The sequence below is a fragment of the Cupressus sempervirens genome, chromosome 8, assembly GCF_028749045.1.
Source record: "Cupressus sempervirens isolate cs-2001-9-10 chromosome 8, ASM2874904v1, whole genome shotgun sequence".
In the NCBI taxonomy this organism is placed as follows: domain Eukaryota; kingdom Viridiplantae; phylum Streptophyta; class Pinopsida; order Cupressales; family Cupressaceae; genus Cupressus; species Cupressus sempervirens.
In genome coordinates this window covers 443,182,017-443,470,374 of record NC_143125.1, presented here as the reverse complement: position 1 = coordinate 443,470,374, position 288,358 = coordinate 443,182,017, and the positions used below count along the sequence as shown (strand labels likewise).

The window sequence follows — 288,358 nt, the reverse complement described above, 5'->3', positions numbered from 1 at the left end:
AATGTTGTCAATGAAACATCATGTACCACCTCTTAGTTCTTGTTCACATACTTAGATTTTTCCTTATTAGAGGTTGATCCTTATTTTGGTGTCTTTTTGAAGGGTTATTTTACCCTTTTTGACCATGAATTCCTCTATGTAGATAGCTTGTGTGACCATGTCTTCAAAGGTGCATGGACCTTGAAGTTGAACTTTATACACAAAGTTAGGTAAAAGATTATTAGTGAAGATGTCAAATTTTTTTGTTTCAAGAATATTTCGTGAATATTTGGACTAAAGTTGTCTCCATCCTTGAAGGAATGTGAAGAAAGGCTCCCCAACTTTATATTTAAGCTTACAAAAGTCTTCTATGTGAATTGTATGTTGTATGTTGTGGGAGTACTATTGAACAAACAAGTTAGCAATCTCATCAAATGTTTTGATACTAGTAGGCAACCATGACCTAGACTTCATGGGAATAGATGCATTGGATATGTCTAATTATGCATAAATTCCATAGACAAGGCACCAAATTCCTACAAATGATCTTGGGGATTAGAAGTTTTGAAGTATTTATTGCACTTGGGTAATTCAACTCCTCTTGGAAAAGGAGGTATGTCTATACTCTTGTCAAAAGGAAATGGACAAAGAGTGTCTAGGGTGTATGTTTTGATTGGTTTGTCCTTATCATGCATCATTTGGGCTAATTTTTCTTGCGTGATCTTCAATTGTGTTTGTAACTTAGATGTTTTAGTTTCCTCTTTAGGTGTAATGATTATTTCAACATTAAAGTGATGAGGTAGCTTGGCACCCTCTAGAGTGAGTTTTAGAAAGTATTTCTCTTTCTCTTTGTTAAGAAAGACTTTCTTGACTTTTTGGTAGTGTTTACCCTTATGACATCTTTCAACATCTTCAAGATGTATTTCTCCATTTTCCTCATTCTCATCAGTAAAAGGTTCTTTACATCTTTCATTCCTTTGATGATCTTGTTCTCCATTTTCTGGGTCTTAATCAACCATTTTAGGAATGTTATATGTTTTAGTATATGTTGGTTGAAAAGGTCTCATGAATAAGAATTCAACTATGTTGTTTGGAGAAGTATGACCTTTGCTAGTTTGAGGATCCTCTTGATACAAGGGGTTCCTAGTTTGTTGTAAGTTTATAGAAAACATTCTTTGAACACAAGGGGATCTAACCGGTGAAGGGGATTATGAAGACTCCTCATTAGATGTAATAGATATAGATTGTATATAAGCTAAGAAGTAGCCTCTGCCAAAATTATGATCACTAGCTCTACCTCTTCTAAGTCTATGGGTGTGAAACACATTTCCATTCCTTGTTTTAATAGTCATAGACAATGACAAAAAGCACAAGCCTAGACAAAGACCACACTAGAATGTAGCCTCAAAAAGTGAGATAAGAGTGTTGAATACTTAGGTATGATTTGTCTAAGTAATGACTAGAATAGCCAAGAGTTATGACTATTGTGACACAAATTATGACAAACACAAAAGGATAGAATAAGATAACTAAGTGAGGAGACTAGTTCATGTGTAGATCACAAATTGTTAGCTAAACAAGAAGTCACTATTTGACACTATTTACAGACAGAGAAGTGATCAAGTGTTGTAGACAGAGATTAGACTTGGAGCATAGATAAATTTAACATAGTAGTTTGACAATTTTATAACAAGATCCTATGAGAGGATTCATAGGGAACCATGCTAGAAAGTACAATGAAGCAGGAAAAGATTTAGAACAATAGTTTTTGATCAATTTTCTCATGAGGACTTGCATAGATTCATGTGAGGAGTTGATAGTTTGACAAAAAAGATAGAATTTTGGCATCAGTATACAATGTTTTGCAAAATCTCACATAGAGATTAGTAGAGAGTAGCACGAGGAACTACAAAGAACCTCACAAGAAAGTGCAAATAGGGAGTTTTCATGCAAAAATTCATAGAAATGGGCATAAGAAAAGGGATAGAGCAATAGTTTTTGATTGAATTCAAAGAGATTTTCAATGGTTTTGATAGTTTTGAACAAAAGGCTGATTGTGTTTACAAGTTTTAGATAGATATCAAAATAGCTTTCAAGTTTTGGACAACATTTTGGTTTTCAAATAGACAAGTGTTTTCAGACGCGGGAAGCAAGTAGTAATCACAAACAATCCAATCAAGGGCAAAGCAACTTGGAGGGATGGTGGGTCTTGACCTTTTGTTTGTTTGACAGATCTAGACAAGTTTAAAGAATTGAAAAAGACACACTTTATCCCTATAACCAAAATGGTAGAGGAAGAAAAACCTGTTTCTCACAACTTATGTGCATGCGTTCACCTCACACAGCCATGTCACCCCACTAGAGGGTGCCCGTGTTTTTGGTGTATTCGAAGGACTCAATAACAATACATTTAATGAACACCCTTGTGGTAGGGATCAAGTGCATATACCACCTTCTAATATCTAGGTACATTCCTATGGTGAGTGTCTATAGGAGAGATTCTTTCTCCTCCTTGCACAAATATTATGCCCCCTTTTGGAGGTGAACCAGGTACCAACTAACTAAGAAGTTTTTACTTGGATTTTTTTCATATTAATCCCTAGTGGCTTTGCGAATGAAGTTGAGGCCAATAGTCTACACCAGCATCTAAAAGTGCACACACTTGACTAGCAAGACTAGGGCTGGCACTAGCTAGTGCAATAGACAAAGCCTCTTCTTATGAAGAAGAGGAAATTAATATGGCTTTGGAGTATTTCACTCAACAATGCTTCTTTATTATAGTGAGTTAGAATCTTCGGTGAAAGGAGTGTGCTCACTTGGGTCATTCTCGAAGGTTCTAGATCAGTTTGGTAGGCCCTCTAAAAGGTTGACTCAGACTAGTGGTTTGGATCTAAGGGTCCAAATTTCTAATTTCCCGCAAAGGGAAAGAGCATACTTCTCTACCTCGTTGCCTTATCCAAACATGCAGAACATGTTCATCACAAAGTTAACTTATCGATCCCAACTTTTCTTTTCTCAAGATTTTGATCTCTTAAAAAGAAATCATTATCTCTTCATAAAAAAGACTCATACAAGAGAACCACTAACTTTCTTTCCTCCCTTGGGTACCACCTTCTAAGGGTGTCTAGGTTTTTGATTTACTCTTGGGCATCACTTCCAAGTAGCAAAGAGCATACTCCCCTATTCCTTTATCTAGAGCCCTATGAAGTTCACAAGCCCTATTTAAACTATGTGTAAGACAGAAGTAAAAGAAAACACAATGCTTAAGTGGGTTTGAATTGATTCTTCAACATGTGTATCTTTGACAAACATCCTATAATCAAATGTGTTGGTGTAAACACGTATTTACTATTTACACTTTACTTAAGTTTACTTAGGTTAATGCATTATTTGAATATTTATTTATTAGTCACCTAATAGGATGTGCACTCTTGTGAGTTGTCATGTTGACAACATAAGAGTCCACACCTCATTTATGCACATGGTGTCTACAACACATGAGCAAGCACTTTATTTCAGTACATGGTGTCTATAACATCTCCACATGTGGGACACCTTATCATGCTTATCCTCTCATTGTTGCATGTACATTCATGCACAATGGAGGACATGTGCTTAGTTGTCAAGCTTATCTCTTGGCACCTTCTAGAGACATTCTAGATGCATCTTTGAGGCCTTTATATTCCTAGCATGTACATTCAATCAGAACATAGTGATGTATTAGGACATGCTATGATATATTGATCATACTCTTTTTGGTCTAGAGTTGTGCTTGTGTTTGAGGTCTTTGATATTGGGTGAATTTTACCCTAAAACAAAATTCTTACATGGTATTAGAGCTCTTGGAGAATCTCTCTTCACATAGCCCTTCAAGACCATCTTCTTGCTTCAACACACCTCGACTCGAATCTAGAGTATCATAGTCATTGGGAGCATTTAGTGCCAAATCTGACCTCACCATTGCATCTAAAATGTCAAATCAGTAAAAATTGGCTATAAAGTTGCCTACCCTAGGCCAAAGTTGATCGTGAGGCAATTTTTTTTGCAAATTGGCACCCAAAGGCCTAATTTTCAAGTTTGGGTATGATCTTTTAGATTTGCAATTTAATTTAATTGAGATCTAAGTATTTTTGGCAATTATTTTCCTGTAGATTTTTTGAATTTTTTTTGGCCAGGCAGCCTTGTAGAGAATTTTTTTTGTGCAGGAACTGGGCAGTGACACCCCAGCTCCTGTAGGGAATATTCACTATACATTTGGAATATTCCTACTTTAATTTGGTGGTTTCTACATTAATCAATAGACTACCCCATATCCTAGCTAATACCTCTAGTCACATTTTACCCAGTGATTAAGCATTTTTAGGTGAGCAATCAAATCTTTCAGCCACGACTCAGAGACAATGACTTACCACCAACTTTGTTTGCAATTCCATCACACACAAAGTTATTTATACATAAGTTTCTGTGTTTTTACAAACAATGTGGGATTAAACTTGTGTCCCCACGCTAGCTTTTTAAATTTTTGGCCCACTATCAAAAACCTGACACCGTGCACAGTGCTCTGATATGTTGTATCTTCAACACATGGCACTACTTTCAAATTCTCCTATCGGCCATTAAGGGTTCCCACCAAACGTAGTTCCAGCTCTCATGAATAATTCTAGTCACCAAACTATTTCTTGCCGGCTATAATCTTACCACTCATGTTGTGCCAGCTCTACACCATGTGGTGCTCTTTCATTCATCCCACCTGTAACACGCTAACAAATCTGTGTAAGACATGTTGACAGGTTGACAACTCATTGTATTGACACATCTGTCATCCCATGGCAGCACCATGTAGGAGCTAGATTGGACAGACACGTTAGCTAATTACGTTAACTTTGTATAATGACATGTCAGCACTTTCCATACTTGATCGTACCTTGCCATGTGGATCATACTTCTACCACATATACTGACCGTACTACCATGTCATTAGGAGGGCTACTTTTTTTTGCCACATTAGTATTTCACAGTGTTAAAATTGATAATTGTCTGATCGTCAAAATCGAGCATTTTAAACTATTGTGACAACCATTTGACTATCAAATTTAAGCTCACAATTTTTTCCTAGACCCCTCTCTAGATTTAGTTTTGATTTGGTAGCCTGACTTTGAGAAGCCATAACTCAGTCATCTGAACTCCAAATTAGGTGCAATTTTTATTGATTTTGGGTAAAAGTTTTTGAACTCTTCATTGGTGCTATTCTTTTTTTCTTTTGATGCATGGATTTTTCAAAAAATATGTATTTTGGTGAATATAACTATTTAATCCTACATTTTACAACTTGAAATGCTCTGTACGGGCTCATTTGGACACATTTTCAGGTTTCATTTTTTTGAAAGTGTGTTATTTTTTGTCTACATTCCAATTTTGCATTCAGATTATAGGGTTGTGTGGACAAAAATCTCACTTTCAACATTAGGTCTTTTTCTACATTGTATTGCTTTTAAGAATTGTTGTACATCTCAACTACAATGCTTAGTTCCAAATTTAGGCCTTAAAAGGTAGTTGTAATGGGAAAAATTAGAAGTCCATCTTGTACATTTTGACTAGTGGCCTATTGTATAGGCACCACTTCTAAAGCACCAAATCTTTCATTAGGGGGGGTTCCTTGATTTGTCTTGCATCTTTGGGGGTTACATTGATTAGTCCATCATGGAAGAGGAAGATTTGATTTACTTGACACTAGACAACTATCAAGAATGGAGTCAATTGGCTATCAAATATATCAGTCAGCACAATGCACTACCATATGCTAGAGGACTTACATATGATATTGAAACGTTTTCTTTCATTAGTAGTGTTCTCTTTCTATATATAGATATGGAGGTTTTGGATTCACTTATTGGCCTTAAGGAAACTGATCCATATGTTCATTGGATGTATCTTTGGGAGACGTATGGAGAGCCACACATTGCTCCATTCCCTAAAGATCTTCTACCTCCAGTTGCAGCTACATCCTCTCCAAATGAGATCACACCTCTAGATGCTCCTATTGCTCCTATTGATCCTATTTCAGCCATAGATGCTTTGACTTCAGTGCAGCAGGACACTTTATGTCTTTCTAATTTACCTTCATGCGATGACTTCCTACTAGACATTGCACAATTGTTCATGGAGTCTCACATTGAAGATGTGGGGAACATCCCCGATGATATTCATCTTCTTTTTTGAGGAAAATTATTCATCTATTGCCACAGTGACCAATTCATGTACTTCACCACAACAGGGTACACTTTGTCTTCCAATTTTAGCCTTAGGTGATGGCTTCTTGACTGACATTTCAGGTTTGTTCATAGAGTCACACATCGTAGACTTGGGAGATGTATTTGATAATATACCACTTCTATTTGATGAGGATGACCCTTCTACAGTTATTGCGAGGGCTCACTCTAACCCTCATGTCCATTTTCTACATGATCAATCTTTACAAGCTAATGTGATTGTGGATCCTTATGTACAGAAGGTGCAGGAGGTCTCTCTGTCATTTGAGGATACTATTGGTTCTTTGAAATAGGTTCTACAACAATCCTTGATATATCTACACCTCTTATCAATAGTTTTAAAGGAGCCACCATCAACATTGACACAAGGATAGTGGAGCAGGTTTCAAAGACACCTTTCATCATCAAGATTCTTTCCACAGCCAAGTGAAGCATCTCACCTATACCTCTTCCACTGTTTCTTCCAAAGGGGAGGAACATCATTCAATGGTCATGGATCAGCTTCTACATTGGAGCATTTCTCATTAGTTGGCACCTTACTTTTAGGGGGAGACTACCATTTCTCCTTCTTCTCCTTTTTGTGGGAGACTTTTTCCTATTAGGTGGTTTTTTCCTTCTCCCATTTCTTTATTGTATATACTTGATGTATGTCATAATGGGGGGGGGGTCTTGATTACTCCATCCATCCATGCATCTTGTCTTTTCATCTCTCTTTTTGGGGGAGTGTTTTTCCGATGAGGTTTTCCCTCTTTCTCTACTTTATGAGAGATTGCATTTTATTATGTACTATGGCCTAGTAGCTAAGACCCATCATGCATTTCATTCTAGTTTTTGTAAGCTTAAGGGCATTCCCCTAAGTTGCACTTGAGGGGAGGTGTTGGTGTAAATATGTATTTACTATTTACACTTTACTTAAGTTTACTTAGGTTAATGCATTATTTTAATATTTATTTGTTAGTCACTTAGGAGTATGTGCACTCTTGTGAGTTGTCATGTTGACAACATAGGATTTCACACCTCATTTATGCACATGGTGTCTACAACACAAGAGTAAGCACTTTATTTTAGCACATGATGTCTACAACATCTCCACACATGGGACACCTTGTCATGCTTATCCTCTCATTGTTGCATGTACATTCATGCACAATGGATGATGTGTGCTTAGTTGCCAAGCTTATCTCCTAGCACCTTCTAGAGACATTCTAGATGCATCTTAGAGGCCTTTATATATAGGCACTCCTATCATGTACACTCAATCAAAACATAGTGATGTATCAGGACATGCTATGATATATTGATCGTACTCTTTTTGGTCTATAGTTGTGCTTGTGTTCGAGGTCTTCGATCTTAGGTGAATTTTTCCCTAAGACAAAATTCTTACAAAATGGTTAGTACTGTTTCAAGGGTTTGTAATAAGGCATCTTCAACAAGCATCCTGCAAACCATTGTTAAGTTATTGAAAATTAGAAACCAAAAGTGAAAATGCTTCATAAACAACCACTAGTTAAATCATGTCAATAAAAACTAAACCTGAAAACTACACTTTGCAATTACTAATGTTGAATTTAGCACAAAATCTTGCACAAGCCCGTGCAAGAAAATGGTGTGTACCACATGAGAAATCATTAGAGAAGTGTAGTAAAGGGAGCAACATCTCAGTTTCTTCATGCAAGAATGAGATTTTTTGTGTGAGAAACTAGAGTACTGTATGGATGATAGTGACAGAATATAAAAAAATGTAGAAATAGGAACAAATGAGGCCAAAAATTTGATTTCTCAGTCCCATGGTAGGCACAAAAAATGTATGTAGGAAATGTGGGCCTCTATCTTCACACATGCTTCAACATGATCATTATCTAAGAGATCATCCTAGAATAAACATGGGATTGTTCATCCAAGATGTCCAATAGTCTGATCTAATGCCTTCTAACTAGATTGATTATGTTATTTCTCTCAGAATGAGAAGCTAGCAACTAGACATCTAGAATAAGGATTTAACCTATATGAGAATGCAAGATTAATCTAAATGAGATACATAAATTATTCTATATGTAATGCATATACTAAGCTAAGAATAAAAAGAGAATATTATTCTAAATGGATGCATCTTAAAACTGGAATAATATTGTAATGCAAGAAAAATGGCAAGCTATGAATGTATGAGAAAATGAGTATTTCAACATAAATTTGATACTATCAATTATCAACCTCTGTAATGAGGAATTAAAGGCTTCTTAAATAGAATCCCAGAAATTGATCAATGGTCAAGATCAAGTAGAATGGATGGTTGAGATTGTAAATAAGATTTAGTAAGAGTGGAAACTTCCTTGTGCAATGAAGTTAATTGATTCACTTCTGAGTGTCATGGAGAGTTAACTAGTTCTTGTTAGAAATGGAAAAAGAAATCTGTAAATAAGAAAAACCAGGAAAGAATCTAATTGATTAAATGCATGAAAAGATATTACCATAAAATAGGAGAGAGAAAGCTTCAAGCTCCAACACCATGAGAAAAGATATTTGGAAAGGGGAAAGCAAAGAAAACCCCTTGTGAAATTATGAATGAGGCATGAAAAGCCTAAGAAGAAAGAGAGAGAGAGAAAGAGAGCTATGGCTCATACAATACTTGAGAAGAGGAAGAACCCTCATTGTTAAATGAGAGAAGAGGGTCATCTCTTAAATAGAGATGAGAGAGAGGAGTTAGAATGTAACTCCCATGTCTATGAATGCCACCATTCATATGTGTGTGAGGCCAAGTGTGAGATTCCTCTTAAGGAGGAATAATCTAAAATTAGAAATTACAATATATATTTGTCCTCACATATTCCACTAGATGACAAAATAAGATGTAGTGGAAAAAGGACAAAAAAGAAATATATTAGGATACCTTGGCTTATATCCTAATATATTATAACAATAAAGAAAGGAGTTCTAAACTTGGTTTATAAATACACCAAGGAAAGATTACAACTTCTAACACCCCCCTTTAATCTTTACTTGGGGTAATTACATCAAAGGGTATTAAACCCATAATTTTACAAAAATCTGCAACTTAATCTTCAATATGAAGTAATTTGATTGTCTTCAAGCCATATGGAACATTTTTAGATCCAAGAGAAGTACACGAGTCCTTTGAATGTGGAAGCATAGACACATCTTCATATGTGGAAAACCAAGAAGGTTCCTTGATGGATCACCTAAAAAAAAAAAAACAACAAGACAAATATCCACAAGTAGAATGCCATCATATATGCAAATTGTTAGAAATGAAAATTCGAAATCCTTTTGAATAAGGATAATAAAACTTTCAGAGAGAAACAATGAGTAAAACATGTTACCATAAAACAATGGAGATAACCTGATATCAAAATAAATTATATGTTCAAAAAATTGTCAACAAGGACAAATTGAGTAAAAAGCTTGATTAATGCTCTCATGAAAAGAATATTATACTAATGCACAAATGACCACAGACAAGGCCAACTAATGATACGTGCATCAACATTGCATCAATCATGTGGATATAGATAGTCCACTTAATGAATCATCCCACTGCAAACTAATGGGCTACAACACCATAACTTGCATGACTCATGATCTAAGCAATAAAGTATGCAGATCATTATCACATTAATATATGAAAATAACATAAAGGAGAGACATGCCGATCAAAGTAGAATTATCATGATTTGTTAGGATAATCAAAAGAATGGATTATGAGGATATAACAACATATTGCCTTCAAATTGAATCAAATCATCTGAATTTGGAGGGAAAACTCCAATAATAACATCCTCTTCATGGAGGAACAAAAAAGGAACAACATGGAGGGAAACTCCATAGAAATAAGTGCATACCAATATAGGATGGAGGGATACTCCATGGGCCAAATAAGGAAACTATGTATCAGTTATACTGAGGGGACCTACATAGTTATCCTTGAAAAAATTGGCTCCCTATGCAACTCAAAACAAATATCATATAAATCATGTAGATCAATGGTATAAAACCATAAAGTGCCAACATGGGCATAGAACGATGCTATAAAAGCATGAAAGTGCAACTATGGGCACATCAAAATATCAAAATGAAGGCAAATGTGTAAGATTACTCATAATCCAATTAAGTAAATATTTAAGGAAGATCAACTAAATATAGATATCAAGTATAAAACTCCATTAAGGGCAAACATGGATATGAAAATTATAATAGCTGGTATATTTATCTTGGTATATATGTGTGCACCCATATATACTTGAATAAATATACTTAAAATATCATAGTATGAAATCATACAATTACAATTATTAAATGATAGCTTGATGCTAAAAAAAATGATTTCCCCTTCTTTTTTTATGTAAAATTTGTTACAACTAACCCTGCAAAAAGGTTAGTAAATAATGATAGAGTTCAAATCTGGCAGATAAGAATATACTAAAAAGAGTTTAAAAACTTTTCTAAAAAAAGCTTGAGAGATAGAATATTACACTTGTCTAACAATGAATGATATCATGCCAAAAATAGGTTGACAAAGGCAATAATAAAAGTAAATGATGCTTCTGTCAAGAGCTAAAAAAAGAAAAAGAATCTTGCATGAAAAGACAAGAAAATGTTACTAAAATAATAGCTTTCAGAATAGTAAAGATACATTATAGCTGCCAATCTCGTCATGATATACCAAAAATAGTAGAGACAGCCATGTCAATTTTTAGGAAGTTGCTCTTTGGAAACGGGAGAAGGGTGTACGATCTCCCCTACACGCAAGCGAGTCTGCCCTTCAACAAAAGCAGTCATGCTTTCAGCCGTGCCTCCTCTCGATATCTCCATCACGGGAGAATCCTCTAGATTAGCATTTCCCAGACCTACAAGCCGGATATGAGGCAACAAATTTATTTCTGTTAGAAGGCTCACCTCCAATTGTGTCTTATCGAGAGACAATAGAAGCAGAAGCCACGCATTCTATGGACAGCTCTAAGAGAGCATGTACATCTACTGATTTTGTTGAGAAGACCACTCCCAATGGCAGATGCATTGTGCTGGTGCAAGAGTTGAAAATGCCTTCTATGCTGACCAAGGTACTGGACGATAGTGCAGACATCTTCCAAACTTTCTTAGAAGGGAAGTTAGAACACAAAAAGACTGTTGCTCTCAGTTTGAAGAAAAAAAAAATACAGGCTGACCTAAGGATCACTGCTGAGACTGAGTTGGAGAAACTTTGTAACTAAGACAAGCAAGGGTTGAGTGCTTGAATCTGATGATATACATTATTAGAAACGTTAACTCCATGTCAGACGAAATACTAATTTCGTTCCAATTCATGACTTCAGTCCCACACTCCAAAACCAAAATCCATTGTCTATTAGGAATTAGGTGATGCCCAACTACCAAATGTCTCTGGAATCATACAAACATAACATTTTACTTTTAAAAAAAGGCTTAGTTTATCATCTCAATTCTCCCTCTTCACAAAATTTCTTTTGGTGGGTGACATCCAAAACTTCAAAAGAAAAAGGATCCAAAGGCTACCTACTGTGTTTCATTTAACAGTATAATCAGATGAATCGTGGTTCAAATCTATAAGGCATTTTCGGGGATATGTTTCATGTTTAAGAGAAGAACTGAATCTGTCTAGCATATCTACTTTTCTTGGTAAGTCTTGAGACGAGGTCGATGGTTGGGCCGATATCCATTTCTTTGCCTAATATTAAGTGCTGATGATTTGTGGGTATGGCCTAATATACCCTGATACGGAGAGTCATGCAGGGAAATAGTTTGGTTTGAAGATAAACACAGAAAGCAGTTTTGCCCAAATGCTGGTATATAGATATTGCCTATATTTTCTGCACAGTTGCTTCTGCAACTTTCCGCAGGCATTATGATGGTTTGGTGAAAAAGCAATAACCTAGAAGGACAGTATGCACAATTTACATCAATAAGAAGTGCAACTTTATTTTAAACAAGTCATGGCTTATTATATAAAGCCGTGACATATATAAAAGAGAAATCTGTAATTCAAATCCAACACTGAACACAGCACATCAAAAATCTACATCTAATCTTTCATAGTCAAATTTTGAGCAATTAAATTCATTAAAAATTGCCTCCACAAAGAAAGAGCAAAGACAGACTAAGGCGATCAAGAGAATAAGGAAATTTCTTTAAAAAAATGTTAAAAAACACAAGCAGAAAAATAAAACCTTCAAAAAATATCACACCCATTGTCAAACACATCAGAATCCAATATGCAATTGGGAAGTGATTAGATCATAATAAAAAGATATCTAGATAGGAAAACCTTTTGGCGGCAAGCCTGCCAAAGGGGGTTAGATGAAAACTAATAGAAAATAAGAAGTAACCTGCACAAATTAGAGCAAACAGAAGTTAATCGAGTTTGGCGGTAAACTAGCCAAACTCAAAAAAAAATTCAAATTCTTCCATCTTAAGAAGATTAAAGAAGAAATTAGTGAAATCTCTCTCAAGAGTCTCCTTCGAATCGTACCTTCATGCAAACACTCAAAAAAAAGATTAAACTACTCTGATACCATGTTAGAAATGGAAAAAGAAATCTATAAATAAGCAAAACCAGGAAAGAATCTAAGTGAGTAAATGCATGAAAAGATATTACCATAAAATAGGAGAGAGAAAGCTTCAAGCTCCAACACCATGAGACAAGATATTTGGAAAGGGGAAAGAAAAGAAAACCCCTTGTGACATTATGAATGAGGCATGAAAAGCCTAAGAAGAAAGAGAGAGAGAGAGCAAGAGAGCTATGGCTCATACAATACTTGAGAAGAGGAAGAACCCTCATTGTTAAATGAGAGAACAGGGTCATCTCTTAAATAGAGATGAGAGAGAGGAGTTAGAATGTAACTCCCATGTCTATGAATGCCGCCATTCATATGTGTGTGAGGCCAAGTGTGAGATTCCTCTTAAGGAGGAATAATCTAAAACTAGAAATTACAATATATATTTGTCCTCACATATTCCACTAGATGACAAAATAAGATGTAGTGGAAAAAGGACAAAAAAGAAATATATTAGGATACCTTGGCTTATATCCTAATATATTATAACAATAAAGAAAGGAGTTCTAAACTTGGTTTATAAATACACCAAGGAAAGATTACAACTTCTAACAGTTCTCTTCTAAGTGTGAGAAAGAGTTAACTGAATTAATTCCATTTCCAATTCCAGTTCACTTAGAGTTTCCATTTTTGAACTGAAGAGAGAATTTGGAGAGTATATTTAATTTAATAAAATTAAATATGACCTCATAAATGCATAATATTAATTAATTGAATAAATTAAAATGAGGATATATGTGATGTTCCCTTTTTAACCCCTTGACCTAAAAATCAAAAATGTATGCATAGGTTAGGGAACCATCCAATATTTAGCAACCTATGACCATCATTATTATTAAGGTGTTTGAGGAGATGAGTATTTAATCCAATGAACATAATCATCTAGAAGATTTCTTCATATAAGGCACAATAATCTTTCTCTCTTCTTATTATGATCATCATAAGGTGGAAGACTTATAGTGCCAAAGGGCACATGAAACAAACTACAAGCGGTTCCCTGGAGGATATCCATCACGTGCCCAAAATTACTTCACCTCTCCCTCCACAAACTTCCTACCTTAAGATATCATAATGTGTATGAGAAATAGACCTTATGAACTATAATGAGAATATGTTCCTAATGAATGTATCCTTATATATTATACATGTATCCCTTAATTCAATATATATCTAGTTTTTACATTTCATATATTTATATCTATATTTGTGTATATATACATACATACATACATATATATATATATATATATGTATATATATATATATATGTATATATATATATACATATATATATATGTATATATGTATATATATATGTATATATGTATATATACATATATAGATATGTATATATGTATATATAATATGTATATATGTATATATACATATATACATATATATATATGTATATATACATATATACATATATATATATGTATATATACATATATACATATATATATATATGTATATATACATATATGTATATATATATATATGTATATATGTATATATACATATATATATGTATATATGTATATATATATATATATACATATATATATATATATATATATTAGAAGACTTGTATCATGTATTTAGTCATAATGAAATTTCCAATATGATCCAATGTTTAGTCCTCTATGTAACAAACTCATATGAATCGCTTTTTATTTAGTTTCATTAATTGCTTTCCATTTAACTACATCTATATTCTTAAGTATAGAATTGAATAAATATATATATTCATACCTAAAGTATATAAGACAGTGGACTGTAGAAAAATTTAATTACATCTATCCCCTTAAGTATTGCAGTGGATGAATATATATTTTGAAAGGGAAATAAATATATTATTCATAACTAAGATATATTTTCCTGCGTCCTCAGATGTAATGTGGACAGGACCCGACGTCCAATTTTTTTACACGAAGATTGATGCAGAGACCATGGGTATCTAATGGTGCCTTGATGTAGTGACTGTACTTTGGCCTGAGGCTATCTGAACCTTTGCATAATCCTTCACACACACATGGAATATATATAATAATAATTTTGTTTCCTATTTTTCCACTTGCACTTTTTATTGTTCCTTTCATAGTTAAACCTAACCCTAATAAATACAGCTTGGAGCAGACGTGAGTGAGAAGTCATGCCTCAATATTAAAAAAATTATCATTGTTTATCGAATGTTATGCTTAATTAGATTTATGTTCTTGATAAGACATTTTAGTTATACACTATGTCGATAGGCTCTAAGAGAGAATAACTTTTTGGACACCAATATCATATTATGTTTTCAAAATATTGACTAGATCGAAATTTTAAAACCCATGAATGCACGTAAGACAATTTCTCTAGTTCAAACCCGTATTGCTATAGTTTTCTTTTGGGTGCACATAATAAATAAGATAGGACTCACCATATCTAAAGAAAAGTAACACTGCAAACAGGGAAGGTGAAACAAGACCATAATACTCATCAATGGATAAGGCTAATTTGTATCTTATTTTAAGATACTAAAATTCTCTTATTTTTGTGGAAAGGATTAAATATAATTTTTATGCTATTGATTGACATAATTAAACAATAGTGTTATTACAATGATATATTTAAGATATAACTCAAATAATAAAACAAATATAAGCATATGTTTTATAAAGAAAGAATACATTAATCATGGCTCATGACAGTCCACCCTTCCTGAATTTGCTTGTCCTCAAGCAATGTTGAGTGAGAAATGACTTCTTCTCCCACCCACATAGCATCTTCCATGGGTAGATTTTTCCATTTCACTAAGTATTCTAGAATAGTCTTGTTCCTAAGTTTCCTGTCAAGCCTTTCAAGAATAACCTCAGGTTCTAAATGATTTTTCCTTCATTATCTAGTGGCAGCAAATCAACACAAGGGCTTATATGTTTCTTGAGGACTTTCTTCAGTCTAGATACATGAAAGACATTATGAATCCTATTGTTCTCAAGTAATTCTATCTCATAGGCTACTTCACCTACCCTTCTTAAGATCCGATATGGTCCATAGAAGTGTGGCTTTAGTTTCTCTGCTCCACTGACCTTAAGTGAAGATTGCTTGTAGGGTTGTACTCTTAAGAATACCAAATCTACAACTTTAAATGTCCTTTCCACTTGCTTTCAATCAGCATATATCTTCTGTTGGTTTTGAGCATGGTGGAGATTATCCTTTAGCATTTTCATAATATCAATTTTTTTTTGGATGAAATCCTTGGCTCCTGGTACCTTGCTTTCTTGAATAATTAGATCTTTGAATGTAGTGACCTCATATCCATATAATGTTTTAAATAGACTCATCCCAATTGACATGTGATGAGTGTTATTATAGCAGTATTCTCCTAAGAATAACCATTTGATCCATGCATTTTGTTGTCCTGTCACATAGTTTTTGAGATAACCTTCTATTCATTTATTAACAATTTTAGTTTTTCTGTCCATCTGGGGATGATAACTGGTGCTAGGAGTAAACTCAATTTTTGCTAACCAGGAAAGTTCTTTCCAAAATAGGTTGAGAAACTTGCTATCCCTATCACTAATAATATCCTTTGGCAACCCATGTAGACTAAAAATTTCTTTGAAGAATAACTCTGCTATCTATGGTGTCTTATAATGTATGGATATTTGAAAGAAATGTGCATATTTGGTCAACCTATCTACCACTACAAAGATGGAATCTCTTTCTCACACTTTTGGTAACCCTGTAATGAAATTCATGGATAGGCTTTCCCACTTTTGATTTGGAATGGGTAATGGTTGTAATAAACCAACTAGGTGGTTCTATTCAGATTTATTCTTTTGGCATGTGATACATTCTTGGACATATTTCATAATGTCCTTCTTTTGGCCTTTCCAAGAGTACCTCTCTCTATCTTCTTGTAAGTCTTATAGAACCAAGTGTGTCCAGATAGAGGGTTGTCATGGTATTCCTTCATAATTTTTCCTTTAACCTTGGAATTTTCTGCAAGCAATATTCTTCCCTTGTATAGAATGAGTTCTTCAATTATTTTGAATTCATCATTGGGTATATTTCCCTCCATGATCTCATTAGTTCTTGGGTCCTTAGCATATTCTACAACAATATCATTTTTCCAATCTCCTGTGATACTAGTAAGGGTGTTTAATTGGCCTTGCTGAGATAAAGCATCTACTACCACATTATTGGTTCCTTTGATGTACTCAATATCAAAATTATAGGCTTGGATCTTGCTTACCCATTTCTATTGGCAATCATTAAGGTCTTTTTGATTCATGAAGAACCTTAAGTTGTTATGGTCTATCTTAATATAGAACCTTCCACATACTAGGTATTGCCTAAGTTTTTCCAATGTGTGCATGATAGCAAACATTTCTTTATCATAGATTGAGTAGTGCCTTTCTATCCTTGAAAGTTTCTAGCTCTCGAAAGCAATAGGGTGTTTGTTTTGCATTAGTACTACCCAAATTCCTTCACCAGAAGCATCACACTATAATTCAAAAGGCAATGTTAAATCTAGAATAGCTAAGACTAGGAAAGAGCTCATTTTTTCCTTTAACTCTTCAAAAGCTTCCTATGCTACCCCATTCCATCCAAAATTTCCCCTTTTTGTTAAGTCTATCAAAGGGGATGCTATCTTGGAAAAATTCTTCACAAATTGTCTATAGTAGCTACATAAGCCCAAAAATCCCCTAAGTTGAGTTAGGGTCTTGGGTTTTAGCCATTCCCTTATTGCTTTAACTTTTTCTTCATCCATGCTTACACCCTTAGCACTAATTTTATGACCCAGGTAGAGAATTTCTTCCAACCCAAATTCACAAGTTGATGCTTTTGCAAATAAGGATTCAAATTCTAATATGTTTAGGACTTCTTCAATGTGTTGGAGGTGCTTCGACCATGACCTACTATAGATAAGGAGGTCATCAAAGAAAATAAGTAGAAATTTCCTAAGTTGTTTCCAGAAGATATGATTCATGCATGATTGGAAAGTGGTCAGGGCATTAGTGAGGCCAAAGGGTAGAACTAGAAACTCGAAATGTCCATAATGACATCTAAATGTCATCTTGGGAATGTCCTCCTTCCTCATTTTGATTTGGTGGTACCTAGATCATAAATCAATCTTAGAAAAATACGTTTCTCCATGAAGTTCATCTACAAGTTCATCCATCCTAGGAATGGGATAGTGATTTTTAATAGTTTTCTTATTTAGTGCTCAATAAACTATACACATCCTCATTGTCTCATCCTTCTTTTTCACAAGTACCACCGATGATGCAAAAGGACTTGAACTAGGTTGAAATGTCCCATTGCTAGGATTTCTTGAATGGCTTTTTCAATTTCATCTTTATATTTTTGAGGATCTTGGTAAGGGGTGGTAATCACTGGTTTAGCATCTTTTTACAATTCTATAATGTGTTCAAATCCTCTTTTGGGTGGTAATCCTGGTGGAATTTCTTCAAAAACCTCTCAATGTTTCTTAATAATAGGCTCAATATCTATATGGATGGTTGATTCTTGTGGAGTAGATTTATTTAGTACCAAGCATTATGAAACCCACTCTCCTTGACCATGTTAGAAATGTTTTAGAATAACTGAGAGGGGGGTGTGAATCAATTATTCAAGGTCCAAATGTACTATTCAAACTTTTCACTAATTATAGCGAGTCCATTCAACCATTCATTCATCCAACCTTCAACTTATCTAATCAGCAAGTTACTATAAATCAACATGCCAGCATAACACATAAGAAATCAACACATAACACAGTGATTTATGTGGAAACCCAATTTGGAAAAAACCACTAGTACCATGCTACTCAATTCTCACTCTTCTAAAGTGATGCCCTGTGAAAGGCTTGCCTTGTTAAGGCTTACAACACACTATTAAATGTAACCTTGTTAGAGGATTTAACCACCTTGTTAGAAGTGGGTCTAGTTAGAGGACTTTAGAACATTCACTTGGAATGTCACCCTATTAAAGGATTTACAAATGGCTATTAAACCAACCTAAGTCCATAGGATTTTTAGATCTAATACAATTTCTAGAAATTATTAGAAAAATCTTGACCTAATTACAACATACAACTTATCTTGTAGATCTTAGATCACTTCTCAACTCATACCCTTCCCTGGCATTCAATCTTTGCAACTCTGACAGCTTGTCCTCCTTTCAAGCTTAGTCTCCTTGAGTCTCCTTGCTCAATGTACTAGTGCAATAATCTCTTCATGACCACTCATAGAAGTAGAGCCTCTATTGTCTTCCTTCTCCTAGATGTCTCTTCCTTGACACCCTTTCAACTACTTTGTAGATTTGGCTCTTCACTAGCAATAGTATCAGAAGCTCTTTGCTTCTTGGTCTATGACTCCTTAAATAGAAGCCTTGGAGTACCTTTTCCTGCTTGATTCTTCCATTCTTAAACTTTCAATTCACATGGATTAGGTAGGATTCATTACATCTAACCCATATTATGTTTCCTCTAGAAACTTCTTGAATAATCTTTTAGAATTTGCCCAAAAATGGTTTACATAGGATTCTGTGCCACTAGCTCATCATCCTTATCTTCCAACTTGTGCACAAAATTCAATGCAACCACTATGTTAGCTCAAATTTGACAAATCTTTGTCACTTGAAATAGTGCAGAAGCTCAGCACTATTGAAATATTGGTACTCAACACATACTGTGTTACTCAGCATCAACTATGTTTTTCTTGATGCTTGGCACCTGAAGATCACTTGGTACCAACTAAGAATTTTTCTGATGCTCAACACCTGATCTTCACTCATCACTTGAAGATCACTCAGCACACACTAGAATTTCCTATTACTCAACTCCAACTAGAAATTTTCTCAGCTTCAGCTACCTTGCTCGACATCCACTAATGATCTTAATTTAAGCTTTGCAATCAACCTTGTTAAAACTTCTTCCTCCAATGTTTCTAAGTGTGACCAACCTCTATATCCTTGAGTATTTCATCAATACATTATTTATCCATTGTCTTAACTAATCCTTGCACTTCATTACAACATCATAACTCAATCTTCCCTTAGGTTTTCTTATTACATCTTGTTGATCAAATCCTCTTCATCAATCAACTACGTGATAGTACTTGGATCATATAAGAAAATGTCATTCCTACAAGTAGCAAGTTTGACATCAATGACAAAACAATGATTGAAAACAACAGTCTTCCTTCTTTGCAACAATCTCCCTCTTTGATCTTCAATAGTGAGCTTTTCAATCAGATTTCCAACAATCTCCCTCTTGGGCATTGATGGCAAACAAAATTGATCAACCATCACACTACAATATTCAACCATAGGCTAACTAGGTTACAACAATAAGTCAAATGCCAAAAGTAAATTGTATCTTCGCATTGTCCTACTATTCTGATTACTTCATTTCTACTTCTCCCTCTTTGTTGTTGTATCCTTGTTCTTTGTCTTTCTCCCTCTGTATTTCTCATCTTCTGCTATTTTGATCAACCTCTGATTATTTCTATCAATTTCTCCCTCTATCTTTTGATTCCTTATCATGTTGATCAGTTTCAAAAAAATTCTCCCTCTTTGACAACAATGCCAAAGACATATAAACATCTTAATATGCAAGTGTAGCTTTTGCAGGTTCATTCAATTTCTCCCTCTGTCACCTTTCTTATGATTGGTTTGGAACTTTAAGACATTTACTACTTTAGGCATGAATCCTAAAGTAAACATCCTCTGCATCAATGTGTGAAATCTTCATTAGTCAGCTTGTTTGATGCAAGGCATACTTGCTTTTACTTCAAGTAGCCTTAGGTAGGGGTATCACCCCTAACTTACTTCTAAGATACTCAAAAGCATCTTTAGGTAGTGCTTTTGTGAAGATGTCAGCAATTTTTTCTTTTGAACTAACATATTCCATCTTCACTTGTTTGTCTTCCACCAACTCTCTGACACACTGATACTTGATTGCAATATGCTTGGTTTTGGCATGCATTACTAGATTTTTTGATATGTTAGTAGCACTTGTATTATCACAATAAAGTATCACAGGCGTAGTTACCTCTTCCTTCATACCTTGTAGCAAATGTTTGATCCATACAATATTTGTGCAATTTATAGCAACTACCACATATTCAGCTTCAGCAGTGGACTATGAGGTGCAGCTTTGCTTTTTACTGGTCCATGTAATCAACCTTTTTCCTAAGAAAAGTGCTCCAACACTGGTGCTTTTTCTATCATCAATCTTTCCTCCCTAATCTACATCAGTGTAAGCTTTCAGTTCAAATTTATCACTCCTTTTGTAGTACAAATCAAAGTTATTAGTTCCTTTTAGGTATCTTAGTATTCTCTTTACTACCATTAAGTAATTTTCTCTTGCATTTGTAAAAAAATTTGCCACTATTCCAATAGCTAATGCAATGTCTACTATGTACAATATATTTTAGCTTTCCAATCATTGACCTATATAATGTCTTATTTACTTTAGTAGATTCATCATTCTTGGATAGCTTATGGCTTGTTTCCATTGGCATGCTAGCTGGTTTTGATTCTTCTAACCCAAATATTTTGAGTATCTCCTTGATGTGTTTGGATTAGGTCACAAATATTCCATGCTTCAATTGATGTACTTGTAATCCAACAAAGAATTTGATTTCTCCAAACATTGACATCTCAAATTCATGCTTTATTTGATCAGAAAAATCTTTGCAAAGAACATCTTTTCCTTCAAATATTATGTCATCAACAAAGATTTCTAATACCAAAATGTCTTTACCTTCTTTAGCTTTGATGCACAAGTTGTTGTTGTCATCTATTCTCTCAAATCCAATCTTCACAAGATATTTGTGCAGTCTCTCATACCATGCTCTAGGTGCTTGCTTCAATCCATAAAGTGCTTTGTGTAGTTTGCATACCATGTCCTTGTTCTTCTAATCTACAAATCCCTATGGTTTTTCTATGTAGACTTCCTCTTCTAGTATACCATTCAAAAAAGTAGACTTTACATCCATTTGGTACACTTTGAAGCCTTTGTATGTAGCATATGTAAGTAATGTTTTTACTCCTTCCATTCTTGCAACAAGGGAAAATATTTCCCCGTAATCTAATCCTTCTTCTTGTGCATAACCTTTGCAAACTAGTCTAGCTTTGTTTCTTGTTATCTCTCTATTCTCATCAAGTTTGTTTCCGAACACCCATTTGGTACCAATCACATTCTTATCAGCTGGTATAGGAACTAGAGACCATGTTTTGTTCTTCTCAATCTAATCTATCTCTTCTTCCATGGCTTTATACTAGTCATCATCTTGTAGTGCATCTTTCAATATTTTAGGTTCAACCTTGCTCAACAGACATGATTCATTCCTGAGCCTATTCCTTGTCATTGGTCTGGCATCCTTATCACCAATAATTTGATCTGCAAGATGATGTTTTCTCACATACTTGGCTAATCTTGGTTTAGTCTTTCTTTCCATGTTTGATCCTTTAGCTTCAAAGTCATTTTGTTCTTCTTCATTAGGAACTTCATCATTCCTTTCATGTGTACTATTTCCAGAATCAAAATGTGTATTTTGTACATTCTACAGATCAACTTCTAAATGCAACTCTGCATTCACTGGTTGAGACTTGGCAAATACTAAAGTTTGTTGTTGATTCCCAACTTGATTTCCAGCATTGTCTTCAATAGTCATTCCTTCATAAAAGTATACAAATGATCTATAATCCTTTGATTTCTTGGACTCATCAATTTGGACTTCTACATACTCATCAAAATTTACATTTGTACTCTCCACAATCTTGTTAGTGTTAGTATTCAAACACTTATATGCTTTACTTATAGTGGAGTATCCAAGGAATATACCTTCATCACTCTTTGCATCAAACTTTCCATTTCTAGTATATTTTAGAATATAGCATTTACAACCAAAAGCTTTGAAATGTTTAACATTAGGTGAGTGACCATACCATAATTCAAAAGGTGTTGCATTTGTGCCTTTCTTGACTTGAACTCTATTCAGTGTGTAGACTGCACTACTTATAGCTTCTCTCCAGTATTTGAGTGCAACATTTTTCTCCATCATCAAGGTTCTAGCACAATCAATCACTGACCTATTCCTCCTTTCAACAATACCATTCTATTATGGAGTTCTTGGTGCTGATTTTCTCCTTTTGATACCTTTGTCATTGAAAAATATTTCAAATTCTTTTGATGTAAACTCACCTCCTCTGTCTGACCTTAGGCATTTCAAGTTCTTTCCTATTTCCTTCTCAACTCTGGCCAAATACCACTTAAACACTTGAAATTCATCATATTTTTCCTTTAAAAATATAGCAATCATTATCCTGGAATAATCATCTACAAATAACATTATGTATTTGTCTCCTAGATAGGTTTGCACTTCTATTGAACCACATAAGTCTGTATGGACTAGTTCTAGTACTTCATTGGAAGTGTACTTTTTGCTTTTGAAACTAGACATAGTCATCTTCCCTAGTTGACATTGTTTGCACATTGTGTTTTCAGGTTTCTTCAACTTGGGCAACCCTCTAACCTTCTTCTTCTTGCTGATGCTGATCAAATTATCAAAATTAACATGACACAACCTTTTATGCCACAACCACACATCATCAAGTCTAACAACAAGACATGTTTCATCTTCCATATTTAGGTAAAATAGTTTACTCCTAGTTTGTTCACCTTTTCCTATTAGATTTCCATTAGTGTCATAGATCTTAGCAGTTTTGTTTCCAAATTCAACTTTGCAACCTATATTGCCTAAGTATGATACACTCAAGAAGTTGTAGTTCAATCCTTCAACATAGTATGCATTATCATATGATATTTTCTCTGTGAGCTTAATAGAACCTTTTTCTTTGATTTGACATGGGGCATCATTACCAAATCTAACACTATTTCCATCATATTGAGTAAAGGTAATGAATTTACTTTTATCTCCTGTCATGTGATGTGAGCATCCACTATCTATGATCCACTTGTCATTCTTGTTTACACAGGTAATCAATTTTCTTGCTTCATATTCATCTAATTCATCCTTCATGGCTACATAGACTACTTCATCATCATTCTCATCAGAATCTTCTTCAACAATGTAGCATCTTTTTCCTTTCTCCTTGTAATCCTTGCTATTATCTTCTCTCTTGTTCCTGTACTTGTTTCCTTCTTTATAGTTCTTCTTCTATGTACATCTTGCAGGTCATCTTGTAGCAATATGATCTACTTCATTGCAATTGAAATATATGATAGGGAGCTTACCTTTGAATTTACCTTTGCCTCTATGGAATCTCCTAGCCAGTAGTGCTTCTAACTATCTCACATCTTACTCATCTGTGCTACCATCACTGGATGCATGTTTCCCTTTTCTTCTCTTTTTGCTTGATGTTTCCTCCTTAATGTCTTTTATTGTCATCTTGTCCTTGAAAGAAGATTCAAGGTTCTCAAGTTTGTAGTTGTCAAAATTGGATACCTCAAATGTAGTAAGTCTTCCCACTATTCCTTAAAAGGTTAGTGTGTTTCCTTGTACACACCTTAGCTCTCGGATGGCTGAAACTCTAATAGCATAGATAGGGAGTAGAGTTCTTAAGTATTTGTTGATGGTTTTTTCTTCTTCTAGTTAACCTTCTAGACTTCTTATTGCACTTACCACTTCTTTCATTCTTGTAGCATATTGGGCAGCATTTTCACCTTCCTCCATTTTCATGTCATCAAACTTTCTTCTTAGGATTTCTCTTTTTTCTCTCTAGACATTTTGATCTCCTCCATAGATTTTTGATAAGGTTTTCCACATCTTGAATGCAATGTCACAATATTTGATGTCATCATATTCTACATAGTTAAGTGCAGAGGCAATTTCCAGTATTGCTTGATTGTGCTTCTTCTTTTTGTTCAAATCATCTACAGTGAGAGGTCCTACTAGAATTACATGTTCTATTCCAATTAAGGTTTGTGCATAGTCACCTATTGATCCAAGATGCAATTTCATTAGACTCTGCCATGCAACAAAGTTGTCTTTGTTGAGCTTGGGAACTTCTCTTTTGGACATCTTGATCTTCCTACTTCTAGTACCTTGAAATTAAATTAGCAGATGGCTCTGATACCAATTGTTAGAAATGTTTTAGAATAATTGAGAAGGGGGGATGAATTAATTATTCAAGGTCCAAATTTCCTATTCAAACTTTTCACTAATTATAGTGAGTCCATTCAACCATTCATTCATCCAAGCTTCAACTTATCTAATCAACAAGTTACTGTAAATCAACATGCAAGCATAACACATAAGAAATCAACACATAACATAGTGATTTACGTGGAAACCCAATTTGTAAAAAAACACCAATAACATGCTACTCAGTTCTCACTCTTTTGAAGTGATGCCCTATGAAAGACCTACCTTGTTGAGGCTTACAACACACTATTAAATGTGGCCTTGTTAGAGGATTTAAACACCCTGATAAAAGTGAGCTTGATTAGAGGACTTTAGAACATTCACTTGAAATGTCACCTTATTAAATGATTTATAAATGGGTATTAAACCAACCTAGGTCCATAGGATTTTTAGATCTAATATAATTGCTAGAGAGTATTAGAAAAATCTTGACCTAATTACAACATACAACTTATCTTGTAGATCTCAGATCACTTTTCAGCTCATACCCTTGCCTGACCTTCAATCTCTGCAACTCTGACAGATTGTCCTCCTTTCAAGCTTAGTCTCCCTAAGTCTCCTTGCTCAATGTACTAGTGCAGTCATCTCTTCATGACCACTCATAGAAGTAGAGCCTCTATGCTCTTCCTTCTCCTAGATGTATCCCCCTTGACATCCTTCCAACTACTTTGCAGATTTGGCTCTTCAGCAGCAATGGTATCAATAGCTCTTTGCTTCTTGGTCTGTAACTCCTTAAATAGAAGTCTTGGAGTACCTTTTCCTGCTTGATTCTTCATTTCTTCAATTTTCAATTCACATGGATTAGGTAGGATTCATTACATCTAACCCATATTTTATTTCCTCTAGAAACTTCTTGAATAATCCTTTAGAATTTGCCCAAAAATGGTTTACACGGGATTCTATGCCACTAGCTCATTATCCTTATCTTCCAACTTGTTCACAAAATTCAATGTGACCACTATGTCAGCTTAGATTTGGGGAATCTTTTTCACTTGAAATAATGCAGTAGCTCAACACTATTGAAATACTGGTGCTAGACACACATTGTGTTACTCAGCATTGACTGTGTTTTTCCTGATGCTTGGCAACTTAAGATCACTTAGTACCAACTAAGAATTTTCTAATGCTCAACACCTGATCTTCACTTGACACCTACAGATCACTTGGCACACACTAGAATTTCTTATTACTTGGTTCCAATTGGGAATTTTCTCGACTTCAACTACCTTGCTCGGCATCCACTAATGATCTTAGTTTAAGCTTTGCAATCAACCTTGTTACAACTTCTTCCTCCAATGATCTTAGTTTAAGCTTTGCAATCAACCTTGTTACAACTTCTTCCTCCAATGTTTCTAAGTGTGACCAACCTCTATATCCTTGAGTATCTCATCAATACATTATTTAACCATTTTCTTAATTGATCCTTGCACTTCATTACAACATCATAACTCAACCTTTCCCTTAGGTTTTCTTGTTACATCTTGTTGATCAAATCCTCTTCATCAATCAACTAAGTGATAGTACTTGGATCATATAAGAAAATGTCATTCCTACAAGTAGCAGGTTTGACATCAATGAAAAAAAAATGATTGAAAACAATAGTCTTCCTTCTTTGCAACAATCTCCCTCTTTGATCTTCATCAGTGAGCTTTTCAATCAGATTTCCAATAGACCATGTCGTAATATTCTTTCTATTCTTTTGCATGAGACTAGTTTCACTAAATTATCAGGTATTCCTTCCAATGTTATTTCTTCCCCTTTGTGCTCAAATTGGATCTTCAAGTTTGGAAGGTCAAACTTAAAACATCCCAAAGAAAATAATCATGGAGCCCCCAAAATTATATCTGAATCTAGTGGAACCACATGCAAGTCCTCTCTGATGGTATGCTTTCTTCCCAATGTGATTTCTTGTTATGGAATCATCTTTGTACATCATACCAATGATCCTATGGCTTGAGTAGTAGTAAATCACTTGAATTTTTTAGTTTTTAACTTGAGTTTATTAACTAGTTTTTCATCAATGTAGTTATGAGATGCCCCACTATCAACTAGTGCAATGACCTTCTGTCCATTGAGAGTGCTCCTAATTCTTAAGAATTGATGCTTAGAAGATTGAGTAATAGTGGCTATCACTCCAAATTCTTTTCTATCTTCTTCTATTTCATCATTTTCTTCATATTTTTCCTTTTTTTGGTATTTTCTTCCTTAGGATCTTCTTCCATTCTTTGGAGGCAACCTCTCTTTTTACATTTATGTCCTGGTACCCAGTCTTCACTATAATTGTGACAAGGGTTTCTCTTTTGATTGCAACTATGGCTTGGCCCCCATGGTTATTAAAATTTGAAGCATAAATTCTTTTTCTTTACTCCTCTTATTCTTTTGTAGGTATGAACTTTTTGGATAACTTATCTTTTTTGTGAGATTTTGTGTTGGGCTTATTCCATGAGTTATTATTCGTAGTTGAGACCTCTAGTCTTAGTGTTATTTCAAAGGCATCATCTAAGGATGAAGGCTTTACGACACTTACTAGACCCTTTAATGAGTCTTTCAATCCTTCTATGAACAAGTAGGTGGAGAGATCATCATCTACTCCTATGGCTTGGACTAAAATCTTCTGGAACTCTTTTATATAATCCTCCATTGTTCCTTGCTGTCTTATTTGAGTCAATTTATTAAAATTATCTTGGGGATGCCTTTGATCAAATCTCTTAATGATTTTTTGAGAGAATTCTTTGTAAGAAGTGATATTTTTGTGCCCTTGAGTAATAAGGTCATGGTCCCACCAATCGTGTGTCATTCCCTCCAAGTGAAGAATCATGAATTGAAGTGCGTCTTCTTCCATCATAGGGCTAAAGGTGAGATAAGTGTTCAATTTTAGTAGCCAAGCATGTGAAGTGGACTTTTCTAATCCATCAAAATTTGGAAGTGTTACTTTATTTACTTTTCTTTTAAAATCTTGATTTTGATGTCTTCTTTCTCTCCTAGGAGTTTCTTGTCTATTGGCTTCACAAAATTCTCTAAATGTTACTAGCTCTCTATTTTTTGGTTCAAGGCTAGCATAAGCTCTTGCATTCTCAATAGCATTATTGGTTGTTTGTAGCTCCCCTTCCATCAAGGGGTCCTCCCAAGGTAAGAAAGGGGGTTTGGGCACCTGAGATGATGAAGCTCCATTATTTTCTAATTGATTTGAACTTATGTCTCTCCCTTTAGAATTATTATTTTTTAGATTGTTTATGGAATTTCCCATGTTTTGCAATGCTTGGAGAAGTGCCTAGTTTGATCTCTCTATTTTCTCTGCTAGAGTTTGGTTTGTCTATTCCATAATATTCCTAAGCTCATTAGATAATTGTTTGCTCATTTTTGCTCCCTTTATCATTTACACATTTTTTTTAAGGATGGAAAGATCATGCTCTGATACCACTTGTGATGTTCCCTTTTTAACCCCTTGACCTAAAAATCCAAAATTTAGGCATAGGTTAGGAAATCATCCAATATTTAGAAACCTATGACCATCATTATTATTAAGGTGTTTGAGGAGATGAGTGTTTAATCCAATGAACATAATCATCTAGAAGATTTCTTCATATAGGGCACAGGAATCTTTCTCTCTCCTTATTATGATCATCATAAGATGGAAGACTTATAGTGCCACAAGGCATGTGAGACAAACCATAAGCAGTTCCCTAGAGGATATTTTTCATGTGCTTGAAATTACTCTGCCTCTCCCTCCACAAACTCCCTACCTTAAGATATCGTAATGTGAACGAGAAATAGACCCTATGAACTATAATGAGAATATGTTCCTAATGAATGTATCCTTATATATTATACATGTATCCCTTAATTCTATATATATGTATATATATATATATATATGTATATATATATATATATATATATATATAGTTTTTACATTTCATATATTTATATATATATTTGTGTATATATACATACATACATACATACATACATATATATATATACATACATACATATATATATATATACATACATACATACATATATATATACATACATACATACATACATATATATATATACATACATACATACATACATATATATATACATATATATATACATATATATATATACATATATATATATATATACATATATATATACATATATATATATATACATATATATATATACATATATATATATATATACATATATATATACATATATATATATACATATATATATATATATATATATATATATATATATGTATATATATATATATATATATATATATACATATACATACATACATACATACACACACACACACACACACATACATATTAAAAGACTTGTATCATGTATTTACTCATAATGAAATTTCCAATATGATCCAATGTTTAATCCTTTATGTAAGAAACTCATATGAATCAATTTTTATTTTATTTCATTAATCATTTTCCATTTAACTACATCTATATTCTTAAATATAGAATTGAACGAATATATATATTCATACCTAAAGTATATAAGTTAGTAGACTGCAGATAGATTTAATTACATCTATCCCCTTAAGTATTGCATTGGATGAATATATATTTTGAAAAGGGAATAAATATATTATTCATACCTAAGATATATTTTCCTACATCCTCGGATGTAATGTGGGCAAGACCCAACATCCAATCTTTTTATGCAGAGATTGACGTAGAGACCATGGGTATCTGATGTTACCTTGATGCAATGACTGTACTTTGGCCCAAGGCTATTTGAACCTTTATATAGGTCTTCATACACACATGGAATATATATAATAATAATTTTGTTTCCTATTTTTCTGCCTACACATTTAATTTTGCCTTTCGCAGTTAAACCTAACCCTAATAAATATGGCTTGGAGTAGATGTGAGTGAGAAGTCGTGCCCCAATATAAATTTTTTTATCATTGTTTATCAAATGTTATGTTTAATTAGATTTATGTTCTTGATAAGAAATTTTAGTTATACATTGTGCTGATAGGCTCTAAGAGAGAATAACTTTTTGGACACCAATATCATATTATGTTTTCAAAACATTGACTAGACCACAATTTTAAAACCCATGAATGTACGTAAGACAACTTCTCTAGTTCAAACCCATATTGCTATAGTTTTTGTGAAGAACCTCCTTATAGCAATATCGTGAGAATGCTCGAAATAACAGAATACAAAGTGATAGCAGAACTCAGAATGAATCTACTGATCGCAGGCCACTTCGAGGGGGTAACCTCCTTTGAGCAAGCTCAATACAATAAATTTGTCCATGCTCATCAAGGGCCTCAACCTATTCTTATATACTGGGTACGATCTAGAAAAGTAATACTACCTATGCATGTGGGATAATAAAATATACTCACGGGACGACTTACAACGCATATGCGTCCAACAACACTACTCTAACAAAATAAACAGAAGGAACACACAGGTTCCTAACATCCCCTCTCCCTTAGAAAAAAGCTTTGTCCTCAAAGCTTAAGGTGTGGAAATTGTTGTTGAATCTGAAGAAGGGGTTCCCAGGTAGCATCCTCTGGTTGCATGCCATGCCACTGAATCAAGACCTCAGAGATGGAGCGAGAGCGAAGCTGGCGAGTGCGCTGGTCAATGATTGCCACTGGCTCCAGGATAATGGATCCTTCCGTATCCATTTCAGGGAGAGTAGTTTGTGCTCTGACAGTGGTACCCAGAACTTTCTTTAGACAAGAAACATGAAAGACTGGATGAATGCGGGAAGAAGGAGGAAGTTCCAGTTTATAAGCAACTGAACCAATCTTCTGCAGAACCTTATAAGGCCCATAAAATTTTGGGGCCAGCTTATGACGCCCTTTCAGCTTTAGGGAGGATTGTTTGTATGGCTGTAGACGAAGAAAAACCATATCCCCAACTTGAAATGAGCGCTCAGAACGGTGTTGATCTGCTTGTTGTTTCATCCGATTACGGGCCATGTGAAGATTATCCTGTAAGGTACGAAGAATCTGATCCCTGCTGCGGAGAACTATGTCAACTGCCTGGACTGGTGAGCTGTTGGGAGTGTAGGGAAGGAGCACTGGAGGTGCCTGACCATAGACTGCTTCATATGGAGTCATTTTAGAGGCAGTGTGGTAAGAGGTATTGTACCACCATTCAGCTAAAGGGAGCCACTTGGCCCACTGATGTTGCTGTTTGGAAGTGAAGCAACGAAGATAAGTTTCCAAGCATTTATTGACAATTTCAGTTTGACCATCAGTTTGTGGGTGATAGCCCGAACTCATCTTCAGTTTGGTGCCAGTTTTCTGAAACAGTTCAGTCCAAAAATGACTGGTAAAAGTTGCATCACGATCAGAGACAATGGAAGAAGGGAGTCCATGAAGATGAAATATCTGGTCCATGAAGATTTGTGCAACAGAGGAGGCAGTATAGGGGTGGCTGAGGGCACAAAAATGACTATATTTCAAGAGACGATCAACCACAACCAAGATCACTGTCTTGCCACCGGATTTAGGAAGCCCTTCAATGAAATCCATAGAAATATCAGTCCAAATCCATGTAGGGATGGGCAATGGTTCGAGCAAGCCAGGAAGGAGGGTCGTTTCACCCTTGTGGCGTTGGCAAGTATCACATTCAGCCACCATCTGTTGAATCGTCTGTTTCATCCCTTTCCAAAAGAAGTTTCTCCTTGCTCGCTCATAAGTTTTGAGGAAGCCTGAGTGCCCTGCTGAAGGAGAAGCATGGAGTTCATAAAAAATAGCCTGATGTAGAGCTGGGTTCTGAGGAAGCACTAGCCGACCCTTGTATCGAAGAGAAGCACCATCTCAAGAGTAATGTGGTATAGCAGAAGGATTATTGGCTAGCTGGTGAATGATTTGAGATAAAGAAGAGTCACTGTCATAGCCCTGCTGAACAGACGCTAACCAATTGGGAATGGGCATAGAAATAGCGAAAAGGGAAGCTTGATTATCAAATGTGCGAGAAAGAGCATCTGCCACAATATTCTCCTTACCCTTCTTGTAGGTGATCTCATAATCATACCCCATGAGTTTGCTGACCCATTTCTGTTGTGTAGGAGAGGATACCCGTTGTTCCAGGAAGTATTTCAGACTTTGGTGATCGGTTCTGATGCAAAAATGACTCCCTAAGAGGTATGGCCGCCACTTCTGTACAGCATGCAAAATAGCCATCATTTCTTTTTCATAAGTAGAGAGGGCTAGATTCTTACCAGAGAGGGCTTTGCTAGTGAACGCAATAGGATGGTCATCTTGCAGGAGAACAGCACCCAATCCATTGCTGCAAGCATCACTCTCAATAGTGAAGGGTTTGGAAAAATCTGGCATCGCGAGAACTGGTGTACTGCACATAGCCTGTTTCAGTTGTTCAAATGCAGTCTCAGCAACAGGGGTCCAGGAGAAGGCATCCTTTTTTAACAGAGCTGTCAATGGTGCTGAAATTTTCCCGTAATCTTTGACAAACTTGCGGTAGTAGCCAGTCAACCCCAAAAAACCCCGAAGGCTCTTGAGAGTTTTAGGATGCGGCCAAGTTTTCATGGCATCTATTTTTGTAGGATCCACCCGCACTCCATGGTGTGCAACAATATGCCCGAGATACTCCACTTCCTCCTGGCCAAACACACATTTAGATAGTTTTGCATAGAGTTGATGATCAGAGAGAAGTTGCAAGACAAGCTCCAGATGATGGAGATGCTCAGCCCAAGTTTTGCTATATATGAGGATATCATCAAAGAAGACCAGAATGAATTTTCGGAGGTATGGTCGAAATATGTTATTCATCACTGCCTGAAATGTTGAAGGAACATTCGTGAGGCCAAAGGGCATGACTAAAAATTCATAGTGACCATCATGTGTGCGGAAGGCAGTTTTAGGTATATCCTCCTCATTAACCCGAATTTGATGATACCCAGAACGAAGATCTAACTTGGAGAAAAAATGAGCCCCATGAAGTTCATCAAGAAGTTCATCAACAACTGGAATGGGAAACTTGTCCTTTATAGTGAGATGATTAAGTGCTCGGAAATCAATGCAGAGTCGCCATGACCCATCTTTTTTGCGAACAAGCAGAACTGGAGAAGAAAAGGAACTGGTACTAGGGCGAATAATACCTTGCTTCAGTAAGTCACGGACAAGTATCTCGATTTCGGTCTTCTGATGAAAAGGGTAGCGGTAGGGCCTGATGTTGGGCGGAACACTGCTAGGAAGGAGCTGAATACGGTGGTCCTCTGGGTGAGAAGGAGGTAATCCCACAGGTTCAGCAAATATACCAGAATACTTGTCCAAAATGTGTTGGAGATCGGCAGGAGTGCTAGAGACTGCTGATGGCTGCATCTGAATGGAATGGAGCTGAGCGATGACACCATGTGAATTCTTCTTAAGAAGTTTTTCCATACGGTGTGAACTGATGATGCTGAGAGACCCTGGGTGTAAGCCTTTCAAAGTGTGTTGGTGCCCCTCGGCTGAAAACTGCATCCAAAGTTCAGCAAAATCCCAGAGAATGGGGCCAAGAGTGCGTAACCATTGGGCACCCAAAACCACATCACAGCCACCTAAGGGTAAGGCAAACATGTCAGAGCGCATGTTATAATCTCCAATAGAGAGACGCACATTGCGACATTTCCCTTTACAAGGTAAAGTGCCCCCATTGGCAATCATAACTTCAAAGCTAGAGCAGGGATGGATAAAGCAATTAGCCTGTTTGGCTATTCGTGGATCAATGAAGTTATGAGTGCTACCAGAATCAATGAGTATAGTAAGAGGGATCTTCTTGAAGAAACCCTGGACCCGCATGGTTTGTGGAGTAGTGACTCCTGCCAAAGCATGGACAGATATCTCTGGTGGAGCTTCTGGTGAAGGAGGTTCAGGCTGGTGAGGCTCAACCTCATCATCCACTATTTCCTGAGCATCTACATATTCTTCCAGTTTCGGTGGAGAATCCACATCCAAGAGATAGAGCTTTTGCTGAACACATCTATGGCCCCGAGACCATTTCTCATCACAATTATAACAAAGCCCTTTGTCTCGCCTGACTCGCATCTCTGTTTCAGACAAGTGCTTGATCGGAGTAGTTCTGGGAGCTGGTATGACTAGAGGGTTGTGAGAACCTATATTTCTGAATGGAAAAAAATTAGATCTGGAGCGTTGTAGAGCACTAATCTTGTCTTCCGCTAACTTAGCCAACCCAAGGGCTTCCATCATTGTAGTAGGTCAAAACATTTTGACTTCTGAGCGAAGTGCATCCTTCAGACCACTGACAAAACAACTACGGAAGAATTCATCAGACAAGCCCTCTGTGTAATTAGCTAATTTTTCAAACTCTGTCTGGTATTCTCTTACAGTGCCTGTTTGACGCAGTTTAGTGAGTGCTCCTGTGAACTTAGGTTTGATCAAATAGACTAGAATTGGTTTAGCATGGCAATGTACTAATTTTAGGGTATTATAGGTCGCAACACGTCTATGAGTTAAATTGTTGAAAAGATCGGGTAGGAAACCAATGAAAATAGGAGCAATGTTTCCTCAATCCCACTGATGCAATCATCAATGGGAACTCAATAATAATCAAAAGAGGCTTCCTTTCTCATTGAACTGCAAGACCATGGAAAGTTTGCTCATGTGAGAGAAGAAGCTTTGTAGGAACAATAGGTGATCTTTTCTCCAACTTAGTAAATCAGAAAAATTTATTAACACGAGGAAAATACCAGAACTAAGGTTGCATAATCATAAAAATATAATAAAACTTTTTGTTCCATTACTATTCATGAACATGCATTCACAAAAATAACACACTCTGGCAAGAATAACTACACTCAGAATTAGAGCACCAATAGTATATATTATTGCATCAAAATAATAGCCTAGAGTACATATCACATCCATAAAAAAAATCTAATTATATACAAAGTGACTATCTAAATGGTGCTCAGTAGGTCTCCACCCTTGTTTATATCAATTAATGGGTGCATAAGAGCCTTTAAATGAATTAAAACAATGAAAGAAGAATTAGATATGAAGAAAGAAACTACAAGAGGATTTGAGAGTCACTAGAAGCTCTAAAAATGGAAGCTTGACCTTCTCGTAATGTTTCTGGGAGTTGTACTATCATCAAAATGCATTTTTGGTGCATGGAATACTCTTAAAATAGCAACTAGTAGTTAATTATTAGTGCACTACTGCTTCTTCAAAACTGTTGGTACACATGTGCACTTGCACACCTTGATGACAGTTTCAAAAAATGCAAAATTTTCCTACGTGTCATAATTGAATTTCTAGCATCTGGGTTTTCTTCCCCTTTACACCAAAATGATGTCTAGATGTTTCCAATTGAACTTCTTGATTATATCTATTACTTGGGTAGGTTATGGAAAATCCAAAGCTCCATATTTATCCTTAACAACCTACCAATAATTACTAATGTCTATCTAGGTTGCTACAAAATCCTCAATTTTGGTATCCAACTCCAACAATACCTCCTCAGTCTTGAATGCTTGCCTAATATCTTCATCTAATGAAGCATCTTTAAAGGTTCTTTAGAATTGTTAGACCAGTGATTACACCAACTTGAGTTTGGTTTTTGACTCATCTTCAAAAATCTTAAGGCAAGTAGCATTGTAGTACCTTTCTACTTCCAAAATTTTCTCTTGAGTTTGATCCCTTATTCACTAAATATCTTCATGCAACCCTTCTATGACTTTGTTACCAACATATATTTTCTCCATCCAATCATTGAGCTTTCATATCTTCCAATCTTTGTGTTCATAATAGGCCTATCATAAATCTTGTGCCTATTGTATAGAGGATCCAAGATGTCTTCTATGTCTTTCTCGACAACCTTTAACGAGATCTTCATCTTGAACACTTTTTTTGCCAAATATAGAGTCATCCTATAGTGATCCCTTATGTAGATATCATAGTCATCCACTGCATTCATCCAATGGTCTTCTACCACATCTTCATGTACAAATTTCTTCCCTAGTAGATGTTGCACCATTCCTATGTTGTCAAAGTAGGGGCAAGGGGAGTTGTACTCTTCTAGGGGATAGTGATCCCATTTTGAATCAAGTGTAGCAATATCTTGATTTTGCTTGACATCAAAAGAACCAAATTTTAGGGGATAGACCCACGTCTTTTTGTACTATTTTCTCACTTTGTTGTATGCAAATGTGAGTTTCCTAGCAATCTCCAACAAAATGAGCCTATTTGATGGATACCTCAAGAGCTTCTTTGAATTCTCCAATGTGACAGCTACCCTTAGGTAGGTCAATGTTTTGAACTAGATGTAGTACATGCTGATCTCTGTGATCCTAGCCACTACTTCAACTAACATCCTTTTGGAATAATCACTCTCTATGCATTAGATGCTTGCAAATATGAAATTTCCATTCACCACCCTATATTCCATACTTTACTTTGGGAGTTTCTTCTTTACTAGTTGTGGATACACCACATAGAGCCAAGAATTAGCATCTTGCCTACTCCCCTTTTTGTAAAGTCTTTGATAGTCTATGGTCCTTTTTGCTAGTAAGTACACCATATATGATGTCATATAGAATCTTGGATTAGTTTTCATAGCTATGAGCTACTCATGCAGATTATCACTGAGGATAGTGGCCCAGTTTATTGGCATTTTTGTCATCCTGATGGTATCATTAAAATGGACCATCCATATGTGAAGATGTACAACCATAGGGAATCTCATTACTCTACTCAAAAGCACAATTGTGTGGCCAATATCATCCTTCATGTACCCTCATGTCATATCCAATTTTTCAACCCAATGGCCTATTAGTGTTCTATCTATTAGGAAGGATGATTGGATCATTTCTTTGGCTTCCTTTTCATTCTCCTAGTACCATCTTGTTGGATACAATTAAGTAATTGTGTATTGTCTTTGATGTTACACAAATGCCATATCAGTTATCAGATAGAGTCTACCGAGTTCTATTAGTCAGGAAAATAATTTACAGAGTCTACCGAGCTCAGTCGGTCAGTAAAGCCTTTTGCAGTGTGTACCGAGCGTTCCTGTATGTCACACGGTGAGTTAGTGTTAACCAAGTTCGCACGGTAAGCTAAAGAAAGTTTAGTTCTTACCGAGATCACTCGGGTATCAAAGGATTTTGTAGCGGACGGTTAATGTTAACCGAGTTCGCACGGTAAGCTAAGGAAAGCTTAGTTTTCACCGAGCTCACTCGGTAATCGAAGACAGCTTTTACCGAGTCTAGTTGGTTTCCAAAGGAAGTGGAAGGTTTACCGAATTCCCCAATAACTGTAGTTTTTACCGAGTTCTACCAGTTAACACAGGAAGCAGTTTTTTTTTTTTTGAGCAGAGTCGGCCAGTGAAGAATTTTGTTTTGATTGTTAGTTCAAGCCGACTTTGGAATATGTTTTGTCAAGTTGGTTGGGCTGACCTGGTATTATGTATAGTATATAAAGAGGTACTCAAGATGCGGAAAAGTGGAATAGAGAGAATATATGGATAGTGCAAGGAAGTGCAAGGAAGAGACTTGCGTGTGCCTAAGCAGAGTTGAGCAGAGGGAAATCTTGGAAGCTGCAAAGATATATTTAATCAGTAAGGATCTTGTGGAGCTAAACTGAGATCTGTATTCAGCAAGATAAGTTGCATGTATTTTCAGATCATTCATTGTTGCTTTCTAACCATTGTAATAGTGATTCCAAAATCTCCTAACAGAGTTGGTTTAACAGCCATTCCATAAATCCTTTAACAGGGTGGCAATTCATTTGAATTGTTCTAAAGACCTCTTACAAGGCCACTCCTAACAGGGTGATTAAATCCTCTAACAGGGTCACACCTAACAGTGTGTTTTGTAACCTTTAACAGGGTTGGCTCCTACCAGGGCTCACTTCAGAAGAGTGAAAATTGGTGACTAGTTGCTGGTGGTTTTTCCCATATTGGGTTTCCACGTAAATCTGGTGTCTACTATGTTCATGATTACTTTCTTTTGCATGGTTGCTTATTTCATTAAATGCTTAATAAATTAACTAAACATCTATCAAATTTTAAGCAGTAATTTATGTGTTTACTGAGTAGCAGCAACAACTAAGTTTAAGGCATCTTTGGGACTGTTGAATTTGTTTTTGTGGTAACTGATTCACCCCTCCCCTCTCAGTTACCCCATCTTCATTTTCCAACAATTGGTATCAGAGCTTTTGGTGCTTGCAGGAGGAGATTTCAAAGATCTAAGCCAAAGATCAAGATGTCTTACAAGAGGGAAATCCCAAGGCTTAACCGAAACAACTTCTTAGCATGGCAGGGATTAATGAGACTTCATCTAGCTTCCATTGGTGACACTGGTCTGAAATATCTTGATGAGAAATATGTAGAACCATCAGGTACATTATCAGTCAATGACATTGCTATAAAGAAGACTCATAACATTATGATGATTGATATTGCATCTGCCTTGAGTTATGAAGAGTTTGATGATGTCAAGGACTGCACTACTGCCTATGAAATGTGGGAAAGAGTGAAAGAGATCTATGGTGGAGATGACAATGTCAGAAGAGCCAAAGCTGAAAGTCTGAGAGGACAGTTCGATCAGATGAAAATGAAAGAAGATGAAAACATTGCCAAATATGTTGAAAGAATTAAAGCATGTGTCAGTGCTATCAAAGCTTCTGGAGGAAGTATCAGTGAAGAGACAGTCATAAGTAAAGTTCTTAGAACTCTACTTCCTGTTTATGCCATCAGGGTATCAGCCATTCAAGAAAGAAGGTGTGAGGCCAATCACAAGATAAACCTAGAGGCCATAGTTGAAAGATTGACAGCATTTGAACTAGATAATTTTGATAATTATGTTCCAGTTGCAAAGAACATTGAGTCTGCATTTGAAGCCAAGCTTTCACTCAAGGAGAAAGGCAAGAAGAAGAAGGAATCTTAGTCAGAGAGTGAAGATCAATCAGATCAGAGTTCTAACAGCAACCTTGAAGTAATTGAAGCTCTACTTGCAAGGAAATATTCAAGAGGAAGAGGTAAATACAGAGGTAAAGTACCCCTAATCTGCTTTTCATGTGAAGAAGTCAGTCATATTGCTGCAAGGTGTCCAAACAAGAAAGATAAATATGAAAAGAAAGATAATAAATGGAACAGTAAGAAAGATCTCAAATCATTTAAGGATAAAAGTAAGAAATCATGTTTTATGGCTAAAGATTCTAATGATTCTAATGATGAAGAAGAGGATGAGATTGTTTACATTGCTGTAAAAGATGAATCTGACAATGAAGAAATGGCACTCATCTCTCACATAAGTAAGAATGATACATGGATCATTGATAGTGGCTGCTCACATCATATGACTGGAGATAAAACAAAGTTTGATCAATTTGAAGAGTATGATGGTGGCAGTGTAAGATTTAGAAACAATGAACCTTGTTGCATCAAAGGAAAAGGAAGAATCACTCTAACCCAGGAACTTGTATGTGATAATGCTTATTGGGTAGAAGGCCTAAAGCACAATTTGTTGAGTGTGGCATAGTTACTCAACAATGGACTCAAAGTAGAATTCATCCAAGGCAAAGCAAGACTGCTGAATGGTAAAGGAAAGCTGATTGGATCTGGTACTCAAACTAAAGGTAACTTGTTCTATCTTGAACTTGATGAACATTCATATTTTATTGCTCAAGTAGAAGAGAGTTGGTTATGGCATAAAAGGTTATGTCATGTGAATTTTGACAATTTGGTAAAGATAAAAAAATTTAAGAAAGTGAGAGGCATTCCTGATTTAAAGAAACCAGAGGTCGGTTTATGCAAGAATTGTCAAATTGGAAAGATGGGCAAGTCTAGTTTCAAAAGCAAAAATTATCAGTCTGAAGATTTATTAGAAATTGTGCATACTGACTTATGTGGACCTATTGAAATTGAAAGCTATATTGGTGAAAAATATTTTATTCTTTTTGTTGATGATTATTCAAGAATGATGACCGTCATGTACCTAAGGAACAAATCAGAAGCATTTAAAAAGTTCAAATGGTATTTGGCAAGAGTAGAAAAAGAAACAGGGAAAAGATTGAAATGCCTAAGGTTAGACAGAGGTGGTGAATTTATTTCACATGAATTCAATAAATTTTGTATTGAAAGAGGAATCAAAAGACAGGTTTCAGCACCAGGTACTCCTGAACAAAATGGCATAGCTGAAAGAAGGAACAGATCCATCATGGATTGTGCAAGAACTTTGATGATAGAAAAGAATGTTGCTATCAAATACTGGAAGGAGGCTATCAGTACAGCAGTTCATACCTTAAACCGAGTATAGTTAAAAAAGGACTCATTCAAAACTCCCTATGAATTATGGTATGGCTATAAACCCAATATAAGTTATCTGAAAGTATTTGGAAGCAAATGTTATATCTTGAAAGAATCAAGAAAAGGTAAATTTGATGTAAAAGGTGATGAAGGTATATTTCTTGGATACTCATGCAAGAGTAAAGCATATAGATGCTTGAACTTATCTACTCACAAAGTCATAGAAAGTATACATGTGAAAGTTGATGAGTTTGCAGAAAAGACTAAAGAAGAAAGTAGAAAAGAACCAGAAGATTACAAAAGATTCGTCTTCAGTGAACCGGATATAATATCAACTGCATCTGAGAATCAGAAACCTTCTTCTACCGAGTCATCACTAACCGAGTTGCAAGAAACATCTACCGAGCCAACATCTACCAAGCCAACATCTACCGAGTCAAAAAATACCGAGTTAGAGATTACCGAGCCAGAGGTAACCGAGCATGTGCATACCGAGCCAGTTGATACCGAGCCAGACCAAACCGAGCATGAAGGAGAAATGCAAGAAGATAACGACAAGATTCATCCAAAAAGAAAAGAACCTATTCTAGCCAAATATGTCAGGAGACATCATTCAGCAGATCAGATCATTGGAAATAAATTTGAAGGAACCATCACAAGAAGTAAGTTGAAAGGTACTTGTTTACTTGCTGATTTTGAACCTAGAACTGTCAAAGATGCATTAGAAAATGATAATTGGATTGAAGCAATGAATGAAGAAATAGAGCAGATAGAGAAAAACAAGACATGGACTCTTGTACCCAGGCCTAAAGACAAAAATGTAATCGGTACAAAGTGGGTTTTCAGAAATAAGTTGGATAAAAATGGTAAAGTATCAAGAAACAAAGCTAGATTAGTGTGCAAAGGATATTCTCAAGAGGAAGGCATAGATTATGGAGAAACTTTTACTCCCGTTGCTAGATTGGAAGGTGTTAGAACCTTATTAGCATATGCTGCTTACAAAGGATTTAAAGTTTATCAGATGGATGTCAAGTCAGCATTTCTAAATGGTATACTGGATGAAGAGGTCTACATTGAACAACCTGAAGGTTTTATAGATCCAGATAAAAAGAACATGGTTTGCAAATTGCACAAGGCATTGTATGGTCTAAAACAAGCCCCTAGAGCATGGTATGAAAGATTGCATAGCTATCTTATTCAAATTGGATTTCAAAGAAATAATGATAACAGTAGTTTGTATATCAAGGAAGGACTAGAAAATAAGATTGTCCTGGCAGAAATATTTGTAGATGATACTATTTTCACAGGGAATGATGATCTTTGCAAAGAATTTTCAGAACAAATGAGCAAGGAATTTGAAATGTCAATGTTCAGTGAAATCAAATTCTTTGTTGGACTTCAAATTCAGCAGAACAAGAATGGCATCTACATCACTCAAGCAAAATACATCAAAGAGATATTGAAAAAGTTTGGTATGGAAGACTGTAAACCAGTTGGAACTCCCATGTGTACTGGACTAAAAATTACCAAAGAAGATGATTCAAAGGAAATAGATCAAACATTGTACAGATCTATGATTGGAAAGTTGCAATATGTAGTTCATACTAGGCTAGATATTGCTCTTGCAGTTGGAATTGTGGCAAGATTTTCAGCCAAACCAAGAGAAAATCACATGATGGCAATCAAGAGGATAATGAGATATCTGAAAGGAATTGAAGATTATGGATTATGGTATAAATTTGGAGGAAACCTAGACTTAAAAGTGTTTACTGATGCTGATTGGGCAGGAAACCTTGACGACAGAAAAAGCACAAGTGGAGGTGCATTCTTTCTTGGAAAGAGGTTGGTTTCTTGGACAAGCAAAAAGCAAAATTGTACATCTCAATCAACAGCAGAGGCAGAGTATGTTGCTGCAGCAGTAAACTGTTCTAATATTGTTTGGTTCAAGCAATTACTACAAGGCATGAAGATGGAAATCAAGGAACCAGTTGTCATGTTTTGTGATAATACAAGTGCAATCAACATATCTAAGAATCTAGTAATACATTCTAAGACTAAGCACATTGCAATCAAGTATCACTTTGTCAAAGAATTGGTGCAGGACAAGAAAATCAGATTGGAATATGTTCATACAAAGGAACAGATTGCTGACATATTCACAAAGCCTTTACCTAAAGATGCATTTTTGTATCTCAGAGGTAAGTTAGGGGTTATTCCCCTATCTGAAGTTCACTAAAAATAAGTTTTAGTGATGCATCAGCTCTTACAAAATTGAACAATCATCAGTTGATGCAGCAAATCAAGGAAATATTGCATATGAATTAGTACTAAAGGTACAATGAAATTCATTGAAATTGGATTGTCTTTGGCATGTGTTGTCAAAGAGGGAGAGTTTTACTGTCATATCTTTCCAAAATTTGATTATGTAATTTCTTCACAGAGGGAGATTACTGTAAGAGGGAGAGTTCTCTATCTTAGAGGGAGAATTGTTAATTGTGTTGTGTTGCTGTAGACTTGCTTTCAAATTTCATTTCTTCTATGACATGTTGTGTTGCCATCAATTCCAAAGAGGGAGATTGTTGGATACAATTAAGTAATTGTGTATTATCTTTGATGTTACACAAATACCATATCAGTTATCAGACAGAGTCTACCGAGTTCTGTCGGTCAGGAAAACAGTTTACAGAGTCTACCGAGCTCAGTCGGTCAGTAAAGCCTTTTGCAGTGTGTACCGAGCGTTCCTATATGTCACATGGTGAGTTAGTGTTAACCAAGTTTGCACGGTAAGCTAAAGAAATTTTAGTTCTTACCGAGATCACTCAGGTATCAAAGGATTTTGTAGCAGACGGTTAAAGTTAACCGAGTTCGCACGGTAAGCTAAGGAAAGCTTAGTTTTCACCGAGCTCACTCGGTAATCAAAGACAGCTTTTACCGAGTCTAGTTGGTTTCCAAAGGAAGTGGCAGGTTTACCAAATTCTCCGGTAACTGTAGTTTTTACCGATTTCTACCGATTAATACAGGAAGCAGTTTTTTTTTTTTTTTAGCAGAGTCGACCAGTGAAGAATTTTATTTTGATTGTTAGTTCAAGCCGACTTTGGAATATGTTTTGTCAAGTTGGTTGGGCCGACTTGGTATTATGTATAGTATATAAAGAGGTACTCAAGATGCGGAAAAGTGGAATAGAGAGAATATACGGATAGTGCAAGGAAGTGCAAGGAAGAGACTTTCATGTGCCTAAGCAGAGTTGAGTAGAGGAAAATCTTGGAAGCTGCAAAGATATATTTAATCAGTAAGGATCTTGTGGAGCTAAACTGAGATCTATATTCAGCAAGATAAGTTGCATGTATTTTCAGATCATTCATTTTTTCTTTCTAACCATTGTAACAGTGATTCCAAAATCTCCTAACAGAGTTGGTTTAATAGCCATTCCATAAATCCTTTAACAGGGTGGCAATTCATTTGAATTGTTCTAAAGACCTCTTACAAGGCCACTCCTAACAGGGTGATTAAATCCTCTAACAGGGTCACACCTAACAGTGTGTTTTGTAACCTTTAACAGGGTTGGCTCCTAACAGGGCTCACTTCAGAAGAGTGAAAATTGGTGACTAGTTGCTGGTGGTTTTTCCCATATTGGGTTTTCACGTAAATCTGGTGTCTACTGTGTTCATGATTACTTTCTTTTGCATGGTCGCTTATTTCAGTAAATGCTTAATAAATTAACTAAACATCTATCAAGTTTTAAGCAGTAATTTATGTGTTTACTGAGTAGCAGCAGCAACTAAGTTTAAGGCATCTTTGGGACTGTTGAATTTTTTTTTGTGGTAACTGATTCACCCCTCCCCTCTCAGTTACCCCATCTTCATTTTCCAACACATCTTTCTACCCAATCATAGGTTATCTTCACATATTGATAAACTCTTAGGAGAAGGAACAATTTTGCAATATTCCTAGGTCAGAGGTCCAGGACTATCTCCCTTGTGGCACTCTTGACAACCTTTTCCTTAGACATGTAATGTTTGACCAAGGTCATAATCAGCTCTGATGATTATACTGAAGTCAAATGTGATGCTACATTGACTAAAACTGATTGCATAAGTGATGACACCATTGCAAATCATTCTTTTGGCTTATTACAAATGGTGAGGAAGGAATTCTAGTCAATGTGACCAAGCTCGGTATCTCTAATTTTAGAATGTCCATATTAAAAGTGATATTTTCTCAGTGCACCTTGGTACTTGAAAAAAACTAGTTTAGGAGCTATCTTTTCTACCATTGAGAATTAAAATGACACCATTTTATCTAAATAAGAAAGTAGACATTAGTTTTGAAAGTCAAAATTAGACCTAATACAAACCTTAATAGACCACAACCTAGCACAAATCTAGCCAAAATAGTAAAAAACTAGTTTATTCCTCCCAAAAGCCCTGTAATTGCAAGGGTGCACTAGGAGCACTAAATGATCTTTACATGACCTTTTTAGCATAGTTGCACACATGCACACCTTACTAATATGCACATGTGTGCAACTGCACACATACACATTTGCAAGTGCAATGGAGAATTTAACTTAGTTCCTTATGCTTAATTTTGTGCAAAAAGGGTACACATATGCATACCTTTATGGGTGTGCATGTGCACACCCTAATATTCCTTAAGTGCATTGAAAATGTGTGCATGTGCACACCATGAGGAGGTGCACACATGCACACCTTGATGATGTTTTCTTTGCTTTATATTTTATAAGATTTTTTCTTTTTTAGGTGAACAAAGGTGTACACCTACACACCTTGAGGAGGTGCACATGTGTGCACCTACTGGTGTCTATTCTAATCTTAGTGTTGAGTGTTGCAAGTTAAAGGGTGAGCACATGTGATAGGGTGCAAAGGTACGAAGACTAAGGAAGAACAAAGAACAATTGAATGGAGGAGACGGGGTATGGAGTTTATATAGACCCTGAGCCTTGGGTGCGCACCTTTGCAGGTGCACACATGTGCAAGTGTACATGTGTGCAACTACAGAGGGAGATGAGTGTGCACTTTTATACTAAACACACTTGCACACCTTGACAAGATGTGCATGTGAACTAGTGTACACTTTTGCACTAACAAACTTAAAATATCTAATTTTCCTCCAAATCTGACACCCCAAACTTCCTCAATCAAAGACTAAGACTTTACCTAGACTCTCGAGGAGTCCAAAAATGACCCAAGCCCTAGACTAGGGGTCTAGGAGATAAAAATTTACTAGGGGGTCCCCATTTCTAGGAGAAATGGGACATGCATTGTGAGACCACAACTCAAATCAGGAACATAAAGAACATCATGCAATTTACCATTAGAAAAACTTACACCATCTAAACCTTCAAATGTAAAAGTATGATTATTAGCTAATTGAATTGGAATGTTAGCCAAATTAGGTTGCAAAGAATTAAAAACTTCCTTATGAGAAGTAGCATTTTGAGAAACACCACTATCAAAAATCCATTCTAATGGTCTAGAAATATTAGAACTACAAGTAAAAGCATGATGACAATTAGAACCATTAGAATTACCTTTTTATGATTTGATTTTTGATGGTGATTATTGTTGTTCATGGGTTTTTTTATCATTTTTCTTTTTGAAATAATTATTAACAACATGGCCATCTTTGCCTCAATACGTAAAATATGGTTTAGAATTGGAGTTATTCCTTTGATTATTATTATGATAAGTGGAATTATTATGATTATGATTATTATTATTATGATAATTAGACTTGACATGGGATTTATTATTTGAATGATTAGAGTTATTATGGTTATGATGATTATGCTTATGATTTCATTTAAAGTTACTATTTGAATTCCTAGACAAAAAAGAATGTTTACTTGACTTAAGAGTACCAAATTGAATTATTTTAGCTTCTTCTTGACACAATAAGTTTTGAAAAATACCATAAGTTAATTGAGGAGATAAACTAGGAATAACAAGTTGAGCATGACTATTAGTAACAAATTGTTGAAATTTCCTAGGAAGACACTTTTTAAGAATAATAGGAATTAAACATTATCAACTAATTTAACACCTAAACCAATCAAATGACTTTTAAGAGTATCAAATTTTAAAATAAATTCATCTACTGTTTGAAGTTTGTATACCTGAGATCCTCGAGTTGATCCTATAATTGAATTTTGTGGGATTCATCTACACTGTCATAAGTGGTTTGCAAAATTGACCATGCTTCATGAGCTTTAAAAAAATTTACAATTAAAACATATAAATTAGAAATAATAGAAATGGAAATTAATCCTAAAGATTCTTCCTTTTTAGTTTTTCAAGCATCTTTTTCATCTTGGGTGGCAGTTGTAACGAGCCCAACAAAAGCATCACTTGCAACATATAATATCGGTTTAAAATGGAAAATAAAGCAAATATGTGTTTTCTATGAATGATAATTAGAAATATTAAGTTAAATTTTAGGTATTAAAGTTAACATAGTTAAAAAGATTCTACGTACTAAATATTCTTTAAAAGTTAATTTAATTTAAATGAATTAGATAGCTAACAATGAACAAACAAGGAATCCTCTAGAGAAACTTACTAAATGAAAAAAATGACACTAGTCTATTTAATGAAAATTAAGAAAGTGAAAAGAAAAAGAATATGTTGATTAGTAGAAGTATAAACTGGATAACAAGACACTGAGAGGAGAGGGGGGGGTTGAATCAAAATCTTAAGCACTTTTAGTTTTCAATAATTCATTCACATATTCACCACTTGTCTTATGCATGTAAAAATCGTAAGAGTAAACTTGCTATAACATGTAAATTTAATCTATCACATGCATGAAAATAAAAATAATAATACAATATTTGTTACCCAAAAACCCTCCAAGGTGAAGGTGAAATTGGGGTGGGGATGACACCCACAAATCTTCACTACTGTAGTAATAAAGTTAACCTATTAGGGTTACAATATTTGACCATAATATATGATCTACCCTTATTAAAAACTTTTGAGATTGTTAGGTCTCACCTTGCTAGAGGATTTAACACTTACAATAAAGTAAGGACTCTATTAGGAGATTTACAAAGATCTGTTAAGACCACTATGTTATGAGATTTACCTTGATTTAAGCTAATTAAAATTGATTTAGTACTTGACTCTCGGTGTGCTCTATAAGCTGATTTTGACTCTCCTCTTTGAAAAATAATCCTCTCTTCTGATATGATAAAACTTTTCTTTCCCTTCACTGCACTGATTAGGTCACTTCCTCTTCTATTCAATAAAAAACACTTCCACTAAACTTATGAAACAATCTTAATCCTTCACTTCACCATTCACATATTACTCCTTGTTTGCCACATTGTTTGCATCTCCTTTCTCATCACCTACTTTCATCTAGGTTAAGATCTTCTCTATTTAAAGAGTTTTGTAAAGAGTTTTCTATATGCTTCCATCTTTTGCCTCTTAATCTGAGTTGTTGATCACACAACATCGGGATTTTTTATCCACGTCATTAATGCATAAAACTCTCTATAAAAACTTCTACAAATATTAAATGTTCCTTCCATGTCATCTTGAAAATGTTTTGCCTCAAATTTTTTATCATTTCTAACTTGTATGTAAAGTCTTAATTGCTTGGCACTTACTATCTTTGATACTCAACATTGTTACTAATGCTTGGTATGTATTGTGCTTGGCACTGACTATTTAACTCAACACTTATATGCTTGAATTACTCAGTAAGTGTTGAACTCAACTTGTATAGAAGTACTCGGCATCCACATTATTATTTGGCTCCTATAGAGATTAGTATATACATACTTATGTACATGACTCATACTATATAGAGTAGCTCAATCGTAGTGATGAGCGTCTAACACTGCCTAGTAAATGACTAAGTGTTTAACACTAATAGACAATATAGTTAGAGATGCCAACAAACTATATCTTTTTTAAAAAACTGATAAAGAATGAGGAATCTAATTTTTTTAACTTTCTAAATTTGAATTTAAAGAAATTAATAATAAAACTATATGTTATTAGCAAAATAGTTAGAGATTTATAAAAATATAAAAGCTCAAAGTGAATAAAGTTTGGATAGAATTTAGATTTATAAAAAACTAAAAATATATCTCCACTAAACAACTCACTATAAGAAACTTGGAATATGAGAGAGGAGGAATATAAGCCCAATAAAGAAAAAATACCTCTAGAGGGATTCAAGTGAATAAAAATAGTTCTGAAAAAAATGCAAAGAGGAAGGAGCAAAAAGGGAGAGATAATGCCTTTGAAAATGATTAGAGAATGAAAAAAATGTCTATTATAAAGGGGACAAAAAATACAAATGGGAAGAGACAACCCTAGAAGAAAAAGAAAAAAAATGAAGGATTAATCAAAATAAGGTAGAGGCTGGAAATAAGTTAGAGACATTGTATGAAACACTAAACACTAATGAAACAAGACAAAAGCTCTAAAAAAAGAGAGAAATACATGGGTTGTGAGGGAGATTAAAGGGAAGAAAAAGGAGCAAGTTAAAAGATGGGATGAGAGAGAGAAAGAGTGCTAAGAAGAAAGGGTGTGAGTGAAGCCAAAGGAGAAATGCAGGGATGAAAAATGCTGAAATCACAAGGAGAAAAGATAAGAAGTCAACAAAAAGGGAGTAACTAGCAACAAATGAAAGATGAGTTGCTCACATATAGAAGAAAAAGATTGGGGGGTGTTATGCAAAACCAACCTCCAAAAATATTATTACCAAGAGTTAAAGTCATGAACCCTTACAATAAAATCTAATCCTAAGTAGAGTCTGAACAAATAAATTGTAGAGATCAAAGTTATAGCAACTAATCCCAAGAAAAGTTAAAGTAAATATTAAATGAATACCAAGAAAAAGGCTCATGACCTTAAGGGATTGATATAAAAGAATTAAAAAAATTATAGAACAAATAGAGATAGATATGAGAGAAGAAATAATAGATTATAGTTAATATTATAAAGTAAAACAGTGCACAGATATATGAAAAAATATTTTTTTATTTTGCTTGATTAAGATGTAAAGCTGAAAAGAAATGGACTCCAAATCAACTAGAGATATGAATATATTATTTCCTGCCAGCAATAAAAATAAATTTTGTGCAAGAACAATGATAGTAAAAAAAGAAGAGATTTTTTTTTTTTGCAAAAAAAATATAACACAAGGATTAAATTTTTTTTGTTTTAAAAAAAGAGATAATCAACCTGCAAAAAAAGTATTAGTATTGAGCTCCTCTAGTTTTGTGGCAAGCCTTCCAAAAAAAGAGGAAACAAAATTTGAAATGAAACAAAAATCCTTTGGAAACAAGCCTTCCAAAGGGGGTTAGAAGAAACTAATAGACAAAACAAAACAAAATTGCACACACAAAGAGTTAGAATGAGCTAGAGCCACGCAAAAATTTATTCTCTCACAAAACCTCTCCAAATAAGGTGAGCTCCTATGAATGGAAACCTTCAACACTAAAAACTCAAAACGTGTATTAGCAACCAAGCTCTGATACTATGTAAGAAAAGTAAATGAGAGAAAGGAAAAAAAAATCAATCCAAGTGAATTGAGTGAGAAGAAATGTTACCATGAAATAAACAAGTATACATCAAAGTAGAGAAACAAGGAGACAAAGTATTTAAAAGGGGAAATCAAAGAAAACCCCTTATGAATATTATAAATGAAAGAAAATTCCTAGAGGAGGGAGAGAGAGAGAGAGAGAGAGAGAGAGAGAGAGAGAGAGAGAGAGAGAGAGAGAGAGAGAGAGAGAGAGAGAATGGGGGAGAAAATTAGATCATTGCAATAATATCAATGTGATATGTAAAGAAGAATGAGAAGGAAGCAAATATTTTATAGAGATGAGAAAGGAGTCACATTTGTAACTTCAACTTCTATGAATGTCACATCCAAATTAAGTGTGTGCAAAGTTTCAAGATTATCTTAAGGAGGATAAACTAATTTCCTTTATAAAACAAATTACAAAATGAATTGTCCACACATGTGGACTAGAGGACAAGGAGATGACATGTCCTCCACATGTGTACAAGAGGAAAAACTACATGAAGGGATCTTTGGACTAACCAAAATTAAATACATCCAAGGAAATATTAATATTTCTAACAATTATCAATTACATTATTAGTTGGGGCTAACAAATGTGTGTCAAAATTTGATAATCCAAGACCAAATCAAGGATATGAGGACTAGAAGGAGGATCAAGATTCTTGAAAGTTAGATCCTACTTTAGCCAATGTGTGAGAGAAAGGAAAATATAGGAGGAATTATTAGGTCCTACCTTAATTTAACCCAGGACATATAAGAGAAAAAAGGAAAAGTGTGTGCTCAAAGTGTAATCAGAAAATGAAAATGCACTAAGGAGTAGCTAAAGGGTCATAAGTTGAAGTGCTTCCAATTTAAGATGGTATGCATTATATGAGTATGAATCGTAGGATCAAATTTTTAGAAATTTGGATGAATTAAGTTAGTAGATTTTGTCATTAATGACAACATTATGTTAATGTAAGGCCTCTTAAGACATATATTATGTTTGATATTTGATCATGGAGACAATTCTTTAAGTACAAGTCAGGAAAAATAATATACAAGCAGACAGTTTGTTTCAGAGAGTTTCACTAGAAGCATGTAAAAGGCTACAATTTTTAGGGATGATATTATGGAAAACATTATTTATCTTAGGCTACTTAACTCAGTTTTGTGATTGACATCAGTTTTGAAAGGAAACACTACTAACAATTTGACATCGCAAGACCAAAGCATATGACATAGAATGATCACTTTGGTCAATAAATTTATTTGATTTGTCAAATAAATAAACTTGAAAAGGTAGACATGCAATCCTATATGTTTTAGATTAAGGTAAAAATAGGTTTTGAAGGGACCTAAAACCCTTTAGTAAAAGCAAAAGATCAGCATTAAGAATCAACTAGGTTTTACAAGGACCTAAAACCTAGAGTAAAGCAAAAAAACACAAAATCAAGTTTTACAAGGACCTGAAACCACAAGTTTAAACCAAACACCCCCAGTTTTTACAAGGACCTAGAACCTAAAGTTTTAGAATAGAAAGCTGGAAAAATAAAAAAATAAAACCAACAAAACCACTCGAACCAGCAACCAACACACCAACAACCATAACCAACACCTACACCAGTTCCTTAATACTCTTCTCCACCTCCTTACCAACTTCAATAGTAGCCTAGATAATATTAATCATGGTAGAAATGGGAACCTCAAGAGAATTCGTAATCTTTTTCCTTATACTCTACCTCATTCTCTTGCTAGGTCCTCCAGGACTCCTCACCATAATAGTGTCTGGAGACATGATCTCCTCATCATTTTTCTTACCCATATTGGCCATTATAATGCACAAACTAGAAGTGATGTGCTTCATTCTCTACATGCTTTCCTTAATAAGTTGATGGAGTTCCATCTCCTAATCCTTTAGTTTGTCAGGGATATTGTTGACAAGTTTCTCTAGGTGGGCTCTCATAACATGTTCATGGTCCATCTCTTTCTGAATGACTCCAATCTTCTTCTTTAGCACCATGATTTCATTAAATAGCCATGAATCTTCTTGTAGAGAACCCTCCACTTTAAGTTTGGTAGTACGAAGAAAGAAGAGTTTCGCATGGTAGGTCTCATCCCTAGTATCTTCTTTAGTTCTAAACGCAGTGTCAATGGTAGTGTTATTAAGTTGGATGTGAATGTTAGCATCTTGATTCTCCTTAAAATCCTCTTCCTTCTCCTTACTCAGGCTTTTCTCTTTCATAACAAGGACATTGCCCTCATTTTCCATTTCTATGTCAATGTCTATTTTCTCCTCACTAGATTTTGTATTAGTAGGTGAAGAAAGACCTTTGTCTTTCCCCTCATCATCCTTTAAATCTTCAAACCCAACATTTGATTCAATTTTTCTATCTTTTCTTTCCTCCACTTAGTCCTTACTAGTTGACATGCCCTTATATCCAAAGTAGCTAACCCTTATCTTAACCTATATGTTAACCCTTAGCTAGAAGGAAGTAATATTTGAATTTGGTAATGTGTTGTAAAGTACAAGCTTGACTTGATAAAGAAAATAGTATAAAAAAAGAGGTTTTGGTTTAGTGAAGATGTCATTTTTTATGTTATGCCATGATTATGATATGAACACTTTATTGGTGTTGTTTAGATTCTATTTTAATATTCATAACAAAGTAGAGCTTTATATGCATGGTTGGACACAAAGAACAACAAAGGACTAATCATATATTTCAAATATCAACATAGTCAATTCTTGGTATTTTTGTATACTACTTGTAAAGTTGCATATTTTTGTCAGATTCTTAAGCTCAAATTTTGTAATATAGCTCCTAATAGGGTTGAAGTCTCTAACAAGGTCTAGTCCTCTAAAAAGGACAAATACACTATATGTATGTAACACACTCCTAACAAGGTCAAAACCTTTCATAAAGTACTTTGATTAGTGGATCATTTTGCGGGTACCATCCCCATCAAAGTTTTCCCTTGGCCAAGGTTTTCCTATTAAATTTAATATATGATATCCATAATTGGGAAAAAAGTTGTGGAATATTGATTCACCCCCTCTCAATATTCTCTATTTATAACAATTAGTATCATAGAACAATTACTTAGAAAGGTCCTAACAACTTGAGGGAGATGTATATGGATATAGATCACTTGCAAAGGAACCTTAATGAATATCTTGATGAATTAGATTAGGTAAATGATGAAAGAAACAAGTTGGGGATCAAACTTAGAGATGCACAAGATTACATTTAGAAGCTCAAAGATCAGATTCAGAATTCAAGATCCAAGTAGAAGGAACTAATTGAACAAATAAAAGATTGTAAATCAATTACAAAACTCAAGAAAGTAAATGATATTTTGAAGCATGAACTTGAAATTACTACACTAAAGAATGTTGTTATGTGGAGCCTAATTAGACTATGCGGTTAATTTTCCTCCTAATTCTTCTTATAGGATTTGGGGGTAGTGCCCTCATACTAAGGGTCAAGGTGTAGCACCCAAGGTAGGATCTTGGGTTTGTACCCCATGCAAACTCCCTATCATGATACAAGGTGAGGTTGAGGGGAGCACCCCTGAAGCCAAAAATGAAATTACTATTCAAAAAAGTTGGTGAGAGTTAATGTTTTCTATTAAAGGGAACATAAGTCTTGTATAAAATATCTTAAGGTTAGGGATTTTATGATATATGATGAGGTATTAGCTTATTTTGATGATATTGAGTTGTAAGGGATTACAAATTGTAATCAAGTTGAAATCATTAGATAATAATATTGGACATGCTATTTGGTGGATGTAGCATAGGGATTGGGTGATCCACATTAAATTTTGCATTTTATATTCTCTCATGTGTGCTTTATTCCTTTGTGATATTGGTTATATTTTTATGCAATTATTATTTTTGTCTCTCTTATCCTAACAAATGGTATCAGAATGGGACTATTTCAAGTATTCTCTATAGGAAGATATCATAGTTTAGTGGGAGTCTCACAGTTAAGTGGGAGAAATGGTAGATGAGGTTAACTTGAAGGTTGATAACTTTGGTGGGTAGAACTTTCAGTTATGGAAAATGCAAATGGAGGACTATCTTTATCAGAAGGATTTATGGCAACTATTGAGAGAAAATGCAAGAAGGACCATAATATGTTAGATGAGGACTAGGATATTTTGGATAGAAAGATACTTGGAAGTATTCATTTATACCTGACACAATTGGTGACATTTAATATTAAAAAGGAAAAGATGACTAAAGAATTGATGGAAACCCTCACAAATTCATATGACAATATTACCACCTCAAACAAGGTATTTCTCATGAAGCATTTTTTTAATACAAAGATGGTAGAAGGTGGATATATTTTTTATCATTTAATTGAATTTAATATACTTAGTGGTCAATTATCGTTTATAAATATGAATTTTGGTGAGGAAATTAAGACTTTACTGATGTTCTTTTCTTTTCCTAAAAGATGGAATGACTTGGTAATGGTTGTGAGTAATTTTTATTTTGGTTCTAATACCCTAAAATTTGATGATTTTATTGGTGTTATTCTGAGTGAGAAAACTCATAAAATAAATTAGGTGGATCTACATCAAGAAGTGTCTTGAATGCACAAAGCAAAATCAATAAAAATGAGAGATGAAATAATTCTAGAAATCATAGGAAATCAAGAGGAAAATCAAAGTGAAAGAGGTCTCAATCCAAAGGACCAAGAGATTGATGGTACTATGGGAAACTAGGTCATAAGAAGAAATATTGTTGGTTTTGAAAGAATAATAAAGAAGACAAATAAGAAGGAAACAATGAGGAAAATGTGATAAGTAAAAAATATGAAGATGGTGCTTTGATTCTTTCTTTATAAAATGTTGATGAATTATGGGTTTTAGATTTAGGGGCTTCATTTGAAATTACTCCCTACATAAGTTATTTCTTGACTATAACCAAGGGGATTTTGGGCTAGTTTATTTAGGAGATAATGAAACTTGCTAGATTGTTGGAAAGGAAAGAATTAGGATTAAGTTGTATATTGAGAATCATTTTCTACTACAAGAGGTAAGATATGTCTGAAGGCTAAGTAGGAATCTAATTTCAGCAGGACAACTAGGTGATGAGGGTTGCATAGGTGCTTTTAATGATAAAATTTGAAAGGTTTGAAAAGGTTCCTTAGTAGTAGAAAAAGGTGAGAGATAAGGTACCTTATATATTTTAATAGGTCATATTGTTCCTTCTACTTTGATTATTTCAAAGAAAAATCAATGTTTAGGAATAGTTGTTGTAGTTGAGTAGGAAGAACATCAAATAGTTATTGTAGATTCTAACACAACACTATGGGACAACAGACTTGGACACACAAGTTAGAAAGGCATGAAATTACTTCATTCAAGGAAAGTTTTACCAAGTTTAAAATATATCAATATTGATTTCTGTGAAATTTGTGTGTATGGAAAATAAAAGAGAGTTTTGTGAAGAGTGGGAAGGAAAAGAAAAATGAGAAATTAGAGCTAATGTATATAGATGTATGTAGACCAGATCATGTATCCTCCCTTGGTGGTTCTCTGTATTATTTTACATTCATTCATAATGTAACTATAGAAGTATGGGTTTATTTCCTTAGATAAAAATCTAATGTATTTAAAAATTTTAAGAAATAGAAAAGCTTCGTTGAGAATGAGACTAGAAAAAAAGAATAATATATCTCAAATCCAATAATGGTGGTGAGTATTTTAGAAAATATTTTAAAGATTATTGTTCCTCTAATGGTATTCATTGGAAGAAAATGGTTCCAAGAACTCCACAAGAAAATAGAGTTGTTGAACGAATGAATATGATAATAATGGAGCATGCAACAAGTATGAGGTTGCATGTTGGACTACCCTTAAACATGTAGCATATTTAATTAATAGAGGTCCCTCCACTCCTTTGGGTTGTGGTTTTCTAGAAGAAGCATGGAAAATCAAGAAGATGAGCTATTCTTTTCTCAACACCTTTGGTTGTGAAGCATTTGCACATATAGATTATGAATATAAAACTAAGTTGAAAGCTAAACATAAGAAATATGTATCTATTAGATATGGAATTGATGCATTTTTCTATGGATTGAGATTTTAAAACTCATAAATGAGTAAGAAGAAACAATTTCATATTCAATGATAAATTGTTGTACAAATATCTGTTGCAAAAATATTAGAAGAAAGAAAATGATTACGTAGTGTTGGGTGATACTCAAAAGGATGATGTTCCAATAGTTTCTCATCCTTTGCAATAATAGAAATAAAAAATACCATAAACCTTAGTGAATTTTAGACGATCAATAAGGCTAAGTAGACCTCTAGAAAGTTTTTCTCCCTCTTTAAACTCTATTTTATGAACAAATACTAGTGAAACAGAAGGATATGATGAAGTTGTGGGGTTGGTTATAAATATTTAGTAGGAGTATGAAATGACAAAAGAAACGGACTCCATGCTGAAAAATCAAACTTGAGATTTATGTGAGCTACTTGTAGGTAAAAAGGATTTGTAAAATAAGTGGGTTTACATGTTGAAAGAAGAAGATGGAGGTAAGAAAATATTTAAAGTTAGTTTAGTTGTAAAAGGATTTGTACAGAAAATGGACATTGATTTTTATGAGATATTTTCTCTATTTGTTTAAAATACTTCTATTCATACTATTTTAAGTCTTTTGGTTGTTGAAGATTTTCTTTTTGAACATGTTGATGTTAAAACATATTTTCTTCATGATGATTTGGATGAAGAAATATATATGGAACAACCACACAGATTTAAGGTCAAAGGCAAGGAGAATTTAGTGTACAGATTGAAGAAAAGTTTTTATGTCTTGAAACAAGCACATTGGCAATGGTGTAATAAACTTGATAGTTTTATGAATGAGCATGGACACACTCAGTGTCATTTAGACCATTATATTTATTTTAAGAGGTTGGATGATGATAGCTGCATTATTCAATGTTTATATGTTGATGATATGCTTATATCTAGGTCTAACATGAATCACATTAAGGGATTGAAAAAAAGATTAACACACTCATTTTCTATAAAGGATTTGAGGGTAGGAAAACAAATCCTTGGTATGAAAGTTTTTATAGATAGGAAGAATAGGAATTTGACATTATCTTAGGATGATTATATTGAGAAGGTGTTGCAATTTTTTCATATGGAGAATGCTAAGGTTGTTAGTACACCTTTTCCTAGTCATTTGAAATTAACTAAGGAGATGTGTCTAAATACATGGGAAGAGGAGGATAAAATGTCCAAATTACCTTATTATTTAGCTATAGGTAGTTTAATGTGCCATGGTGTGTACTAGACTAGATATTGCACATGTTGTGGGAGTTTTTAGAAGGTATACAAGTCATCCTAGGATTGAACATTAGAACACAGTCAAATGGATTCTTAGATATTTGAGAGGTACATCTAGTAAATATTTACAATTTGGGGGCTTTACTACTAATTTACAAGGCTATATTGACACAGCTTTGGCAAGCGATCTAGATATCAAGAGAAGTACTACATGATATGTGTTTACCATTGGTGAGATAATAATGAGTTGGATTTATCAATTATAGAAGGTGAATACTTTGTCCACTACTAAGGCAGAGTATGTTGCTGCTACATAGGCACTTAAGGAGATGATATGACTTCAATTTTTCATGGAAGAGTTGGGGAACTCATAGATGGATAATTAACTAGTTATAGATAGCCAAAGTGCCATTAATCTTTCAAAGAATTCTTCTCTACATTCAAGGACAAAACAATAGTAGCTACGGTACCATTTCATTCAACCATTTTTGGATGATGGATAGTTAAAGCTAGAAAAGATACATACATATGAAAATCTAGAAGATATGTTTACAAAGGAAGTGACAATGGAGAATTTGAACTCTTCATCTTTAGTTGATCTTCTAGACTAAACAAAATAAAAGAACATCATAGTCCAAGGTGATTTAACATTCTAGTGGGAGGTATAGGTTTATTAGTTTTATGACTAGTCTCCAAGGGGGCTTTTATTATTGTGGAGTCTAATCAGTCTCCAAGTGGTAGATTTTTGTTATGTAGAGCCTAATCATAATTGGAGGTCAATTTTTCCCATTTCATTCATCATGATTTCCCCCTAATATTTCCTATGGGGGTTTGGGGGAAGTGAACCCTTGCTAAGGTTCAACGAGAAGCACCTCTTGCAGGAGTTAGAGGAAGTTCCCAAGGTGGGGTCCTAGAGTCATACCTCAAGTGAGCTCCCTATCATGATATAAGGTAAGGTCGAAGGGCAATGCCCTTGAAGCCAAAAATAAATTTACTATTATTAAAGGTATCGAGAGTTAATATTTTCTATTGGAAGGAATATTCTAGCTCTAATTTTGTAAGTGGAGTAAGTCTTATATAAAATGGATTAGGATTAGGAATTTAATGATGGATGATGAGATAATAACTTCTTGTGATAGTATTGAGTTTCAAGGGATTGTAGATTGTAATAAGGTTGAAATCATTGGACAATAATATTGGACTTGTTGTTTGGTGGATGTAGCCCAAGGATTGTGTGAACCACTCTAAATCTTTGTGTCTTCTATTATCTTATGTGTGCTTTATTCCTTTGTGATATTAGTTATGTTCACATGTAATTATTATTTTTGTTTCTCTAATTCTAACAAAGATGAGTATGATGATATATGAGAAAAAGGTAGAGATAGATCCAAAAACTAAGAATACAAATTTGAAATCACAACTTACCAAGGTAACATTTGAACTTGAGAATAATAAATTAAAACTTGTTGAACTTGAGAAGTATAAGTGTATAGTAAAAGGAGAAATTGCACAAGCCAAGCAATATTTTGAGAATTTGTATTCAAGTACAATAAAACTTGATGAAAAAATCTTGGCACAAAAACCTTAAGGAGACATGACATGAATTAGTTACATTGAGGGAGAATTGTCAAAAGAATTAAAACTCACAAAAGAGAATGGACTTGACTATGAACCTAGTTATCCATTAGATCAAACTAGTTAGATTAAAAATATGTTTGAGAAATCTAGAGATCATGAAAGACCAATAAATTGAAGATTTCTTGCATGCAACAAGTTTGGACACATGAAGAGACATTTCAAAGGTAACTTAAATGCCAAACCCTTTATTCATTATTGTTACAATTGCTTTATTTGTGGACATAAATCAAATAAATGTAAGAATCCTAATTAGATATCAAGTATGGAGATGAACAAAATAACTAACATAGAAACTAGTATACCTTTGGGAATGAATAATGTTATTAAAAATTGAGTTATGTGATACAAATACAAAAACTTTGGACATATTTCTAGGGATTGAAGATTATAGATCAATCAATTTGCACCAAGGTATGAGAATCAAGTTAGTTCATGTCATATTTGTAACAATCTAGGTTATACATTAATATTTTGTAGATTCAATGGATTTAACAAAAACATGAGGATACCTAATGCAGGAAGGAATATGAATAATATGAGAAGAAATGAGAATATAAACTAAACATAGGTCAAAATAATTGATAAGACATTTGTGAGGGAAGGATATTCATCAAGAATAAATGTATGGAAAGAATATTCAAAGGAAAAATAAACAACAAGGTGGAAGTTATGTCCAACACTGAACCTTCTACATCATCATTAATTAACACTATTAGCCCAAATAGGGGGATTCTTACCAATAAATCAAAAGATTATCGAATGATCAAAATAAGTTCTATGAGGTTAGGTAAAAGATTATCAGGTATCATGGAATCTAAATCTAAGTTCATAGAATCTAATATGGAGATATGGAAGGCCACTAAATATTTGAAAGACTTTGTAAGTATAATCATATTTTTGACAATATTCACTAAAATATTTAATACATACTCAATTTGGAAAATATTTAAGGGTAAAATTAAAGGTGTTCATAACCATTCAAGAAAAGAGATTATGCAAGGAGCTTTTAGAGAGATTTAAAGGTGAATTGAAGCATTTTGAAGAAAATTGGTTAATGCCCTAGTTAGAATACTTAGAATAACTAGGGGGGTGAGTAAGTTATCCTTAGGTCTAGATATACCAATTCAACTTTAACTAACTTCAAACAACTTCAAAAATCTCATCAAACAAATTGGTCCATGTAGAAACTCATCAACAACTTAACATTCTATTCAATACTTAACTCTTTGTTTTTTATGTGTTGACCAACAATAAATAACATACATCACACATATATGACACATGGATTTAATGTGGAAACCCAATTTGTAAAAAAACACCGAGTAACATGCTACAACTTTTCATTTTTATGAAGTGAGTGTTGGAAATGATTAAAAAGTTCATGAGGGAGATTATTGGAAATGACTAAAGAGATCATAATGGAACTAGTAAAGAATGTTCTCAATCATTATTTTGTCATTGATGTCAAACTTGCTACTTGTAGGAATGACAATTTCTTTAGTGATCCAAACACTATCAAATGGTTGATTGACAAGGAGGAGGAAATCAATAAGATGTAACCAGAACACCTAGAGAAAGGTTGAAGTTATGATGTTGTAATGAAGTACAAGGATCAGCTAAGCCATTGATGAAAAAGTGTATTGATGACATACTCTAAGACACAAGAAAATGGGCACACTAAAACATATCAAAGATGCAAGGTTTTAGCTAAGTCATTTGTGAAGCTGAACTAAGTTCATTAGAGAGAGAGAGAGCTGAGCAAGCTAGTAAGTGTTGAATAGATTTCTAGTTGAAGCTGAGCAAGTTCAACTTCAGCAAGTGCTGAGTGAACTTCAGATGCCGAGTAGAAATAAGTGCCGAGCAGAAACAAGTGTCGAGCAAAAATAAGTGCCAAGCAAAAACAAGTGTCAAGTAGAAATAAGTGCCGAGTAGAAATAAGTGCCAAGTAGAAATAAGTGCCAAGTAACACAGAGATGTTGAGCATTAGTAAACCAATAGTGCCGAGTTCCTGCATTATTTCAAAAATTGAAGATTCGTCAGATCTGAGCCGACAAGGTTGTTATCTTGAATTCTGTGAATTAAATAGAAGATAAGAGTGATGAGTTGGTGGCACAGAACACCATGTAGAACATTTTTGGAGAATACAACTGGAATCTAGACAAAGTTTCTAGAAAAGAGAAAGATATGGGGTAGATACATTGTATCCTATCCAATCAATTTGAAACCCTAAAGTTGGAGAGGGAGAATCGAGTGGCAAAGGCAATCCAGATTTCTATTTAAGGAATAACAAGGTCACGAAGCTGAGAGAGAGGAGAGAAAAAGCATGAAAGTATAAAGTGTTGAAGGATGTGCTAAGGAGTAAAAAAGCACAGTTACTTTGCTTCAACAGATGACCACAAATATGATTGCATTGGTATGATGAGTAAGAAGAATCAAGGTGATGAAGCTTGATATGACAAGTTGTCAGAGCTGAAGTGATTAAAGCCAAGCAAAGGATTGAGCTGAAGTGTGATCTAAAATCTGCAAGATATGTTGTAAGTTGTATTAGATCAAAAAGCCATTATTGTTACTTTCTAAAAATTGTAACAATTAGTTTAAATCCTATGGACTTAGGTTGGTTTAATAGCCATGTTGTAAATCCTTTAACAGGGTGACATTCCAAGTGAATGTTCTAAAGTCCTTTGATTAGGCACATTCCTAATAGTATGGTAAAATCCTCTAACAAGGTCACATGTAACAGTGTGTTGTAAGCCTTTAATAGGGCAGGCCTTTAACAAGACATCACTTTAGAAGAGTGAAAATAAAGTAGCATGTTACTGGTGGTTTTTCCCAAATTGGGTTTCCACGTAAATCATTGTGTCATGTGTTGATCTTGCATGTTTTATCTCTGCATATTGATTTACTGTAATTTGCTAAGGATGATTGATTTAAGCTTGGATGGATGAAAAGTTTATGGATTCACTATAACTTGTGAAAAAGTATTATTAGGGCATTTGGACCTTGAATAACTAATTCACCCCCCCACCCTCTCAGTTATTCTAAAGAATTCTAACAGTGAGCTCAGTTAAGAGCCAACCCTATTGAAGGTTACAAAACACACTATTAGGTGTGACCCTATTAAATGATTTAATCATCCTGTTAGTAGTGGCCTAGTTAAAAAAATTTGGATCATTCCATTAGAATGTCACCTTGATTAAAGAACTTACAAAATGACTATTAGGTCAACCTTGATTAAAGGATTTTAACTACCATAATGGTTAGAAAGTAACAGTAGGGTTGATATGTAAAACACAACTCACTTTGCAGATTTAGATCTCCATTTGACTCATTTACTAGTTTGTTGGTTGGATTTCATTAACATCTTCATCACTGGTATTCTTGGCATCCCTTCAAGAAATCACACTTCACCAATCTCTTCACTTCTCCTCTGTTACTCTATTCTTCATGGGTTCTCTTTAAGATCGCTAATCAACAATGAACCAACCTTAGAAAACATCTCTTATGCCTCCTTAAATATGTAATTTTGATCTTTTACCACTTAAACATTGTCATAGATCTTAGAACTAGGTTAGATCCATTAAATCCATCCATATTTTTGTCCTTCTACTCCTTTCTTCATACTTCTAGGAACTTCTCTTTAAATCCTTTCCTTTTATCACATAAAAAACTCAATTTGTGCATTAAATATGCCAACTAATCAATCATTGTCATCCATGCATTTTGACTAATCCAATAATTCAACTATGTTAGCCTCAAACTTGATTCTTTTAAAAACTATAACTTTGCTGACACTCAGTCAACACTGAGTTCTTCTACTTGGTCATCACTATATAGCTTGATCACTACTATTATGTCTTTCTCGGCTTCCACTAACTCACTTGGTCTTCACTACACTTGGATAATACTACACTTTTCTTCTATAGTTTTCTTAGCCATGACTATCATTTGACTAATATTGTTTTCTTGACTATCACTTAAGTTCATTAATCTTCAATTCCAACTCCTTCATTGGCTGACCACATTTCATTAAGATCTTCTTGTGTTTAACTCAAAACTTCTATACTTCATATGATGATTTAATAATGCATCATCTTGTCAAAGATTAACAGATCAAGTTCCCATTGTAATTCCATCATACTTGCTCCTCTTCCCTCAACAACTTCACTAGTTCATCTAGTTATCTCTTTTTTCAAATACTCTTCATTAACCAACTGATGTGACACTCTATATTGTTATTAAATGTCTCTCTAGTAGGTTTTACATCAATGGAAACATAACAATTGTTCCAATTATAGTTTCCAACAATATCCCTCTTTGGCATTGGTGGAAACACCTCTACTTACCATTCAAATGCAAAAGGCATTCTCATGATTTATCAGTAACAACTCCTTAACACCTCCCTCTATGATTTGATACAGATCTTCATTAATATCCTTAGTTTCATTATGTTAGATTTTGGATCTTCTGCAAATGTACTAAGTATTGTCTTATTAGGTATGTATGTTCCAAAGCAAGCTCTCCATATATTAATAAGAATAAGTCATGAATAGACATGTCACTTAAAGGGACATGTCTATTTGTTAATTAATAATTTATGTTATAATAAATAAAACCATAGTTATATTATTATTATATTAATTTCTCTCACATAATAATAAATAAATATATAATTATATCTCATAGATAATTATATATAGGTTTATCCAACTAAAGCTACCACATCAACACTTCCTCTTAGCTAGGGAGGATAAACACATGATCATATATTACCTCCATATAAAAATATATTTGATCAAAAGATTTTCAACATTTTGATATCACATTTTATATCATGAGTATTAGTCTTCTAGAATATCAACATATGATATTCACCAATTACTCAAATAGGGTTTTGATATCACATCTGATATCAAGAGTATTGGTCTCCCAAAGTATCGACATCCAATGTTTGCCAAGTACTCAAATAGGGTTTTCATATCACATATGATATCAAGAGTATTGGTGTCCTAGAATGTTGACATCTGATATTCACCAAGTACTCAAATAAGGTGTCATATCACATCTGATATCATGAGTATTGGTCTCCCAGAATATCATATGATATTCACCAATTTCTCAAAATAACGTTTGATATCACATCTGATATCAAGACTATTGGCCTCCTCGAATATCAATGATATTCACCAAATACTTTGATTAATGGTCTTCAAGAATTTTGAGATAAGACACTCACCATTTACTCAATTTTTTTGATCTCATCATACAAATTATTGTAACATTGTCACATTACAATAACTTCTCCAAATACAAGTGACAATCATTTGGAAGTTGTCACTTCCTCATGATGTACATAGGCGATAGGCCCATTATAATCACATGGTCATGGCTACAATTTATTTATCACTAGAGAATCCTTCACAACATGCTTTTCTCCCTCTGAATCTATATGATTAATATCATCAAAGGTTGACTAAATCATATCATCTATTTGATCCCTCTCTTTCAAGGTTTCCTGAAATATCAACCTCCCTCTGAGTCTCAATCTCCTTTTTTTCTACAATAACATTCTGAGAGGAAAATATCAAGGAATATAGCTCTTATAAAAAAATAAAAAATAAGAGAGAGACTACAATATAATATATTTCCAAGAAAATGTAAATTATACTCTAGTGCCATTCCTTCTTATCATACTTTAAGAATGATCCCTATTATTCCTATATAATAAGTATCCAATTTAATATATACATTGAGCATATATGTATATATTCTATTAGATTTTCATATAAAATATCTATCATTAATATAAATATCAATTATACAAGAAACTTAAAATATATATGATGATAATACCAAAAGAATTTAAATAGCACATTTCATTAAACATCATACTTACCTTTCTAAAATCAGGCACCACTTCTTAAGGAATATCTCCCTCCTATATAATTTATGCACTAACAAGTGACTCCATATGTTTTCCTCTCTATGAGATGTCTAATTTCTTTTAAAACATGTGGTAATTTATCAAATATCATCATTCAATGACCCAACTCCACATGATGGGTCGCATTGTCTTGGAAGGCGAGTCTGACTTACAACTATTTTATTTGTAGTCACTTAAAATTTCATTATGGTCATAAATTCATAGAGAATAAAGTTTGATCCATGTGGGTCCTCAAACAATGGCTATCATTATTATAAGGGGTATGCCACCTTGGTATAGTATTATATCTTCAGGCTCTATTATTTATATTTTTCATTAGTGGTAGATGTATATACTCAAACCCCTTCCTATGTCTACACACAATCCACCCTTTTGTAGATGGAAATAATTTTTTGCCTCCCAAAGATACTTTTCTCAAAACTATTAGTACAAAAATATTTGAGACAAGTGACACATTATATCAAACACCCTTTATACACATTGAATGCCTAATCTTCTACCATTAAAACTCTCTCTATGCATTCTATGATTTTTTATTTAGATTGGCATACTAGTGACATAGGTTGGTGCCAAACACTCTCACTTTGGACTTTGTATGTATGTAAATATGTCCTTTTGATATCTCAATAGGATGTCCAATCATTTAGTCACATTAAAAATTATCAAGATTTATGCACCTCTTAAAAATATGATGATTCTGAACATATTTGTCCATGCATTGTATGTCATTATTAATTTTTATTTTGCTTTTATGTCCTCATTTATATTGTTTTACACTAATGTTTGATGTTTTTTTATCATCTTGAATGGATGGAACTAGCATTGAAATTGGGTAATATCATTGTGTATATATGTTACATGACATTCTATACATGGCATCACATGTATACATATAGCTTATACATTTGTTGTTAGGGTCCATTGCCTTATGAATTTGGCATTCCATTGTCATGTATCAATGTGTTTATGGGTCTTATTAGTAAATTTTTACCCCTAATTTATTTCCTTTATTCATTTGTTCATGTTGAATTGACATTCAATGTCATTTATGCCACTTTAGCTTGCTTTGCAAAAAAAATGCATCTCAGCACTCTTCTATGATACAAAAAAATTAAATATTGCCTCTATCACTTTAACACAATAATCAAAATCTTATCTACTCTAAATTATCTATTGGGAAGAAATGATCCACATCAAAACTCTAAGACTTATCTCAATCTCTACTCAAAACAAATTTAATTTAATGTGTTTTGCTAATGATGACATGCATTTCTTCGATATATCTTTTGCAACTTATTTCATAATTTATATTATGTAACTTATTTTAAAATATATCTTAAAGTTGCCAAGAAGAATTTAATATTTGTCATTTTCATTTTATTTTCTACATTTGAAAACTAGTTCTGATACCATGTTAGATTTCAGATCTGTTGCAAATGTACAAAGCACTACCTTATAAGGTATGAATGTTCCAAAGGAATCTCTCCTCATATTAATAAGCATAAGTCATGAATAGAGATGTTGCGTAAAGTGACACGTCTATTTTTTAATTAATAATTCATGTTATAATAAATAAAACCATAATTATATTATTATTATAGTAATTTATCTCATATAATAAACACACAAACACAAACACATAATTATATCTCATAGATAAATATATATAGGTTTATCCAACTGAAGCTACCACACATCAACACATTTTGATTCTCATCATCCACTCACTTATACTTCTCCCTCTATGACGACAATTGCATATTCTTCATTGCTAACACCAATTGTAATACCAACTATTTTGGCTCCCTCTTTCAGATCTTTCTCTTGTAATTTAGATTCACCCTCTTTTACTTCAACACCTCTAGTTATATGTTACCCTCTTTTAACAAAAATAACTTCATATATATTCTTCATCTTACATCTTAACACATACTCTTCATATGGATATGAATGGTAACTACACAACTTCTCCCTCTTTGATAATAATACAAAAGACATCAACCATTCACATGTATCATCCTCATGTCACTGTTTGGCTGATATAGAAATGTCCATTTCTCTTCCATATTTACCTGGAATCCTTGTAGTCTCATCTACTTCATGCTCCAGTCCCTCATTTCATAATCTTTAGGCAACTCCAAAAGTGTGACGTCTTTTGCATCAATGTGTAAGATATTTTGATCATAACATTTGATGCAATGCAACATCTCTTTTTAGTTTTCTTTTGATAGGGGAATCACCCTTAACTTACCTCTTAGATATTCAAAATCATCATTAGGTAATGCCTTTGTGAATATATAATCTATCTTCTCCTTTGTGTTCACATACTCTAGTCTCACTTCTTTTTCTTGTACCAACTTGCTCAAGTAATGATACTTGATAGCAATGTGTTTGGTCTTTGTGAGCATCACATGATTCTTTGATATGTTAATAGAACTTGTGTTATTATAATATATCACAATAGGTTCAATAAAATATTCCCTCATACCTTTCAATAATTTTTTGCTCCCCACAATATTTAAACAATTGACATCTACAACAACATATTCAACCTCTATTGTGGATTGAGAAATATAGCTTTGCTTCTTGCTTGTCCATGAAATAAATCTTCTTCTTAGAAAGAAAGAATCTCCATTTTTACTCTTTCTATCATCAATATTTCTTTCCCAATCAACATTCATGTACAATTTTAGCTCAAATTTGTCACTCTTTTTATACCATCATCCATAGTCTTCTATTGCTCTTAGATATCGTAGTATCCTTTTCACTACCATCATGTAATTCTCTCTAGGATTAACAAAAAATATAGAAACAATGCCAATTGCTAATGCAATGTTAGGTCTTCTATATACAACATATTACAATTTTACAATCATTGACCTATGTAGTGTTTGATTCACCTCAATAGAATCATCATTCTTTGATAGTTTATGACCAGTAACCATAGGTGTTCCAAATAGTCTTGAGTGCTCCATTCCAAAAGTCTTCAATATCTCATTTATATACTTTGATTGAGTAATTTAAATATCCTTATTCATCTAATAAACTTGTAAAATAACAAAGAACTTGATCTCTCCAAATATTGACATTTAAAATTATTTTTTCATTTCATTAGAAAATGACTTACACAATAAATCATGTCCTTCGAACCGAATATTATATCATCAAAAAAAATGGGTAGCCATTTCTTATTCTCAGATTCGCTTTTTAGGCACAAATTGTTATTATCATTAGTTCTTGCCAAGACATTTTTTACCAAATAAGTGTGTAACCTTTCATACCATGCTCTAGGGGCTTTCTTAAAACCATATAATTCCATATGTAATATACATACCACTTTTCTAGGATAAACAAATCCTTCATGTTGGTCAATGTAGACTTCTTCTAATATTCCATTCAAAAATGCATATATGACATTTATTCAATATACCTTGAATCCTTTGTAAGTAGAATATGCAAGAAAGTTCTTACTCCTTCCAACCTTGCAACTAGGGTGTTGGAAGCATGAATGCTAATGATATTCCTATGGAGGAGTATTGTAGAATCATGATTAGATCATTATCATGATGATATGTTAAATTCATGACTATGTCTATCATTGATGTCAACATAACAATTTTTTGTGGTATCTAACAGAAGAACAACGGAAAGATCAAATTGGTACAAATAGATAGTTGAGAATTTTCACTAAGAGAGGTTAAAGGGAGATCATACTATGTGTCTATTATATGTAGCTAATCTTAGAAGCATAAGATATTAAGTCTGAAAGAAGTTATGCAAGTTTTGGTGAAGATTGTTCTGAGATAGAGTTTATAGAGGCATGTTTTGGTAAACTTGTTATATCTCCTAGTAGATTTGTTATTTTGAGAATCCAAAGCTAATGATGTGAAAAAGACATGTTGATGATGACGTGGCTAATCTTTCTTGTCAATGTTACATGTACAAAAATATATTTAAGTTGCAAGGTGAAATATTAATGTTATTGCTAAGTGTAATGTGTTTCTAATGTAGTCTTATAATAATTAATTGAGAAGGTGTAACTGCAAACTCAGAGAATTATTTTATGGATTCGGTATAAAGGAAGAACATTTTCCTTTATCATATATGATGAATATGTGAGATATACAAATGATTGTAAGTAACACAAAGAGTAGAATGCAAAGTTGAGTAGAGTAGAGTGAAGGTGAAGGAAACTTCATTGTTGAGGTTTATTCTGTGATCCGAAGTTGGATACTTGGATGTGAGGTTTGTGACCTATTCTACAAGGTTTGACAGTGATTTTTGTAGTTGATAGGACAGAGGAAAGAAGTTAAAGTACAATACATACAGTTATTCTGCAAGGAATAGTTGAGAGATCAATTGGATAGTGAGTTCTATGATCTTTCCCCATAAGCTATTTAGACAATGGGTCCTTCTATCTTCTACAACTCCTAACAAGGTTGGCACAACTCCTAATAGGGTTAGAATCTTATAACAAGGATTCAAAGTCTCCTAACAGGGACTCATATGTACTAAATGTTGTAATCAACTCCTAATAGGGTTCATCCTCTAACAAGGAATATCTATATTAGTACATCATCTTGTCGGCATCATTCCCACCAAGAATTTCTCTCTGATCAAGGGTTTCTCTAGTTAACATATATAGTGTAATTGTCTATGTGCATCTTGTTATGGTTGCTATTTACTTTGGTTGAATGGTTAAGTTTATTTAAGGTGGATAAATATTTTAATCATTCGATAACGGATTCACACCCCCTCTCTTAGTTATCTTAGTGGACTATTATTTCTAAAAATTGGTATCAACATCAAGTCATTGAAGATAAAATTTACCAAATTTGGGAGATTGATGATGAACATGTTCAGGAAAGATAGTCCAAAGTTGGACAAAACAAATTATGATAGCTAGAAGGAAAAAATGAAGATACATCTAAAATGTATGGTTCCAAGATATTGGATCTTGAGAAAATAAAAAAAGATGATCATTTCTAAAAAAGATTTGGAAACTTGTACTAAGGAAGAAATAGATCTTTTCATGTGTGACATGAGAGCTAGAGAAGCACTATTGTTTGCACTTCCTGAAATTGAGTACAATTAGATAAAGTCACTTGTTACTTCTCATATGATTTGGAAAGCTTTGAAAAATAGTTTTGAAGGTGATGAACATTCTAAGAAATTGAGGTTACAAAGTTGGATTTGTGCATTTCAAGATACTAATATGATGGAAGAAGACTCTATAAGAACATGTATAGGTAGAATATTAGAAATTACTACAGGTATTAGATCTCAAGGAGGAACCAAACAAGATGATGAAGAGATATGGAAGATACTGAAGAGATTAACATCACCATTTAAGCTAGTAGTTCAAAAATGATATAGTTTTTGATATCTTGTACCAAATATTTCACAAAGGAAACATTGCTTGGAAGACTTCAAGCAGTTGAGAATGAGCTTAGATAGTCTAGAGAACTGACTAGAACAGAAACAGGTTTCAATGTCTTTAATATTCAACGTAGTTTATCAAGGAGCACAAGTGCTAGAGGATAATTTTCTAGCAGTAGATCTGATGAGGACAAAAGGATTGAAGGAGTAGCCCTTCTGGTAAGAAGAGAAAAAGATGGTAAGAAAATCTTTAAATGTTGGACTTGTAATGAATTTGGTCATTATGCATCTAAGTGTCCTAAAAGAGAGAAAAAGCATAGAGGAAATTTCAAACTTAAAAGAGATAGAGAATGTTTGTATGAAAATGAAGAAGATGATTTTGATGAACAAGTAATAAGTGCTAGTGATGATGAAATAGGATTTGTAGCAAGTAAAGAAGAAAGTTTTGAGAAAATAGCTATGGTATCATAGGTTGAAAAGAAATTTGATTGGATGAATGATAGTGGTTGTTCACATCATATTACTGGTGATATGAACAAGTTTTTTAACTTCAAAAGTCATGATGGAGGGATTGTCAGAGTTAGAAACAATGTAGCATGCCAAGTTAAAGGTATTGGATGTATAACTCTTGATGGTAAGACTAACACTAAGGATGTATATTTTTTTGATGGTTTGAAGCATAATCTTTTGAGTGTTGGACAACTAGTGGATAAAGGTTATCTATTGTAGTTCATAGAGAAGACATGCATGATTAGAGACAAAGATGGAAAGGTAATTGGAATAGGAAATAGATATAGAAGTAATGTATTTCAATTGAATCCTATTGAAATGACATGTTTGGTTGCAAAGGTAGATGATAGTTGGTTATGGCATAAGATATTTTGTCATATAAACTTTGAAAATATTGTCAAGACTAGTAGTATGTTTTTAGTTAGAGATTTTCCTAAGATTGTAAAGCCTATTAACATAATTTGCAAAGAGTGTGTTTTGACAAAGCATAACAGAACTTATTTTCCTAGTAAGAAGTTTATTACAACAAAATTAGAGATTGTACATATAGATCTCAGCAGTCCTATGAAGATTAAAAGATTGTATGGTGAAAGGTATTTCAAGATTTTAGTTGATGACTTTTCTAGAATGATGCGGGTTGCATTTCTTAAAGAAAAATCTGAGGCATTTGATAAGTTCAAGATATTCAAGAATAGAGTTGAGAATGAATCAGGCATGAAGATTAAATGTTTAACATCAGATAGAGGAGGAGAATTTACTTCAAATGAGTTTAACATATTCTGTGAAGCTAATGGAATCAAAAGACAGTTATCAGCTCTAAGAACCCTTGACCAAAATGGTATAGTAGAGAGAAGAAACAGGTCAATAACAAAAGCAACAATAGCTATGTTAGTTGAGAATGATGTATCCAAGATGTTTTGGAGAGAAGTTGTGAATACAATAGTCTACACTATAAATAAAGTGTAGGTCAAGAAAGACACAAACAAGACCCCTTATGAATTATGGTTTGGTCACTTACCTATAGTTAAGTATTTCATAATTTTTGGTAGTAAGTGTTATATCAAAAGAGATGATGATATTGGTAAGTTTGATGTTAGAAGTGATGAAGGTATGTTTCTTGGTTATTCATTGAAAAGAAAGGCTTATAGATGTTATAATCTAAAAACTAAGACCATTATAGAGAGTGCAAATGTAAGGGTTGATGAGAAATTCAGGATACAAGAAAGAATAGTTAATTACAATTCAGATGATGAGAATGTTGTTACTAAACAAAGGAATGGTGAAGTATTCTTTGAGACTAACAATTATTTGCAAAATGAAGGAGAGCTAAGGTAGGAACAAAGCTCAAAACCCTCAGCAAAGCCAAGAGTTGAGATAAAAATTCCTACTTCAGGTAAGAATATGACAAAGAATCATCCACCAAGTAGATCATCAGAAGTAGAGATAAAGGTATGATGACAAGAAGCATAATCAATAAAGAACTATGTTTGATATCTCAACTTGAACCTAAAAATGCAAATGAAGCATGTAAAGATGACTATTGGAAACAAGTTATGAAAGAGGAATTAGATCAGATAGTAAAGAATGAGACATGGAAATTCTTAGAAACAATATTCCACCAAGATAACTAAGAGTGGGGGGGTAAACTATTTATCCAATAATTAAAACATTTATCTTCCTTAAATAAACTTAAGCATTCAACCAAAGTAAATAGCAATCATAACACGATGTACATAGACAATTACACCAGATATGTTAACTAGGGAAACCCTTGATCAAAGGGAAAACTCTAGTGGAATGATGCCCACAAGATGATGTACTAGAATAAATATTCCTTGTTAGAGGATGGACCCTATTAGGAGTCTATTACAACATTTAGTACATATGAGTCCTTGTTAGGAGACTTTGAATCCCTATTAGGAGATTCCAACTCTTTTAGGAGTTGTAGTACAATGTATGCAAGAAGATCCCACTACCCAAACATGAAATTTCAATTACAAGAAGAGCTCAAAGCCCAAACAAGTAATTTACTATTAAGTTCCTCTTTCCTCCATTCTATCAACCAAACCAATCACTATCAGACCTTATAGACTAGGTCACAAACCTCAAATCCAAGTATCCAACTTTGGATCACTCAATAAAACCTTGACAATGAAGTTTCCTTCACTTATGCTCTGCTCTGCTCAACTTTGCATTCCACTCTTTGTGTTGCTTACAATTACTTCTCTTTGATACTCATGATAAAGAAAAATGTCCTTTCTTTATCAAATCCATAAATAATTTCCTGAGTCGACTATTAAACCTTCTTACTTAATTATTATAGGACCACATTAAGAACATGTTACACTTAGCTATAACATTAATCTTCCACCTTAAAACTTGAATAATTTTTCATGCATGTGTCATTATGATGAGAGAACTTAGCTATGTTATCTCCAACATGTCTTCTTCACATCTGTCACTTCAGCTTCTCAAAATAATAAATGTGATAAGAGATTTAACAAGTTTACCAAAACATGCCTCTGTAAAATCTATCTGAAAACAATCTTTACCACAACTTGCATAACTTCTTCCATACTTAATAACTCAAGATTTTGAGGTTAGCTACATATACTAGATACTTAGTGGTATCTCCCTTTAACCTCGCTACTAAATGTACACCATGATTTGTTTGTACCAACTTGATCTTTTTGTTGTTCTTCTGTCAAATATCATAGAAAATTGTTATGTTGACATCAATGACAAACGCAGTCATGAATGTAACATATCATCATGATAACATATCTACAATACTCCCCCATAGGAATATCATTAGAATTCATGCTTCCAATAATCTCCCCCTTTGGCATTGATGGAAACATAGATGAAAAACATCTAGTTCCAAGAATACCAACTATAAAATATTGTTAATCTCTTCATTTCAAATCCTATTTATCAATTATTCTCCCCCATTGATATACCTCAATGTTCTTTCTATTTTTCCATGTTTTACTTCTCCAAAAAAAAAATCATGCTAAACTTCTAAACATGTTGTACTTATTCTTGCTTGTTGTTCATGTTGAACTTCTCTCCCATTGGCATCAATGTCAAAGTTATTAGAAACCAATAATATTTGTAATAATTTATTATTACTAGCTCAAGTGTCCAAAGACACTACTCAAACAACATCCAACAAGAGACCTAGATGACTCTATCCATCACAGATACTCCCCCATACAGGAACCATCAGCATTTAGTCTAGACAACAATAGTGCTCAATTACATAGGACTGATGCACTTCTTGAATCATTCATTCTAATGTAGGAAGGGGCATAACCCCTAGAATACCTTGCAAATACTCAAAAGTATCTTTTGGAAGAGGCTTAGTGATGATATCTACAATTTTATCTTCAGTGCTCAGATATTCCAATCTAATTTCCTTTTCTACAACTTTCTCTCTCAATATGTGATACTTGTAGTGTTGGAATTCTTTTAGAATAACTAAGGGGGGGTGAATTAGTTATTCAAGGTCTAGATGTACAAAATAAAACTTTTCACAATTTAGTGAATCCATAAAACTTTCTCAGCCATGCATGCATTCATTGTGTGTTAACCAAAACTAATATGTTACTGTAACATTAACATACAAAAATGTAAAGCATAAAACCCAACATATCCATCAATACACTTGACACAATGATTTAACATGGAAACCCAATTTGGAAAAAACCAATAACATGCTACTCCTTTTTCACTCTTCTGAGGTGATGCCCTGTTAAAGGCCAACCATACTAAAGGTTACAACACACATTGTTAAATGTGACCTGATTTAGGTATTTCAATCACCCTGTTAAAAGTGAGCCTTGTTAGAGGACTTTAGGCCATTCACTTGGAATGCCACCCTATTTAATGATTTTCCAATGACTATCAAGTCAACCTTTTTCCAAAGGATTTACCCTAATCTGATACAATTATTAGAAAGTAACAGTAGAGCTTTGATCTAATATAACTTACAACCTTACTTGCAGATTATAGATCACTATTCATTCCTCAACTCTACTTGGCTTTCAATCTTTATAGCTCTGACAGCTTGTTTTCCCTTCAAGAATTCATCCTCTTTAAGCCTTTTTTCTTAGTTCGCCATTGCAGACTTCTTCTCTTGGGTCACTTGATGAAGCAAACCCTCTTCCTTATCCTTGTCTGATTTTCACTTTCAAAACTCTCTAACCTCCATCCAACAATGCTTCATGACCAAACATCCCTACATATAAGAAATTAGGACTCTTTTCTCATTCATTATCCATCTCAAAAATTAGGGTTTTTGATGGATTAGGTAAGAAACAATGTATCTACCCCATATCTTGTCTTTTCTAGAAACTTCTCCTAGAATCCACTTGAATTCACCTCCAAAATGATTTACATTAGATTTTGTGCCTCCAACTCATAAATCTTATCTTCCTCCTGATTTACAAGTTCCAAGAAAATAAACTTGATGGCTTTTATTTGGAAAATCTTTGATCTTTCTCATAATGTAGCAACTCAGAATTATCAATTTATTGATGCTTGGCACATATTGAGTTACTTGGCATCTACTATAAAATCACTCTACATCAACTGGATTTTACTAGTGCTCGGCATCAACTAAAAATCACTCGACTTCTACTATCTTGCTCGGCATCCACTAGAAATTACTTTCACTCAGCTCCAACTAACTTTTTTCTCGGCTTGCACTAACTTTTCTTGGCACCTTCTATCAACTTGGTCAGGCTTAGCAAATGAACTTTGTCAAACCTTTTTCTTTTAAACTTTCTAGGTGTAGCCAATCATTTTGTAACTTCAAGTACATCATCAATACATTATGTTATCACTATCTTAATTGATTCTTACACTTCAATACATAATCATAACTCAACCTCTCCCCTAGGTACTTTTGTTGCATCTTTTTTTATCAAATCCTCCACATCAATCAACTAAATGATAGTGCATGAAACATATAAGGAATTGTCTTGCCAGCATATAGTAGGTTTGACATCAGTGACAAAATAATGATTGAAAACACTTCTTCAATAGTTCTCTTACTCAAGTGATCCTTTCAATTGTATTCAATAGATAGAAATGTGCTTAGTCTTAGAATGCAACACTGGATTTTTAGATACATTTACTGTGCTTGTGTTGTCACAATGTATGACAATAGGTTCACTTAATTCTCTCTTTATATCTTTTAGCATTTGCTTCATCCAAAAAACTTGATTGCAATTGGTTTTTGTTGCAACATATTTTGCTTCTACTATACTTTGTAAGGTATAATCCTACTTCTTGCTTAGCCAATGATGCAGGAGCATCTAGAGGTATAAGGGCAATCCTGTGTCACCCAAAAAAATATACTTAGACTTAGTTTCTATTTCATGTGTTTTCATTTTTGGATACCCATTTGGGTCAAATAAAGGTTCCAACTCTCACAATTCCACTATCAGTGTTCGTGTAAATCTCGAAAAAATAGGAGTATGTAATTGAGCCATCATTTTGGTGAACTAGGAGGTGTAAATTGGCTAGATGAATGTAATTGTAATTTAGAGCATTCCAAAAAAAGAATCAGGTCAAAAGGCCCCACGGTTTGAAAGTTATTGCAATTTTTTGGGTTGTGGAGACCTCCTAAGAATGCTTCAAAGTCAGGTTAGGGGCATTAAATGACCTCTAAAAGGGCCAAAAAATGGGGGACAAGTGAAGCTTGTCTGTAGGGGTATAGATCACTTTGAGAGCTTTCTAAAAATGTAAATGGTTCATCAATCGAAGATTTTTGGCATTGTAAAAGGCAGTTTGGAGTGGAGTTTGAGAGGAGGTACTGAAAGGAGAAATTATCTCCACATTTATGCTATTGTAAGCCCTTAGGGCATGTTTTGAAGTTTATTTTCTCTGTACTGAATGTACTAGCTTATTTTTCAATTAATACAATTCCCCTTTTTTGTTGTGTCCATTCTATTCTTGGGTTGTGTCCCCATCAAGTGGTATCAGAGTTGGTTTTCCTTAGTGTGTAGATAGAGCGCCGACTGTGCGGCAGTTTGCACCAGGACTGTGTGGTTGTGGGTTTGAGTTAAGAAGATGCCTCCACAAAGAGAGCATGGCAAAAGGGCTAGATCTATTAATCCTAAGGAGGTTAGAGCCCTCCAAAGGCAGGTACAAGCATTGCAGGAGGAGCTCCATAGAGGAGCAACTGTGGTCGCAGGTGATGAAAGTGAAGATGACAATGAAGAAGATGAAATGGGACTAGAAGGGGAATTTGATGGGGAAGTTCTAAATCATGCAGAGGAAAGGCTTTTTAGGGCCATTACTAAGTTTGGGAAAAGACCCGCAATTGAAGTGGGTGTATTTTCAGGAAATTTGAAACCAAATGAGTTGATCGATTGGATCAATGAACTGGAAGAATACTTTGAGTATGAGGATATCAAGGACCCAGATAGGGTTAAGTTTGTAAAGGCCAAACTAAAAGGCCATGCCAAAATCTGGTGGCAAGAGGTCCAATTGGAAAGAAATAGAAGAGGAAAGGAGAAGATCACAAGATGGGATCGCATGGTGGACAAATTGAAGAAGCAGTTCATTCCTGTGGACTACGAGCTTGATTTGTTTAAGAAGATGCATGGGTTAAAGCAAGCAGGAAGATCAGTCCAAGAATATACAGAGGAATTTTACCAACTCTTGATTAGAGTAGGGCATGTAGAAGCAAATAAGGAGAAGGTTGCTCATTATATTAGTGGGTTGCGACCTAGCATCCAGGAGGAATTAAGTCTGGTAAGAATGACCAGCGTTGAAGAGGCATACTAGTTTGACCTACAATTTGAAGAGAAGCTGAATAAAAGGTTTGAAGGAAGACAAAGAGGGTACAATCAAGGAGGAAGGAGAAGTGGTAGATCATCTAGAGGCCACAATGAAACCCAAAAGAAAAATGAAGATGTGGGTACTAGCAGGAACCAGAGGAATGAGGGTTTCAACCGCTCCCATGATCAAGACTTTGGAAATCAAAGAGGAAGAGGTAGAGGACATGGACAAGGAAGAGGAGACTTCTGTGGTACCTATTTCCATTGCAATGAAGAAGGTCATCGTGCCTTTAAATGCCCTCAATGACAAGGAAGGAAAAATAGGAGAGCTGAGGGCCAAGCTAGGGTTTCCCATGTGGATGAAGATGCACAATCATCACATTCAGAGGATGCACAAAGAGGAGAGACCTTGGTAAATGAAAGAGTCCTACTAAGTGGTGAGATTGAACCAGGACAACAGAGGAGTTTGTTCCGTACCAGATGCAAGTATGAGGATAAATGCTGTGACATGATCATTGATGGTGGTAGCACTGATAACTTGGTATTAGAAGAGATGGTCTCTAAGCTTTAAAGAGGGAGAAACATACCAAGCCCTATCGGATTGCTTGGGTAAAAGATGATCATAAGGTCCTGGTAAGTGAACAATGTTTAGTGAAATTCAAAATTGGGAGTTACCATGATGAAGTTCTCTATGATGTTATTCTGATGGATGTTTGCCATCTATTGTTGGGTAGACCATGGCAGTTTGATAGACATGCAGTACATGTCTTGTTGATGGAGGGAAGTTTTTAGATGGCATGAAACATCAGCATATGTGCTATGCTTTGATTCCTAGGAAAGATAAAGAAGGTAGTAGTGAAATACCACTTGAAGTTTCAGATTTACTAGGGGAATTTGGAGATATTATCTCTGATAATGTTCCAGATGGATTGCCACCAGTAAGGCAAATCAGTCATCAGATAGATCTGATTCTAGGAGCTAGTTTGCCTAACAAGGCTGCTCACAGCATGACTCCTACTGAAATAGAGGAGCTAAATAGACAGGTTCAGGAGCTGTTGAGGAAGGGCTTGATTCAAGAGAGCCTGAGTCCATGTACAGTACCTGTAGTACTCGCACCAAAGAAGGATGGAGAGTGGAGGATGTGTATAGATTCTCGAGCTATAAATAGGATAACCATAAAGTATCAATTTCCTTTGCCAAGGATGGATGATCTTATGGACTGCTTGAGTCGAGCTCAGTACTTCACAAAGATATATCTCAAGAGTGGCTATCATCAGATACGGATTCGAGAAGGAGATGAGTGGAAAATAGCCTTCAAGACCAAGGAGGGTCTTTATGAGTGGTTAGTCATGCCCTTTGGATTGACGAACGCCACAAGCACCTTCATGCGGCTCATGAATGAGGTACTTAAGAAGTTCTTGGGAAAATTTGTTATTTTTTATTTGGATGATATTTTAATTTTCAGCAAGACTTTGGAAGAAAATTTACTGCATATTCATAGTGTCCTTGAAAGGCTAAGGGAAGAGAAACTGTTAATTAATCTGAAGAAGTGTATCTTTGCAAAAAGGGAGTTAGTCTATTTGGGGTTTGTTATATCACCCGAAGGTCTCAAAATGGATCCAGAGAAGGTAAAAGCCATCTTGGAATGGCCTACTCCAAGGTTTGCTACTGAGGTAAGATCATTTCATGGTCTGGTTAGTTTTTATAGGAAGTTTATTAAGAATTTCAGTGGAATATGTGCACCCCTAACTGATACAATAAGAGGGGATAGAAAAGAGTTCAAATGGACTGCAGCAGCTGTAAGAAGTTTTGAATTGCTTAAGAAGAAGGTGACAGAACAGCCTGTGTTGGCACTTCCAAATTTTAGAAAGGTTTTCCAGGTGGATTGTGATGCCAGTGGCAGCACTATTGGGGCTGTATTAAGCCAAGAAGGTAAGGCTATTGCATATTTTAGTGAAAAATTGAATGATGCAAAGAAGAAGTATTATGTTTATGATCAAGAGTTCTATGCAATAGTTCAGGCCTTAAAGAAATGGAGGCATTATTTATTGCCAAAGGAAATTGTTTTGTATACTGATCATTAGGCATTACAGTACCTAAATAGTCAAGGTAAATTGAATCAGAGGCATATGAAGTGGGTAGAGTTCTTGCAGAGGTATACATTTGTGTTGAAGCATAGAAGTGGAAAATCTAACAGGGTTGCAGATGCACTAAGTAGGAGACAGTTGTTGCTTATAGTAATGCAGATTGAAGTAGTTGGGTTTGATGAAGTCAAGAATTTGTACCCCGAGGATCCTGATTTTTTTGAAGCATGGAAAGCTTGTAAAGAACCTGTTGCTGTAGATAGAACCAAGTGGTTAGACTATTTGATTCAGGATGGCATGTTGTTCAAGGGTAGTCAATTGTGCATTCCAAGGAGTTCCATGAGGGAAAATCTGATTAAGGAGAAACATAGTGGAGGGATGGCAGGATATTTTGGTCGAGATAAGACCATTGCCATTCTTAGAGAACATTATTTTTGGCCTCAAATTTCACAGGATGTGAAGAAGTTTGTACAGAGTTGCCAGGTTTGTCAAGTTGCCAAGGGGTTTAGTCACAATACTCGCCTATATCAGCCATTGCCTATTCCATCAAGGCCATGGGAGGACATAAGTATGGATTTTGTTCTTGGATTTCCAAAGACACAAAGGGGTTATGACTCAGTATTCGTGGTGGTTGATAGGTTCTCCAAAATGGTACATTTCATTCCATGCCACAAAACTCATGATGTTGTCCATATTGCAGACTTGTTTTTCAAAGAGGTGGTAGGACTACATGGTCTTTCAAGGAGTATAGTTTCACAAAGAGATACTAAATTTGTGGGCTATTTTTGGAGGACATTGTGGAAGAAGTTGAGAACAGACTTAAAATTCAGTTCTACGCATCACCCGCAGACTGACGGCCAAACAGAAGTCTGGGCAATTTGTTGAGATGTTTAGTTGGGGATAAGCCCAAGGGATGGGATTTGATTCTACCACAAGAAGAGTTTTCTTACAATAACTCTATAAATAGGAGTATTGGAAAATCACCATTCCAAATTGTATATGGGAATAGCCCAAGGACAGCACCAGAATTGAGGAAGATAGAGTAAGGGGAGAGGACGAGTGCTGAAGCTAAGGAATTTGCGAAACATATCAAGCGTCTACATGAGGAGGTTCAAGCACACATTACCAAGATGAATCAAGAGTATAAAGCTAGGGCTGATCAAAGGAGAAGACATAAGGAATTCCAAGTAGGGGATCTAGTCATGGTGCACTTACGAAAAGAAAGACTTCCAGCTGGTACTTACAACAAGCTGAAAATGAAGAAATTTGGCCCCTGCAAAATTTTGAAGAAGCATGACTCATGAAATGCATATGAAGTGGAGCTGCCAGATGGTATTCACATTTCTCCCATTTTCAACATTGCAGATTTAATAGAGTATCATGATGATGGTGCAGATGAGGAGCTGGTGTTAGAGCCATGTCCAATTCCTGCTTCTAAGAAGGAGGAGATAGAAGACATTCTAGATCATCATGTGGGTAGGAGTACTAGAAATATTCAGTATGAAGAGTATTTGGTCAAATGGAAAGGATGACCGATCGAGGACTCAACTTGGATTTCAGCAGCTGAGGTTTCCCATTTGGGATTTCCTCTACCATTCATAAAGTGACAGGGTCACTTTTCAATCTACCCTGGGTGTCTCATGCAAGACCATCCAGAGGTATAAGGGAAATCCTGTGTCACCCAAAAAAATATACTTAGACTTAGTTTATGTTTCATGTGTTTTCATTTTTGGATACCCATTTGGGTCAAATAAAGGTTCCAACTCTCACAGTTCCACTATCAGTGTTCATGTAAATACCAAAAAAATAGGAGTATGTAATTGAGCCATCATTTTGGTGAACTAGGAGGTGTAAATTGGCTAGATGAATGTAATTGTAATTTAAAGCATTCCAAAAAAAGAATCAAGTCAAAAGGCCCCACGGTTTGAAAGTTATTGCAGTTTTTTGGGTTGTGGAGACCTCCTAAGAATGCTTCAAAGTTAGGTTAGGGGCATTAAATGACCTCAAAAAGGGCCAAAAAATGGGGGATGAGTGAGACTTGTCCATAGGGCTATAGAGCGCTTTGAGAGTTTTCTGAAAATGTAAACAGTTCGTCAATCAGAGCTATGGTTCAAAAGTTATGCCTCCCGAAAGTTCGGTTACCGTTTCTGGATTCTTCTAGATTTGTGTCAACTTCTAACGCAGCTTCTGGAACCTTCTATTTGGTCGGTGGATGCCTACTAGCACTTTCTAGAATGTACTCCTAGTCCTTAACCCTCCGAGGTCTATTTAAGGAGATTTTTGGCATTGTAAAAGGCAGTTCGGAGTGGAGTTTGAGAGGAGGTACTAAAAGGAGAAATTATCTCCACATTTATGCTATTGTAAGCCCTTAGGGCATGTTTTGAAGTTTATTTTCTCTGTACTAAATGTACTAGCTTATTTTTTAGTTAATACAATTCCCCTTTTCTATTGTGTCTATTCGGTTCTTGGGTTGTGTCCCCATCAGCCAAGAAACATATCTTCCTCCAAGAAAGAAGGCTCCACCATTGGTGCTCTTTCTATAATCCATATTGCCTACCCAATCAGCATCAATATAGCCACATAAAGTGAAATCATTAGATCTATCATACCATTATCCAAACTCAAATGTTCCTTTTAGATATCTAAATATCCTTTTTTCTATTGCATAATGTGCTTCTTTGGGATTAGCTTAAAATATTACAACAATTCCAACTGCATTTGCTATATCCAGCCTTGTGTGAGTCAGATATTGCAATCCTCTGATCATAGATTTGAACTTCTTCTACTCAACAGTAGTTGTCTCATCCTTTGTAGATAACTTGAGTGTTCTAACAAGTTTACATGTTTCCAAACCAAACCTTTTTAGTAAATCTTTCAAATACTTAGTCTGAGAAATAAACATTCCTTCTTTATTCTGCATAATTTGTAATCCTAGAAAATGTTTCATCTCTCCAATCATGCTCATTTCAAATTCATTCTTCATTTCATCTGAAAAATTCTCACTTTCATCACCATTTCCTCCAAATATGATATCATCAACAAATATTACCAAGATCATTAATCTATCATCAATTTCTTTCCAATAGAGATTACTATCTACCATATCTTTGTTATATCCAAGCTTTGTCAAATACTTGTCCAACCTTGCATACCAAGTTCGGGGTGCTTGGTTCAAGCCATACAATGCTTTCTTCAGTCTACATACTATGTCCTTGTCATTTTTCAAAGGACAACCTTTAGGTTGTTCTATGTACACCTCTTCTTCAAGTTGTCCATTCTGAAATGTTGACTTGACATCCATCTAATATACTTTGAATTTCTTAAATGTTGTATAGGCTAAGAATAACCTTACTACTTCTATTCTTTCCACAAGAGCATAGGTCTCATCATAGTCTATTCCTTCTTGTTGTGAGTAACCTTTACATACCAATCTTGTTTTGTTCCTTACAACTTCACTTTGCTCATTCATCTTGTTTCTGAATACCTATTTAGTTCTTATCACATTCTTTCTACTTGTCATGCCCAAAATTATTGGGCCAAAACACAACTTTAAAAAAAAAAAAATCTTCGGTGGGCTTTTAATTACGTATTCTAATACATACATACATATATATATATATATATATATATATATATATATATATATATATATATATATATATATCATCATCATCATCATCATCATAAAGATGTACGTATTAGTCTCTTGCATGCCCTAATTATCATGTTATTACTCAATGGCATACTTTACTTTCACCTATATATATACCATGTTACACATGTCTGCTAGTATGTTGCATTCATTTGGTCTAAGTTTGTGGAAAGGATTCAGTACAATACCTTGGCATAAATATACATATTATTTGATATACAAGTGCAATAATTTACATTGCTCCTTAACTTATGTATATGATTTATAGTAAAAAAAGATAATTATAATATGAAAATGATGAGTAAAATAGTATCTATTCCCAAAATGATTCATCATAGTCTTAAAGTAACTCATACCCATATGTGCTTCTAATGACATCTATACATTGCGACTTAATTACTTTCCTATAACATTATCATCCTATCTTTACTAATACACTTCCACCTACCAAGGTCCTAAAAAAAAAAAAATCAAAATTCATTTCCTACATAACTACTATTAAACCTTTATATCAAACATAGATTTTTTATTATTTTTAAACATCATAGCTACCTATGAATTTTTACCATTCTTCCTAATACATAATCCTAACTCATCACTAATTAATAACATTCCTCATTAACCTAAAAAATTTAAATAATGATCTAAATGTAAAATATTTCCAATTTCCTATGATAAAAAAGTCTTATCTAATTACTGCCCCACCCATCTTACTTAACTTTAAACTATAACCCAAACATTTATTCAAATTCCCTAAGACACATAACTCCCTTTCTTCCTACAATGTAGGTGCTAATCCCTATTAACTTGTCCCATCTAAGGCTGGCCCAATTTACTATGCATTGGTTTCCTAATACTTCCATTCCAAGTCACCTATACTTCCTAGAAAGACACACTGTCTCATCTCCAATGAAAAGTCACCTAGGTAGAGGGTCTCTAACTTGAGTTAGGTCAGGATCACCTTTTTTCTCACTTTCATTATGTGTTTCAAAAATATTTCCTAGGGTGGGTACGCATGGGATGTGTGGGGACCACTATCAATGCCACAACTTATTCCTATTTTCTTGCAAGTATGTCTAGCTAAGTAAGCATTCATATGTTTTAAGTTCCTAATTTTTTTTGTTTAATTATTTTAACCACCCAAATCTTGGCACCTAGATTGTGGCATTTAGGTTGGATGCCTTGTTTATTTACTATTTTCTTGTTTTGTTCCATGGTGACATATGGGAGTATTTTAGGACCACGTGCCTACACTTATGGCCTAATAGTATATGATATATCAAATGTGAGAAGACATATTCATAGGTAGCTATTTATATTAAGTTAGTTTTTTTTTTTTTCATAGGGATGAATATTTTTTAGTGCTTTATAGGGAAGATCTTGAGTATATTCTCTTTTCTGAATATTATATTCATAGGGATAAAAAAAATTCAGTGCTTTATAGGGAAGATCTTGAGTATATTCTCTTTTCTGAATATTATATTTTCTGTAATAGGAGGGTTCTTAATTCTCTTATCCTCATACAAATTTTAGAGGACCAAAAGTGTACCTGCAGCATGTTTTCCTTTATAGATTTCTAGAATGTGAGTTACAATGAAATTGATTTCTTCTCCACTACTATGATTTTTGGAGAAATCCATAAGTGAGGATTTAATGTTACTACAGTCCATGTATACTTTGATCTTATATGATTTAATTTTAACACTCAGATGTACAACCTAGATTTGAAAGTATTCTAAGAAATGAGTTAAAATCAAGTTCTAAGTTTCTCCTAAGAGATGAATATTTTCCAACATACAAATGGACAAAAGCATAGTGGAACCTATATTCTCATTAAGTTAAGCACAAAATCTAATCTTTACAATGATCCCATTCATCAAATTTAACAAGCATTGCCTTGATTCTTTTTCATATAAAAGTTCAACCAACCTTACTATGCATTAATTTTCTTTGAATCCACTTACATGCATAAGTCTTATGCAAAATGCCTTTCCAAAATAATGATATATACTCTTACATAAGCCATTTATTTCTTTTATACAAAATGAGGATTTCATATTCTTTCTTTCACAATGCCATATACATGCATAACATAGTCCAAATTTTTGCATCTCCTCATTTCTCTCTTACATTTCAGAGACCATAACATGGAGGATTTGACTATCTTAACCCATATCAAATGACACAAAAAGGGGGTGAATACATTACAATACTTGGTCCTGCACCCATACCAAGAAGGAGAACACCCTAACTTCTTCATGATGTCCATATCCACAACCTACACATAATGACACAAAACCAGGAACCATGGAGGCTCACCTCCCATCCTAGGGTTCTATGAAGCCACCCACTGAGAAGGGGAAACAAGATCCAAACTAGGGTTCATTCCAATCTTACAAATGCATAAACATAACAATACAACACTTAACAATCCCATCCCAAGGTATTTCACAATGGTTCACCAATGGAACCTTAACCACAGGGTGAAGGTGTACTTTTAAAAAGGAGATTTTCCATATCATATCATATCTGCAATAAACAAATTTCATGCCCTTTCAGGGCTTCACAAACCAACAAAATATCATGCCCTCTCAGGGCTTCACAAAACCAATAAAATAGCATGCCCTTTTAGGGCTTCCACAAACATCATTTAATACACACTACCAACAACTATAGCCTCCTTGAAATCCATACTTCAATAGATTCCTTTCTTCACTATTCATCCCTTATCACCCCCAAGGCAAGATATGAATGAAAATGGCATACAATGGAGCCCATGCTCCAAGGTCTTCAACTATGTTTCAAGCCCAACTATGCCCTTCACCCTAGAGTGAAGTCCTCACACCCATGATCAAATTCACATTTCAATCAAACAAGAAAACAAAATCAAGAAAGAAAACCAAGAAATCTTCAAGAACACAATACACATTCACATGGCCAAAACACAATACCAGATTCCACAATGCAAAGAGTCACAATACAATGCATACTCCATTGACAAGTTTTCCCTACTTGTAGATTTATTTTGCAATACTCAAGAAGAAATGAAACATAGTTTGGAAACACCAACCTTGGTCCAAGCTAGGGTAATGATAGTTGTAGGAGAGCTCCCTTAATCTCCCTCCAAAACCTAATTGTCTCTAAACATATAGAGTGGGTGAACACCCCACTAATTTTTCACCATTCCTCTAAAAAGACTCTCTACTAACCTTTTTTAGAAGGAACATCAAGCCCCCTATCTCTTACATTGTTGCCCCTTCAAAATAAGAAAGTTTGACCAAGTGGGATTATGAGGGTACACTCATGTGGAAACTCAACATTTCGAATTGGTTCAAGAGTACATTTTTTAAGGGGTCCCCTATGTTAGCTAAGCACTAAAATGATTGAATTTAGGCCCCTAACATGATATACTACCATATGGGTGGCTTATTTTCAATAAAATGACACTTTAGGATCCCATTTAGGCCCCCTAAAATCCATGGAAAGTTTGAATTCGAAAATCAACATGATGGTGACCTATCCTAACACTCTCTCCCAAGTGGTTGTACTTAAACATTAATTGAAATAAAATAAAAGGACTAAGATTAAGTGACCTTATGACCAACACTCTAGGTGACATGTCATCAACATATGGAGAATCACAAGTGTCAAGTGACACATTAAAATACATTACACTTCACCATGACATGTCCCTAATGCATCTAAGTTATGATTAAACATTTCCTCATACAAGAAAACTTACATTATGAAACAAAATGCTTTCACAATGAGGCTTTTGAATCTTCCAAATATTCGGCTTGGTTAAACTATGTTCACATAGGTTTGGAACTTGTTTCCCCCAAGAATTCTCATGGTTCCACTTCCTACACACTGAATTCAAGCATCAGTAGTCCAAGGAGCTCACATAAAATAAACATCATAAATGCATATAAATCTAAATATTATGTAATCCATATTAACATAATTCAATGGAATTCCCTTAATCATTTCAAATAAAACATTCAAAATGTTAAAACATCAAATTTTGCACATCAAATATAATCATAAATCAAATAATCAATTTTAACATACTTAATTGTCATAATCATCTTTTATTTCTCAATCATTTTCATATAAAGTTTTTGAAACATTAAAGTATCAGAATGTGCATGCTAACCTTAATTTTCTAATCAAATAATCCAACTAACATTATGAACTATATTCTAATCCATTTCCTATCAAGATGATGAAGTGTGGGATCTATATTTCTAAATTAGCCAATCATGTAAATTAGTTTTGATTGCATACCTTAGGTTAAAGCCACAAAAATGAAATCATCACAACTAGTATTCCTTTGATTCATTCACATATAGTTTGATTACTAACACTATCTCATTATCATTATTACATTATAAGACTAATGTCTCTAAAAATTACTAATATTAGGATTTTAGGATATTTTCACAATCATGTCTCCATAGGTTTGAAATTAGTCATTAGGTAAACCCATTATATTAGCTAGTCAATATATTATATCTCCATATTAAACATCATTCACTGTGACAAACTGACTTATTACATTTACATCATGCTGAGCTCTACTAAGTAGGCCTTATCTAAATTGATAACAATTTATGTCCATAATTATTATTAGTACCCACAAGGGCGGTGCTAATTCATCTTTCCACAATGGCCTCCTTAAACAACTATCCTAGTAGATCATAACATACTATGAACCCATCAGAACAATTTTCTAAGTTATAACATTTTGAGTCTTTATTCCATAGTCTTAGCTTACCAACTTGATAAGATTTTGAATATGATACTTATGACAATAATGACTACAATGTATATCAGTATTAATAAGATCTCAAGTCCAATATAAATAAGAAGGATGCCAATCATGACATGCCTAAATCTCAGAACCTGCTTATCATCATCCTATCATAAGGTATATGTAAGTAGTCTATAATTCACATATCCTGCATGAGAGACAAAGTCATGACATCTCACCTCCTTATGCTTCTTAGTTTTGACCATATATGTGCTATTTGGGTTTATAATATAGTACTGGGGAAGGAGCCTTACATTTCTAGTTTGGGGACCAATTCCCATGTCTAATTCTTTAGTATTTGATCCAATTCCTCTTTCATTGCTTGTTTCCAATAGTCATCTTTACATGCTTCGCCTGCATTCTTAGGTTCAACTTGAGATATCAAACATAGTTCTTTGTTGATTCTTCTTCTTGTCATCACACCTTTATCTCTACTTTTGATGATCTTCTCAGGTGGATGATTCTTTGTCATATTCTTACCCAAAGTAGGAGTTTCTATCTCAACTCTTGGCTCTACTAAAGGTTCCAAGATTTGTTCTTTCCTTGGCTCTCCTTCATTCTACAAATCATTGTTAGTCTCAAGGAATACTTCATCATTTCTTGGTTTAGTAACAACATCATCATCTGAATTGTAATCAACTAGTCTTTCTTGTATTCTAAATTTCTCATCAACTCTCACATTTTCACTTTCCATAATAGTTACCAAAGCTATCGCTTCTATTACTTCATCTTCATTAACCAATCTAGACTCATTATCATAGTCATTCAAGAATCTTTCCACACCTACTCTAAATTCTTCAAATTTATTAGAAAGTAGATTCTTTCTAGTTTTTCTTAAATAAACTTAACCATTCAATCAAAGTAAACAACAACCATAACATTATGCACATAGAAAATTACACCAAATATGTTAACTAGGGAAACTCTTGATTATAGGGAAAACCTCAGTAGGAATGATGCCCACAAGATGATGTACTAATATAAATATTCCTTGTTAGATGATGGACCCTATTAGGAGTCTATTACAACATTTAGTACATATGAGTCCTTGTTAGGAGACTTTGAACCCTTGTTAGGAGACTTTGAATCCTTGTTAGGAGATTCCAACCCTGTTAAGAGTTGTAGTACAATGTATGCAAGAAAAGCCCACTACTCAAACATGCAATTTCAATTACAAGAAGAGCTCACTGCCCAAACAAGTAATTTACTATTAAGTTCCTCTTTTCTCTATTCTATCAACCAAACCAATCACTGTCAGACCTTGTAGACTAGGTCACAAACCTCAAATCTAAGTATCCAACTTTGAATTGCTCAATAAAACCTCGGCAATAAAGTTTCCTTCACTTCTGCTCTGCTCTGCTCAACTTTGTACTTCGCTCTTTGTGATGCTTACAATTACTTCTCTTCGATACCCATGATAAAGTAAAATATCCTTCCTTTATATCAAATCCATAAAATAATTTCCTAATTCAATTGTTAAACCTTCTCACTTAATTATTAAAGGACCAATTAAGAACATGTTACACTTAGCAATAACATTAATCCTCTACCTTGCAACTTGAATAACCTTTCATACACATGTCATTATGACAAGTGAACTTAGTTATGCCATCATCAACTTGTCTTCTTCACATCTATAACTTTGGCTTATTAGAATAATAAATCTGCTAAGAGATATAACAAGTTTACTAGAACATGCCTCTATAAACTCTATTTGAGAATAGTCTTTACCAAAACTTGTATAATGTCTTCTAGACTTAATATCTTGTGCTTATAAGGTTAGCTACATATACTAGATACTTAGTAGTATCTCCCTTTAACCTCACTATCAAATGTATGTCATAATCTATTTATACCAACTTGATCTTGTCATTGTTCTTCTATAAGATATCATAGAAAACTATTATGTTGACACCAATGACAAACACAGTCATGAATGTAACATATCTGCAATACTCCCCCATAGGAATATCATCAATATTCATGCTTTCAACAATAATTAGTTCCCAAACCAACATACAAGAATGTGATAGGAACTAAATGGGTGTTCAGAAACAAGATGAATGAAAAGGTGAAGCAGTAAGAAAAAAAGCAAGACTGGTGTGTAAATGTTACTCACAACAAGAAGGAATAGACTATGATGAGATCTATGCTCCTATGGAAAGAATAGAAGTAGTAAGGTTATTCTTAGCATAAGAATCATCTAAGAAATTCAAAGTATATCAGATAGATGTTAAGTCATCATTTCTAAATGGAAAACTTGAAGAAGAGGTATACATAGAATAGCCTAAAGTTTATCCTTTGAAAAATGATAAGGAAATAGTATGCAAATTGGAGAAATCATTGTATGGCTTGAAGTAAGCACCCAAAACCTAGTATGCAAGGTTGGACAAGCATTTGACAAAGCTTGGATATAACAAAGGTATGACAGATAGTAATCTCTATTGGAAAGAAATTGATGATGGATTAATATTTATTGATGATATCATATTTGGAGGAAATGATGATGAAAGTGACAAGTTTACAGAAGAAATGAAGAACAAATTTGAAATGAGCATGATAGGAGAGATGAAATATTTTCTAGGACTACAAATTGTGTAGGATAAAGAAGGAATCTTTATTTCTCATTTTAAGTATTTGAAAGATTTACTGAAAATGTTTGGAAACATGTAAACTCATTGGAACACCTATGGTAATTGGACACAAGTTATCTAAAAAGGATGAGACACCTACTATTGAGCAGAACAAGTACAAATCGATGATCAATGGATTGCAATATCTGACTCACACAAGGCTGGATATAACTAATGCAGTTGGAATTGTTGCAAGATTTCAAGATGATCCTAGAGAAGCACATTATGCAGCAGTCAAAAGGATATTTAGATACCTAAAAGGAACACCAAAGTTTAGACTGGTGTATAATAGATCTAATGATTTCACTCTATATGCTTATATTGATGTTGATTGGGTAGGTAGTATGGATGACAGAAAGAGCACCAATGGTGGAGCCTTCTTTCTTGGAGGAAGATTGGTTTCTTGGCTAAGAAAGAAGCAATATTGTACCTCAAAAAGTATAGCAGAAGTAGAATATTTTGCAACATCAAACAATTGCAATCAAGTTAATTGGATGAAGCGGATGTTGAAGGATATAAGGATAGAATTTAGTGAACCTATTGTCATACATTGTGACAACACAAGCATAGTAAATATGTTTAAGAATCTAGTGTTGCATTCTAAGACTAAGCACATTTCTATCAAGTATCACATGCTGAGAGAAAAAGTTGTAGAAAAAGAAATTAGATTGGAGTATGTAACCACTAAAGAGAAGATTGTAGATGTCTTCACTAAACCTCTTCCAAAAGAGACTTTTGAGTATTTGCAAGATATGTTAGGGGTTATGCCCTTTCCTACATTAGAGTAGATGATGTAAGAGTGCATCAATCTAGTGTAACATAGCACTATTGTTTGTCTAGATTAAATGTTGATGCTTCCTGTATGGGGGAAGTATCTATGATGGACAGAGTCATCGAGGACTCTTGTTGGATGTTTTTTTAAATAGTGTCTTTGGACCCTTGAGCTAGTAAGAAATAGTTGTAGAGATTGTTGGTTGATGAAACTTTGACATTGATGTCAATGGGGAAGAATTTTAGCATACAAAATAGGTTGGAGAAGTACATCATGGAAAAACAATAAAACAATTTGATGTAAAGTACATTCAGGTATATCAATGGGGGAGAATGATTGATGAAGAGGATTTGAAAAGAAAGATTAACAGTCTTTTATAGTTGGTATTTTTGGAACTATGTGTTTTTCATCTATGTTTCCATCAATGCCAAAGGGAGAGATTATTGAAAGAATAAATGTTGATGATATTCCTATAGGGGATTATTGTATAAATATGATTAAATCATTATCATGATGATATGTTACATTCATGACTATGTTTGTCATTGGTGTCAACATAGCAATTTTATGTGGTATCTGATAGAAGAGCAATAGAAAGATCAAGTTGGTATGAATAGACAGTTGAGAATTTTCACTAAGCAAGGTTAAAGGGGGATCATACTATGTGTCTAGTATACATAGCTAATCTCGAAAGCATAAAATATTAAGTCTGAAAGAAGTTATGCAAGTTTTGGTGAAGACTATTTTGAGATAGAGTTTATAGAGACATGTTTTGGTAAATTTATTATATCTCTTAGCAAATTTTTTATTTTGAGAAGCTAAAGTTAAAGATGTTAAGAAGACATGTTGATGATGACATGGCCAAGCTCATAATGTTACGTGTATGGAAATATATTCAAGTTGCAAGTTAGAAAATTAATGTTATCACTAAGTGCAACATGTTCCTAATGTGGTCCTATAATAATTAATTGAGAAGGTGTAACAACCAACTCAGGGAATTATTTTATGGATTCGGTATAAAGGAAGGATATTTTCCTTTGTCGTATATAATGAATATATGAGATGTACAAATGATTGTAAGTAACACAAAGAGTGGAATGCAAAGTTGAGTAGAGCAGAGTGAAGGTGAAGGAAACTTCATTGCCAAGGTTTTATTGTGTGATCCAAAGTTGGATACTTGGATCCAAGGTTTGTGACCTAGTCTACAAGGTCTGACAGTGATTGGTCTGATTGACAGGATAGAGAAAAGAAGTTAAAATATAGTACATACAATTATTCTACAAGGAATAGTTGAGAGATTAGTTGAACAGTGAGTTCAATAATCTTGCCCTATAAATTGTTTGGAGAGTGGGTACTTGTGTTTTCTACAACTCCTAACAGGATTGGCACAACTCCTAACAGTGTTAGAATCTCCTAAAAAGGATTCAAAGTTTCTTAATAGGGACTCATATGTACTAAATATTGTAACAGACTCCTAGCAGGGTCCATCTTCTAATAAGAAATATTTATATTAGTACATCATCTTGTGGGAATCATTCCCGCCAGGGTTTCCCTAGTTAACATATCTGGTGTAATTGTCTATGTGCATCTTGTTATGGTTTCTATTTACTTTGATTGAATGGTTAAGTTTATTTAAGGTGGATAAATGTTTTAATCATTAGATAACTGATTCAACTCCCCCCCCCTCCTAGTTATCTTGGTGGACTATTGTTTCTAACATGGGGAAAATGTCTTACCATAATCAACTCCTTCCTCTTATGCATATCATGTACAAACTAGTTTTTCCTTTTGTCTTGTGACTTCACCTTTCTCATTCAACTTGTTTCTGAATAACCCCTTGGTACCAATCACATTCTTATCCTTTGGTCTAAGTACCAATGTCCATGTCTTGTTCTTCTCTATTTGATCAATTTCCTCATTCATTGCCTTAATCAAATCTTCATTTTTCCAAAGCATATTTAACTTATTTAGGTTCAACTTTACATAGTAAACATGTGTCATTTTTAAATTTACTTCTTGTAATGACTCCTGAATCTTTGCTTCCAATGATTTGATCTAGTGTATGATTCCTCCTTACATACTTTGCTAAGACATGTTCAAGTCTTCTTTCTTCTTCTTGTATCTCACTTGGTTATGCTTGCTCTTCTTCTACAAGTATCTCTGGCTACAACTCATCTTAATTTGGTTAGTGTTTGGTTTCCTCTCTCTAATGTTTGGCTTTTGCTACTTATGACTCAACTTCTATAGCCTGATGCTCAACATCCTATTAATTCTTGGCAGAGCTCTTATGTGGAACCTTGGCAATGCTTGGCTTTCGATGCTTGGAAACCTCTTGTTGTGGTTCAAATAAGGTGCTAGGTTCACCTTCATAAACATAGAAAAAAATTGTAGTCATCAGGTTCTTTCTTGCATTCTTCTTCATTCTTTTTTGCAAATTCATCAACTCTAACATTTGCACTTTCCACAATTTTATTAGTGTTATAATTCAAACACTTATATGCCTTGCTTTTAGTGGAATATCCTAGAAATATGCCTTAATCACTTTTTGCATCAAGTTTTCATTTTCTTGTATCCTTCAATATAAACATTTTCTTCTAGAAACTTTGAAATAATTGACATTAGGTGCATATCCATACCATAGTTCAAACAGTGTTTTTTTGTACATTTCTTCACTTGAACTTGGTTCAAAGTATAGACTATAGTACTTATAGCTTCTCTCTAGTACTTTTGTGAAATACCCTTCTCCATCATCAATGTCCTTGCATAGTCCATGATTGATCTATTCATTCTTTTAGCTATCCTATTTTGTGGTGGTTTCTTTGGTGCACTCATTTGTCTCTTGATTCTTTTGCCATTGCAGAATATGTTGGACTCATCTAATATGAATTCACCACCTCTATTTGATCTCAAGCACTTCAAACTCTTTCCCATTTCTTTCTCAAATCTATCCAAATACCACTTAAACATTTAAAATGCATCATATTTTTCTTTCAAAAAAATCACAGTTATCATTCTAGAAAATTCATCAACAAATAAAATGAAATATTTGTCACCGTAATAGCTTTGTACTCTAACAGGACCACATAAGTCACTATGAACAAATTCCAAAATATCATCAGAACAATAGGTCTTACTCTTGAAACTAGACTTTGTCATTTTTTCCATTTGACATTGTTTGCACGTCACTTTATCAGGTTTTCTCAATCTTGGTAACCCTCTTACTCTTTTTATCTTACTAATGCTTACCAAATTATCAAAGTTTTCATGACATAGTCTTTTATACCATAATCAAATATCTTCAACTTGTACAAATGGACAAGTATCTTCAAATGGGTCTAGATAGAACAAGTTACCTCTTGTTTGATCGCCACTTCTAATTAGTCCACCAGTAGCATCATAAATCTATTCCTTTTTATTTTGAAATTCAACTCGGTAGCCTAAAGTGATCAACTATGCAACATTCAATAAGTTATGTTTTAAACCATCAACCCATTATGAACTATCACATCTGATCTTATCGTTCAATATAATTGTTCATTTACCTTTCACATAACATGGTGCATCATTTCCAAACTTAACACTACTTCCATTATAATGTTCTAACTTTTAAAACTTACTTGTATCACCAATCATATGATGTGAACAACCACTATAAAATTATCCATCTGTCATTCTTGTTCACATGTGAAATTAATGTAGCTTAAACATCTTCATCTTTCATTGCAACATAAACAACTTCTTCATCATTTTCATCAGTATCACTATTAGAACCATCTTTTTCAGCAATGCAATAGGATTTCTTACCTTTTCCTTTGTAGTCTTTGTTACCTCGGTTGTTTCTACTTTCTCTTCTCCCTCTATATTTTCTATCCTTCATTTCTTCCTTCTCATATCTATCAAGACATCTTGCAACACTATGACCAAATTTTTTATATGTAGAACATATAATAGGGATTTTACCTTTGTATTTGTCTTGTCCTCTTGGTAGGCTTCTTGCCAATAATGCTTCAAGATCATCATTTGATTCACTATCATTGTCCACATCTCTAGTTTTCTTCTTTCTTTTAGATCCACCAAGGGTTAGTTGAGACTTAAAAGTACATTCAATACTAGCAAGGGAATTATTATCAAAATTTCACAACTCAAATGCAATGAGTCTACTAGTTTAACTATCCAAGTTCAAATCATTACTAGATGTAAATCTTAGTTATTGAATTGTAGATACTCTAATTACATAGATAGGAAGTAAAGTCCTCAATACCTTACTTATCACAATATCATTAGATATGATTCCTCTAGCTCCTCTAATGGCATTCACAACCTCCTTGATTTGACCACAATACTGAGCAACAATTTCACCTTCTTTCATTCCCATGTCATCAAATTTGCCTCTTAAACTTTATGCTTTAGCTCTCAACACATTTTTTTCATTTCATCAATTGCTACTATGCCAGGAATTTATCCTTGTTCAACTTAGGTACCTCTCTCTTGTACATCTTGATCTTTGGCTTAAGTCCTTCAAAATTTCTGTATAAGTCTCAAATGCTCTGATACCAATTGTTAGAATATTTAGAATAACTAGGAGGGGAGGTGAATCAATTATCCTTAGATCTAGATGTACCAATTCAACTTTCACTAACTTCAAACAACTTAAACAATCTCATTAAACAACTCAGTCCATATAGCAACTCATCACCAACTTAACATTATGTTCTTTACTTTACTCTTTGTTTGGTATATCTCAACCAACAATTTTAAAAAAATAATATATTTCATGCATCACACATAACATTCACACATATATGACACCAAGATAATGTGAAAACCTAATTTGGGAAAAACCACCAAGTAACATGCTACCACTTTTCACTCTTCTAAAGTGAGCTCAATTAAGAGCCAACCCTATTAAAGGTTACAAAAAACACTGTTAGGTGTGACCCTATTAAAGGATTTAATCACCTTGTTAAAGAATTTAAGCACCTTGTTAGTGTAGGACTAGAAAATAGGTTACCTAGAATACTATGAGAAACCACAAACTCAAGTACATATAATAATCTATTCTAATCTACCATGAAAATCATTGAAAATAAGGAGATTAAAACAAGTAAAATAGATTACCTAGAATACTATGAGAAACCACAAACTCAATTACATATACTAATCTATTCTAATCTACCATGAAAATCATTGAAAATAAGGAGATTAAAACAAGTAAAACCCCCCTTTCAATTGTAGTTCCCATGTCTTTTCTTCTCTATTGTTGATGAAGCTCCAATTGCCTATAGTACACACATAATTGAAAGAAAATGACAAAGTGGTATGATGGATGCTATTGAGAATACTAGAAGCATGGTTTGGGCATAATGAGTTCTTAAGGATGGGTTGTTAAGGGGTTGAAGACCAAAAATGAGTGCAAGATGGCTCAATTTATAGCCAAAATGCAAGAGGTGAGACGTGAATGAGGAGATGGACATTTGTCAATTAAAGTGTGAAACTTGGCACAATATTCCTTATGATATCTATGACAAATATGACACAATATGCCACATATAGGATTCTATGACACATACAAGTCAACGCAGCTAAAAGTGGAAGAGGATCTATGACAAGCTCATGATGGATCAAAGCTACTTGTATGCAAGAATCTATGAGGAAGGTGGCTTATTATAGTCATGCACAAGGAATAATACATGCCAAATATGACACATATTAGCGAAGTGTATAAAGAGGATCTATGACACATTATGGACGTGTCAAAACTAGGCAAAATATTTGCATTAAAAATTCATAATTCCACACACATGAAAATTAGTAAATTAAATTAGAAGTGGGGAAATAAGACTTAGGAAATTCAGAATTCCCATTATTTGCAAAGATGAACTAATTAGTTGATAAATGTTAATTAATTGAGGATGTTGCATAATAGGAATAATTAGTAAAGCAGGATGAAAATGATTGAAATGAAATAGGAATAGATTATGGGTTAACTAATCCTATAGGACAAATTAGTAAATGATTGGCCAATTTAATGAAATAAATGTAGGATTAACCTTTTGATGAAATGCAATGATTATGCAAGATCGACTAGGATGATGGTGGGTAGATCAAATCCATGATCAAATTGATCAAGTGATTATGATTGATAACATGTCAAGGACATATGACATGGATTAAGGACATGTGACATTTAAAAAACATTATAAATGTCATAGGGTTGAAGTTGATTGATAATATTGATCATAATAACATCAACAAACATTGCCAATGTTATTAAATTGATCAAATAATGCCACGATCTGACATTAAGGAACTTGAAAATGTCAATAATCAGATGATACAAATGGCAGGTTGACTTAGCGCTGAGGGATATGGTAGTGCTAAGGTCATATTTGACAAGTTTGATAGATTTACAAGGCATCGAGGGACATGATAATGATAGAGTTGGATAAATGATGATTGATTAGGGATGTTTAACATGCTTCAGATCATTTAGGGTTGATTTTGGAATATTTATGGGTTGATTTCAGATAGTTTTGGGTTGATAAGAGAGAATTCTAATGATATTGAAATAATTTAGGGTTGATCGGATGAGATTCTAATGATGTTGAAATTATTTAGTCAATTTTCAAAAGTTTAGATAAAAGAAGAACAAACTCTGAAATGATTTTTAGTTTATTTGAAAGTGGGGTGTGAAACATGAAGGATATTGTCAAAATATTCTTGAATGATAATCAAATTGGCCAAAAGATCAGAATTAGTGAAATGAGAAAATGAGATGTGTTAGTATGAAAATGTGATTAAATAGTAGACACGAACCATTTCGAGTGTCTACATTTTGCCCCTCTTTGATACAATGTAATTTAGAGCATTGTGACAAAGAATAACTGATGAAAAATTCATAAAATCATGCCCTAGTAGGGGTGGTATATATGGGTGCCCCCTCAAGAAATTGATTGAAAAATGCATATGATAGGTTAATTTTTTGACAACAACGAGATGAATCCATAGAAACTAATAGATAAAATGAAAAATTTATGAGGTTCAGAGTGCAAAAAGCATCACAACCAACACAAAAAATACCTCTTACAAATCCATCTAGGCAACAAAAGGGCTATAAAAGGGCTTGGAGGTCATTTTCACCCTCTCATTTGGAAGAAAAGAGATCTGGAGCAAGAAGGATGGATAGGCTACCTAAGGAGAAACATCAAAGAGAATGAGTGTGTACCTATAGATGATAGGTAGACATAGGACCATCGATGAATACACTAAGGCCCCTTTGTGTATTTTATTTATTTCATGCATTCCTAGGTTAGGTAGGGGTCAAACAAGGCCCTGGGGGTAGTTTCAGATGTCCAACTACCCCAAGTGCAACCAAAACACATCCAAGTGAACCATGGATGCACATGGCATGACCAAGTGCACCATGGGCATAGTTGGTATGCCCAACTATGCCCTAGGATGCTCTAGGGACTGAAATCAATCTGAATGGACTCATAATTGCCTAGAATTTGGTGTACATGCTCAAAACCCTAGAAATAGGTCAAAACATAGGTCAACCCAATAAAAAATTGTCAAATATAGTAAAAATTGGTCAAACCTAGGTCAAATTTGGTAGAAAACCATAAAAAGTTGACAAACAGTTATGCAGAGGGGCCAAAAATAATGCTAATAGACGTAGAATGACCCAAAATTTGGTGTGCATGCTAAAATCACTAGAAAGAGATCAAAACATAGGTCAACTTAGTGAAACATGGTCAAACATAGGTCAACTTGGTCAAACCTAGGTCAAACTTGCTAGAAAACCATAAAAAGTTGATAGATAGTGTATGATTATGTAGGAGGACCTTCCCTTATTGTGAACAAGGGGACATAGGCCTCACAACCTATCCTTTCATCATAGGATGACCTTCAAAAAGTGAGAAATATTAGTAGGGCTTGGGCTATACCAAATTACCTTCATTTCTAAGATTATGGGTAATAGGGGGTTGTTGACAACATTGACAAAGAGATGGCACTCATAGAAATTTCCTTCAATCTCCAGATTGGGGAGACCATCGTGTCCTTGGAGGATGTATGACACATCCTACAATTCTGATAGATGGAGAGTTGGCAGTATGACACCACGTGATGGGGTAGACCACATTATACCAAATTCTTGGTTGTAGGGATGAGGAGCTAAGCATCAAGGATTATGAGATAGGATGTGAGGTGTTAGTGGCTTGGTATGAGCACCTAATTGTAGTGATATGATGGGTGGCAGGTGGCTTACTTATTTTGGATAAGAGAGGGCATGAATTTATTGTGGGATGGGGCAGAGCCTTAGAGAGGAGGTGATGGATGGGATGATGTTTGCATGGGGGCCTTGTATGCTAGGGATGTTATACTACTACCTCCACCAGGTTTCTTACAAAGATGGGTTGTCCTTCAATATAGGAGACACATTTCTATAGATCTGGGCTTATGATTACATCATCATATTTAGGCCTCTTGTGGAAAGAGAGTTGGTAGAGGATATGCCATATGCATATAGCTACAGAGGGACATTAGCATGAGGACCACTAGGATACACCTTGTTCTTTAGACATTAGTTGGACACCATGAAGCAGTTCATATGGAGTCCCTATAGAGATTTCTTGGGGTGGGAGGATAATGAGATCCACCTTCCCTATTATAGATAGGAGAGATACTTGATCAAGTGTACCTTCATTAGACACCTAATCATTGAGATGTACTTTCTAGAGAGAGTATGTCGATATTTTGGAGAGAGGTGGGATGTGCCTATAGGGATTGCTTTGTTTTTTTGATCGAGAGCATAGGTTAGAGAGAGAGGGATGCCTATTAGGACACATGTAACCTATGCATACTTGGAGGAGCTACAACCTAGATTGTGAGGAGTGACAAAATATGTGATGGATGTAGGAATGAAAATGATATATGATAGTTGGTTTGGTCAACATCAACCAAGACCATTGACAAATCTAGGAGAGTATGTACCATGGGTGAGACCAAAAGTAGACCAAGGTGGGGAGGAGGAGGAGGAGGAGGGTGACGAGGGCAATGATAAAGAGGAGATAGATTAAGAGGGAGGGGATGATGAGGATGGGAGGGTCATGAGGAGGGGGGAGATGTTGAGGAGGGAGATGATGATGAGGAGGGTGGAGATAGTGGGGTTGGGGATGATGACAAGGGATGACAAGGTGGAGATAGTGGGGGTAGAGATGATGATGAGGAGGGTTGAGATTATGAGGATGGAGGAGGGGTAGATGGAGATGAGAATAGAGGTGTGGATGCCCTGACAATGGATATAGAGGAGGATCCATTAGATGGCATAGAGGGGATGTTAGTGTCAGTATAGATAGGGCCTAGCAAGTCATAGGTACAGATGATGAAGGTGATCAGAGGGCTCCAAGGTTAGTTAGAGGAGCACCAGGAAGAGATTAATTGAGTTACAACAAAGAGGGTTGCCACAATAGCCTCTCACGATGCAACAATACAAAGGGAAAAAAAGATAAGTCTAAGAGTCTCAAGACTTTATTCGTACCATTAGGGATGCATCTATTCTAGAGGTGGTCATAGTAGTGGGGGAGGTATGTACAAAGGAATGGTAGTGGAGGATACATTTTGAAATGGCAGTGCCAACAAAGAGGAGGGTAGAGAGCTACTGAGCATTAATATCATTGTATCGATGGATACAAGGAACTCAGAGAAGTGGAGGTGTGATGAGACTGATGGGGCCACTACATCCTAGGGAGGGGTCATCATTGAGGTCGAAGAGAGGTTGCAAGGCTAGAAACAACAAAAATTGACATAGACATGCTCGTGTATAGAGGGGCTTCACTTGATTTTTCTATGCTCTTTCATGGTTCACACCTATGGGAAATTAGTATTGATGTAAACCATGATCATGTACTCTGATCCTTTTTTGAGACACTTATGATATTTACCTAAGTTATGATAACTATATGAGATGGATTATGCTCATGTTTTACATGCTTTAGATGGATGCATTTATGTTTTTTCATGTGGGCTTCATATGATGACATCATGTGTTGGTTTATCACATATCATGCTTAGAAAATGATATCTTTATTTTTGCCACATTATATTCTCATAAAATGAATGCAAATGAAATGTAAAATGATGCAAATGCCATGTGTGTGTGTGTGTATACATGTATGTATGTATGTATATATATATATATATATATATATATATATATATATGTATGTATGTATGTATGTATGTATGTATGTATGTATGTATGTATGTATGTATGTATGTATGTATGTATGTACATACATATATATGTATATATGTATATATGTGTATATGTGTGTGTGTGTGTGTGTGTGTATGTATGTATATATATATGAGGCCACCACATCCTAAAGAGGGGTCATCATTGAGGCCGAGTAGAGGTTGTGAGGCTAGAGACAACACAAATTGACATAGACACGCTCATGTATAGAGGGGCTTCGCTTTATTTTTCTATGCTCTTTCATAGTTCATGCCTATGGGCAATTAGTATTGATGTAAACCATGATCATGTACTCTGATACTTTTTTGTGACACCTATTATATGTACCTATGTTATGATGACTATATGAGATGGATTATGCTCATGTTTTATGTTGCAAATACAAATGGGAAATGTATACTTCTGAGAAGGGGGGTGAATCAGAAGTACTAATCTCTAACCAATAAAACTTTTAAATTTACAACAATGCATGCATAAACATATTAAAATAACATGTAAAGTAAATGCATCCACATGAACACTTGACACTAGATATGATTAAACAAAAACCCTCCAATGAGAAGGTAAGACTGGGTTGGGGATGACACCCACAATTCTTCACTATTGCAGCAATAAAGTTCACCTATTAAGGTTACATAATTTGACCATTCTCATGATCTTCCCTGTGAAAGGCTTGCCCTATTAAAGGCTTACAAAGGATTGTTAGATCCCACCATGTTAAAGAATTTTAACGCCCTGTTAAAAGTGTGTCTGGCTAAAGGACTTTAGAACACCCACTTGGAATGTCACCATGTTAAAGGATTTCACAATGACTGTTAAGTCAACCTTGATATAAAGGATTTTATCCTATTGATACAGTTGTTAGAAAGTATAGTAGAATGTTTGATCTGATACACTTACAATCTAGTATTGTTGATTTCAGATCTTAATATAGTCCTTCTTGATCCTTTCTGATTTGATATGAAATTGTTGTATCCTCGATCCTCTATTCTACTAACTAATTTTACAATGTTGTCCTTCTTCTAAGTCACCTTGGATGTATACTGATCAATTCACCCTTTTCACTTCCTTCAAATCTTCACTAGTATCACCTCCTCATATGCATTCTCTAATGCTTTCTCACACATATTGAATTATGAGGCTTTGTTTCCCTTTAAAAAGACTTTGGTGGTTTAGGGTTAGGTATGAATCTATGATTGAGATTCATTCATTTTTCTCGCTCAATTCCTTCATTTTTTTTGATTGGTTGCATGTTGATCACATAGGGAATCCAAATATATTCGATCTTATCTTCAAAGCTTTGAGATCTATCTATAGGTTGGCTCAAAAATAGTTTACATAGTTGTGTGTGCCATCACAAACAACTAGGTCAATTATGTTTTACTTGACACTTGTTAATACTGATGCTCGACACATACTATAATTCTGTCTAGCTCAACACTTGAACTTGCTTGGCATCTATTGTTCACTCGGCACTTAAACTACTTGGCATCTACTATTCACTCAACACTCGAACTGCTTGGCACATGAGTAACTCGGTACTCATTACAACTCGAAACTTATAAACATTATACTTGGCATATGTTACTAGTTTGACATGAACTTAGTAAATTTCCTAAGTGTATTGACACTCAATTGTCAAAATCAATCTGAGATCAACAATTTCACATGCTTTAGATGGATGCATTTATGTTTTTCCATGTGGGCTATATATGATGACATCATGTGTTGGTTTATCACATATCATGCTTAGAAAATGATATATTTATTTTTGCCACATTATTTTCTCATAAAATGAATGCAAATGAAATGTAAAATGATGTGAATTCCATGTGTGTGTGTGTGTGTGTGTGTGTGTGTGTGTCTGTGTGTGCGCGCGTGCGTGCATTTATTTGGATTTTTTGGACTTTTGACATATGCAGAAATGCAGGATGAGGATTTTTTTGATATATTAGAGTAGTAGACCATGGTGGTGGTGGACAAGATGGACATTAGAAGACAAAGGATATGAGATGAGGATGAGTTAGTATGAAGTGAGGACTTTTTTCTTTCATAAAGTACACTATATGTCAAAGGAGATTTATTTTGATATGGAAAATGAAATGCAACTCATCATGGCATAAAGGACCAGAGTGCCAATGCAAGCCTTTTGTGTAAACACACACAATGCAAACAAAGAATGATCTTATCCCTCCTAGGACATATATACACGCCCCAGACTCTCAAAGGTACATTCAATAGACAAAAAAAAAAAAAATACAACCATGAACCATCTCGACCACTCTCATAGATCAGTTTATATCATTGAGTGGCATAGGAACATGATTGAAGAAAAACAAAGAATAAAAAAACTCACTAAACAATGTGAGCCACCAACTATTCTCATCAATTATTACTTTTTTTTAGTGTCTTTAGTTTTCAAAGAGTGTTTTTCAAAGCAATTATGTGGTAGGTTTGATTATTGGTTCGGTTGATAGGATCATAGTGACAAGTTGGATTGATTTTCGATTCACATTGCTCAGATGATAGGTCAAGGTGTGAATGTCATTAATGCGCAATGCTTTGAAATTCAATCTACAAATGTGCAAATGTTTAAGAAAAAAGGGTGATTATCCACAATGATTATTTACAAGGTTTATTAAAAAATTATGGTTTTTGAGGGTATTTGATGTTTTTGTGTTACTACTTTTTCCAGCATATTTTATGATTTTTAGGATTTATTATAGGACATTTTACAATTTTTATCATTTTTTTAGGACTTTTTATGATTTTTATTGATTTGTTCAGGACATTATGTGATTTTTATGGACTTGTTTAGGACATTATATGGCTTTTATTGATTTGTTCAAGACATTATGTGATTTTTATGGATTTGTTCAAAACATTATATGATTTTTAGGTCTTTTCTCAAAATCATATTTGAAGTTTTTAGGATTATATCTGAATTTTTAGGGTTTTTTCAAGATCATAAAGGATTCACAACTGTTAGAACTAATTTGATATGCAATAATTCCAATGGATAACATGTGCTTATGGAATGCCCCTGGTTCAATTTTGGACTAACACATTGTGTACGTAATATGCCCCCAAACAAGACATAAATTATGTACAAAGGCCAAGGACAAAGTATGTATAGACTAGTGACACTTGCGTAAGATAACAATAGATATTAACTTGTTTGCAGGCCATCATCAAGGGCTAGGGATGTCTTACAATAGGAAAAATGTGATTACGGAATGACAAGGGAAGGAAAAACTAGATGGGATCCAGATAGATGGAGGAGCAACAACTAATTACACATGGTGCCTTTTTGCTAGGTTTTCACCATGGTACTTGCCCAAAGTACCTGTTTGCTAGGTTTTCATTTTTGAACAATTTTTTTTCTCTTGACTCAACTTTTCATGCCTAGATGCCTATTTGCTAGGTTTTCATCAAGGCATCCATTTTTTCATGACTTTTTTTTCTTTATTATTTGATATTTTTTAAGGAATTTTAGATAGAATCATGAATGATGCTGACGAAATGGTAAAATGAATCTATTGTTGGTACTGCTAGTTGATAACCTCTAGATCCACAAGTGATTATAACTATGTAGGATGCGTTCCAAGTTTGTGGCCAAACTCAAATCATTGGAATGGTCTCAGGATATACATCATGTGTAGTATGCAAGACAATGTCTGCCTCTCATGAATCAAGGCATCTAAGAATAATTGGGTCAACGAATCCTTTGTATAAGATGTCATTGATGATAATGTACTTAAAGAATTTTTGGATAGAGGTGTGATCTTGGATGTTGGATAAGCTAGGTAGTAGGATTAGGGCATAAATAGCTAAATACAAGGAAGAACTGTGAGGATTAAGACCAACTTCCCACATGAAGGTTGATCGAGATAGCTCAAGTAAAAAGAGAAAAGGACTTTGTGGCATGTTGAAAATTGGAGCATTTATATTCATGGCATCAACTTGTGCATTTTTATCCTTGGGAGTTGGTTAGAATTTTCTTTTTCATGGTCTAATGGCACCTTTTGATTGGGTTCACCAATTGTAGGACTAGAAAATAGGTTACCTAGCATACTATGAGCAACCACAAACTCAAGTATATAGTAATATATTCTAATCTACCATGGAAATCATTGAAAATAAGGAGATTAAAACAAGTAAAAACCCCTTTTTAATCGTAGTTCCATTTCCTTCTTTCTTAGTCATTGTTGATGTAGCTCCAATTGCTTAAAGTGCACACACAATTGAAAGCAAATGATAAAGTTATATGATGGATGCTATTGAGAATACTAGAAGCATGCTTTGGGTATAATGAGTTCTTAAGGATGGGTTGTTAAGAACAGGTTATTAAGGGGTTGAAGACAACAACAAAAAAATGAGTGCAAGATGGCTCAATTTATAGCCAAAATGCAAGAGGTGAGACATGAATGAGGAGATGGTCATTTGTCAATTCAAGTGCAAAACTTGGCATGATATTCCTTAGGATATCTATGATGAATATGACATAATATGCCACATATAGGATTCTATGATACATACAAGTCAACATGGCTAAAAGTGGAAGATAATCTATGTCAAGCTTATGATGCATCAAAGCCACTTGTAGACAAGAATATATGATGAAGGTGGCTTATTATAGTCATGCACAAGGAATAATGTATGCCAAATATGACACATATTAGCCAAGTGTAGAAAGAAGATATATGATGCATTATGGACATGTGTCATGACTAGGTGGAATATTTGAATTAAAAATTCATAATTCTTCACAAATGGAAATTAGTAAGTTAGAGATTAGCAGTGGGAAAATAAAACTTAGGAAATTCAAAATTCCCATAGTTTGCAAAGATGAACCAATTAATTAATAAATGTTAATTAATTGAGGATGTTGGTTAATAGGAATAATTAGTAAAGCAGCATGAAAATGATTGAAATGACATAGGAATAGATTATGGGTTAACTAATCTTATAGGACAAATTAATAAATGATTGACCAATTTGATGAAATAAATGTAGGATCAACCTTTTCATGAAATACGATGATTATGTAGATCGACTAGGATGATGGTGGGTAGATCAAAGCCATGATCAAATTGAACAAATGATTAGGATTCATAACATGTCATGCATGTATGACGTGGATTAAGGACATGTGACATTTAACGGTCTTTGTAAATACCAAAAGATTGAAGTTGATTGATAAGATTGATCATAATAACATCAATGGACATAGTCAATGTTATTAAATTGATCGGATAATGCCATGGTATGACACTAAGGGACTCAAAAATGCCAATGATCAAATGATAGAAATGATAGGTTGACCTAGCACTGAGCGATATGATAGTGCTAAGATCATATTTGATAGTTTTGATATATTGACAAGGCACTGAGGGACATAACAATACCTAGGGTTTGATAAATGATGATTAATTAGGGATGTTTGACATGCTTTGTATCATTTAGGGTTGATTTGGGATGGTTTTGGGTTGATTTGGGACAGTTTTGTGTTGATAAGAGAAGATTTGAATGATATTGAAATGATTTAGTGTTGATTGGACAAGATTTTGATGGTGTTGAAATTATTTAGAGTCAATTTTGAAAAGTTTAGATAAAACAAGAATCAATTTTGAAAATGACCTACAATTAATTTGAAAGGGGGGTTTGAATGATGAAGGACATTGTCAAAATATGTTTGAATTATAATCAAATTGGCCAAAAGATCAGAATTAGTGAAATGAGAAAACAAGACGTGTTAGTATGAAAATATGATTAAATAGTGGACGCGAACCATTTTTGAGCATCTATAGTTAGGAGTGGCCTAGTTAGAGAACTTTATATCATTTCATTAGAATGCCACCTTGATTAAAGGATTTACAAAATGATTGTTAGGTCAATCTTTATTAAAGGATTCGACCTCGAACTTGATTTTTTCACAAATTTTAACTTTACTGACTCTTAGTCAACACAGTGTTACTCAGTCGTCACTGTATAGTTTGGTCACTATTATTCTATCTCAACTGACTTCTACTAGCTCGCTCGGTCTTCACTACGCTCGGCTAATAATGCACTTTTCTTTTTCAACTTGCTTGGCCATAACTATCACTCGGTTAATATTGTTTTCTTGACTATCACTTAAGTTCCTTAATCTTTTATTTCAACTACTTTATTGACCGATCACATTTCACTAAGCTTTGTCTGTGTTTAACTCAACACTTCTATACTTCATATGATTATTTAACTATACACCATCTTGCCAAAGATTAATTGATTAGGTGCCCATTGTAATTCCATCATACTTGCTCCTCTTCACAAAACAACTTCACTAGTTCATCTAGTTATCTCTTTTTTCAAATCCTCTTCATCAATCAACTGATTGGTACTCAACAGTATTAGTAAATGTATTTCTAGTAGGTTTGACATCAATGACAATATAACAATTGTTCCAATTTTAGTTTCCAACAACCCTAAATGCATATCGATTGAGGTATTTGTTATTCTTGTGAAGTGGTATTAAGCTTTGAATTTGAGTTGTTTAAATGATTATACATCATGGAAACACCACAAGTATACAATGTGACTAAAAGACCTAGGTACCAATTTAATAAACATCCTTTTATGTCTATGGGAGATTATCCTCCAGGTGCTTTCTCACAAACCCTTGAAGGTGTATTGCATGTAGAAGACATTAAAACCTAAATACATTGCAAGTTTGAATCAATTGGGCATAGTGATATATATGTAGACCTAGATAAATTCTATCATGATGACAAGACATTTAAACAAGAGTTTGAACATCTAGAAGACCTAAAAAAATTACAATTCATGATCTATGAGAAGTTTTACGAACAAGAGTGGATTAGAAAAGTTCTAAGAAGAGTGCATTATAACATGTTTTGAGTTGTAATGACCTAATTCATAAAGTGAATGGAATGAGAAACATAGGTGTAGACACCTAAATTTGATTACACTACTTTGGTAATCTAATTTAGCCATCTCTAAAGGCATCATTAATTAAATTCTTATTTAATTAATACTTTGCCATCCCTAGTTGATTAATTTAATTAATCATCTATAGTCCTAATTGATAAATCAAATAATCTATTATTCATCAATTAAATCCTTTTCTCCTATCTAATTCCAAAAATCCCCATTTATTAAATAAATCTATTTGATAAATGAAATCCTCAAATTCAAAAACCCCTAACCTATCTCTAATCCTCCATTTAGCCTAATCCACCCCATCCACCCATACTAACCAAGCTTAGCCACTAACTCACCCACCCTCATTAATGCCATCCACTTGCACATCTCTAACATCCCTAATCTAATCCTAAACCCAAGCCTAATCCACCCCCTAATGTTGTCACATTCCTTAAACAAGTTTAAGACTTTCCTAATCCAAACCAAAGTCTCCCCTCAAAAAGCCCAACCACTAAGTCATGAGTGCTCTTACAAAACATAAAAGACTCTTACAAGCCCACTCATGACTCTTACACCCATCTTCCACACTCTTCCCTCTTCCACACTCATTCCTCTTACATCCCTCTTACATACTCAACCCCACTCATCATGCCTTTAACCAACCCTTTACCCTACCCTCTCACACTCATCCTCCTTGTGACAAGTGTCACCTTCCCATTGGTGCTAAACAAGCACAATCCATGTGCTCCCCTTTGAGTGCATCTTAGCCCTCCTTAAGCCTTCATCCATCCTTGCATCTAAGCCCTCCATCCCTCTACCCCTTAGCCTATAAATTGAATCCCATCCCAAGCCATTTCATCAACAATCTTTGAGCTAAAGTTACCATGCTATTTTGAGAACCAAAGCCATCAATCTTACCCTTATAATGCCAAATTGAGAGCTCACAAAGCTACCAATTTGCCATTACCCATCTCCATTGAAGCAGCTTTTGAGCATCTTGAGCATACATCCACAGCAAAAGGACACATCTACAGAATCTAGAAAGCATGGAGTGTTTTCTCTTGTGAGGGTTGCACTTCTTGTTTGTTTTCTTTGTCTAAGCATATATGTGAATTTAGTTTTTGGTTTGTGAATGTTTACTTTATTTGTTAATGTTCTTTGCATACTAAATCTTGTTCTACATTTTGGCACGCCCGGTGGGACCCCACTATGGGTCATTTAATCATCTATTTTCATCTATATGTCATTTTTTCTAACCATCTAATGTTTGTTGTTGTTTGAGTGTGTTGTGAGGGTGTTTTGCTTATTTTTGCACATTAAAGAACGCACTTAGGAAGAAGAAATACCATCTGGAAAAAAATTAGCGTTTTTCAACTTTTTTCGCGTAGTTTTGGCGTCTGCAACCTGTTTTGTCTACGAAAATCCGCATCTGCGCAAATCGACGTCTCCGCCACCGCCAATCCAAATCGTCGTCTGCGAAAATCCAAAACTGTGCAAATCGGCGTCTCTGCTTGTCACCTGTTTTTTGTGCCGCAAATCTGTTCTGTCGTCTCTGTATTTCAGCGTCTTCGTATTTTGGCGTCTCCGCTTGATAGACTGTTGTCTCTGTCTGCTTATGTTGCATTTCTGTTTTAAAATCTTTATTTCTGCACTTTGTAGCTTTTAAAAAAAAAAAAAAGAGTATAAATCAAAATTTGACTTTTAGTGGTTCCGTAAGATTTAGACCATTTTAAGCATTTTTACGCGTAGAAAAAACAGCAAAAAAAGTTTTAAAAAAATTTCCCATAGTTAAGCTCTCATTTTTGAAGATTTTGGCTAACTAACTAAATTGCTTTTTTTTTTTTTTGTCTCATTGCAGGTTGGAGCACATATGGAACCACTAACCATGTTTCTTGCAGGTTTTCATGTTGCTAAAAAATGAACTTGAATGTTTAACCATTTGTCTTTGAATGCATGTTGCTAAAAAAATGAACTTGAATGGTTAAACACATTTTCCATTGAATGAATGTTGCTCAAAACACACTCTTGAATGTCATGGATTAAAATCAACTTTCCTTGGAATGCATGCTTAAAACAACAAATCCAATCTTGAATGCCAAGGATCAATTAACCATTGCAATATCAAACACTTCATTTGGAGCTTCTAAAATTGAACAAAACAAATCTCTTTTCCACATGCAATCTAGGTAAAGTTTGTTTTTTAGACATTTAAGAAACTTTGTTAAGTTAAAATACAAATTTTAAAAAATCAATTTGAGTAGTTCCTTGGACTCACCTCTTTTCTAATCAACCATCAAATATTAACCATTGGTTGCAATCTCAATGCCATTTATGGGGATGGGTCTACTTGAAAAAGGTGTTAAATGTTCCACAATCTAACTCACTCACTTGGTCTTTGAACGTTTGCTTTAACTTTATCAAAATTCTTAGATGGCCAAAACTCTAGATTAAATCGATCACACTTCAAGTTTGGGCACTAAAATTGAACAACAACTTACGTGGAGAGCCTCCGGGTGCACGCTTGAAATCGAATCTCACACACTTTTGTTTTGGGCTTAAAACAAACTCACACTCAATCTTGAATGCCTTAAAGAAAATTAATCGATACTTGACGTGGAGGGCCTCCGGGCGCGCGAGTTTTCTTTTGTTGACCCTAACTCTTCTTATTGTTTGCATTCTTCGATCGATTTACTTTTGTTGGTGCTTTAAGTTGGAATTGAACATTGTCTCTTAAACATGAGTGCTTGCAAAGTCTAGATTAGCACACATAAGAGTCAGTTGGTAAAAGAACAAGCGTGTTTTTTAGCCCAAGGTCATCCAAGTCTTCTCTCCCCTTGTCATCTTTCGAGGCCATCTTGGGTGCATAATATTAACAATTGGTTACATAAGGATGCACCTCCAAAAAATCAAGCACGCCTTGATCACTTCAGCCAAAAGTATCCCCAACAACATAAGCTCGTCACTAAAAAATGGAACTATCAAGGAGGTGGACTAGGACCAGAAGAAAGGGGCATGCAATGCCCCATTGAAGCACATAATTGGGAAACGAAGTCAGGACTTGGCTTTGGCATACCCACAACTGGGGGCACCAATGAGAATGGTCACGCTTTTTCGAACATTCACCGCGACCTTGTCGAAATCGAAGACATTCCTAAGGAAGTTGAAAAGAGAGCCTACGACGATATCCCAGACCAAATCTTCCTACGAGACTCTGTTCTCCGAGAACTATCCATCCATCTCATTGACCTACCACTTGCTCATCCACAACTCATAGATTGGGACCAACCAAGTGTCATACATATTGATGAGTTCACATCAGAGGAAGCGCTTCTAAGATTCATGGGAGCCGAAACTCCTCATAAGAAGACAAAGACAGATTTTGCCTACATCTACAAGCTAGATCCCAAGGGGTATTTTGGAGAAAATCCCCAACCTAGTTTCGATACACCCAAAACTGGAACTAAGGTAAATCTGGGACTAGATAAGGCAGCGAAGAGAACCCCTCAGCAAGAAAATCCAGAGCCACAAGCAGAACATGAGGATTTAGTATTGCCTCCTCAAGATAATCGACCAGAGGTGTCTTCTATTCTAATAGAGGATACTAGAGAAGTCAACATTGGTTCTTCAGAGATCCCTAGAATTGTTCACATTGTTGCATCCCTATCACAAGACCAAGCTGACCTCCTCTTTGAGGTTTTACAAGAGAACATTGGCCAATTTGCATGGTCATATCAGGACATGCCAAGACTTGATCCAAAGCTTGTAGTTCATCATCTTGCAGTCGATCCAAAGATCAAGCCCGTAAGACAAAAGCTTAGAAAAATGCACCCCAAGGTGGCCTTACTAGTCAAAGCTGAACTAGAAAGAATGTTAGCTGCTAAGGTTATCCGACCTATCGACTACTCAGAATGGATCTCCAACATGGTCCCTATCACTAAGCCTTCCGGTGACATCAGAATCTGCACTGATTTTAGAGATCTTGACAAAGCTTGTCCAAAGGATGATTTTCCCTTGCCCAACATAGATATGATTGTATATCTTACAGCTGGACATGAAATTCTGTCCCTTATGGATGGATTTTTTGAGTATAATTAGATCAAGATTGCAGAAGAGGACCAGCATAAGACAGCATTCACTACCCCTTAGGGAACCTTTTGCTACACCATGATGCCTTTTGGCCTAAAGAATGCTGGGGCTACCTATCAAAGAGCTATGATAGCCATTTTCCATGATCTTATCCATAGCATTTTGGAAGATTATGTGGATGATATCCTAGTCAAATCTCACACCTTCATGGATCATCTTGCTGACCTGGAAAAAGTCTTTGATAGGTTGGCCCAATATCATCTCATGCTAAATCCCAAGAAGTGTGTCTTTGGGGTCACATCTGGCAAGCTTCTAGGCTTCATAGTTTCTAAACGAGGTATAGAGATCGATCCCAAAAAGGTCAAGGCTATCTTAGACATGCCTCCTCCCCAGACACTGCGACAGCTTCGCTCTCTTCAGGGAAAACTTCAATCTGTCTGGCGCTTCATCTCCCAACTTGCAGATAAGTGTACACCATTTTCACACTTGCTAAAGAAGAATGAGAACTTCAAGTGGGATCTTTTATGTCAGCGCAGCTTCGATCAGCTCAAGCAGTATCTCACCAATCCCCCTATCTTGGTTCCACCAGTTCCTGGTCCTCCCTTGATCTTGTATATATCAGCAACACCTACTGCTCTAGGGGCACTTCTAGCACAACATGATGATTATAGCAGAGAGAGAGCCATCTACTATATCAGTAGAACCCTAGTTGGTTATGAACTCAATTACACTCCTATGGAAAAAGCTTGTTTGGCAGTTGTTTTCTCAACTCAAAAGCTTCGCCACTACATGCTAAGTCATACCATCCAACTAGTCTCTAAGATTGATCCTCTCAAGTATATGCTCTCTAGAACAGCACTCACAGGTCGGCTAGCAAAGTGGGTTATGCTACTAAGTGAGTTTGACATCCAGTATGTGGACAAAAAGGCAATCAAAGGGCAAGCTATAGCAGATCACCTAGCTAATGCACCTCTAGTAGATGCATATCCTTTGCTCACAGAATTTCCAAATGAGCATATCTGCCTAATTGAAGAACAGCCCCCATGGAAGCTTTATTTTGATGGCTCATACACCTCTCATGGATCAGGGGCAGGAATATTATTAGTTACACCTCAAGGAGATTACATTCCAAAAGCCTTCAAGCTACAATTCCCTAGCACCAACAATATAGCAGAATATGAAGCTCTTGTAGTAGGATTAAAGATAGCTACAAAATGGAATATCACTGAGTTACAAGTCTTTGGTGATTCCCAACTCATCATCAAACAAGTCTTAAATGAATATCAAACCAAAGATGAAAAGCTATTACCCTACAAAGAGCTAGTTGATCAGCTGACCCAGCATTTTACAAAGCTTCAGTTTACACAAGTGCCTCGAATGCAGAATAAGGCAGCAGATGCCATGGCCACTATCGGCTCACTCTTGGAAATTCCCCAAGAAGCTATGCAGTATGAATTTTTAGTTGAGCAGCTCCTCACACCCGCTTATGCGAATGAGGATTCAAACCGTGTTTGTATCTTGGTTGGTCCCCAATCCCCTTGGTACCATGAAATTCACGCTTACCTTAACGATGGTATCATATCCCCTCACCTCACACGCACCCAACGCCAGAACCTTATTCGAAAATCATCCCACTATGTTATCATAGCCAATACCCTATATCGTCAGGGTTATCATGATACCCTCTCTCGATGTTTAGATGAAAATGAGGCCGCAATGGCATTAAAAGAAGTGCATTCTGGACTTTGTGGTGCCCACATGAGTGGTATTGTCCTAGCACGACAAATCCTTAGAGCAGGCTACTATTGGCCTACCATTGAAGAAGACTCTTGTGACTTTGTCAGAAAGTGTCTCCCATGTCAGCAGCATGCAAATCTTGTGCACGCTCCAGCACAAGATCTACAGCCTATTGCACCACCTTGGCCTTTCGCTTGTTGGGGCCTTGATCTAGTTGGAACTATCAACCCTCTCTCATCTGATGGACATAAATGGATAATAACAACTACAGACTATTTCACTAAGTGGGTGGAAGCAGTCCCCCTAGTCTCAGCTACAGGAGTTCAAGTCTCCAAGTTCATCTTGTACCACATTGTTTGCCGCTTCGGCATCCCATCCACCATCTTCACTGACCATGGAGGTAACTTTGAAAATCTCAACATGGAAAAATTATGCACTTCCCTCCGCATCCATCACCGCTTTTCTAGCCCATATTTCCCACAAGGTAATGGCCAGGCAGAGGCAACTAATAAAACCCTCCTCAAAATCCTAAAGAAAGTTGTCAATGATTCCGACAGTGATTGGCACCTTCAAATAAATCCGGCTCTATGGGCGTATCGCACTTCCTTCCGTACATCCGCAGGCACAACTCCATACTCCCTAGTCTATGGTGTCGAAGCGATATTACCTATAGAAGTTGAACTTCCCTCACTACGCATATCTTTGTGAGGGCAAATCTCAGATGAAGAATACAGAGTAGCTCGACTCACCTAGCTAGATCTCTTAGACGAGAAGAGACAACAAGCCTATGACCATCTCACAGTCTATCAAACTCGTCTCAAAAGGAATTTCAACAAGAAGGTGCTCCCACGACACTTTCAGCCAAGTGACATGGTCCTCAAAGAAAATATGAAAGTCCAAGCAGATCGAGAAAAGAAAGGCAAGTTTGAACCTACATGGCTTGGTCCCTATGTGGTTACTGCCTCCTTTGGCTCCGGAGCCTATCAATTATCTACACCAAAAGGAGAACTCTTGAATGATCCCACTAACATCATTCATCTCAAGAAGTTCTATGCTTGGAGATCCTTGGTATACCCAGCTTTTGAAAAATACAAAAAAAAAAAAAAAAAAATAGTAAAGAGAAATAAGCGTCCAATGGTGAAAACTTGGCAATTCAAGCACCTTGGATAGGTACCTTGGTGAAAACCTGGTAATTCAGGCGCCTTGTGTGCTAAAGACTAATCCATTATCTATCACTATCCTATCCCTCATCCATCCACCCACCATCCCATAAAACACCTGCTTGTTCCCTTGGTGTTCCAATCAAATATCCAAAATCTAATGGAGCTTGTCAATACCTCCTGTACAGCTTGTAAATCTTGTACCAAAGCTTGTATTATACCTTGTAAATCTTGTACCATACCTTGTATATATCTGAATCTTGTCCAAAGCTTGTACCATATTCCAGCTTGTAAATAATCTTGTATACTAGCCTGTATCCTATCACATGCACACACAAAATCCCATTTTCCTTAAGCTTTTCACAAACCATCTACCTATCCACCTATCAACTATTATAGACATCCCATCCTTCACAAAAATTTCCATCTCACAAAAAACCAAAACATGAACAAACTTGTACATTTGTAACATATCTCGGTCTGTCAGCTTGTACATCCTCTTTAGCTTAGTATCATTGTATCTATCCGGCTTTCGTGTTAGTTCATCCTTGGTCAACATCTTGCACACATCGCACACCTTGGTTAGATATTCCAATGCATCCTTTAGCTAGATCTCCTGTCACCAAAGTGTTATCCTTCTTAGTTCAACTTGCTAGACGCATCACTCATCCAGATCCATTAGCTTAGGTGCTCTCTGATAGATCCTTGCAGGATATAGCTTTCCTCATGTCTGATCTTGGTCCGTTAGTACCTCGTCCTACCCATCTCGTTGGCAAACAGTTCTCTTTTGGATTTTCACTTTCTTTTGATTTGGGATCTTCCCTTTTGGGTCTTGAAATATCTTTTCCAAGCAATCTCCTTGTTCCCTCCTCAAGGTTGTCACGATCTTCCATATCATGGTATGCTGCGAATGGGGCAATTAGAGCGTAAGGTCTTGATCAGGTCTTTTTCTTGTTTTCTTTTTCTGCTTGTGGGTTACCTAGTGTCATTTCCACGCTGCTTCCTCTGGGATTCATGTGTGATACTGGGGCAATCCTTGTGTGTTTGTTTTGAGTCAGTTCGTCAGTCCTCTGGACGGTTGGTAAAAAGGCCTTGATGTTCTTGGTAAGCCTAAAAATTAACCAACAGTCCTATAGCAAATCTAGTGCTCAACTACATGGTGGTACTTCTCTTTGAAGTATCCCCCCGCTCAAAAAGCTTCAATGGATTCCCTTCATCTCCATTATCCCCCATCCATATCCTACATCTGTCGCTCCTACCCCAGCTTATGCATCAGTATCTCTTTGAATCACTCCTCACGCTTAGCTTTAGGGATCCACAATCCTAGTCTTAGGGATCCACCAATCTAATCAATCCACCAAGCCTCGAGATCCACAATCCTAGTCCTAGGGATCTCCAAAACCCATCTTCTTCCAGTCTGACTCTTTGAAATCCTGTTGCATCAGCTTTATCATTCTATCATCCATCTCCCTACCATGGATTCCTTTTATAGCGCTCCGCTCCTCCATCTCCCCCCCCCCCCCCAATCCTGGAAAGACTTAAGCTTGCTTTACTATTATGCCTCTGATTTCCCTTTATCATTCTCTCGTAGTGAGAGTTTGAGCTAATTCAGCCCCTTCTCTTCGCCAACCTATGTCTCAGCTCGTCTCAATTTCTTGTACTTTTCAAGAAGTCGTCGAGCCTCATTTCTCTCCCCGCTGCCTTCTTGAGGGGGCATCATCTAAGTCTAGTCTCTCCTCTTCTTATCTGAGACTGGGGCAACCTTGTTGCTAAAACATCTTCCTCGTGTCGTCTTCATTCAAACTTCTTTGAAATAGTGTTGTTTCAACACTATGTCAAAGAGGGGCAAAATGTAGACACCTAAATTTGATTACACTGCTTTGGTAATCTAATTTAGCCATCTCTAAAGGCATCATTAATTAAATTCTTATTTAATTAATCCTTTTCCATCCCTAGTTGATTAATTTAATTAATCATCTATAGTCCTAAATAATAAATCAAATAATCTATTATTTATCAATTAAATCCTTTTCTCCTATCTAATTCCAAAAATCCCCATTTATTAAATAAATCTATTTGATAAATGAAATCTTCAAATTCAAAAACCCCTAACCTATCTCTAATCCTCCATTTAGCCTAATCCACCCCATCCACCCATACTAACCAAGCTTAGCCACTAACTCACCCACCCTCATTAATGCCATCCACTTGCACATCTCTAACATCCCTAATCTAATCCTAAACCCAAGCCTAATCCACCCCCTAATGTTGTCACATTCCTTAAACAAGTTTAAGACTTTCCTAATCCAAACCAAAGTCTCCCCTCAAAAAGCCCAACCACTAAGTCATGAGTGCTCTTACAAAACATAAAAGACTCTTACAAGCCCACTCATGACTCTTACACCCATCTTCCACACTCTTCCCTCTTCCACACTCATTCCTCTTACATCCCTCTTACATACTCAACCCCACTCATCATGCCTTTAACCAACCCTTTACCCTACCCTCTCACACTCATCCTCCTTGTGACAAGTGTCGCCTTCCCATTGGTGCTAAACAAAATCCATGTGCTCCCCTTTGAGTGCATCTTAGCCCTCCTTAAGCCTTCATCCATCCTTGCATCTAAGCCCTCCATCCCTCTACCCCTTAGCCTATAAATTGAATCCCATCCCAAGCCATTTCATCAACAATCTTTGAGCTAAAGTTACCATGCTATTTTGAGAACCAAAGCCATCAATCTTACCCTTATAATGCCAAATTGAGAGCTCACAAAGCTACCAATTTGCCATTACCCATCTCCATTGAAGCAGCGTTTGAGCATCTTGAGCATACATCCACAGCAAAAAGACACATCTACAGAATCTAGAAAGCATGGAGTGTTTTCTCTTGTGAGGTTTGCACTTCTTGTTTGCTTTCTTTGTCTAAGTATATATGTGAATTTAGTTTTTGGTTTGTGAATGTTTACTTTAGTTGTTAATGTTCTTTGCATACTAAATCTTGTTCTACAATGGAATGAGAAACATAGGCACTATACTAACAACTAAACTTGTGAAGAAGGAAGTAGAGAAGTTAGCATGAACTAAATGGGATAGAAGGGGAATGAGCCTATTTTGCAATAGGAAAAATGATGTAAGGCTAATCAATAACATTCTTGGATATGAGATGAACTATAGTTCAAGACATACTTCAATTTCAACAAGATTCATATACACATCTTATAAGACAGTTATTGAGAGAGAATAATACAATGTCTACAAGATCCTAAGACAACAATTGCTTGAAAATATTAAAAGGATTGAGCATGACAAGAACTGGCCCTTTAGATTTGGATCACTCATTATGTACCTATTCTTCCACATTCTACAAAAGTTTCTAAATATGCCCACATTCAACATGGGTAACAAATAAATGTATTCTGGAATTTGATCACTGATTAGTATAATATGAAAACCAAGTCTATAATCATTGCAAATATCTTTGGCATGGTGAAAGGATTTAAAATTGAAACAAAATAGAGGTTTCAAATACCAATATTAGTTGTTGAGAAATACAAAGACTATTTTCTTCATGATTGAAATTGATTACACTTGCATGGAGGCAATAGAATAAAAAAATAAATTTATCCACCCATTGAGATATGAGGTAGTAGAGGGTATGCTTGAAGGTTATGAAATGGAAATATTGGATTTAGAAAGAGACCCTACTTGTCCAAGATGGGGTACTTATAAAGATAAGTCAAGTGAAGTAAGGGAACAACTATATAGTGGGACTACAAAATTAAAAGTTGATAAGATGATGGAAGAAATTATCTAGGAACAAGGTATGAGTAAGGAAGAGTGGGAAGAGGCAAGGAAGAAGGTCAGTGAAATATATGCAAAGGAAAAACTTGAAACCTCTAGTAGTGAACTAATAAAGGATCTTATCACAAAACAAATAAGCATACAAGCAATAGAAGAAAAAAATGAAATTAAGGATGAAGATGATATTGAGATTACCAAGGTGTAGTTTATTCAAGAAATCCATACACCAAGAAGATCTACAAGATATTATCTTGTAGTTAAAATAGAAAATGAACTTAAGAAAACAACAAGGTAATCATTAAGGACATATGATAAGACATACGAAGAGCCAAAATTATCTACCCAACAAAAAGATAAAGCACATGGACCAAGTTTGAAGAAACCTAAGCTTATAGTCAAAAGAAAAGGCACCAAGGATCAAAGAAAAGAAGAGGAAGAACAAGAAGAAGAGGCCACATAACAAGAAATTGATGAACAAGTTGTAGTATAACCTAGTATGGGGGAGATGGAATTAGTAGCAAAAGAAAGAAATGGAAGCTAAATTTTAAAAAGGTCACTTAGAGGATTGGACATGATGGGAACCTTGACCAAGTACAATTTTTTTATTTGAGATACAATGAAGACCAATAGAGGTTAATTATAAATTCCATCATTACTTATTTATTGAAGTTTAAGAGGAATACTTAGAGCTACAAGGTAGTATACCTAGCCATATATTTGGGAAATTCAAAGAAAGGAGATTGAGAGAAATTGAAGAAGAAAAAAAGATGAGAGAGGATATAGTGGGAAAAAATTGTACTTTAATTAGCTATGATGATATGAACATTGCACTTGAAAGTGTAAGTTTAATGTCAATGACAAAGATTAGGACAATAAAATTAATGGTAGGACACTATGAGATAGTAGAAGAAGTGACTAAGAAGGCATTACATGAAGTGTTAAAAGATGCTAATGCATTGAAGTCAAAGAAGAAATCAATTGGAATTACTATCACTAAACCTAAGATTTTGGGGAGAAATGATAAAGAAAAAAAAAAAATTTATGAGCACTATTAAACAACCAGAATTGCATATAAGTGGAGTGCCCATAAATTTGGATGTAACCCATGGAGAACAACAACTTAGCACAAGACAATGTGGATATTATTGGCAATATAGGAAAGATTGGAAACATTATGACAAAAGCAGTTAACATGGCAGAGGACATAGATGAAGATAACAATAACAATGATGAGAAATTAGAGGAAGAGGACAAGGATAAAGAAGATGAAGATGATAACCAAAAAATAGAGAAATAAGAAGACATGAGGAAAGAAGCTTAGAGTATGATATCATATCAAAATGTGCAAATAGATTAGAACATTTAGTTGGGTAAGTATGCAGTTAAGGATATAATGTCATCTATGAAAAATGAAGAGGGATATTTATTTCCCACAATAGTTGACTCTATTAGGAGAGTTATGCCAGAACCTATTGCAAATAAAAGGAAGGAGGATACATGTGTAGAGGTTCAAACCATAATAGTTGAACAGACTCCAACAGTGGAATAGGGGATAGCTAAAAGAGGTAAGAGTATTGCTATGACTTCCACACCATCACCTGCTATGCAAACATTGTTGGCAAGTAGAAACGTAGAAGAAAGTATCAAGAAGTTAGCTATTGACGATTTGGGTGAGAATTTCTTTATCCAAATTTTTACATTTGCATTTACTAAAACACAAGGACAATCGAAGAAAAACTTGATAAGGAATCAAAGGGTATTGGAAATGGCAATAGGTAGATTGCAAAAAACTTTACCGACACCATTGCAACTAGAAGGATCGGACTTAGAAGAAAACTTGGAGAAAGTAGTTGAGAAGTTTGTGTTATAAAGGCCAAGGTTTTCGTTGCACCAAAAGATTGACATGTTAATGCTCGTTATAACCAATAGTCTTATAGAACCACAGGAAGCAGTTAATCCATGTCACAAATCCCATGAGGGATGCTGGCCCACTACCAACAATCCCCCTCTCAGTGTCACTCGTCATGGCTTGCAGGATTCAAACCTGCAACCAAGCTCTGATAGCAATTGTTAGAAAGGCTACAGTTTCCATTGCACCAAAAGATCAACCTATTAATGCCCAATACAATCAATAGACTTATAGAACCACAGGAGGTGGTTAAGCCATGTCGCAAATTCCACGAGGGTTGCTGACCCATGGCCAACAGTTTGATGATCACTTTACCACATTTGAAGATTAAATTAAGTTAAAGGCTCAACATGAATTTGAAGAAAATCTATTTCATCAGGTATGTGACAACATAAGAGATTATTTGCAAGTTATTGACTTATACTTTAACGATATCAGGGGAAGTATAGTAGAAGCAAAGAACTATATATTGCATGTACAAAGGTACAACAATTTACTAGGGATGTCACAAAGTGTTTAAGGGATGATAAGGCCAATTTAAAGTAGATTGCAAGATAGCTTAAGTAGAATGATCTTAGTATCATTGAAGTGGACAAGAGAGTGAGAAAAAATTTGACACTCTAGACATATTGGAAACATATAGGATAAGAATTTTGGTAAGATTCAACCTATTAAGAAACCTGAGTCCTAAAATTGACACAATTGATTACTTTATTAGATGCAAATAAGTCTTATGAAAAATTCACTCCAATTCACTTGAATGGAGCATAAGTTGTTGCTTATGGAATATTGGTAGTAATACATGTAGCAAAGTTTGTAAACAAAACTTAAGATGTGAAGTTTGAGAATATAAAGATTTTTTTTTCAAATTGTATCAAACTTTTACCTTAGAAGAATAGTTTGGGAACAAAATTTTGACATGTATATACAATTTTGACTCATCATCATCATTGATGTCAAAGGGATAGTGAAGGTTGTGAAAAATGAAATGTTTTTGTAAGTGAAGTGGAAAATACAAGGTAAATGTATAGAGCAAGGACTATATACTAAGGGGGAGCACAAGTACAGTATGCAAGTATAACCTAATGAGGAGTACAAAGTATAGAATGAAGAAATATGTAAGTAACATATGTATAGATGATCCACAAATTTTAATTGGCCAAATTTTTCAAAGTTTTGCAAATTTAAAGAACTCTTAATACTTAGATAATTTTTAATAATGTTGCCATCAATACCAAAGGGAGATATTGTTGGAAAGTTGGCTGAGGTAAGTTAATATATGTTGTCATTAATGGAAACATTATATTAAGGTAAAGTCACTGAAGGCATATATTAAGTTTGATATTTGATCATGGAGAAAATTTTCTAAGTACCAGTCAAGAAAAATAGTGTACATGCAAACAATTTGTTTCAACAAGCTTCACTGGAAGAAGGTACAGGGCTACAATTTTGAGGGATGATATTATGGACATCCTAAATTCTATATCGAAGGCCATTTAACTTAGTTTTTTGATTGACATCAATTTTGGAAGGAAATGCTATTGACATTTTGACATTGCCAAAACATAGCATATGGCATAGAATGGTCAAAGTGGCCAAGGAATTGATTTGACTTGTCAAATCAAGAACTTGAAAAGGCAGGAAAACATCCTATATGTTAACCCACAATTACCATAATATAATATTTGATTTTGGTAACATGTTGTAAAGTGAAAGGTCGAGTAGACAAAGAAGGTAGTATAAAAGAAGACTTTTTGGTTTAGCAAAGATGTCAGTTGTTATGTTATACTATGATTATGACATGCACACTTTATTGATGTTGATTACATGTTATTTTGATAGTTAGCTTATAGAAGAGGTTTTTATGCATGGTTTGATACAAATAACTGATCTGATATTTGGGATATTAGCATAATAAGTTTTTCATATTTCACTATAATAGTAAAGTTTTATATTGTTGGAGCAACGAGTTCACATTTTGAAATACAACTCCTAACAAAGTTGAGATCTCTAACAAGATCTAGTCCTCTAATAAGCAAAAATGCACTATATGTATGTAATAGACTCCTAACAGGTTCAAAACCTTTCATAAGGTACTTTTGACTAGTGGATCATTTTGTGGGTAGCATCCCCACCGGGGTTTTCTCTCGGCATTTCTTGTTATTTCTTTTTGATGAATGGTTTTATGGGTTTCTTTGTGGTTTTCTTATTATTGCTTTTTAGTTTAATCATTTATGCAAGTTTAAGGTCAATAGCTAATATCCATAATTGGGCAAAGTATTATGGACTACTCATTCACACACACACACACACAGCCCCCCCAGTATTCCCTATTTCTCACACAAGTAATGAGGGTGAATTAGTATTGAAACTCTTTTACATCAACAAATTATTTCAACAATTAACCATATGCATCTGCAAATGAAAAAATTGAAAATTAAAGCACACAACTTTAAGAAACTCATAAGACCATTATTTTTATTTTAGATGAAACCTTGGCCAAGGGAAAACCTCAGTGGGGTGGTACCCACAACAATGCACTAATCTGAAAGTTCACCATTAGGAGTCTTTACATATATATATTACATGAGTACTTGTGAGAGGACTAGACCTTGTTAGGGGTCTCAACCTTGTTGGGAGTTGTATTATTATAGAGCTCACCGTTGTTACAAAGATATAGATATGTACAACAAGTAATAAATATAATACAAAAAATGATTATATTGATATCTATTATATCCAATTATTCCTTTATATATCTCACATTTAATTCTTCCCATGCAACAAATGATCACATTTGACCATCAAAATAGCATCATAACATGTAACATAAAGCTCTCATAACATGTGCATACACAAACGATAATTCACATCATCAAATTGTTCTTATTGTATACTCTTCTAATTGTACTTTCCTAGCTAGACTTGGTGATGAAATGTGTAACTCTCATCTAAAACTTATTACCAAAAAATTATAAGAGTTAACATCTAGGATGATGTCCCTACATTTCCAAGTAAATGAATTGACAAGGCAATTCAATTCCTTGGGCCAAAATGCTCGATCTTTGTCTCTTACCCTATATATTGCAATATAGACTTGTCTTCACATTATCCGTCCAAAGCATATGCCAACTAACATATTAAATCCAACGAAGATAATTACATCCTTTATGTACTCCATTATATCAATATCCAAAATTGCGGCCATTCCAATGACTTGTTGACAATATTCTTGAACTGTACTTCAACAATTTTCATATCCAACCAAAACCAAAACATGGTTTAATGCAGGCGACCTTACTATCTGATAGTGTTGCCATAAATGACAATATATATGCCTTCATAATTTCCTACTTTCCAACGTTGATATATTATAATCAATTCCACCAATACTATAGGCGAATCATTTTATTGTAGCTTAAGTAAGAGCCACTTAGCTCATAATGGCAACTACATATAATAATGTAAACTCTTAATTGCTCATACTACTACAATACTAATGTGTGACATGTCATAATTATACCTAGATCACCCTCTTCTACTTATCCCTTGGCATCTATTGTAAAGGTACTATGAGTGCATATGTTTTATCTCTCTCAATCTCCTTTGTGCCAAGCCTCTCCTCTACCTTGTTGAGAAAGGTGTCTTAGTTTTGATCATAATGGTAAGAATAATTTTTTTTAGAGCTATAAAAAATCAACATATATATTTTTAGGGTTTTCTAAGATGATTTTGACACAAAAATGTCAAAATAGGGCTTATTTGAAGCTAATGGATTATGGTGATATATAACTATTTAAGATCCATATCCTTATAAATGGTTCAAGCTAGGTTCATGGATAAAAAATTGTGACCTTTGATAGTTGTCTTTATCACATAAGCACTATAAAAGTACTTGCAGATCATAAGAGAGGAGTTACATTTGATAAACTTATGACATATCATAAGGCATCTTTGGTTAGAAAATCGAGCTAAAATGAAGTTCCTAGTTGATGTGTGAATGTTATAACATTATGGAAGCTATGTCAAGTGTATGGAATATTATTTGTATTTTATCGACTCGTCTTAGGATTTAGGGAGACTTTGATTAAGGATTCAAGCACCACATTTTGGAGTATTCTTAGCTCATGCTTTCTTGATTACCATTTGATGGTTTTATGTACGAGTTTTGTAAGTATTATTGTTATTAGAATTGTGCTAAGATCTCTTCCTCGTGTAAAAACTTAATTGTTTTGTAAACATTAATTATGGAGTATTACACTAACTTCCTTTTTGGAGTTCCTTTTGAAAGAGTTTTCTCCATGTAAATGTTACATTCTAGATTTTACCCATTTAGAATAATCACATAGCCATTATGTATTTCGCGTAAAAAACAATTGGATAGTTAAAACAAATGAATGTTATAATTATGTGAAATGGATATTACAATTGATCGTTCTGATTCACATGAAGACGACTTGTTTGTTGTTTGTTGTAATTTTACTAAAAATGAATATTTATTATTTTACATGAAGTTATAAAAATAGTTGTTTAGTGGAAATGGTGATTAGCCATTGTGATGATTATGAAATAACTTTTGATTATGGTTATCTTGACTTAATTCAGGAATATGTTATATATATATATATATATATATATATATATATATATATATATATATATATATATATATATATATATATATATATATATATATATATATATATATATATATATATATATAGAGAGAGAGAGAGAGAGAGAGAGAGAGAGTGTGTGTGTTATTTCTAACATTTAATACTTGCACCTATATGCATGTGTGTGTATAAACCATTATATTGATACAAAAATTTATATGATTAAATTTATGCGCGTGCGCGCACACACACACACACAGAGGTGGCACAAATAGCATGATGCCAATATATTATAAAAATCACAAGGAAGAATAACCTTTATGTATATCTTTAATATTTGCTCCATATTGTTTGAGCGATTGCCATTTTCATTTCTTCTCATAATTATTTTAAATTTTTAAATCAATGGAGTTACTTTTGACTGATAGTTGGCCATATACTGGCACCTTGAATTCTTTCTTGTAACTGAGAATAAGTTGGTGGATGGTCTTATTTATTTTGCTCTTTCCATAACCATGCAGGCACTTCTTCTCTTGTTGTTTCCTCATTTCTTATATTCTGAAAAATTCCTTATTACAGCCTCAAGCCGAATTCGCAATCATAGTTGGGGTAATTGGAAATCTCTACAACCACAAAGAAGCTAGCAAAGGCTTTAGCCTTGTCGTCCTCTATTGCAAATAATTCCAGTTAGCTTTTCATCGCATCATAACCAATATCCTCAAGCCACACAAGGCAATGTATCAATCTACTTTAGGTTATGCAAACATCATTATTGTTTAGTTGTCATATATACATTGTTAAATGTTGATATTCATTGATACAAACAATGCTTAAATTAATTTGCTATATAGATGTTGTTCAATGATGATATTGATCGACACAAACAATGGTCTTGTTAACTTGCCATAGAATGTTTTCCAAATGAGCTATTATGCAATTTCCGAACATCTTTGATACCATGTTTATAGAATGTTGTTGGAAACAGTCCTTTGAATATCCTAGATTGATTTGAAATCTCTGAGAACATGTGTGTGTCCACTTTCCTTGGCATATTTGGTGCATGAATATTTTATAGCAAGCACGATTTACCGTTATGCATAATATTCGATCTGACTTATACAGAGGTGTTAACTATATGTCTCTGAGATAAGATCAGCTTGAGATGTTAAACAATACTAAATACACAATCAACTACCTTTTTGTACATGATGTCAAGGTCTCCTAAGATGTACCCAAGACGAAAAGGGTCAAACAAATAATGGGTGGGAAGAGAGACATCCATATAAGAACAAAAGAAAGTCAGAAGAGAAAGTGATTAAATTGTAAAAATTGTATGAGTTACACTGAGTCAGCTCATGGTTGTCCAATATATATTTTTGTTGTCAAGTTGAGCGATGGGTGATAGAACATAATTAGTAGCCCATTGAAATCCTTGGCAAAGGTATGTTAGTAGCATGCTTGTTACAACGATCACTAGAGGTCAAAGTGCTCGTTGAAAAAGGGAAAGTTGTTGGAGGATATCCACTGCCTTGTTTGTTGCTTAGCCGACACTCTAACACAAGAATGCTCAAGTGGTAGGACCATGGAGCCCCAAGCCAAACTCTAGGGTAGGGAGAGCCTTTCTTGATTGAGGTTGTGTGGGGATAAGTTAAGGTCCATGGTTAGGAGGTTAAGCCCATGCCAATGCTTCTCCTCTTCATCAGATGCCAAGGCTTGCTCAACACAGTGATTTTCTTCTACTACATGTATGGTACTTGTTCCTTATTTATTTTTCATAATTTAGTATCATGTTGATTAAATTGATATATCATTACATTATTTCAGATGATTGTAATTGACTTGAAAATTATTTAGTAATAGAAGTTATAGTAGTTTTCTTTCATGTGATCTTGATTAGTTCATTACTAGTTTATGTTTCAATTTCATAAAATGTAATTAGATCATGGATTTCCCTTTCATGTTATGTAACTGATGTAATTAACTACCATCATGTCATTTTGTTATGAAACTAGGTTTACTTTAGAGTATTGTTCTTCATTTGGTTAAGGAAAATGGTATGTTACACTAAATCACCATATTATGTTTCTACTTATGATATGAACCCAAGTTAATAACTAGACTCAAAACTTCTTCATTAGATTGATCTAATTGAAATGCAATGTCATCTTTACCAACAAATATATTTTTGAAATTATTTTTGTTACATGCATAAATTCTTCTTGCGATGAGAGAGTTTCTTATTTAACTAAAATAGTCTCGAGCTTGAAATACAAGATTTTTCAAGAAGATGAAGTCACCGTGTATTAAATAATCAATAGAAGAAGGATCTCTAAACCACATATTTTCAAGTTTGAAGGAATTTGATTTGTTTGTACTAGAAAGTAGTATTGCAAAAGCGAATCAAAGAGGGAAGTGATATGACCCAGAGAAAGTACGATTTGGAGAGATGCAAAGGCTATATTTTGAAATCCATTCTCTGTTGATAAAAAACCTAGAAGTATTTTAGCAATTTGCATGGATTTTGCTCTTTTATTCGTGCAAGTAAAATGTCCATTGGCGGGAATAGAATCCACCAACCCATTGTTTGATACGAAAACTTGAAGATATGGGGCAATCCCTTAGCAACTCTTCTAATATTTTGAGTAAATGGGGCAATCATTGTAAAACTAAAACGCTTGTCATAATCTTAAGTAGGAACCTATTCATATATTATGTTTACTTAAACCATAGGAAAAAAAATTAGAAATCTTAGTTGTCATAAGATCTTATCTGTCCTAAATCCCCTCACTATAAAATTAAGACACTAGCCATATCTTGTTTATATTAGCAAAGACCCTCTTACATAATAGAAGCATGACAATAATATCTTATGAATATTGTATTCATATACTACAATTTCTGATAGGTGAAATATCATCTCTTTTTACTTATGTATACAAGGTTATTTACTATAGTCAATCATAAAACTTTCAAATATCTTGGGATTGAATTCCATTATAAATTCAGTTGGGAGACTTGTAGAGTGAACAAGATTCAAGAGGGTTGAAAAGCTTCATTTTTACTCCAGAATAGATGTAGGACAACAGAACTATGGGACTAGAAAACCAAGAAGACTCACTTTGGTTTGCTAGTCATACCAGTGGTTCTTTATGGCTACGAGTTGTGGGGGGCAACATGTCAAAATGGGGGTGGAGACGAATAGAAACAATTTAGAAACAATTAATCACAAGCAATCTAAAAGTCGAGAGTTTTGTGCCTTGTGAAATTCTTATGGCTGAGGCTAGGACTTTTCCGTTAGAGGGTTTAGCAAGAAGATTGAAAACATGTGGGATTATCATTGGCCGAAAACTATGAAAAGTGAGGCTCTTAACTAAAGGAAGAAAACATGGATGAAGCAAAACATTAAATGGATGGCTAAATGGAACATCAAGTTAGAAGATTGCCCAAACACAAATGCGGATATAAAACAATTTGTCAGAGGGAAGTTTGACAATGCCATGTGGAACAATAATATGAGTAGAAAAAAAGCCTACGATATTAAAGAATTTAATCCAACCGGGAACTTGGCAAAACAATACAAAATCAAATTGTTACAAGTGCAAAATATTATTATCTTTCATGAGATTTAATTAATAAGTAAATACTTTATTACTCTAACACCCTCTCTTGAAATAAACTTAGGGAGTGCATAAAAACCTAGAAACTGCCACTAAAAGTAAATTTGGCTCCCGGCAACGAAGCCTCATGAGGCACTCAAGCACAACCAAATCCTTGAAAAGAAGAGAAATAGAGAAAACCACATTGAAAAAACCCTACTCCAAAAAGCGATGGAAAAGAATGCTAAAAGAAATCAAGTAGGTAGTAAATATATTTATATTTTACAGTTCCCATGATTAAAATCAAATAGTGCAATAGTATATATTTAAATTTATAAATTGATGAGAAAAATTATTAGATTTAATCTTATGTTAAGTTTTTCATCAAGATCTCTGAACCACCATTAAAATATAATGATAGCAGAAAAAATAAGAAAATAACGTACTAAGCAAGAGTTATCAAATTATACTAAATGCGTTCACCAAAATTATTTAAATAAACATCAAATTTATGAATAGTTTTGACAACAAATTTCTTCCAGAAAGCGAATACTCGACAGGAAAACAAACAAATTCTAACTCTATATTTTACCGCTTGAACAGTAAACACCAAATGTAGAGTCGGGTATTTAGCGTGAACCAACGTTAGCCCGAAACTAGAAAAAACGAAAAACTACACAAGCTTCATAAAGCATTGTTCGCCTTTTGAGAAAGGTGCGTAAAGGCCAGAATGTGAAATTGCAATGGATTAAGTTAAAAATATTAAAAATTGACCAACCTGTAAGTTTCGGATGTTCTTTTGTTTCAACAAGAACCTGTAGAGAAAGATGTGTAAGAGGCCAGAATGCAGAGTTGCAAGGCATGAAGTTAAAGAAGTGCGAGCCGTTAGTGTCGGTTGTTTTTGTTTCACAGATGTATAATTTGGAAACTAGTGCTAAACTTGTAGAACATCACTTTAGAAGAGACTAACAAAACTATTCTACACGTTGTGAGCGTTACAATGGAAAACATTCTGCCGGGAATGGAATTCTGAGCTTTAATTAACCAAACTATATCACTTTAGAAGAGACTAACAAAACTATTCTACACGTTGTGAGCGTTACAATGGAAAACGTTCTGCCGGGAATGGAATTCTGAGCTTTAATTAACCAAACTATATCCAGTTCTTCAGTGTAGAAGCCTGCAAGAAATGTATGTATCCCATGGACTCCTGATAATGGTACACACTTAAACTTGTAATAGGCAGTTTCATTAATCTATTACACAACCAACCCAATCACATCGTTGGGGGATAAATGGCTAGAACTCAAATCAGAAATAATTACTCTACATAATCTTACACCAGTCGACCAGTGCAGACGTTTACAACCAATAGAGATCCGACATCACACCGATCTGAAACTGGTAACCCCGAGATTCCAGGCAGCAGAGCATGGCTCCAAAAAGAACTATTCTGAATGAATTACATTTTACAAATTTTCATCCTGTGATTTCTTTTCACAATAAAGAGCTCAGCAAGCTGACGAAAAGTCTTCAATTGGAGCAGACTCTTCAAGCATGCTTGCTGCTTTAAAACAATCGGCAGCATCTGCAGCTCTTCCATCAGCCTTGTGAACCATCCCTAAATAATACCAGGCAGTATGATTCGTTGGCTCCAGACGTAAAGCATCAGACAAAAAGCTTCGAGCAACAGGCAAGGACTTGCCACCAGTTCGTCCCATTAATGCTCCAATGGACACCTTTGAAGGCACGTGATCTGGATCCACAGAAAGTGCATTGCTGTAAGCAGCCAATGCTTCCTGCATTTGGCTACGAGCTTCAAAATGAACTCCTGACAATCACACAACACGAAGATCAGCTTGACCAAAACATGCATTGCATGATGCTAGGTAACTAAAATCACTCTGAACTAATGGCAAACAAGATTTCCGGCTAACGGGTACATCAGCTGCTGGGAGTAAAAATCCATTCTGTTCAAAAACAAAAGCAATAAATACTTAATGATCTTAATCACATAGTTACCAGTTTCAAAATTTTGATTCATTCATGAGGTTAAGAAGTCGGGGAAACCTATGACTTTTTTTTTTGGATCCGTAAAGTTTCTACAGGGATTGAGAAGCAGACTGAATTGGACAAATCCAGCTTGTCCAAAAAATTTAGATATGGCTGGATTTGATAACTATGCTTTTACAAACTATCTTGACAAAGCATCTGCTATTCACAACCAATTAGAATAGGATTTGTATCTGGCTGGATTCTGGAAAAAATTGGGGACAGCTTGGGGATGTACCTAGCCATCCTGATCTTGGAAACGCCACAAGGGATGGGGACACTGATTTCAAATCTGGGGATGCATCCCTATGGAACATAACCAACAAACTGTTCTATTTCAAGATACAATCTTCGACATAGACAAATGAGTGTAAAGACATTCAAAGTGTACACGGATGGAGATTTAGGGAAAGCTACCAGATTTAGAAGGTTGAAAATATTGATAGAGACCAGCCATCATTTCATTTGGAGGTGGCGACAACAACAAAAAAAAAAATCATATTCAATTTGAGTTTGTCTTCCAAGCTCACCAAGAGGAATTATATCTTGCAGGTAATACCCAATTATTTGCCTGCACTAGATTAATAATGTGGAGTGGCCTCCTAGGAAGTCTGGGTGTTTCATTCCTACAAGCATCACCTATATGCAATGATTGAAAAATGGAGTGTAATGTTAACCCATCAACTGCATGGGTCAATAACGATCAACTTGAAACTAAAAGCTGAATCACAGAAAAACCATCTCACAGAACTTGATGCAAAGAAGAAACACCACTTTGTATAGAAATGGAGATATGGAGCTCCATAATTAATTGCTTAGAACAGACAGAACTTGAGAAAATTTTGCAAGACAAGTAAATCTGGTTATGGGGGAGCTCAATGTGTAAGTCAGCCTAAACTGGAATAATGCTAGGATGGATGTCCTCCCAAGAAGTCCCAAAGCTTCACTTCTATGAACATCAGCTACACAAAATGAGTGCCAAGTGTACGCTTCATACTCATAAGAGAGGTGTTGTTGCATACATCTCATTTATATATCAGATTTTCCTACAGAGACTTTGTTTTCTCTTAAACATGCTACAAGAATTCTTGATAGTCAACTGAACCCAACCACCGTTGATATATAACTAACACTTTTGCCAAAAATAATGTCTCACGTACAATAAAGACAACTGCCTGAATAAATAATTTAACTACCCATCTGATTTATCCTATCCTGCAAAACAACAGGTACTATACATAATTGCCAAGCATATAGCAATTAATATAGATTTCTTTGCAAATCAATGAGGTCCCAAAATGGCTATCATGTTCAAGCCTACACCGTTTCAACTTCTCCCCCCCCCCCCCCCCCCTCCTTTCTGTGGTCTGTTTCTCATTTTTATTTCTGCTTCCAATTGGGCTTGAGATAAAGGGCTTTATAATGAACTAGCAATCAACATATCTTCCAATTAGTAATTTATATGGCAGTTAAATGTGTAATCATAAATTTCTAATTAGATAATCATCCAATCTCCAAGATGATAATAGGTCAAAAAATCCTCAAATCCTAAGTTACCAGTGACTACCTTGTTAACTGCCTTCTCTTTCAAAGGGCAAAGAGTGGTGTCTCTTTCAAAAGGTTGTGACTGTACAAGTGCAGAAATGAGTTATAACCATTTTGTAGGGTGGTAACTGTGAAAGAGTGTGACCATAATTGAAAAACTCGGTCTTGGCAATATCTTGGAAGCACCATAAACTCTGAAAAAATTGGCACATTTATTTTGAAAATATATAATATCTTAAAATAATCTTAAAAATACACACACACTAAATTTGTAGAACATATACTGAACAGTGTTTCGAGCTCAGTCATTTCAAGTTATAAATCATGCAGAACAAGAGGGGCTTCTTGGAAAAGAAGCAGGACATTCCTTCAAATAATGAGTGGAAGCTGCGAAGGAAATGGTTAGAGGATTTTAATCAACAATCGTGTAAAACAAAGAAATAAGCCAATAACTAGTTATAAAACAATAGCTAGCTAATTCCAACCAGCAGTGCCTCAGAATGAAACAGCGTCGCTCAGAACAAAATGGAACAAGTCTCAAAAGTTTCCAGAATTGAATGGCTGAAAAACACAATGTTAAAATGTAATGTTGAAACACGACTTTCTATCGCTTTACAAAGTAAAAAAATCCTGATTTTTTGTTTTAGTTTTTTAATTGTTTTAACACCGATTTTTTAGGAGAAATCTCACGATGTACCACGATTTTTTGCATTTGATCTCGCCGTGCGAAAAATGAAATAGCGCCGATGATATTTTGAGAGAATTTCTTTTTCATTTGTGAATCACAATATCCGCGATATATTCAAGATATTTTCAACTATGGGTGTGACCATTGCGAAGGGCAGATATGGCAAAGAGACGCAACTCTTCCTCACATTGGAAGATATAGAGCGGAAATGTTTCATTTGAGGAGGGCATCCAAGGGAGATAAAGTTGGTGAACAATATATCATTCTCAAAGGCCAAAATGGAAAGTGATGACTCAATTATTATAAAAGATGGTGACGTGTTCACCAATAACATATAAAGGAGAAATCATTCCAAGCATTCAAGGATCACTTATCCGTTATTACTCACCGATACATAAAATCAGAACTTGCTCAATAATCACTCAAGTCACTCTCCAAAGTACATACTCATTCAATCATCATTCACTAATATATCGAATCATTCAATCATCCATCAAACATCAATTAGGAATCAAGCAAAGAGGCCAGCAATTAACTCTAGAATCAATTCAATCAATCTATGTTAACCATGCAATCATCAAACCAATCAGATCTACCATGCCCCCACATTGAACAATGGACAATGAATATCAATAGAATACTAAATTAATTTCAATTTCACAAATGAAATTGTCGAATTGATGAATGGAAGATTTCTATTATATCCTAAAGATCATTACAATGAGTAGCGCAATATCAAGACAAGTACAAACTATCAAATTGTAGCGAAGGAAGGTCTCTAATCAACCCTCAAGGGAAACTCCTCATCACTGGAACCATTGAACTCCTAATGGTCAAGGTCTGCTTAACAAACACAAAAATTGCAAACTTCTAAGAAAATGCACTTTTGCACGTTCACTAATGACAAATGCGCAGACATCCCCATGACATCTTGGGGATGTTGTGCCATTCCCATCGTTCCCAGGTGGTGTGGCAGTGATTGAGCAGCGGTGGGGGAATGTGTCATACCTGTCCCCCAGCCCAGGGACATCCCCATCTCGAGAACACAGGGCTCTAGGGAGCAGGACACTTTCCGTGTTTCAATGGAAATGTGTGCTTTAAATATAAGATGTTATGCATATTTATGCTGACCGACTGCTGTAACCAGCCATGGTAAAGAATCCGAGGAATTATAAGTAGGGGAACGGTGATGGGTTTATCTTACAGGCATGACAATTCGTGGTAAAAGACTAGGGGGTCCCATGGGGCCAAAGGGGTAGAATGTTACTGCATTTGGGTTTAGAAAGGATGGACTTCCAAGGCACCCTATTGTGAATGTTATTCATGTTCTCTATCATGGTAAGCAAATGCATTAAAAATGGTCAATTATAGGAAGTAGGATAAAAGTGGCAAGTTTTAGGGGAATAGTTATAGAACACCTCATTAGGTACTCCACATCATATGGATGGCACTGGCCATATGAGGTCAAGAGGGTTGCTATATTCGCTCTTGGGCCTAGGGTAAAGGATCTCTAGGGTACCCTATCGAGCCACCCTAACTTAGCTCTTCTATGGTTAAGACTACTTAAACTTTAAGCAAACTTGTGATTAGATCTATACTCCTAATCCATGCATATTTCTAATTAAAGAGATCTATTTTATGAATTATGATTTAAATGATTCCTCACTTGTTTGCATGGTCTCAGTCAAAGTGAAAAGTATCTCTACCCCTATTTTATTTCAATTATAATTTGGGATCATTACACAATGTCCAACATGGTGATTGCATCTTGCATTGATTGTTGTTCTCAACAAAACCATGTATTCAAATCGATAAAAATTAATTAATTAGTAGTAAATGCATTAAATGACACTAATTCAGTTGCAGGCTGAACAAAGCTGGAGTATTTGGGGAATGAGAGTTAATTAAAACCATTAAATTTAAGGAGATCATATTTACAAATCAGATATGGCCAGGATATGGTTCTGCCTCCCCAGTAGGTACTGGGTACCTCTATCCATGCAATCCACATATGAGATGTATTTAGAGCATTTGTTATTAATCCAAGTACCTCTTCCACACCCAGACTTGAATCAATACTGTACAATGATGCGTTAGGGATATATTTGGGAGTTGGAGCATCCAGAAATTTATCTTAGATCTTTAATAGTTCTAATTTACAACAAATATAAAGGCAGGTCTAAATAATTCAATCTTAGGTCTAGTTGTTAATTGAAGCAAAAAGCTAATGAAATATGAAAAACCTCAAACGTGTAATATCTGTCTTTATTATGGCTCTTCTACAACACTGACAAAAAAATGTATAATAAAAAGATTTCAATATTACTTAAAACAAGATTGAAGAGTAAAAACAAACAAGCACTTTTCCAACTTTGATCATTTATGTCAATAACAATTTAGTTAAAAGCATGATTGACCTGTTAAGCCATTATATTTCACAGTAATCCAGAAACATAACGTCTGTCTAACCTGATTTTGGCTCAACTATCTAGGGTGACCTTCTGAAAAATCCTTGACTATATTTGCAAATCCATTTGTTGGAGATGATTGGCCAAATGCATCACAAACGGAAGAACCTATGGATCAGTTGAAAATTGGAAAAGGGAAGCTTTCATCCAGAAAATGCTAGGCAAAATGATTAGCGCTATTGTATCTACATCTGCTTATCCACTGCATATTGCATAGGGATGCCTCTAAGATACACATTGAATACACAAGTTTTTTTAGTTTTTTTAGTTTTGTTGTAAATACAGGTACAACTTACTTAGATATTACTGTTGTATATCAATTGAAAATCCAAAAACGTTAATGAGAAAACAAATGGACAGTGAATTGGCTATGTTAGAAATATGCTTACAATCTATGAGAGAAAACACTTGCCAAAAATATGGACAAAAGGCATACTGGAATGCCATCCATCTCCTTATGTCTTTAACCAATAGACAAAATGTATTGTGTTCAACACACAAACCAACCTACCTGCCAAAGGCTTAAGTATCTTATCCAAGATGCATAATATAGACTGCTACAAAGATAATGCAAAAATATTAAAGGAAAACACTTTTGTAATGATACAAACTGTCTATAAAAAAAGTGAAACTAGTAACTTCATGGCTGCTCTCTAAGCACCATACAAGATATTTGATGAACTAGTAGAGGCAAATAAGACATTACAGATTGCTTCATATTCCTCTACATCACCTCACGATGACATTGCTGCTATACATGGGTGATGCAATAAAAGCACATCTTTATGCAAGATAAAATTTCCGGTCACATAGTCACTTTTGCAAAACTAATACCTAAAGCAATTTAAAAACAGCTTCAAAGGTTATGAGACCAACATCGACAGAAATGGATCTAGTAATGTAACAACTCGTTTTCCCCAGCGTTTAATAACAACTATCATATCATAAAAACGCAGTTACTTTTCATAATCATGAGCATGAGAAAGTGGTTACAACAGCTACTTTACATATTCAGATGAAAGAGCATCAACGGCTATAACAGAATAGCTGAATCCTAAACAATTGAAAGGAAAAGTTCTGATTTAACGATATTAAACTTCTAAACATATCTTCGATTGAAATTGCAAATTCATAAAAGGAAAATACATGTTAATAGAAAATGATTGAATGCACATCATATCTCTGTTTTGTGCAAGTCTTGACATTTGGTGCAGAGGAGAAGCATTGTCAGGGGCTTAACCTCCCAACCACAGACCCTTAAGTACCCCACACAATCTCAACTAAGAAAGGCCCTCCCTACCCGGGAATAGGTATGGGACAACCTGTCTTGCCACTGAGCATCAACCCACCGCTCTACTAGACATCAAAAATTGTACCATTTGTTCACCATGAGCTGACTCAGTTATTAGATTGCTTATACTCATATCTTGTTTATTAGTTACTGACTTCTTCTTTTTTATCATGCAGGGATAGCCTGTTGTTTTTCTTGAAAATCAGTCCACACCCTTCATCTCGACCTTGCAGATTATCCTTCATGAATAACTGGGGTGGCCGCCAAACATTGTATAATCATTGTCATATACATTCTGCCCAGCCTGGGCTTATGGCTAGCAAAACTATAGAAGATTCAGGATGCTTTATAATTGTTTCTAATCTATTCATGAGTGTTGTCTCGTCTCAGAGGCATATGGAAGACACCCCTATATAAGCTTGCACCAAGTGGATCTCATTTTCAAATTAACAGAAAACTTCGGGAAGAAAGTTATTACAGGTTGCAACTGATTTTTCAACTCTTGTACATATTGCAAGATCACACAAAGTAAATAACAAATCATTCAGAGCTAGGCTCTAACTATACTTCCATTGTTTTCTTCTAACTTAAAGGCTAAAGCTTCCAGTCTCATATAATAACTAAAAAGAACAGAGACATAGGGAGAATGCATGACCTGGAAATGTAATTCCTTGTGCTGAAGGAAAGCAGTTATGCCTGGCACAATTGGTTGCAGAAAACAATATGCAAAAGAACCTCCGGTATGATTTTGCAGGGAGGTATGTAACTGTAGTATAGTATGGGACAAATCGCAGAATATTATGTGGCTGTGATGGAATGCAATTCAAAATGGTAACGGACTGTGATAGTATAAAAGCCAGTACAATTTTGAGCTGTAATGATATGGTATTCAACCAATAGATGGCTGTGATGATAGGAAAAACCACAGTATGAAAATGCAATATGATAATGTAAAATCAGAACAATGGTGACTGTGGTGATGTAAACTAGAACAATGGTGACTGCGGTGTCTCTCTGTTATGGAGTGCGTATGAATTCCTTAAGAGTCTTTGTACATCTAAAACTTGCTTCTCTTGTGCATGCTTGGTTACAAGCAAGAAGGAAGAAAAGGTGGCAAATGTGAGTTACAAAAACAAAGAGCCATCAGACACATGTGACAATATTATAATTTTAAAAATGGCCACCAAAGACATAATAACCCAATGAAGACATAAGAAATATAGCCGCTCGTGAAATAATATTAAGTCCATAGCCAAGGTTAGAAAAAAATAATAATAATTTCACCCTCTTAATGTTTTAATACAAGGACATCATGGTGCCTACCTATACTCATACATGCGTAAATCCTAAACATATGTATTTTATGTATACATTCAATTTAAGTAGGCGTATACATCTTAATTGATTTACGCGCATATATATATATATAGGCATCTTGGTGTTGTTATATTAAGACGTGCTTTACACAACATAAGGCTCTGAAAAATATCCCAAATTATTAAGGTAAAAAATTGTTCTTAGTTTGATTAATGCTTAGTGTTTTTCTTTTATTATTTTTAGATATACACATATTGGCCTAGTTAGCTCACGGTCGTCCAAAGTATACTCTTGCTTACCTAGCCATTTACCCTTAGCCATGGTGGTTTAGGACTCATACGTATTTGCTCAACGATAGGTGGTGCCCCCCTACCCAATTCCTTCTCTGACAATGCATCCCCCTCTTCACCACGTTCCTACAAGTGAAAATTTATCATGGTAACAACATATTGCTCATCATTTTATGAAGTCAAACTAATCATAGCATATGATCATATTAGCCATCCATTTCAAGATCATGTATCATCATAACGATTGACCAATATTCCATTTTCTTATGAAATCATAACGAATAACCAACACTTCATTTTCACCTGAAACCATAACGAATAACTTATTTAACCAATCACTCAACTTTGCATGAAGCATCAACGGCTATAAAGGAATATTTAAAATTGAGCCAAAAATTGGGATGTAACAAGTAACCAATTGTTCATGGTCCCTTCAACTTGTAGAGGCTATATATTTTGCATGCAGACTCAAAATTGCATACCATTTAAGTCAATCCCATTTAATAAAAACATGGTCATATAGAATGCCCAAAACGAGTCAAGGATTGTTGCTTGCCATGAAACCTCAAGCTCATAAGTTCATGAATTCTTTAGTGAGTGATTAACGAGAAACTAGTATTTAAAGACGCCACTTGAAATTTTTATGTTTCCTTAAAACACTAAGTCATCTCATTTTCATCCATCTAAAAATTTCCTCACACATTATCAAACATAATTACGGTTCAAGTTTCATACACTGGTGACTATAACACAAAGAATATAATTATATATCTAATGATAATAAAAATGCTAATAGTTCTTAAAAATAACAACTCTTATAATCATCTTGGTATGGTTTTGGAAACATTTCATACTACTTAAAACAATTTTGTCTGCAACCTGGTACACTCCTTGGGGGTAGATGGACACGTTGCCTACCTCAATGCACGTACCAAGTTGGCTGTCATCTTTTCTTGGCTTCCTCTGTTGGGTTACCTTTAATTTTCTTTTTGTGTGGTTTGTTTTCATTGTTTTATTTCGACCTTTCCTTACCTTAACTGTCTTTGGTATTGTATCCTTGCTTCCCCTGCCCTCGCATGTCTGGTTTGGTGCCTTTGGAGTTCAACTCTTCAAGCCTCGTTTTAAATTTATGTCGCTTAGGTGTTAATGGAAATTGATGACAATGCACTGCACCACGAGAATGGAATTCAGCAAAGTTGTGACAACACAAAACAATAATCTTCAACAGCCGAATGAAAAAGAAAGTCCCAAAGCCCCATACAATTTGTTCTTGCAGAGGATTCAGTGGTTGCCTACCCTCCAACCGCAAAGTTTAATGGAGTCTTTGTCAACACAGAAGTGGAATCAAGAAGACTACTGAGGCCCCATTGCGATGGAGATAAAGTAGAGGCGAGCTCAACTCTGCAGACCCCAAAGGGAGAACAGATGGTAAGTACCCTCTTATTATCTCCAAGACCTTTTCTCTTTCTCCAAGGACATGGTGTGTTAAATTGTAGTTCAGTCAGATTGATATTCATAAATGGTATGTTAAATTGTAGTTCAGTCAGATTGATATTCATAAGTTTCATCAAATGGGAGCATGTGAAGCCTCAATGAAAATTACATTTGCAGAATTTGATCCATGTTACTTAACATGGTATCAGAGCCAGGTTGCAAATGTAAAAATACAAGAGACACAACAACAATATATAGACTGGAAGAAAGTGACATTCAAAATAAACATACCCAGCACAGCTTGATGAATCACAGGAAGATAATAGAGTCACATCATCAGACCTTACAAAACTAATAATATTTTGCAGATATTAAAGGAGAAAGGAGAGAGCCACCAAGGATGACGTGGGGAATGACATCCACATGGATCATCCTATACACTATATAGTAAAAAACGTTGATTGTCACACTTACTCAGCTTATCATCTGTGTAGCAGACCTAACTTTTCCCCATCTTTAAACACACCAAGTATCGAATCCAAGATGCCAAGGGCTTGTCAAATACATGAAAGGCAGAGAACACACGAAAGGCAGAGAAGGCGTGAAAGAATGATACCGCAACTTCTAGGGCTTAGATGATTACATGAACGATACTGCAGATTAGACATGATTCATACTATACTTGACAACAGAGATGCAGAATCTTGTAGTTCTGCAGCGAGTCAACAATTGGCTCTCTTGGTTGAATAAGACGTAGAAGAGAGTGAGAAATGATATTATGAGAACGAAGAAGACAAGAATCCGTTCAAACATCAAGGGAGAGTTCTTTCACCAAGGATAGTTTAATTAGACCTTTTTGAAAACGTGTATCAAAGGAGACAATGCCAATCAAGACTTGCGACTAATGTCCGTGCATAGGTGAGTAGCGAACGATGACTGGTTCATGGATTTGTAATGGGTCACATCATCTAAGACAGCCAGGTACAGCTAGATTCTGACTCCATCGGTGTTAAAAGCACCAAGATGGGGCCGAGGGCCAATTTGAAACATTTTTTTTTTGGTGGAGTTGTCTTGAGATACTAGTGAATTGTTGGACTGTCATATTATGTTGCAGTCTTTGGTATGTAAGGCTACAACAGAATGCACTTCTACTTGAGCATGTGTTCATAAGCGACTCCTTTAGCAATCAAATCTGGTGTTTGATAGCTACAGGAAGCCGGACATCTAAAATCTGATATTAAATTTGGCAGTAATTGTATAATTACAGCAGGTTATGTCATATCATGAGGGCTGATGGAATTCTGAGAACTGCTAACCAACTGTTCCAGGCATGAAAGAAGGGTACAACTTAAGTCATTGTTGAAGTACACTGATAATCTGCATCGTAGTTTTCTCTAGATAGACAGAACAATTTCTTATTGAATGAAAATCCAAAGGCTCTGTAACAAAAAAGCATTTAACTCCATTCCAAAACAGTCACATATTTGTGTCAAAAGATGGCAGGAGTTTGGAGATATTTAAAGGGGGTGACATAATTGTTCATTTGACCTGCTCATCTGTTGAATAATTTAATGTTCTTGCAGGGGACATTACAAATGATAAAAGCCAAGGGAATACAACCGAGGAGAGGGGCAACACGAATTCACAGTGAAGACTGGGATAGACTTGACATGGTGAAAGAATAAACTCTCTGAGTCTCTCACAGGGCATTAATATTAGCTTTATATGAGAATCGTTCTTGACACAGATGTAGACATAAACTAGGAGACTCACTAGCTCTCCTCTAAATGACAACTCTAGCAAATATTAATGATATCCTTGAAATATCAGTGTATACATAGAGGAATTGCCTAAGGCTAGCCATAAGGTGACATGAGGATAAGGACTGCTAAAGAAGATGTCTATGAAGAATACTCTCAATGCTTCTATTTTATAACTGAGAAGAATGATAACTTTGGGATATTGATGAAGTCTCTTAGAGCTAACTCATCTTAACATAAGATACATTGCTCAGAATAAACAAGTGATTAAATAGCCAATATTATATTATGAAGATGGTCACAAATTTGAATCGATAACTGCATTAATCTAAAGGATTGATTAAAAATCATGTATTAAAAGATAGATGCATATTGGCAACAAAAAGGAATGAACTTCTATAAAGGGATGTGATTCTTTGAGAAGTAGTAATAGATATGCCCATCGGAAACATTTCATATCAAAAACAAAAAAAATATAAGTGCATTCTTTCTCTCTCCATTCTGGCATCATTGCGGATTATTTATTTTCTGTTTATCCATCTGTACAGAATCTGCTCTATTTAGAGAAAACTATTTTTTTCATTTGGTGCAAATGGATATTAGCAAATCAGAGATGATATCTCAGGATTGCAGGAACCAAGGATGAAATGAAAATAGACACAATTGCTTTTGGAACATTGGAGGATGTATTGCCTGTGAGATCAATTCACTTTGGTGGGAGCGACAACTTCTTATTTGTGGGCATACATTAAGGATTTACGGTGCATCTCTTGATGCTCATTAGACACATGCCTTATCATTATGTTATTTTTTCCTTGTTTCCCAAGGATGATTCTTTGCAAAGAAGAACAGAAAGAAGCTTGCCAAAACTGAATATGATGCAAAATTGCTTGAAAATATAAGAGTGGTAACTTCACATTGTGAGGGGAAATTAATAGTCAATGTTCCATTCCCACTTTTAGAGGGGAGATGTTCCATTCTCAAATAATCTAAGAAGAAAATTCTGAATCTTCATGTGCAAAGAAACTCAACCTAAATAATAGTAGCTCCAGAGACCCTGATGGTCAAGATGGATAAAGTCAGGCATTTAAAGAAAATATATTTGATGATCATGAACAGAAATTTCAAATTTTGGTAAAACTCATTCTTGACTAGCATATTAGAGAAGAAACGATATTAGAAGGAGAATCAGTTAGAGCATATCTATTTGAACAAGCCAGAGAGCAATACTAGAAACAAGAGCATGTGGGAATTCTACATTGAGGGGAGGTGAATGATTACCTTAACCAATGTTGCATTCCCCATTGAAGGCATTTTTCTTTATTAAAGAAATTGGTATCAAGGATAAGTATTTATTATCCTCAAGTATATGTTTCTCTATTTAAGTATCTCTCTTATTTGAACTATTTTCCTTTGATTTTTCATTTGTATCTAAAGATGATCTTGTAGGAAAACAAGAATGGTACATACTCAATCTTATGAAGGAGCCCCAAAAGAAGAGATGCTCTAGAATTAATGTCTTTTAATGATCAAGTAAAAAAAGTGAGAATCGTCAAGAAAATATCGATGATGATAAAGTATCCTTCTATAATAAAGAGGGAGTTTGCCACTTCATCTAAGGCAACATTGGAGCTCAGAAGATTAATAAACTCAAAAGATTAATAATTAGAGGGAGTCTAGAAATACATGTGGGTAACTACCTCATGGGCCTACCTCTATGTACATCATGACGAAGTGATGACTTATCACCAAGAAATTAGAAAATTGATATCAGATTCAGAGGGAGTTTGACAAGCATCCTTGGTGGAAGATATTCTTGTGGAAGTAACTAGAGGACCTAACCTCCCAAGATTGATATTCAAAGGGAGAAATTTTGAGATGCAATCCTTGATGGATGATATCCTCTCTATGAGAAGAAGTTCTAGGTAATGCACTCCTGCTTATTGTTGCTTTCTTCTCAAGGTAATGCACTCCTGTTTATTGTTGCTTCAATCTTGGGTCAAGATATGATATCTTGGTTTAGTAGAAAACCACCAGTTGTTGCCTTGATTTCTACTGAAGTTGAGTATGTAGTTGCCTCCATGGGAACATGTGAAGCATATCGAGACTCCTTATCACTATATAGGAGATATGGTTGGCAGAGATGTTATCAAATTAAGTTATATCAGTACAAATGAGCAAAATGCTGATATTTTTACCAAGCCTCTTGTGAAGTTGAAAATTGTGTACTTTAGAGGTAAACTTGGTATGACATTTTTGTAAATGCATTTGTTAACTAATATATTCATGAATATAAAATTGTGTTTGCAAGCTTGTGCTGTGAAAAGTGAAGACTTTTCTTGTGAAAGGTGACAACCTTTCTCGTGTTCTGATCCTATTTAAAGTGACGACTTTATTATAGTTGATCTGTCTTCGAACAGAAATATTTGAAGTTAGTGTTATCCTTGTTCTTCAGGCCAGATTTTGCTGGACACATTGATGACCTTCATGGTTCTTCAAGCCAGATTTTGTCGGATACCATGAAAATCAACTATGGTTCTTCGGGCCGGATCTTGTTAGACACCATAATTTAAACTATCATAAACCACACTTAAGGTAGTGGTTATTCTTGTATTATAGTTGCTTCAATTCCTTTTATAAAAGGGGGGAGTTGATAAATTTAACCTCATAGTGAGTTGAAAAAAATTCCATATGTTAAATATGTTAATTTACATATGTGTGTTGATGAATTCATATTGATATGCCATTTTAGGGATATCATAGTGAGATGATATCTCCTTGTACTCAAGAACATAGTATGTTTTATATCAATCCTTCCTAACTAAGAGGGAGTGTTAATTTGTAGTTCAGTCAGATTGATATTCATAAGTTTCATCAAATGGTAAATCATCATTAGATAAATATTCTTTATATACATTACATATTATCATATATAATATATATATATATATTACACATTATATTATATATATAATAATTTATATATATGTTATACATATGGTTAGTTATATTAAAATATACTAACCAATGATGATTAGCTATAGAGACATGCCTCTTCGTGAGACATGTCTCCTCATATTTATATGAGATCCAAATCTGCATTTGAAAATCATCAATTACAATGGCAATGAAAATTACATTTGCAGAATTCGACCCATGTTACTTAACATGGTAAGGCCATTAAAAAACGAGAAATCCATGCTTAAAAATGTTGCTATCTTCTTTGTCAATTTATATTCTAAATCTTTACCATCTAGAAAAAAATTGATGATTGGCTCTCAAGTGTTTGGAGGAAAAAGATGGATATCAATGTCAATTTCCGCCACATGATTCATAAGGGATTGTTTGTTGTGTTCTTAAAAAAATACAATATGCAAGAAAGGATTCTGAAAAGGGGCTTTTGGAATGTAGGGAAGACACTATATCGAGCCTTCTCGCGGTCTCCTAAAGGGAAATCTCAAACAAGTCTTCACTCTTTCTTCCCCAAATTGGATGGAACTTAAAGGTCTTCAACCATAATTTTGGCCTTCCATTTCATAGATTCTTAAACCCCTAGGGTTGTTTATGCAAGTTGAAGACTTTAGGGTTACAATGCCTCATCTGAATGCAAGAATTCTTATTGCCCTAGCTGAGGTCATTATACAAGAAAGAATTGCCCTAAAAATTGATGAAGACCTTTATTCGTGGGAACTTGCCCCTCTCAACAATCTCAATGCATGTTTTACTTGTAAATTAAACGGGCATACTAGGAGAGAATGTCCATCTCTTAAAAATTTACAAAAGGGTGTTTTTATTGTGACTTCCAATTACGGTCCTAACCCTAGTGTTAATATTCAGGATAATAACGACAAAAAAAAATTTAAAAATTGAGGCAAATAAAGAAGTTACTGTTAATAAGGAAGATAAAATTCTGAATTCTGAAAATCATGAATCCTTGAACAAAGAGGAAGGGCCTAAATTTATCCCCCTCACAAATCCTCTGTTTAAGGATGATTATGAAGTCTTTACTTATAAGGATAACCAAGCTAATCATCATCCTTCTTTAGCCCTTTGTCAATCAGATAAGCCTTCTGATAAACAAATACTCCTCGTAGAAAAAATGCGTAACAAATTGCTCTAGAGCCCATTAAGGAAAGGGCTAAGAAATATAAGAACTCAAAACAACAGCCTTTGGAACATAATAGTTCCCCAGAGTACATGGACTCCATGGAAGAGGAGGAGAACAATAAACAGATTGTAACTGTCACCAAAGATTCTGGCATAAACAATGAGGGAGGATTTACTGAGGTTGTAAGTAAAAGTTACCCAAAAAGAAAAAACAGAGGACCGTGGATAGGAACTCTACCCAATTCCAATAACAGTAATAAGATAAGGAATTTAGAATTGCTTGATGGTTTCAACAGGCTTTACAAGAACCAAAAACTCTTGATGCCATTAAGATGGCTACATATCTTACCAAGTTCTGCAATAAAGGCCTTGACCCAAGAAACCAATGGGATTCCCTCACTACTGTTTGACAAAAGATGTTTCAAGTTACAGGAGGAAAAAATGATAAAGACAGAAATAAAGTAGAGACCAACTGGCAGTCCAGATTGAATTCGATTGAGAGAATGTTGCAAACTTGGGGCAGTGATAAAACTCTAGAAGGTGAATTAAGCATCATCAAGATGGAACTAAGGAAAATGCAAAATTTTAGATTTCAAGGTACAAAGTACTTTAATCTGATCAGAGCTAAACAGAAGAGAGAGAGTTGACTGAGGAAATCGAAGGCATATGGTACTTACTAGAGATACAGATGAGGTGAAAAATGCACAAGAATCTTTTCTCTACTGAACATGGAACCAAAAATCAAGAAGCCTTGAACAATGTTTAGGAGTGATTCCAAGAAAGGTGTCTAAATCTGATGCTAAAACCTTTGAGAATGTTGATGTATAGGATCAGTAGAAGTAATGATAAATTTATGTTATGTGAATTTTGTTCATCAGACGTATGCTTACACACACACACACACACGTATATGTGTGTGTGTGTGTGTGTGTGTGTGTGTATACGTTTGGATGATTATAACACTCCATACTATTATCGGCAGACAATGAGATGTGTATATTATCGGGGGGGGCCTTGTGTTTTACCGCTGATCACATAAACTGTTATATTGTTATTGTTTACATTAGCGAACGGATGGTTAGTTATGCCTCTGTAGAGGCATGACCCTAGGTGGCCAAAGGCCACGTAGAGTCATGACCCTACAGGGCATGACCTTTCACATATCTATAAATATAAGTGCAGATCGATGGGAAAGATAATCAATCTATGACATTACAGTCCCAGCGATCTGCACATTCATTTTGCAGGGTAACTCTCAACATTATTCATTGGAAGGAAATTTGCATATTCTCTCTACATAATAAATCCTCAGCAATCTCCATTGTAAGACGTTATATCTTCAGCAATCCTCATCACTAAAGTTAAACACTCAACAATCACCATTGAGAGAACAAACTCTACATCTTTGGTTTAGCAATTATTCAAGTAAGGATATCCATTATTGTTTGCATCTGCAATAATAGTTTTATCTATCAAACATCACTAAAACTAACATGGTATCAAAGCCATTCTGATAAGAAACTCTATTATCCATAAAGATTTATAAAATTTAAAATTATATCCTTAAATCAAAATGGTGAATCATGTAAGGCTAGAGGATAGACTTGAGGGAGCATCAAATTTTTCATCATGGAAAATTTGAGTCATGATAATATTAAGGGAAATGGAATTAGAGGAGTATATAGAAACAAATAAATCCATGCTTGAAAAGTGATCCAGATAAAACGAGATGGAAAAGACACAATAACAAGGCAATGAAAATTATAATAGATTCTATAAAAGATCATATTCTTCCATCCATATCCAATCTCAAGATTACATTTGAAATGTTCTCTACCATCAAAGATACATTTGAAATCAACAATACTAGTAGATTGTTAACTCTAAAAAAAGATCTACTATATATAAAGATGAAAAATGGAGAATCTATTACGTCCTACTTTCTAAGGATTTCTGAATTAAAAGATCAACTTGCAACAATGGAAAATTGAATTGATAACAAAGAACTTAGCATGACAGCATTAAAAGGACTTCCTCTATCTTGGGAAACATTTATTCGAGGCCTAAGCTCTTGACCCGAGCTTCCTAAATTTGAATTACTAAAAAATGAATACACACAAGAAAAATCAAGATTAGTCTCAAGAGGACTAAGTATAAATCAAGAGGGAGACATTCAAGCCCTTCATGCAAATTCAAACAAGAAAAGAAAATTCAAACATATTAGGAGGGAAACTGACAAATTATATAAAAAACGTGATTGGTCCAAAGTTAGATGTTTCAAATGTGATAAAATTGGTTACTGTCATAACTTCTACCCTGAACGAAAGAGAATTCAAGCAGCTCTAGCAGAAATCAAAGAAGAGGAAGTAGAGAAAGAAGAAAAATAAAACTATGCATTTTATTTAGCTCTTTCAAGTGAATTAAGCTCAAACAACAACACTTGGATCATAGACAGTGGAGCATCTCGGCACATACCCAGTTTTAGAGACAAATTTGAAACCTTCTCGGAACACTCCTCAAAAGAAGTTACCATTGGAGATAACTCCACTCACCCTATCACAAGTATTGGTTCCTATTCAATTTATTTAAATTCAGGAATTACTCTTGAACTCAAAAATGTTTTATATGTACTTGGAATAAAAAAAAATCTAGTCTCTATTTCTGGTTTTGTTGATCAAGGATTCAAAATCACTTTTCAAGAAGACAGAGTTCTATCTTGGCCAAAGAACTCTAATATCAAGAAAGCCATTTCTATTGGATTTAGAGACTGAAGTCTGTATAAACTGTGTAACAATCAATACTTAGCTTTAAGTCTTGAAACATCAAACTCTACCGAAATTTGGCATAGGAGACTAGGTCACCTTCACTATCGTGCATTATCATTTATAGGAAAAATTGTAAAAGGTTTACCTAGTCTCAAAACTGATCACTTAAGCATTTGCAAAGCATGTGCCCTAGGCAAAAACACAAAGCAATCATTTCCTAAAAGTGTTCACAAATCAAAATCCATTCTTGAACTGATTGACATTGACCTTTGTGGTTCTATGTCTGTACCTTCTCTTAACAGGTGCCTATTTTATATAATTTTTATTGATGATTACTCTAGAGGAACTTGGATCTACTTTCTAAAACAGAAAGGATCAGCTAAAATATTATCAAAATTCAAAGAATTCAAAGCCCTAATTGAAAATCAATCAGGAGAGAAAATAAAAATACTAAGGTCAGACAATGGAGGTGAATATATCTCCGAAATTTTTAAAAACTTTTGCATTGTTGTTGGGATTAAGAGGGAGTTTTCTGTACCATATAATCCTCAACATAATGAAGTTGCAGAACGTAAAAATAGACCAATTGTTGAATCAGCTAGAGAAATGATGCACGATCAAAATCTCCATACTTCCTTTTGGGCTAAAGCATCTAATACTGCGGTCTACATTCAAAACAGATGTCCACACTCAGTATTAGAGAACACCACTCTTGAAGAAGTATTTATAGGTTTTAAACCAGATCTAAGTCATCTAAGAATATTCAGATGTCCTAGTTATATCCACATTCCTAAAGAGCAAAGAACAAAACTAGAACCATCCAGAAAGAAGGGGATACTCATTGGATACAATGAAACAACCAAAGGCTACAAAGGTTTTGATCCAGGTCAAAGAATAATTGAGATTAGTAGAGATGTCAAATTTGAAAAAGATATCACCTTTAATATTTCTAAAAACAGTGATGAATCTATTACTGAACCTATTCCTGAAATAGATGAAAATCATCAAGCAAAAATTGAGAGGGAGAATGATATTGAACCATCTTCTACCACTACATCTAATCATGAAGATTTTAAAAACATCAACAATAAAAAGAAGCCGCTTTCGGGTAGGAAAATGATAGAAGAAAATTAGGTTGAGCCTAATGAAGTGATTTGAGAAAGTAAAAGAACAAGAAATCAATCATTTTATGTTGCATTATTAATTGAACTTATTAAAAAAGAACCTTCAAATGTTAAAGAAGCACTATCAAGTCAATCTTGGAAAGCAGCAATGGTTGAAGAATATAATTCCATACTAAAAAATGATGTATGAGATGTTGTACCGAGGCCTAAAAACAAATCAGTTGTTTCTTCTAAACGGTTGTTTAAAATTAAGCATGAATATGATGGCAGCATTGAAAAGTACAAAGGCAGATTTGTAGCACGGGGTTTTTCACAGAAAGAAAGCATTTTTTTATGAAGAAACATTTGCACCAGTTAATAGATACACTTCAGTTAGAACCATCTTGGCCATCGCAACATTCAAAGGATGGAAAGTTCATCAAATGGATGTCAAAACAACATTTCTAATGGCAAAATTGAAGAAGAAGTTTATATTGAGCAACCAAAAGGATTCTGCACTCATGACAGCAAACTCAAGTTTTTAAATTAAAGAAAGCACTATATGTTCTCAAACAGGCTCTTAGAGCGTGGTATGAAAGGATAGACAACTATCTAATGAAGTTAGGATATTCTAAAAATGAAGTTGATCCTAACTTATACTTCAAAATAGATGGCAATGATATGATTATGCTTGTGTTATATGTTGATGATTTATTGATAATAGGTGAAAAACATCTCATAAAAAAATGCAAACAAGAACTCACAGCAGAGTTTGATACGTCCTCCTTAGATTGGAAGTCTGGGAAAAGGGTAACTACATTTTTTGAATCAAGGAAAATATACAATTGATATTTTAACAAAATTTGGAATGATAGAATGTAAACCAGCTTTTACTCCTATGGAAGTCAATTTACACAAGCTGAAGGATGATATGATCAAATCAAAAATCTACAAATTCTACTTAGTACAGGCAAATCATTGGATCTTTAATGTATTTGGTGAATACTCGTCCTAACATATATTTTGCAACTAACACCTTGAGTTAGTTTATGTGCGCACCAAAGAAGATACATCTACATGTAGCTAAATACATTTTGAAATATCTAGAAGGTAATATTGGCATGGGAATCAAATATGATCAAGTCAACATCAACCTTCATGGATATTCTGATTCCGATTGGGCAAGCAGCCCTACTGAACGTAAGAGTACTTCTAGATGTTGCTTCAGTCTAGGATCTAGAATGGTTTCTTGGTTCAGCAAAAAATAGTCTTCAGTTGCATTAAGTTCTACCAAAGCAGAATACATTGCCTCTTCCTTGGGTGCTAGAGAAGTGGTATGGCTACGAAAGTTGTTAGTAGATTTGTTCAAAAGACCTTTGAAACCCATTGTGATTCATTGTGATAATCAAAGTTGCATCAAGCTTTCAGCTAATCCAATTATCCACAATCGTTCCAAACATATTGAAATTCCTTACCACTACATTAGAGATATGGTGGATCGAGGAGCCATTCAACTGGAGTACATCAGTACTAATGAGTAAACATCAAATATCTTTACTAAGCCTCTTGCTAAAGTAAAGTTGGATTACTTCAGAGGAAAACTTGGTATAATTAAATTGTAATATTGAATATTGAATTTAAGTTTTTAATTCATGTGAGTTTATGCTTCTATTGTTGTTTAGTTGCATTGGATATGTAATGAAAGGTGACGATCTTTCATGGACATATATATTCAGAAGGTAATCGTTTGTAAAGTGACGATCTTGCAAATGATAGGCATGTTATCATGGAAAACTCTAGATATTGTTTCGGACAATTAGAGATCATAATATATGTTATGATAGTGTTCATAGCATGGTGATTTTAATTATTTGACTAGTCATTGTTTTAGAGGGTTAAGATCAAATAATGTATTCAAATATTCTATTCTGAAATCTATTAAAAGGTGTATTACTTCTCCCTTGCTAAGAGGGAGTGTTGATGTATAGCATCAATAGAGGTAATAATAAATTTATGTTATGTCACACACAAACACACACACACATACATACATACATAAATATATATACACACATTTGGATGATTACCATAACACTCCATACTATTATCGGCAAACAATGAGATGTGTATATTGTTATTGTTTACATTAACTAACAGATGGTTAGTTATGCCTCCATAGAGGCATGACCCTACGTGGCCAAAGGCCATGTAGAGTCATGACTCTACGGGGCATGACCTTTCACATATCTATAAATATAAGTGCAGATCGATGGGAAAGATAATCTACGGCATTACAGTCCCAGCAATCTGCACATTCACTTTGCAGGATAACTCTCAACATTATTCATTGGAAGGAAAGTTGCATACCCTCTCTGCAAAATAAATCCTCAGCAATCTCCATTGTAAGACATTATATCTTCAGCAATCCTCAGCCTAAAGTTAAAGACTCAGCGATCACCATTGAGAGAACAAACTCTGCATCTCTGATTCAGCAATTATTCAAGTAAAGATATCCATTATTGTTTGCATCTGCAGTAATAGTTTTATCTATCAGAGATCACTAAAATTAACAGAGAAGAGCATTACTCTGGAAGAAATTGAAGACTCCATTAGAGATAATGGCAAATGAGAATTTTTTTTGTCCTGATGGTTTGCCTGCTGAATTCTAAAAACAAAATATTGATTGGGTTAGTTTGGAACTCCTTGAGTTGTATAATGCAGCCTTTGAACAAGGGTCGCTTGGAGAGAATATCTCAAGAGTGACCAAGCTTATCCCAAAAAATTAAGAATTGGGGACCAATAACTCTCCTCAATCTATCCTATAGGAATATAGCCAAGCTCCTTGCTAGAAGAATTGCAGGACTTCTTAAACATGCCATTTCTGTTACCTGAACCGGATTCATCAAAGGAAGGTATATTCTTGAAAATCTGAGTTTCTTCATTGGGCAAAAGAAAATGGACAAAACTCTACTATGGTCCTATTTGATTTTGAAAATAGCATATGACAGGAATGAGTAGCTTTTTGTAATAGATATGCTTAAAGCATTTGGCTTCCCTTCTTATTTCTGCAAATGGATTGAGATCCTGTTTAAAGACTTTTCAACAATTATTGAAATCAATGGGGAGCTTTCTGAAACCACCTCACTACAAAGGTCAATTAAACAGGACTGTCCTATAGCGCCAACTCTTTCTGTGATAGCAGAAGATGCTTAGTATTACATTCTCAGAACTCCTACATTGGGCCCACCTGTATAAGGTAATAACCTCCCCAATCATGATGAATTAATCAACACCCAATTAGCAGATGATACTGCTCTCTTTGTGGAGCTTGATGAAGGTAATTTTGATGATGTACTTGACATAATGCAATTTTTCTGTCTTTCTACTGGAGCCAAGGTTGCTGCTCATAAATCAACAGTGCTTGGATGGCCTGATGTGTCTCCCCAGTAGATTGGTAATAAAAGTTGGATGTGGGCTGGCCCCTCTTCCATTGTCAGATATCTTGGTATGCCTTTTGCATTATCTCATTCTCCTAAAGACATGTGGGCTTGGTTATACTCCAAGGTTGAGGAAAAAAAACATCAGAAGTGGCAAACCCACATGCTTTCTCTTGCAGGTAGGGTTCAGATTGTTTAGAAGGTCTTGGCCTCTCAACTATATACTTCTCTTCTAGGTTATTTGCTAACTAGCAAATTGACAAATTGGACAGAATCATGAGGGACTTTCTTTGGTCTGATAGGTTGGGCTGAAAAAAAAGACATTCAATCAAGTGGGAATGGTGTTGTATGCCTAGGAAGTTGGGAGATGCAGATCTGAGAGACTTGAAAACTCATGGTATAGCTCTAGCCTTCAAATGGATTTTTGAAAATGAACCACTGAAAGTGCTCATTAGAAATAACATATTGAGATCCTCTATCAAGAAAGGTAAGAATCCTAAGAATCCGAAAGATCATTCTCCTTGTGACATCATCATGCATAATTTTGTGACATCATCCACAATGATGCTTTGTGAACTTCAATTTCAGGGTTTGGAATTTTTTCACAAAAATTTGTGGCTTCTTGCAGTTTGTTTAGGGTTGCACCTAGAGTTGCTAGGACGAACATCTAGAAAATAGAAACATTCTTTGCAGTTTTTGACAAAATAGGGTCTCTAGAGGTTTGCCAATTTTCACACAAAATCATGATTTCAAGTTTTTTGTCAATTTCAGTAGTTGATCTCAAAGGGATAGCTTTGTTACCCCATATCATGTTAGACCAGTGTTACCCACGAGCACGTCCCCAGCCTAAGAAATGCTGTCCCTGTACCAGAAACATTTTTTGCACTTCGGGAAGGCTAGGGATGTCCTCACCTCATCCCCTGTTTTTGAAAATTCAAGGAAACATCCTAAAAACTTGGGGACTTTAAAAAAAATTTGGGGACACCCATATGTCCCAGGGATGGTTGGGGATGCCTTGCAGATGCCTTGAAAATTCCAAGGACGTATGGACATCCCCAATTAGATAAGCAACATCAGCAATTCAATAAACATTTTTCTTTCATAAAACTCTTTATTTTTTAATTTTAGAGTGGGCCCCTCTTAATAAGTTCACCTTAACATGCTTATTATTGTTTGGTAGTTAATTCTTGCTATTTGGGGTCCATTAATTAGTATTTGACAACATTGCATTAAGAATCGTGAAATTAAGAATGTTGTTACAGTCATGCTGCATGCTAAAATCATATAGCAGACTGTTTGTGAGGTGTTGGGAAAGTCTGCAAAGTGCATTACAGACCTAGAACATGCACTTTTATGTCATTTTGTGGAAAAACATAATCATTGAGTTGAATTGGGTCCTTTTTGGAAGATATGATGAATATTGGAGGTTGCATCAAGGTACTATCTTACTGTAACAGACCTAAATCATGATTGTAACTGTATAGCAGACCTTTTTGTATTAATATCAGCCCACTTTCAATGAGTTGGAGGGGTAGTTTCAAAACTAAATGATACTACTGTGTTTCAATTTGGGACTTAGGTTATTATTCTAGTTGCTATTGTGAATGAATTCTAAATTATGTTCTTGAGTTTATTTCAAATTTTTATGTTATTATTTCAATATTACGTGCACATTGACAATATTTCCAAATTATGGCATTGAGTTTGACTATTGAAATGTTGTATGTTAAAGTTCTATGATGTTTAAATGGCATGGCTTATCCATGTTTTCATATGAATGTAAAATACATGCAAATTTTCTTATATATTTTATATTTTTCCTATATTTATATAGCCATCCCCTTGCAGTCCCCAAACTTGGCTATAAAAAATTCGTCCTGGAAACTCATCCCCCTGTCCCTGTCCCGAAACTTGGGGTAAAACTGAGTTAGAAGGATCCGGGTACCCTTGGTCATTAACATTCTACAAATCCAAGGAGGGTCTCAAGTTCTCAACAGTAACAAAGTGTTCTAAAGAGGAGCAGTCTTCTTTGCATTTGTCACCAAAAGACCTGCAGATGGTGTCTTTTCTATGGTAGTATGATGACCATTAAGGGAGGGTATTAAAATGATATAAGACATCTTTAATGGTCATCTTAAGTTTAAGTGGTTGCTATTTTTAGTGTCGCTATTTTTAGCACTTTAGTCTTGTATCGTTTATTTAAGAAGCCTTTGTCTCCGCGATTTAATAAATCGGATTTCATCGAAATATATGAACATCTTTTCGGTATGAGTAGATAATATATTAATAGTGGTATAATAGCAGCGTGGTAGAAGATAGTGGGTGTTAGATACAGAATGAAGATACTCTCAAGGCTAAGCCCATATTTGTATGCCAAACTATATTGAGAATTAATAAAATGTTAATCCTGATGATGGATCACTGAGTATGATCCGAAACGTTGATGATAAAAAAACAATCTCGTCCAGAAACATAACACATAAGATCATGGATTGTGGAAATCTGTTATCTTTAAAATGTTAATATTTTACCAATTGAGGAAATAAATTCCTCTGTTTTTTAATTGCCATCGCCTATCATCTCCCACAAAGAAAGCTTTTCCCAGAATCATGATCCCATTATCCACATACTGGAAAGACCATGAAACATAGATAAACAACATAATAAAAGCTATACAAAAGCACAAGGAAAATATGTAAAAGCTAATTCAGAGTTTGAATGACAAAACATGGAGAAGGCAGAGGATAAAATCAGCAAAACATTCAATGTCTTTTGGCCAAATAACTTCAACGACCTGCCCATTTACCTGATTTAGTAAAAAGGGATCGAAACCAATAATTTTTTATACCTTGACTCATAGATTGTTTATGTTATCAAGAATGACTTAGAATTGCAATATGCAATTTCAATGATGAATAATTAGATAAGATGTCAAGCCAGCAATAGAAAACTGTGGGACACAATGGAAAAGGAATTCACACATCGATAACATTTTTGGGCCTTGAGGCATGGTCATTACTTAGACAAACAAACAGTTTTAAGTCTTATATAATGAAACTGTGAAAAATTTAATAGTTATAGAAAACACTCTGACTTGAAATTTTCAAGTTTTTTCTATTTTGGAAAGGAAAATTCAACAAAAAAGCGTGGTGTAAATTAATTTAAAGTAATAGTATGAGGAGAAAAAGCTAAAAGGCTTAATATATGTGCTATTACTTCCAATTTTTCAATTTAATGAAAATATAGCCATCTCAGAGCACCATCATACCATGTTTTTGAAATAATGGTGTTTCATTCTCAAGTCTCCATCTGCCATCTGTAGGTGATTATATTTTAAAATTTAACTGTTTGTGTCTTGATGATGATTACCAGACATCAATATATTTTGATCTTTGCTTTAATTGACATCTATCTCAACACTTCAAAATGTTGAATGTTAACCATTTACCTAGAAATTTGATTAAGCTCAATTTAATGGAGCTTCAAAAGGAAATACAGTACCAATGGGAGGAAAACAGATTTTTAGAGATGATGATGAACAGCCCCCAGTAATATTTTCAGCCTATTTGAGACTCAATACAAATAATCAGTACAGGAAATACATTAGTAGATCTAGCAGCCAGTTGGGGGATGGATGTTGGGCAAGATGGTTTCAACTCATCTTTTCCCTCCATGCCATAAAGCTAATCTCAGAAGACTGTGCCAGAGTAGAGGAGCATTATAAAATCAGCAGAATTTTACAATTTAAAGCAGACTAATAAACTATCAAGAATTTTTGTATCAAAATCCAGCTGATAAAATAAATACAAAGGTCATTGCTGTTGAGCAAAAAATATGCCTATTAACAAAATAAAGCTGATAATTTTCTTACCTAGTGCATGGAAAGTTGCTGAAGAATAAATTTTCAAGCTTTTAGCCTTGTCCAAACATATCTCGGCATCACGCCAATGAGAAAGGCTTGAATATATACAAGCCAAATCTTGCCAAACTTCAACTTCCAGAACTCTTTCACCTTCGACCTAGTAACAACAGACAACTAATCATCAATCTATTAATTCAATACCACGATGTATTTTCCAAAGTATTGAGCAGTGGCCTATGTTCTGCAATCACTTGAAAATTCAATGTTTGCACAGACAATGACATTAGGCACAAGGGGATAAGTACTTCAAATCGCAATCTAGCTACTAAGGGTTCATTTAGTGGATACAGATATTTCAAGCTTTAGTAAGTGTGAATAATGCAAATCAAAAATTAGAAAAAGTTGCCAGTGCCCTTTTCATAACAAAAGAGTAATAAGCTACAGCCCTTGCTATAGTTCAAAATTCCACATAAAGCTAAAAAGGTGCACAATACAGCTTTTCTATATTTGCATATAGGCATACCCAACCACTCCGTATGATGTTTGCAAAACATTGACATGAAAATTTTACAAACCATCAGTTTGTAAATAAGAATATCTTATCCAACATGTAAGGACAAAATTCGGGTTATTAGGATATGGCACTCTAGCAGCTAATGAGAATTATAATTATAACCTCAGATTGAAAAGAAACAAAATCAGTTGGATTATCTACACTGATACATAGGATAAAGAAGCTTGAGTGTGGCCTACTGCTGGACTGCCATTCCTTGCAGAAATATAACAGATGCAAATAGTGAGGACTTAAAAAAAGAAATGTCACCAGAAACTGTTACGCACTCTTCATTACTGAGGTATAGATAGATTCACAAAGATAACATTAAGTGCCCTTGAGCTAAATATGAACAGACTTATGAGGAATTCAGAATAATATATTCAGATATTCTCCTCGTGTCCCTTCTGCTCGGTGGACATTATCCCAAATGTCTATATTTATATGGAAGTTCTCTGCAAAAATGAACTCATGGAACTGTTTACTCCTATATCTGACAAGACTAGTATTTGCATCAAAAATGAGAAATAACAATGAACACCAAATAGAGTAACACAAGTATATCTATATTCATGTCAAGTTCGTCCACAATAGCAGATAAGGATGATCAGCCATGGATTGTACTCCTTTTCTTGAGAGCAAGAAGCATATTTAAAGTACAAATAACAGATGGTTGCCAAGCAGAACTCAATCAAAGATAACTAAACAAAACTTTCTTCTAACAACTACCTACAGGCTGACAAGTACCTACTTCAGTGATTCAAAACCGTTTTAATGATGCACTATTTCAATACGTTACAATGGCAGTTTCCACAAGATACATCATCTCCCAAAAAAGAAAAGACGGATTCCTAGCCAATGAGTACAGAGCAAAACAATTCCCAAATTCATCATGATATTGGTAAGGAGCACATCAAACGGATACTTCCCTCGGGCAGGAAGAATACCCTAATCATAACCTGGACATTCAACTAGTAACAAACATCCCATTACAGTATGCAGTGCCCCCAATTTGGCTCGGTCAGCCAGCCCTAATTGCACAAATAAATACATAATTAATAAATAAATATTAATAAATGGAATTGTTAATTAAATTTAGCAATGGCCTTTAGGCTGACTTCCCGGTTTGTGGTGGTTTGTGTCTTGAGCTGACTTGCATTTTATAAACATTGTTAAACATTTTGTTTTATCTTGGAGGCTGATTTGGATAGAATGTTAATAGGTTGGTTTTTAATCTCCACCAACTTGAAGAGTAACTTGTATTTATTCAGGTGGCAGAGGTGCAGAAAGACATGGTGTTTTTTCCATATTCTTGCATTGAATGAATGCAGGAGAGATGCTCAGACAAAGTCCTGAGTGTATCCACCTAGCAGGACATATCCCGTGCCAGTATTGTTGAGTTTCATTTGATCAATTCAAAGTATACAAATATGGATACGGTATTGGTTATGGATATGGCCATTTTTTATGAGCCTAATATGGCAACAGCAGGATACATCCATAAGAAACACACACATATCTTTACAAGTTCAACCATTATACACATATTTACAACAATTTTATAAGTTATTGGAGGAGATTTCCATTACTTCAAAAGCGACATTGACATGCTAGATACATAGTTATAAGTTGATTTAATAATTTACAGCATACAAACCAAGACCTATTATTAAATTATACAGTAATGTCATTTAAAACTAAATTTAGTTAATAAGAAGTAAAATTTATAAATATATAAAATTCAAAAATAAAAACAAGATGAACAATAACAATCTAAAAATATAAAATTTCACAAAAAAAGCAGAAAACTAAAATAAAAATTGCATAAATGAAGCTTTTTTAATTAAGTATTAGGAAGGCTCCTGTCAAACTTTATAAAAAATAAATCACATTGTATCCAACATGACAGGAAAATTTATGTTTCTTGGGCATGTGTGGATATGGTATATGATGCATATCTGGGCCATATCCATAACAGATATGGTGGTACGTGCACCCAGGGAGGGACATGGGTGCATCCGCCTACTCTGGATTAATCTCATCTCCATCAATTCCTTTTCATTCCAAATTGATTTCTGCCTGACACGAACTTCTATACAAGCTAGTGCAACTAGGACTAATAAAGGGCGATACCAGATAAATATGAGCCTGTGACAGCCTGGGGGAATCGCCACGTATCACATAAAACTAGAGACTATGTCTAGTGGGAAGTAAGTTCAGATAAAGTAGTGGATTGGGTGGGCATTAATTGGGACAAGATCAGGCACATTCTAAGTTGCCGGTTCAAATTCTGGTTCAGATGCGGGTTCGACATTCGGGTTCGAAATTCGATCAAAAAAAAATTGGGCTGGGTTTGGGTTTGTCCGTACAAGAATTTTTAAAAAATAAAATAAAAAATATATATGTGAAAATATGCTGCAGCATACTAGTCCATACACCACTATGCTAATCTAAAGCAATTTAGCAAATTCAACCACCACATATATTAATGATTTGTTCGATTGGCATGACAAAATGTCAAAATATACCACCATAATACCATATGAATGTTTCAGTTCAAAACTTTAGTCTTTAAAACAGTAAATATCAACATTACTAATCACTGAATTAGTAATCAGTAATCAGTCATAGACTCATATGTGATCAAATGACAAATATCAATGTATCATCAAAGAATTCATCATCATTAGGCAATTGCTGATTAGAAGCACAATTAGTGCCACTAGCATCAGCAGTCTCAGCCGTAGCCTCGAGATCGGCTCCATCAGTACTATGTCTCTCAGGATCGCCATCTTCAATCGCAAGTGCATCAAAGTGGACTTCCAACTCCGCGGCCTCTGGTTCGACATCCCATTGTTTTGCCTCCCCCTTTTTGTACATATTCTCTTTGTGAGTTGTGAGCCTCAAGTTTGAATGCACAAACACCAAGTTATCTGCTTTCTTGGAGTTTAGTTGGTTGCGTTTTATCGAGTGGATGAAGGAGTATGTGCTCCAATTACTCTCAGATAATGATGAACTAGCAACCTATCAAGATTTGCAAATTTACTAACAATAAACTAGAAATTAGAGTTTTGAATATTTAGTATTTACCAACAAGACACTAGTAATTAGAATGTTAAGATTAAAAAACTAACCTGTGATAAAATTTTGATGGCAATGGGTCGCAAGCGTTGGTATTTTTGACCATGGTAGTACCACCATTTATGAGCATTAGCATTGTTCTTGTCTTCAAGAGCCTCAATACCACAATCATCGGTGCTCACAAAACTCATAAATTCAAACCTCACTGCAGGTCGTAGGTGCTCAGGAAAGAGTCTTCGAAGGGCTGCCTTGTACCCTTGAGCAACTTCAGGATCTCTGTATGGCGGAACTCTAGTGGTACTCCCCTTGAGGACCAATTGGCTATAGAACTTGGGGCTCAATGCAAAGGCAAGTAGATGCAACGGGGTAGTCATTTTGTTCCATCTCTCTATCATGATTAACTGTAGCCCCTTGAAGAACTTTTCATCAGGATCTTGCTATTTCTCATTTACGATATTTCTAGTGTCCTCAATCATGGAGTCAATGCCATCATATACCTCACCCAAGCAAGGCCTATCCATGTCAGTGTATCGGATCATGCTCAATATAGGCTCGGTCATCTTCAGAAGGTACTCAGCACAATCCCACCAAGATTCATTTAATATCAATCCCCTTGTGGCAGTTGCTTTATTACTATTAGATTGCCTCCATACGGTCCAATTAGCACTAGTTACCATTCTAGTCAATGCGTCTTTAACCTTGATAAGGTGCCTCAAAACAATGGTGTTGGAGGCAAAGCGGGTCTCAACAACCTATTTTAAAATCAAAACAGTAATAGATTAAAAATTTGAAAACATAGAAAGTTTACTAAAGTGGCTAGATTTCTAAAACATGTTTAAATTTTAAACAATTCAACTTACCTTCAAGAGCTCCAATTTTGATAATTGTCTGAATATGGCTTGCATCATATGGTCATTCGTGACAAACATTTGGATCTCGTGCCTCTTCATACATTTTTTTTATCCACTCAACCTTAGTGCCAATTTTTTTCAGCATTAGGTTGAGTGAGTGCACTGCACAAGGTGTCCAAAAAATGTGTTCATACCGTTCCTCGACCAATAAGCCGACAGCCCTACAATTCTTCGCATTGTCGGTTATTACTTGAACAACATTCTGAGGGCCAACTTGCTCGATAGCTTGGATGAGAATGTTTGCAATGAAAGGACCATCCTTTACCTCTCCTTCACAATCCACTGCTTTTAGAAGCATTGCACCTCTTGTAGACACTGCAAGAACATTCACCAAAGGATGGTTCCTTGCATCTTTCCATCCATCTGATACTATTGTCACACCTGTTTCGACCCATGCATCCTTGATGGGCAACATGGCATTCTCTACACGGGCCACCTCATCATCCAATAAAGTGGTGCATACCTTCTCATACCCAGGGCCCTTGGACCCGTTTGGAGCCACATTAATTGCCCTCACCATGTATTGCCAATACGGTGAGCGAACAACATTAGATGACAATCCATTTGCATAAACACATCTGGCTATGGCTTGATCAGCAATGTCTCTAGCTTCATTTTGGAATGATGATTCCAAGGGTCCAGCCACTGTTTTACTTACAATTTGTTGTTCAGGAGGACGCAAGAATGGATGGCCCTCTACAGGTGGCTCACTAGGAGTGGTAGTTGAAGACATAGATGATGTTTTTCCTTTCTTTAGAGGCCTACCACTTTCCAACAGATGTGAAGCATTTACCCTCCCAGCAGCTTCCTCTGCTTGCTTCTTCTCTTGAATATATTTGTTTACGATGTGATTTGGAAGAAAGGTTTTAGGTAGCAGTCCATTTACTCTTGGCTTCCCGGTGCAAAATTTGATGTCTTCTTGAGGAATAAAGCACAAATGTGCTTTTCCTCTACTGTAAGAGCTGCTAAATTCCTCATTGCAATGGCTACAAATCCACACATAACCTCCTCCACCAGGCATTGATCGAATCATTTGCACATGTTTCCAAAGTGGGGAACATCTGTCGATTTTGAAGTGGGGATTATTGCCAATTCAATCACTTGCAGCCATGATAGAATCTACAAAAAAATTTAAAAATTACACAATACATAAAAGTTTAAAACAAAAAATTAAATATGGAAAAAGCTTATTTATCTACTCAAACTAAACTGTAATGGATACTTAAACATATATCAGTAAGTTCATAATGAAAATTTAAAAACTACGAACAATTTGTAAGAAGTTAGAACAATTCAAATCTAAGTAGTTGCATGCAATTTTTCTTTTTTTATCTCTAGGGTTGGAGAAGAAAATCTGAAAATGTATCAAATACAAACTGTCAAACTGCTACCTCTGCAATCTGCAATCACTGCCTTTGGAGTCAATGTTTTGGAAATTTGGACCTTTGGTTCAAGAAGCAATGCACACAGTTGAAGCCTGAAGGTGAGTCAACCACACAAAAACAAATGAAAAAACATACTGCGAGCAAAAAGTTGAAACCCAAAAACAAGCCGCCGTAAAAATAAGTGTGAACGCCGAATATAGGTGAGGGCGTCATTTTAGGGTTTGGTGTGAATATGAGATAAAAAATCGACAATAATAAAGTAAAACACCTTTCCAAACGATTAAAAAGTCGAGCGTTTTTTCAAATTTTTTGTCGTATGCCTAGATTCGCTTGAAATTCGTTGTCATTCCATCCAGGTTCTTTTTTCGACTCCCAAATTCGCTCAAAATTCGCTAACATTCGTCAAGGGTGCGAAATGAAGAACCCACAGGGAATTTAGCAAACAGTCGATGAATTTGGATCGAACCAAGACCGACTTCGATTTGATGCGAATCGAATTTCGATTTTGCCCCTTCAGGAGCGAATACGATAACTTAGGGCACATTTAGAGATACAAATAGAATATATCATCCTGTGCTTGTGTTTCCAAATGCAAGCACTAAATAATGCCTTAAAGAGTCAAGTAGTCAAAACAGATGTAATTATGCTGACAATAAGTTTTGGGAGACCACTAATGGAATACAAGGAAATGGAGTCCTATGTTCGCACTTGGTAGCAGCAATGACTAATTCAATTCAGGATTCCAAGTGGATCACAGAAAATGCTAAAAGAGATCTTTAACTTGCTTCTACACAGGAGGCCACTTATGTTGGTGCTAAAAACTTTGCAATGTCTTCTCTTTCTATATGCCAAGATGTCCACGATGGGCCAAATCACTTTTCACTCAAAAAATAAATAAAAATCAGTGAGTTTGTGCATCAACCCCTATCAAATTGAGGTAAAGGAAGTGTTTTATTGATCATCATGGGTTGCAATAAAGCATTGACATTAGGCGAAAGTGTGGTTACTAGGTACTTAAGAAGGACAACTACAAAGATCTAGTGTTAGTGATGGTCACCTTGAACTACTCACCAAATTGAACTATTGAATATAGGATGCCCCATTCAAATGTTCATGTTCATCAATCTTGGATTGAAAGGTCGAGAACTAAAGGCACTGGTAATCTATGTGTGAGATGACTTCCTCTTTGGAAAAGATAGAGGTTGCATTGCTTGACTGATTCTATTACAAAGAATTCAATTGGGTCCCATCCATGCTATGAGTTAGGCCTATCGCAAAGCATCATAATACCTTGCCGGTTGCCACCAGATGTCCTCCATGCTAAAAAACTATGCCTACATACTAAGAAGTTAAGAACCACTAATCCCAAACACAAATCTTCGGTGCAATTCAAATTTTTTTAAAAAGATAAGACTGGCACAAATACAATCTTTCAACAAGCTAAATGCTTATCAACCTGTGAGTTTCGGGTAAAAGTGTTATAATGAGTGAGCTGATGAAGATGGCACGAAATATATAAGTTGTTACAAATGAAGTTCTTATAGAACTCCATTAGCTCCCAAAGAACATTCAAACATATGATGGAGTAGGCATCCATGCGGGACCTCTTATTCAGATCTACAGGTATGCAGCACTCATCAATGATCAATCCTAATCAATGCACTCAAATTTGCCCAAATAAAAATTTCTTCATTTTGGCTAAGATTTTCTCTTAAGAAAATAGTTCCAATACAATTAGACATGCAATAGGTAGCCATCCTAAGCCTTAATCATTTAAGACCAAGATGCCATCTACATAAATAATCACAAATGTGCCATGTGATGTGTCTGAATGTGTGAAGAGGATTCACAAGGCCAAACTTTGTCTCATGGGGCATTACACATGTCACTATAATATCCCTTATTCTGATTCCAAATTTATGACTTTTGACCTTATCAACACTTTACACAAAGGGATATCTTGCAGATTGCTTCTAATATGCGTACCTTCAATTGGTAACAGCAGAAATGCTTGCAAAAGTCTTCAAAAACATCTTATCATTGTATTAGAATGAAAATACAAATGACTGAATACAATCATTGAGTGATGGCCAAGACTATTGGCTTACAAAGGAATGTTCTTTAGAAGCTCTCTCATACCAAGTTGACCTTCATGAAATCTGAACATAATTATACCAATGTGAAAAATTGAATCTCTCTCACCCAAACAATTGCGCAACCCTTTGGAGGATCTTTCACCACCTTGCTTATCAATGGGAGTGGTCGTTCCCAATGACTAATGCTGTAACTTCGGAGAAACTCTTGGCCCCACAAATGAAAATATCAAAGCAATTGTCAAGAACTCGATGCTCAATTTCTTTATTGTCCCTCTAATTATACTTTTTCTCCAAAAGGAGGCGGATCCTTCAAGAGGCTTCTAGGAACATGAGGAGGTGGTTCTTTCAAGAAGCTTCTAGAGACATGAGGAGGTGGGTCCTTCAAGAAGCTTCTAGAAACATAAGGAGAAGCTTCTAGGAACATGAGGAGGTCGATCCTTCTAGAGACATTTTATTTTGTTGCTTTATAACATTAATTAAATATAAGGTTGTCTTTTAATATTCATATAATTGATAACCTTACAATAATTAAATGATTTCTCCTCTTAGCCTTTGGAGAATGAAAGGCTAAGAACTCCAATGAAAGGCTAAAAAGATGGGGACATTACACTCACATGGTTCATGAAAATTGTTAGACATCTAGTAGTCAATTAAAGATATAGTGTTTTAACTTTAAACTATGATACTGATTCTCTCCATAAACACCCAGATGCTGGTTCAGATGCATTCCGGTGGTCTGATGCTGCCTGGATGCACCTAGGAAACGCAACCCAGGCCTGTGGATGCTCATGGAGGTGCTTTGAGTGCATCCACAAAGCTCCATGGGCACAATTTGTTTTGCAAGTTGATATTTGAAATAAATCTGTTTTTTCAGCTCAAAGATTAATTAAATTCTTAGACTGTTGACAGAGACTTCTGTGATCTGGTCCCACCAAAAAATTAGAAGCTTTCTTTGGAATGGTTCTTCAACCTTTTGATCTTGGTTCCATTATCACTTTCTTCTGACTTGTCAATCACATATTACTCTTCATCTGGTTTTAATGTAGCTAAATCCAAATACCAGCACAAACATTGAAGCTTCTTCCCTTCCTAGAAGGCACTTCTTGGGCACATCCTTTTTCTTTGGACTTTGTATTTTTGGTTCAAATGATCTTGAACTTGCAGCGGTTGGAGATGATGAGAATGTGAATTTTTTTGAGAATCCTTATGGTTTTGAATGACTGAAGTCTAATTCTAATTGGTGAATCTTGAGTCTTGACTCTTGATTAATCAACATCGAATCATGAACTAAGTTATGATTTTGTGATTCAAATTGCATTGGAATCTTGAACTTGAGAAATTTACTAATTAGTAATTTCAATTTGTATATTTGTGTTTGTGAAGTTTGAAGTTGAACTATCCATGGTGAAGTATCATACTAAGGAATGATTTTTTTTTGTATATTACTTGTATCTCATTGCATATAATATATATAAATATATACACACACACATGCATCCAAACACATCCAAAATAAAATAAAAGTATTTCGCACATTTGATTCTTGCATCAGCATCAGCATCAGCATCAGCAACTTAGATATAGGAGTTTTTAACCTCAATGTTTTGTATCCCACTTCATGATCCATCATTAGGAGGAGAAGAGTAAAGTAAAAAAATATTGTATACCAAGCCAATAAGACATCTAAGTTCACTAAAGTATATAGGTGGTCAACCAATAAATTAAATTCTTAATTGTCGATTCTTTGGGCACGTGAATCGGATCCGTGGATTCGGGATTTGTTTTTTTCCCAATTATGATTTGTAGAGGATTCATGCATATATATATATATATACTAAAAAATAAGAGAAATATACATAATTCTAAAACTAAATCATTTCATAGTATGAATCTATGATTCTAGTATTCATCTATGAATCTAGCATACTTGATAGTTGATCTATTCTCATGATTATAAAGAAAATCAACACATTCACATTGAATCACTCAAAGTGAAAGTTTGTAACATTCAAAATATTGATCATTAAACTTAAAGTTTGTTATCGAGACCAAAGTTTTTGATTTAATCATCAAATGGATTTTCAAGAAAATCTGCATCAGAGGGGTATTTGGAGCTCCACAACCGATCTCCTTCGAATCCAAGCACTTTACTTTAAACTAGCAACTATGAGAGAGCAAATGTAAGAGCAAATGAACTTGTATAATGAATTAAAGGGTCGTTTTTTGGGTTAAGACAAAAAAAATATTAATAAATTGAGTTGGGCACACTTTTTTGTTTTTTCTTTTGCTGCTTCCTTGGCTGCAGATCTGCACTAGATCCTTGAGAATCCACGCGCAGATCTGGATACAGATCGGACCCAAATCCGGATCCGGACTCTGACACACAAATCCGGTAACTAAGATTAAATTTCTATAGAAACGTCTATTAATTTAAAATTGAAGTCCATGTCCCATGAAGTTTTAGGGATGGGGACAGCAGGGGGTAGCAGGACCTGTTTCCAATGCGGGGGCACTTTCAGGCCATTTTTTGCAGGACAGTTGTTAAATAAGGGGAAGTTTAAGATATATACAGAAATTTCAACTATACATATTGTAACATTCATGAAGCATTCACCATTGACGTAGTGGAAGCTTAATACTAGCATTAGATATGAGCTTAGAAATAACATTGGAATCAACAAACAAATTAACAAAATAATTTATTTCATTCAATGAGAATATATATCATGCTTTCATAGATGTTTGCGACTTAGATAGGTGTATTGTTTTTCAGATTTTCTAAATTTTGATATTTTGTAGTTGTAGCTTTCCAGCCTTTTGTTATATATGCACATTAACAATAAAAACAACGAAACATTATGTCAGCACTCACATGAATTCTCAATTCAGTTCAAATGTTGCATAATATGGTTCTACAATGCGTATGACAAAAGTCTTATAATTAGATGAATGATATTTCTTATAATTTTTCCTGTTCTTTTAATTCTTGTCCACAAAAGACAAGTTTCAAACTTGCAAACACATCATGCTATCCCCTGCCATCCCTGACCTGGGAACTCCATATAACATAGACAAAATATTAAAGACTAAATGAAACACTAAAATGTTAGCAACTTGTGAGCATCAGAAAACCGTGTGACAAATGTTCATAATGGACCGGAACTATTTTAGGAAATAAATAATGTTTTGGTACCCTTAAAGGCTGAATGCCAGTAGATACAAAGGAAAATCAATGGCACTGATTTCTTGAGATCATTTGATGAGCTTTTTTAACACATCCTGTCAAAGCTGAAAAAGGCATCTTAAGTGTTGGAGTGAAATTTATATGTTGTAGCTGAAGCACTGGATCAATTGCAGGGAATGCATGAGGACTTGATGCATTACAGAATTTGCAGAATGATTTGTATGCACAAATACCTACCTAAGTCACAAACAACAACAAAAGCATCAACATCTGGCCTTAAATTGAAATAAAAAGTAGGTCTTTATCTAATGAATTCTCTAGCTTCTTGGATACTTATGGCATAAAATGCTAGTTAACCACACCACAACAAAACAACGTAGTTGAACATCGGAACAGAACAATCACCGAGATGGCTCGATCCATGCTCGAACATAAACATGTTCCAAAGAAGTTCTAGGTAAAAGCAGTTAGCACTCTAGTTTATCTTTTGAACCAGTCACTCATAGTGGCAGTAAGGTAAGACTCCAGAAGAGGCTCGGTCAGGTTGCAAGCCTAGAATCAATCACTTGAAAGTTTTTTGCTCCTTTTCTTTTGTTTGGATTCTGATGTTTCACGCACAAAGTTGCATGCCAAGAGTTAAAAACTTATGCTTGTTGGATATAGTAGTCTTCACAAAGCCTACCACTTGATTGACACTAAGACATCTCGTCTCATGTACAGTCGTGATGTAGTCTTTGATGAGCAATGAGGACCATTCATGCTTGTTTCTCTTGTTCCTAATTCAGCAAACCAATCTATGAAGGCTCATTATTTGGGAGTTAGGCTTTCATTAGGTCCACCTGATGGGAGGGCTCCAGTAGGTCCAACAACTCCAATTTTAACAGTGATCCCTGTACAGACACCTATAGCTTCTCCTGTAGGATCACCTCGATTTGTAGATGCTTCACCTAAGTTTGATCTAGATTCTTCTAATGAGGAACCTGATTACCAAGCATCTCCTGATACTAATATTAGTCATTCTCCTCTCCGGCCTAAGTGGTGGAGTAAGACACTTGCTCATCTTCAAGATGATGAGCTCATTGATTAGGAACTACTCAGAAAAGGAGAAAACCTACAAAGTCTATTAAATTTGCTGTCACGGCCAGCATTCATAGTGTGTTTGAACCTCAAAAATATTCCAAGGCTCAAGGAATTCCAAAGTGGGAACAAGCCATGACATCTGAACACAAGAGCCTGTTGAAAAATAACAACTGGGTCGTTTCTGATCTACTAGGGAAGAAACCCATTGGCTGCAAATGGGTTTACAAAATCAAATACAAATCTGATGGTACTTTGGACAAGTACAAAGCTCATTTAGTTGCAAAGGGCTTTTCTCAGCGTCAAGGAATTGATTATGAGGAGACCCTCGCTCCTACTACAAAGATGAGCACCATCAAATTAGTCCTAGCCATGGCAACACAGTTTGGCTGGAAGGTCCATCAGATGGACGTCAAGAGTTCTTTCTTGAATGATGATCTCCACGAAGAGGTCTACATGACCCAACCTCCTGGTTTCAAGGTTGTTGGTGAAGACCATCAGGTTCTCAAATTGGTGAAAGCTCTCTATGGCTTGAAGCAGGCCCCTAGGGCATGGTACATAAAAATTGATAAGTACCTCACCGATCAAGGTTTCAAGAGGAGTTCTTCAAACTTAAATTTGTACATCAAGACTACTGACAGTGGCATCATCCTTCTGGTTATTAATGTGGATGATTTAATCATCACTAGCAATTCAACATCTTTGATTCAAGGAATCAAACAGAATCTATGCCAATCTTTTGATATGACTGACTTTAAGCTCATGTATTATTTCCTAGGTGTTGAGGTTTGGCAACAGTCTTCTGGAATATTCATCTCTCAGGCCAAAAATGTCAGGGCTCTATTAGACAAATTCTATATGCAAAATTGCAAGCCTACATCTACACCCATGGAAAAAAGTCTCCAATTATCAGCCGAGTCTGATTCTCCTCTTGTTGATGATATTACATATAGGCAACTAGTAGGCAGCCTCATCTACCTCTCTGCTACTGGGCCTAACATCAGCTTTGCAATCAACTACATTTCGCGCTTTATGACAGCTCCCAAGGTTGATCATTGGATGGCAGCAAAGTGTGTGCTTCGTTATGTGAAGGGCACTTCAGTTTATGGACTTCTTTACTCTCGAAGTTTTAATCCTAGACTCAGTGGGTTCACAGATTCAGATTGGGCAGGCTCTGTTGACAATTAAAAAAGTCAACTTCTGCATATGTGTTCAGTTTGGGATCCAGTGTCGTCACATGGACCAGTACGAAGTAAGCAGTTTCTTTCTCCTCTACAAAGGCTGAATACAGAGGGACCATTAAGGCAGGATGTGAAGCTGTTTGGCTTCATCGGATGCTTGGGAATATGCAAATGTCACCTATAGGATTGACTACTTTGTTTGTTGATAACAAAGGTGTTATCAAGTTAGTACGAAATCCAATCTTCCATGAACGAACTAAAAATGTGGATGTTCATTGTCACTACATACGATAGTTAGTTGAAGACGAGACAATAGACTTGCAGTATGTTCCTACCACAAATCAGACTGCAAACATTCTCACCAAGCCTCTTGGTCCTGATAAGTTTGTCAAATTCAAAGGACAGCTTGGTGTTGTGGATAGATTAACCATTAAGGGAGGGTAATACGATAATAAATAAACATCTATTATTAGTTAATGGTAATCTATTTGTAATCTATTGTAAATATTAAAATATTCTAATATTTAGTTAGCTGTAGATAATTGTTATTTTTCTCTTATAGCTAGAATAGAAAGTTTCTATTCTTTACGATCGTTTCCCAAGGAAACAACGAACCATTCTTTTGTATATATTAACCTCTCAGTCTCTGTTAATAACAAGCAAGAATTTTACCAATTACTTCGTAATATCCCCATGGAGCATAGTTCATAATCAATTTTGAAAACATTCCCTTAAAATTGTTTTTATCTAATTTTGAATTGGCCTAACTTTAAAGTTTTTTATTTATTCTTATTGGTAATTCATGTTGCTGTATCAATAATATAATAAAAGATACATCTTCCTATATCAGCTAAACACAGATAGAAACTAATAAACTTCAAAGCAGACCACTCCTAAGGGTAACCCCAAGCTACCCAAAATCGTAAAATTGCCCATTAGCAAGCAAAATTGCAACACCCACCAATTTGGGACTTAAGAGCTCATTCTCTTACATTCAATAGATCATTATTGTGGGATAAAAAATATATTACCAAATATTTGCTCTCACAAAAAGGAATAAAAAAGAATAAACGGGGACTTAAGAGCTCATTCTCTTACATTGAATTGATCATTTTTGTGCTTTGATACCTGGTGAATTTTATTAGTTTCTCCAGCAAAGGTTTCAAGGAGCCATTGCGAGTTTGGAAGCCATTGTTACTCAACTTTGAGGTGCTGAAAGATTGCACTAAGATTGACAGTTGTGCTTGTCATTGTTCTACATCAGCCTTCCAAAGGTTCGTGCATTTACAAGGATCTTATCTGATAATCCAGGGATCAATTTAAAGACATTTGGTTGTAGATTGAAAGAGTTTTTTGAGGCTGAGAGTGCATCCCCGAGAGTGTGTAAACTTAAGTATGCCTACATCCATCACTGAGTCAGACGCAATTGGTTCTTTGGAAATGAGTAATACAGCTGAGAGCAGTACAAAGCCGCATGTTGTATAAGGTTCTCTGGAGATCAATACAGGTCAGATAATGTTGATTTGATTATGGATAGTTCTCAAGTGGGTAGTGATGGACTTCCCCGAGAGTTGTGTGTTGGTACATGGCTCTTCTCTATGACCTTCACAGGAGGAGCTATCATCTGGTTGGGAGTATGGCTCTCAGGTAGATTTGTTTCCTTCTCCTAGAAACAAGTTCATTGCTCCATCTCAAGCAGATGACAGTGATTGAGAACTTGTCGCATTCCAAAGCAAGGATGGTCGGTTGCAGGTTTTAGAGGATAAGGTTGACTCCATCTTATTACATTTCTATTGCGCTCATACATATGCGAAGTATTTACTTTTGAGTCGGGAGTTACAGAAGGGACCATTCAGAGTCTCTAGAAATACTCTCATGTGGGATCAGGAGTTATCACACATTTCACAGGAGCTATTGTAGATACTCTGGCTACAATGCTTCCTCACAAGGATTTTGTGGTGGGATTGCAAAGCAAGTTGTTAGAGATCATTCTGCACCAGCAATTGTGGATCAGAGATTGGAGCCATCTCATGATTCCACTTTAGTTAGTGATGACCTATTGACAGAGATTCGAGTGTTTTATCACGAATTTACAATTGCGAATGCTCATCATTTCTCCCTTGATTCACACCCAAAGGACTTATTGATTAGTCAGTAAGGATCGGCTCCAAGTTTATACCCATTTGTTTTGGGATGAGTTAGCACCATCTTTTGTAGATTGGGTCAGCAGCTGCACGTTAGATTAATTGCAGTGTCAACACATCCAAGACACTTCAACAAAGGTTGGAGATGGTGGTTGGGCTACAAACACTTCTGGTTATTACCATCTCCGCAGTGCAGCTGGATGTAAGTATCGGTTAGATTGAGACTCAAGTGATGACAGAGTTGGTACTATAGTTTGGTTGAGTTCAGATGGGTTAGTCATTCCTTCACCATCTACAATCAGTGTTGAGATGGTACAATTACTTATGTCAGATATTTGGGTATTGATGTTACAGGAGTTAGTTGTGTATAGCTGCGACATTACATAGTTTTACCATTGGAATCCAGGTGGACTGTGATGTTCACTTTTTGCCTCGAGATTGCTTGGGGACTGATGGAACCCAGAAATTTTGGGCATTCTCTTGAGATTCATTCCGCAGGGTTGGCTGATGGAAAGAGTATCCTCAGTTCTGCAAGGGCAAAACATATATGTTGGCTTAATGCAGATTTTGATATGACTGAATGCATCGGATGCAGCACTGATTAATATATATGGAAGTGTTCTGTTCCTAAGTTCTGTCAATAATGCGGAATTTATTTCATTGCTACAGTCCAGTTGGGACCTAACAGATGGAAGTACAGGATCTTTTCCAACAGAATATATTCGCATTTCTGAATTGTCCAAAGTATTGCTGTTACTCAACCTTTGTTGGGTTAGGGATTTCAGAGAATTCTATGCTTTCAGTAGGGTGGAATGAATATATGCTTTAAGTAAAACCAATGGAACTTTTGCAAATAAGAATTTCTGTGTACAACGTTTTACCTAAATAACATGTCTTGGAGATGATTAAAAGTGCAGAAGAATTCAAAGTCATGATTAGTTTTTCATAAAGATAAGATTTCTGGAAAGGCTGGCTGTCTGCATTGATGGTTGCCATGTCATTCAGATCACAAGTAAATATTAGGCACTTTGAGAAAGCCATATTATCTACTGTCAAGTGTGCTTAAAAGAGTATGTCCCGAGAATGGTTAGATTTCTACCTTGGCTTGCTTGGAACTCAGCGACTGGTTTTATTTTTTTGAATCCGCATGGGCAATCTTTGTGATCAATATTCTTATCCTTTATTCTGACTGGACATGTGACTGGCTCATGTTGATACCTTTTGGGTCCAGTGGGTCAATTAATATTTGCGGGGTGTTTGCAAAACTGCAACAGATTCCAGTATAGATAATTGTTATTCTTACATTGACTGTGGCGATAAAAAAGATATAGGATTGTTCAATGAATATACTTCATGGATAGTATGGAGAACCAATTTGAATGCAACAGACTGTCTTCTGGAAGCTAGTAAATCAGAAACTTTACGGCAGGAATGGATATGAATAGTCCATAGAATCGAATTCATTATTCTCAGCTTTACGTCTGCAGCAGACCATAGGGACACACCTGAAATTTTCATATGCCCAATTGAAGGTTTTACACAAGAAATTCGAATCATTTGGTTTTGTTTATCAACATCTAACTTTTCTTTTCTTTTTGTGCAGGCACTGAAGCATGAATATCATCAACAGCGCTATGAACAGATACTCACGATGGAGGGTAATTTGGGAACGTTCCTAATGCATATAAAAAATTATCACATATTACGGTGTAAAAGCCAGGGTCTCCTGGCACCACCCGGCGTGAATATGAAGCACTCTAGATAACAAAGAATGAAGGGTTTTCACGCTAGAAATTTGATGATATTCATCGAATTCGCACACAGCACCGTTTACCTTCACTGGTCATGATTAATAGCTGAACAAGGAGTGATATTCCCATTTCAAACTTGGAGATTACGTGTGGGAGAAGAGCAGGAGTACCTACACTGAGCTTGATCAAGCATAGACAAGGTGGGCACAGGCTAACAAATTCAAGATCCGAATCAGGGCATCTCATATATTTGAGAATTTGCTCTCAATAAGAACGTGATTGAAAAGTCTATCGGATGGAGAAAGGCGTGTGCGAAACAACCTGGGAATAATCTTACCAAATTTTTATCATTTTCAAACGTTAATCAAATTCGGTATAGGTTAATGTTCGGAAGACATTAACTTTTCATTTGTTTTAGCAAAACATACGAATTAGTTCATAGTTTGGAAATGGTGTGACGTTTCGGAAAGATCTCATATCTTTTCACGTCTATAAATATGAGATGTAAAAGCCAAACCAAGGGGGAGGCGATATTCATATTCATTTTTATTTTTAAAATTTTTTATCTATCCTATGCATGATGATATGTTATATTATTTATTTGGTGGAGAAATGAGCAATTGAACAAAGCTTCTGGGTTTTGGATTATCGAGCAAATTTATATGCGAGTCCAGGATTGAAATTTGTAGTAGATTGATCATCCGTGAGGAGTGTCTTTACGTATAATTTTTATTTCTGGCATAGTCTGTAAGAAGTATTTATTTAATTTATTTGCATTAGAGTTTTAATTTTTTATTAAGTTGTGTCCTTTATAAACGTTTTTATTATTTTCTATAAATATTTTAATATTTGGATAAGTGGACTAGATGGTTATTGCATTTTAAACTAGATAAACTTAAATATTGTGAAATAATTTATTGTTTCCATATTTATGTCTAATTTGTCTCCACAAGAGTTAAAGTGCATTTTAGACTAATTTAAAATTGTGTTTATATAATTGATTTGTCGCATCTGAATTATTAAAATTATTTATAGTTAAAATATATTAAACTTTATAAAGTTGTACGTTTTCAACTAATAATATTGACTCTATTGCCCATTTAATTAAGCACTGGTTTTTTATTCTTAATTCATAATCCATATGCTGGCAAATGTTTCATTTCTTGCCTTTAAGGAAATAATATATTCACCTGTTGCATTAATCTATATTTATTCTTTATTCAAACATTATTTCAATCATTTACTTTTGTTCTTAGTTCATAATTTGCAATCTTGAAACTTTCCATAGTTCTTGCCGTTTTGAAAAGCTTTCATCGCATTCGCTTTTTAATTGATCTGTTTTAGGTGTCTTGGATCTAAGCATTTTGTCCAAAATCACGTACACCCGCCTCGGTTTTGCAGAGCCGAAAGTGCAGGGAACTCGAACCATGTTGTTCAATTCCGTCAAGTTGGCCTTAACCAATTGGATATCCCAGCATCGAGTGGGCAAGGCTCGTAGGATTCCAATCTGCGGTTTTGGAAAACAACAGGAACAAGCAATCTTTGGGCAGGGAGAACAATAATATCTCCTTTTCTAAGTGATTCTGAGATGACAAGATTGGTCCATCACTGCGAACCTCGTGAGCTAGGCATTTGGATATAGGGCACATTGGTTCATTGTTACCTGCTATTTTGGGACATCTCCAAAGTGCAGAGCGGTTATTGGCCAAGTCTAGGCACATCAACTTTTGGTTCAGTCTAAGGGACTTATTGTTTATAGTAAGTCATTTACCCTGGCAGTTACCATATTTGGCAATGGCTACTAGAGGCGGTCATGGTACAGTGCAAAGTGTCATTAGTTGCAATTTCCTGCTACCTTTATTTGGAGTGTTTCTTAGGTATTACTATTTATAGTAAGTCAGTTAAGAGGGTTGTCAGATTTAGCAGGGCACCTAATGACCAGACAAAGCCCCATTTGCAGTGGCAATTGTTGGTTGACTTAGGAATTATTAAAGAGTATAATTAATAATATTAAATAACTAATAATAAAGTCACTTTAATTGTAGTTTAAAAGGACAATGGGGCCATGACCCATCAATTTGTATATTTAAGTGACTTTATTTTATTTTAATGTTTAAATTATGCAAAAGCGCAGAAAAGCTATATAATTTTAAATGAAACAAAAGAAATATTTGGGAATATATCTTTTATCCCTCATTGGTATAGAATGTGAGGTCTTCCAAGAAAGAATAAAATGGTACTTAAGAGCTCATTCTCATAAATTGAAATGAACATTTTTTTGTTTTGATACTTGGTAAATTTTATGAGTTTCTCCAGCAAGGGTCTCAATGAGCCATTGCAAGTTTGGAAGCCATTGTTTCTCAGCTTTGAGCTGCTGAAAGATTGCACTGACATTGTTGGTTGTGCTTGCCATTGTTCTACATCAGCCTTTCAAAGGTTTGTGCATTTACAAGGGTCTTATCTGATCATTCAGGGATCACTTTGAAGACATTTAATTGCAGATCGAAAGAGTTTTGTGCGCAGTCATTTCCAGATTTTATATCTTTCTTCCTTTAGCTGGCACATGCCCAATATATGCAAGATTTATCATCATTTTGAAAGCATATATCAGTGGTGTTTGGGGATTTATTGTGCAAGTTATCCATTGAATACACAGGGTGATTAGATTATTGTTGTTAGCTGCAAGTTGAAAGATTATATCAGATATTCATAGCCACATCCCAGTTATCAATGAACCCACATATTCATTGTGGGAAGAATCAACTTCTTTGGAAGACTGTATGGTGCTTATTTCAGAGGTATTTGACATCTTTTATCATTGTTCACTAATTCTGGGCAGATATTATTCATTTTCTGATCTGAATGAACATTCGGTAATCTAGAAAAAGCTACAGCAGTCACCATTTGTGCCTAAATCTACAAATAAATGGTGTATTCTTCATTCTGGGTATTAATCTTTGAAAAGTATTGTTGTACTTGTCATACGGATGTGTATTTTGAACTGCTGGATACAAAATAAAAAATTACACTTCATTAAATCCGTAACAGCAGTGACATAATTGTCATTAATTAGTTATATTTTATTGTGCTTGCAATGACATAACTGTCATTAATTGATTATATTTTATTGTTACAATCTTCTTCATTTGTATAACTTTCACATTGCAGAAACTTCACATTTCAACCCAAAATCAATCAAAATCAAAGCACACATTCAAACTGAAATTCATATCAGCAACTCAAAACATTTCAAAGTCCATCTTTCACTGTTTAGGAGTGCCAATTTGAGTTATGAGTCATTTGGGTTTGCTACAGTGGCTTGGCTGATAAGTGTTTGACAAAATGTCAAACCACTAGAACTGAAGTTAGAACTCGTTGGGGCTTCTTGCATCTTTGGACCAAATTTGCTTAAAACTCAGCAAAATTCCGTCCATATTCCTCTACTGGAAACCAAATTCGCCCAAAATTATTCTAAATTCTGCCAGGGTTCCTCTGCAAGAATTTGCTGCAAATTTTGGTCTCCACAGCAGACTTTCGACCGAATCTGACAAGGAACGGACTTTCGACCGAATCTGACGAGGAACGGACTTTTGAGCGGATTGAAACAAGAATTCCCAAGTCCAGGAGGGAATCTGGTAACTTGGAAAAATTTCTTAATTTGACATCCTATCACTCTTAATGGATTTATTGAAATAAAATGGCAAATCAGGCAACATATCCTGACACAAGTTCAATTGAACATTGGATGGGCCTTAAATTAGGAAATTCTTTAGGCTCCTTGAAAAAATTTGAATAATCGTTCTCAAGAGAATTGGTTACTGACGGTGGAAATTGTGGGCAATGTCTATCTTAGCTTGCCAAATAATCCAAGGTAAATATTTATGCAAACTGGCATTTTTCTATAAATTGCAGACTAAAGATAACCTTGCAATCATACATATCACAGAACAACCATCCAATGGAGTGGCATTGTAGATAAATAAGTGCTAGAATGGCCCAGTGGCAAATGTTACGAAACACTTGTGGGCAACAGCTCTCAATTATCCCTTCTTAATATATCCTAACTGATATGAGCATGAACGCATTGTTGTTGACAAAATAGATTGACCACATTTTTTTGTCAATCAGTTGTTTTGCCTGCCATTATCAAGAATCAATTACATCAGTTTGTCGTTGATTTAGTATTTATGTGTGAGTAAAACATCTTTATCATAAGGAATAAGTTGCTAGCCTTAAGAAATAACAAATTAAAATCTTAGGATTGGATACATTAAATTCAAAATCCTTGAGTTATTATTTTGCTCAGCTGGAAGGGTCTTGGTTTTCTTTGATTGGAGCACACCATTCTTCTCTACAATAATATGTGTTTATGATGAGCGTGATATGTTTCCATTCCTGGCTAAGGTTTGAGTTGTTGTCTTAGATAGAAGTAATCTGTTTTCAGAAAATACTGCTTCGATTTCAACTTTTGAGCACATTGGTAAGCATGATTTTACATAGGGCTGCTAAAGAGCTTTATCTCATCTTTGAAACAATACATTTTACTTGCAGCAATGGCATTTTTGCCACTGCAATCCCTCACATAATAATGAGCTTTCTTGCATGATAGTATGTCCTCACTATCTCAACCAGCTATACTCAGAGGAAAGTTTCTGCTTTAGAAGAATCAAAATTGTTATATTGTAAACCAACCTACCAGTCTTCTCAAACTCATTATTAATCTGTTGGATGACTTCATTTGCCTTATTGCAAAGCTCCTCAAGAACCTACCACACATCTCCATGCATTTCCAAAAACTAAATGGTCACAAGTCATTAGAAACACTGTCAATAAGCACACGAGTTTCATTTCTATTTTGAGTCCAATGCATTCTCCTTATTATCTCAGCTACCGTATTCGCTCCTTAACAAGAAAATTTGAAATTCAATTTGCAGTAAAAACGAAGTCGGTCCCGATTCAACCCAAATTGACCAAAAGTCTGCTAAATTCCCTATGCATTCTTCAGTTCGTACCCTAGACAAATGTTAGCGAATTTCAAGCGAATTTGGGAGTCGACAAAAGAGCCCGGATGGAATGACATCGAATTTGTACCAAATCTGGGCATACGACAAAAAACATTTGACTTTTTAATGGTTTGGAAAGGTGTTTGTTACTTTATTATGATCGTTTTTATCTCATATTCGCACCCAACCCTAAAGCAACACCCTCACACTTCTCATTACACCCATATTTGCACTTCTTATTAAACCTGCAGTCTTACTTCCACATTCGACGGTGGTTTGTTTTTGCATTTCAGCTCGTGGTTGACGGTTGTTTTTTCGTTTGTTTTTGCAAGCCGCAAAAGTCTGAAATGTGGTTTGATGTAGAAGACTCACCTTCAACTATGTGCATTTGTTCTGGAACCAAAACTTTGACTCCAAAGGCAGCGATTGCAGAGGCAACCTTTACACCTAAGTCCTAAGGCAACAATTACACATGAGGTTGAGGTAGCAGTTTGTATTTGATAGCTTCATAGCAGATAACAGAGGCAGCAATTTCTTCTCCAACTCTAGAGATAAAAAAAGAGGTAGGGAAAAATTGCATGCAACTTGTTTTCTATGCATCAAAGTTTAATAGTAGATACCATTCTTAGATTCTAATTTCTTTAAGTTTTAATCAATTTGAGATCAAACCGGTAATCGAGTTAGATTTGAATTGTTCTAACTTCTTACAAATTGTTCTTAGTTTTTTAATTTTCATTTTAAACTTATTGATATATGCTAAGTATCCATTACAATTTGACAGTTGGAGTACATAAATGAACTTTTTTCATATTTAATTTTTTGTTTTGTTTATTGTGTAATTTTTTTGTAGATTCTATCATGGCTGCAAGTGCTTTTGTTGCCAATAATCCCCACTTCAAAATCGATAGATGTTCCCCACTTTGGAAACATGTGCAAATGATTCGACCAATGCCGAGTGGAGGAGGTTATGTATGGATTTGTAGCCATTGCAAGAAGGAATTTAGTAGCTCTTATTGTAGAGTATAAGCACATTTGTACTTTATTCCACAAAAAAGCATCATATTTTACATCGGGAAGCCAAGAGTGAACGGAGTGCTACCTAAAACCTTTCTTTGAAACCACATCATAAACAAATATATTCAAGAACAGAAGCAATCAGAGGAAGTTGTTGGGAGGGCAAATTCTTCACATCTATTGGAAAGTGGTAGGCCTCTAAAGAAAGGAAAAACATCATCTATGTCTTCAACTACCACTCCTAGTGAACCACTTGCAGAGGGCCATCCATTCTTGTGTCCTCCTCAACAACAAATTGTAAGTAAAAGAGTAGTTGGACCCTTAGAATCATCATTCAAAAATGAAGCTAGAGAAATTGCTGATCAAGCCATAGCCAGATGCATTTATGCAAATGGATTGTCATTTAATGTTGTTCGCTCACCGTATTGGCAATACATGGTGAGGGCAATTAATGCGGCTCCAAATAGGTTCAAGGGCCTTGGGTATGAGAAGGTACGCACCACTTTATTGGATGACGAGGTAGCCCTTGTAGAGAATGCCATGTTGCCCATCAAGGATGCATGGGTTGAAACAGGTGTGAGGATAGTATCAGATGGATGGAAAGATGCAAGGAACCGTCCTTCGGTGAATGTTCTTGCAATGTCTACAAGAGGTGCAATGTTTCTAAAAGTTGTTTCTAGAACAGAGTTTTGGATCAGCTGATTAAAGATTTCCGGAAAAGGTTGGATGGCTTGGATAACAGAATGGTTAATATGGAGAAGATGGTTAAGAAACTGGCTGATCAGAATTGTTCTATTCTAAAGACTGTGGCAGACAACATTAATACTCTTTCGAACAAATTCGAACAAGGGAAAGGTCAAGGCTCCAAGGAACTAAAAGATGACCAAGGACCTAGCAAGTGCACCAGGGCCAACTCAAAAAAGATAGAGGTTGTCGAAGCCAAAGAAATGGATGATATGAAGGCCTCCACAGAAAACATGAACATCCTTGCAAACCAGGCAACAAATTTACTGAAGACCCTATAGCCGGTTTTGTGTTGTCTTTTTGCTTTCTTTTTGCTATCTTTTCCTGCTGGTTGTTTTTTGGTTACTTGTTTTAGCTAGTTCTGCTCTTAGGTGTTGATGCATAGTTCTTCTGGGTTTTTCAGCTTTTGTTTTCTTGTTTCAATGTAAAAGCTTTTAGGTCCTTTTAAACCTATTTTTACTTAATCAAAACCCTAAAAGGCCTTCTATTTTTTGAGTATGACAAAAAGAGAGGAAAAGTGAAAGATAGACATGAGCTAAAGCTCGAGCAGGTAGACTTGTTTTTATCATTTTGTTTACAGATAGACATACATTTCAAGGATCTTCAGCTTACATACATTTACGATCTAACAACATTTACAATTCTATATATCTATGTCATATGATCCTGAGTTTTCTATTTACTTCAGCTACAAATTATAATTTACATTTTACGTATGTGATGGATTTATTATTTATGTCCTTTGTTTATGTAAGTTAGCTTCTATTTGATGATGTTATAGTTTTTTTCATGGTTACCAGGAGACCCGTCTCCCCCCTAAAAGTCGCGTCTTGGTCTTGGAGACTTTTCGCGACTCCGGAGACCTCAGAAAAGGTTGGAGACTTCATGACGAAGTCTCCTGAAGTCTCCCCGTCTCCTAATCCAAAAAGTGAAGTCTCCCCGAAGTCTCTTGGTAAAATATAAATGTAAAATATAATATTAAATAATTTTATATATTTTAGCCCTCATTTTAATGTTTTTAATACAAAAATTGAGACCACCGACAATTTAAATGATTAAATCATTTAAAATATTTTATTTAATAAATTAATAACTTTATAAACATTAGAAACACTTTTAAAAAATTATTTTTATTCAACAATTTAAATGATTAAATCATTTAAAATATTTTTGGAGAGTGATGATTTTTTGGAGAGCATGATAGCTGAAGACCTTGAGATGGATGATCACAACCTTGTGGAGTAGATGATAGTACCATCGACATACTAATACTAGATATATTTATGTTTTTTGTTTATTGTACAAAGTGTTCATTTTTGTTTGCATATCGGCAATTCAGCATCAAACTATACTTTTTTGAATTTAAAATTTGAATATGTGATGATAATCTCAGCGATTATCAATCTGATATGATGGTGATCATACGCAATATTCGAAAAACAAATGTGTCTATGAGATACAATATTGTGATCATGTGAGTTTTGAAATCTTTAACTCTATGAGTCTATTTTAATTTTTAATGTGACATTACTATTATTATTTACTTTAGTCTTACAGTATTACTATTTTCAAATTTTGTATTTAATTTTAGTGTTAGACTCTTTAAACTATTATAAAAAAAATGAAAATTGCCGTCTCCAAGTACCCCCGTCTCCTATTTGAAAAATTGTCGTACCGATACTAGTACCAGTGCCAGAGACCTCCCCGTCTCCCGGTGACCTTGGTTTTTTTAAGTTATATTCAATAAAAGGTGCATGAAATAAGTTTTTAATCGTTATAATCTCTAATTTTCAAGGGTTTTTTCACTTTGTCGATTTCTAGCCGATTCGTAGCTGATTCTGATCCAATTCACAAGTTGAGTCGGCCTTGCCAATTCCGAGTTTTGAATCTTTGCTCAATACTAACACTCCAGAAGCATTTTCATCATACAAGATAGGACTCAATCCACTATTACTCTACCTTCACTTTTACATCATGATAATGAAAATGCATAATACAAGAATAAGATGTCATATTCAGTACTCAAGTAGTCACTCTATATAAAAGGTGTCGTTTTACATCATGTATTCATGAAAATTACTCTTGTTGAATATGCTAATACTAGATAATCCTGAGAGTTTACACTCATAGTTAAAATCTAAGTTACCGATTCTGGTTCTGGTTCTGATGTTGGTGCAGGGATCTGATGCGCGGATGCGTGATTTTTTTTTTACAGATGTTGGATGCGTTTGGATGCATTTATATTTATTTATTTATTTATTTATTTATTTTTATTTTAAAAAATATATATATTTACTATAATTCTGTGTGATTAAAACATTATTTCTAGAAATCAGCCGCACTTGCAATGCTTATTCAGGTAACTATCTCAGTTATCATACTCTAGATTGTTTTTTAAACTTGCTCACTGGTATTCTGAAAAGTAAGGAACAATATTGTTCCTTCTCCAATAACTGTAGTTCCAATCTTAAACTTGCTCGCCGGTATAACTATCTCAGCAATCACACCCAGTAAATATTATGAAAGGAACGACTTGTATTCTGAAATGAGGGAAGCGCATTTGGATCAAGAGAGCATCGGTGCAAATCCCAGGCGCATCTGAGGGCACCAGCACCAGCATCCAGGGCAAACCTGAGCGCACCAGTAACTTAGGTTAAATGGGGAAAGTGTTAACACTGACTTGTGCTAACTCCGTAGTAACTTTTACTCATGCAGTTGAAATAGGAAGTCAACATTTGCTAATGGACCTCTCCAATATAAGCCATATAAACAACTTAAATATGAACTTGAATCACTAGAGCTGTTGACTTAGAAATTACAACTAGTTCATGGACTTAGGCAAGACATAACTGTAGCCATAGCTATTTACTCTCAAGACTTGATTAACTATGCCATTAATGAGGTTTTCCAAGATAATAGTTTCAAATAAATTCATTGATGAATAATTTATTACCATTCTAGTAGAAGAATGTCATTCATTTCTTGATTTTGTGTATTTCACAGCTGGAAGCTGATTTATGCTCACAATGTACTCATTTTCAGATAATAGGTCAGCTATGACAGCATCTCAAAAAATTTAATAACCTGTCCTTCTAGATGATACATCCATAAAAACATGATATATTGTATTCCAAACCCAGCATATTTTTAATCTTTACTTACAGGGCATGCTCCATGAATCTGGGAACACATCATTTTAATTTGTTTGGCCACTCTTAAAAGGAAAAGAGTGAACTCTCCAAGTAATGCACAGACCAAAAGCAATATGAAGTTAGCTTATTGCTAGTAAAACTTTTTCTAATAAAGCATACCTTCCGAGAAAATTTCCCAGTTCCAAAGCTCTTCCTTTGAGCTTGAACCAAGGCAAGAAGAAGCCTGTACGTTTCAATGGCATTCATAGGGGATGACTGAGCAATCTGCAACTTTGCCTTGGTTCTCAACAGCACTCCTTGCTCCCATTTTCCTGTTTCATCTAAAGCGGCATCAATAATAATTTCTGCTTCAGAATAACGTTTTTGAGCTGATAATATTAATGCCAGCAGCCTCCAGCCCTTCAAAAATGAGCCAGCAGTAATATCCAAGAACTCTTTTACATAGCTTAGAGCTAGATTAAGATTACGATTTTGAGCATGCTCAAGTGCCAATTCAAAAATCAAGTCTGAGCTTTGCCTTTCCCAAGAGTTAGCTTCCTCTAAAGATTTCAATGCCTCATGCCGGAGATGGGTTCTTTCCAAATCTGTAGAAGAAATTTTGGCTTGCTTTTCCAAGGCAAGGCCCAATAAGCGATAAGCTACACCCTTCAGATGTTCAAACTCTCCTTTGGCATTCTCTAAAGCTCTTCTTGCATATTCTATCCCTTCAGAAGCAAGATGAAAATCCTCAGAACAAATCCTGGCTGCCAGTAATAAAGCCGATAAATCATTTGGCCTTTCCAATTTGTTCAAAGACTTTCTCAAGAGATTGAGAGCAACCTTATTTTGTCTTGCACCACTGTAACAAAGAGCCAGATCATTCCAGCGAGTAGACCTCACATATGTTCCAGGCATAACCTCCTCAATTTGTTTTGCTAAGACAAAGGTTTGCCCACAAAGAGAGAGTGCAAAACAAAGGTGATCCATAACTGCAGGATCCCAAGGTATCTTGTGCAGGCAACATTTTCTTAGCAGAATCATAAGAATCAGAATAGCTTCCTCTGTATTGTTCCTTGGAACAAATGAGCCATCAATCTGAGCAGCTAAACTAGGGGCACATGCTTCAACCCCTCCATAAAGAAGTAGAACAGCAAATTCTTTTTGTATCCTTGCACAACAATCAGCATCAAGATTCCAATGGCTAAGAAGGGCCCTTCTATATGCAGTCATTGCTTCTTGTTGTAGACCTGCTTGCTTCCACAATTCTGGTAGCAGCTCAACAGCCTTTCCAACAGTCTCATGCAATTTGTGGTCCCAAGAGAAATCAGCCATGCCCTGGGGAAACACTGTTTCCACAGTATCCAAAACACTTTTGCATTCTTGGGCAGCATCTGCCGATCAAATAACAAAAAGATACTATTGGTAAACAAAAATATTCACATATAGTAAACCAATAACTAAGGAACAAACTGTATTTTACTACAAAATTGGAACTGAGAAAGAAGGTTAGGAATTTTCTTTGAAAAGCTCAGCAAATATTTTTGTAGTACCAAAAAATCAAAAAAGGATTTTGACAAATAGATACAGAATTTAGAAAACCAATATTCCTACTCAAATAGTTCCAGAAGTGATACATGCAATAGTATAATTAATCCATAGCATTCGTCAAGATAATAGAATGAAGCATCGACTTCCAACCTGAACTCTGTTATCTCAGTACACATTGCAGTAGATTGTTACATTTGCATAGTTAATGCCCAAGCAAAGAGGTGAGGAAACACAATGTGTCAATTTAGAAGCCTGATGTCAAAACTGAAATGTAATCAACTATTGTCTTCATCAAATATATACTTTGATTTGGTAAAACTTACAACCGATAGTTGAAATGTAATCAACTATCAGTGGAAAGTCCTGCTGAAACTGTCGATATGGTAACAGGAAGTCTCTTCATCCAGATGGTCGCCATCCAACCAAAAGCATTTTGGTATAGCAAGCACAAAACTAACAACATACATAGTGTGGAACCTAAACTCTTAAGTATATTTAGAAGTTGCGCACAATTTTGCACATTTAACATATTCAGATACTTCACAAATGTGTTTTGCAAGATAAATATATAGAATTGAACATATGCATCTTTGCAATGCCTGGTCTATCACTCTTGCAATTAAAAAACTACACAATCAACCATGTGGGCAATTGAGCAAAAAAAGAAGTGATCATGGATCTTCAATTTATACATGCACAAATATCATATTACAAAGAGAAAACAACTGGTACTGATGAGGAAGACTGACAAGTACAGGTACACCACTTCTCAAAAACATGGGAGACAGATACTTGAAAATGGCATAAAATGTCTAAACAATCAAATATAAAATATTTAATTCGCAAAAATACTTACAACATGACAGTGCACCATGCACCATGCAACTTGGCAAAATACAAATTGCATAAAATTCAAAATTTAACATTAACAGTACACATATAGATGCCAATGAAAGATAAGATTGATCGGATTGAAACTTAAAATAAAGTCATATAATCTTTCAAACCGAGCAACACTCAATAGTATTCTATTTGTTAAAACTTAAAAAAAACATAAGCCACATCTCAACCATTCACATGAAACAAGTCTCTGACAGATTTTGAGCTGGCAATGTGTGGTCTCTTACAAAAAGAATCAGCATCTCAAGTCACCTACATCACATTTATAGAGGACATCTTATTTCTCTTTTGGGTGACTCTAAGTTGATGATTTTGGAATTCAAATGAGGCAATTTCCTTTCAACATTTTATTGGTCCCTAAAAAATATGATGGATATAGATGACACCTACGTCACATTCATAGAGGATGCACAAATCTTTAACTCTTAATTTCTCTTCTGGGTTATTCTAAGTTAATATTTTTTGAACTCAAATGAGGCACTTTCCTTCAACACTTTATTGGCACCTAATAAATGTGACTGATATAGATGTGGATACAGTGTATTTGGTGGAAAAGGCTTTAGTGAGGATGGGAGAAGATGTGGAGGATGAACAGGCAGATACAATGGATGATTTGGAAGAGTTTGCAGGGAGTAGTTGTCACAACCCATCTTTTGGCTTGATTAGATTATCAAGATAAAGTTGATTTTGACATTAATTAGTCACCTTATTTAAATGATGATATTACTATGTTTCCTCATCATGAGCATGCTTCAGCTATGGTTTTGTGAGCTAACACATTGACATAGGAATAAATGTGATTGAGTGCAAGAACATGTTGAAGGAAGGAAAATGTACCAGAAGAGGAGTCCAGCCTTTTAATACATATGGGTGTGATGGTAGCAATTGCACACACCACATAGTTCATGTAGAACTTTAATTAGAATGACATAATGAGTGTTTTCACAATGATTGATGATACTTTTATACAATTGTCATCGCACCATTTTAATTAGTATAGAAATGAAAATAAAAACTTTGTACTTTACTATATTTATGTATTCACACCTATATAATTTTGCTTGATCACATGTACAGGTCAATTTCTATGAAAATATAATTTCTATCTTTGATTTCAGTAGAATATTTATGATTCATACATGGACTTGGTATCGATGAAAAATATTCCTTCATCCTCTGAAATATACTTGTACTGTATACATACCATAGTTCCTAGACTTGGACTTGACTCGTGACTTAGCAACGACTTGCCAATGACTCTGAAAAGTGAAAAAACCCATGAAATTTAGAGATTTTCAAGGATTTAAAACTTGTTTCATGCACCCATTATTAAATGAAGCTTAAAGACACAATAACATCATCAAATAGAAGCCAATTTTATTCAAATACATAAATATACATTGATCACATAAGTACAAATGCAAATTAATACATCGATGACAATTAATATACTAACAGAGAACCAATATTATCAAACACAACATAGGCATTTGAAGCAACTACATCACCCCCCCGAAAAAAAAAATTGTCTTCTAAACAACAATTATACATCAAGTAATATCCAAGAAGACTAATGATGAGTGTAGATAATGACTCATATTGCGCAAACTTTGTCATGTCCCCTTTTTAGCTCTGTCTAGCAGTGACATGAGAGTTAGCCTATTATGGAGTCTCGTAGGTTGGCAGTGGTGATCAGGGACTCAGTTAGGGTTTTCAGCATCCGGATTTGGTATTATAGGCAGTAGTGGATCAGTTGAGAGTAGTTCCTTGATTTAAGGAGGCAATTCCTTGATTGTAGGAGGAGATTCCTACCTTTTGTTGTGAAGTTTTCACACCATCGCCCCAAAATTTTTGGGGGCCCCCTTTTTTCTAATTGCCTTGGCAAATTTTTGGATTGTCCAACAATTTTGAGTTTTGAAAATTTTGAGCCTTGGACAACTTCAGGGCCAGTGGGGAGAAGGTTAGATTTATTTTCACCCAATTTCAACTTGATTTTCTAGAGCCACCAATTTTATTCTTGAGCCGAACAAATTTTAAAGAGCAACACTTGGTAGGATAAAATTGCAAATTTTGTACTTAGACATTTTTCTTTTGAAAATTTGGATATAATTGTGTAAATTTGGATAATTTTCAAAAATGAAAATTTTGTTAAATTTGGTCTTTTGGAAAATCTTGATTATTTTTGGTGAAAAAGATTAATTTTTGTGATGGTGAAATAAAATTGCAAAAATCGATTTTTGGCTTTAGAAGAAATTTTATTTTATTTTTGTCAAAAAATAAATAAATAAATTTATTGACATAGCAAAATCAATTTGGGTAAGAAATTGCAAAAAAATTGATTTTGATAGATTAAAATTGTCTTCAAAACTTTTTGCCTTTAATGAAATTGGTAATTTAATATTGAAAAATGGCTTTTGGTTAGCCAAAATCCTATTTTAATGACGTATTAATTACTAAATCCTCATTAAATGGAAATATTTAACATCTCCAAGGCACCATTTAATTTCTTTTTGCAATTTAGAACTAATTGGCAATTTTAAAAGTTAATTTTCATCATGGCAAAATAAATTTTGGTTAAGTATTTAATTGTGGGTCATAATTTTGCATTAATTATTTGTTTTTCTTTCTCCCAGGGTCCAAGAAGAAAGTTGGGTATAAGAGGACGCCTCTCTCCCATTTCTTCCTCACTTCTCACTTCTCCTTCTCAAGGCGTTGGTGATTTTGCAAGAGCAGATCTGCACTTTTCTTGCTTGGCGAATTTTGTGGAGGGCGAAATTTGTGGGAGCCAAAATTTGTGGAAAATAAAATTCTGATTTTTGCAAGAGGCTGCGATTTTTGCCCTAGGTTGGGTAATTTTATTTGGAGGTGAATTGCATGATAAATTTCTAATTTGCAAAGGGATTTGAACTTCTTAAAAGTCATATCCTAGGTTCCAAAAAGTAGCTACAAGTTTACTGGTTAAGGTGAATTTTCATCATCTAGAGTTGCAAGGAGTGCTTAAGCTAACATCCATCTTTCGTTCTAGTCCAAGGATTGCTCCGCTTGGTTCTTCTTGCCTTTTGGTCCACCATTCTACCATCCCGTAATAGGGCGACAAGCATGGAGGATGATAGTGCAAGTAAGAATCCCAAGCGGGTGAACACTAATAAAGACAAAGAGGATATGACGCCCAAAACTTCCTTCTTCTCGAAAATGAAGTGAATAACCGACACCAATATCTGTATAGTGGACATGATACGGATGAGGGACAGACTGAAGGAAGGACAATCCCCCTTGGCAAAGAAGATGTCAACGAGACAAATTTTGGATCGAAGTTGGATGAGTTGGGAAAGGTTGCTATCAAGAAAAAGCATTTGGGCACCCTTTCCTCTCTCAATGCTTTTATTGGATTTGAGAAAGAATATGAGAAGGATCACAAAAGGATACTACAAGCAGCAAGTGGCATGGCGAAGTCAGCGAAACTCAAGGCGAAGCACACACCTTGTCCTCCTATGGAAGAAGTTAACGAAAGGCTAGCTAAGTTCATTGCCTTAGCTAAGAAAATGAAAGAAAAGGGAAGATTTATATTAGAAGATCATTTGATGTAAGCCCAAGTGGCAATTTCTCTTTCTTCTAAAATAGGACAAGTGTCTATTTCTAATTGGCCACCATTTTGGTGCCTTCTCATTGGTTGCCACTTTTTGCACTTTTTTCATTGGTCCATTGATGAGGTGGCAACTTCTCATTGGCCGATGGGGTGGCAACCCTAATCAGGGTTTTGAGGATCCAATCTGGATCGTTGATCTTGTTTTGATCTCCACCGTCCGTTGTATTTTTGGCCCCTATAAAAGGCCATTTGCTCTCATTTGTAAAGGGTTGGAGAAATTGTTGCGAAGATAATACCAAAATGCTCTCTTTTTCATTGTTGCGATTGGCATGTTGATCAAGAACATTGGGTGTTATTGCATGTTTTCTACATCCACTTAGTTAGATTTCATTTCAAGTTGTTTAAGTTGTTCAAGTGAAAGTAAAGTAGGTGGATAGTTGTGTGGTAGCATTGGTAAATGTTTGATAGGAATCAATACTAGACCACTAGCATCCTAGCGGCTGGTTGGGAAGCTTTGTGTGGTAAGCTAGTTTATTATTCCTTTGAATCATTGCACCTGTGGAAGTGAGGCCGTTGGTCAGCTCTCATTAGGTTCGATCCCCATCCATTTGCTAACCTTCCATTCATAGGAGTAGGAGTAGAATAGTAAGTAGCTAGGTAGTCGAAGCTTAGAGAAGCAAGTTAGAGGAGTAAGTTAAGTATTAGAGCACATCCATTCACCTCCCATAACCATCGCTTTCCCATCAACATCATCCCTGGCAGACACATTCCCCATCACCACCACCATCAACATTATCTGCCTCCGCACATTTCACACACCGAGTCATCTCCATCATTCCACCAAAGTCCAAGTCATTCTTGAATGAATAGCATAAGGCCGCCTACGTGATTACCAGCAAATCACATCGATAAAACTGAGCAAGTATCCAACGGTGTAAGGAACATTGGAGTAATACTCATGTCTCATGAGCATTAACTTTTCAAGAGACGAGTTGTATGTTTGATATCCCGTATCGAATATTCAAATCCTAATATGTTATGTAAGTGATACAAAACTCGCATCAACACCTTTTAGGAGGTGGTGACATTTCCAGAGTTGAGATTCTATGAGATCACCTCCTGGTCTTAATTTCAGGAGATTTGGGTGTGTTCCCTATATTTTAGGAATATCCCTAGATATGAGGGTGTGACTGCCAATTGGCCCAGGTTGTCCGGCATCAATCATAGGCAGGTGACAAACTCAGTTTCATGTTTTAGTGGTGTTTGGGTTGTTCCTTGGCTACTTGGAAAATATTTTTAATATATTTAAGTATTCTCCTAAGTTAGCATTTTAATAATTTAAATAAGGCTAAGTGTTTAACCATTTTGGAGTAATAAGGAGTTTTTTGGTTCCATTTGGATCGATTTACCTATGTGATAGCTTGTTGGAAAGAGCTTAGTCTCTAGTATTTGATTATCACTTATCGGGACTTATTTGATGCTTGGAGCTATTTGTCATTAACAAAGTAATGGTTTCCTTCTATTTGGACGCCTTTATTGGGAAAATAATGTTATATTATAAAGTTCAAATGAAATCCACTTTAGGGTTCTTTTAGGGTTCGAATTGCCTTGGAGAGGGGATATAAGGAGAAGGCAACCTAAAGATGAGTATCTTTATCATTTTGTCAACCTACTTTGGATGCCATTGCTCTGGAAGAGCATTCCTCACCTAGGACACAAACCCTAGTGTTGAGAGTAGATTTGTTGGGACATAGCACTCAACAGGATCAGATTTGAAGGTTCTTATGCATATGGTTTGATCACGCCAGAGGATCAATTTCTAGTATTGCAGTCACACTTTGCAGGCAGTGGATTTATTGGGTAGGCACCCACTTTGGTTCAGCCTAGCTCTTCCTTATAGCAACTCGCAGGAGGAATTTTGGAGTGTTTATTTGCAGCAAAATGGAATTGTTTTATTGTAGCAGCTTGGGCTCTATCATGTGAACTTGTTTGGCTATAGTTGGTTCCCATCTTCAGCTGGCATCAACCTTGATTGAAGTACATCTGTATTGGTACTATTCTGAAATAAATCAGACATTGCTGGTATGGTTTTAGAATCATTTCCAGAATAGTGTTGTTGCATATGATTTCTATCACTTCTATTTTATCAATTACCGCTATTTATTCATTGTAATACCTATATTCTAAAAAATACAAAAAAAACAACCTTCTTCTGCAACTTCTGTCTATCTCTGTAAGATCAAAGAAAAATCTACAAGAAAATATAATTTATATAATTAAACAAATAGTAGCAACAGAGCAAATATCCATTTGGGATATTTCAGTGGTATCAGAGCCTAGTTCTTGCCAGCCTGTTGGGTTAGTTGCAGGTCAATACCATGGCTAGAATGAGAAATGGGTGCTCTAAGGTTTCATCTTCGTCAACAGGTACAAGTAAGAGGCCTCCTGCTAAGGCTTTCAATGCTGCAATAATGAGCAACTACCATCAATATCGGTCTCTTCCTAAGAAGATACAAGACATGCTTGCATTCACACAATTTATGGGTATACCAGATGCCGAGGATGATTTGGTATCCAAAGGTTCATATCAGCAGCAAGGAAGGAAAGAAGGAATCAAAGGATAGAAAAGAAAGTATTAAGAGAGAAGATAAGTTAACAAAGAAAATACAAACCAACAATAACCAGCAAGAGGAATTACCAGATGAAGATCTTGAGGGGGTGTCAAAAGAGAATATTGAAGAGAGCCCTGCTCTTCAACAGCAGTCCACATCCTTTGCTTATAGATTTACACATGTCCATAAGCTTATATTGGAGAGCCAACTGAAGGTTGGTGAAGAAAAGGTCATTGCAGCCTTGTCACAATTTGACAGTTCTCACAAGTTAGTAGAGAGCTACATTTGGAAGGTCCAACTTGAGGGAAGACATAAATGTAAAGAAGAGGCTTCATCAATCTTTGATTTGCATGTGCTTAAGACAGCCATGGAGGCAATGAAGAATAATTACTTAAACCTCCTTTCAGATAGAGATCATCTTCTTGATCTTGGTGTTATTTACTCTATTGCTTTGAGGGGGAAAGAAGAGGAGATTGATCAGCTTATTTCAGAACTTTTAAAGGTTAGAGAAACTTTGGCAAATTCTCAAGTAGCTCTCCTCATGGCAGAAAATCAGATTGAAGAACTAAGTAGGGAGTTGAGTTTAATCCATGCTTTAACTATAAAATCAGAAAATCAGTGGGAGAAACATTGTGTGGAGCTGAGTCTACTACATTCTACTTCAGCTCAATCAGAAAACCTGCCTCTTGCAACAGCTCATTCAGATACACAACATATTCATGAGATGAATGAGGAAGAGGAACCACTTGATGATACATTATCTAGTGACACTAGTAGTTCCATTAATACTGAGGATATACAAGATGATTCCAAAGAAGGTATAGAGAAGGATTCCAAAATTTTGAGTCTGGATAGCAGCAATTTTACTTCCCATTCTCATGATTTTGTTGCCTGTAGTCTTGAAAAAGTTGATGGCATACATTTAGTCATTGCTGATAACCTCTTTTCCAAGATGAGTGCTGATTTGATTTTAGGGAACCCACTCTTTGAATTGGATGATGAGGAGGCTCTTGATCTTGATGATACAAATGCTATGAGGAGCTCAATTTTGGAGTATGATTGTGAAGTTGAGCAAACACTTGGTGGGCTGGCCACTCAAGAGTTGTCCCTTATTGGCATGGATGACACATATACTTTTGTTAAGAGGTGGCCTCATGGTTTCCTTGACGGGGCAAAAATAACCTTGCTGATTAATGACTTTGTACTCTTCAATCCATTGAAGATTAGTGACTATCCTAATGGGGATCTTATGACTCATCTGAGTTTTTCACTATCTACATTAGGTTTTCAACAGTATGGGAGTGTTGGGAGGTGCCCCTATAGGTTAGCAATGGAGTGGAGAGTGTTTGTTGTTGATTGGAATTGGTTTGATAGTATGTTTGATACATAGTTCCAAGAATCACGGCGATTCACGCAATTCGGTGATTCGATTCAAGCCAGGCGATTTTTTGTGAATCAGTGAATCGAATCAGCGATAAAGGGTTTATGAAATAAGTTGCTCACTAAACTTCAAGGCTTTTTTTTAATTTTCCGATTTGTGGCTGATTCACGATTCCGATTCATGGCCGATTCACAATTCGATTCGGCTCCGATCCGATTCCGATTCTTGTTACTTTGGTTTGATATCACTTGTGTTGCTGGTCAAAGTTCTGACAATGAGATAGGGTGGCCATTGTTGATAGTTTTTGAGCATGCAAGATATCACTCACCCATAGTTATGATGTCCTGCATAAACAGAGGGTTACTTGATAGTGATGGTGATATTATGAAGTTCTTCTACATCACACACAGTACGACATGTGTTTTGTTATGGGACCCAGGTATTGATTCGCGAGATACATCACTTTACACAGACTTCCATATACTGCCTCATGGTTTGGAGTGTTTGGGCATTTTTGTTAGAATGGAACAGCTGGTTGTATGTTTGAGAGATATGGAGGGTTGCATGCTGTGGTTGAGCATGTTATTTTCTCAGTTTACCCGGATTGCATCAAGTTCAAGGATTGTTAGTCGGGACCTCACAGAGAGGCATGGGCAATATGTGTTTGCACATCTATTCAGACAAGTGCAATATGAATATGTTGCATTTTTTTTTGAAATTGGTTTGGAATCCAGGAATCGACATGCATAATACATTCCTCTAGTGGATTCATAGTGAGATGCTACACTTTGAAGATCTTGATGTTTATATTAGAGTAGCGACATGGGTGCATTGGTTGCACTTGGGCAAGTTTTGTTATAATACTATGTATCATATGTCGATTGCTATGACTCCATTTAGAGCCCTCTACAGTTATGATGCTCTATCTTTTGTTGATCTAGTGATTAGTGACAACAGGGTTCCTTTGGCACAAGATAGGGTACATGAGAACCAAGACATCGTGAGATTTCTTAGAGAGAATCTTCAGCAAGCACAGAATCAGCAGAAGGTCTACGCTGATCGACATAGGATTGAGAGGATATTTGAGGTGGGGAATATGGTGTACCTATGACTGCAGCCTTACCGACAGAGCACCCTTAAAAAGGGTGGAGGTGAGAAGCTTAAACCTTGTTTTTATGGACCATACAGGATTATCAGGCGTGTTGGAGAGGTTGCATATGAGATTGAGTTACCATCTGGTAGTAGGATTCATAATATGTTCCACGTGTCGTGTCTGAAAAAGGCATTGGGACAACATATTCTACCATCTCCAGATCTTGGAAGAGAGGGAACACCAGTTGAGAAGCAAGGTGATTCGAGAGTATCTGATTCGCTAGAGAGGTCTCCTTATAGAGGACGCCACTTGGGAGGGCGAGACTATTTTAAAGCATCCAGCTTTGCAGTTGCTTGTGGGCAAGCATATTCGAGAGGGGAGGATTTGTCATGTCCCCTTTTTAGCTCTATTTAGCAGTGACATGAGAGTTAGCCTATTATGGAGTCTCGTAGGTTGGCAGTGGTGATCAGGGACTCAGTTAGGGTTTTCAGCGTCTGGATTTGGTATGGCAGTATTAGGTCAATTGAGAGCAATTCCTTGATTTTAGGAGGCAATTCCTTGATTATAGGAGGAGATTCCTACCTTTTAGGAGGTGGTGACATTTCTAGAGTTGAAATTCTATGAGATCACCCCATGGTCTCAATTTCAAGAGATTTGGGTGTGTTCCCTATATTTTAGGAGTATCCCTAAATTTGAGGGTGTGACTGCCAATTGGCCCATGTTGTCCGACATCAGTCACAAGTAGGTGACAAACTCAATTTCATGTTTTAGAGGTGTTTGGGTTATTCCTTGGCTACTTGGGAAATATTTTAATATATTTGAATATTCTCCTAAGTTAGCATTTTAATAATTTAAATAAGGCTAAGTGTTTAGCCATTTTGGAGTAATAAGGAGTTTTCTGATTCCATTTGGATCGATCTCCCTATGTGTGATAACTCGTTGGAAAGAGCTCAATCTATAGTATTTGATTATCACTTGCTAGGACTTATTTGATGCTTGGAGCTATTTGTCATTAATAAAGTAATGATTTCCTTCTATTTGGACACCTTTATTGGGAAAATAATATTATATTATAAAGTTCGAATGAAATCCACTTTATGGTTCTTTTAGGGTTTGAATTGCCTTGGAGAGGGGATATTAGGAGAAGGCAACCTAAAGATGAGTATTTTTATCATTTTGTCACCCTATTTTGGACACCATTGCTCTAGAAGAGCATTCCTCACCTAGGACGCAAACCCTAGTGTTGAGAGCAGATTTGTTGGGACGTAGCCCTTGACAAGATCAGATTTGAAGGTTCTTATGCATACAATTTGATCACGGCAGACGATCAATTTCTAGTATTGCAGTCACACTTTGCAGGCAGTGGATTTATTGGGAAGGCGGCCACTTTGGTTCAGCCAGGCTTTTCCTTATAGCAGTTCACAGGAGGAATTCTGGAGTGTTTATTTGCAGCAGAATGGAGTTGTTTTATCGCAACAGCAACTTGGGCTCTATCATTTGAAATTGTTTGGCTATAGCTGGTTCCCATCTTCAGCTGGCATCAACCTTGTTTGAAGTACATCTGTATTGGTACTATTCTAAAATAAATCAGACTCTGCTGGTATGATTTTAGAATCATATCCAGAATAGTATGTATTGCTGCATATGATTTCTATCACTTCTATTTTATCAATTACCATTGTTTATTCATTGTAATACCTACATTCTAAAAAATACAAAAAGAAACAACCTTCTTCTACAACTTTTGTCTAGCTCTATAAGATCAAAGAAAAATCTACAGGAAAATATAATTTATATAATTAAACAAATAGTAGCAGCAAAGCAAATATCCATTTGGGATATTTCAAACTTTAATTGTAGTGTACAAGAAATAAACTCGGGGTTTGGGGGCAACACCCTTTGCAAGGGTCTAGGGGTAATATCCCCCAAAAGGATCAAGGGACAATACCCCTTGCAAGGGTTTAAGGGAAACACCCTTAACAAGGTCAAGGGGCGACAACTTCAGCAGGATCAAGGGGTAGTGCCCCTCACGCAACAATATAGGACGGGGTCAAGGGTCGGCCCCCCAGCCACCAAAAGTAAATTAGCACCTTCAGTTTTACATTAAACTTCATGGTGTACATAATTTTCATGGATTTTCAAGATGCCAAAAATAATACTAATAAAGCCCTAAAATGCAATTTCGAGATGTGACTTTTGCATTACATATTGAACGTTTTGAAGGGAAATAAGTCAAAACAATTAATGACTACGATTAGGGTCCCTTCGAGTAACGAGACAATGTCAGAATGACCTATCATAAAAGGCTAGACCCCCCGACCCGAGATAGCCACTCAACTCACGACAAGGCATGGAGCACTGATAATGCAAATGGCTATATCGACATACAAATATACATAAGTATACTTATATATTCATTTATTCTTATATGTCCCTTTTGTGAAATAGTATTTTATAATAAATAATAACAATATAAATTTAAGCATTAAAAATTAATAATAAATATAAAAACAACTAAATATAATTTTTAAAAATTAATATCAAATTATTTTTAGTATCCTAAATTCTTTTAGCAAGTTCTTCTAGAACCTTAGTCAATAATTATTTAGGCTTATTTTTTGTTTTCTTAATTTGGTCTATTTTTAGACGTCTTTATTTAGACAACTTGCTTTTCAATCAATGTTATTTTTAGCATTTTCAAAACTCTATTTAGTTGTGTAGTGCTAATACAATTCGTAATTCTATTTTGAATAGTTTCATCATGTCAAAGCGAGAGTTAGTTTGTGTATGACTCTCTTATGTTAGGTTTTTAATAGTTTTTTCCTCATAAATTATTTGTTGGGTTTTAATCATTTTCCTAAAAAATTATCTAGTGAGTTTTTGTATTTTTTTCCTTTAAAAATTTTTTGTTGTGCTTTAATAATTTTTTCCCCAAAAATCATGTGCTTTCTATTCTCGGATCTAGGTTTGTTTGGGTTTGATTGATTTCTCTCCTCATTAATTGTTTCTGGATTTTGTAATTCGCTAAGTTCACGTGTAAACTTTTTAGGAATTCTTGTTTTCAGTTATTTACCCTTTTTTCCCCAAAAAAAATTGTTTTGTAAACTTCAAATCATGGTATATCATAGTGAGTTTTAGGGCATCCTCCTCTGCAAAAGTTAGGAGGGTTTGTTTTTTTCTCAAAATTGTGGCAATTGTTCTCAATATTTGTCTATGTCAATAGAAAAGGATGGTTATGTTATCTAACATCAAGTTGGACATTTTCTAATGCTTTCTAGTCAAAGGTTTTGCAGATTCTTGGATGGTTCGTAGTAGACTCATCATAGTGGCAGAGTCAGTGGTCGGTTCTTCTCTCTTCTTGTAGAACATTCCAAATAAGCCAACCTTCTCTATTTTCTAGTAAGCTACTCTTGGTCACTGGCATTTTGCAAATCTAGGTCGACTCAACAGTGGTAGAATGTTTTGAAGAATTTGTGACTACAAGACATGTACTGTCTTCAGCGAGGTAGTTGATAGAATGACCATTAAGGGAGGGTATTAACTTATTTTTAATATCGTAGGTTCTTTCTATATTTATCTCGTCCTTAGTCAATGATCATTTAGACTTATTTTTAGTTTCCTTAATTTGGTTTATTTTTAGATGTCTTTATTTAGACAACTTGCTTTTCAATTAACACCATTTTTAACATTTGTAAAACACTTTTTAGCTGTGCATTGTTAATACAATTCCTAATTCCATTTTTAATAGTTTCAATTAAGTTTAATGAAAGGTCAAGAAAAATGCAATAAAGAGGTGCGACTCCCTCAAACATGGGCATAAAAAAGAGGGATGACTTCATTTCAAAGAATATATGCAATAACGAAGAACTAATGCAGCAAAAGAAATCAAGGGAGCTTCAATTGAAGAAGAAAGGAATGGGAAGAAGATAAGTGACTCTTTCAATGGGGCAATAATGATGAAAGGTTGTGACCCTTTCGAACAGTGGTAACTATGAATGGTTGTGACCATTGTGAAGAGATGCAACTCTCCCTCACATTAGAGGATATAGAGGGGAGAAGATTTTATTTAAGGACATCTAAGGGAGATTAATTTGGGGAATAATATGTTATTCTCAAAGGCAAAAATGAAAAGTGGTGACTCAATCATTATGAAACACGAAAAAAGTATAAAGGAGGATTCATTCAAGCATTAAGGAGATTTATCATGCATCACTCGCCCATACCTCAAGGCATCAATCAAGAAAGATTGATCCATTGAGCATTAATACTCATCCAAGAGAGTAGTGATCAGCATCCAAAGAGAGAAAGTTGGTAGACTTGATACTCACGAGATGCTTGGGTGAGATTTAGCGCAATCTCAAAAAGGGAACATTACAATATATATATATATATATATATATATATATATATATATATATATATATATATATATATATATATATTCTCTCACACACACACGCATGCTCTTGTGAATGTGCATACCTGTAGGGCTATAGATAAATGTACCATTAAAAGAGTACTATGGTACTAGCACTTGCACCAAAAGGAGGTGTAATGATTGCATTGATAGTAATATATAATCTATGATTTGTTGTCAAAGAAAAATAAGGAAAGTGAATTCTGAATCTTAGTAGGGCAGCTTGAACATGTTCATTTTGGAGTAAACACCTTGAGAGTAAACTAGACATTGAGACATGAAACCAGCAAATTACAAGCCTCACAGATAGATGCTTAACATTGTATTTAAAAGAAATTTGCCCTTAGATATTGAGTCACTACAATGTTAACTCGATCCTTAGCACAACTTAACCTCGTTGAAAACTATTTTTCGTTACTTGCAATTTGAGTCTACATAGTCAACAAGATTTGAATTTGTGCATTTCCTCAAAACCTGCAATCATTCTCACATTTCCTCAAAACCATTTTGTCAAACACTTCATGTGCCTTGTTTTTATGTCCTCGGTTTGCATACATGTCTACGATAGCATTTCCAGTGCTACTATCTGATCGAAATCCCCCTTCCATTGTGTTGTTATAGATATTTGTACCCTACTCCAAAGCTATGATTTTGGCACAGGCAAGGAGGATGCTGGCAAAGGTTTTTGAAGTTGGTTTTGTTCCCACCAATTGCATTTTCTCACAAGTTTTTGAAGCTTAATCAACAAGTTCATTTTTGCATATCCTGCAATCATTTCATTCTATGAGATATCTCCTTGAAGCATTATGTCAAACAATTTACGTGCCTTACTATGCTTGCACATTCAGCATGCATATCTACCAAGGCAGTCATAATGTAATGCCTAACATAAATCCCCCTTCCCTTATGCTTTGATGGATTTATGCTCAGACCCTATTCCAAAGCTCCGTAAAAACAGGGCCTTGTTTGCTGATCAATAAGTGGCACCTGTTATACATACATGCCATATGAATCAAGCATGCCACCATAGCTAAAATACACAACACAATCACCATGGCAAAAGAAGCCACATTCGGGAAGTGCTTTTTGTTGGGAGAATAAGTAGGGACCCCAGAGGCCCTCCACCGCAAATCTTTTTATTGCTGCCAAAACTCATAGTGAAGGCCAAAGTATTCAAAGCATCATGAAACAAACCATACAAGTAGTTCCCCGATACATAGAACTCTTTCAACTTCAAATGCCCTAATTCCATGGGGATTTTGTCCTAAAGATCATTGTTCGACAGAATAGTACAAGTCGGGTTAGTAAGGGATCCTAATGTTTCTAAAATTGGGCTGCTTAGTTCATTGTTGGACAAATTGAGTAGGCTCTAATTTTGCATCAGCTCCATCTCCTCGAGAATCTCTCAAAAGAGATTGTTGAGCTCAAGATCGAGGCTTTGCAGAAAGAGCAAACCCATAAGCTCAAGAGGAATTGGCCCTGAGAAATTGTTTTTCCTGGCATTGAAAACTGTACTCTTGAGCTCCCCAATTTCAAGGGGACTCTGCCTGTTAAATTGGTTTCTGTCAATTTCTAACTTGGTCAGATTCTTTGCTTAGTCAATTGCACCAGGAATTCAGCCCTAGAACTCATTGTTCTGAAGCTGCAATTCAATCATATTTAGAGAAATCCACAAAGACCATCTGGAATCTCCCCGCTCAGGCGATTGTCGTTGAGCAAACCGTACTGGAGAGAGTTGCAGTTATTTGAAGACGAAGGCAAGGTTCCATTGAACCTGTTTGAGCAAATGGCAAGCCCATAAAGAGTCCCACAGTTGCACAAATTTTTCTGCAGAGGGCCTTCAAAGGAATTGCAAACAAAATCAATCAAAAAAATATCAAAATGGGTGCCCAAATTCTGGGACAGTAATGCGGTGAGACTGTTGTTGAAAAGAGTCAATCTTGTCAGAAATTGATGTTGATTGACGCCTGCAAGAATGGGGCCTGTAAGATGATTTTGAATCAAATGCAGAGAATCCAGATATCATCTTGGATTGTCTATCTACAATTGGCTGAAGCTGTGAAGTATGGCAATCATAATGGGCATCCTCTCTAAAGGTTATCTATTTGTCTATCCAGCTCTAGTGAACTGTGAATTTCAATCAATTAATTCATTATCATAATTAATGGGTCAAATGTGCATCGAGTAAGCTGGATAGACATTACACTCAGATGCCCCCCAAAAAGCACCTGCTTCTTTTCAAGTTTGGTGATAAAAAGGAGCTATGTCGGGAAATGACAAAGGGCAGTGTGAAACATCGTAATCCTCACACTATTTCTCAACAATTCCTTTGAAAGGGACATCCAATTTTGGCTTGACGTGCAGCTTTCTTCCACCCATTCTTACCAACACAGTTCTATTTTTGGTGTTTTCCAACCAAGAGGTTGTCTTTGTCAGCATGAGACAAGAGGATCCTGGCGGGAAGTCTTTCCCAAATAAAATAACCTATCTGCTAATTATGTTTATGTAATACTAGGTTTCAACTTAACTTAGGGACAGATATGTTTTGAGAGCAAATGATCATAGCAGAAGTATATGCAAATAAAACCGAAAAATTGTGTCATACTTTAACACCAAATGTTATGGTCTATATGCATTGACGGAGGCATACAAATTCAGCCACATTGTTGCTTTCTTTGACAGCCATAGTATAAGCTTTCTGGCCGCAAACCATGAATTTTAAAACACTGCCAATTCAAAGCAAAAACTGCCATCATATAAATGCAAGTTACTATTATTAAGCTGGATATGCTGACACCTAGCTTGGACTACCCATACCTCTGCTAGAAAACTTATTTCAAAAAGGAAACTGTGGGAAATATTCCCCACTCAACCAAACATATTGCCACTTAACAATTACAAAAAGAAACCATTACTCTCAAAAATTATTCTTAGCCTTTGAATGCATAAGAAAGAGGTTAATACATTTTGAAATGGCATAACCATAACATACGAAAAACGGTGAGCATTTCTTCTCTAAGAGGATTTGTTTTGTCAATAATTCATGATATTTACCACAACTTTTAAGTAGCTTTTGGTTATTAAAAAGATGAATCAATAGGCATAAAGGGATAGCAAAACTGTTATCGTTGACGTAAGGAGTTTGTAGCATGCTAGAAAAGAACCAGTCTAGCTCGTAGGCAAGTGAATTTCATCTACACTTGATTTTTCTCCACTGAGTTTTCACCAATTAGCCAAGTAGGGATTATTTCCTTTGTCTTTCAAATAAAATTGTTTACATGTATTTCATTTTAGAACTGATTTCACAATGAAATGATCTGAACATTATCTCTGTTTGTAAATCTTTAAATACAAATATTATACTAGAAATGTTATCAGAACATATGCAGACGTGTGTGTCTATGTGTGTGTGTGTGTGTGTGTGTGTGTGTGTGTGTGTGTATCTATCTATCTATCTATACATATATACATAAAAATGTGTGTGTGTGTGTATATATATATATATTCCTTTACACATTTAGCTATTGAAATGAATCCAAGATATAGGAATGTAGAAATCAATAAACCAGAAGCGCTAAATCTATGGGAATTAGAGAAAACTAAAAATGAAACAAAAACAGTTGGTTAGTCTCAACTAAAATTCTGTTTCTGCTCTTCCCTGTACCCTAAAAAGGGAAAGAAATTAATTATTACAGTCAGATTAAAACTGAATAAAAATGGTTAGATGAAAATGAACATTAGAAAATTAGACAAATACTTAAAAATCATTCTTACACAAACGGGAATCTGAATTGTTTTTGTGATTGTCATTGGAATTGCCATTGAATTTGTGGTTTTTCTTAAGAAAGTATGCACACATATTGATTTATTAAACATTAAATGTATTATATATACATGCATGCATCATACCTCTATTTTAAATTATCATTCTTGTAACACAGAACTGCATTATATCATGATCTTGCATATTATAAAGTTATAAAAAGTCATGAAGTGAAATGTAATTTTACAATGCATATTCATGAATCATAACATTCAATAAGTTATATCACTGTAATGCATATTAGTATCAGTCATGTAGTGAAATATATTTTCTTCATGTTAGTAGCAGTCATGTAGTGAAATGTAATTTTACAATGCATATTCATGAATCACAACATTCAATAAGTTATATCACTGTAATGCATATTAGTAGCAGTCATGTAGTGAAGTATATTTTCTTCATGTTAGTAGCAGCCATGTAGTGAAATATGTTTTCTTCCATTGAACAGCCATGTAGCGAAACACAGAGAATATATTCACAATGTGATATCATCATAAGAAATGATGTATTATCTTAGACTTGTGGACATGTGTGTTTGTCTGTGATAAATAAATGTTGAACCATGTTTCTAAGAAGAGGTGTCGAATATGGGTGAACAGAGAAGCATGATCCTCTTTTCGAGAAAATCCATTATCTTAAAGTTTTTTGGCCAAAGCCTTACTATTTGGAACAGATAGATTGCCTAATAAATTTCTCTATGTTTCTCTGCCATAGCCCGATAATAGGACATTCCATTATCATATATTAGATGTGCATGTAGATGTATCAGATTGCACCAAAGTTTCCACCCTATCATTGTTTCCTGGTTGCTAGGCAATTCATGCCAGGTCAGTGTTTCTTCATGTCATGAAGAACTTTGAGGAAGCATAGGAGCTTCATGGTTGGGTGGAAAAGCCAATGGACAATGTTCTCATCCTTAGCTTGCAGATTGTTGTATGGTTGATGACGAGCAAAAGCAATTTTCTACTGTGTTATTATAATTTATAATTCTTTATTGTATTGATATTGTCATGGCATGAGGGCCATCATTGTAATCATGTACTTTCAATATGTATATCACATGTATATGTTTTTACCTGGATTAAGTCGCATGTATATGTTTTTACCTGGATTAAGCACTAGAAATTGATTGTATTTCACCGATGATTAATTTATTGAGTCATACTTATTACCCAAATTATGATTTGACGATGTGTTAAATGAGAATTTAATTTAGTTTGCAAGAAAATAAGGTTAGGAACCTTAGAGTGGTACCATGGTAACAAAAATGTTAGCCACCACAATCAACATAAAACTACATTGCTATGTCACAATGATAACAGTTTTTTGTGAGTTGCTTCTGGATTGATTGCATGAGTGTTTTTTGCATCAATATTTTGGATCATATTCCATAATCCACCATTTTCTCCTTACAATCTCTATCATTCATCTTGATAATGGATCACAAAGTGTGATCCAAAACATTGATGCCAAAAACACTGACACAATCAAATCCCAAAGCAACTCACAGATTATCTTATGGACTGTGGAAATCTACTCACTCTTAATAACAGTTTTTTTGAAACCACAAGTGGGCTACCAGCACACTCAGCAAGCACTAGGTGCAATTGGTAATCCCTCAAAAACCCATGGGACTCCCGCACAAGAAAATAATAATCAAGGAGGATGCCAAAGATGACATAGAAAGAGGAAATAATAAGCAGATGCATTTGTGCAGAAAGGGGTTTACCCAAGATAGGTGAAAATGTGGAGGATGGATGAGCAGATATAGATCTGGATTCAATGTAAGTGGTGAAGGGAATGTTGGGACAAATCAATGTTGACTTGCTAAATGTGCAGAATCCAGTGGTGCATTATGACAAATTGCTCGAAAGGCATGGACCCAAAATTCATTTAAATACCCTGTACAAGCACAATTCTACAAATGAAAAATAAATGAGCGATTGATAATCTACCACCAAAAGGAGTCAACCACATGAGAAGGGATATAACTAATGTTTCCCCAAGAATGCATCCCTAGAATAAAATCCATGTACTAAGGGCTCCGGATGTTTTGGAGTTACAAAGTAAGGATGTATCATTATCCCCCTATCATCCCTTTAGATAACACATAAAATGGAGATCATCCTCATGAAGGCATTACAATGCAGGGAATATCCCTCGTGATTTTCTACAAAGTGCCTCTGGGGATGCTGCATCACCTCTGGAACAATTGGGGCAACTACAACATCCCTTGACCACCCCAAGGACAAATAAGCATCTTCAAACTACTAAAAACACACTCATTTTTCATATAACAATTAAGCTCTATCAATAAAAACAAAAATGTTTGCACATTTTTTTATCCCTACTACTCTTTTTAAGAAAACAGACAAAACCATTACAAAGAATAACAATATTCTATTCCTTCAACTACACATCCCCCACCTTCAATCATTGTGTAGTCTACTAACCAGCCACTCATCTTTACCTTTGAACTATCCTCTTCATATGTTATTAATCTTGTAAGGAAATGATATCTAACTTGATACCACGTAATTGAGTTCTTGTTTACTGAACCTTGAAGTCCAGCTAGATATAAGAATCAACCATTTCAAATTACTTTTTGTATAAGTGTTTGTCATTTGTTTGTAAACCAAATAGCTTTATAATTCTACTTTTATGATTTTAACACCCAAGCTATATGCATTTGATAATTGATAAGTATGAGATATTATCCACAAGTCAAACTCATTGACCCATATTTCATGAGTAATTCACAAGAACCCATCTCTCATTAGAAAGAATGGTAAACTTAGCACTTGCAGCATCTAGGTGATGCTAATAGGGGTGAAACATTAGACCTTCTCGATATGTCACCCATCCCAAGTACTACTCCAAGTAAAGCACACTTAGCCATGGAATTTCCTCCAAAGTTAAGCTCATTTAGCTTGCTACCCTATTAGCAAAACCTTCAACAAGCCTTGTAACTTGTGAAACATTCATTATAAAGCCGTTTTAGCTCATCAATTAATTAGTAGGATATGTTTTCCACATCAAATCAAATTATGATATTGCTATCAATACTCAAACTATGTAGTTTTTAATTCAAACTCGTTGACCTGTGTTTTATGAGTATTGGTTTACAAGAACCCATCTCTCATGAGAATGAATGGTACACTTAGCACTCATTGCACCTAGGTGAACCTCAAAGGGGTGAAGCATTAGACCTTCCAAGGTCAGTCATCCCAATATGACTCCAACTCAAGCACACTCACATATTTATTGGAGCTCATGTGCAACCATAGCAACACAGAGACGTGTCACCCCCCCCCCCCCCCTTTTGCCCCACGTCTCCAAGATGAGGACGCATCGGGGACTTGAGGACTTTGTCCCCCCATCCCCAACAACGCCACCAAATTCCACCACCTCCGTTGAGGATGCGAGGACATCCCGGCATTGAATATTTTTTGATTCGACTATTTATGTAAATGTTCGATATTCCAATTCAATGCAATGTTCAAGTATTTACTCTTCTACATCTTTATATCTTATATTGCAATACTTTTTTTTGTAACTAGTATTTTAAGTACCATATACAACCCCCCTATCCCTTGCCACCATTCCACCGCCGTCCCCAAATTAAGGCCCCTTTGTCCCCCTGTTTTGTCATCCCCCATCCCTTAGGGAGGTATAACTATGTGTGCAACTCATTCTCAAGATTTCTTATTTTACATTTAGCCAAACTACCATAGGTGTATAAAGAAATTCATAAAAAGCAAACCACCTCTCTAAATGTTCATGAGAAACATGCATCTTGGGAGTTGGTAAGGTCTTAAATAGATTTTGTCTTATCCTCTCACTTTGGAAAGGGTGTTGAAAAGGAAACGACAAAGGTTTGTTATTTATTCCACTAAGTGGAAAAACTATATTCTTCCTTAAGGTCCCAAAGGAGAGAGCATAGAGCACATTATTCTAAGTACACCCCTCATCTTGACATGTTTAATGAAAGAATAAGCCATTGCAAGAAATCCATTCAAATAGCACTTGATACTCTAGAAATCAACTGCATTGATATATGGGATATTATTCATTCATGACGAAAAATGATGCACACCTCTTTGTCTGAGCAGGTGGAGATTTAGAGCCCAAACTAACTCATATAGATAGACATACTAATGGTTACTATGCCACACAAAGCCTTTGAGAGGATAGAGCTAAGATGCAAGTACATTGGCTTATGACTTACAAGAGGACCTAGAGTGGCTTTGAGCACATTGATTTTAAAACAGCTCGAAAAGTCCGAATAGCTTGATTGTATTCAAAAATATATATTTATATAGTTGTGTATGAATAAAGTGTCAATGGCCACCTCTTCTTCACAACTTTAGTTCATTCCAAAAAAGAAAGCCATTGCAAACAATCCTAACTCTATCGATGATGAATCTAATTGTGCATCCAACAATGATGACACTGTCGTCAGTAGAAACTATAGCGGACAGGGTGTTGTCGTCGGTAAAGATTTTGTAACCGACGGGCCGAGGGGTTCATGTCATCGGTAAAGATTTTGTAGCCGACAAGCCAACGAGTTCATGCCGTCGGTAAAGATTTGTAGCGGCGAATAGATTAGTATTGTATGTGGCCGACGAACCCCTTCTAGAAGGTTCGGCTGAAAGTATTTATACCCTGTCTGGGTACATTGTAAATCATCTTATCTTATCTTATCTTCTCACCAGTTATGTAATCTGTTGGCATATGTGAATAAAGGAGTACTGCTGTTCGTGTTCATTATCTGTGTGCATTACTTAATTAAACTATGCGGTAAACATTTGGTGTCGTTGCCCTATGAGCCTAGAAGGTGGGAGGAATGAAGATTAATGCCAAATCAGCTTAACAAAGATCGGAATAAGGTCAAGGGCAAAGATGGAATCCGTACTACGCAAGAAAATTTAATTCTGGCACAGCAAGCCGAATGCAGAAGGAGATTTTAGAAGATTGCCGACGGGGAGCACGGAAGAATCGTTGGAGGAGACTCGACAACGGGTGGAATTGGTGGAAGAAGCACGGGAGGAGTTTTTGAATTTGTGTTCACCGAGGGAAGAGAATCCAAACCGAAGAGCATTGACTTGCACGGCTTGGAGTGCCGACGGAGCAAGAGCATGGAGTGAACTCTTCGTCCGAGATACATTTTCGCAGGGGACAACTTCAAAAGATCCTTCTTCACCAACGTTCGCAGATGTTGAGACCGTGGGAGAACAGTCTGTCGGTGTCGGAGTGCAGACCGCCAGTGTGGCAGTGCAGACTGCCAGTGTGGGAGTGCAGACCGCCAATGTGGGAGAACAGTCCGCCGATGTGGGAGTGCAGATTGCCGGAGTGGGAGAACAGTCCGTCGGTGTGGAAGTGCAGACCGCCTGTGTGGGAGAACAGTTCGCCAATGTGGGAGACCAGTCTGCTGGTGCGGGAGTGCAGACCGCCGGTGTAGGAGTACAAAGCAACGGTGTGAGTGAACAGCGCCTATTTACAAAAACCAAGTGTGATGGCGGGACCAAAAGAAAAACTTCCGAAGATCGATAGCGATGGTACGGCCGATCCCATTCGACACTGCAAAACATGTGAAATGATCTGGAAGGCAAATGGCATATTGATGAAGACGACTGGATGAGGCAATTTTCGGCCACCCTACGGGGAGTGGCAATTGATTGGTTTACTAGTACAGATCCACAGGAGCTAGACAGTTGGAATAACATTAAAAAGGGGTTTCTCGCAAAATTCCAATTGTTGCATGATGATAATGGAATTGTTGGCGAGATCTTCAATACTAAGCAAGGGAAGAATGAAACTGTCCGCATCTACACCAGGAAATTAAAAGATTTGATAAACAAAATGGAAAATAAGCCGGCAGATGGACTTCAGAAAAGATGGTTCGTGGAAGGTCTACGCCCAAAGTTGCAGAAGAAAATGAAAATTGTGCCGCTGTCATCATACACAGAAGCTTATAACAGAGCATTGAACCTCGAAAGTGAGCAAAAGACAAAGAAGAAGAAGAAGACTAGCTCATCTGATTCTGATGATGATGAGCCTTCCAGAGAAGATAGCAGCGACGATGAAGGCAGTAGCAAGAAGGTCTGCGCCCTACAAAAAGAAATGATCCGCATGATGGAGTTTAAAAATATGCAAAAGGAGACGAAGGGCAGTGAGTTGTGGTGCACGGAGTGTAAGACCGACGGTCATACTAAAGGATCCTGTCCAAAGAACCAATTCTGCGACATTTGTCAGATCATGGCCCATTCGACCAAGGAATGTCCCTTTAACATGAAGACCAAAGGATCTCCGCAAGCACTTCTTACACAGGAGGCATCTCCGTCAGGCAGTAGCGGAAACACCAATAATGCAGGTGCCACGTCAGGAGGATACAGGAATAATAGCAAAGGGCAAAACAACAATAACAATGCGAACAATAACAATAATAATGGCGGGAGGAGTCGAATTCACTATGATGCGAACGGACGGCCGATCGTTCAATGCCGAACATGTAATTTGTGGGGTCATTTTGCGCAGGATTGTACAACGGCAAACACACCGAAATTATTATGCAGATGGTGCGGACCTGGTGATCATGAAGATGCCAAATGTCCAAAATCTGGAGTCAACTTGATCACTGTCGAGACAGCTGAAGAAGAGGTGTTGGCGATTACACGAAGGCAAGCAAAAGAGTACCTAGACCTAGCGGAAGAAAAGAGGAAATTTGGGGAAGCACAGGCGGAGATTGAAAAGGCATTGCAGGCGGAAACATCTCAGTTGAGGGACACCACCAACACTTTGGCAAGGAATTTCGCGGAACAAAACATTGTACGGAAAATTTTGCAAACAGAGATACCTGTCAAGATAAATGATTTGCTTCTTACAATGCCCCATCTCCAATCCGCCCTCACAAATATTGCGCCAGCTCCGAGGATACCCGGAGAACAAGGTAGAGGGAAAGAAATTGTTGCAAGCGGCGAAGACCAAATGTTGCTAGCCCTCACATCCGAACGACATCCGACGATCGTCGAGATGGGGATCCTCAGACAAGTTCTCACAAACACAGTAGTCGACGGAGGGTCTGGCATAAATGTCTTACCCGAGGAGACCTGGAGGAAGCTAGGACAACCGATGTTGTGGCCACCTACATTCCAGTTGTTGACAGCGGACCAACAGGGCATTAAACCTCTTAGCGTTCTGATGGCACAACTGATGACGATTGGCACACAATCGTTCTTGCTTGACTTTGTTGTGATCCCGCTGAAGAGAAAAGGATACGACACCATTCTGGGCTGCGGATGGCTTATTCAAGCTAGGGTTAAACATGAATGGAAGAAAAACACTTTATCACTTGAAAGCAAAGGGAGGAAATTTGTTATTGATTTGCACACCCAAATGGTGGGGGAAGAAGCTTTGTCCTCAAATTCTGAAGCAGAAGATGAAGGGAGGCAGCGTATGGAACCAAATCAGGAGGGAGTCCTGCGGTTGGAAGGAGGATCAACAGAGGACGATTTGGATTCTGTCAACGGTCTTTACCACTGGCAGATGGAGGACTACGAACTCTTTCAAAACTGTAATTTATGTTAAGGGTAGACGAAGGTAAAAAAGAAGAGGAAAATGAATGTCTGAAGGAATACAGAGAAGTGGAAGAAGGAAAGGCAGTTATGGCTGAAGCTGAAGGGAAGAACATACAGCACAAACCCAAAAAAAGGAAAGATCACATTGTACGACTACAAAGGAAGAAAAGGTTACGACGAACCACTAATCTATTAGAAGGATGTTGGCAACAAGGAAAACACATTGTACGGTCTACACAGAAAACAAAGAAAACAGGCTCAATAAAAACTTCAGCAATACAAAGTGAAGTTTCTAAAATTAGGAATATAGTTGATGGCGAGGAATGGCAGCCAACGAAATTCATGGTATGCGGCATGGAAAGCCTAAGGGAAAGCTCATATAATTTGAACAAATTTGAAGAGAAGCAATTGCAGCCACAATGGGCCATTGATCAAGATAATGAGGATTGTCCATTGGTTGTGTCGGACTCCATAAAGAGGCATCCAAAGAAGCGGTAGCCCAAGGTTCGACTCCGAGGGAGGGATATGGGGGATTCTTCTAAGGGGGATTCACAAGGAGCCCTCTTTAGAAAAAGCATCTCTTCAATTATGGGGAAGAAGCACTTCAGAGCTCAATCTGTGGTTCAATGTGCTTTGAAAAGACAGGCTACGAGGATAACTCAAGTGTAGGATTATGTTTTGTTGGCAGATAAGATCATGCAAGTGTCTGGAAAGAAAAGAAGTGGTCCCACGGACTTGGTATCCTGCGAACACTGGTCGCAAACACTGAGTGTCCCACGGATAGGGTGTCCCGTAGACACCGCCCGCGGACACTAAGTGTCCCACGGTCACATGGCCGCGTACACGGGTCTGCAGACACCTTTGCCGCAAAAGGTGATGCACAGATGAAACAGTTCAGAAGGTCCTTTTGCCACAGAAGGTGACCCACAAGAAGATTGCAATACACCAGTAGACGCAGAAGAAGGGTGACAGGAGGTTTTCAAAAAAAAAAAAAAAAGTCGACAGATTCAAATTGTTCGGAATGAGTAACGCATAATGCCAAAGGGAAGGGAAAACATCAGCGGTTTTCAGAAAGAGTGTGAGATCAGAAAAAATCGCAAAATAGTGTGTTCCATGCATTTTTGTGTGGGTTTCGGAGTGCTAATTTGGTCGCTGCCCCGGGACCCCGCGAGGGCGCTGCCCCTCGACCCCGCCGGGGCGTTGCCCCCTGGACCCCCAGTCATTGCGGATATCAATCGTGGGAAGTCTGACCAGTTGATGAAGACTTGGAGCTGCTACAAGCATGGAGTGTCTGTGTACCAGAGGCACTTGGAGTGGGTGTTGGACGTGAGACTGTCTTGGTGGATGCATAGAGAGCTCGAGAGGAGTTGATCATCTAGTTGAAGGCAGCGCAGCAACACTCGACTCAGTGTACCTAGAGTTGGCAGCATAGGTGGCTATCAAGGTTAGCTTGACTAAGTAGATAGTATTGTGTTGGCAGAGGCTACAGATGCATCGTGGGTTGGAGACTAGTTTGGTGCAAGCACAAAACAAATGTGAAAGGGATGTGATAGAAGCAAATGTATCTTGTTATAGTTAGTCACTTAATGTATTTTGTGTGTTAATTTGTCTCGAGTATCTTGTAATTGTCGTCCGGAGACGACTTTTTCTTTTGGGGGGGATGATGTTGTCGGTAGAAATTGTAGCCGACAGGGTGTTGTCGTCAGTAAAGATTTTGTAGCCGACTGGCCGAGGGGTTCATGTCGTCAGTAAAGATTTTGTAGCCGACGAGTCGAGGGGTTCATGTCGTCGGTAAAGATTTGTAGTCGGCGAATAGATTAGTATTGTATGTGGCCGACGAACCCCTTCTGGAAGGTTCGGCGAAAAGTATTTATACCCTGTCTGGGTACATTGTAAATCATCTTATCTGATCTGATCTTATCACCAATTCTGTAATCTATTGGCATATGCGAATAAAAGAGTACTGCTGTTCGTGTTCATTATCTGTGTGCATTACTTAATTAATCTATGCGGTAAACAGACACTGTGCCAGCTCGCCCAAGAGCTTTTGATAATTTAGATCCTTCTCATTCTTTGGAGCAAAATTATAACTTGCAGCATACTTAGCAAGTCAAGATCATTTTGCCACATAAATCTCATTATTTTAACTCAAGAGTTGTAAAGAATGAGCTTCAAAGATTCGCAGCCCCAAAATTACAGGAAGTACTCAGTAAGTCTGTATGAAAAACTCATTAGTTCCAAGCTTTTGAAAATATTTTTTAAGTCCTCTAATAGTTTGGTGAATCAAAGTCAAGTCTAAGATTGCAAACTATGCTTTGGAGACTTGATTTTGTATGTTCTTCATGTTTAATATTTAATCAGTTTATCATGATAAGTTGGGACATCTTATAGAATTTTCAAATCTGTTTAGTAATGTTTATATATTTAGATACTGGATGTACTTCTTGGGTTGCGAATAAATTAATTTTAAAATGACAAGTTTTATTGATAAATTTGTTGCAAACTTTACCTTCATGACTCAGTTTTCTATAGTGGCAGTATAAAGTAAGATCTTCTCTTACATTGTAAATTGATCCATCTAGTTTGTAACGCATGACAATATTGCTTCAGCCCAAGGAAGACAAGTTAGAAAATCCTATATCTTTTGCAAGAAAGAATTTATTAGTTAAAGAAAAAACTACAATACAACTAAAAAGTGCTTGTGATGGGCTTTGCACCATACTAAATTACTAACCATGAACCTTATAATACCTATAAAGAATATGCAAGGAAAAATATACAAATGGTTGATGCTATATCAAGAATTTGATGTTAAGATGATGGTGAAGCCAAGAAAAGCATGTGCACAATCTAACTACCTAGAAAAACTAGACAATGAGGAAGGGATAGAAAAGGTTTCAGGAGATATCGCCAACCAGAAAAGAGACAGCTGCTGATTCAAGTCCTACTATGTAAGATGGGGATGAATGACATATTCAAAAGGGTAGTGTCAGGCCATGAGATGGACACAAAATTAAGTGAAACAATAAGTTGATCGACTCTATAAATCTATTTGCGGTAGCCAACGTTGTCTAGAAACATGCAACAGTATGCAAGAAGTTGTGATGTGTACCAAAAGTAAGTTAGTGAAAATGGGATACACATTCCAATGCACAAAATTATCATAAGGATTTCAAAAAGATGAATAAATCCAACAGTAGTATATCATTCAAATGTTTTCACTATCAATTCAGAAGCAGTGTTTCAAGGAGAAAGAGCTTGCTGTAAACCTTAAAAAGTCAAAAAGCTGTTTAAGCATAATCAGTAATGATTTAAAGGCACATCATATATGTATCCATACTAAAGTATGAATGTCTAAGAAATGATATTCTTTCACCAACATTGATCATTAAAATAATTTCCTTTATATCTCAGTATACAAAAACATTTGTAGAATAACTGTTAATAATTGTCAACAAAATGTTTGTTATCTCCTCAGCTAATTGTCTTCAAAAAATTTAATTGAAGGAGCTTTCTCAAAAAGACACCCCAAACACGAGATGATCAGAAAAATCTCTACCAGTTAGACGACCAAGCTTTTGTAATGACATGGCCTTCAAGTATATGGCCTCAAGTAGAAGACTTGCCGCATGTAGTGAGACTGAATTGACTGATTCATTGCGTAGTCTGCCTCGTTTAGATTGATTTTTTTCTGAAACAGCAGATCGCAAACGATGTACCACAGCATGTAATTCAATTCCCTCAAATACTTGCAAAGCAGCTTCAATGTTTCCTCTCTGATACTCCAATCTTCCCAACAAAGCTCTAGCCTCCTGCACAGTGCAATTCCACAAAATATATTGACCTTTGAAATAAGCTAATGTTAAAAGCAATGAACCATAGATATTCTAACACAGAGGAACCAAATAAGAACTAGCACTGAGCTCAATGCTAAGCATTTTATACAACTTGAATAATTCAGAGATTTCAATAAACCTTCTAGAATATAAAGGGTAAACTAAATTGCAAAAGCATGGATATAAAAGGATTAATATTTATCTACATAACATTGCCAACACTTCCGATTATGGTAATCAACAAAAAGCAATTCCCTGTATTTTCTAACTTCAGATTTGCAGTTCAGGTCCTCTCATGAAAAAAAAGCTGATAGTACATAGAGTGGCATGATATTTTAACAAGAAACACAAATGTATTCAAGGAAATATTTCATTAAATGAATTCAATTTTTTATTCATAGACGACAAATTGAAAAAATTCTCATACTCAATGTCTTGGGAGAATTCTTGATGTGAGTTTTGTGACCACTCCATCATGCTGGATAAAACACTAAGTATTATATCCTCTCTTGAACAAGTTAACTCCGTATGCTAAAGAATATGGCAGTGTAATCAAGTTAAGCAACCAAAAGGTTCACAATGTGAACATGCAACTTAATTCTAGAAACAACTCAGTTTCATGATGTAATATGCTGATAATCACAAAAGGACGTACACTATTCATTCATGGAAATATATCAACTTTTCAAATGACAAATGATTTTGCAATATGAGCACTTCAACTAATCCTAACAATAGTTTTGAAATAAAAAGCAAAGGAGATTGGGATCAGAAATATAATCTACTTCTACCAATGCAAGAAATTATTTACGATGAAGTGAAACCAAACAAAACTTTGCTTCCCCAAGTTGAACTATGCAAAGTTGATTCAAATCTTTTAAGGATGCACAAGCGATTTTTAAATCGCTAAAGCACATCAACACCACAAGACATGTAAATCAATGAGCATAATATAATTGAAGTATTGTCTTCCAATAAGTCAACCTAACCTTAACCTTACACTACAACTTGCAATCAATAAGTAACAAATGGTATGAACATTAAGTGGTTTCACGATTGATCAACAACAATATCTTTCATCCAACTACTCAACATCAACAAATCCTAGGTGAGAAATAGGAAACATGCTAATAGCCAAATAACACAAGTCTTCACAAAGCTTTGAGGAGTCTGCAATTATTTTGATAATATTTTGGCAAAAGTCTACCACACAAATGAAACAAACAAGCCTATATAATGCTCTCAATTATAATCAATGGTCTAGATTGATTCAAGATCAACAGCCAAACTAATTTAAAATAACCTAATTAGGGTTTTCCACAACCATTGCTTACAAGTATTAAATGACATCCAATGAGAAAATTACATTATTTTGAAATGCATATCCTTTTATGGATGAGCCAATGAGAAAATTCATTTTCATAATAGATTAAATGCCTCACATATATGTCCAATTGTAAATGAATTTGATTGGATGAACTTGGACAAGTTGACTTGGAATTCTTTGATTGGTTGAGAATGGTTGGTCGCCAACTCATCATGCATATCTTTATCCTTGATTCACAAATAAGAGATATCTCTAACTTTGGTTAACTTTTCTAAAACTATCTCCCTTGTGCATGATTGTGATGGATCATATTCTCAAATTACTAATTCTTCATAATTGTTCTTCATCCTCTTCGTTTTGGAAATCTCCTCCTTGAATTATTTGATGTTATCCTTCTCCTGATATCTCACCTTGAACCTCTTTTGTTTATCTGAAGTTATGTTTTCCTTTATAAACACATATGACAAATACCATGGCCTTCTCTACTTATATCACATCCTCTATTTGAAGATGTGTGAGCCTTGGGATGGCAGTTGCTTTAAGAGAGTTTGTACCATTCACATCTTTGAATATATAGACATTGATCTGAAGTCTCAGATTTGGTCTTGCTCGGTAAATCTGGGTAAGTTTATGGGTAGTCTTCAAAGAGTTGTAGGATAAACGCTCTGTATTTTATCTATTAGACAATATTTTTTAGATATTAAAGCCAGAGTTACTTGGATGAATCTCATAAAACTTGAGTTGCTCTAAAATGCACCTCACAAACTTGACACATGTCTACTATAGTCTCAAGGTGACGATAAATGTGGACCATTTTCTTAATATTTTAAAGTTGGGCATGTGTGAATGGATCATATTAAACTTCAATTATTCTCCAATGCACCTCACAACATTGACATGTCTACTTTACCTCTAAGGCATCTTATTGATGTAGAAGAGATTCCAATACAAGCTATCCTTTCATGAGTTCCTCTCAATACGAAATCTAAGGCATCTTATAGCTGCTGGTTTATGGGCGGGATCCACAGTCCAAGTTTTACCTTGGACAGATGACAAACATAGATTGTGATCCATACCCATTATTGAATTCTTATGCGAATGGCACAAGTACATGAACATGTACCCTGTAATGTAGCTGAAAAACTATATGTACCTTTAAGAGCTATCAGATTTCCACAATCCACCAATGTTGAGATTTGCTATCTGGATTTGATTGTGTGACCAATTTTTCACACAATCAAATCTAAATAGCAAATCTCAATATATGTACCTTCTTGAAGGGGTCATGGTGTTTGATCACCTACAGGTTCTAGTTTTGTAGTGCCTTAAGTTTTATCATATGTATCTCTTGGTAGTTCAGGGGAGTTTAAATGAAAAAAAGGATTTCTAAATGGTGTCACCACAACCATGATGGTGAAGCCAAGAAAAGCATGCACATGATCTAACTACCTAGAAAAACTTAAACAATACTTAACTCTAACCTAATTCAAACTTTTATGTGCTTCTTGTACAACTCGGTAGATACCATGTTCATGCTCAGTAGTTATGTTGTCATTCGATGTCCTCCTAACCCAATTAAGCTTGTTTGGATCGGTTATTACTATCTCATACTTATGCTTATGTTTTGCCTTGGCTCAGTTTATACTGTAACTCGGTAACTTCATTCGCCAACTTGCCTTTTTGCACTATTGACAACAATGACTATATATAGGAGTACCAACTAGATGGCAAGAAACCGCTCTGATACCAATGTAAATACCCCAACTAGTTCTAACTTTGAGAAACCAAATTGCTTTACTTTTCAATATCTCGCTATCTGTTAAAGTTGTAGCTTCAGTTAGATTAATTCGATCTGAAATACATTGTTGTTATTGGTAATCATCATTTCCTATATATACTTATCCATGTTAATAATATATATTATTGTATATAATACATATATATTATTGTGTGTGTGTGTATATATATATATATAATATTATATTATATTATACTATATATATATATATATATATATATATATATATATATACACATTACATTATATATATGGTTATTTATATTACTAATATATTAATATGTTATCTAGTGATGATTAACCGTAGAGACATGTCTCATCCTCTCTTATTTATAAGCCTTCATTTGCATTTGGAACACAATCAATTACAATGGCAATTGCTAGTACATTTTCAATGATCTTAGCAAACAACACGGTACCAGAGCAGGTTCCTTCTATAAAGCTTAAATAGCTTGAAGGTAGATGTGAGACAAAGATCGTAGAAGAGTTATTGAGTCAATCACGAAAGATGCAACAAAAATGGAGACAAAGCAATTATTAATCAATAAGAATCATGATTGGATCCACCTAAAGATACCCAACCACCATATATGAAAGTGGGGGAGTATCGAACAAGAAGAAATGAAAACTTAAAATAATGACCAGTAAGTAACAGTCACGTATGCAGATGATAAAAGAGCACTGCATAAAGAATGTAAAAAGCATATTAACCTCAGGAGAGATTGTAATGCACGCATCATGTTATTGTCTCCACCATGATCCATAACCTCTTAGCCCACAAAATATCACCACTTCAAGGGTGTCTCCGAATGAGAAGCATGATATGGCAATTTACATCAAGAAAACCAAATACTACTCAATTACTCATCAAGACAAGCTTCAAACTCGGTATTGATTGCACAGAGGGCAACGGGATGAATGAAATTATTGATTTCCTATATATACAAAAGGGTGGTTGACAGAACATTCAAGAGGGACAATGAAAACATAACAAAATAAAATAAAAGGAATTCAGCATATGACCCCGCAAGAATATCAATCACCAATATCATGAAAAATTGACAAACGATGGTATTAGTAGATGATATCACCAGAACACCTGATATTGCAAAAGGCATAGGGCCAAGAAATACATATCAAACAAGGAACAATATATGGAAAAACATAACAACCGATTGATAATCGAACCAATAACATATGGTGACAGATTATTTCTAAAATTAATATGGTTTGACACTATCATAGAAAGGAGATTGAATATCAATAAAGAAGTTACCTTGAATGAATCGGTCATATAAGTCTGTACAATCCTTATTTTTTGGCAGCATATTTGAGACCGGAAAAACATAATGGAAATCTTTTATCTCCTATTATTGATACAATGGGTGACATGGATGCAAGTGAATAGGTACAATAGATCAAAGAAGAAGATAAGGAAGGGGGCTCGAATCGGCAACGATCTAAGACAAAATCGAAGGAGACCAAACTAACTTGACATATGTAAAGGGTTATTTACTACCATTGATTCAAGGTTGTTCTACATCAATATGAAAACAATTACAACTGATTAACAACAACACGAAATGTGACATGGAGTGCTAAGCACGTATGTACTAAGGTGGTCAACCAGGGTCAACAAGAATTGACTATGCAAGATAAGGGCATAAATTTGATAAAGCACAAAGGTAGTAGAAGTATTGGGTAGTAACCCCAAAGGTAAGAATAATATATTATTGATTTATATGCAAATGCAAATAGTATGAATATATGAATATTAAGTTGATATTATTATTACATTATATATAAGAGTAGATTATTATTGAAGAAGAATAATTGGATGAATGTTTTAATTCAGTATTATATGTTCATTAAATGAATCTATAGAATAATGGATCAAGTTCTATAATGCCACTGTAGGGACCACACTCATTTCTATATGAATGCCTATGTGTCACGGTAAAGTTTGAGGTCGTCTCTATAAGAATGGCTAGATGGAATCAAAATTAATGTCATAAAATGGAGAGTTATTTTATAATTATTTATGTTGTTAGTCATAGGTATGAGTTAAATTACTAAACACCATAACTAATGTTAAAAATCTTATTCAAATTATAAGATATACGTGCCTTGATCTTTCCTTTGAGAATGTTCTTGCAGGACAATGATGACTGATATCAGTTTCAGCGGGAGTCTAACACTTCATCAACAGTAGCATTGAATGAGGAACTCTGAAAATTTATGTTCAAATGGAGATTGAGATTCAAAGGGAGACTGATATTTCATTAAAGGCAACCTTGAAGGAGAGGAAACACTGAGAGGATATGATTCAATCACCCTTCAGTGATCTTTGTATTGTTGATTCAGAGGGAGTAAACCATGTTGGAATGGATTCTCCAGTGATCAATCAATTATAGCAATCAAGGGGACCATGATTCATGAATTTACCTCAGGTCTACATAATATCAACATATGATATTCACCAATGATATAAATTTGGAATACATAAATTGTAATATGTGCATAATATAGGTTTAATCAAAAGATCAAACAAATACCTTTGCATGAATGAAGGAAATTTGAGTTGTTGTGAGATGTTATTGAAGCTTTAAAGAATTCATTTGAACCATCTACAAGTCTCTCTTTGATGAATAAAACTTGACGTATGAGTTGTAGATTCATACATGTCACAAAATCATACTCAATCAAGATATTGGCGTATTATGGACAAGTTTGAGAAAATGGAAGGACATGTTCGCTTGTACAGTTAAGCTAAATGAATGTTTGGACCTTCAATGGACGAAAGAGCAAATTGGAACTTAGAAAGGAGTTGTCATATTTGATACAAAATTGTTCAACAATATCAGAAGGAGTGGAAATTTTACATTGTGGGGAGGATAATAGTCAATGTTCCATTCCCACTTGAACCTTATTTAGAAGGAGATGTTTCATTCTCAAATAATCTAAAAGGACGATTTTTGAATCTTCATGTGCAGATAAGTATTCTTATCTTTATTTACTCTTTATAGTCTCTCTTATATTTGTTATTCTATACATACTATAAGGGTTATTTTGCTTGATTTTTTTCCTTTATGTTTGAGGATATTCTTACAGGAAAAGAAGGTTGGTACTTTACATATGCTACATAATATTGTGCAGACTCAATCTAATGATAGTAACTCCAAAGACCCTGATGATCAAAATGGATAAAATGAGGCTCTTGAAACGAACATCTTTGATGATTGAGATTATGAGATTCGTCTACATTAAGAGGGAGTATGACACTTCTTCTAAAGCAACATAGGAGCTTAAAAGATTGATACTAAGAGGGAGTCTAGAAATACATGTGTATGACTGCATGATTTTTGGGCCTACTCCTATGTATATCATGAGGAAGTGACGACTTATCATCAGAAAATCAGAAAACTAATATCGGATTCAGGGTGGGTCTGACAAGAATCCTTGGGGAAAGAGCCTCTAAGGGAGTAACTACTAGACCTGACTTCCCAGAATTATTGTTCATGGGGCAAATCTTGAGGTGCAATCCTTTGTAAATGATATCTTCTCTATGAGAAGAAGTTCTACGTGAAATTTCTTGTAATGCATTCTTCTCTGTGAGGGAGAATTGAGGTGCAAGCCTTAGTACCACCCTCTAACTTGGTTCATGGTGGTTACTATTTCGCGTATGATATGTAATGAAGGTGACAATCTTTCATTGACATATATAAATAGAAGGTAATCATTATAAGATGACAATCTTATAAATGGTAGACCTGTTATCATGACAGACTTCATTAAATTGTTTTTACAGAAAGATTAAATTTTTTAAATTGTGTGTTATGAAAAATGATGATCTTTCATATGTGTGAGGTCACTATTGTAAGATGACGACCTTATCAATAGTTGATCTATCTCCTAACACCAAAATGTGCTGGAGCAAGTGTTATCATTGTTCTTCGGGCCGGATTTTGCCGGACACCTTGATAATAAACTCATCATGGTTCTTCAGGCCAGATTTTGCCGGACACCATGAAAATCAATTGTTATGGTTCTTTGGGTCGGATCTTGTCAGAAACCATAACTTAAATCTGTCATAGACCACACTTAAGGTGGTGTTCAAATCTTGTATTATAATTGCTTCAAAAAAAAATTGCTAAACAGGGAGTGTTGAGAAATTTGGCCTTATAGTGAATTGAATATCATACTACGATGATATCTCTTCATATACTTGAAAGCATAATGTGTTCTACAAATCCTCCCTAGCTAAGGGGGAGTGTTAAAGTTGTAGCTTTAATTGGATTAATTCGATCTGAGATACACTATTGTTATTGGTAATCATCATTTCCTATATATACTTATCCATGTTAATATTATACATTATTGTATATAATACACACATATATATTATAGTATATATATTATATATATACCGTTACACATATTATATTATATATATGGTTATTTATATTATTAATATATTAATATGTTATCTAGTGATGATTAACCGTAGAGACATGTCTTATGAAGAGACATGTTTCATCCTCTGTTATTTATAAGCCTTCATTTGCATTTGGAACACAATCAATTACAATGGCAATTGTTAGTACATTTGCAGCGATCTTAGAAAACAACACTATCCTCTATTTTCAGATTATACTTGCTTGCTTGAAATGGTTTTCAATGATATTCAAATGCTTGCAAATTAACACTACAATGACTTAGTGAGAAACTAGGTGTAAATGCCTTCTTTTGGTTTTTTCGAATACATACATAAAAAATTCTACATGTAAAATGAACACCTACAACTGTCATTTTCACAAACACTTAGCAGCAAGCTATATACTTATCATTTTAAGCATTACAACAACATAAGGCATGAAACTTATAACTTCATTAAATGAATGCAATAATCACAATCCCAATATCAAGATTCACCATATAGCTATTTTCAGAAATATATAATAGACCTGGACGAAGCAAATGGCATTGGCTGCCTTAAATATGATGAATGAGCCTCTCTATGTCAAATGCCATCTTCACAAATAATGATCACAACTTCTAGAGGAGGAACGCTGCTACGGTGGCCTTCATAGACATCCAAATCTGCCGTAGAATATGCTAACACTGCCTCAGTAAATAGCAGTGATTCAGAATGAAAACCTGAATGCCTAGCACTAATCAATTTCAGATTTCTTCCTTGATCGATTCTCTCAGAAATATCCCTCAATTCTCAACAGCAGAATAAGCACAATTCACTGGCATGACTAATCAGTTCAAAGTGCAAAAGTTTGAAAGAATTTACAATTCTATCAGCATAAAACTCTTCAAAACTCTTGAAGAACTCCAAACTCACAAATAAATAAGCAAATAAGATGAATAGAACAAATCTGGAGGCTTGCTTTTATAGAATTAAGAACAAAATCTTCTTCAATCTTCCATACACTTTTCACTTAAAATGCAAACTTTGCTTTTTCCTTGCATATTTCAATTCCATGTACCTTTAAATAAATATCTTCTCCATGAATTAATTAAATAAATGGCCCCTTCCAATGATGACTCAACCCTCAACTTAAGTGAAATTATAAAGTCAATTTATAAGTTTATAATAAGTCATTTATTGATTTAATAAATATTTTGGCTACTAAAATAATAATAAATCCCAAAATACTTATCCTTTTAATATACCCTCTGTAATAAGAGTCACACCTATTATTTCCCCACATGGCCAAATGCACTTTTCAAAATAGAAAGGGCCAATCCCAATCATCACCAAACTTGCCATAAATAGTAAGTACATGAGACTAAGCCCAAACGAAGTCCAATCTGAGCCAAACAAAGATCAAATTGGAACATACAGAATTGCAAAGAAGATAAAACCCTTTCATAACCAAGCCTCTTCCTTAGAAGACCCTCTATCCACGATAATTAGCCTACGAGGATCACATTAATAGACTAATCCCTCAAACTATGATGCTAGCGAAAAATGGGGACATTACACTACCTCATTGCACATTGTGTCATAAGGATTTATTGAATTCAATAGATCAATTCAACTATAGATACTGGACTTTGTATACTTTGAATTTGATCAAAATAGAAATGCTCTAGACACTAAACAATGTAGTAACACGGGGAGGCATCCCCCCCACCTTTTGCCCCACGTCTCGAAGACTTGGACGCACCGAGGACTTGGGGACTCCGTCCCCCCATCCCCAGAGCGCCACCAAATTCCACCACCTCCGTCAAGGATGGGAGACGTTCCGATATTGACTATTTGTTGATTAAACTATTTATGATATAATGATTTTTGCTGGAATTGACACAATATTTTAGATTTTCTGCCTAGAGGAATTTCAACAAGCAGTTGATGTGCAACCCAAATATCAATTACTATTGCCACTGTAACCTTACTATGCTGATTACTAACAAACTTTCAAGAAATACTCGGATCCCAATGGCAAGGTAAATAACAGAATACCATTGTGATATTCTATACCTGAATAAATCAGATATTGAGTACTTTGACTGGCAGAAATTTTATCAAATAGTTGTCTTGCAAACAAAGAGCTTAAGCAAAGCCACTAAGGTCATACCACTACAACACTCTCCTTATACTTCATTACATAACAAACAGCTAATATGCACTCGACTGCTGTAAGTTAAAGGCAATATTGTAGTACAGATTTAATTGGTGTTTCACAATATATACTGGCCGCTCAACAATGGATTTCAGCTATATTGAAACTCACTTTACTGTTGCAAATCAATACAACGATTGCAATACAAAAAGCTAAGGAATACTATCGAACATTATAGATATGCTAGCAAGGAATGACTAAACATTATGAGGTTGCAAATACATACGTGTCTACTAGCAAAAGACGTGATTTCATTTAGACTGAACTCACTAGAGGCTGCCAACAGTTGGCCTAGAAGTTGCCGTGAAAGACCATTGCTATCCCTTTAAACTTTCCTACTGCCACCACCAGTACATATAAAATGTTCCTGTTACTTTCTACTGCCCGTTACCTCTGCCTTGAGGGAGTTCTGTGTTGTGTAAATGTTATGGGACATGAGTATGATGCCACTGCTACTCCTAGTCTCCACGTCAATCTCTGCCATGAGTAATACTAGGAAAAAACCAACTGTGATAGAATAACCTGTGAAAATGGATACCTAAGTTCATGCCAGGTTTTACCTTTTTTCCTCTATGACTGATTATTATCTTGTCCGCCAAGAGCTCACGTCTACTGCTGCTATGACATGTATGTACTATCACAGTTGCTCTCTTCAATAATCAACTTCCTTATTCCTGCTTAGTAACTCCAATCTTTACTTTGAATGCAAAATGTATCTATCCGAACACTTAATCCAGAATGAAGTGTGAGTCACTGGGTTTGTGTCCAATCTCACTCTTTTCTCAAGGGGTTTCGTCCTCAAGGAAAAGCCAAGTCGCAATAAAGCAACCTTTTGGGATTTTGAATAACATAATCTCTCATGGTAATAATCCCAATGCAAATGCTTTATTTTATAACCTCAGAATGAGGAGAGATACGAACAACATAGCAATGTGGGATAAAAAACTATTTCGTCTTTTAGTCACTTAAGTGACTTTATAACTTTATAACATTAAAATATTTAAATAAATCACTTGAACTTTAATATCTCTTGAAATACTTGTCTAATTGCCATGTCGTCTGAAATAGGAATCTCTCCTCATAATTCCCCATGTAACCAAATACACTTTCTAAAAATAGAAAGGATCTGTCTCTATTACCCCTGACTTACTATACATAGTAAGTATGGCAAATGGAGTCCAAATGACATCGAATGAAGGCCAAATCCATATATCGCTAAATGTTGGAGATGAATCGATCCTCAAAAAACCCTGTAACCATCCTCATTAGCCTACAAGGATCCAATATTAGGTTAATCCCTAAAATTCTAATGTTGGCAACCAATGGGGACATTACATATGTTCAATGTCTGATGTTCCAATTCAATCCAATGTTCAAGTATTTACTCTTTTACATCTTTATATCTTATATTGTAATAAATCTTTTCATAACTAGCATTTAAAATACCATTACTGTGACAAGCCTGGCCACATACACAATAATTAAACAAAGTAGGCAAACATGAAGAATTAGTCAAATCAACATACAGATAAGAAGGACCAAGTCCTTGTAGCTTCAAATCAGACCACACATGTGGAAAATGTAAAAGAATAATATGTTGATTAAGGAGCATTAATCAAGTACATTTTAAAAGAAGTTGAAGGGGATAAGGTCAGCATTGCACATAACATCACATTGCAGGTCAAAGAGATAGAGAAACTGCCAGACAAATGTCAAACAGAAAAGATGTTTCCTTGAAAATGTACTGTTTAAGTCCAGCCTGGAAGTAAATTTGCTGTTTGTGAGCCAAATTGAACAAAAAAGGTAAGCGCACTATTTGAAGACAAATGTGCCCTCTGAATAACAAAACTCAAGTAGTAGCCACAGGCAACTCAAGCCTTCACAATTTGATGCAAAGAGGTGAAAATACCATATTGATTAATGCAGGCCCATAAGATCAATTACAGCAGGAATACCTTGGGCATTGATCCATCCCTGTTCAAAATGAATATAAAGCTTGATTTCCCTCAGTCACTGACATTTAAAACTTTACGCAAAGCTTGCTTTATGGGAAATCATCCGAGAGATATTTTTGAAAAAGATAACAAATTGAGAGAGAAAACAAAAAGAATCAATATAATTTTTGTGGATCCATGCTATCCATGTCACAACGAAAAGAAATGTACTTCATCACTTTCATAGATGACACATCTAGGAGAAGTTGGATCTAGCTCCCCAAGAACAAGCAGAAAGCATTTGGGCATTGAAAGACTTCAAAAAAGAGGCAGGAAATAATAGTGGCAAGGAGATCGAAGTCCAAAGAAGAAACTATGCAAGTGAGCCAGCTGTAAGGAAATTGCAAAATTTTACGTGCACAATGGGATCGACACACAACTAACTACTCCACATACTCCAGAAATTTATAGTAGCACGAAGGCCAAGTTAAATATGAATACCAAAAACATAACTCCATATTTTTCGTGGAAAGCAATCAAAATTGCTACTTAAAATACATGTAGTTATTTTTTAAGATACCACACTCAAGGAGGCTTCGACAGCGAAAAATCAATAGTCAATCATCAATGAATACTTAGATGCAGTGCCTATATGCATGTTCCAAAAGGTACTAGGAAGGAATATGCAGTGTTACCCCAGTATTGGGGTGCGTCGGGACGCCGGGACAAGTTTCTGAGATGCAGGGAAAATGGGTCTCATTTTCGGGACGGCTTGGGGGACGGCAGCAAGGCAAGGATGGGGCAGGGAGGGGTGTTGTATAGTATACACATAAAACTTGAAATGCTAGTTATCAACATAGTAAGATATTACATACACTGTAGTAACATTCAAAAATAAAAATAAAAATAGAAATTCAAGTCCCCATCCTAGCGGTGGCATGGTTGCAGAATGGTGGAGGTGGGGGTACTTGGGTACTCAAGCACCCGGTTCAGGGACGTCTCAGGGGCGGGTACTTTGAGGTTTGGGAGGGGGGTGCAAGTCCCCGTGTTACACTGGAAATATGATGACAGGGTAAAAAGCAAGTTTATCTTGACATGGTAAACTGATGAGGATTTTCATTTATTAAAATTGAAGAGAAGAATGTGCATGCATCCTGCATCATTACCTTTTTTAAAGCAAAAAACAGACAATTATATCAACATAATTTGGCTTCCAGTGAAAAAAAAGGACAGAGAAGCCCAAAATGCTAGAATCCAGCAATTCAAGGCCAAATATCAAGTCAAACTTTATAAAAATCCCTCATAAACAAGCTTAAGAGTTCATAAGGTATTATAACATGTATCTATATGTCTCAGTTGTGCAGAAATGTGCACAATTGATTCTGTACCCATTTTTTAATTGTAGCATTAATCATGAGAGATCATACAGAGCATAATTTACTGTTGGGGAACATCAAATCTTTTGAATCCTAACATTTGCGAAGCATTCTCCTTTTCATACAAGCTCTCAGAATACTTCCTTGCAGACATTCAAACCATTCTGCTATAAAAGCACACAATATAAAACATTCACCTCATAATTTAGAGATAATGCCTCACGAAGTGAAGATTCAGCTTCCTCAATGTTTCCTTCATCAAGCTTTGTTTCAACCTCTGTTGTCTTAGCAGAGAATCCATTGGCAGAAACCTCTTTAAATGCCATAGCATTTTCAGCCACGTCACCTTCATCTACCATGACTTGCTCCCTTGAACAGGCACACAGCATTTTGAAATTCAACACCTTTCTTGCCCTGGGTAACCACCACGTCAAATTGACACAGCGTTTACCCAACCACCTGTTGGAACAAGCAATAGCATCAACCAACTTGTGTCAAAGCAAATTACATGGCTATGGTCAATTCAAGACAGAAAAATCTGAATCTAAACAACAGAAAATATGAACAGGAAAAGCTTGAAAATATTCTCAAAATGACATAATAAACATTATGGTTCAGTTTTAAGTTTCATATCCCAACATGAATTCAAGCAGTGCAGATATAAAATTATGTTGTAACAATCATAATTATTCCATATTCACTTTCCACCTCAATTAATGATACTCCTCAACTTAGGAGAATTGGAAAGTAGGCTGTTCAGATGTAGAGAGTGATGTATGGCATTGACACAAATAACAATCGAATAAGCTTATCAACACTGATATGTTTCTTGTTTCAGAATGGTACAAGAACAATTCACTTATTGTGAGTTAGCTGTCTTTTTTTGAAGTGAACAATCGAATTATTGCTACTATGCTACTGATATGAATGGCCCACAAGTACCTACTGCACCCCATTACACCAACCTAAAATCTTAAAAATTCAACACAAAACTAAAAAACAAAAAATAAGCTTATTTCGATATTTTTCATGTTGTCAAGAACAACAAAACAATTATGAGAAGAAGAGGGAATGGTAATGAGACGCAGGTGAGAAAATTGTAACAAATGGCATAAGCCTTGATGGTTTGGGTGGTCTCAAAGGCTTCATTTTTTTGGCATTTCCCCCAGACCCTATGAGGGTCACTGCCCGTTGACCCAAATGAAAGCACTACACCCAGACTCCCACAAGGAGCACTGCCCCTCAACCCACTTACAACTTATTATAGTTACTCATGAGGAATAGACTTACAACTAATCAATTAGAGAATTGGTGGTTGTGCTTATTGCATAGTGACTTCATAATCAACATAGTTTTGAGCATTGTTAGGCTCCAACAATATGTTGCGATGTTGATCTTGAAGAGGCCACAAAAGTTGATCAGGAGGAGAAGCTAGAGGGATTGGTTGGACTTCCATTGGATAACGCAGTCCCTCATAGTAGCAATAACTTGGAGTATGATTTTGATGGGATGTTATCAAATGTTGATCAAAGGCAGCAGAACATTTCTTTATTTTTGAAATTTTAAGTTTAGAAATGCAACCTTTCAGCATTTTGTCGTCATTTTTATACAATACATTTACGCACTGACAATGAAAGCAATTGAATTTTGTTACTTTGTCCACTCTCATGAACAACCTTAATTCAACTCTAATATTACGCATTAAGTTTCTAATATGTATATGACGTATTCCTTTTTTTAAAAGCTGCCCCATGAAATCCTGTAATAAATGGCCTCCCAAAAAATCCAATCTTGGAAATGTGTACCTTGTCATCCCTATCCCAAAAACTTGTTTGAACATAGGCTTTGAATAAACAATACCATTCACTCAAGGGCTCAATGCCAACAGAATTTTCCATGTTATTGTGTTTCATATAATAGCTGGCACTGATTTGTATTTGTAAAGGAGACTGGAAATCAGCAAGTAACTAGCACACATATAAGTTTCAAGCTTGTTCATTTGATTTTGAAAGGGGTTTTCTTATAAGCTAAACCCAAAACATTGGAGACGAGTCATGAAAAGACAGTCGCTAATGAACTCCCTCAAGGACATGATATCAATATATTTTAATTCTTCCCATATTATCTATCATAATGAACTATATCTTCCCAATTGCATTTTAATACAATGTAAAACTGTCACTATTTTTTGCTAAAATGGTGGATAGTCTGATACAGTTATTGTACTGATACAGTTATTGTACTGTCCCGTCTAAGGATGATTCTGAATCTTGCCTTATAATAATACTTTTTACTCAAATAGGATATTGATTATATCAGAGATTAAGCAGTTATGATTATATTCCAACCAATAAATCATAGCCCAATACTCAAAATTAATCAAATCATGAATTCTCTGGTAATGCTTACAAATCTGCTGAATCAGAGGTTTTCATCCCTAGCTTAACAGTAACAATGCCAAGGGATTTTGTCCTTCCAACTCTTAGCCAACCTTGGAGGATTTTTCTCTCAACCAAAATTTGGGTTTTGTCCAAACTCAGTAAGAACATGAAAAGGTTTTCATCATTCCAATTCTTGTGGACTTATGAGTGATTTCATCCTAAGTTACTGATTTGGAATTGGGGACAGATCCAGGTTCGAGGGTTAGGGTGAGAAAAAAAATTCCCATTCAGGTTCGTGAGTATGTGTGTGTGTGTGTGTGTGTGTATTATATATATATATATATATATATATATATATATATACACACAAAAAAATAAGAGAAACGTGCACAATTGCAAAACTTAAGTCATTTCATAGTATGAATATATGTTGCTTGATCATTGATCAATGCCAAATGTCAAAGATATACATTAAATACCCGCTCATTAATCTATGTTCATGATTGTAAAGAAAATCATGTATTGAATTACTAAATTGCAAAATGAAATTTCAAAACATAGCATAGTTCATCAAATGATAAAGTTTGAAACATAATGATAAACAGCAAGTGTTTAATAGTTTATCAAAGATCATAATATCAAATGCGCTTCAAGGGTTAAATGGGTCATCAAACAATGAGGGATCAATGGCTTCATCCCCGACTGCAACTATATCTAGATCCACATCATTGGAACAAACAATCTCTACAACCTTCTCTTAAAACTTGCAAAATGGGCACATCAAAATGAGAGATTAGATGAATGAAATATTTTTTATTGGGCTCCTTTAGGGTTGCATTAAAAAAAATTTAAAAACATTATTTTTTTCTGATCCTACTGCTGCGGGTCCTCCTGGGTTTGCCCGGATTCATGCCAGCAAGGACCCAGATGAACCCACAGTCCAAAATCCGGACCCTGCCCAGACCTGCAGCAAACCCAGATGCAAATCCAGATCCACGTGAACCCGGACCCAAATTGCTGAGGGTGTGAGCCTGGCTTCATAAATTTCATCCTTTCTATTTGCAGAAAACTCCTTGAATTCAAAACTGATAACATACATACTATATAGTATAAGTAGACTATTGCTGATTTGATGCTATTATCAAATGTCACTTAAATTAATTTCTGGTTTTATATATTGCAGGATGAATTTCTCACTTATACTAAACGAAAGAATTTCTGAGTAAATGGATTGAAAGTTCATTTCCTTTATGAATTTCTCACTTATACTGAAAAAAGAATTTCTGAGTAAATGGACTGAAAGTTCATTTCCTTTATGAATTGACTTATTAGTTATTCAATTGTTCTCTCAATGAAATGCGTTGCCCTTTATATCCATTTCTTGGAGGGGTGATCACCCTTCAAAAGAAATGAGTCACCATCTGTAGCAAGAATTTCACACCATTGCATCAATTGAAATGGGGACCACTCTTTTCACTTTGGTTGTAGGTTTTAGCAGTCTTTAGTGTCTTGCATAGAAACCATTTTTGGTCTCCTGGCCTTAGCAAGAATTTGATGGTATTGGCGAAGGAAGTTTGAGTTTTGGATCACTTGGAAGAAGGTGTTGAGATCTTATTAGAGAGTTTCTGCATGGGAATTCCTCTGTCAAAGAAATCTCCACCCAGCCTTGGTTCTTCACCTTTTAGCGTGCAATTTGGAGTCTTTGAGAGGTAGGAATTGAGGAATGAATTGGTTAAAAGATGTAGTTTGGGGGTGAATTTTTTGGACAAGTTTGTGAAACTGGTGTTGACAGAAACCCTCAAATCCTAGGATTTTTGCCAGCCATAGTCACTCCCCAAATTTTGATAATTCCACCTCTAAGAAAGAAGACTGATCCAAGTTGAGGTTTGAGTAACTCAATCACGTTGAAGGAGGAAGTAGTGATAAAGAACAACGTTTGAATGTTTAAGTGTTAGACAGGGAGCAGTCTTTTCAAGACAATCCAAACCGCTAAAGGTTGGCGGAGTTCCTCTAATCAGAGGAATTCTGCCACATGAATCATCGCATAGAGAAATCTCCATCCTCTTCATAATGATCAGAACCGATTTAAAGGATTGCAAGGCATGAGGGAAGTTGTCAACGGTGTTAGGAGTGAGTTTTTGAGTTTTGATGCCAAAAAACATGAAACCAAGGAATGGCAAAATTCTTCTAATCAGGATTCTGTCCATGGACTCCTCAAGTCTGAGGATTTCAACCTTGTATGCGATGCTCGAATTTGTATTGAGATGAGCAATTAGAGGGCTGCGAGGAGAAAATAAATGAAGAAATTGTAAAATGGTGTCAAATGGCAAGTTTTTTTTGTAGTAGTGTGAAAAATGAAACCAAGGTGGTGGAATTCTTCTGATAAGACAAATTCCACCCTCAAATTTGTAAAGATCTGACAAATATGCCCTTCACAATTCGAATTTCTGGCCAAATCAAGTTGACCACAAAGAAGTTCGAAGTTGAAAGCAACGGGGGTTTGATTTAGAGGGAAATTCAACCATGAGTGCTTCGAGTGCTTAACTAAACCTTGGCAGGAATTCCTACCTCAAGAATTTCCGCCCAGGATCTTCTCATCAAGTTGATGGCTTCAATTTGAGATTTGAATTTTCTCCTTTTCTTTCAAGGTTGGCCCTCTTATTCTGACAACAATTTTATAATGGGAAAAACAAAGCATTTAAAACAATTTGTTTCTTTGGACAAAGTCAGCCTGTAGAGGCCTAAAAAGCGGTTCAGTGATTAAATTGTTTTGGTCAAAAGGCCAGGTCGGCCTGCCAAATGGGTTGTGCCCCCTCAAAAGTCCAACCTCTATATAAAGAGGCCAAAGGAAATAAATTTTTGTCACACCAATATAGAATAGTCTCTGCATTATAAAACAGCAAAATCCTCCAATCAGCAACGAATTTTCCATTGCTTGAGTGTCAACTTAAGTCCAACATTCAGTGGGTTATTTTCTGAGATGTGGCAGATCCAATTTAAGGTAGCAACAGGGCTTTCCGGCCCATATTCAAGAGCAATACTAAGGCTTTAAAGGGGAGTTTGTTTCTGATTTGAATTAAGAAGCCAGAACTTTTCTAGATTTGGCAGGGTGATAAGAAATTAAAATCTGGGCATATTGCTTATAAACTTCCCTCATTTATCCAATTTTAGCATGATCTTATCTTTAGACTTGCGAGAAAATGAAGAATTTAATTTCCAGCTTAAGGCAATGCATGGTTTAATCTATTCTGTCTCATATCTGGTTCTGTTTCATGAAATTTCAGGATTTATTTCATGTTTGATTATTCATTTCGTGGCCTTAATGCCTTCTTCTTTTTCTTTTGTCTTGCAAGGAGAGCACCTGAGGTGGAGGCAATAGGGGAACATTCAAGAGAGATCAAGCTCAGTTACTCGAAGCTCGTGCTTCAAAACTCCGAGCGAGAAGAAAAGAATCAACATGCTAATCCAAATGAAGACTAGTGCAATTCGAGATAAATCAAGTTTCTTTTGAGAGATCCACCGTGTAAAGGCAATATCATCAAGTTTGCAAAACCAAAATGCAAGGTCTGGGGAGATTTCTAAATGGAGATGGATAAGACTTGAAAGAGCAAACAAGTCAGGAATAGGAAGTCATCACAATCATCCTCAAAGTGCTAATAGTTTCAAAACTGTAAATCAAAGTTACATTCTAACAACCGAGCAAGAATCATTTTTAGCAGACACATTCCACAAGGCAGGATTCAAAGCACATGTTCTAAAATAAATCTACAAAATAAGGTTGATGAGCTGGCAATTGGTTGTCTTTTCCAATCAGAAAATTCCATATCTAAACTCAGTCAATCAAATCATGCCAAGTGTTTAATTTTCTCATTGGCTATCAAAATCAATGTAATTTTCTTATTGGCCCACGTGGTGGTGCCCTCATGTAATTGGTTGACAATTTGGCAACCCCAGTTAGGGTAGGGGATCAATCTTAGCCATTATTTTTGAATTGATCTTGGCCCTTCATTGTAATTGAACAACTATAAAAGGCTAAGGCCTTCTCATCTGTAAAGTAGTAAAAGGCCATAAGTAGAGGTAGGCTAGCTAAGTGAGAGACTTGTTCAAATCGTTGTTATAATACTATCAAAGTGATTGGTGATTTATTGTTGGTCTTCATGGTGAATTATTTAATGTTGCTCTGATGTGTTGCATGGCTTCCTCAATCTTTCACTTAGAGTAGATTTCATTTAATGTTTAAGTAGTTTAGTTAAATGAAAGTAATTGTGGATGTTTACTTACTTGACTGGAACAAGATCAGACCACTAGCCTCTCGTTGATTCTAAGTGTGTCTTGTGTGGTTAGCTGTTGATTAAAGGCACTTAACTTCAACTAACAGTCAATCTTTAGTTTGCATCTATTTAATGGGATTGAGGAGAAGATATTGATTTGAAAACCATATGAGTATTCCTTAGAAGCTTCCACTAGGGGGTGGAGTCGTTGATAAAGCTATATCTAGTAGAGTCCAAGTCATCCATACTTCCTTCCATTCATAGTTAGGAGTTCAAAAGTCAAAGCTAGAACTTTGAGTTGAAAATTGATACAATGGTGATGATCCATGGATGTCCTTCTCAAGCAAGATCATCTCCCTTTTAGTTCTCATGTTTGAAAGAGTCAAATTCTTCTTTCCACGCCTTTTGATCATTCCTTAAACCTCATTAACTTCTAATTATATTATTATTTTATTTTAAATTTTACATTTTAGTTTATTACTTCTTTATTAAATCCTATTTCAAAAAGGGGATATTACAGTCTGCACTACCCAAGATTGCTTGTACTCAAGCAATCACAAACTAGGATGCTTGCCTAGAGAAACAAGGGGATATATATATATATATATATATATATATATATATATATATATATATATATATATATATATATATATATATATATATATAGGCATGAAGATAAATGAATGATCCTATACTCCATAAAGAGTTTGCTGATATGAATGACAATGCAATGGCTGATTTTCAAGTGGAAAAACTTGTCCTTGATGATTGCGGAGATGGTGATCACGAAGAACTTATGAGAGCTGACTGCTTTGATGCAAGACATGCAACCACTCTCATGCTGCTTCTAAGACAAAGAGGATACATATAGAGATTGTTCAAATGAATTAGGAAGAAGAGGTAAAATGTTTCCAGTTTGAGCCAAGCAACAATATCCGCTTCAAGCCAAGCTCCAATGCAAAGCTTGCACAATTGCTAGAGCAATGTAACCATAAACAGTTATAAAAAGATAATCAAACACTTGACAAATAGCACCTTTAACAATATGTAGGTAGGAGAATCTCAGAATTATCATTGCTTAAAACTAAGTGCAGATAAGCTTTACTATACTTTTTACAGAGCAAATGCATGAAATAAATGATTTAATTTCACCTTTGTGTCTAGCTAATCTAGTTGCAATCTCTAACCATACTGAAGGCAGAATTTTCTCAGCTTTGTGTGAAAAGGCCTTATTTATACTATTTACAGAGAACAAATGAAAATAAATGACTTAACTTTGTGTCTAGCTATTCTACTTGCAATCTCTAACCATTCTGAAGATGACATGTTTTTCTAGAATGTGGCTCTAGCTAATGAAGCTAAAGCATCTGATCTAAGTGAAGCTCTTGAGACCCTAACAATCACTTGACTCTTTTGAATCACAAAATCTTCTTATATTGATTTGTGTTGAACCTTAACTAAAGATTACGTCTTTGAATACCTTGCTCCAATAAACCATCTTTACTCCAACATTCTTTGTACTGCTTTGCTTTGACAATTCTGATCGAAGGTTTCAAATACGCTGGTAAACTAAACTCTTCCTATTTCGGTAGACTACTTATCTTTCACAAATAATTGTTGTGTACACAAAATGAATCTGAGAATTTATGTAAGTGCATGACTCTAATCTTAGCATCACCTTCTAAATTCTGCTCTTTTAACAGTTTTGTTATCTCTTTTTAAAATAGCACCACCCCTTCATATACATTCAAAACATAGCACTAATTATTTGGAAAGGAGGTGTGACTTTATTGTTGCTCGCCACTTCTCAGAAGTCAAAGTACTATAGGTGCAACTACTTTTTAACATTCTTCCTTGGTCCAATTCCTTTTGGCTGACCACAAATTTTCTTTGCTTAGGCAGTAAAACAAGACAGAACTCCAGATCTTACATTTGGCAAGTCCTTTCTTCTTTTGGTGCCTTCCTCGCATCCGATTGAGCATGCCATATGAAACTAAGCGAAAATACTGATTCTCATTGGTCAAATTGTAGAATACTGACTTCTTTATCTCTGAAAGCATATATTATCATGCAGAATTAATCCATATCGTTATTGAGATAACATTCTTTATCTCTGAAAACATTTATCCTCATGCAGCATCACTCCATATCATTATAAAGATAGATGTGCACCCAAAAACATTCTTCTCCTTATTTGCCAACCTATTCTTTCTCCAAACCAGAACTCGAACATCTTTGTCAGGAATGTCATCATTGTCTTGGAATAGATGTGATCACTATCACGTCTGCCATTACTTGTTAGTATAATTACTAAAAGTTGACATGACAACCTGCAACTCAACCAGAAACACAAATACTTTGACTTGACAAACAACTGATTAATAATTTGATGTTGAATGAGTATCAAGTAGTATCAGCGTCAAGTATTGAATTTGATAAAATAGAAACCATCACAAACAGAATATTAGTTGAAGTTAAGGGCAAGCATAAGTGGCAACAGCTCCTTCCATAGTGGTACACCCAATGACATACTAACCTAAGCTATGCATGGTGCTGAGAAACTACCAAGATTTGCAAGATGGTGACCAATGGTCTCTATCATGCCAAATTGTCCAACAGAAACTGCTAATATTTCCGTACTTGTTTTGAACTTTGTACATTTTTGCAACCCACAGACAAAAATTAAGGTGCTACATTGGGCAAGGAAAATCATTTTCTCAAAGCTAGAACACAGTTGGCAAATACTACACCATACCCCCTCCAATCCAAGCAGACATTCAATGAATGTCAATGTTGCCAAAATAGTAGAGACAAAGGTACATTTAGGCAACAATCAAATATCACATCCCCCTAAATACAAGTTAAAGATTGCTACACCATGGCTCTACCTACCCTGTCATCCCCTCAACCTACACACTCAATGCTACATCAAAAACAAAGTGAATGAATATGAGATGGGGAGCAGGTTTGTTTCTATCAATCAACTGAGAATTAAAATATACTATTAAACTCAGCTTGGTCACTACTTGAAACCAATCACACACGAAAAATCATTAACCAGCTACATAACCTTCACAAAATACAAAGCAAACAACATAAATCTGTCACTTTCCTAAATCCCTTATAATATTACATCCACAATATTAAATACTCTGGAAGCTTAATAAAAATATAGGGACGTGTATCCTTTAATAACTAAACTATGGGGGCCGCTAACTTAAAATGAGAGGGACCAAATTACCCTATGCTTTCACCCAATCACTGAACACTACTGAAAAGGGGAGCTGGTGCACTCCTACATTGGCAACATATTCAAGGTTCTTTGTAAGTTTGCAATAGTAAATTAAAATTGTTACCTCAAATCCCTAGTAAAGGTAAATTCATAGCTTCCAACTTAATGTCTCCCCTTTCACAAGCTCATTAATGACAAATATTGAATCTCATTCAATGATAAGTTTCTTGCAGCTCTCAAAGATAGCTAAGTTCAAACCTTCCAGAAAGGCCTCCATCTCCACCTCGTTATTCATTTTATAGCCCCAGAATAATGCACTCAAACATATTTGCCTGAAGAATTACTCAAAAGGTACAATGCACCTGCCTGACTAGGATTCCCAAGGAAGGTTTTGTTGAAATTGAGCTTCAAAAAACCCATCCTCCAAAGGGTTTTGCCAAACAAAACCGATTCTAATAACAATGACTCTATTAACAGGGGGCATATATATAAACCTGAATAGTTTATGGTGTGTTCAAGCCTATAGTAACAAGGATGAGGTTAGACTTACATATAGCTGTTATAAGGTATGTGTACACTGATAGTCTGGAGACAGCAATATGTCCCAAGGGATGCACAATGAACCCTCCTAGATCGAGGTAACCAAGAACACCACAAAAAAAGCAACAGGGAACATGGATTCATTGTGTAGATCTTAATGCATAGTACAATTTACATGATAATCTTTCAAATCTTGATATGATATATCCATAAAGGCTAAAACTTTGTGAATGAAATTTATTTTCCGACTCATTCATTTTGCAGATCTTAAACATCCAAACTTCAGCCAGGACAACAGTTTAAAAAATGAACATCCTATCCCTCAACGGATATGGATATATCTCATTTTTTTTCTATTAGAGATAGCGGATCAACAGTATACAGAAGCAAAATACAACAAAATAAAACTAGATGCCAAAACTGCATCTAATAACTGAAGGAACCCCGAACAGTACAGCCTTACACATATAACAGTACTGCAATTACGTTATAACAGATCTAGTTTAGCAAATCCATATAGCGGCCTACACAAAATCAATGCCCACAACAGATCCAACAGTTAGTCCCAACCGTCATTAACATTACTTCTGAACCAAACATTATTCAGGTTCCAGCCATCTCCATAGAAAGCACTTTCCACTGGGCTACTAAAATCAAGATCCTCATTATTTCTATTTGACCAAAATGAGATTCCTCCTGCTGAACATTCACAGAATCCTCATGGCTAACAAGACCACCCTGGTGAGGTGGTCTGGAAGTACTAGGTACATCTGGATCCATTTCCTGGGAAACAAAATTGGACATTAGGATGTCATCTTTGAACAGCAACATGTTGCCCTCCCTCAGCAAACCTGCAAATCTTTCCTTTGGCACCTCGATTATCGCCATAACCTGTGGAGTGATAAGAAAGAAGGTGAGTTTTAAGAAAAACCCAGTAAGATCCCTTTGCCTCCCTTGGAAGAGTTCCTCATTCCTTTGCTTCTAGATGAACCAGAGAATTTCATTAGTGAGAACAAACCAAAAAGTATTTAACTTCATATCAAAATTGAAAAACCTCAACATACCCAGCAAGAATTTCATGCCAAGACGGTCTGGGCTTATGATTCCATTTAAAAGAATTGCCAAAAAAAAGAGACAATATTCTTTTTGCAAACTTGCACTCAAAAAAAGATGCTCAAAGGATTCAGCACAATGACAAAGGAAGCAAACAATGGGCTGCTTACCATTACTAGAAAGAAAAGAACCCACAGGAAGCTTTTTTAAAATGAGGAGCCATCTGAAACAAACTTTTTTAGGTTCAACATGTGAGTGCCAAAAAAGTTCCAAAATAAATTGTCATCTAGCATAAGACCCAATCAATACCCCAAACCTGATTAATTCTGTCAAAAATATCCATACTATGGTTAAGAAGCTTATAAATCTGCCTGCTAGAAAACTCACCCAGAAGCTTCCCATCTTGCCACCAAACCTGCCCTAGAAAATGATTAGTATTGAAGTTTTTACCAGGAAAAAAAGAACCAGGAGCTTTACTAAAAAAAGTAAAAGTTTTCTTTTGAGAATCAGGGATAGTAAATTTACTCATGATTTCCTCCCAAGAACCCATCTGGTTATTGATAATAACATCCTGTATCAGAGAAATGCCTTTCTTGTTCCAAATTTTTGCTGAGCAACTTTGAGTTAATGCCAAAGGTTTCTCATTAAGATAAACACCCCACCATAAAGATCTGTCCTGGACAGCATGGTAGTACGGATTCTTCCCAACAGAATACCTTCAATGAATCCACACTCTCACCTGAGTCCAAGGTTTCCAAATAGAATGAAAAAAATTTGATCCAGCAACTCTAATCTCAAAATCCCCCAAAACAATGTCAATCAAAGGAATATTATCCAATTTTTTACTTTTCTTAATAACAGATCTAGTAATATTGTTCCTTACCAGCACCTTCCACAGCTCATTGCCACCAAGAGAATTGAGAATCCACTTAGCAGCTAAAACAATCCCTTGCCTTCTGATATCTCTCAAACCCAAACCCCCTAAATTCTTAGGATAGCAACACCAATCCCAATTTACACTGTGTCTCTTCTTATTCCTTAAACCATCCGACCAGAGAAAGTGTCTCAAAGTCTTCTCAATTTTCACATTCTGATATTTAGCAAACAGCCAAGCTGAAGCATAGTTAACAATGTATGAAGAAAGAACCTTTTGAACAACTTGAGCTCTCCTAGCAATTGACAACATATGAGTCTGCCAATTTTTTTTTTCATTCTCAATTTTATTATAAACCCAGTTCCACATGTCTTTTGAAGAGAGTTCAACATAAAAGGGGATACCAAGGTAACTCACAATGTGATTTGGACCAAACCATTGCCACTCTTGGTTCCCAATCCAATTAGGAGAGGAGTCAAGCCAACTAAGAATAGAGGATTTCCCCTGGGAAGCCTTAGCTCCAGAGGCCTTACAAAAGAATTGTAATCTATTAATCATATTATCAAAATTAGCTTCAATTAACTCCAAAAAAAGAGTTGTATCATCAGCAAACTGTTCAAGAAGGAGCTCATCATGATTAGGTAGAGAAATAACCTTCACTGGAGAACCCAACTCCTTAGCAATAAGTATATATGTTAGGGCATCTGCGGCCAGCACAAAAAGAGAGGGAGCTAATGGACACCCTTGTCTAATAGTTTTGCCCAAAGAAATAGAATCAGAGCACTCCCCATTAATATAGATAACAGTGTTTAAATCTTTGAACAAGATGTCAACCCATTTACAGAAGGAGGGAGGGAACCCTAATCTTTCCAACACTTTGAGCATAAACTGCCACTCAATTCTATCATAAGCCTTCTCGAAGTCCAGAAGAACCATACCCATATTCTGCCCACTGTCTTTACCCCACTGCATAGCTTTCCAGCTAGTAATGAGATTCTCTAAAATGTATCTCCCCTTTATAAAGCCAATTTTTAACTTGGGATTTATCACCACCTTTTGGAAGTAGTTTGATAATCCCTTTATTAATGCCTTCACCAAGAGTACCAAACTCAAAAGCCTCTTTATATACCCAAGAGAAGCTCCTCTGAAATCCAATCTTTGTTTTTCTTATAACATTCAGCAAGGAGCCCATCTACCCGGGGGATTTACCATTGGCCATGGAGGAGATAGTGTCACTAATTTCTTGAGCACTGATAGGGAGATCTATACATATGCCTTGCTCCATAGAAACTTTCCTCGGAATAAGAGTAGCACACTTGTTTATAGCACCAACACTATTAGCATCTTGTTCCGAACTAAAAAGCTTGTTATAGAACTGATAAAAAGCCTCCAGGATATCTTTATTATCATTGGAGATACCTTTATCCGTAAATATACCTTTAATGATTTCTTTGTTATGCTTAGCTTTGATAAGGTTAAAAAAAATATTTGGAGCCTCTATCACCGTCCTGCAACTAGTTGGCCTTAGCTCTAACTTTTTGGCCCTGAATCTTGATATTTTGAATCTTTCTCAAGTGCATCTTAGTATCAATCAGGTCTTTCTCTCAAATCTCTCCCTCTGTCTTGTAAATACTTCTCAATTCTATTAAGTTTCTTTTGGTATTCATTCTCACTTCTTCTCCTATCCTTAGCTTCCTTACACCCCGTGATTTGGAAAATCTTTCTCCAAGTATCCACCTTGATCATCCTGGTATTCATTCTCACTTCTTCTCCTATCCTTAGCTTCCTTACACCCCGTGATTTGGAAAATCTTTCTCCAAGTATCCACCTTGATCATCCTGGTATTCATTCTCACTTCTTCTCCTATCCTTAGCTTCCTTACACCCCGTGATTTGGAAAATCTTTCTCCAAGTATCCACCTAGCTCAGGTTGAGGCATCTTTGTTGCAGGAGTAGTCACTACAAGAGAAACATTATTTTGATGTTTCAACTTAAAAGAGGAGGGATTCATATAGACTCTATCAAGTTTACAATAAATTCTTTTACCCAAAGCTTGGTTATTGCACCAAGTGAACCAGATACCTTCAAAATCATTCTCCTTTTTATCAAGGGGATCATGAATTTGAAATCTTCTCTTAAATTTTGACCAGAAGTAATGTTCATTTCCTTTCCAACACTGTCTAGACCCTCCTATTTATCCTGAGTGTTCTCAATCATGTTAAAGTCTCCCGTGAAGATCCAACTAGCTTCTGGAAGGTTTTCAGCTAACCAATCCCAAAGAAGAGCTCTTTCTCTATAATCATTGGAACCATAAATATTGCAGACTCCTATAGGTGAGTTATTGAAACTGAAAATAGCCCAAATAGCTCTATGGCCGGGGGAGCAACAATGAGAGACAAGATTCTCTACCCATTTTGGGTTGATAAGCAAATTACCCGCCTTTCCCTTTTTGGTGACTAGAGTATAAGCATTTAGCCCTATCCCAGACAAACTTGAGGGTATTAAAGGCATGATACCCAGTAATTTTAATTTCTTGCAAACAAATGATATCTTTATTATGGAGTTTGTTGCACCAACTCCTAACCATATATTTTCTATCAAGCATTTCAAGCCCTCTAACATTCCAACTATATATGTGCAGATTCATGATTGACAATTTGGTAATTCAGAACTCTTAAAGAGTCTGTTAAAACAATTCGAGGTCTCAATGTTTTTGACTTTGTTTCTCCTTCCAAATTTTTTGCACTATTAGCTCTTTCATAGGTTAGAAGCCACACCATTCTGCATTATGCTAGAGGACCTAGGTGGACTATTGAGGTCACTCAAACTATGCTGTTTTGCAATCACATCCTTACTACTATTCAAATTTAGCTTGCTAAGAACTGACTGTTGAGCATTCAAAATTGGGACATTGTCATCATTAACTTTTTCTTTGTTAACAAGGATCTATAAAGGCTTAAGCACTGAATGGGCTCTTGGTATTCTCATTCATTTTCTTATCTACATGAACAACCACATATTCAACATCATAAAGAGGATTGTGATGAGTAACAAAATTATTATCATTAGGGTTTCCATTCGAGTTATTGTTCATGGCATTCCAACCTTCATTTTGCTTATCAGTGTTAGCATTTTCAGAACTCTTACTATTATCATTCTTAGCATTCACATTTTGTGCTGCCATCTTTCCTCCATTAAAATCTTTGAAAATATTTTTCAACAATTTTTATTATGTCCATTTAACTTACAATGAAAACAAGCACCCAAACCCCCTAATTTATGGATTTTCCAACATAAGGTTTCGTTTTCAATTTTGATTGAGATTTCTTCTGGAAAGGAAACATCCGGATCAAGAGAAATAAGGGCTCTCGCATTCAAGTACGGAAGGGTGATCTTAGATTGCTCAATCTGGAGGACAAACCCCAAAGGTTTAACATAAGTGGGAGAAAAGACCAAAACTCTGGTTGAATATTCTGCAACTCCACCCAAAGGGGAGAGGATTTTGTAGGTATTTGCTCTGGTTTACTACTAGGCAACCATAGAAGAGCCTGGAACAAGGTTTGCCCTACATTCCACAAACCCTTTTTTAACACTTTTTCCTGCATAGCGTGTCTTTTAAGAAAAATAAGAAACATGCCTCTTTGTATCATTCTGCTAAAATTAACTACAATTCCAAGTTTCTTTCCCCAAACATTGTTAAAGCCAGTCGTCTAAAAAATTTCTAGCGAGTAGAAACTTCACATCCAAGCAGACAAAAAAAAAAGCAATATTCTTAAGCCTACTTTGCTCATCCCTAAATGCCTTTACCATGTCATCATTCGGCTCCAGATTGAGTGTCTTCCTTGAGGGCAACAGGGCCTTACCTTCGTTGTCGTCTCTGCATTTCCTTCCACTATCGATCTCACCTCCTCGTCTATCTCCATCGGTGTCAATTCTTCCTTCTCCATTATCTCTGTCAATGCCCGAGAAACTTCCACTAAAGCAATTTGAAGCTAAAGAATCAGCCACCATAGTACTATATAACGATTTGACACCAGAACTATTGTTGCAAGATTTGTCCATCCCATTACTGCAAGATCCCCCTACTCCCTTAAAACTCCTCGCCGTATCATCCTTTCATCATTCGACAATAAACCCTCATCCTACAAATCCTCCATCATCGAAACTTCATTACTCATCACCATCATCAAAATCAGGTAAAGGGTAAAGAATGCCCATAGCCAAAAAGCAAGAAATCTTCAAACTTAAGCGCACCCCCATGCGAGCCCTAAAACCAAACTCAAACTCAGGAGACTAGCACATCAACAAGACTCAAAAAAGACAAAAAAATCAAGCTTAAGCAAAAACAAAAAATAAACCCAAAAACCAAGGCAAACACAAGCCACACACTTGGAAGCCTAAAAGCAGGGTACAGGTATGCGGTACGATAGTGCCAGCACACCCTAGTTGCAGACCACCTTTTTTCTCCAAAAATCAATATATATCTCATTTCACTCATGTTTCCTATAGAATATTAGGGAGTTGTAGCACTTGTGTGCAAGACAACTTGACACTAAACTGACACTCCATTAACTCATTACAGAGTGCAAATTAATAGTTATAGTGTTTCACAAATTCATTGCAGTTTGGAGACATGATACCTCCAAAATGGTAAAATGACTAGTGAATGCATTTTACACTTAGACTGCCACAAAACATCTCATGTGCTAAATCTTATTGGATTCATCCTTTCATTCATTTTCCCATGCTTGGTGAGCAAATATTGAAGCAATACAAAGAATTAGGCTTATTCTACTTCTCAATGATAATTAAAATATATGCTTGTTCATTTCTACATTACAATGTTTCTGCAAACAATTTCAACTTTCCTATTATTCATAATTATAGGAGCTATATTTTGATTATCATGATCCTCCTTATGTACTATCATTGAAACACACTTGATTTATTAGCGGACAAAAGGTTTTGAGTCTTCCATTATTTTTCAACAGGTTTCGTGAGGTAACCCACTACTTATAAGAAATCCATTGCTATGGTAATAATCCCAAAGTTGGAAATTATTGGAATAATGGTGATTTATATGGCCCCCTACACATCAAGCATGTCAACTTGGCCTCAAAGGCCTCTCTTTTGGTAACAAGCAGTTTATTCACTTTACCTTGTATACTTGGACATTAAAGTTCAATCTGCTTAAACTTGAAGTCTTGATACAATGTGAACAATAAACAACTCAAATTTGCAATATTTTTCTAAATCCCTCGCAGTGCATAACAAAACACATTTTGGTGTGGAAATATAATTAGCTTTAGCAGGATACTCCTTGAACCTTAAAACATTGTACACAATTTTTAACAAAAAAATCTTGAATTCAAAAATAATGTACTGCTTCAAATCCCTTGTGATACATAAAAATGCACATCGGTGATTTTTTTTTTTTTTTTTAAACTAGCTTTAGCATGGTACTCCTCGATTTTGATATCATTGTATACAATTTTTAACAACAATTTCTTGAATTCAAAAATTAGGTACTGCACAGATATAAAATCTCTGTAATGAAATCATAATGATAAAACTTAGGCAGTAATAATTCAGGGGTTAGAAAAATCTCTGTAACTAATTTCACAATTTCTAGCATGTGGCAAGTCTACCAATCAACAAAAGTGCATTGCCTCTCTTGGTACACAAACTACGGTTTCCCAGCCTTGCAAAGAGCCAAAATTTCAGATTATGACCTATTTAGTGTTACAGCAAACAAGGTTCAGGGTCAGAACTGCCAATGTAAGCCACAATAAGTCCGGAACTTAGTTCCAACAGAAAAATAGATATTGAATCCTTCACCGAACAGAACAGCGGTACTAGCACTTGCCCGTTCAAGCCATGTTTCTAAGTCCAAACAGCCAAAGAAGAACAAAAAGTCCGGGCTCCGCAATAAGTATGTCCCCAAATAATGAAGAAAAGATAACAGTAGTCTGGGAGGAAGAACTCCAAATGTTAAAAAGGCATAACCTTCCTCAAGAAATACCAAGTTCATGTCCCGAGTGTCGTCCAAGCCACTCTACTAATTAGACAGGACATAACAGGCAAGGCTGCGTTTAAGCCTGACAGGAAGACGAACCAAACCACCCTCTGCCAAGACCATAAACCTAACTTAAATCCCCCACAAACGAAATTTACCACGAAACAATCATCACAACAATAATACTTACAATGACGTAACCCCCCGAAGTGACATTTGACCGCAACTTCCCACGAAATGGAGAGAATTTAAAGAAGAGGAAAACCAAAACCACACATACATAGCAAGGCATTACTTTGGTGGAAAGAAAGTGACCTGCGGCTGCTATTGTCGGAGGCATGGTGTTCAGGCAGAGGTGGAGGTGGGCGAGATTCGATACTGAGATCTGTGTGGACACGTGTAGGGCTTGGCTGGCGCTCGTCTGTCGTCCTCCATGTCCCCCAGATCTGAATTACACAAACCACTGTTACCAATACCGATCCTCCTCCTCTTCTCCTCTCTCCCTAACATTCCTCCTCTTCTCCTGTTTTGACTTTTTCGAAGAACAGGGAGAAGAAGGGGACTTTAACCACCAAATGTAATGTCATCTTAAAGCCTTGCCGTTTACTTACCTTCCCGTTTTTCTGTTCACGATGTTTTCAATCCTCTTTTACCCCTCCCGCACGTGCTGTTTGCTGTTCATGTTTTGATGGGTTTTTTTTTCAATTTTAAATTCCCGTCTTCAAAACTGATTTTGCAAATCATTTCAGAGGGATTCGTCAAACTTGTGTCGTTCTCTAAATGTGCTTAATCCTGACAAAATACTTAGTCTATAAAACACTTGTTATTGTTAAAAATGCATTTTTTATTATTATCTGACTTGGTTTCATTGGGAGTACTTGTCATACAACTGTAAAGCAGCAAAAAGTGCATGTTTAGTATAGTCTTGGCATTCATCCCCCGATTGGCTGGCCAGCCGATAATATTCATCTCATTTTAGAATTTCTAATTTTATTTTATTTTGGTTAGTTTTATTAATCAGCAGTGTCACCTAAGTGTGCAATGGGTGTGGAGAGAGGTTTGGAAGTCAAACTAGGGGAGAGGAATCTATTTTTGCCTACACTTGGACAATACATGAGTACAATCGGTAGATTATTTAGTGAATAATGGTCTCTATACAAAGAAAGTTTAATAGAGGAGTGATAGTTTTAAAATAGGTCATTTAGAAAATAATGTTATATTTGCAATAGGAAAAGATAGAGAGGAAGAGAGAAAGAATTAGAGATAGAGGAGGTAGAGCAAAAGGGAGAGATGGATGGGTTGGAAGTGGAGAATGGGAAGGAAAGGGAGAGATGATCTGAATTAAGAAATAGGCTTGAATAACAATATTTCGTGTGAATCAAAAACTTGTGAAATCGATGTTCAATTAAAGAGTTGTATGCAATCTAAAAGTCATCTTCTTATTCAAAATTGTAAGAATATATGCAATCATAGAACATCAAAAGTCACCACGGCCGTAATAATTCGAATTGAGTATCTGTCTATAATAAAATAATAAATTTATAAAGAATTTCAAATTCATTTACCCTAACTTGGTGGGGTCATAACTTTTGTCTTAGTGCTCAAAATTCATAATTATTTGCACTGTTAGAAAGAAAAACTAAAATCTAGTTTTAGTCTCTAAATTAGGGAGCCTTCGGCTGCCCAATAATAGTGACCGGTGAAAGTCTCAACTTCAAATTTTGGTCGGAAGTCCTCTAAAAATGTCATTTACTTCTATAACCTAAGAAAAAATCAAAATATATATATAATATTTTTTTATTTTTTTATTTATTTTAGTAAAATGTCCCTGGACACTCTAGATCAAGCAGTGGGAGTATCAAAGCCCTAGGTTTTCACACTAGGAACTTTGGAAACTCATAGATGACCCAAGAATAGCATATAATGGTTATGTATACCCTTCTGGTATTCCCTAGCTTATTAATAGCATATAAAATAGAGCTATATTCGTACGTATGCATGTTATTTTTGTATGGACTTACCATTGTTCAAATCTCTTACATTTTGCATCAGGATCATTAAAGGAGAAATGGATGCATTAAAGCTAGAATTTATTTGAGGTTATCTTAATAACCTAGTATTAAAAATACACTTCTTAGAGTTAACATTCCTATTCATAGAATATCTATCAACAACTTGAAGTTTTGATCTTTTATGTTTACTATAATATAAGATCTTAAAAAATTAAGGATATTTTAGACTTTCTATATAAAGAGTGTGTATAAAAGATAACAAGGTGGAAAGCATGCACTATTATTAGGGATTTTATTGATTGACTCTTTTGTAGAGAATATAAGTTATGAGATGTTTCTTACATTGCAATAACCATTTTTAATGATTACCAATGCAACACTCATATATGTCATTCAAATTTCTTATCTAAATAAGATATTGTAGCTTGGATGTGTATAGTCTAGCACTTATTGACTTCAAGGAGTAAGTCAAATTCTAGGGGAGGAGGATGTAATGCCCACCCTAGTGACACTATTGTATGATTGAATATTTGCATTTGGTTGCTTGGATCTTTAATTAGTATCACATTGTGGATCATGTTTCATATTATGTTTTCATGGATATTGTGAAAATGATTTACTTTGTTTATGGTTATGATTTTGGTTAACCCTGTTAACCATCACATTTATGTACTCAGTTTGGCGTGTGTGTTGGAAGAGAGAAAGAAGTCATAGTCAATCTTGTAGGATTTCAGCATGATGTTACACTCCTCCTTCCATACTTGTATTAATGTTTTCACGTTTAGATATATATGTATGTTGTTGGCTTGTGATGCAAGTGTTTGTAGGTACCAAGCATTGGTTTCACTTGGCTACATGGGTCTAAGTGTGCCTCGAAATTTTCAAATAATTTTTTTGTTGATAAGGAGATGGCATCATGATCCATATAGGCATCTTTGTATCCTTAGAACCCTGATAAGAAGTTAGTCACCTAGTATAGGGGATTATGTTTTATCATTTCACTTGATTGTTTGATCAATGGATATTAGAATTAGGAAGTATATATAATGATCATGATATAGATTTCATGTGAATTTTATGTGTCCATGTTAACATGATTTTTAATAATCGTACAATTGTGATGTTTTAGGTGTATTTATCTGAGTGTATATGAGTGCACACACATATGTCCAAATAAATATACAAACTATTGTGACTGTGGTAATTAAGTTAATTGTATGTTCTTGTGTAAAATATGTGTGTTAAACACTAAAATAAATAATATAGTAAATAAAGGAGAATATAAATATGATTAAAAGATAAAAGTTAAAATGGAAAATTATCTTACCTCTAAGAAACTCAAACAACTAACTTACAAAAGTCAAGCTAGTAAGCTACCAACTTGCCACTTAGACACCTTAGTAATAAGAATAAATAAATATAGTTTTGGATTAGGTAAATTTATAATTAGTCAAAAGAAATGTATTAAGCTTATTAAAAGATTCAAGCATTCAACCTAGGAGTTGAGAGAAGTTGTTATTAACCATTGTATCATTTATGTTCCTTGAAACTAGGTCCCTATGAATATAATGTTAAAGAGTGAAAGTTAATTAATTTAAACATACATACATATATATATATATATATATATATATATATATATATATATATATATATATATATATATATATATATATATATATATATATATATATATATATATATATATATATATATATATATATATATATATATATATATATATATATATAATCACAATAATTAAAATTTGATTTATTAAATATGATTATTTATTAAATCAAACCTTAAAACCAATTGTTGCATTGGGAAGCAACTTCTTGAACTAATTGGAGAAGTATAAATATGGCTTTCTCATTTTGATAATTGGAGGAGAAAATTTTCAAGGTTTGAGGAAGGAGGAGGAGTGGCTAAGAAGAAACCATGGGTAAGAACAAACCGCAACTAGTTTCATTTTCATCTTCAACTAGGCCTCCATCCTTGTTTAGATCTTCACTGTCTAATAGTTATCTCATAATTAAGTATTAAATTCTAATGTGATTTATGTTCTCTATTTTGACTCATTTTTTGTTGTGTGAGCATGAGAAATAAATTGAAAGCCCTTGAACAAAAAGGATTTTTGTAACACAAAAAATGTAAAAGGAAAAATATTAATTTATAATAAATAAATAAAAAGTAAAACCTAATTGCATATTAATTAAATTTGAATAGTTAAATGTATAGGTAAGGTAAAATATAAATTAAACTTACATGACATAAAGAATTCGTATACAAATTTAGTAATAGATCTATTAGAAATCACTATTAAGATTTTAAATAGATTTAAGTAGTAAAGAGAACTTATAACACTGTATCAAAATTTTGTTTTATAGTTAAAATTTATTATTATATAATTATATATTAGCAACTACTAATAATATTTAAGTCTTTACATATAAAAAGATATTAATAACATTTAGAAATTTTATATATATATATATTACTACTATTTTTAGATTAAAAACAAATTTAAAAAAAAAAATATATATATATATATATATATATTATTAAAACAAGAGCAGAGGAATTTATTTATTTATATTTAGAAACAAAATAAATATATTTAAAACTTCAAAAAAAAAAGGCATATGTTAGCACTTAGTTGAAATTTTTGGATAAAATATTTAGGTTATGTCAAATAATCATAATTGTCGATAAGTAATAAGTTTCTTTGAAAAGGAGCGGGGTAATTATGGTGTCAAGATAATATTATCTTTAGTAGTTAAACAAGAAGTTGTCATAAGAAATAATTGTTTATCAATTAATTATTTAAAAATGAGCAGTGGTTAATTATTCCATAAAATAAAATTATTATTTTTTCTCTCTCTCACTATCTTTCTTTAGCATATTCATATGTGGTGCAAGAGCACCCTAACCATCTCCATGGAATTTTGAGTCCTAGTTAGTATGTTTTTGAGTCTTCATAGGTTAATGTATTATGTGTTTCAATTCTTGTTTTTAAGTGTTCAATTAAGGTCATGTTGACCATGTTCATGTTTTAAGCAATGTGGGTCAAAGAGAGTCAAAATGTGGGAAATGCCATGTAAGGCAATAGATAGAGTTTTTAAAAAGTCATAATAAGATGTTGGACCTATTTAGGGTGTCTAGAAAGAACGTGAAAACATAAAATACAAATATGTGCAAAAAATGTAAAATTGTCAAAAAAGTTGTTGTCAGCAATTTTTTGCAAAAATGACAAGTTTTGGAAGGTGAACAGTCATCCATCTTGGACGAGTTCTTAGAGAAGGTGAAAGGTCATGTCTTTGTATAAAGCATGTAATCTCAGGTAGAGAGATAGAGATGAAATGTGGAGAAAAGAAATGAAGGGTTTTGTGTATGAGTTTATATAACAAATCATTCATTTTGTGAAATATTGTTGATATATTGGTATTTGAATTACAATCTGATTATCTTCTCCTTTGTCTTAAGGTTATGGTGATTCTTAAGTTTCTTTTATGATGGAATGAATGTTGAAGCACCTTATATCATTAAGTTGTTACTAAGAGTTGATTACTCTGTGTTTTGATAGCAAATACTGCATTGTTTCAAATTGTAGTGAACAGATGGTTTGCATGTTTCATTATGTGAAATCAAGGAATTTGTAAAGGTTTCCTTCAATGTTTTAGATTACCATTTTAATTATCAACAACAAAACCATTTTCCATATCACAAAGTTGGCCAAGGATCAACAAGTTATCTATTGATTGCATGCAAAGACAATGACTCAATATTCTTGGAAAACATAATAGGTCTAGGTTAAGGTTGGTATGTGTGCTTAATGGTTTGTACGTGTTAATGGGATGTTGAAGTTCCCTTTGAAATAGTGGAGTAGGCAGGTTATTGGAGTTTGAAGGCCAACTACAGTATTCAACAATGAAACCCTCATTGAAGGCAAAGGTTTGGAGGTTTGGGTATCTCCTCAGGGACTGGAGCCTAAAAGTTAGAAGTTTGAGAGGTCTTAGGAAGGTAATGATGAATTCAAGTTCATTTGGTAGGGTTAGTTGAGAGTTTATAGTTTGATTGAGTTTTTTAGGCCTATTAGCCTAGATTAAGGCCTATGAGTTATATGCCTTATTGAACAATTGGGAGTCTATAAATTTGGAATTTAATCAAGCTCAATAATGGGTGTCTGAATCTGCCTCTAGTTTGGGTAGATGTTTGAAAAATTTTAGTTTCTTACTTTAAATCCCAAGAAAGGGCTACTAAGGAGAGCCCCCATTAGGTTTGTTTGTGAGAATTGATGTTTGAAGCCCACCAAGGTATGTAGAACCTATTGAATATTTGAAATCACTTTATTAGCAAAGAGTTAAGCCTTTGGAAGTAGTTTGGGGTATGGTGTTGTGAAAGATCCTAGAGGGTGTAAGGTAGTGGAGGTGTTGTGAGGTGTGAAGGATAGTTGTTTGGGTATTGTGGAGATTAAGGTAGAGATACTTGGAATAGGTGAGTGTGGCATGAAGAATAGGCACCCCTGCTAACTTTGTGAATTGCTTCATACTTGAGGATCAATGATGTTCTGTCAATCATTCTTGCTATTTGATTAACTATAATTTTTAGAAGATTTTTAGTTTTTACCAATAACATTTTCTAATAGAGGGTAAAGAAATTGCAATGTGGATTGGTCTTATCATTTGTTTACTTTAATTTCTAATGTATATCTTAATTCTTTAATTAATCTACCTTAGGGTATTTGCGTCTAAACTTGGTTTATTTATTTATAGTCAAATATTTCTAGATTTGGGTTAATGTTAGCTTTTATTAATTAAATTTCATAGATGAAGGTAAGGAATATGTGCTAAGTTTTACTCTTATTATTTGTTTATTTTAGCTTCTCTTATGCTTCTTCATTTTTTATTTATTTTTTGGATTTGTTTCTAAACGTAGTTTCTTTGTAGTACATTGTATATTTATATAGTTATTATAATGATTTGTTAATGAGGATAGATTGTTTCAAGGGATACTTTCTCCCCTATTTTTCTTTTTCAAGTTTGTGTTTTCTAGCTTTGGGAGTTTAAGTTTGATTATTTACTAGATTTCCTATGTTTTTTCTGCATTTTAAGTTGGTTTCCTATTTGATTTGATTCAAGAGAAGTTTCATCCATCGACAAATTTCCATTTCCAATTTCAAAAGTTGGACTTTTCAAGGATTCATTTCTTCTGATGGAAAGAGATCAAAACGTATATTTTTGGGTGTTTGAAGTATGTTTAATTACTGGTAAAGTTCGTAAAATTCAATTACCAAAAGGGATTAAGCAAAACTTTCAATCATCTTAGCTTTGCTCACACTATTTCCTACCTTTGACTATTTTGCTTTGGTGGCTCTATATAAGATTACAGTTCTTAATTTAGGGTTACCATTTCTATCTATTCATGGTATTAAGTTAAATATACTAAGCATTGTAAATACTTCCCATGAAACAACTAAATTACTTCTAATGTTATAAGAAAAAATTACATTCATGGCATGACTCAAGCAAGTTTTACTATAATATCCTTCTTTAATTAACATAGGAATTTACTTTATGAAGAAATCAAGTGTTTGTAGATAGTGGGTTTGTATGAAGCTTTTCCAAGAGATAAAATGGGCCTGGATGAAGAATAATCTGAGACATTTGTACAGGTCAAGGACCTTAAAAGGGACCTCACCTAAACTAAAATAAAATGGTGAAGCTAAAGCGGATTGCTAGACACCCCTGCTAACTTTGTGAATTGCTTCATACTTGAGGATCAATGATGTTCTGTCAATCATTCTTGCTATTTGATTAACTATAACTTGTGCCTATTAGTTTCATTATTAAATATTTCTTAAATGGTTCTTTATGTCTGTGCGTTCGATCCTTCACTTACCTCATGATCATTTGTCTATCCTTATTTTAATTGAGTGCCTTTTTAGGCTAGGGAAATACCCTTTGATGGAAGATATGCATTGGGAGAAGGGAGATCGATCTTCCTTATTAGTCTAGTGTGCTTTATTTTAGGAGTTTGTTTTTTATTTTTTTACGTTAGCTGTCTCTAACTAAACTCTATTTTATCTATGATGTTTATAATCTTAGTTTTCTTCATTCTTCTAAATTAGGATGTCTTCTCCATCTACTCCTTTGTTTGTAAGGCTATCTTCTTTTTTGTTGTCTTCTCTAAAGATATGTTGGATTCTTGACTTATCTAGTTTGTCAATGAGATTTATGGAATTTTTGAATTTAGAATTGATTTTCCAATTGGGGTTTCTTATTTCCTGATTGCATTCAAGATTATTTGTGAATCCCCTTCTATGATTAGTTTTTTATCCCCAAGTTTATACATAAGTTTAAATTGTCTATCAATGCCTCTAACTCTGCTGTATTATTTGATACTTCTTTTAATGGTTTGGCTCTCTTTACTAGCTATCCCTTTACATCTGAATTTATTATACATCTCAGTCCTATTTTCCCTAGATTGCCTCTCGAGGCTCCATCAAAATTTAGCTTACACCAACTTGGTTGGGGGGGGGGGGGGGGTGGAGGCGGGTCCCCATCTGCACTCCTTTCTCACTTTTATTTTTTCCCTAGGGTAAATCAAGGGTGGATTTATCAGTTGGGTCCAAATTTTCCTTATTTTTGCATCCCATTTAGTGAATGTTCCTTCCTCTTTAACTGAGTTCTTAAGATGGTTATTCATTGCTTCAATGATACTTGCTAGTTATTAAAGATTCTTTGATTTCTTTCTTTCTAGATTTCCCATAGTAGGATTTAGGGGGAAATGTTCCAAAGATTGTCATATATTTTGTTCTTTCCAAAATTGGACCAATTGTTTAGAAGGTCTCCTAAACTACTAGGGCGAGTAGATCTCCAATTTAGCTTTTGGCATAACCAGTCCCAACATTTTTATGTGAAAGAGCACTTGTAGAGAAAATGTTCTATTATTTCTGAAGAGTTTTTGCAGAGTGGGCATCTTGATGGGCCTTCGTAGCCTATTTTAGTGAATCTATCCGCTGTAAGGATTCTATTTTGAGTTGTTGCCCAATGGAAAATTCCTACTTTTGGGAGACATGCAGGATCCTAGCATAATTTTAGGGGGATGTCATCATTTTTCCATCTTTGAGAGTTAATTATCATGTTATAGTCTTGCTTTACACTATATTGTCCATTTTTGGATGCACCCCATATAAGTCTGTCCTTTCTATTTTTGTGGTTTGGTTGCCTATTAATTAGGAAATTATGATAGATTTGTCTTTCTTGATCTAAAAGATTAGTTTCTTCTACTATTTTCCATTCCCAAATTTCTTTCCCTTCTATTGTCTTAACTTCTTTATAGTCTGATGTTTTCTTCCTCCATTGAGCTACTAGAGTATTTTTAATGTTAGGAGGTAGATTATACTTATTTGGGGCTCGCTGCCCACTTCAGGAATCTTCCCAAAAAATGGCTTCTAAACCTTCACCTATATCCAGTGTTAAGTTGTTATTTATGATTGGTTGACATTGGAGCATAAAATTCCATATTTTTGACCCTTTAGGGGTATCCCTTATTCAGGAGATTGATAATTGGGTCTTGACTATTGAGATACTTGATATAGAGTATTTTTTGCCCATTTACTACCATTTTCTTGGTACATCCTCCAAACTAGTTTGGCTCCTAATACTTCATTTTGCTAGCTTAGGTTCTTAATTCCTAGGCCTCCTAGTTCTTTTGGTTTGCATATATTGTCCCATTTAAATTAGACTTGTTTTTTGTTTTCATCTATTCCTCTCCAAAAGAAACCCCTTAATATGTTATCAAGTTTCTTCTTCACCCCTCTATGTAGTGGAAGACATGGCATTTGGTAAGATGGATTGCAAACATCACCACTCTTATTTTAGTGGCTCTTCCAACTTTGGTCATCCATCTATCCTTCCAATTTCCTACTTGATTGGACGCTTTATCTAGAATAGGGTTCCAAATTTTTGTGTCTCTTAGTCCCTTTTCCAGTTTGACTCCTAGATATTTATAGGGGAAGGATCCTTTCCTCAAACCCACGATACCATAGATCTCTCTTTTTGTTTCTGGTGGGGTATTTAAAAAGAATATTTTAGATTTTTCAATATTGACTCTTTGTCCTAATGCTTGCATGGAAGTTTGAATGATTTGATTTCTCTGTAGCTTTGGGCTTCCTCTTTTGTGCTTTTCGCGGGTAGGATAATATCATCTGCAAATTTATGATGGGTTATATTAGTGATGTCATCTATTACTGATACTTCTTTTATTCTTCCTTCTATTTGTGCCTTTTTTATTACTCTATTGAATGCTTCAACCATGATTATAAATAAGAATGATGAAATTGGGTCTCCTTGTCTAATTCCCATATATATATTAAAGCCAAAGGCTTCCAGAGTCTTGCATAAAAACCTCCAGTCTACCTTTTCATAAGCCTTTTGTATATCTAATTTCATTAACATGCATGGGGTTTTGTTGATCTGTGATGAATGAATGACTTCATGAATTATAATGATTCCATCAAAAAAGGATCTTCATGGGATAAATCATGTTTATTCTTTAGAGATTAATTTGGGAAGAACTTGTTTGATCTATTTGCTAGAGCTTTGGTTAGTATTTTATATATTGTGTTACATAGTGCCCTACGATGAAAATCTCATGGTGTTTCATGGTTTTCTTTTTTGGGGATGAGGGTGAATTTCTATTAAGAGTGATCCATCATTTCTACATGCTTTAATGGCTCTTTGGAGATCTAGACCTAGGATTTCCCAATATTTCTAAAAGAAGAATGCCTGGAAGTCGTCTAGGCATTGTGATTTATTTGGGTTCATGTTGAATAGTACTGATTTGATTTCTTCCAGTGAGAAGGGTTTGTTAAGACTTTTGTTATCTTCTATCATTATTAACATTGGAATGCCTTTTTCCATTATTCTTTGAGCTTCCAGGTTTAAGTTGTCAAAGTTGTCGAGTATGTCTTTGTAATAGTTAATGAATACTTCTGCTATTCCTTTTGGGTCTTCTATTAGATGTCCTTCTACATTTTTTTATTTTTTTGATTATGTTTATGTTTCTATTGCTGATGGTATTGTTGTAGAAGAATTTAGTGTTTTGATTACATAAAAATAGGTTCTAAAGGACCCAAAACCTTGAACAAAGTATCACATAAATAAGAGCAAAGAAGCTCAAAAGACAAAAGGCCTCATAGCCAAAAAAAGAACATACTAGACAAGACAAAAACAAGAGGCCAGACTACAACTATGCATGAAAAGATAACAAAAGGAAAGCAAAAAGACAGTCCCAGGACAATTATAGAGTCTTTAGAAGATCCACTACTTGGTCTACTAGGATGTTCACATTTTCTGGAGATGCTTTCATATCATTCAACTTTTTTGCTTCCACACCCTCATTCTTCTTAGAATTGGCCCTTGTTCTCTTGCTTAGACCCTGGTCCTCTTTGATAATTTTAGAGTCTTGGCCTTTACCCTATTCAAGGTTGTTCAACATGGTGTTAAAGTTATCATCCATAGTCTTTAAGATAGTGTAGTTCTGATTAGTCAATTTCTTAACCCTTTTCTCCAAGTTACCCACTCTAGTATCTAGACCATCCATTCTTTTTAAGAGGTCTTTGCCCAACTGATCTACATTTCTATTCTTGTCTTCAAGTGGTGGCACACGTTTCATCAAATTCTTTACCTCTTTAGCATTGCCAATAACCTCATAAAGTATGTCAATGTGCTGACCTAGTGTTCTCTCTTCCCTTGCCATCTTGCTGAGCTAATCAAAATCCCTCGAGATGTCCTGCATTTGCTACTTTAGAGTGCTAATATCCTTCATCATTACCCTTGGGTTACCAAAGATTCCCTTCAAAAAACCTTGGTCATCCTCATCCCTATTATGCTCAAGGTAGTCGTCATGCCCCCCCTGTTTGTTCCTATCCAACTCCCTCTCCTTAAGCTCTTTCTCAACATCCACATCCCAAGCAAGCACCTTTTTCCTTTTTTCTTTCCACCCTCTTAATTAGGAGTTCATCATCAAAAGGGATAGAGTCCCTTTCAAATTCTTCCCCTTGTTTCCTGAAACCTTGCCCAGTGTTCCTCTCTTCTCAATACCCTCTTCTTGCTCCTCTGCAGAATCACTATTATGTTCAAAATCAATCTCCCTATCCTTCCTTTTTATTCCTAGATGAGCTCCCTATATCACATTTCTTCCTCTTCTTTATTTTAACCTGAACAATTTCATCCTCTATTTCCTTATCAAATTCCTCCTTTGGTTCACTTCCCTCTGTCTTGCAATCTAAAGATTTCTTGCTCTGTTGGGGCCTATCAACTTTTTTGGATTTCAGAAGGTTCATAACTAAAATCGGTAACCCCTCATGACAAGCATGATCACCCTTAGGATAATTTTGAATGGCTAAAATAGTGTTACACAAAGATTGTTTGAGGTAGAAGGGTAACCTTAGCCTAACCCTATGCCTAAAATGGTTAACCAACATAAAATTGTGTCCATATATCTTAGTAAAGTGAACATCTAGAGTAAGATACTCTATCACCACAAACATAAAAAATCTCCAAGGGTAAGAAATGGAGCTAGGGCTAAAGTATGAATTACCAATTTTCACAAGCATGTTGCACTCCTTATTCATTTCCACAAACTCTTCAATTGCCTGATCTGAAAGCATCCTGTCCCAGTAGAAGTTAATACCCTCTGTGTCAAATCTTGTTGCTTCAGCAATAATATCTTCAGTAACCTCCATCCTCTGATTACCCACCAATATACTCTCGTCTTTCCAAGTTTTGATGAATTGTCAAGTAATGGAAGGGTTACTACCTTTCAATTTCTCCATAAATCCTATAAAATTCAATTACTTGAGAATGTCCCAAATCTCACTCTTCTTCTTCCATTCTTTGCAACTCGCTGGTTCAATTCTCTTTCTCCTTGCTCCCATCTTCTTCACACTAAAACAATGACTCTCACTTCTCAAAAATACCCACTACAATAAAAGACTAGAGTCAAAATCATAGCCAAGGATTTTAGTAGGAAAAAAGACCCACGATCTATGTGGTAATGAATGACAATACACTGTCCTTCTCATAATAAACTAACACTTCCCAATCTTACCCATATCATTATTAATCTTTGATGGCATATTCATCATTAATGAAACATTTTTGTTTACTTCTAGCTTTGTCATGCTCGATTAATAAAAGCCCCTCCATAGGAATAATATCACTTTGATTCTAAATTAGCTTTTCCTCACTCTTACATGCCATATTAGCATTTTGTTCTCCTTCTACAAGCAATGTTTCTCTAGATTTTTGCTACTAGTATATTTCTTCTTTGGCTAGGATACTTCCTATTTTGCCAACAATTCTTTTTCTTTTATATAGCTATTATTGCTCATGCCCTTTATAATTATTTCTTTGTTTAGTTGTCTTAATTGTTCTTCATTTTCTAATTTATCTTTGAATATATTGTTGAAATAGTTTTTATTCCATTTTATAATTTTTTCTTTAAGAAGTTTTAATGTGTTCACTTTGGGGTATAAATATGAGGTGAGTTGGAAATGGTGTTTCTTGATAGGTTACATTTACAATGTGATCAGTCACTTTATGCCACATGGATTGTGGGTCTTTTTGGAGAACGTAAGAGGTAGCTCTTTCTTCGAGGCCAACATTACGAATGCCATTGTTTTTTTGGACAAGACTAGTATTTTCAATAGGAACAGAGATATGGGTGGCAAGAAGAAGGGATGCAAGCCCGATAATTGTTTGGAGTGGAAGCAAAAACTTGAGGTCTAAAGTATTTTGGAAAGAGGAAAGATTATGAGCTACCTGGAGAAGCTTAAGGGAATCAATCCTTCCATCACTAGACAATTCATCAAAACCTAGAAGAATGGTAGTGTTCTTGTGGGGAATCAATGTATGGAGGTTATAGAGGATGTTATTATTGAAGCTACGGGTTTGGATATGGAGAGAATCAACTTTTTTAGAGACAGAAAGGTTTCAACCAAAGCTGTGGATGTTTTTATGGAGTCAGACCAGAAAGAAAAAGGTTAGTTAAAATTAACAACTCCTACTTTAGCCCTAAAAGCATTTCTAGACCTTGGAAATATGTCTTTTTTGTTTTGATTGAGTATATTACCCTGGATGGGCGCTATTCCAAAATATATGGTCATCATTTCATGCTAGTGAACCATTTTAGGCATGGGGTTAGGGTTAATTTCCTTTTCTACCTTATGCAATCTTTGGATAACACTATTCTAAGTTTACAAAATGACCCAGATGGGGGCAATGCTTGACATGAAGGGCTTGTGGCTTTGATTATGAATCTATTGAAAATGAAGAAAGTGGAAAAGCCTTGTATGAGCAGGAAGACTTTGGAGGATTATGATACAGAAGGGAATGAGTTTGATAAGGACTATGATGGTGAGACAAATGAGGAGGAGTATCAGCTAGTGGAAAATAAGAGAAAGATCTCTACTACCCATGGCTTGTCTTCTAAGATAAGGAAGAAGAACAATAATAAGGTGGATTATGATACCGATTTGGGGTCTAATGAGGAGATTGTGGAGAAAAAAAGGTAAGAAGGGTAAGGGGGGAAAACTGGATGCGGAACCTCTATCCTATATGGGGGCTATGGACACTAAGGATAAGAAAAAGATGCCCAAAGGGGATGCAGATTTGAACCTAGAAGATAATCTTGAGAATATTAATGTGAACCAAGGGGAGGAAAGTATGAGACAGAGCTTTGATACTAAGGATCATGGGAATGTGACTGGTGTGTTCGGTAACTTGGTTCTAATGAGGAGGGATATTGATTTGATTAAGGATCAAATGAAGGATATCTAGAAAGAATTTGAGCATCTCAGTAAAATCAATAGGGGGGATAGAACTTGATGTAGGAGCATCTTGGGTGTAAGGGCAATCTTTGATCACCCAAAAATATTTTATTTTCAATCTTTTCTATTTTAATAAGGACTAGTAGACAAGGTGGTTACTATTTATGGAAACTTGCTATTTTTAGTAATTTTGTCATACAAGCTCAGAATGTTCTCATTTTCTATAGGAAGGTTCATTTTAGAGCTATAAGCCTACCATAAAATCTCATTGCTCTAGCTTACGTATTAGAGAAGTTATTACAGATTTTTCGATGAAAAATTTTGCAGAAAAATCTTAAGGCTCATTGTTGTTGGCCTTAGAGTGCCTACATGAGGTCTGAAAACTTGATGGAAGGGTGCTCATACTATTTCAAGCCTATAGATCAAGAGTTGGACTTTTCAAAAAGTGGTTATAATAGCCAATCAGAGCAACGGTTCATGAGTTATGGCCTTCAGAAGTTGGGGTATTGAAATTTCTAAAATAATTTGTCAAAAATGTATTTGGCCGACTCTATGTGTATTGGTAGGGTCTGTCAGCCCTAGGTATTAAGTTTGAGCATCTAGAACCTTCCCGGGTAGCATAAAACTACCTATTTAAGAAAGGTCTGAACATTGTTTAGGATAGCTCTAGGTGATAGTTCGCAGCACTATCTTGCAGATTATTGTAATGAAGGTACCCATTTGGGTTAGCATATTGTGATTGAGAATTATGTAATTCTGCAATTGCATCAATACTAAAAAGTCCATATTTTGTTTCTCACATTTGTTGTTGTTTCTTTGCTTTTGTTATGAGTTTATAGTACTAAGGGGAGTCCCCTGCATTAGAACCCTAGGCCAACACCTAGACAGACTTATGGATCTTATTGGTACTATTAAATATGTCACTAATATGATGAAAAGAGTTCCACCCTTAGAGGAGACAATTATAATTATGGAAAAAATGGTGAAAGATGTTCATAATAGGTTTGACAAGCTAAGAAGCAAAGTCATGGGGGTTGAGAACACTCTGAAAAAAGATTGTTGAATAGAGTTGCTCAATCTTAAAGGCCATTGTTGAAAATGTCAAGATTCTTTTGGAGAAGTTGGAAAAGGGGAGAATGTGTTAGATAAAAAGGTTAATTTCATTTCATTTATTAAATTACCTTTTTTCCCTTCTTAATATTTTGCTTTATGCATTTTTTGCTTTCTCTATTTAATAATTAATTAGTAATTATTAAATAGCTCTCACCTTTAGGTTACCCTTTGCAATTTATTAGGTTACCCTTTACAGGTTTCGTTCTCCTTTTATAAGGATTGATCTCTTTGTAATCGGATGATCTTTTCTTCATCTAAAAAAATAATTTTCATATTTTTAGAGCAAACCCTTACCTCTTCTTATCTTTTTCTTCTCTGTGACAGGTTTTCTACATGCATGTATTTGAGGGCTTCATGGATTTGATTTGCATATTTGCTTAAATCCTACATGGTATTAGAGCCAGATCTGTTGTAGCTTGTTTAGTATTTGGAGAAAAAAAAACAAGGGTTTAACGGATTAGATCTGGAGTTTTTTGGGTATTTCTTGAGAAAATAGGGGGGTTATTGATATTCAAAGAAGCTTGAGGTCAAATAGACCTCACGGTGGATCTAGAAGGCATCAAAACACCTTTTTCATATAAAGTTTGTCCATTTTGGACAACGTTGATTTGAAAGGCAAAATTTTTGCCCGATAGGGCTGCACGACCTCTGCATGCACTCTGATGCTGACATTTTTGAGAAAAATGCAAAAAAAATTGTGGATTTTTTTTGTGTGCAACAATTTACAAAATTGTTAGGGGTCACTGAGACCGCTAGTGGTTGGCAGTAATTGTCGGTGGTCCCGCAGCGGCTCCTAGTGACCACCGTCACTGGTGCCTCCCGCTTGCCATTGCGACCGCCCAACGCTCCGCCTATGATTTTTTTTTTAAAGTTTTTTTATTATTTTTAATTATTTTTTAATTAAATTTTTTGTATGTATTTCTAGGGGCCCTATTTGTTTTTTCACTATAACTTGAGCATATAGATGTCTTTTTTTAATCCAAAAGAAGTAGTAGAAAGCTGGTTTCGAGACTGAAACAGTGTTGTGGGAGTTTTTTGGTTTTGATGTAGTTTGGTTGCTTATTTTGGTAGTTAAAATCAAATGTTCTATTTTTCACTCCGAAGGGCATATCTTGAGCATCCCATCTTTGTTTTTTGAAAATATTATATTTTGGAAAGCTAGTTCTGTCTACTTTTTAGAAATGTTATAATTTCTTCTAGATTCTACTCCATGTTCTTTCTATCATGTTTTTTTCTTTTTTGCTCTGTGATGGATATCTTGGATGTTTCAGGTTTGGGGATCGTTTTCATGGCATGGGATCTCTTCTTTGGGCTGTGATATCTATTGTATCAGCTCTTTGCCCCTTTTGATCATTGTTGATATCATTTGTAAGCATTTTTATGCAAATGCATTGAGATAAAGTTGTACTCCTTGCTTTTTAGAAAATTTTCATCATTTTGATCTATTATACTCACACTACATTATAAAGTGTGATGAGGGATATTGTTTGCCTTTTAGTGCCCTCTTCCTTTATCAAGTGAGTGTCCCTTACACAACATTAGCCCCATGATATGTCGATGACACATGCCTTTATAAGTGTTTGTACCTCTTCCTCACTCTCAATATTCTTGGTTCTTTCTATTTTGTAGGAGATTTTTGGCCCACTTTCTCAACTATCTGTCACCTCACCCTTGTTTGCATTGCGGGGGGGGGGGGGGGGCGGTCTTCTATTGTTTCTAATGCTTCCTTGGTTCATTGGAGTGAGTTATGTATTTAGTATTTGATCCTATGTACTAGGCAATTACAGTGGTTGAATACCTATGCATTTCGGTAAGATGGATCATCTACCATATAGACACTCTTATTTTCGTTCCTACTTTGGTTGCAACCTTCCTTGGTTTGATTGATCAACTCTACAAGCTTTAGTGTTTCATGCCATATGTATTTTTGAGTTCAGTTGTTTGCCTTTGTTTGCCTCCTAATTCAATGCAGATTACAGTCTTCTCTACTTGGTTAGGTTCTATTTTAGAGGAGGTTCTATAGATTAGTAGTTTCCTTTTGATAGAGTTTGTGGCTTCTTTGTGCTTTAGTGGTTTTCTTCATGATCTCTCTTTGTTCCTACTTTTTGGAACATTCCTCTAGTTGGAGGCTTCTGTAGTCCTTCACTAGGTTTTCAATTATCTCTTTTTGTAGTAGAGTTTTTCCCACTAGGTTTTCTATATTTCTCTATTTCATAAAGATTTGTTGTGATTAGGTACCTCATTAGGCTTTGTTGTCGAGACTCAAGTTCGCTTTCAACATTGCATTGTAGTTTCCTCGCTCTGCATTGTTTGTAACTACATTGTTGCTCATCTTAAGGGGGGGTGTTAGAGAAAAAGGTTAATTTAATTTAATTTATTAAATTTCTTTTTCTCCCTTCTTAAGATTTCACTTTATGCATTTTTTTCTTTCTCTATTTAATAATTAATTAGTAATTATTAAATAGCTTTCACCTTTAGGTTACCCTTTGTAACTTATTAGGTTACCCTTTTTGAGTTTCAATCTCTTTGTAATCGGATCATCTTTTCTTCATCTGAGAATATAATTTTCATGTTTTTAGAGAAAACCCTTGCCTCTTCTTGTCTTTTTCTTCTCTATAATAGGCTTTCTACATGTAGGTATTCGAGGGCTTCATGGATTTGATTTGCATATTTGCTCAAATCCTACATAAAGGGCCAGGGCAATAAGGAGTCAAGGGATGACCAAGGACCTAGTAAACATACTATGGCAAACTCAAAGAAACTTGAGGCTATGGAAGATAAAGAGATTGACGAGTTAAGGGCTTCTACAACTAAAATCAACATTCTGGCTAATCAGGCGGTGGACCTGTTGAAGACTTTCTAGTTGGTCTTTTGTTGTCTTTCCTTTGTTTTTATGTTGTCTCTGTTGTTTTCTCCTTTTGTTAAAAGGTTCTTTGTTTTTGGTTGTTTCTTCTAGGGTTATTGATGCATAACTTCTTTTGGTCTCTTAATGCTTATCTGATTCACTCTTTGTAAAAGGCTCCAAGTCCTATCAAAACCTATTTTTACTTAATCAAAACTTAGATACAAGGCAAAAAAAAATTGATCCTTTGAAGCTACTTTCCTGCCACAATAATTTTATATTGGTCATGAAATATTCATCTCGAAACCACATATTTTCACATTTAAATGGATTCTTGATAGGTTTGTGAGCTTCTTCAATTTCTATCCTAACTGGAAAGTGATCCAACCTTGCAAATGAGAGGATTAAGAAGTACATTGTTGAATTAAATAAGCTGAGATCCCCCTTGAAAATAAATCTATCAAGTCTTTCCGCTATGTGACAGAAGCCTTTCCTTCTATTATTCCATGTATAATTTCCATTATTTAGTGGGATATCTATCAACTCATTTGTATTGAACCATTCTCTAAAGTTCATGTCTTGTGTGGTGACCTATGAGCCCCCATGTTTTTCTTCTAGATTAAGAATTGCATTGAAGTCTCCCCCTATGAAGAAGTTTTTGATACTATTTTGTTCTATATGAGTGGTTATTTCATGCCACAACTCTTCTTTTTTGATATTAGGATTGGTCCATACACGTCTGTGAGGCTTATTTGTAGGTTACTCTTAAAGCTCTCTATCTTCCCTCCCATCCAATTCTTGTTCGAGATTGTTTTTTTTTGAAATCTACTTTTCTAGGGTTCCAAATTACTCCAATATCCCTAAGGATACATTTGATTCTACAAATTCTGATTTCCATGTCCCTAGTCTTTTGCCCAATTTATCTCCTTCTTTATTTAGTTTTTTTTCTTGAATGAGAGTTAATTATGAGTCAAAGAGGGTCAAATTGTACTTTATTAAGTGCTTCTTGCTAGGGGCATTAAGACCCCTTGCATTCCATGTGGTGATCTTGATTTCTTTGTGGGAAGGAACTTCCCCTTCCCTACATTCAAAATATTACTTAATTTCCATAGGTTTTCTGCTCTTCCTGAGTTAGCTCTTAATTTAGCTAGAGATTTCCTTCCTCGTTTTTTTTTTTTTTTTTTTTTGCCACATTTAAGAGCAGTTAATCCATCTTGTTTGTTGCATTACCTAGTTTATCACTTAATTCATTCTTTATTAAGATGCTTGGTGTTAATGCATTATTTCCTATTGCTTCTTCATCATCTTTTAATTCTTGTAATATTCGTTCCCCTATATCTTTCTCTGTTTATTTTGTTTCTTCATCTTTTGGATCACAGGCAAGTTTTGTTTTAGATAGTAACTCCCCACTTTGGTGCTCTAGAAAGTCTATTCTTCTAAACTCTTCCCAATATTGGGTATTATCTGTTGTGTTTCTCCTTTGACCAGTTAGTTGTCTTTTTGGCTCTAGGCTATCCATTAATGAGTCCACTTCTATTGGTACTATATCTGTTTGAGTTTTTCTTTTATAGATTTTATCACTTTCTTGAAATGAATCTTTCTCATTTTTAGGAGTTTGCCAGAATTTATATGGTGTTTGATTCTTGTTTTTTTACTTTTTCCTAATGGTGATGTTTCCCCATTACTCTGATGTTGTCAGTGTTGGATACAATTGTTCAATTGTGTGTTGTCTTTGATGTTACACAAATTTCATATCAGTTAGTAGACCGAGTCTACCGAGCTCAGTTGGTTAGCAAAGCAAATTCCAAAGTCTACCGAGCATTCCTAGAAATTAATCTGTGGAAACTATGTCTACCAAGCTCACTCAGGCATTGAAGGATTTTGTAGCAGAAGTTAGTGGTAACCAAGCTCACAAGGTTAGCAAAGGAAAGTCAATGTTTACTGAGTTCACTCGATCTCCAAAGGATTTTGCAGAGTTCATAGTGTTCACCAAGTTTTAGTTGGTTAACACTAGAAATTAGTTCTAGAATAGTGTTTACCGAGCAGGGTCGACCAATGAAGGACTTCATTGTTTTGGGAAATAAAATTTAATTATTTCATGGAATGATTGTAGTCGACTAAGGTAATAATTATTGATAATTGTAACTTGTAAATGAGCTGACTTGACAATTTGTAAGGTATAAATAAAAGGTCAAGTTGTGAATTCTAAAGTGTAATGAGCGAGCATGCAAGTGTGTTGATTGTGTGAAGAGGAAAGTGTGAGCAAATTTTGAAGAAGGATCAGATATCCTTGAGGAGTAGCAAAGTTGTATTCGATTAGAGAGGATCTAGTGAAGTAGAATAGAGATCTGTATCAGCAATTCAATTGCATCTCATTCAAGTCACTTCATTGTTACTTTGTCACTATTGTAGTAGTGATTCCTAAATCTCTTAATAGAGTTGGTTTAACAACCATTTTGTAAATCCTCTAACAAGGTGACAGTTCTATTGAATTTTTCTAAAGTCCTCTAGTAAGGCCACTCCTAGTAGGGTGATTAAATCCTCTAACAAGGTCACACCTAACAGTGTGTTTTGTAACCTTTAACAGGGTTGGCTCCTAACAAGGCTCACTTTAGAAGAGTGAAAATCAGTAGCTAGTTAGTTGGTAGTTTTCCCCATATTGGGTTTCCACATTAAATTTGGTGTCTTATGTGTTCACGTTGTTTCTTTTATGCATGCATGTTAATCACTATGAATGTTTAAGTTCTTATTAAAGTTAACATATACTGCATCTACCGAGTTACAAGATTTTTTTGGATAGCTACTAAGTGACAACAGTAACTAGTTTTATAAGACATCTAAGGGATCTGTGGATTTTTTTTGTGGTAACTGATTCACCCCCCTCTTAGTTACTCCATCTATATTTTCAACAATTGGTATTAGAGATTTTGGTGTTTGTAGGAAGGATTTCAAGGATCTAAGCTAAAGATCAAGATGTCTTACAAGAGGGAAATTCCAAGGCTTAACAGGGATAACTTTTCAGCATGGCAAGGTCTCATGAGACTCCATTTGGCTTCCATTGGAGATACAAGATTGAAATATCTTGATGAAGAATATGTAATTCCTGGTACATTATCTATTAATGACATTACTAAGAAGAAGACTCATAATACCATGATGATAGACATTGCATCTACCTTAAGCTATGAAGAATTTGATGATATCAAGGACTGCAAAACTTCCTTTGCTATGTGGAACAAACTAAAATATATCTATGGAGGTGACGATAATGTGACAAGAGCCAAAATAGAAAGTCTAAGAGGACAACTTGATTAGATGAGGATGAGAGAGGATGAAAACATTGCTAAATATGTTGAGAGAGTTAAAGCAAGCGTTAGGGCAATCAAGGCTTCTGGAGGAGATATCAAAGAGGAAACAATTGTAAGTAAAGTTCTTAGAACATTGCTTCCCATTTATGCAATTAGATTTTCTGCAATTCAAGAAAGAAGATGTGAAGAAAATCATAAGATAAATTTAGAGGCCATAGTAGGAAGATTGACTGCATTTGAGCTAGACAACTATGACAACTATGTTTGAGCTTCTAAGAACATTGAATCAGCATTTGAAGCTAAGCTTTCACTAAAAGAAAGGGGCAAGAAGATAAAGGATTCTCAGTCAGAAAGTGAAGAAGAATTAGAACAAAGTTCTGACAGTGATCTTGAGGTGCTTGAAGCTCTACTTGTAAGGAAATAATCTAGAGGCAAAGGAAAATACAAAGGTAAAGTTCCTCTAATCTATTTTTCATGTGAGGAAATTGGTCATATTGTTTTTTAGATTACGGTAAAAGTAGGTTTTGAAGGGACCCCGAAACAACTTAACAAAAAATAGAAAGATAAAGCAAGATAGCCCAACCAGGAAAAAACCTGCAACAAACTGAAGAACAGTATCAAAATCAGGTTTTACAGGGACCTAAAACCACTAGAAAAGTTCAAAAACAAACTAACCCAGGTTTTACAGGGACCTGGAACCACAAACAGTCTAAACTATAAAAAAACCAGAAACCAAGACCAGAGACCCCAACCAGTGGCCAATACCAGACAGGCACCAAACCAGAGAACCCACCCCAGTGCCACTATTACAGCTCCAGGATCAATTTAGTTGTTTCCTTACCAATTGCAGTAGTCTCTTGAGTGGACACAACATCCATAGTAGCAGTAGCTTTCATAGCACTCTTCCTCGAGCTCTACCTTGTTCTTTTGCTCGGACCCTCAGCCGAAATGATATCTTCATTCGCCCTTTTGCCCAGGCTAGCAGCGGCTTTTCAAATACTTGAGGTGACCTATTCCATCTTAGTGCTACTCTCCTTGATTAACATTGTGAGGTTTTGCTCATAGTTGTTAAGTTTGTTAGGGATGTCTCCCATCTGTCCTTCCATATGACTAAGTTTAGCATTGATAGTATCCAGGTTATGTTGCAGAATTCCCACCTTTTTCTTCAAACCCATTATTTCATTGTTGATCCAGGAATCAACCTTGAGACTGGTGTCGGCTTTCTCCTTAGCAGAATGCAGGAAGGTAAGCATGGTGTCCCTTTGCATAGCGTCACAATCATCTTCAACAGTCCCATGTGGGGGGGAGCAGACATTGTCATTGATATCCTCCATTTCCGTTTGATCCTCCTTTCGACCCTCGGCATAGTCCTCAGGATGAGTAGAGTCCTTCCTTTTTTCTTCATCTATCCCCTTAATAGGAGAAGTAGTAATAGCCGTATGGTCTTCCTTATTCTTCTCAACAGGATTCCTGACAGTGTTATCTTCCACTTTATTACCCCCACTAGAAATAACCTGGCTACCCCCATTATTAGATTTACTTTGTTCAAAATTACCTTCACTATTGTTTTCCTCTTTTCCTTTTTCATTATCATCTTCAGTCTCCGGATACCCATCCAAATTAGAACTTAACTCTCCAGTTTCAGTATCATCCTCATCCTCAGGTTTCCAATTCTCACAGCTTTTCGAATTATTAGTCTCAGACTCCTCATCCTCAAGAACTTGAGAGGTAGAAGGTTTCAAATTCAGGGCATTTTCTTTACCTTTAACAGAGTCACCCTTCTTACTCTTAATGGGCTCTTTCTTCTTGTCTTTAGAGGGAGTAGAGGCAATGTGCTTATTTTTACAATATCCCTCAATAAGAAGGATCAGACCTTCATGAAGAATGGGTCTGGATTCCTTTTTCTTATGGGCTTCTAAACTATTAAGTAAAGAAAACCGCAAAAAGAAGGGGAAAGATATTCTATCTTTATATCTGAAATGATTTAAAAAAAGAAAATGACATTTATGAACTCTTTTATTTCTCCCATCAAGTATGAAATACTCACGGATGCAGCAGAGAACATCCCTCCAGATCTCCTTTATCTAGTTTGCATCAAAGAAATCACCATTCTTTTCTAGAAGCTTCTCCTCTTCTTCCGTTTTCAGAAATTTTTTGTAGGCTGCATTTGAAATACTAGTTTGCTTAGTGAATTTTATGCCCACCGTAGGAAGCCCCGTGATCTCAACAATAAACTCCTCCGTAAGTTTCACAGTCACACCATGGAGAGTGACTTTGTCATTGGACCAGTTCTTAAAGAAAGCAGTAGTGATGTGAGGCTTAAAACCATTGAGTTGCTCCATGTAATGAGTCACTTTTCCTTTCTGCATAATTTTCCAAACATCCTTGCGAGCCTTCCATGCCTCACAATTTTTTGGTTCTTGTTTGTGCAGTTCACCCCCCATCAGTAGAGAATAGTAAACACATTCAAACCAAAAAAACCAGAGGCATAAAAAGAGAGGGTTAGAAAGAAATCTATTTTTCTTCCCACCAAAAGAAACACCTTTGTTCAGAGAAACTTGCAAACACCACGTCACATTCATTTGAGTGTACTTCATAGGGGAAGAAAATCTGGCAATAATTTGATCACTCCACGAAATCATTAACTTTCCAATATTTTCAAATCTTACCCACCTTCGCATGAATAGCTTCATAATGAATAATTTCTTTGAGATCAACTTGCTTAGTTAATTCATCAATCCACCTCACCATTTGCCCCGTAAGGAAAACATAGTTGGCAACCCAATCAGCAACACTGTTGGCCTCTTGAAAGGTATGAGATATGACAACTTTTTCAAATTTTTGAATAAGGTATTTAATCTCCTTGATAGTGGCCTCTATCAACCATGAGATGGCACTTTTATTATTAAGGATATTAATAATATTTAAAGAGTCACCTTCCAACCATAATTTTGGACATCCCAAATCCACTGCAATTTTCATAGTATAAAGGGTCGTCGTAGCTTCAGCAATGTGACTATTAGTTTGACCTATAGGGATAGCTATAGCATCTTTAACTATTCCCATATGATCTCTCAACACACCTCCACAACCCGCACTCCCCAGATTTCCCTTAGCAGTACCATCAAAGTTTCCTTTTATCCAACCATTCGGAGGGGAACTCCAAGTGACATTCAATCTTGGGTTATCAGTTTGAGTCTTAGGGTTTTTAGGAAGCATAGGATTATCAATAGGAAATGTTTGATCAGATATTTTCAAAGATCTAAAATTCTCCTTACGAGCTCTAATAATATTCTGACCAAGCACCCATCCAGGAACCTCTCTATTTCTAAAAATTCTATTATTCCTTTCTTTCCAAATACCCCAGCAGAGATGAGGCAGAGTAATTTTCCATAGAAATTGAACATCAGAATTCTTGGACGGGCATTTCCAGATTTTAAAAGAAGATTCCACATTGTTATGATGAACCCAAGTCAAGTTTCGATACCTTAGGATCTCAGTCCAAACCATCTAGGAATAAGAGCAGTTCAGAAATAGGTGGTCTCTATCTTCAAACCCATTCTTACATAAAATACACCTATTCACCAAATTTATGCCTCTTTTCTTGAAGTTATCAAGGGTTGGAATTTTATTTTGAAGCAAGACCCAATAGAAGAAATTAATTTTAGGAATGAGACCCTTAATCTAAGTCTGAGACCATAAAGGATGATTTTCCTTCTCCTTAGAAGCAAAGAGAGAAGAAACCTTGTATTGCCCACTAGGATCAGTATACCAAATTATCTCATCCTCAAAAGAAGGGTGGAGAGAAACAACATTGAGAGATAATTGGATGTGATAGAAACTTTGATCAATGTCCTTCAAGTTAACCCAAGAATCATTCTGCCAATAGTGACTAACAAGAGTGCCATATCTCTGCTTGCATAAGTCAACTTGATTCAGATCTTGAACATCTTGAATCAGGGGATGATCCTTAAGCCAGACATCTTCCCAAAAACTCACCCTAGACCAATTGCCAATTTTCCAAGAGCACCCTTCTCCAAGCATTTTCTTAGTACCCTGCACAGCTCCCCAAATTGAGGAGGGATGAATAACATCAGCAGAGGAGAAGAAAATAGGAAGAGAAACAGAACTAGGGAGGTACTTGTGTTTCTAAATGGTACTCCATTCTTTCTTCTCATGAAACACACGCCATCCTTGTTTAGCTAGAAGAGCTTGATTCATGCTTCTGATTTTTCGGATACCCAGACCACCTTCCCTGACCGGTTTACAAACATGATCCCAGGAAATTAAAGGTATTCTCCTTTTTTCCTCTGAACCAGTCCATAAAAAATCCCTTTGAATTTTATCAAGAGCCTAAGCAAATTTAGTGGCGATTTTGAAGAGACTTAAGGCAAAAGTTGGTATACTTTGGAGAGAAGCTCTAAGAAGAATTAATTTACTAGCCTGGCTTAAAAGGTTCCCTTTCCAACTTGCCAACTTCTTGTTGAATTTGTTAATGAGGTCTTCCTAAAAGGAATCCAGAACCTTCAAGCCTAAAGGAAGACCCAGATAGGAAGAAGGGAGAGAACCAATAGAACATCCAAGAATTTTGGCAATTTTATGTTGTCTAAGAATGGGGGTATTGAGAAAAAACACAACACTTTTATTCCAGTTAACCAGTTGACCAGAAGCAGAGGAAAAAAGATTTAAAGCTTGCTTCAAATTTTTGGCTTCCTTGACTTCAGATTTTCCCATAAAAAAGGTATCATCAACAAATTGGCCATGAGAACAAGTAAGAGGATGGGAAGAGGGTTGCAAACCCTTGATGACTCCTCTACACACTAGATCCCCAATGTACCTCCCCAAACAATTAGCCATAATAACAAATAGGATGGGGGAAAGAGGGTCCCCTTGTCTCAATCCCCGAGAGGGATTAAAAAAAAGAGAAGAGCTACCATTAACCAGGACAACAATAGAAGAAGAAGAGATTAACTGATGAATCAGTCTAACAACCTTCTTATCAAAGCCAAAGGCAACCAAAATATTAGAGAGGAAAGACCAATCAACTCTATCATAAGCCTTAGCAATGTCCACTTTCATTACAAATCCTTGATTGTTAGAACAAGATAAGGAATGAATATTCTCATGAGCCGAAATAACAGAGTTGAGGATTTGTCTACCTGGAGTGAAGCCATTTTGTTGGTCAGCAATGAGCAAAGGGGTCACCAAAAGCATTCTTGAAGTAAGAACTTTGGAGATAATTTTATATAGAGAATTACAAAGACTGATCGGCCTAAACTGGTCAGGCAAGTCAGCTCCAATTTTCTTAGGGATCAGGCATAGGAAGGTGGAATTAACTTCCTTCAGTATTTGTTTTGCCCCAAAGAATTCCTTCACCACATCACAAACATCTTTTCCAACAAGTTTCCAAAATTTCTGAAAGAAAAACATGGGAAAGCCATCAGGACCAGGAGCTTTATCTCCTCCTAGAGAACAAACAGCTTTAAAAATTTCATCATTCTTAGGAATTGAGCTTAACAATTTGTTCTGATCCTTAGAAACTAGAGTGGGGATCACTCTGAAAAACTCAGCTTGATGTTCCAAATTGATGAGGGGATCCACTGTCATTAGCCTTGAGAAAAAATTCACCATTTCGTCCATGATGTCCTTATCCTCCTTAATCTTCAAATCTCCCTTCATAAGATGTGAAATGTGAGATTTGGCTCTATGCTTTAGTGTGGATAGATGGAAAAATTTGGTATTTTTATCTCCTTCAGTTAGCCATGTCAATCTAGATCTTTGCCTCCAGTAGATCTCCTCTTTTGTAATGATGTCATGGTATTGAGACAGTTTATCACTTTCTTCTAAAAGAAGGTCAGGGGTGTATCCCTCCTTCTGAATTTTATCTTGAATATTTTGGATCTCCTCTTTCAAAATAGATTTATTCTCAAAGATGTTCCCAAAGCAATTTTTGTTCCAAATTTTAACTTTCTTTTTGACATTTTTAAGTTTAGAAGTCACTCTGAAGAGAGCAGTACCATCAATTTTGATATTCCACCATTCTTCCATTTTTCTTTCAAACTGAGGGTGCTTCATCCACATTTTTTCAAATCTAAAAGGAAAATTCCTCTTCAAACTAAGCTTAATAGCAGAGAAGATAAGAGGGAAATGATCAGAACCAATTTTCTAGTGGGCTTCCAGTTTGCAGATGAAATCTTTAGACCAATCCGCAGAGATAAGAGCACGATCAAGCCTAGCCTGAATACAATCATTACCAATTCTCTTATTACTCCAAGTGAACTGAATGCCATGAAGATCCATATCCAATAGACCCTCTTTGTTAATAAACTCCCTTAGGTCCATTCTTCCTTCAAGCTGGGTAGCATTACCTCCCATTTTTTCATGATCATAAAGAGGGACATTAAAGTCTCTCATGATTATCCATCGTCCAGAGTAATCTATACTTTTAAAGTTGGATATAGAATCCCAAACCTTCTTCCTTTGGCTTTTCATGTTGGGCGCATATATATTCACAATATACCAGTCCTCATTTTGATCAGCACTGGTAATTTTAGCAATCATAAAGTATTTATTGGCACTCAAAATTGTCCCAGCAAAGCAATTTTTTTCCATAGCATCAGGGTTCCCCCTGAAGCACCTTCTGAACTACTAGCATTTAAAGAGTAATTTTAAAAAGTTTTTATTTGCTCTACTTTCTCTTTATTCATCTTTGTTTCCTATAGCAGAAGAAAATCAAGTTTCAGTTCTCTAACAAAATTCCTAACAACATCTAGTTTATGATAACTATTCAACCCCCTAATATTCCAGGTAATAATTTTCATTTCCATTTTTTAGGGTTATAATCCAGAATAGTTGCTTGACAACCATCAGGAATATTTTGCAAGCTTTCTATCTCCCTGGTTTTCTTAGAAGATTTCCTTCCACGTCCATCCAGGGACCCAACATCTGGTTTCAACTTGGACTGCTGATCTAATTTTTTACCAGATTTTACTGAAGGCTTTGGGATTCACTTTAGTATGTGAATCAAGTTTACTGCTTCGAGTCTCAACCCCCTTTATATTATTCTTTTTTTTGAGCCTTTTCCTTGAGTTTAGTTTAAGCTGTGAGATACCTCCATCTTCTTTAACAACTTCTAGGACAGGAAGGGTCAAAAGCCTGCAACTCCCTGGACTGATTTGGTTTTTCCTCACTATGGGCTCCTGATTCAGCCAAGAATTCTCCTTCCTCAAGCTCAAACTTCTCATCCTGATCACCCCATTTATCCTCCATCTTTTGATAGAGAACAATTTGCCTTGATAAGTCCGGCAACTCATCAATTCCTTGTTCAGCTAAAGTGGGATCAAGTTGTAAGCCAATCACTTCTTTCTCAGAGTTCTTTTTCTTCGTATCAGACATGAGCCTAGCCCCATCCTCAAGAAGAGGCTTAGAACTAGTATCCACAATCACTGGTGGAACTTTTGCATTCTCATGCTCTTTCTTCTCTGTGGGCTGGACATGTTTAGGTTTCCAAACCTTCTTTTGCTGAACCTTAGTCTTATTTGCTACCTTCTCAGTACTAAAGAGATTTTTTCTCTTGGAAGGACAATTTTTAACTAAATGACCCTGCTTCTTACAAGCATAACAAGCATTAGGAAGATCTTCAAAAAAGATTTCTTGGGTTTTCTTACCAAGCTTAGAAATTAATTCCACTTTGTCTGAGAGGTGATTCAGATCCGCCACCTTCACATACAGTCTAACACTGTGGAGTTTGGATCTGGTCGCAGTAGCATTATCCAGAGCCACCAGCTCACCAAAAGAGCTGGCAATACCCTTAAAAATGTCCTCATGCCAGAATTCAAGGGGAAGACCAGGAAGTCTGGCCCAAATAGGGGTAGTAAGGAAGGAGTCAGATAAAACCGTATTAGGCTCCCACTTTTTGATAGTAAGAGAACTTTTTCCAAAAGGCCAAGGGCCTCCACAAAGAACCATTTCCATATCTTCCTTACAGTTAAAAATAAACAGAAAGAAACCATTCAACATGGTAGCAATATCCACTTCCCCATGAATAGCCCATTTCCTCTTAATCATTATCCTTAGAGAATTAATATCTGGTCTTGTCCCCAGAAATTTGCCCACCAGCATAAAATCCATGGAGGAAACAGAGAAATCCACTAAAGGATCAGGGATAAAAACCTGGAACTCACCTTTCTCCCAACTAGTTTTCGAAGTCATCGGCGGGAAAGAAGATTTTCCAGTAGGTTTCCTGCCGAAAAGTGAAGACTAGCTCTTCTGATCTGAGGACCCTGTCTTCTCTCCAATAGAGGAATAAACTTTATTTGATTCCACATTATCTTTCTTTTCCTCTTTATCCTGACCCGACACACGAGATATGAAGGCGGAATCCAAGGGCATATCACGGACCCCACAAAAAGTGTCTGAAACATGTCCAAACAAAACATCATTCTCAAAAGACACGAAACTCAACCCAACAATCTTCCCAGGCCCCCCCACGGTTCCTCCAGGGTCTGTACCTCTGGCCAGGTTCTCCCCAACCAATTTCTCGCCTGAAAACGAGCCCGCTAATTCAAAAACTATAAGAGCGCCCATTTTTGAAGGGGAAATTGTGTGCCAATGTTGTTTGGTCCCATTATTGTTATTTCCACTCAAATTGGTCATATTGTTGCTAGGTGCCCAAACAAGCAAAACAATGATGAAAAGAAAGGTCATAAGTGCAATGGCAAGAAAGACTTCAAATCATTCAAGGACAAAGGTAAGAAAACATGTTTCATGGCTAAGGATTCTAAGGATTCTGATAATAGTGAGGATGAAATTATTTACATTGTTGTGAAAGATGAATCTGATAATGATGAGGAAGATAAGATGGCACTTATCTTTCATGTAAGCAAACATGATACATGAATCAAAGACAGTGGTTGTTCTCATCATATGACTGGTGACAAAACAAAGTTTGAACATTCTGAAGACTATGATGGTGGTAGTGTGAGGTTTAGTAATAATGAACCTTGTTGCATAAAAGGAAGATGAAGAATCTTATTAACCAAAGAGCTTGTATGTGATAATGCCTATTGGGTTGAAGGACTAAAACACAATCTGTTGAGTGTGGCACAACTAATCAATATTGGATTCAAGGTGGAATTCATGTATGGAAAGGCAAGATTGCTAGATGACAAAGGAAAGTTGATTGGATTAGGCATACAAAAAAAAGGTAACTTGTTCTATCTTGAACTTGTTGAGTGTTCATGTTTTATTGCTCAAGTTGAAGAAAGTTGGTTATGGCACAAAAGGTTATGTCATGTGAATTTTGATAACCTGGTGAAAATAAGAAAATTCAGGAAAGTAAGAGGCATTCCTAGTATAAATAAACCTGATGTTGGTCTATGCAAGAATTGTTATATTGGTAAGATGAGAAAGACTAGCTTTAAAAATAAAAACTATCAGTCTTAAGAAGTTTTGGAAATTGTGCATACTAATTTGTGTGGACCTATTGGAATTGAGAGCTATACTAGAGAAAAGTTCTTCATTCTTTTTGTTGATGACTACTCTAGAATGATGACTGTCATGTGTCTAAGAGATGGTATTTGGCTAGAGTAGAGAAGGAAATAGGGAAAATACTGAAATTTTTGAGATTAGACAGAAGTGGTGAATTCATCTCCCATGAATTCAATAACTTCTACATTGAAAGAGGAATCAAAAGATAGGTATCAGCTCCTGGAACTCCTGAGCAGAATGGAATAGCTGAAAGGAGGAACAGATCTATCATGGACTATGCAAGGACTCTAATGATTGAACAAAACATTGCTATCAAATACTGGAAGGAAGCTATCAACACTGCAATTCATAGGTTGAACCGAGTACAGTTGAAGAAGGACTCATTCAAAACCCCCTTTGAGTTATGGTATGGCTATAAGCCCAATGTAAGTTACCTAAAAGTATTTGGAAGTAAATGTTATATCTTGAAAGAATCTAGAAAAGGCAAATTTGATGTGAAAGGTGATGAAGGCATATTTTTGGGATATTCTTGCAAGAGTAAGGCATATAGATGCTTGAATTTGTCTACTCACAAAGTCATAAAAAGTGCACATGTCAAAGTTGATGAGTTTGCAGAAAGGACTAAAGAAGAAAGCAAAAAGGAACCAGAAGACTATAGGAGATTTGCTTTCATTGAACCTGATATAGTGCCAGATACATCTGTCAATCAAGTGACTTCTACTCCTGAGTCTTCCTCAGTCACCGAGTTGCAAGAAGTTCCAACCGAGTAACAAGGACCTAAGTCACAGTTTGAAGCTACTGAGCTAATGTCTACCAAGCTAGAGTAGCCAGAACTTGAAGTTGAAGTGTAAGAGGATGACAATGCAATTCATTCAAAAGGCAAGGAACCTGTATTGGCCAAGTCTGTCAGGAGACATCATGTACCATATCATATTATTGGAGACAAATCTGAAGGTACTATGACAAGAAGTAAGCTAAAAAGTACTTGTTTACTTGCTAATATTGAACCTAGAAATGTCAAAGATGCATTGGAAAATGAAAGTTGGATTGAGGCTATGAACGAAGAGATAGAGCAAATAGAGAAGAACAAAACATGGACTCTTGTGCCTAAGTCTAAAGACAAAAATGTGATTGAAACTAAGTGAGTATTTAGAAATAAATTGAATGAAGATGGTAAGGTATTAAGGAATAAAGCTAGACTGGTATGTAAAGGCTACTCTCAAGAAGAAGGAATAGACTATGGAGAGACTTTTGCTCTTGTTGCAAGACTAGAAGGTGTCAGGACCTTATTTGCATATGCTACATACAAAGGATTTAAGGTATATTAGATGGATGTCAAATCAACATTTATCAATGGTATTCTAGATGAAGAAGTCTACATTAAGCAACCTGAAGGTTTTTTGATCTAGACAAGAAGGACATGGTCTAAAAATTACACAAACTATTGTATGGTCCAAAACAAGCCCCTAGAGCACGGTATGAAAGATTGCATAACTATCTTATTCAGATTGGTTTTCAAAGAACTAATGATAACAGTAGCTTGTATATCAGGGAAGGACCAGATAACAAGATTGTTTTGGTAGAAATATTTGTGGATGATACTTTGTTTACAGGGAATGATGATCTATGTAAAGAATTTTTAGAACAAATGAACAAGGAATTTGAGATGTCTATGTTTAGTGAGATTAAATTCTTTGTTGGTCTTCAAATTTAGTAGAGCAAGAATGGTATCTACATTACTCAATCTAAATACATCAAGGAGATACTCAATAAGTTCAATCTGGAAGATTCAAAACCATTTGGAATTCCCATGTGTACTGGACTAAAGGTTGCCAAGGATGATGAATCAAAAGAGGCAGATCAGACCTTATATAGATCAATGATTGGAAAATTGTAGTATGTAGTTCATACAAGGCCTGATATTGCTCTTGCAGTTGGTATAGTAGCAAGATTTTTAGCAAAACCCAAAGAAAAGCACATGATGGCAATCAAAAGGAATTTGAGATACTTGATAGACACTGAAGATTATGGATTGTGGTACAAATTTGGAGGAAATTTGGACTTGAAAGTGTTTACTGATGCTGATTGGGTAGGAAAAATTGATGATAGAAAGATTGCAAGTGGTGGAGCATTCTTTCTTGGAAAGAGGTTGGTTTCTTGGACTAGTAAAAAGCAAAATTGTACATCCCAATCTACAAAAAAAGCAAAGTATGTTGCTGCAACAGTGAACTATTCTAATATTGTTTGGTTTAAATAGTTATTGGAAGGCATGAAAGTTGAAATCAAAGAACCAATTGTTATGTTTTGTGATAATACAAGTACAATCAACATATCAAAGAATCCAATAATGCATTCAAAAACCAAGCACATTGCAATAAAGTATCACTTTGTCAGAGAATTGGTGCAAGATAAGGAGATCAGATTGGAATATGTCCATACAAAAGAACAAATTGATGACATATTCACCAAGCCATTACCTAAGGATGCATTCTTGTATCTAAGAGGTAAGTTAGGGGTCATTCCCCTATATGAAGCTCACTAAAATAAAGTTTTAGTGATGCATCAACAGGAACCAAGTTGAACATCTATCAGTTGATGTAGCACAACCATGGAAACATTGCACATGAATTAGTACTTAAGGTACACTGCTACTCATTTGGTATGTGTTGTCTTTGGCATGTGTTGTCAAAGAGGGAGAGTTTACTGTCATATCTTTCTAAATTTTGAATTTGTTTGTGGAGAGTTTTCTATTTGAAAAGAAGCTATGTAATTCCTTCACAAAGGGAGATTACTACATTAGAGAAGTTTGTGGCATAAAATCTAAGAGGGAGAAATGTTTTGTCATAAGAAGACTTTTTTTCAAATTTCATTGTGCTATGACATGTTGTGTTGCCATCAATACCAAAGAGGGAGATTGTTGGATACAATTGTTTAATTGTGTGTTGTCTTTGATGTTACACAAATGTCATATCAGTCAGCAGACAAAGTCTACCGAGCTCAGTTGGTCAGCAAAGAAAATTCTAAAGTCTACCAAGCATTCATGGGAATTAATCCGTGGAAACTGTGTCTACTGAGCTCACTCGGGCATTGAAGGATTTTGTGGCAGAAGTTAGTGGTAACCAAGCTCACGAGGTTAGCAAAGGAAAGTCAGTGTTTACCGAGTTCACTTAGTCTCCAAAGGATTTTGCAGAGTTCGCAGTGTTCACCGAGCTTTAGTTGGTTAACACTGGAAATTAGTTCTAGAACAGTGTTTACCGAGTAGGGTTGGCCAATGAAGGATTTCATTGTTTTGGAAGATAAAGTTTAATTATTTCATGTAATGATTGTAGCCGACTGAGGTAATGATTATTGATAATTGTAACTTGTAAATGAGTTAACTTGATAATTTGTAAGTTATAAATAAAAGATCAAGTTGTGAATTCTAAAGTGTGATGAGCGAGCATGCAAGTGTGTTGATTGTGTGAAGAGGAAAGTATGAGCAAATTTTGAAGAAGGATTAGATATCCTTGAGGAGCAACAAAGTTGTATTCAATCAGAGAGGATCTAGTGAAGTAGAATAGAGATCTGTATCAACAATTCAGTTCCATCTCATTCAAGTCCCTTCATTGTTACTTTCTCACCATTATAGCAATGATTCCTCAATCTCTTAACAAAGTTGGTTTAACAGCCATTTTGTAAATCCTCTAACAAGGTGATAGTTCTATTGAATTGTTCTAAAGTCCTCTAGTAGGGCCACTCCTAGCAGGGTGATTAAATCCTCTAACAAGGTCACACCTAACAGTGTGTTTTGTAACCTTTAATAGGGTTGGCTCCTAACAGGGCTCACTTCAAAAGAGTGAAAATCGGTAGCTATATTGGGTTTCCATGTTAAATTTGGTGTCTGATGTGTTCATGTTATTTCTTTTATGCATGCATGTTAATTACTGTGAATGTTTAAGTTCTGATTAAAGTTAACATATACTGCATCTACTGAGTTACAACATTTTTCTGGATAGCTATTGAGTGACAATAGTAACTAGTTTTATAAGACATCTAAGGGAAATATGGATTTTTTTTTGTGGTAATTGATTCACCCCCCTCTCAGTTACTCCATCTATATTTCCAATAGTTGGTGGGATAATATTAACTTGTTGCCGAGTTTCCAATTCTATTAATACTTTTGTGTTCTTCTCTCTTACCTTTTGTGGGGTTTCTAGATGTATTAGTTCTTTGGTTGAACTTCCTTCTTCCTGATTTATTTGTTCTTCACTAAGGTTTCTTTCTCTCATTTTTTTTTATTTTAGTTGATCCTCTCTTTTTTCTTTAATAAGTATGTTGAGAGATCATTCAAGATTATGATTGGTTTGCTCTATTTGGTTTAGAGTTGTATGGATTTGTGGACCTTTAATTTTATCTCCTCAATTTGTCTCTTGTGTGCTTTTGATATCCTCCTTCTTATGTTTCCTTGGTGAGTATCTTTATTTGCACTTTCCATTAACCTTCTCCATTTCTTTTTCTCTTTTATACTGTTCATTTTTACCGTTCATGTTAGAGGTCTGGTGTTCCAAGAGTTTTAGATCCAATATTTCCAATTGGTCATTGATGTCTATTTTGGTTAAGAGTAATTCATGTATGAGTCTATTGTGCTCTTTATGCTAGTGTTGATGTCTTCAAAATCTAGTGACTCCTTGGAGCATTTCTTACATTGACATAGGATTTGGATGTTTTCCTAGGTATTACTATTTTGAAGTGTATTGATGCTCCTCTTTTTGGTATGTTCTGAAACTGATGTTTTTTCCTTATTCGGGGAGTCAATGTCTTGCTCCATGATTTCTCCTTCCTCTGATTCCTCCTCCATCCCATTTTACCCACTTAAATTTGGTGTTGGATTCTCCTTTACTTCCCTTATGATCATTGATTTCACCTAGGGTGCCTTTCTTACAAATTCATTTATTTTGCATTTCTTCATCTCTTCTTTAAGATTCATAGTTTTATTTATATGGTGAAGTGCATTTTCAAATTCTTCATCGATTATTTCCTTTATTTGCCCTTCATATTTGTCAAAAAAGAGGTTATATATTGATCTGTTTGTTATGATTTTTCTTTTTCTTTTTTCAAATTTGACTTGTCTATTTTCTAGGTTTAGGAGAAATTTGATGTTATTGGATGATCTGTTTGTTGGCTCCTGAATTAACAGTTTTACAAACAACCAAGAAACTAGACAAATGCATCTAAGGCTAGCAAATTCCTATGATGGATACACTTGACTACAGTCCTGGGCCAACTTTAAGGCATAACTCCTTCTTCACTTTAGGCTCTACAAGACCTAGGCGGGTGAACCTCAGATCCAATTAATATGGTACCAATGCAAAACATATCCCTAGATCTAACAAAGCAGATTATGACCCTTATATATCCTTATAACTCATGTAATAACACAGGTCTATAGTAGCAAATTGCAAATCCTATGATATTCACAAGCTGAGTGAGGGCATCGCATTTAGGTTCTTCAACATAAAAGGGAAAGAACATTTGATTAATGATGTTGAGTTCAACAAAACCTCAGATGTGCAGTAGTAAGGACTAATGATCCTGTAGCTAATCAATGCCTTATCTATTGGGCAAACTCATGAATCTATCACACACATATGGATATCTGATACTTATTTATATATTCAGATACAAGATCTATCTATTCACCTTGTAAATAGACATCTATGTTCAGTCTAAATCTCATTCTTACGTGATACTGCCCTCAATAAACTTGCAACCCTATTGATTTCTTTGAAGCATTTACATAATTCTTTGAATTACAAGCAATAATGAAACAACATACAGCCTTAAGGGACTACAACTATGACCTAGGCTCTTTGTTCAAAGACCATAAAACATTGAAGATTATTGAGATAGGAGATGAGAATCAGAATGAAACTAATGAAGTTCTTGCTCATTTGTATCCATTTCCTTGAAACAATACAACCAAATGCATGAAATTAACTCATAAAGAATTAATAGATCTAAACTATCTATATTTATCTTCCTACTACTGTTCATACAAGAAGAATTTGCTGAAGAATGAAGGTGGAATCACAGATCTGGATCCAACCAAGTGGTCTCACAGAAAGACTAAGAAATTCCAACCAACAATGGTCTCAGAGCAACAAAAAAAATTGGAACCATTACAATGAAAGAGAGAAAGAATGATATAGAAGATAGATGAATTCTCGAATCTAATCTCAGAATGACATGTGTCCACTTGGAATCCAATCTTTTTTAGTTGCAAAACCTCCTTCTTCTTTCTACCCATATGATCTGATATGGTTTTCATCATCATTCTATAACTGATTTGAAAATATCTCTGCTGAAATGATGAAAAACCTTTTGCACCAAAATATCTGAAAACTCATGAAATGCTGGTGAAATTTTGAGTTTTTACTAATTTGAAAGTGGTTAAATTCACCTCAAACTGCATTTTCACTGCCTTTTAACCATATTCAGGTCATTACCCTGCTAAAAATCAAAATTGAACTTTGATACCTGAATTTGATTGCAAGACAAGAATCTAAGAGAAAATCGCTTATAGCTCGAACTGGTGGCATTCTGTGCAAAAATTGACCTCAGAATCGAAAAGTTCATTCTCTCCCAATTCTAATGATATATAACATTGCATATTTGGCCTTCCAAAAACTCATTAAATCTCCATTTGAAAAATGCCCCTCTGGTATAAAGTTCAGGTCTGCATCCTTTAAAATTTAAATTTATCAAAAATTTAAAAAGGTCTAAGGATTGTACTTTAGAATAAATGTCTTTTTTGATTTAAAAGCCCTTTGAATGTACAGACCCTTTTGAAAAATATTTTAAGGAGATAATTTAAAATATTTTATTTTTTTAAACCCCTTCAATGTTGGGGTCAAACTGGGTTTAATTGGTGCCATGTGGCACTTTCTGATTAGTTTTCTTGATCTACATTATCTGCCATGTCACTATCTGCTCCAGACCTGTGCCACAAGTTGCCATCCCGCATTCTCGCACTATTTAACTGATGTGCATCTTTGTCTTGCGAGAATGTGCACGCCATCTGATCTGCCAGGCGAGAATGTGCACGCCATTTGATCTGCCAGGTGGCAGCCACCATCCATTCCCAGACACATGTCAAAATTTGAAGCTATGTTTGAGTTTGTCACTGATGAACTGCAACCTGGGACCACTGCCATGTGGTGCCCAAGCGAATTTCTGCAATTCTTAACTGCCACACATTTTTGCAATGCGGGAATGCGCTTCGTTGCCACATGTCCACTGTGACACATGGCACCTTGGATTCCGCGCTGGGCTGCAATGACTGCTGTGTCATTAGTTCCTCTACATTTTCATTTAAAAATTTTTCCTGACGACCTTCAACTGGCATCCACGTCGGGCCCCACTATGAAAGCAACTGGCTCATTAAAAGCGTTGTCCTTGAAGACATCCACTACCTAGTTTGCAAAAATATTTAACAATAGAAAATCTCCCGCACTTTAGCAATGTGGGATAAATGTTTCTTCACAACCAATGCAAAGGTTATCTCACTGGCCTTACATCAGGCCTTGATCAATGTGGTAAAATCTTAGCATGTCCATTCATAAAGGACTCCAAGGGTTTGGTCAGCCATGGGTGCTTTGGCGTAATAGAGAAAAGGAAAGCATTAATCAGAAAATGGCGTGGAAACTTGACTGTGCTTCAAAAAATATGCCAAATGAAGTGCTCCAATCCCCAATTTGATTTGCGTCCAGATCAACAGTCATGGCATCTATTTTTTTAATAAGGGGCCTCACTTAGTGCTGGAGAGATCTACCTTTTTCCAACAAATTCTCCTTGCGTGATCTTGTTGAAAAGGACTGACTAACATGATCCTTTGTCCTCCTTGTATTTCAAACCTGTTCTTCAAATTGGGCGTGGGATGCTTTTAACTTGCACACTACGGATCCCCTGCTTCCTCCATTTATAGCCGCTTCCTCTATTTTTGCATGCCATTTTCTTTGTGAAAAATGTGGCTCCCTTTGCCTGTGAGTTTCTTCTTTTCTTGGCGTGGGTTAAGATGCAATTGGTGCATGTTCTGCTCCATTGCCGTTGGTGGCTTCCATTCTTCAATGGCGTGGAATTTTATTTGATGTGCCTGCCCTGTACATGTTTTGCAATTGGCTGCTTTATTTTTTATTTTAAAAACCTGCTTTACCCTCAATAAGACAAATGGATAGATTACATTTTGTTGAAGTGGGATTTGGATGGCTCTTCTATACGTGTGAGCCTCCTTACTGTCTTCAACGTGGTCTCCCCTGTCCTTTTGAAAGTGTGGGTTCTCTCTTTAGAGGCTGTGGCTTTTCTTTTTAGCTGCTCATGATGCCTTTAAACATGGCATTTCTTCTTTTTCTCTTGATTGCCCCTACCTCAATTTTAATTAAAAATGCCTTCTTTCTTAGCCGGCTCCCTTCAATGTTGTGTGGACTTCCTTTTTTAAAAGCAAGTAAACATTCTTCCCACTATCCAAACACCACAAATTGTACCCCTAGTCATACTTAATTTCACTAATTAGTAGGAAACTTTTCTACAGGTGGGAACACTAGCAGCCCCGGTGAGAGAATTCACAAGAAATGATTGCCCTGCTTCTACACTTAAAGCTCTTGCATAGAATTGCATGGATTGTTCGTTGAAAAGTATACTTTGATGCTCTCTCATGGAGACCACTTGGATGACATGCGTGGGCTTCTCCTTTTTTGAAAACAAACCAACCATTTCTTTTTTTTTAAAATGCTCATTCCCTCATATTTCTTATTTAGTCTGATGCAATTAGTCGGACCCCAAAAGTGGGTCCAACTAAAAAAAAATTCATTTTCGGACAACTGAAACCTCAGATTGATCCATGGAAAATCTAATACTGATTTGAAACAAATTTGATCACTGAATCAGCATTTGAAACTCATTTGATCCTTTTTTGCAACCTGTCACTTTTGCACTAGGAGGTCCGTTGACTAGCCTTAAAAACTTACCCAAACCTCTGATCGGGCTCTGAAAATTGCTACATTGACTCTTTGCTTTGCATTCTTGCACCCTGTCAAATCTCATCTCATGACGAGTTTGGGGTCAAAAGATATTGACCATCAAAGTTGACCTCTCAGAACTACCTGCAAGAAAACATGTAAGAAAACAAAAAATTGGGTTCAGAATCGGCTTCAAAACTGGGTAAACTGACACTTGGGATGACGAAAATTGGGGTGTTAATTCTCTATCACAAGGAGAGTATAAATTTGTAATTTAGGCTCATGACAAATAATAGGATATGTTTGGCAAGCAGTCAAAGTGGGCTACTTGGATTTTGCAGATTAAAACGATGACAAAAAAATAATTTTTGCAAATGGAATTAACTTGGAAAAGTGTGCATATGGATTTGGCAAGGCTTGAAAACTGGCACACTTTTAGTATTTTCAGTGGAAAACATGATGGTGCAATCCATTTGATCTAGGCAATCATGGATCTCAAGTTATAACATCATGAATAGGGCTACCAAATAATCTGCATTTGCTGACACCAGTAAAAAGATAGAAATTACATTTGAAATCGCATTTGAAAACTGATCAAACGAATTCATCATAAGCTGAAACTTGAAACATAAGAAGTCTCTAACATATATAATGCAATGCAAAAATAAATTTAGCATTTTGCTTAACTAGGTCAAAATTATAACACGTCAAATAGGGCTTCCCAAAATTATGTGCAAAGTGCATCAGCATGAAAACAATAA

At 35.3% G+C, this 288,358-nt stretch overlaps 1 protein-coding gene across 5 annotated transcripts; it reads right to left on the bottom strand.

Annotated features, from left to right (window-relative positions):
* Positions 1-130,530: 130,530 nt before the first annotated feature.
* Positions 130,531-247,820, bottom strand: NPG1 (tetratricopeptide repeat (TPR)-containing protein). 5 transcript variants are annotated; one of them, XM_089798024.1, is made up of 6 exons: positions 247,318-247,820; positions 228,831-229,092; positions 215,287-215,539; positions 184,971-186,181; positions 157,545-157,692; positions 130,531-131,247 (listed from the first exon to the last, which is right to left on the bottom strand). In XM_089798024.1, the coding sequence occupies exons 2-6, from the start codon at positions 229,020-229,022 to the stop codon at positions 130,928-130,930; spliced, it is 2,124 nt and encodes a 707-aa protein (XP_089654150.1). In that variant the 5' UTR covers positions 229,023-229,092; positions 247,318-247,820; the 3' UTR covers positions 130,531-130,927. The 5 variants fall into 5 exon arrangements, with proteins under 5 accessions (XP_089654150.1, XP_089654149.1, XP_089654151.1 ...); XM_089798023.1 differs by having other exon boundaries at positions 247,193-247,318; XM_089798025.1 differs by lacking the exon at positions 247,318-247,820 and adding an exon at positions 246,993-247,141.
* Between the last annotated feature and the right edge of the window lie 40,538 nt (positions 247,821-288,358).

Bases quoted from the DNA above. Each gene is read 5' to 3' on its own strand.
- NPG1 (XM_089798023.1), bottom strand. From the start codon at position 247,284: ATGTATGTGTGGTTTTGGTTTTCCTCTTCTTTAAATTCTCTCCATTTC. The intron at 229,093-247,192 runs GTAAGTATTATT...TTGTTCCAACAG, and splicing joins CTTCGGGGGGTTACGTCATT to GTGGTTGGGTAAACGCTGTG. The intron at 157,693-184,970 runs GTATGCTTTATT...TGTTGTTACTAG, and splicing joins CTGGGAAATTTTCTCGGAAG to GTCGAAGGTGAAAGAGTTCT.